Source organism: Lynx canadensis, chromosome B2 (assembly GCF_007474595.2).
Source record: "Lynx canadensis isolate LIC74 chromosome B2, mLynCan4.pri.v2, whole genome shotgun sequence".
In the NCBI taxonomy this organism is placed as follows: domain Eukaryota; kingdom Metazoa; phylum Chordata; class Mammalia; order Carnivora; family Felidae; genus Lynx; species Lynx canadensis.
Genome location: NC_044307.1, coordinates 105,163,670 through 105,446,619, shown reverse-complemented (window position 1 = coordinate 105,446,619; position 282,950 = coordinate 105,163,670). Strand labels below are relative to the sequence as shown.

At 38.5% G+C, this 282,950-nt stretch overlaps 4 protein-coding genes and 1 long non-coding RNA gene across 8 annotated transcripts; 3 read left to right on the top strand and 2 right to left on the bottom strand.

The window, feature by feature from the left end:
- The first annotated feature begins 75,069 nt into the window (after positions 1-75,069).
- Positions 75,070-78,461, top strand: TSPYL1 (TSPY like 1). Its single transcript, XM_030316203.1, has one exon. The coding sequence runs from the start codon at positions 75,176-75,178 to the stop codon at positions 76,517-76,519; it is 1,344 nt and encodes a 447-aa protein (XP_030172063.1). The 5' UTR covers positions 75,070-75,175; the 3' UTR covers positions 76,520-78,461.
- Positions 78,462-88,417: 9,956 nt separating this feature from the next.
- Positions 88,418-93,890, bottom strand: LOC115514320. 2 transcript variants are annotated; one of them, XR_003968943.1, is made up of 4 exons: positions 93,768-93,890; positions 90,725-90,854; positions 89,664-89,824; positions 88,418-88,899 (listed from the first exon to the last, which is right to left on the bottom strand). It is a non-coding gene; the product is annotated as an uncharacterized LOC115514320 (long non-coding RNA). The 2 variants fall into 2 exon arrangements; XR_003968942.1 differs by having other exon boundaries at positions 93,803-93,890.
- Positions 93,891-93,980: 90 nt separating this feature from the next.
- On the top strand, positions 93,981-98,195 carry TSPYL4 (TSPY like 4). The gene has a single exon (XM_030316204.2). It carries the CDS (start codon positions 94,093-94,095, stop codon positions 95,344-95,346), a length of 1,254 nt encoding a protein of 417 aa, XP_030172064.1. The 5' UTR covers positions 93,981-94,092; the 3' UTR covers positions 95,347-98,195.
- A 6,414-nt stretch (positions 98,196-104,609) lies between these two features.
- Positions 104,610-243,539, bottom strand: NT5DC1 (5'-nucleotidase domain containing 1). Of its 3 annotated transcripts, none has more exons than XM_030316201.1 (12): positions 243,379-243,538; positions 238,110-238,201; positions 236,631-236,702; positions 235,393-235,499; positions 230,178-230,257; positions 228,443-228,524; positions 132,878-133,052; positions 131,023-131,120; positions 120,677-120,795; positions 119,431-119,583; positions 109,839-110,007; positions 104,610-106,406 (listed from the first exon to the last, which is right to left on the bottom strand). In XM_030316201.1, exons 1-12 carry the CDS (start codon positions 243,469-243,471, stop codon positions 106,291-106,293), a joined length of 1,356 nt encoding a protein of 451 aa, XP_030172061.1. In that variant the 5' UTR covers positions 243,472-243,538; the 3' UTR covers positions 104,610-106,290. The 3 variants fall into 3 exon arrangements, with proteins under 3 accessions (XP_030172061.1, XP_030172060.1, XP_030172062.1); XM_030316200.1 differs by having other exon boundaries at positions 228,443-228,527; positions 243,379-243,537; XM_030316202.1 differs by lacking the exon at positions 109,839-110,007 and having other exon boundaries at positions 228,443-228,527; positions 243,379-243,539.
- Positions 219,905-227,563, top strand: COL10A1 (collagen type X alpha 1 chain). Its single transcript, XM_032593235.1, has 2 exons — positions 219,905-220,058; positions 224,437-227,563. The coding sequence occupies exons 1-2, from the start codon at positions 219,905-219,907 to the stop codon at positions 226,305-226,307; spliced, it is 2,025 nt and encodes a 674-aa protein (XP_032449126.1). The 3' UTR covers positions 226,308-227,563.
- Positions 243,540-282,950: the final 39,411 nt, after the last annotated feature.

Here is a 282,950-nt window from a genome sequence, read left to right as displayed (position 1 = left end):
TCCTACCAGAGGCCTTAGAAAACTGACTGCAGAGCTTCAGTTTCCTCATCTGTAATGTAGAGATACAATCCCTCCATTGAACCGTTATACCGAGGATACAATAAAAATAGATAATATTTGAGAGTTACGACATGCCAGACGCTGTGCTAAGGGATTTAAATGTATTAATTCAATTATTAGGATTAATTGTGAAAGTGCCTAGCTGTAAAAGGTAATCCAGAAGTTAATTTCCACTGATCTTCTCACACTTGGGAGACACTTTAGAAAAAGCATCTGGTTTGATTTATTTAATTTCTCAACAGAGTAGTCATCTAGTTCAGTGTGTTTCCAACCTAGATCATTAAATTAGCAGAGGGGCTTTGATAAAAATACTTTTTTAATGAGGGCTCCATACCAAACCAATAAATCAGAATCTCTAGGGGTAGTATCTAAGCATAAGCATTTAAAATCTCTTCCCAGGTAATCATAATGTGCAACCAGGATTTGGAACTCTTCAAAAGTGTCAGTACCCGTTGTCATTTGCTCCCCTCTTCACCCCCAGTTTTGCCTTCAATTGATTGGAACCTGTTTCTGGATTACATCTACTCTTGCAAAGCCTGCCCCCCACCCCCCACCCCATACAACAGGCCTCGAAGATCTGCCATTCTGGTGTTTTCCAGGAAGCATCTGGCACATCAGTTCCACAGAAGAGTGCTTCAGTGTGCCTGGGTACCTACCAACTCCATCAGCTCTTCCTCATCCTTTCTGAAAAGCTCTTGGAAGGCAGTTTCTTTTGTCATCGTCCCTCTCAAAATGTGACCCCAACAATAAATTCAAGGTTTCATCCCAAATAACACAGAGTAAAAAAATGGTTAATGGCTTTGTTCTAATTACGGTATTTCCTCAAGTAAATCCTGTGGGCTCTTATGGCAGCAGTATTACCCTGATGACTCCTATATTACAATCCACTAAAATTCTGAAGCAGTCGTCTTTTTCACAACTGCCCAGAAACACACCTTCCTGACCTATACTCATTATTGCTGGTGTTCATCACTTAACATGTGATTGATTCCATTAAGTTCGATTGTGCTAAGTTAGGCCTCTTCTTCTAGCTTGTTGACATGTTGAATATCACTGATGTAATTGAGTAATTCTACCTTCCAATTTTGTCTTCTGCAAATTCGGTCTGTGTGCCGTGTCATCATTCAAGTCCTCATTCCCAGGCACTTTCCACTGCCAACTGACACTGAATCAGCACGCTGTTGATGAATATTCTCATCAATGGAGAATCCATGTGTTACTTAATTATATTTTCTTTTGTCGTCCCAGAGCAGCAGCTAATGTGCATGTGTGCGTGGTGTCTTTGTGGAAATTAGTAAAAGTTACCCACCCTTACCCAGGCCAACAGATTAGGAAAAAGCAATTTCTACCACCCAGATACAGCTTAAACAACAGATGTGTTTTGTCTATTAGATGTCCTTGCTCTACTGGTGTAGCAATATTGTCAAAAAAAGGAAACAACTACTTAGTGAATTCTTGTTAACTTCTGGATTTCTTCCTTTTCTAAGTGCCCAGATACCATTTAAGAATTGGTTTGTTAATTTTGTTCAAGATCTGTAAAAAGCCCCTTGTCTTGGCTTCAGGAATCTCGCGGCTTCTTTTTTGAAAATTGGAACTCTACTTCTCCATCTCTGGTCCTTTACTGTTCATCTCTCTCTGTGCTGATTTGAGATGAAAGTGATTATTTACAAACTCTTGGCTGAGATGCAATTTTTGGAGACGAGAAGTTAAGCTTTATAGAACTAGGTTATTTCCTCACAGATTCTTCACCTAAGTTTTCAAACTCTTACAATGTTCATTTCACTCTTTCGGTTAGAGGATTATTTTTTTCATGATAAAGAAGAAAAAAGGAATGAGTTCTGTTTGTCATCTATCTCGAGTAGGTGCATTCCTTCTATGTTCTTTTTGTCTGAACAAAACAAAAAATATATATAAACAAAATAAACTATATATATTTTTCTCCTTAGTTTATTTTTGGCTCTAGCCTAATGGACCCCAATTTTATGGGGCTGTTAAAAGTACATGGTTTATGTTCTCTTGTTTAATTCATTAAACTGAAATTTGCCCTTTAGGTTTTACTAACCAGCCAGCTGGTCCGTGACTGTACAATTGCCTCAGTCCTTGAAATGCTTCTTTTTTTCCTCCCTGAGGCCAAATTAATCTATTTGTAAAACCGCCTTATCCTACACCTAAAAGATTCATCCTTGAGTCACTGAAAAGGTATGATCATTTTGGTTTGCTCCAGCCTGACTGCACTTGAGGTGTACTTAGTAATAGTCTTCAGTTTCCCATTTCTGAGCATTCAGTCCTGGCCAAGACACCCACCAGATGTTTTCTCCAACCCCCCATACTCAGGCCCGCAGTCTCCCTGACTTGTCCAGTGCCGACCTGCCCCCTCTCCATTACCTAGACTGTTCTCTTGCTACTGCTTCACCTCTAGATGACTCAAGCTTCCTGAACTTAGTTTCCATCAGTAAAACAAAACATTTACCTATGTTATTAATCATAACTGAGTGGCACCTTCTCCATCCTCAGTCACAATTGAAGGCTTTTATATATAATTCTTCTACAGGTACATATCTCCTGGCTTCACAATCTTCTAATAGATCAAGTATGCCAGCCACTTCCATATGTATCTCATTTTATCCTCACAGGCATTGATGTCAGCATTACTATGCCCATTTAAGTGGAAACAGGCTCAGAAAGTGGAAGTGAATTTCCCAAGCTATAAATGGCTCAGACCACATAGGATTAAGTTTTCTGGTGTCAAATACAGGCTCTTTCCACTAAATCATTTGACCTGTACTAACCTTATATCTAAAACCCCACTTACGGTTTGAATGTCCTCAGGTGAAAGTTTTTCTCCATTCTCAACCGACTTTTGAAATAGATGATTTTTATATCACTGACTGATTTGTTTTAAACCACCCACAGTGTCCCATACACCTACTAAGTTACAGCACTATTCTCTGAAATTAAACAAATGATTATTGATACTTGCCACATGAATGACTGAAATTGAGTTTATTTTTTTGAGTCATGAAAAGAACCAAAAGTAGTTTAAGTATTTAATATTTTTCTTAAGCATGGCTTTTGAGAACTACAAAGAATGTTTAGAGTTTAGAAAGCTTAGAAAATGGATGTTTATTGAGGCTTGATTTAATTTGGTGATTCCTTATAGCAGGAGCTTGGACAGTATTTAATCTTCTTTTTACCAAACTCTGGCTTCTTCTAGAAAAGTGCAATTAAGGAAGAATTGCCTTAAGAGGGTTCTGAGGTCAGGTTCATAGCCCAGGAATCTGATTGCCCAATGTCCAAGTACTATTACACTGTGTTATTTCAAGAAATAACCCAACTTCTCCCTTCATGCACCCCACTCACAGTCTACTCTAAGTTGTTGACATTATGCCAGATTTACATTAGTTTGGAAGCCAAGTCTTATGGGATTTTACACTAACATATTCAGGAGGATAAGGAATTGCTTTGGCAATGTTCCATAATAGTATTTCTAACCCCATATTAGCATCACCTGGGGGAGTACCTAAAACACAACAATGCTCAGGCTCACTCTCAGAAATTCTGATTTAATTCTTTCTAGGATGAAGCCCCAGCATCCCATATGCTGTTAAAGACACCAGATGGTTCCAGTGTGCAGCCAAAGTTAGAACCGATGCTCCATAGCATTTACAACAATCTGGGGAGCTTTGAGAACTTCTGATGCCCAGGTTGTAGCCTGGACTAATCAAAGCATACTGACTGGGGCATTTAAAGCCCTGTGATTCCAATATACAGAAAGTTTGGGAACCACCGTTCTGCAGAAGTTACTAAATGGGCACTTGAACCAAAGGAAGCATTAGATTTAGATGTTAATTCACCACGTTTGCACTGGTTTAATAATTATATACAATATTGTGAAGATTGCTTTTTATTTATAACCAGTTCACGAATATATTTATTTCTAAGTACTATTGTTGGAAATGCAGCTTGGGGAAGTAATACTTGATTTCAGTATTGGCTGAACTAGTTTAGTTGTTTTCAGATTGTTTCAAGTTTCTGCTGCCCAAGTACTAAAAAATAATAAAATACAATGAAACATTTAACAGCTAGGCTATTCAGGACTTTGTCTTCTGCCAATGAGATTAACTGTATTAAGCAAAGAAAATCTTGGCTGTTTTTCATTTATAGTATCTTTCAGATGATCTTTTGGGTAATAGGAATAATTGCCAGTTTGCTGATGTTAAACCTAAATATGTAATCCAATGACATTTTCTATACCTTTTTTCTAACCTAACTCCAAAGAACAGATTGTTTCCTCTAGTTCTAGTTTTTATCATTTTTATAAATAACGCGATTTTGGAGTGGCCATTTTTGCTCTTCGTGGCCAAATGGAAAAATACTGGTGTTTTTAAAAAATGCTAAAACAGCAAAATTTAAAAACCCAACTAAAGTCTAACAGAGAACCAGCATTTCTTAGAAGCACTAATCATCTATGCAAGAAAGAAGAACACTTGGAATAATCATATGTCAACGCTTTCATTTTCTAAAGAAACTGAGGTTAGCATAGGTGGTGATTGCCAGTTCCTGCTAATTACTGGTAGAGATGGGAAAAGAAGTCAGGCCTCCTGGTTCCTGGCTACGTGTTCTTTTTCCCACTTCTCTATGCTGCATCATTGGCCAAGAAAATGTAACTAACTTCTCCTTTTGAGGTTCTTGTATTCTACATGAGCTGTGGCAATTTATTTAAAATTTTGAATTTGCATTCTTTCTATTAACAAAATGTGGATGCACAAGGAAAAATAAGCTTTATTTTTGGAGAAAATCAAATGTCTACTCAAATATAAATATAAGTGGATGGCACCCTTTGTTTAAGCATTGTTAAACTAGATGCTGTATGTTACATTTCCCACTGACATGTGGGTGAAATATGCTCATCACCACCTACTTAACAATTGCTATCTAACCAAGTTCCTGACCTTGAGGTGAGATCCTCAATAAAGTTTAACCTCAGTAAAGTTTTACCTCAATAAAGTTTGAGTCATTTATCCTCATTACCTCACTATACCTGGAATTTTTAAGGCATTCAAAAGTTTTAACAAACTTTCATGTTTTTATTGCATGAATCAATTGTCTACATTTCCTGCTATTATATAAGAAGGATAATGCTAGATGGCAATGTTTCTATTCATAGTGGGCAGATTACCACTACAGTGTGAAGATCAGCCACATGTATGTACATCTATACACATATGTGTATACATAATGCACACACACACATTTTATGATCAGTCATTAAGCATGTGTCAACAAATAGCAACTATTATGGAACACAGAACACAGAATACAACATTCTTGGATTGTACTACAATGAAAAAGCCACTTAAAGTGAATCTGCCTGAATTAAACAAATTAAAGTTGTTTGGGGGGAAATGAATGGGTCAATGCTGGAAATGGAGAGTGTTGAGTTCTAGGACTAAATCTTTCACAATCCAGCATGTGACCCCAGAAGAAATTTTTTCTCCTCCTATAAATCTGGAAAATTCAGCAATAGCATACATGATAACTAGGGCAAACCGCTTAACCTCTTTGAGTCTCGGTGTCCTTAGCTGTAAGTTAAAGCAATTGGCCTTGATCAGTGGTTCTCAGTCCTGTTTATATATCAGAATCACCCAGGAAACATTAAAAAATAATAATGTCCTGCACTACCCTCAGACAAATTGAAACAGAATTCCTGAGGGATGTGGCTTATGCTAGTAGTACTCAAAATGTGGTCTAAGGACCACCAGCATCAGCATTACTTGGTATATTAGTCAGTTTGGGCTGCCACAACAAAATGCCATAAACTGTGTGTCTTAAACAAGAGGAATTTATTTCTCACAGTTTGTGGAGGCTAGAAAGTCCAAGATCAAGGTGCTGGCAAGTTCAGTTTCTGAGGGAGCTCTCTTTCTGTTTTCTCACATGTGTCCTCATGTGGCCTTTCCTTGGGGCATGCATGTATAGAAAGAGCTCTTTCTCTCTTCTTCTAAGGCCAATACTCCTATGGGATTATGACCCCACCTTTATGACCTCATATAAAGGTAGTTTTCAAAGGTAATTCAGGTTAATTTATTTTTGTTTATATTTTTTCTTTATTATTTGTATTATATTACAGTATTGTAATCATTTTATATGAATATTTTTGGGTTGGAATTAATTTTTGGAATTAATCATCTGAGTTTCCATTATTTCTTATGGGGAAATTCGCTCTGATATACAAGTGCTTTAGATTACAAGCATGTTTCTGGAACAAGTTATGCACACAAACCAAGGTTTTACTGTATTTAGAAAATCTCAAAAAGGTCATTCAACCATATAAATAAAGGAACTATGAGTATTTCTTAGTATTAAAACTTATGTTCTGAGTTATATAATTTTAAATTCTCTTTTGATACGAGGACATAAATGGCTAAAACTGTAGATGCCACTTCCCTCACAAACTTAGAATAATAGTTGTATACAAATGAAGTTTTAAAATATCTCAAATCACCAGAGGTATGACCAGTGAATTTAATTATGTCAGCACAAAAGTTAGCACATAAAAGTAGGAAACACAACCCCTTGATATTTTTTCTTTTCTCTTCCAGGCACATGAAACAGTTAAAAACTCAACAGTTAAAAACTTCAAACTCATCAGAGAGAGACAAGTAACTAACGAATGAAAACTAAAAATCTCCATAATAGTCCTAGGGTTTAATAGGAGAGTTATTAAGAATAGTATTTGAGGGGCATCTGGGTGGCTCAGTCAGTTAAGCATCTGACTTCAGCTCAGGTCATGATCTCACAGTTTGTGAGTTTAAGATTCGCATTGGGTTCCATGCTGACAGCTTAGAGCCTAGAACCTGCTTCAGATTCTGTCTCTGTCTCTCTGCTCCTTCCCCACTCGTGCTCTCTCTCTCTCTCTCAAAAATAAATAAAGATTAAAAAAAAATATTTGAGTAGTTGGCTTAATTAGAATTCTGTTCTGATAAGGCTAAGGTGGGAACATTTCCTTTTTTTTTTTAATGTTTATTTATTTTGAGAGAGAATACACATGGCGGGGGGGGGGGGGCACAGAGAGAGAATCCCAAGCAGACTCCACACTTTCACTAACCATGAGATCATGACCTGAGCCGAAATCAAGAGTCAGACACTTAACCCAGACACTTAACCGACTGAGCCACTCAGGCACCCTGATGGCAACATTTTCACACATATGAATATGTTAAATATCCATACTGGTGGTCACAAAGCAACTGGAGAGTTAACATCAAACTGATCCATCTACTCTGAAATCCATACTCTGTTGGAAGGGGGCTAATGGTGTCACCTCTGTTTACAAGTCCCTCAAAAACTAGCTTTCAAAGATTTTCTGCATCTTTAAATAAGTAAACATTACCAGGGAAATTATAAGTAAAATGCCAGAGTACATGTCAAAATGTAACTTTCTTTCCAAATGCAGATACAGGATAATATTCCTTCTCTATAAGCAAGTTTTTAAGTAAAACATAATTTGGTAGCGAGTTGTTTGAAAACAATGCTGCCACGTGAATTCTGTTTTTATTGGATGCTGCTAAGAATGACCATGGCCTCACAATTTAACCTAAGAGATCTTGCTTCACAAGTCAAAGATATCATTTTATGAGGAAAGCAAGCTATATTAACACTTAGAACCACAGACAAGCTGAGATTAACCAGTGCTTAAGGGAACAGGAAATATTATGGAATTTTGATTTGTAATAATATTGCAAAACTACCAGCCGTTTCCACTTAACTACATGACCTTAACTACATGACTGTATTGAAATGAAAGATCTGTATCACAGTTTCTATTTTGAGTGTGAAAGAATAGTACTAACTTTTACATGTCCCTGACCTATAAGATGTCATTCTCTGTAAGCTAAGAAGCTTCTGAATGCCACTAATATGAAAACAGTATTTACTACATATAGGAAACAAAACCTATGACTATAGTAGCCAAACTAAAATTATAAATAGGAAGATATATTTAAATTTGATCATGATGGCTTACAACTACTGAAATCTGCAAACTGATAACAATGGTTATTTTTAAATTTTTTAACGTTTATTTTTAAGAAACAGAGAGACACAGAACATGAGCATGGGAGGGGCAGAGAGAAGGCGAGACACAGAATCTGAAGCAGGCTCCAGGCTCTGAGCTGTCAGCACAGAGCCCGACTTGGGCTCAAACTCACAAACTGCGAGATCATGACCTGAGCCGGAGTTGGCTGCTCAACCGACTGAGCCACCCAGGTGCCCCAACAATGGTTATTTTCAAATTGTATTTTACTACTAGGAAGCTGAGCAAAATATACTGTTCATATTCAGTGAGGACATTGTTAAAATACCATTCTAAACATAAAATTTTGTTTTTATTGCAAGAAGCATTGTCAGAACTGTATGTATTTTCTTAGTTCAGAAATCCATAAGCAAGTCTTATTTGCCAGCTTTACCAGAAACTGAAGCAGAATATGCCTGTGTCTTTCTTTTCCCAATAAGCAGAATAAATGTAATGAAGGATAAGTCAGAAAATATAAGTAATTTTTGGCCTCCATATTTGTAGGTGATTTTTGTTGCTTTGATACTGAGATGGCAAATGATAGCTCAGTTATTCTGGATCAACAATTTAAAAAGTACCATATTCTATATCCTGAGTGGGTGAGTGAAGTGTCAGAACTGTATAGGGAAGCAATATTTCTCATGATACCTTCTCCTTCTGCTTTTACATATTAGAAAGTTTTCACTTTAAATTTTTGTTAATGGTTTGGTAGTCCTGCTCAGAAGTATAAACAAGTCTCATTGGCTACTGATCTCCAAGCACATGCTTGAGGTATGATGCATGAAAGACAGTATCGGCACAGGTGCCCAAACTTTTCTACAACATTTTTCATTTAATGCACCATTGACAGTCTGTTCCCATCAAGGCAAGCCTTTTGAGGAGCTGACATTCTATTTGCCTCTTCTGCTGGATGGCATCAGTGGGGAGGAACATCAGCCAGGTTTGGCCCAGAGAACTTGGAGCCATCCAGGCAAAGGCCTCTGATAATTCATCAAAATGTCTAGAAGACTTAGTAATACCTCCTCTTTGTATGTCTCTACCCATAGCTTTAAAAGGCAAAAAACCAATATAGGAGTTGTGGGAGGAAGAGGTTGTGAAAGAAGGATGTCATCGCACCAGCAAACTTACAGGAAGTCTTCCCTATTCAGTCTATCAAGAAATCCTAAAATTGTTACAAAGTCTAATAATCTATTTCTGATTGTTCCCCTGAGGCGGATTTTCTTCATGATTTTAAAAAATTTATTTAATTATTTTGAGAGAGAGAGAGAGGGAGAGAGGGAGAGAGGGAGAGAGGGAGAGAGAGAGAGAGAGAATCCCAAGTGGGCTCCCTACTATTAGCACAGACCCGGATGTAGTGCTCGAACTCACAAACTGGGAGATCACGACCTGAGCCAAAACCAAGAGTCCGACGCTTAATTGACAGAGCCACCCAAGCACTCCTCTTCAAGTTTTTTTTTTTTGTTTTTTGTTTGTTTGTTTGTTTGTTTTGGAGAGTGCAAGCAGGAGAGGGACAGAGAGAGGGGGACAGAGGATCTGAAGTGGGCTCTGTGCTGACAGGCTGACAGCAGCAAGCCGGATGTGGGGCTCCAACTCCTGAACTGGGAGATCAAGACCTGAGTCAAAGTCGGGCACTCAACCAACTGAGCTACCCAGGTGCCCCAAGCTTTTTTAAAGCTAAAAACTAATACGGATATACAGATGATAGACAGTAGATGATAGACAGATGATAAAGATATATAAATAGATATGTATAAAACAAAGGTCTAGAAACCAATATTTATATTTTTTTATTTTAGTGTATTTCATTTAAAAACAGACTCTGGTTGACTAAATAGATTTCAAGACCAACTAAATAGATTGCAACTTGTAGCTTATAAACACTGCACTGGGTGTATCCTGTATGTGAAGAAAATATCTTTCATGTTTACTTTTAGAGTTTAAGGGTACAGTCCTCTAAGAAATATGAAACTGAAACAAAGTCTTCTGAATTCTTTCCAACTCTAGTAAATCTGGCCATTAAACATCTAGGAAGATACCTTGATGCTTTACCCAAACAAGAAGTCAAATTTGCTTAAAAACAAATACCATGTGGCATTTAGAAGCCTACTCATACTGGCCGGAAGAGAAGGAAACAGTGGTAAATAGGTAAGGTTTAAAGGGCCTTTATGATTTTCCCAAGGGCCACATAGATCTAACAGGAAGATTATGTGTTTGTGAAGCACACCAATAAATTGTGCAAGAATTAGAGCTGTAAGGCACCGGGGGTTCCCTACAGCCTAGAAATCATTCAATTCATCAAATGAGAAGTTCAGCAAATGACAAGATCCAGCTGGATGATCATGAGTCATCAGTTCTTGCCACTGGGAAGGATACTTCCAAAGACACCCCATCCCAGACTACACCCCCATATTCCCTCACTACCTCATCTCCGGTTTTTAGTAACTAAAGAATAGCTCTTCCCCTTGACAAAGCTAGAGACTTAAAAACTCTTCTCACCTCCTCTATTTATAAATAATTGTATGGTAGTATGGTGATGATATTGTGATCTCTAAACATGTCATCTATTGATTATTATTTTCATTCTTTTCATTGAGTAAATATCTTTATGGCCAGAAAGAATCAGCAGCAGTAAAAGACTCCTGTAAGCGATGAGAGAAAGAGGGTCATGATCAGAAAGTTTTGCTACATTCGACACAGACAGGACTTTAGAGTCAGGCAAGGAAGACTCTCCTGCCTTCTGCCAGAGGCAAGAATTCAACTAGACAGTAAAAGTACTGAAACTAGAAATTTTTTTGTGACCTAGGCCTGAGAAATCCTGAAACCAGGTTTATTCACATATTCTTATTTATATGGGGCATTTTAATTTATCAGTGACTTGGGTTGATTATTCTATAAATTCTATACTTGACAGCTAAGCTTAAATCTAAGGAATCCAGAAGGATATACATCAAAATGCAAAGACCTCCGCCAGGTATTTCTTTTCATCTTCACTAACTTTGACACACATAAGTGGATTTTCATACATTTTGGACTCATACATACATGGATCTCAACAGACTTGGAATCATCCAGGGAAGTAGATCCCTGGAATGTACCATTGAGAACAGCAAATATTCCTATGGGGGCCTGGGGGGAGGTTTCTAGAAATATTTTGGATGCTACCAATAATATTATTTTCTTAAAATTCTCAAATAATTTATTAAAGGATGAGAGAAAAGGAAAAAATAGTTTTTGCCTTTTAGGAAAAGTCTTATACAAGCAAGTCTCTGCTGATGCCATGTAAAAAACAACTTGTTTTTATGTCTAAAGGGCAAGAGCCAGGGAGTGGCTCACCACCCATCAGCACTTGACCCTTCTGAAGAACGAACTAGCACCGGAGAAGGAAAGAGAAGAAACACTGTGTTGTGGATGCCAGAGAAAACCAGGATGTAATAGACATTGGGGGGAAAACATTATTAAGGAATTTCTAAAGTTCACACTTCTTAATTAGCTAGACAGTTTTTGTTTGTTTGTTAGTTTTTTAAGCCATACTTTGGAAAAATACCAAGACATCACTAAAACCACAGTTCCGTGTAGAGTCAAAACTAGAAATTAATGTGAGATGGTGAAAAGGGGAGATAGTAACTTAAGGCCAAAATGTGACTCTTTAGTAATGAATTTTGGAAGCACTACCTATGCAGACAGGAGCCCATGAGCAGAGACAGCAATAGAGGCTATGGATGGTGAAACTCTCTATGCCCCAGACTTATAGGAACCCTGAAACACTCAGTATAGCTACTGCAGCCAAACACAAGCAGCAGGGGAGAGAGAAGTTAGCACTGGACAGGGATCCAGGTATATGGCATTCAGGAACATCCTGGCTCTGCCATCAATTCAGGTGACCTAAATAAGTCACTTCACCCACCTGGGTGCCAGTATCCTCATTTACGAAATGAAAGGGTTGTATCATCTACAAGAGTCCTTGAACTTTAGAATTTTATGACTCAAAATTCCTGAGCCATGGGACAAATGACTTCCAGATCAGAACTATCCAGCAGAAATATAATGCAAGCCACATACGTAATTTTAAAAGTTTAGTAGCTATGTTAAAATATGCAAAGGGGGGGCGTGGCTCAGTCAGTTAAGCGTCCAACTTGGGCTCACGTCATGATCTCACACTTCATGGGTTTGAGCCCTGAGTCAGGCTCTGTGCTGACAGCTTGGAGCCTGGAGCCTGCTTTGGATTCTGTCTCACTGTCTCTCTGCCCCTCTCCCACTCACACTCTATCTCTCTATATCAAAAATAAATAAACATTAAAAGAATTAAAATAAAAGGGGAGGGGTGCCTGGCTGGTTCAGTCAGTAAAGTGTGAGAGTCCTCATCTTGGGATTGTAAATTTGACCCCACATTGGGTGTAGAGATTATTTAAAGTAAAATCTTAATAGAAAAAAATCACAACACTTTTGTGATGTCGTCTATATACAATAAATAAATAAATGGGAACAGGTGAAATAAGATTTTATAAAATTTTTGCACAACCCAATATGTTCAAAATATTGTTATGTCAACATGTCTTTGGGAGAGCCTGGGTGGTTCAGTCATTAAGCATCCAATTCTTGATTTCAGTTTGGGTCATGATCTTGCAGTGTGTGAGATTGAGCCCCTAGTCAGTCTCTGCACTGACAGTGAGAAGCCTGTTTAGGATTCTGTCTCTCCCTCTCTCTCTGTCCCTTCCCTGCTCATACTCACTCTCTCTCACTCTCTCTCTCTCTCTCTCTCTCTCTCTCCCTCAAAATAAATGAATGAATGAATAAATAAATAAATTTAAATGTCTTTGAAGTCTCCAAGTATCCGCCCACACTTCAACTGCTCAAAAGCCATACATAGCTAGTGGCTACCATCTACCACACTGGACAGCACTACTCTAGACAGTAGTGTAAAGTTCACAAGATGAGAGCAGGAGCTACATTTCTCTTTGATGCTCTGGGCCATGGTTCCCTGGCTATTCACCAACATTACTGGAGGAACTTAAAAAAATATTTCTGAGCCCACCCTGTTCCTTGGGCATGAGTCATATCTTAGAAGAATCTCACCAGATAAATCTGCTGCTGTGCAGCCAGTTCATGCCAGTCTGCAAGGTAATGTTTGAAAATCTCTTTACTGACCGAATGAAGCCTTCATGCTGTTCAGAGTGGGTAGAATAAAGGAAGCAGTGGTCATGTGGCTCGTATCCTCTCCAGAGAGGCTCCAGATAGTTATCAGAGGACTATCTGCTGTGTATTCAGTGGGATGGAAGATTTCAACACTCGTCTTGATAGCATAGAGTGCTTTTAGTTATTAAAGGCGGTCAAACTTTTTTAAGTTAAAATGTACTAAAGAACAAAGAGCTGATGCTGCAAAACAAAGAAGGCCAAGTGTGGGGTGTGTCAAGCTGAAGACTTGATGGAGCTGCAGCTATAACTACACAACTATTTTTGAGCCCATTGAACGTTTCTGTGTACATTAGTTGCCCTCAACGGAGGACTGATTCTCACCCTCTAGGTGTCTTTAGTTGAGTGGTAACTGAGCAGTTGAGAAAACTTATCAAAGTGAAGAGTCCCATACTTTCATTTTATTGACATGAAAAAAAAAATAGGTGTATGTATTAGAAGTCTCCCTTCTAGACTCCCATAATCATTTAAGCACGGACAAAAGAGGCTACTATATTCAAAAAACAGATACATTGAAATAAGCTGGTTGACTGAGCTCTAGCCAATGTTATCCCAAAGGGAAAAGAAAGGGGTCTTAAATGTAGACGAGGGTATTTGTGGCTTAACTGGAGGAGAAGGTTGGAAACTATCAGCCGGAAAATAATAGAAGAGACCAAAATGGTGACATAGGAGAACCCAGCCTCCTTCCCCACCTCCCCCCAGCCAACAAAGATCAACAATTAGACAGCTATCTACAAACAAAATGAGTTCTAGGAGAGCTCTGGAGTTCACTAAAGAAACTTTGGCAACATAGTGGAACAGAAAACCTGAAAACTCACAAGAAGAGAATGAAGACAGCTTCATTTTTCCTGCATCATTCCATCCACCAGCCAGCACTGTTCATGAACCAAGAGGGAACTTCCCAGGTAGAAAGAGTTCCCTTTGTCAGGAAAGGGATAGTGGGGTGAACAACAAGCTTACCCAGTCTTTTGGAACACCACACGAAGATCCTGCTTTGGTTTCACTCCACCCAGACCAGCGCAGCTGAGAGAGAGACAGCTAGGAATGAAGAAGGAAAGCAGGCACTACCATTAGCAGCTATTCAACAGGAGCAGTCACAGTTCACAGGAACCTGATCTGCAGACAAATGCAGCAGATTTTGCTACCAAAAAAATGAACGGCCAGCACAGATGCAACAGAACCCTTGTGGATTTTGCCAACTCTCCCCCCACAGGTGTTCTCATTTGTTGATGCCAGCCAGCTGAGACCCTCTGCCCTCCTCCTTCCCCTGCCACACTCCCATCAGAGCCCGGAACTACACCAGCAACCAGCCCAGGCCTCTACAGCTGCAAGAGTGCAAGACACCAGCAGAAACCCCCACAGCTGACCCCCACTGCTGTGTGCACATTCAAAGTTAGCTGCTCTAACTGTGCACTTGCACACAACGGCCTGACAACTGTCCCTGACCTCAACTGCAGTGTGCATACCCAGGGAGACCTCCTGGAGCCACAGGAGGATAAACTGACAGCTAGGGCCTCCACACCGTAGCTTGTGGGCCCACATCAGGCCCTGTCTTTTGCCCTAGCTTCTCCACTGTGTTTCCTGCAGCTGGCCCCTCCAGTTATGCACCTGTATGCCCCTGGATCAATCCCCATCATCAACCTCCCCTGCAGGCACAAGTGTAGGGGGCAATTGTGCAACCACAGGAGAGCACACCCAGAACCAGAGCCCCTGCAGATGCCCCAGCCAATGCTGCCTGCCCCCCCAGACCCCCCATGTGTATGTCTGCAACCAACTTCTGCCACTGCACAGGCACCTGCAGCTGGCCCCTGTAGCAGACTATGTGCCCATCACCAGCTCCAGCTGCCACTTCTGCCTGCCCTGCTCCCTAGCCACTGGATCTGGAAGCCATTGAGAACCCTAACAACCTTTGCAGCCACTATGGACTACTGCTGTGCTTACTAAGCATCATATATTTGTCAATACTGTGGAGCCCAGTAGCCTGAGCCAAAGAGACATCATGTATCCTCCTACCCCCAACACAGTGCTGTCACATGCCTTCACACTTGGTGCCCAATACCAGCAGACCTGGGATCACAATATGCTCCAGTGTGCCCCACCCACAGGTGAAAGTTTTCCCTTAATGAAGTCAGTCCATAATATCTGGAAGAGTGCTGCAGACAATGAGTTTGGAGTTCTTTCTTGTCCAGCAAGAGAGAGAATGCAGAATTGAATACAAGAGAGGCTAATGTCCAGGAGGAGGCAAAAGCCCAGAACAGGGGTTTCATCTCCATATTTATTGAGCTCAAGATCTTATACACGTGGTGAACATGAAGAAAACAATCAGATAATCATTAACTTGTGTGTGTAAGAAGCACAGGGACTGGAGGGCAAGTGGAGTTTGAAGTGATCAAAGTATATTGGCACCAGATGGAAAATAGTTTCCTGCAGGTGATGTAACAAGTTACTTGTGATCCCATTACAATATCTCACTAACTAACCTTGGGTGCTTTTGTCCTGTGGTGGCAGCTTTTTTTCTAAGCTTTTTTAACCCATTTATGTAAGTATAAGGAATTCTTGAAACTATTTCCCCACAGAAGAGGTGACTGTTTCTTCAAATGCATAGACACCTACACAAGGCTACAGAGATCACATAGAATCAGGGACAAATGATTCCACTAAAGGAATACAGTAGAACCCTTAGTAACTGGCTCCCCAAAAATAGAGATCCAGGGATTTCCCAACACAGAATTTAAAATAATTGTCCTAAAGGTGCTCAGAGAGCTACAAGAGGATACTGGAAGAAAATGTCATAATATCAGGAAACAATACATGAACAAAATGAGAAGTTCAAAGAAGAGATATAAAACATTTTAAAAAAGAAGAAATTTTACAGCTGAAGAATACAGTGACTGCACTGAAGGACTGGGTAGAGAGTTTCAGCAGCAGAGTTGACCAAGAAGAGAGAATCAATGATCTACAAAACAGATCAGTCAAATGATCTAATGAGAGAAGAAAAAGAAAAAAGAAAAAAATAAGAATGAAGAAAGCCTATGGGCCTTATAGAGCATGATTCCAAGAACAATGTTTGCATAATTGGAGTCCCAGAAGGAGAAGACAGGGAGCAAGGGGTAGAAAGCTTATTTAAAGGAATAATGGCTGAGAACATCCCAAACCTGGGGAGAGATGTGGATATCCAAGTTCATGAAGCTAATAGGTCATCTCAAAAATGTAAATCCTAAACAATCTTCTCCAAGACACATTATAATAAAACTGTCTAAAATTAAAGACAAGTAAGGAATTCTAATGGCATCAAGAGAAAAGTAGTTTATCTCATACAAGGGAAAAACTATCAGCAGATTTCTAAGTAGAGATTTTGCAGGTCAGGAGAGAACGGGATGATATATTCCAAGTGCTAAAAGAAAGAAACTGCTGATGAGAATACTTTATCTGGTGAAACTGTCCTTCAGAATGAAGGTGAGATAGACTTTCCCTAACAAACAAAAGCTGAAGGAGTTCATTACCATTTAAGAGAAACGGTGAAAGAAGTGGATACACAATATAAAAAGAGGTAGGGGTGCCTGGGTGGCTCAGTCAGGTAGGTATCTGACTTAGGCTCAGGTCATGATCTCACAGTTCATGAGTTCAAGCCCCACGTCAGGCTCTGTGCTAACAGTGCAGAGCCTACTTCAGATCCTCTTTCCCCCTCTCTCTGACCCTACCTTGCTCATGCACACTTTTCTTTCTCAGAAATAAATAAACATTAAAAAAATAAATAATAAAATAAAAAGAGGTAAATTGTAACATCAAAAACATAAAAGAAAGGCAGTAAATGGGCATAGTTCTTGTATGTGATCAAAGTTAGGTTGCTATCAGCATAAAATAGATTGTTACATCTATAAGATTTAAAAAAAAATTTTTTTTAATGTTTATTTTTGAGAGAGAGGGAGAAACACAGTGCGAGTGGGGGAGGATCAGAGAAAGAGGGAGACACAGAATCCAAAGTAGGCTCCAGGCTCCAAGCTGTCAGCACAGAGCCTGATACGGGGCTCAAACTCATGAAACGTGAGATCATGATGTGAGCCCAAGTTGGCTGCTTAACCGACTGAGCCACCCAGGCATCCCTATCTATAAGATGTTTTATGTAGACTTTATGGTAATCACAAAGTAAAAACATAATAGATTCACAAAGGTAAGAAGAGAATCAACACATACCATTATGGAAAATCATCACTTCACAAAGGAAGGCAGCAAGAGAGGAAGAAAGGAACAAGGGAACTACAAAACACCAGAAAACAGCAAGATGGCATTAGTAAGTCCTTACCTATCAATTATTCTAAATATAAGTGGGTTAAGTTCTCCAATCAAAAGACCTACAGAGGCATGTCAGCTATATTTCAATAATAAAAAGTAAAAAAACAAAACAAAACAAAAAAAAAGACTTACAGAGTCTGGATGGATAAAAAAAACAGACCCAATCATTTGCTGCCTACAAGAGACTCGCTTCAGCTTTAAGAACACATGTAGGTTCCAAATGAAGGGATAGAAAGAGATATTTCATGCAAATGGAAACCAACACAAAGCAGGGGTAGATATACTTTTATCAGACAAAATAGACTGTAAGCCAAAAATAGTAACAAGAGACAGAGAATATCATTATATAATGATAAAGGAATCAATTCATCGAGAAGATATAACAATCATTAATATATAGTATCCAACATTGAAGCACGTAAATATATTAAGCAAATACTAACAGATCTGAAGGGAGGACAGACAATAATACAATAATAGTAGGGGATTTTAATACCCCACTTTCAACAATAGGTAATTAACAGATGGAAAATCAACAACAAAAACTTTAGATTAGACCCATACTTTAGACCAAATAGACCTAACATATACAGAATATTCCATCCAACAGCATCAGAAAACATATTCTACTGAAGTACCCACAGAAGATTCTCTAGGATAGATTATATGATAGGTCACAAAACAAGTCTTAGCAACTTTCAGAAATCTGAAATCACACCAAGTATCTTTTCCAACCATAATGGTTGGAAACTAGAAATGAATAACAGGAGAGAAGTTGAAAAATTCACAAATTTATAGAAATTAACACACTCATGAACCACCAATGGGTCAAAGAAGAAATCAAAAGAGAAATAAAAAAAAATCTCAAAACAAGCGAAAATGAAAATGCTACATATCTATGTAAAACCGATGGTATGCTGCAAAAGTAGTTTTAACCTACATTAAGAAAAAAGAAAAATCCTAAATAAACATGTTAACTTTACACTTCAAGGACTAGAAAAAGAAAAACAAAGCCCTAAATTAGCAGAAGGAAGGAAATAACAAAGAGCAGAAAGAAATGAAATAAAGAACAGAAAAGCAATAGGAAAGATCAATGACAATGGTTTTTCAAAAAGATAAAATTGATAGACTAAGAACTAGACTAAGAAACCAGTCTGGCAAATTAGACAAAATTGGGGAGGGGGTGAAAGGGGGGGGTGGAAGAGAGAGAGAGAACTCAAATGAATAAAATTGGAAATGAAATAGAAGATACTACAACTGGCACCACTGAAATACATAGGATCATAAGACAACTATGAACAATTATAGGCCAACGAATTGAATAACTTAGAAGAAATGGATAAATTCCTAGAAACTTAAAACCTACCAAGACTGAATCATGAAGAAACAGAAAATCTGAAGAAACCAATAATGAGTAAGGAGTTTAAATCAGCAGTCAAAACCCCTCAACGAAGAAAATCCCAGGACCAGTTGGTTTCAGTGGTTAATGCCACCAAACATTTAAAGAAAAATTAATGCCAGAAAAATATCATCCTTTCCTGGAGTGGAAAGAGTGAGTTTCTTGAACTACTTCCCATTCTGACAGAGTTCTGACTGAAGTTCTTATAAGGTTTTATTGTACAGCAATACCATGAGTTTCTTGGCTCCCTTATTATATAAACTCTCCATCCATCCTTAAAATAACTTAACACTTTTGAGACATCATGAAAAGAGGAACTCTGTTTCTTGCAACCAAAAGAGCCTGATTTGAGAATAATAGCCAATCCCTAGAGTGGTGGTAAGGTCTAAAACAGGTTTGTGTGGTCTAACATGTAAATAGCACATAGCTTTAAGAACAGGCTTTCAAGAAATAAAAATTTATTTATTGGTTGGAAAATGAAATATTTCCCAACCTTAAACATATTTTTAAAAGGGATTTTGACCATTAAATTTATGTACTTTGGGTCAACATTTATGCAATGAGTCCCCCAATCCTTGCCTTACATCTCAAGGACAAATGTGAGGAAGGAGACTCTCTGTTCCTGTGTAGACTGCACTAAATACTATCTTCATTCTCTTTAAGAGAACTAGATACCAGGAAATATTACCCCCAAATATTGCTGTAGATACAGGTGTATTATTTTAAAAGCTATCTTAAGTTGAGAAAATGATGCTATGTCACTCTTTAAAAGCAGATAACCATTATGATTCTGCTGCTTACATCTACTCTAAAACCTTTTCTAAGAATTTTTATACGTGGCCTATGAGTATGTTTAGACTGACCATAAGATAATTACTTAAAATAGTAATTATCAACTTATTTTACATTAGCTTAAAATTCACCAAAAGCAGCCATCTTTACAGACAAGCTCTCATTAAATAAGCCCTCTATCTATCTTTATGTCACAATGGTAGGTGTCCTGTGGCTAGAGAGAGATCTATGTTCAACAGCTGAACAACTTATTTGCTCTATAACCTCAGGGAAATTGTTTAGCCTCCCTAAATCTCATCTTTTCTGGGGACATTAATGCACATCTTTCAAGGTTATGAGGATTAAACACGAAGAATGTAAAGTGTTAGACAATGCCAGACAGAGTAAATGCTCAAAGGTAGCAATTACTGTTAATGAAGCAAAGTCTATGTAAATATCTTATCGATAAACATTTATAAGACTTTCTGGAAATTAAGAAGGACTTCATGAAGAAAGATATTTATTCCTAGTAACTATCCATGACACAAACAGATTTATTTGGAATACTACAAAGGAAAAGATCCCTAAATTTTCCACCCAATATTACCTAACACTCACATACTCATACACAAATATGCACAATTCTGCCCCACCACCACCCTTAGTAGTCTTTTAATTTCTCCAGAGGAAAAGTAGGACATAAAGTTCCTTCTGTTAAACCACAAATTAGAGGTCATCATCAGTTCATTTGGAAAAACATCCATCAGTGTTTATACAAACTCAGACTCACGTACATATATACTTCCATGTACACACATACATATTTGCTCATATGTGTATTTGAACTATAAATTAGTAAAGATCTTGATTTTAGTATTTAACTAACATAAACAAATGAGCTGGTGGGGAACCCCAAGCACTTATCATGACGACAAAACTCATGTCTCTGGCTTATGCTTAACTGTCCCTGATGCAGTTGTCTGACAAACACATTCCACATTTCCACAGATCATTCTGAAAAAGAAAGAGAGGAACAGACAGATTGGGGGTGGGGGTGGGCAGTGAGGAGGAGGCCAGGAGGAGAAGGAGGAGGAGGAGGTTGGAGGAGGAGGCAGAGAGGCAGGATGTGAGAAATGAAGGGGTAGGAAAAGAGGAAAGAAAGGAAGGAAAAAAGAAGATTCCATATGTGAGGCATGTATGTGGGTTAGCTTGGCAAACCAGGTCAGTTTTGGGAAGCCAATTTTTCGCCCACCCAAAGCTTGCCCAGACTTGCCCCAAGGCTATGTTGCAAAACAGGTAGTAATTTCTCTGCCAGGGATATTATTGGAATGAGTGGAGTCCCAGACCTGACTAATGTTTTTCTTCTTGGCCCTCTTACTTCTTGAGCACAACATCCGAGGCTGTCGTGGTTTGACGTGCACTCCTCAAAGCATCCCAAAGTTCCTGCTTTATATGTCTCAATTCTTTGATATTTACCACCCAGTTCAAGAGCTACTGACCTCTGCTCTACATAATGTTAACCCCGTGGATGTTAAGTCTTTGGCTTAAGAACAACCATTCCAAACACAGTTACCTCCATGCAGAGTCTAGAAATTAGGATTGATGACCCATGCCAATTCAGTACCATATTGAGAGATTCTTCTAGGGCAGATACTTCATCATTTTAAACTGCTGTGTTTGGGGAGCTCTTGTGATTGAGAGAAGAATGGTTCTGACTGGTCACTTTATTTGAACTGACCTTTAGATATAATAACAGGATAAAGTAAGTCTGAATGGATTGGTTGTGCCAGGGAAGCTACGTGTAGATAGATAATAGATTTGCTCAAGGTAACATTCAGTAAGGCACCACTATGTATTCATACTAATTCCAAGAATGTATAAACACCTAAAATCATAAAATGTTACGGCTGGACATCTAGTTTAACCCTTTCAGTTTACATATTTACAGACAGAATTGAGGTCTGGGGATTTTAATTAACTTTTCCTAGATGATAGGAGAGACTGGAATGAAATTTGGTTACAGTCTCACGGAAACCAAGTGTAACCAAGGAGGTTACAGACAATTAGTAAAGGTTTAATGATGGGACTTAAAGTTCTCATAAACTAAAAAGTAGCACTCTGAATAGGAGAAATGAAGCCACTAGAAGCATATATTATAAAATATGAGACAACGCTCCAGGTTTCACCAGAGTTGAGATGAACGTTCCTCAAGATCTTTGTCTCCATTCATAGCTCACCAGCTATGTATTTTACGTTTGTATTTGATTACAAAGTCAAATTCTAAATGCCATAAAATTAGAGTTGGAATACACCGAATGATAGAGGATACTATTCTAATCAGCAAAGACTTCATTTGAATTAAACTGATAAACTTGAGTTTCTAAAATTACATACTTGAGGACACTGGATTCATGAAAAATCATCCAAGATAGTCAATAATCCTAATTTTCCCTCTCTTTGTGGAATGCTATTAAAAGCTGCAGTTTACATAGCTATTTGGTGAGGCAAAAATAATGAGTTATTAATAAATAACAAACACCGCTATAAAATATAATAGAATATAGTTATGACACAACCAAAGAATATAATGTAAGAAGCTGCAAAAATAGTTCTTAAGAGGGGCGCCTGGGTGGCGCAGTCGGTTAAGCGTCCGACTTCAGCCAGGTCACGATCTCGCGGTCCGTGAGTTCGAGCCCTGCGTCAGGCTCTGGGCTGATGGCTCGGAGCCTGGAGCCTGTTTCCGATTCTGTGTCTCCCTCTCTCTCTGCCCCTCCCCCGTTCATGCTCTGTCTCTCTCTGTCCCAAAAAAAATAAATAAACGTTGAAAAAAAAATTAAAAAAAAAATAGTTCTTAAGAATTTAAATATCAGTAAGGTGACTAATTTATTAGATTTCCTAAATAAAAAACAAAAGTTTCAAGATGTGAAATGAAGTGCCAGGTTTATTTTTCATCTTCTACCATACTCAAACAGACCCTTTGTTTTCTCTCACGGGTACCAGCAAGGGTTACTCTGTGGCTGCCAGGAGATCTGAGTATGGGATAGCCAAACTGAGATCAGATGACTGCTCTGTTAAAATAAGCGTTCTGAGACTGTGGATTCAGCAAGAGGAAAAACATTCACATCTCTGCTGCAGAAAAGTTATTAATGGTGTTAAGTATTTTGAAGAAAGACAAAGCTAGGCAACTAACTTTGAGTTCAATCACAACAAATTTTCTATTAAGCTCAGTATAAAAACAAACGCTAGTATCAATAATATAAGCCAATTTCAGTAGCTTTTAACAAATGAACAAACATTCTTTTCTAAGACTATAAGCTCTGTGTAAAATAATACCATGCAGAACAAAGACTGGAATATTTCATGAAACACAGTGACTTTCAAGACTTTTTTTTCTGAAAGGAAGATATGCCGGGGAAATCATTATGCAATGAAAATCTATCTTCATCATGTATAACTTCACACAAAAATACCCAAATATTGCTCTAGTTTTCTTCCCTACTTGGAGGCAGATTATATGTGTACATGCAGTGTACATTTAGTGGAAATACATGTTTGGAACATAACTCCTCTTTGAGAATACCATCACAACAGTGAGGACCTGCCTGATATTTAGAGAGCCATAAACTTTGCTCTTTAAGGCATCGTTTTAAATAACGTAGTTAACAATTGAATAGAACACAATGCCTGACTGGATTTTTTGCACCCTCCGAGAACAAACAATTGTGTCAGGGGTTTGTCCCTGAGAAAATGTGGATAGAAGCTCAAAATGGGATTTGTAGATTGGTTTATCCAGGGTTCTCTGGCATAAACTTTTATGATACAAAAAGGAGAGATGCCAAGTGCCTTTCTCTGAAGAATGAGTTCTGATACAATTATGCTTCTTTAAGTGAGGTTTATTGCCACAGGAGTTAGAGAGTAGAAGGTTTCTCTTCTGTGAGGAAGTAGTAAGTAGCTCTTGGAATAATGTAGAATGGTACTACATTGACCTGCAAAACTATTCCTCAACCATACCCTCTTCAATAGTTTTTATTAAGGCATCTGAAATGGCCTGATCACTTTTCAGTTTTCTTATTATTGTATTCCTTTATGACACACAAATCACTTTGAAATAGAGAAAAAATAAAACATAAAATTTGAAAGTAAAGTATGAAACCTCTTTCCAAAATGCAGTTATAAAGTTAGATAAAATTGACAAAACCAATCATTTCAGCACTCTGAAAATCGACCAAAGGTATACAACAATTTGAGAAGTGTTTAGGCTGGAAATTTTGGGAAGTGTTTAGGCTGCTGAATTTGGAGTAAGAATAAAGAGCATGTGGCATTCTGGCCTAGAGCTTCTCTCCATCTCCTGTTGCCTCCTCAGTAAGGACAGAGGTTTTGTAGAGGCAGGGGAGGCCCTAAGGACTGGCAACTTCTCTTGTTAGGGTAAGTGTGAGCTCACTCAATTTGGAGTGGTGGGAGAGAACCACTCCCAAGACCATTATTAGTAGAAGTAATGATTTCTTAGGTGGGTGAACAGAGAGAGCCAACAGCTCTACTAGTCTGAGGCTGTGGTCACTGTTGAGGCATATCCCTGTCTGTGTATATGTGGAGAGCAGAGAGGGCCCGAGCTAGTCACCCATTCCTGGCCAACCCTGGAGCTGTGTACATGCACAGCGGAGACAGGAAAAGGCCCACTGGAAAGTAAAAGCTGAAGTTGGAGCAGACTTGAAAATAGCCTAAACTTAAAAAAAAAAAAATTTTTTTTTTTTTTTTGAGAGAGAGAGAGCACAGGTGTGTGTGCAAGTGGGTGAGGGGCACAGAGGATCTAAAGCGGGCTCCGCGTGGACAGCAGAGAGCCCAATGCCTGACTCACACTCATGAAGTATGAGATCATGGCCTGAGCTAAAGTCAGACACTTCACCAACTGAGCCACCTGGGCACCCCCAAAAATAGCCTGAACTTTCATTGAGCTCCCCTACTCACACAGAGATCCATTGACAGAGGACAGAGACCTTACTGGCTCAACATGTTGAGCACAACCTGTCAAATCACTAAGTCAAGCAGACACAGGGAAACCAGGCTTAAGAAATAAAAGCAACTGTGTGTGTGTGTGTGTGTATGTGTGTGTAAATAATACTATATATACATATGTGTGTGTATACTGATATGCAGATATAATGTATATATGCATATAAATAAAGCTCTGCTAAGTTAAAAAATAGAGATATACATATATATGACATATATAATATACAGATATATATCATATCTGGAGACATTAGCACGTGCAAATGGTAGAGGAGAAAAATTACATTAATTTAGTTCAGGCAAGTTACTAAACTAGCAAACAAGAATCAACAACAACAATAACCTTCTAAAGTAAACAATAAATAAATAAATAAATAAATAAAGCGATGAATCTAGACAATATGCTGTTTAATACGTCCAGTTTCAACTAAATAATTATGAAGTATGCAAAGAAACAAGAATGTATAACCCATATTCAGAAAATAAAGCAGTCAATATAGTCTCTGGTTTAAAAAAAAAGTCTCTGGTTGTCCCCAAATCCCAAAAGTTGGATTTTGTAGACAAAAAAATACAAAGCACTTATTTTAAAAATCAGCTATTTAATTCAGAGAACTAAAGTAAACCATGTTTTAAGAATTAAAGGAAAGTATTACAGCAATGAATCAACATAGAAATTATCAGTAAGGTGGCAGAAATTAGAAAAAAGAATGAAATGCATATTCTGGATTTGAAAACCAAAATGAAACATTTACTAGAAGGACTCAATATCAGATTCAAGATTACAGAGTTAAAAATCAGTGAACCTGAAGACAGATCGGTAGAAATGATCCAAGCTGAAGAACACAGACCATAGAACAATGTATCCATTTAATGGGAGTTAACCAAGAAAAGGAGAACGAGGAGGCAGAAAAAATATTTGAAAAAATAATGACTGAAAACTTACCACATTTGATTCAAAACATTAATCTGCTTATCCAAGAGGCTCAATGAACCCCAAATAAATAAATTTGCATGAAAGTCTCCTCCCTGGATTTCTGTGATTGTGTACTCTCATGGGTCCCCTCATGCTTCCATGACTGCTCCTTCCTTGCATACTTTTCTTTCTCAATCCTTTTTTTTTTTCCGTGAGTGTGTGTATATGTAAGTGTATTTTAAAATCCCATGAAACTCTTATTTTTCTATATCACATACTCTCACAGAGAAATTCCATCCATTTTTGGGGGCACCTGGGTGGCTCAGTCAGTTGAGAGTCCAACTTGGGCTCAGGTCATGATCACATGGTTTGTGGGTTTGAGCCCTGCATCGGGCTCTGTGCTGACAGCTCAGAGCCTGGTGCCTGCTTTGGATTCTGTGTCTCCCTCTCTCTCTCTCTCTCTCTCTCTCTCTGCCCCTCCCCCGCTTGTGCTCTGTGTCTTAAAAAATAAACACTTTAAAAAAAATAAAATAAATTCCATCCATTTTCACAGACTATCAGTAAAAAGACTATTGACTCTTACAACCAGATTGTCTGGTTAAATACCTCTTCTTGGATATTTCACTAGTCCACTGACTGCAGAAGAGAAATTCTTCTGTAGTTCCATATTTCCATAATAGTATTAGCACTAAGAGTGGGAAACAGGAAACCTGAAACCTCAGTTGCCTTTGATTTTCCTTCTCCCCCAACTTTACGCAGTTGCCAAGCTCTGACAATTCTACTGGCAATTTTCTTCTTCTTATTCATTTCCAATACTACTTCCCTAGTTTAGGATTTCATTGATTCCTCACCCAGACTGATGTTACAGCAATAACTGGTTTTCATGACCTTGTTTTCTTCTTTCTTTAATCCATCCAAAATATAGTATTCAGGTTGATATTCTTAAAACCCAACTCTGATCATTTCACTCCCTGTTAAAACGACAACAAAATGATAGTTTCCCATGGCTCAAAAAATAAAATCTGAGTTTGTTAACAGAACATTGCTTTTAAAATAATTTTTTTAATGTTTATTTATTTTTTAGAGAGACAGAGAGAGCATGGCGGGGGATGGGAAGAGAGAGAGGAGACACAGAATCCAAAGCAGGCTCCAGGCTCTGAATTGTCACCACAGAGCCGGACGTGGGGCTCAAAGTGAGATCGTGACGTGAGCTGAAGCTGGAGGCTTAACCAACTGAGCCACCCAGGCGCCCAACAGAACATTGCTTTTTTTTTTTTATTATAAATTTTTTTTTTCAACGTTTATTTATTTTTGGGACAGAGAGAGACAGAGCATGAACGGGGGAGGGGCAGAGAGAGAGGGAGACACAGAATCGGAAACAGGCTCCAGGCTCTGAGCCATCAGCCCAGAGCCCGACACGGGGCTCGAACTCACGGACCGCGAGATCGTGACCTGGCTGAAGTCGGACACTTAACCGACTGCGCCACCCAGGCGCCCCCAGAACATTGCTTTTTAAATTGTATTTAGCACTTCCCTTCACCAACCTAAAACTCCAGCTGTGAAAAAAGAATTGGAGACTTTCTCCAATTCAACATAAATAAGTTTTAAAAAGAAGAAAGGGAAAAAATGGGAAAAAAGATAATTACTTGTGGGTGGGTACATGTTCCCTGACAACTTGTAAGTGTTCTAAGATTTAACATTATGTAAGCTCTTGGAAGTGTCGAGTGGCCACATCAGCTATGGGAGATGAAAAGTCCAGGACACGTGGCCATGGAATATGGCAAGCAGATGGACAGGATTGGGGTGGAGGAGATCACACCCTGGACTTTTTCAGCCAGTTCAAGACCAGAAGACAAACTACTTTATCTACTGAGAAAAACCATGTTACTAGTAAATGGACACAGATGAATAGAGATTCTAGTACAGGGTGCATGAGAAAAATAAAACAAAGATTACAGCAAACATTTCTGAAATACTGTTTTGCTATTTGGAACCACAGAGGAACTTGCAGTTCCAGATGGACCTGAGCAAGGATGTCTGGGCAAGCCCTCAACAGTCCAGAGACCCTTGACAGTAGGAAGCTGGAGACTCTTGATGAACTGGCATGAAGCTGCTTTGTTTTTATAAACATGTTGCTGCCTGTACAGTATTTTGCTGGAAAATGGAAAAAGCTTTCTATTACCCTACAGCTTTGTGAATAGAGTAAGCTACATGAATTTTGCAAATTAGGTAACAAAAACTCTGCAGATGCTGGTTGGGTGTGGGTCAAATTGTTTAGCTAAGCTTTCCACTCACTCTGTACTTATGCCAAAGGTAATCTTTGGTTCAGTTTCTGAATTACAATGAATTCTAAATTCACATGATCCAAATTTAAAACATTTCACTATGAAAGAATGCATATTAATTAACGATAAATAGAGTAAAAAAGGAAGGTTAATTGGGACACCAAACAGAGATGTGAAGTATGACAAGAGTTTTGTTACAGGAAGGAACTCATGACTTTTATTCTCTGTGGTTTTTGTTATTTCTCTCACCAGACAGAATCAAGGTAAGTGCAAAATTTCTGCTGGAGTTTCTAAAGGTCTTCATAGTTATATCAAATTTCATAATGTCCTATAAAACCACCAAAAGTGTTACTGAATGCAGGAGTAAAAAGTCTACATAAATCAAGGCAGACTTAATTTATATTTAAGGTTCTCAGAGCCATTTCTAAAAAACCAAATCACACAGGTCATTTTTGCTAATAGCCATTAAGAAGTATGTCAAACCATTTTACTCTATTTATCTGAAATCTCAGATTCCAGAACATAATTTGTCTTTCTTTTTTTATTTGAGGGAGAGAGGGAGAGAGAGAGAGAGAGAGAGAGAGAGAGAGAGAGAGAGAGAGAGCGTGCATGAGTCAGGGAGATGCGCAGAAGAAGAGAGAATCTTAAGCAGGCTCCATGCTTAGTGTGGAGTCTGATGCAGGGCTTGACCCCACAACCCTGGGAACATGACCTGAGCTGAAATCAACAATCTGATGCTCAACCAACTAAGCCACCCAGGTGCCCCCATAGTTTTTCTAAATCTTTGGTCTTTATTTGACCCAGACCCTCTGTAATCATCAGTAATACTAATGCTTTTCAATTTTTAACTCTGTGATTAGAGATTTTCTCATTTTAAATGATGAATACTATTGCAAAATTTAGCTAAAGTAAATCCTGCACAAAGCAACTTTTCTTATATATGTTTTCTTCATGTATACAAGGTACTATACCATGGCTGTGAGGAGCAAGGGTTCTGGAGCCAGATCATTTAGATTTATGCACAAGTTCTACCACTTACCAGCTGTGTGACATCAAACAAATATTTATTATCTGTGCCTCAGTTTCCTTATCTGTAAAACAGGGGTAATGATAGTATTTATGACTCATAGGGCTACTGCTTTAAAAAAGATAAAATGTTAACATGGGCATTATCAGTATATCACTATCATGAGCTATTCTCATTATAGTTATAAATGTTAATACATATGTATCAGTCATTAATATTTTGCAACAAAGATTATGAAATTAGCCTAAAATATATAGTCAGATATTTGGGGCACAATTATATTAACATAATTTAATGTTTTTTATTCTTTAAAACATGCAAACAAATACAGCGGACCACATGTCAATCAGGTAGGTGGCATTCTGTATTAGTTTTAAAATAATGTGTATTTTTAAAACAATTTTTAGAAATTATAACTGTTACATTCAAATGAGCAAGTCTTCACCCAAAATTAACTCCCTCACATTATTTGGCATCTTGCAGGCTTGTATATCATTCTTCCATTCAACTTCTTAGATTTTGTCTAGGCCATCATGATCCTTTTCAATAGGGTATACTTTCTGTTACTATACTGCAAGATTTGTACTTTTAGATTTTTATTCTATAAAACAGATTTATTATTGAATAAAATTTCTCTTGGATTCCAAAGGAGTTGACATCTCAATACAAATGTACAACAGGGATGTTCATATGCTGACCATAATTCTGAGAAGATCTTTATGATTAAGTACACACAGAGAGAAGAAAACAATACTATCAGCAAAGAGAGCTATATTCTCTGGACATAGTTTATGAAACTTAGGCAGTGTGTGAAGTAAGTGAGCCACAGGAAGTGAAACTGTGAATTACATCAAATGAAAAAATGAGGTAGAATCGTTATCTTTCAGAATGTGATTTTGGCTTTGGGGCTCAGTTGGTTGAGCATCTGACTCATGATTTCAGCCCAGGTCATGATCTCACAGTTCATGAGATGGAAGTTCACGCTGGGCTCTGCGTTCACAGCACTGAGCATGCTTGGGATTCTCTCTCCCTCACTCTCTGCCCCTCCCCCCCCCAACAAACAAAGAAACAAACAAATGTGATTTGGCTTTAATGCTGCTGGAAGGCAGCAGTGATTTCAAGCTTTCTTTAAAAAGGTTAAAATGGGAATTTAACCACAGAATCAAGATGTTGAGTACATAAGCTCATTCATTCATTCAACAGATATATGTGTGATACACTGGGAATAATAAAGACACAAAGATAAGAGCTTGCCCTCAAAAATATTAGAACCTAATAGTGACAGATAAATGCGTAAACAGATTAGTACAGTAATGTTCACTAAAGTACGATGAATTTAATAAACCAGCTAGGATGGAGAGCAATATAAAGAAAAGTTCTGAACTTCTTTCACATTTCTATTTTCTAAATTGCATTGTCTTACCTCTGGGTAAGGAGCAAAAGGGATTGAGTAATGTAATTTGAGCGATATTTCTTAATTGGTAAATAGAAAAAAATTATATATTTATTTTTTTAAAAAAAGAGGGTAGCATTTTAAAATGATGCTTTTACAGATACTCTGAAAAGAACATGAAGAGTTGGAAAGACCTGATTTAGATGCTGGCATTTCCACTTAATAGATTTATAGATTTATTAAATATCTTGGACTTTCCTGAGCCTCACTTTTCTTATTTGTAAACTAAAAATGATACCTACTCTGAAGGACAGTTAAGATACAACATAGATCAGTACTTGCTGCTTGAATTGATATGAAAACATGTTAATTCCATTCTCTTTTTATGGACAATTTACTAATTTTCATCTTATTAGTGAATGAGAATTCCTGTTGCTCCACATCTGCACCCATACTTGGGATTGTTGGTATTTTTAATTTTAGCTCTTCTGGAAAAAAACCTAGTGGTATTTAACTGTAGCTTTACTTCACATTTAATTTAATTTGCATTTCCCTGATTACTAAAGAAACTATAGACGTTTCTTATATTTTTGGCAGTCGGGATATCCTTTTTGTGTGTACGTGTGTAAAAAGCCTGTTCTTCTTTAATTTTTATTATTTTTAATTTAAAAAACATTTTTTAAAATTTATTTTTGAGAGAGACAAAGACAGAGCATGAGCAGGGGAGGGACAGAGAGAGACAGAAACACAGAATCTGAAGTAGGCTCCAGGTTCTGAGCTGTCAGCACAGAGCCCGACAAGGGGCTCAAATTCACCAACTGTGAGATCATGACCTGAGCCTAAGTCAGCCACTTAACCGACTGAGCCACGCAGATGCCTCTAAAATGCCTGTTCTAATGTTTTGCTTATTTTTCATTTGGGTTGTTTTATACACTGATTTGCAGATATTCTGTTTAATGTTTATTTATTTTTGAGACAGAGAGAGAAAGAGAGAGCGTGAGCAGGGGAGGGGCAGAGAGAGGGAGACAGAGGATCTGAAGCAGGCTTCAACCCTGACAGCTGAGAACCTGCTATTAGGCTCGAACTCACGAACCCTGAGATCATGACCTGAGCCGAAGTAGGATGCTTAACACCCTGAGCCACCCAGGGGCCCTGCAGATATTCTTTATATATATGCTGGATATTAGACTCTGATATGTAATATATTTTTTCCTTTATTTATTTTGAGAGAGAGAGAGAGAGCGCACACATGTGCAGGGAGGGGCAGAGAGTGAGGGAGAGAGAGAGTATCCACAGCAGACTCCCCACTATCAGCCTAGAGCCCAATGTGGGGCTCGAATACTCAAACATGAGATCGTGACCTGAGCCGAAATCAAGAGTCAGACACTTAACTGACTGAGCCACCCAGGCACCCCTGTAATATATTTTTCTACCCTGTAGCTTGACTACAAGTAATTAAAGGTGTCTTTTGCTAAAATGGAAATTTAAAAGTTCTTAATTTTAGCATGGTCTAATTATCCTTTTGTTGGTCCTTTTGTGTCCTATTTAATATATAAAGAAGTTATTTCAAAGGTGAGTTTTTCTGGACCCTGGTTTTTTTCCACTGATCTTTTTGTTTAATCTTACACCAATACTACACTGTCTTAATTATTATAGACATATAATAAGTATTAATATCTATTAAAGATTATTCTACCTCTTCTCTCCTATTCAAAAGTATCTTGTCTGGGGGCACCTGGGTGGCTCAGTCAGTTAAGCATCGACTTTGGCTTAGGTCATGATCTCATAGTTCATGAGTTTGAGCTCCACATCAGGCTCTGTGCTGACAGCTCAGAGCCTGAAGCCTGCTTCTGATTTTGTGTCTCCCTCTCCTTCTGCCCCTCCCCCACTCGCTCTCTCAAAAATAAGTAAACATTTAAAAAAATTTTTTTTATTTAAAAAAAATTTTTTTTTCAACGTTTATTTATTTTTGGGACAGAGAGAGACAGAGCATGAGCGGGGGAGGGGCAGAGAGAGAGGGAGACACAGAATCGGAAACAGGCTCCAGGCTCTGAGCCATCAGCCCAGAGCCTGACGCGGGGCTCGAACTCACGGACCGCGAGATCGTGACCTGGCTGAAGTCGGACGCTTAACCGACTGCGCCACCCAGGCGCCCCAAAATTTTTTTAATTATAAAAAAAAACCTCAGAAGTGTCCTGTCTGTACCTGGTCCTCTGAATTTTCATATATATGTACATATTTAGAATGTCTTCAAGTTCCTTTCTCTCTCTGTCATGCACAGATAGGGTTAATCACACATACAAACCTAGTAGGATTTTGATTGCAATTTTATTGAATTTAAAGCTCAGTTTCAATAATATTAACATTTTAAATGCTGAGTCGTCCAATATATGAGTGTGGTAAAGGCTTGCATTAGTGTTTTTTAATATCTCTCAGGAGTGTCTTAATGTTTCTTTCACAATTTTTAAATATTTATTCCTCAGTTTTAAATATTTTTATACTATTGTACTTTTCTTGTTTTATTTTCTGTTGTTATCAGTCATAGAAATGCAATTAAAATTTTTTTAATGTTTATTTATTTTTGAGAAACAGAGAGACAGAACATGAGATCATGCCCTGAGCCGAAGTCGGATGCTCAACCAACTGAGCCACCCAGGTGCCCCTAGAAATGCAATTTTTGAAATATATAGTTGTTAAATTCATTTAATTCTATCTGTAGAATCTTTGGCATTTTCTACATAGACAGGTCACATTAAATAATAGCAGTTTTACGTTTTTTAAAATTCTTTTTCTTTCCTTACCACAGTGACTAGGACCTCCAGTATAAGGCTGAGCAGAAGTGATAATTCTCATACATGTCTTATTCCTAATTTCAGAGGTAAAGCTTTCTGTGGTGACTGCTATTAGTGTTTTACAGATATCCTCTATGAAAGAAATTCTTTTCTTAGTTTGCCAAAAGTTGTATGTTGACCAGAAACAAATGCTGACTTTAAGCAACTACTTTTCCAGAAAGATGATCATACAATCTTCCCTTTATTCTGTTAAATTCTAATTGGTTTTCCAATGTTAAACTAACACTGCATAATTACAACAAACTCAATTTACGTGTGACATATTATCACTTGTACATATTGTTGGGTTAGCTGACATTAAGAATTTTTGGGGTATCTGGGTGGCTCAGTCAGTTAAGCCTCTGACTTCAGCTCAGGTCATGATCTCTTGGTCTGTGAGTTCAAGCCCTACATCAGGCTCTGTGCTGATATCTCAGAGCCTGAAGCCTGCTTCAGAGTCTGTGTTTCTCTCTCTCTCTCTCTCTCTCTCTCAAAAATAAATAAATAAATATTAAAAAAAATTTTTTTTCAGTTTTTTCAGCAATAATAATGAAATGAAATAAGTAACAATGATTACATCCAGAAAAGCAATGCATGACAATTTTCCTTTATTAAATTTTACATATAAAACAGAGCTAGTAAAAAATTAATAAAATGTAAGAAATACAGGTTTAATACTTTTAAAGTACATTCATTTTTTTAAAACAGGAGAAAAATATTTATACCTACATATTGGTCTGCCATGGTGATGAATAATTCCATTGTGGTTTCTGGCTTTGAAAGTTCACTTCCACAAATTTGTCAATGGTATTATTGTCAAACTGATCTTCATATATTCATGGTCAATAGAATCAGTATATAGTATATACCTGGTCTGTCAATCTATCCACACTAATAGTTGATTGAAGAACCCTTTTTACTTATTTTAATTTCATATGTTTCTCTCACATGAAGAGAGATATAGAAATAGAAAGCTTTCAAATAAGGTTGTTTATCAGAGATTCATAAAAATCCCATTTCATAGTAAATTCAAGAAACTGTCCAAGTCTTTGTTCTCTGGGGTTCATGTGTTTCAAATATTTCTGCAGTTGAAAATTTCCACTAAAACACCTTCACCAGAAATTTCATCATAAATTTCTATTATATTTGGTAAAATTCCCCCACAGCTTGTAATGTTCGTAAATTATTTGAGCTTCCTTCAGGTTCAGTTCATATCTCTAACCCTATGTACTGTGTAATCCTGAGTTTAAACACAGATTCAAAATAAACAATTATACCAGAGTGATTATGAAAATAAAAAACAGAAGTTGGTTGCTTATTCTTGAAATAAAAGTGTAGCTGAGTTCACCTGTAGGGGAGTTGGAATTACTTCCATATAGAATACAATGTTTATTGAAGAATAAGTAATAGAAAAGGTAAGGACACCTGGGTGGCTCAGTCGGTTAAGCGTCCAACTCTTGATTTCAGTTCAGGTCATGTTCTCACAGTTCATGGGATCAAACCCCACATCAGGCTCCGTGCTGCCAGTGGAGCATGCTTGGGATTCTCTCCCTCTCTCTCTGCCCCTCCCCGGCTTGCACATGCTGTCTCTCAAAATAAGCAAACTTTAAAAACATGGTAATTTTCAACTTACATATGTATTATTACATTTCAGTAAGTGCACCAGGTGTTTAGAACTTAAACCTACAGAAGATTGCTTTTTCAGACACGAGTAATATCACTGGCATTGCTTAGAATTGTCAGTGCATAGTATTAATATAAGCAGACAGACTTTTACTATTATTTTATTTTATTCCTTAAAAATTTTCTGCACACAACGCACTCCTTTACCGCCTATACTAGTAGGGGTAGACCACTGCCACCATCCCATCCTTGGTATACCTCTGTCCGGATGAGAAAAATAATGAGGGAAGCTGAAAAGAAACATTCATTTTCTTCTAACAAGTAGGCCAAAGAGTCTTCTTCTGGAATTAAGAGATGCCAAGTAATTACAAGAATAATGAAGTGGTTTGTTGATTTATTTCTGGAAATATTCATTAAAAATACAAATTACATTCACTTTTGCTCCTGCACTAGGCTTGTTAAATCATTACAATGTGCGTCATTTTTGTTTATCCGCCATCACTGGCAGTGCAGTAAAAGAACTTGTTCTAATGTCATGGAGTGGATAACCAACTGATATACCAAGATTAAAAATTTTGCTAAGGCAGACAAACCTCAGAAGTACCATTTGAGGTATTTCCTGGCCTTATCTGACACGTTTAGCCCCTTATCGCAAACTGAAGGGAGGAGAAGTCATGCTGTTCAATAAATGTGCATCCTTCCGGATCTGGAAAGAAAATGTTCTGAGAAATGTAATTAAATTTGGGGTGAATCATAACGTGAATCTTAATAGGCTGCAGCAAATGTCAAGCTTCTGGTTCACAGTTTAAAAAAGAAAAAAATTACTTCAGATATGGTAAAATTCCAACATCCTAAGAACATAGTACTGCAGAAATTGTAGTAAGTAAAAATAACTGGAAAGCAGCATTAAATCTTGAAATGAAAATGACTACATCTTATATGATTTTTACGCTTTACCAACAAATTTGGTTGAAAGAAATAAACATCTTTCCTACCGGTCACAAAATAAATAGAAGAAATGCCCATTTGGTGTTTCCTGTTTGGTTCTGTTGATGGGACTAATATTTCCTCCTGCTCTAACAATTGAGGATGTTCATGTTCTTGACCCCTCCACAGGGAAGCAGGAAAAAATCTGAACTCTGATGACTCTGTGTACTTCTGGCTTTGATGTGCTGCTCTGGCCTCTGTGGTAGAAGTGCCCTGTGCAGAGGAACAGAGCTGAACTTGTATTAAAAGCAGCAAAAATGGCAATTAAAGGTTTGATGTTTAGCAGTTGCATCTGTAAGTTTACTTGTGTAAGACTGTAACTTCTGTAGTAACACACTTAATGGTTTTAACTGCTTGCAAAGTTAGGCAGATAAAATATACAATAAGGCATTTTCTTTTTTTTTTAATATAATTTATTGTCAAATTGGCTAATATACAGTGTGTAAAGTGTGCTCTTGGTTTTTGGGGTAGATTCCCATGGTTCATAGCTTATATACAACACCCAGTGCTCATCCCAAGTGCCCTCCTAAATGCCCATCACCCATTTCCCCTTCCTCCTCATCCCATCCCCCATCAACCCTAAGTTTGTTCTCTGTATTTAAGAGTCTCTTATGGTTTGCCTCCCTCCTTCTCTATAACTGGTTTTTTTTTCCCCTTGCCTTCTCCGATAGTCTTCTGTTAAGTTTCTTAAGACCCATATACGAGTGAAAACATATGACCTCTGTCTTTCTCTGACTGACTTATTTCACTCAGCATAATACCTCCCAGTTCCATCCATGTTGTTGCAAATGGCGCCAGATTTCATTCTTTCTCAATGCCAGGTAGTATTCCATTGTATATGTAAACCACATCTTCTTTATCCATTCATCAGTTGATGGACATTTAGGCTCTTTCCATAATTTGGCTATTGTTGAAACTGCTGCTATAAACATTGGGGTACATGTGCCCCTATGAATCAGCACTCCTATAACCTATTTTTAACTTTTTGAGGAATCACCACACTGTTTCCAGAGCAGCTGCACCAGTTTGCATTCCCACCAACAGTGCAAGAGGGTTCCCATTTCTCCATATCCTCACCAGCATCTGTTGTTTCCTGAGTTGTTAATTTTAGCCACTCTGAGCGGTGTGAGGTGGTGTCTCAGTGTGATTTTGATTTGTATTTCCCTAATGAGGAGTGACATTGAACATCTTTTCAGGTGTCTGTTGGCCATTTGGATGTCGTCTTTGGAAAAGCGTCTATTCATGTCTTCTGCCCATTTCTTCACTGGATTATTTGTTTTTTGGGTGTTGAGTTTCTTAAGTTCTTTATAAGTTTTGGATACTAACCCTTTATGTGATATGTCATTTGCAGATATCTTTTCCCATTCCATTCATTAGTTGCCTTTTAGTTTTGTTAATTGTTTCTTTTTCAGTACAGAAGTTTTTTTATCTTGATGAGGTCCTAATAGTTCATTTTTGCTTTTAATTCCTACAATAAGGCATTTTCTAAAAGATATGTAAAAATGGCCAATGAAGTAGTAAGCATATAGCAATAATGGGCCCATTGATAACAGAATATTTAAAGGGAACATTTTGGAGTCAACTATTATTATAATGCTTTGAAGTCTTAAACTCCAAATACCTTATAATCCCAATGATTTCTATCCCTTGGATGCCAGCTGTGGTTCTAGCAAATCATTTGCCTGAGATCCTGACAAGAAAATTCATCCTCCTTCAACTCTAGCTTTTCTGAAACCCTAAAATGATAATGGTTCAGGTTCTCAGGGTTCAGACCCTCCCAAGGTCATGTCTGAGAGCTCAAAAACTCATTTCAACCTTGTCTGTTAACCTAATCCTCCTCTTCCTTATGTATTTGTTCACCTTGTGATGGAAGAGAGGGAGAAATCCATGAAACATTTATTTTAATTTTCTACTAGGAAATAATCCCACAAAGTCTCTGACTCACCTCTTTTTGTACTTAAGGGGCAATCGATTACTCTTTGTGATGTGCTGGGTAACTAAGTGAGAAAAATGGAGTCTGTTTTGGAGAAGGATGGCACTATTATCAGCTAACGATACCTTCCCCTGACTTTTCCCTGTTCTTTTCTTTCCTTACTGTCTACACTGTAAACCCTTTTAGAATCCATTAATTTCCCTTTTGCAGAAACCCATCCATTTTCCCCAGAAGGCATGCATATTTGAAGATCACACAAGTGACCCCCAACGTCAGCCTCAAGGCTACAGTTTAGTAAACGTGAAATGTCATGAACTCTACTGCCTGACTGTAATCATTTTGCAAAGTTTATGGTAACATTTTGATTTGGGCTTTCCCTCTTTATAGACTGTTCTAATGGAATGGATTTAGGAACATGTATTTATTTTTTCACCTCTTGAGTGATTTTTATGCTTCATTTTGCTCTTACACGTTATTTCCCTCATTCAGATTTCTATATATTTTACTTTTCTTTCCATGAAGTCTTCCTCCTAATTGATACTGTGCAGCTCAGCAGTAAGCTTTAGGGAGCACCCAAAATCTTCACATTTGACAAACGAAGAGAGAATATAACAGTGTTCTTGGCCAAGTAAAAGAGACATGGAGTTAGGAGTGTAGTGAGTCAGGATTTGGCCTCCGCAGCATCAGCTAAACTATCCCTACTGCCACAGCACTGGATGAAAATACACGGCAATGAAGAGGGACAATGGTCACACAGGGTTATGTTGGCACCCTTTACATATTATCAGCAAGGTCTAAAGAAGGGCACTGACATGAAGATCACAGTAACTGCCAAAAGATTTCATCACTCTTGGCACAAGTTGCCCCTATGATATTTCGAACATAAAGGTCTTTCTTTCAAAGAAAGAGCTGAAGAGAACCCTTACCTCAGATTTTCCTTTTTTCTCTGTAGGCTCTTATTCCTCAGGCTTCTGCTTTCTCTCCTCTGAGCTCCTCCAGGATGAGGCCTCTCTCCCCGTTACTATAGTAACGGGTCAGGAAAATATCTGAATACATGCTGCAAAGTTAGTCACTAAATTATAATGGGTTACACATTTAAAAAGGCAGAGGGGCACCTGGGTGGTTCAGTCAGTTAAGCACTCAACTCTTGATTTCAGCTCAGGTCATGATTTCACGGTTTGTGGGAGCAAGTCCCGTGCCGGGCTCCATACTGACTTGTGGAGGCTGCTTGGGATTCTCTATCTGCCCCTTCCCTGCTCGCATGCATGCATGCTCTCTCTCTCAAAAGAAATAAATCAACATTTTAAAAAAATAAGTAAAAAGGCAGAATTGTAAATCAGAGTGTCGTGGTCTTCACACAGAAGGCAGAAGGAAATTACACAACACACATCAGAGCATCAGAATGTGACAAACAAAAGTTGTATAAACATCTTACCTTTGCGGGAGTCCATCTACCTACCCCAGTTGCTACACAGGGCACTAGGCTCTATGAAAATGATAAAAGGTACAAGACATTTGGGGATGAAGGCAAGGTAGAAATTACAAATTATTTTATACAATTTATCCAAGAAAACAAGAGAGAAACCCCGTATGTTTACAACTTAGCTTGCCTCTTGAACTAAAAAGCTAATGGGACTTTGGTGATGGCTTATTCTAGCAGTCCTTGCCCAGGGGGACACATCACAACTTGTGACAGACATTTTCAAAAACATGCCTGGCCTTACCCTAGGCCTGGTAAAATAACTGAGAGTAAGGCCTTGGGACTTTGCAAAAATCAGGCAACTAGTGTCTCAGTCTTCTGGGTTTTCCTTTTGCATAAAAATCCACCTCTTTCCAGTGACTTGTGAGTTTGGGAGCTTTGGTGTCTGAAGGACTCCTCTGATGCCACTAAACATGATTCTGGGATAGCAACACATGGCCCTAGACATTTTCAGGTGACCTCCCCTGCCCCCAAGAGGGTTGTTTCCCATCCTAGGTGAGCAGTTAAACTCTGCTGCTTCCAAAACCACATAGTACTGGAACAGGTGGTACTTGTCCCTACTTGGTCTCCAACTGTCATGCGAAGAGGTCATGGGCACTCATTATTATGGCCTCATGGTGCAAACATGAAATGGAATACATTTAGAGAAAACTTAAAAGCAGACAAGTAGGAGAGCACACACAATCGCCTGAGCCTTCATTACCCACAATTTAGGTCAGGCAGACAAGGACTGCATGCACCCTCAGAAGGATGATACTGGCCCCTAGAATCCACCACCCATTGACAGGGATAGGAAAGGGGAGGGCAGTGAACATCTATGTAAGGGCATAGTCAAATTATCAGTCTGTTCTTTACTTGAGCTCAAGCTGATTGAGTTAAAAATTGGCAGGTGTCCAACAAAGCCACACTCTCTTTGTGCTATATATATATATGGCACTGTATGTAATCCTCAATCCTCACAGTGTCTTGACACTTCCACAGCTACAGACCCTGCAACTGTGTTCTTCCATGTCTGCCGTGATTTCCCTGTCCTTTCGACTGATGAAAACTTGAGACTCACAGAGTCAACCTAAACAGCTATTAGGGGTGTAGTTAGGATTACAGCCTGAGTTTGACTCCCAAACTCATATTCTAGCCATAAATCCAAACCACCAACTCCCAGCAGGTTACTCGTTCCCAGATATTAAAGCAGTCCAGGGAAAATAGGCAAAATATCTTTATTTCCCTGATTAGGCCTGCTATTGCACTTACCTCAGAGTCAAGCCAAAAACTAAGGAAAATCTGCCCACTTACCACTGGCAAGATGATTAAGTAAGATATAAATTCACATCAAAATGATGGTGGAATTAGTTGGGAAGGCCAACAGCAGACATGGCTTTGGGACCTGTATTTCTTGTATATAAGAAAATCCCTTTATGGGCTGGAGACAAGCAGTGTAAGGGAAATCTACTGACAGCTGAGTTCATACATAAGGTAACTCTTACTGACTCTTGTTGGAGAGTCAGGGACAGTCATGATTAAATTGAGATGAGAAGAAGGAGTAGGAGTTAGCTATATGAAAAGGGAGGAACTGAACGTCAAGTGCAAAGGCCTATGAACAGGAAAGAGAAGGACATTTTTAAGAAGCTAAGAGTTCACCAACATGTTTGGGGTGAAGAAGCTGATGTGGAACCAATCAAAAGTTGAGGCTGTGAGGTAAGGGCCAGATCATGCAGAGCCTTACAGGCCATGTTAAAGACACTGTATATAATCTAAGGACCATAAGAAGACATTGTAGGATTTTAAGGAGGACCAGGATATGATCAGATTCACATTTCATATTCCCCATTTTCCCTCCTCATTTCCTGTCCCAGGCTTTTACTCTAATAAATTTCTTGTACATTTAATCCTGAATTAGCATCTGCTTCTTGGAGAATCCATGCCAACATAACTCACAGAACTTTTTAGAAGTAAATGAGTTAAGGTATGTGTATTATACTTTTTAAAAGGGGGGGCGTTCTCAATCAATTTCACGGACATCTGTTAAATATATTCTTTACTATAATTAGTTTTAGGATCTCGAAGTCACCTACAGGACAACCAGAGACCATCTTTCTGGGATAGCTGTTGTTTCAGGTCATTTAGCACCATGTTCCATTGCATTGCTGTGGTAAAGATTATCTCATGACTTGAAGGAATAATGAGTCATCAAAAAGTATTTTTAAAAAATTCTGCTTATCTAGTAGAGTTTGGATCATTAATTAAAAGCTATGAAAAACAAATTTCCTAAAGTCCAGTTCCAGGAGAGGGTCAGGCTATCTATCCATTTATTGTTAGACACAGATATCTGAAAAAGAAGCATAATTTTGAAGTTATTATTTTAATAAAAAGAAGGATAACATTTTCTATCAGAACATTCCTTATTACTGCTACTTTTCCACAAGACATACAGTATATTCTACATACTACAGAGCATTTAGACAAATGGTTAAATCACTAAATTGTGGAACCACTGATTTTATTTTATTACTATTATTATTTTAAATATAATTTATTGTCAAGTTAGCTAACATATAGTGTATACAGTGCTCTTGACTTTGGGAATAAATTCCCATGATTTATCACTTACAAAACACCCAGTGTTCATCCCAACAAGTGCCCTCCTAAATGCTCATCACCAATTTCCCCCTCTCCACCGGCCCCCATCCACCCTCGTTTGTTCTCTGTATTAAGAGTCTCTTATGGTTTACCTCCCTCTCTGTTTGAAACTATTTTTTCCTCCTTCCCTTCTCCCATGATCTTCTGCTAAGTTTCTCAATTTCCACATATGAGTGAAAACATATGATATCTGTCCTTCTCTGACTGACTTATTTCACTTAGCATAATACCTTCCAGCTCCATCCACATTGCTGCAAATGGCCAGATTTCATTCTTTCTCATTGCCAAGTAGTATTCCATTGTATACATAAACCACATCTTCTTTATCCATTCATCAGTTGATGGACATTTGGGCTCTTTTCATAATTTGGCTATTGTTGATAGTGTTGCTATGAACATTGGGGTACGTGTGCCCCTATGAATCAGCACTCCTGTATCCTTTAGATAAATTCCTAGTAGTGCTATTGCTGGGTTGCAGGGTAATTTTACGTTTAAGTTTTTGAGGAACCTCCACACTGTTTTCCAGAATGGCTGCACCAGTTTATATTCCCACTGGCAGTGCAAGAGGGTTCCCATTTCTCCATATCCTCACCAGCATCTGTTGTTTCCTGAGTTGTTAATTTTAGCCACTCTGAGCAGTGAGGTGGTACCTCACTGTGGTTTTGATTTGTATTTCCCTGATGATGAGCAATGTTGAGAATCTTTTCATGTGTTTTTTGGCCATTTGGATGTCTTCTTTGGAAAAGTGTCCATTCATGCCTTCTGCCCATTTCTTCACTGGATTATTTGTTTTTTGGGTGTTGAGTTTTGTAAGGTCTTTATAGATTTTGGATACTAACCCTTTATGCAATATGTCATTTGCAAATATCTTCTCCCATTCTGTCGGTTGCCTTTTAGTTTTGTTGACTGTTTCCTTTGCAGTGCAGGAGTGTTTTATCTTGATGAGGTCCCAATAGTTCATTTTTGCTTTTAATTCCCTTGCCTTCAGAGACATGTTAAGTAAGAAGTTGCTGCAGCTGAGGTCAAAGAGATTGTTGTCTTGTTTTCTCCTGTAGGGTTTTGATGGTTTTCTGTCTCACATTTAGGACAGACAGCATATTCTACATACTACAGAGCATTTAGGCAAATGGTTAAATTACTAAATTGTGAAACCACTGATTTCAAATCACATAGATTATTATTAGTTCATTATCAGTCAAAGATGCAGCCCCAAAGGGCCAACTTCTAACACACAGGCCAGGGCCATCTTGCTTATGCATGCATGGTGGACACTGCAGGAGTGGTGACCTCAACACCAGAGCACCCCCCCACCCCAAGTTCCAGGAAGCTCACAGCCCTTGGTCCTAAGCCATGGAGACGTCTTGCCCAGAGGGCCTGAACTGTCTGGGGACCAAAAACTGCTTGATGACCCCCCCAAGACTGGAAAGGCAGCAGCAACCATCTGGAGCACAGGGCTGTCCTCAGTATCTCGTGTTACAGAGAAACAGATGACCTTAAAGAGCAACTTGTGGCCATGCAGTCCCTGACTGACAAGTTCCAGACCCTTTGAAGCTGAGCCCAGCATCTTTGTGCAAGAGGAGCAGCTAGTATCTTGGAAGCCAGAGATCCAGGGAGCTGTGGACAAGCTGGTTCCTTCCTGTTTGACCTCAGCCAGGGCTTCTTCTCCATTCTTTTGCACCCTCCCCACCCCAGTTCACAGCAATTTCAAATTAAAATACCTCTCATGTTAAAAACAAAAAACAGAAAAACTCTAGTTATGAATCAGAGGCCAATTCTATGTAACATTTAGGATTAGCTAGAAAGTCTTTATAGAAAGATCCATAAAACTCAGCCATGAACTCAACCATGAGCCGGAACAAGAACCTAACTCAGAAGCAGGTTTTGGTCCTACTGTCTTCCATTTGCCTTTCTGTTTTGTTTTGTTTTTTAGCCTCAGTCTGAGCTCCTTTCAGAATAAATTTCTGAGATTTATAATATTAAGAAATTTACTGGGATAAACTTCAAGCATTGATTCTCTACCTCAGATGCAAATTTAGTTCATTTGGGAATTTTGGGATGAAATGGAGTGACTCCAGACCCACTAAAGGGGAATCAGAGTATTTGATGGAAGATAGTGGGGAGCTGTAGGGATCTGTATTTTTTAAAGCACCAGATATAACTGATGTGAAACAGCATTATGAGCCATAGCTTTGGAAGCCATCAATTATCTAATTTTATGCAGTATAACACAGTGCTGTTGGGGGTTATATCTCCAGAGCACGGGTTCTGGAGATAAACAGTCTGGGCTCAATTCCTAAGTCTGCCTTTTACTAGCTTTGTGAGCATGAGTAAATTACTTAATCTCTGTACTTGATTTATTCAACATCCAATGTATATTCGTTGAGTGCCAGGCCCTGTTCTAAAAGTATACCAGTGGAAATTCCTACCCTGGGGACATTATTTTTACCATCTAGAACAAAGAGACTTACAGAACAATAACAATATAATATTTTTAAAATATATATATTTGAAGATTATAAGATGATAGGGGGAAAAAGCAGGGTAGGGGTATTGAGAGTATGTGTGTGTTGGATCTTCCACACTCACAGAGTTGTTGTGAAGGTGGAACAGATTTTACATGTAAGGTGGTTAGAACAGTGCCTGGCACATAGTGTTCAGTAAGTACTATGGACTATTCCCTTATTTTACCAATGAGGAAACTGATACTCAGAGAAGTGGAGGAATCTGCCCAAGTAACTAAGACAGGAGGTGAATCAGGCCCCATGCTACCCATGCCTCACCCACCTCAACTCACCCCTACAGGCATTTCAGTCTGGGGCTAGAAGACAGATGAACAATGAGGCCAGAGCCTACCTCTTTTTTTTTTTTTTTTCTTTAAATGTTTATTTATCTTTGAGAGAGAGACAAAGACAGAACTGGAGCAGGGGAGGGGCAGAGAGAGAGGGAGACACAGAATCCGAAGCAAGAGCCTACCTCTTGACACAGATTCCTGTTCCTGAATGTGGCTCTTGCTGGTGCCATACATCAGAAGCAAATATTGCTAAATGTTACTTTTATTTGGCATCCCTGAAGACAGGGATAAGACAAAAGGCTAAAGGAACACACCTTGTGTGTAACTCTAGCCAACTCCTTAAGTGTCTTTATACTATAATAGTCATATAAGGGGTATCTACTGGTCTCCATGTACATCATGAATAGGTAAACAATGGCTAAGGAAAAAGCTAAAAGGAAACTATAAAATGCATTTTTTTTTAAATTTTTTTTTCAACGTTTTTTATTTATTTTTGGGACAGAGAGAGACAGAGCATGAACGGGGGAGGGGCAGAGAGAGAGGGAGACACAGAATCGGAAACAGGCTCCAGGCTCCGAGCCATCAGCCCAGAGCCTGACGCGGGGCTCGAACTCACGGACCGCGAGATCGTGACCTGGCTGAAGTCGGACGCTTAACCGACTGCGCCACCCAGGCGCCCAAAAATGCATTTTTATACAATATAATAATTATTATTAAAAACTTCCCTTAGGGGCACCTGGGTGGGTTGGTTGGTTGGGCAGCTGACTTTGACTCAGGCCATGATCTCACAGCTCGTGAGTTCAAGACCGTGTTGGGCCCTGTGCTGACAGCTCAGAGCCTGGATCCTGCTTCAGATTCTGTGCTTCCCTCTCTCTCTGCCCCTCCCCGGCTCACGCTCTGTCTCTGTCTCTCAAAAATAAACATTCAAAAAAATTTTTTTTTTTAATTTCCTTTAGAAATGGTACTATCTTGTGATTTAAAAAAATCTGATAATTTCTCCCAATATATTTAGGCCAAAGCACTATTTTAAAGCATTCCTGGAGTCTGATGGAACTTAGAGAGCTTACAAGCAGATAAGTCAGGAAAACAATAATTAAAGCCAATTTTTGGTAAAAATGTGTTATTGGAATAACTTATCTGAGCTAAAGTCCTATGAAATGTCCAAATAATTCCTCTAACCCTTTCTTAGAATGACTAATATTTGTTTGAGTTACAAAATAACTATGAAGATTAAAACCCGTATGAGTGACTAAGCTCAAACTTGTTCCCATGACCCTCGTGTCTAAAAAAAAAAGAGAGAGAGAGAGAAAGGAAAAACTGAATTCAAATTTAATTAAAAATTAAATCTGAGGTTGAGTAAAGGAAGGAGCAATCACTTTAAACATGTTGCAATCCATACTAGAACCTATTTGAAAAATGTAATTTGCTCTGTTAAGAGTCTTGCCTTATGATAATACAGCAAAATCTTCTTTTATCCTTATTGTGAAAGCAGATGGACCGGAAAGGAGAAAGACAAAACAGTAAACCTTGATTTAGGATAAGAGATTAAATTGACATAAAAAAAAATGGAAAAAGGAAATCATTAAGGCAGTGGCTAAGAGCCTTGAAAGAAAAGATAAGTACAGTGTAAACTGATGTAAACAGCAGAGAAAATTGCTCTGTGAATAAGAGGGTTTAATTTTATGTATAATTCATTTCTTTAAAAATTTTCTCTCTGAGTTTATTTATTTATTTTGAGAGAGACGGGGAGAGAGAGAATCCCAAGCAGGCTCCATATTGTCAGCGCAGAGCCTGATGTGGGGCTCAAACTCACAAACCATGAGATCATGACCTGAGCTGAAATCAAAAGCCAGACATTTAACTAACTGAGCCACTCAGGAGCCCCAAGGATAGTGAGCTCTAAATCTCTTATAATAATCAAAATAGTAAGCACACTAAATGACTAGAGGACTAGCATGTTTGTGACCTTAACACTAAAAGAGTCAAAAATCTCTATAAGAAAGCAATGACTAAATCATTTGATTAAAAATACCCAACTCTAATAGTTCTCAAAATTTAGAATGTCCCTTATATGCATGACTATTGGGGTATTTTCATATTTGAGCTAAGCAAAGGTGAATGTGTTCATATATAGTATATCTATTACCTGAAGCCACACAGAATGGCAAATGTAGGATTCACATGACAGATGATGAATAGGTAACTGACCTTTATTTTACAGTGTGTGTACTCCAAATGACATGTATAATGACTAAGTATGTAAAAAGTTATTTTCTGGGCCATTCCTTAAAAAAGAGAGTTATGTGTGTGGAGGTTGGGGAGTAGAGAATAAATATTTATGGATATATATATCCATATATATGGTGATATATACATCTAAACAATAGATGTATATGTCATGTAATACAATAGATGATTCTAATTTTACTTAATTTAATCTTAATATCTTAATAATCTTAATTATGAGATAATATGAATAAGCTCAATTTACCAATGAGTGTTCTAAACAAAATGAAAAGTTTTAGTAAAAGCGATATTCAGATATTTTAATTACCTATCAGTTTCTTATTTTGTTCTCCTGATATATAAAGTATTAATCATAAGAGCTACTGTTTATTATCTACTATGTTCACAATTTACATATATTTTTTCATTTTCAAAACAACCCCACGAGGGGCACCTGGGTGGCTCAGTTGGTTAAGCATCTGACTCTTGATTTCAGCTCAGGTCACGATCTCTCAGTTCTTGCATTTGAGCCGTGCCTCGGGCTCTGCAGTGACAGTGTGGAGCCTACTTAGGATTCTCTCCCTGTCTCTCTCTCTCTCTCTCTCAAAATAAACGGAAAGAAAACCCCAGAGAAAGAGACACACACATACACACACACACACACACACACACACACACAAGGAGGGACAGATCAAGTTCTATGTGACTTTATACATTTACAAGATTTATAAATGGCTTAAAGGATTTAAGCCACAGGGTGCCTGGGGTAGAGTGTACTTAAAAAAAAAAAAAAAAAAAGACTTAAGCCAAGCTTTGAAACAAAACAAAAACAAGGGCCTTGTATAGAAAATAATATTTCTTCTCAAGTAGGCTCCACACCCAAAGTGGGGAAACACCAACTGAAATAGCCAGGCACTCCAAGAAAAAATACTTTTAATAAAAGATCAGTTGGAGTGAAGGTAACAAACAAATGGAAACCAAGATTCCTACTGCTGTTTAACTTGGTACTACCTAAAGAAAAATTATTCATAATTTATTAATAACAGTACTTCATAAAAAAAATTTCTCCATTAGTGTAGGTATGCTTTATCATCTAGTTCATGTTCATCTAGTATATGAAGGAAAGTATTTTTTTCCAGAGTAACAGTTTTCAATTAAATGCATTCAACATTCTTTACTAAGATATTCTTTTGAGGTTACTGAAATCCATCATTTACAATATAGGAACAGGCAGGCAGGGCTATATTCAATACCTCTGCTTGATTAGAAACTGAGGCTCACTGTGGCTCTCTCTGTCAAATGCTAAAGTCAACTTGTCACAAATTCAAGTAAAGTAGCAATGAATCCAAGCTCAAACAGTAGGGTTAATGAATGACTAAAGTAGTCAGGTTCAGATGCTGGTTCATTCATTCAGCAAGCCTGGAATCCAGTGGGTCAGGCGCTGTGTTGAAGACAGAAAGATAAAGCACACAGATGCTACCCTTAGGATTCACTTCCCAGTGGGTGAGAAAGATCCATCAGCAACCCAACATAAGAAAGAGTCCTGGGGCGCCTGGGTGGCGCAGTCGGTTGAGCGTCCGACTTCAGCCAGGTCACGATCTCGCGGTCCGGGAGTTCGAGCCCCGCGTCAGGCTCTGGGCTGATGGCTCAGAGCCTGGAGCCTGTTTGCGATTCTGTGTCTCCCTCTCTCTCTGCCCCTCGCCCGTTCATGCTCTGTCTCTCTCTGTCCCAAAAATAAATAAACGTTGAAAAAAAAAAAAAAAAAAAAGAAAGAGTCCTAAATGCTATATTTTACCTCTATGCAAAGTGTTGCCAAAAAAAAAAAAAAAAAAAAAAAAAAAAAAAAAAAAAAAAAAAAAAAGCAGACATTAGTCTGCTCAGGCTGCCATAACAAAATACCATAGACTGCATAGCTTAAAAAAAAAGAAATGTATATTCTCATAGTTCTGGAGGCTGAGAAGTCCAAGATAAAGATGCTAGCAGGTTGGGTCCTGGTGAGAACTCTTTTCCTGATTTGCAGATGGCTACCAGATTCTTGCTGTGTCCTCACATGGCAGAGAGAGCAAGCTCTCTGGTGTCTCTTCTTAAAAGGACACTAATCACATCATGAGGGTCCCACCCATGATGAACTCATTTTACTCTACCTCCCAAAGGCCCCATCTCCAAATACTACCACACTGGGAGTTAGGGCTTTAACATATGAATTTTAGGAAATGCAAAATTTAGTGCATAGTGGGAGGGAATGTTAACTCTGCAGAGAGTTGTAGAGGAGGGTGTTGCAGAGGAAGTGACTCCTGAGCTTGGTCTCAAAGCAGTCACGGGAGGTTACCAGCAGAGGAGCAGGAAGGGCACACCATGCAGAAAGGACAGCAGAAATAAAACACAGGAGAAAGAACAAATTGTGATCATTTCAGCATGAATAGAGTAAAAAATACCTCTAAGGAAAGGAAAGAATAAGGTAGAAAAACTAAGTTGGGACCAGATTATAGAAAGTTCTTGAGTCTGATGCTGAGAAGCTTAAAATTTCTTTACACGGGGCTGTGGAAAGCTGCTGAAATTGTATGTGTGTATGTGTGTGTGTGTGTGTGTGTGTGTGTGTGTTATAATAAAAATGAATGAAAAAAATTTTTAATGTTTATTTATTTTCAAGAGACAGAGAGAGATAGAGCATGAGTGTGGGGGGTGGGGCAGAGAGAGAGGGAGACACAGAATCCGAAGCAGGTTCCAGGCTCTGAGCTGTCAGCAGAGCCCAACGCAGGGCTCCAACTCACGGACTGCGAGATCATGACCTGAGCCGAAGTCATATGCTTAACCAACTGAGCCACCCATGCGCCTCTATACTAAAAATGAATTTTGAGAAGCTTTTTATGTTGAAACAATTTCAAACCTACATAATGGTTGCAAGAATAGTACAAAAATTCCTATATTCTCTTTACCCAGATTTACCAATTGTTACTATTTTGCCACATTTGCCTTATTATCCTCTACCTATAGCATGTATATTATTTACATAGATACAAATGGACAGATATGGATATGCATGTGTATACACACACGCACATTTTTAAAAGTTATTTTTCAATGTTTTTAAATTTATTTTTGAGACAGACAGAGACAGAGCATGAGCAGGAGAGGGGCAGAGAGAGGGAGATACAGATTCCAAAGCGGGCTCCAGGCTCTGAGCTGTCAGCACAGAGCCTGACGTGGGGCTTGAACTCACGGAGTGAGAGATCATGACCTGAGCTGAAGTCGGATGTTCAACCGACTGAGCCACCCAGGCGCCCCCACACATGTGCACATTTTAATACACATTTTATTTTTTCTGAACTAGTTGAGAGTAGGTTCACACATTAATTCCTTTTTTCTTTCTTTTTCTTTCTTCGTTTCTTTCCTTCCTTCCTTCCTTCCTTCCTTCCTTCCTTCCTTCCTTCCTTCCTTCTCTTTCTTTTTGAGAGAGACAGAGAGAGAGAGAACAAGTGGGGACGAGGGGCAGAGAGAGAGACACACACAGAATCCGAAGCAGGCTCCAGGCTCTGGGCTGTCAGCACAGAGGCAGACGCAGGGCTCAAACCCGTGAACCGTGAGATCATGACCTGAGCCAAAGTCAGACGCTTAACCACTGAGCCACCTAGGCGCCCCAAATTCCTTTACCCTTTAATAATTCAGTGTGTATTTTTCAGGAATAAAGACATTCTCTTTTATTACCATGTTACAGGCATCAAATTCAGGAAACACTGATATAATATTTTTATTACAATTTTATCAACTTTGTAACAATGACCTTCATACTATGACAGCTTTTTGTGTGTGTGTGTGTAGGACGAAATCCAGGATTGTGTATTGCATTTCATTCTTTTGTACTGTAGTCTCTTTTAATCTGAAATGTTCCCCAGCCTTTATTTTTCATAACATCGATATTTTTAAAATACAGTGCGAATTTTTAAAACAAATAGTATGTTAAAAAATACATTACTCTTATTCTTACTTTTAGAGTTTATTTATTTATTTTGAGAGAGAGCATGCACAAGCAGGGCAGGAATAGAGAGAGAGAGATAGAGAATCCCAAGCAGGTTCCCCGCTGTCAGCACAGAGCCCAATGTGGGGCTCGATGCGGGGCTAGATCCACAAACTATGAAATCATGACCTGAGATGAAATCAAGAGTCAGAGGCTTAACTGACTGAGCCACCCAGGTGCCCCCCCAAAATACATTACTATTGAAAAATGACTAAGGTCAGCAAGAAAGAGATTGATGGATAAGAAAGGGCATAGAATATAAGGGAAAGAGAGTCCAGACTGAACCAGCTGAAATGATGAAACCCTCACAGGATAGGAGAGAAGGGCACTCATGTAGCAGACTTGAACAGCATTTAGGACAGATTATTTGTGAAATGTAAAGGAAGTGAAAATTTGATTCTAACTTGGGACATTTAATGGATGGTGATAAGGATTATAATATAATAGATTTTGATTTTTGTTTGGTTTTAGGTTGAAGAAGGATAACCAGTTGTTTTTTAATGCTGAGCAGATCTGTAATGTTGGAAACAAGACACAGAGCTTAGGTGAAATGTCTAAAATGTCTAAAATAGGGAAGAATTACCTAAAGAAGATAAACCTAAACAACGCACCTTCTGCTTATCTTTCTACTCCCCAACTGAGCCCTGAGCACAGCAGATATTTAATAAGGATTGTAGACCTACAACCATCTCTTAGAAGCCTAAGGAAAATACCTAGGAATAAATCTAACCAAAGAGGTGAAAAATATATACACTGAAAACTATAGAAAACTTATGAAAGAAATTGATACCAAAAAAAATGGAAAAAGATTTCATGCTCCTGGATAGGAAGAACAAATATTGTTAAAATGTCAATACTACCCAAAGCAATCTACATATTCAATGCAATCCCTATCAAAGTAACACCAGCATTCTTCACAGAGCTAGAACAAATAATCTTAAAATTTGTATGGAACCAGAAAAGACCCCGAATAGCCAAAGCAATCTTGAAAAACAAAACCAAAGCAGGAGGCATCACAATCCCAGACTTTAAGCTATACTACAAAGCTGATATCATCAAGACAGTATGGTACTGGCACAAGAACAGACACTCAGATTAATGGAACAGAATAGAGAACCCTGAAATGAACCCACAAACGTATGGCCAACTAATCTTTGACAAAGCAGGAAAGAATATCCAATGGAATAAAGACAGTCTCTTCAGCAAGTGGTGCTGGGAAAACTGGACAGCAATGTGCAGAAGAATAAACCTGGACCACTTTCTTACACCATACACAAAAATAAACTCAAAATGGATGAAAGACCTCAATGTAAGACAGGAAGCCATCAAAATCCTCGAGGAGAAAGCAGGCAAATACCTCTTTGATCTTGCCTGCAGCAACTTCTCACTCAACACATCTCCGGAGGCAAGGAAAACAAAAGCAAAAATGAACTATTGGGACCTCACCAAAATAAAAAGTTTCTGCACAGCCAAGGAAACAATCAGCAAAACTAAAAGGCAACTGACAGAATGGGAGAAGATATTTGCAAATGACATATCAGATAAAGGTTTAATATTCAAAATCTATAAAGAACTTATCAAACTCAACACCCAAAAAACAAATAATCCAGTGAAGAAATGGGCAAAAGACATGAATAGACACTTCTCCAAAGAAGACATCCAGGTGGCCAACCGACACATGAAAAAATGCTCAACATCATTCATCCTCAAGGAAATACAAATCAAAATCACAATGAGATACCACCTTACACTTGTCAGAATGGCTAACATTAACAACTCGGGCAACAACAGATGTTGGCAAGGATGCAGAGAAAGAGGATCTCTTTTGCATTGCTGGTGGGAATGCAAGCTGGTGCAGTCACTCTGGAAAACAGTATGGAGGTTCCTCAAAAAACTAAAAATGGAACTACCCTATGACCCAGCAATTGCACTACTAGGCATTTATCCACGGGATACAGGTGTGCTGTTTCAAAGGGACACATGCACCCCATGTTTATAGCAGCACTATCAGCAATAGCCAAAGTATGGAAAGAGCCCAAATGTCCATCGATGGATGAATGGATAAAGAAAATGTGGTATATATATACAGTGGAGTATTACTTGGCAATCAAAAAGAATGGAATCTTGCCATTTGCAACTACATAGATGGAACTAGAGGTTATTACGCTAAGTGAAATTAGCCAGTCAGAGAAAGACAAAAATCATATGAGTCACTCATATGAGGACTTTAACAGACAAAACAGATGAACATAAGGGAAAGGAAACAAAAATAATATAAAAACAGGAAGGGGGACAAAACAGAAGAGACTCATACATATGGAGAACAAACTGAGGGTTGCTGGAGAGGTTGTGGGGGGGTTGGATGGGCTAAATGGGTAAGGGGCACTAAGGAATCTACTCCTGAAATTATTGTTGCACTATATGCTAACTAATTTTGATGTAAATTTTAAAAAATAAAAAATAAAATAAAAAAAAATAGATACCAAAAATAACCACCTCATTTGGATCAAATGATATAGCATCATCTGCTTAGGGCAACCTTGGCAAATCTGCTTCTCCAACGTCATTTATTCCATTTTCTTTTGGCAATTTAAGCCACAAATTCTCCCAAAGACGTTATATTTCCATTATTTAATGTTATGATCAAATAAACAATTATTTACCAAAAAAAAAAAAAAAAAAAAAAAAAAAGGAAGCCTAAGGAAAAGACAAGGGGTGGCCAAGTTTCCTTCCAGGCAAAGAGGGCTGGGAAGAATCGGGATTTCCCTGCAGCACCTGGCTAGCTCAGTCAGTGCAACATGCAATTCTTGATCTCTGGGGTTGTGAGTTTCAGCCCCATGTTGGGTGTGGGGATTACTTAAAAATAAAATCTTAAAAAAAGAAAAAAAGAATTGAGGAGCCCCTGGGTCAGCAAACCGGGACATCTCCTCTGCTGCTGATAATCAGTCAAACAGGAATTAACAGGGTGTCAAAAAGCACACAGTGCTTGTACCAGGTCCGCAATCCCTCATCCAGAATTTCCAAACCCAAAAAACTTTGAAAACTATTTTTGTATCTCATCTGGCAGCAAAATCTGACCTGAATTGATCTGAAGCTCTTGATGGTGTTTCTTTATTCCACTTACTGTGCATATTCATACATTTCTCTGCATGACTATTAATGTGTTTGATAACAAGTGTTGTCTCAAAACTCACTGGGGATAATACCTAATATGCACCCTAACTATCTCCTTTCTAAAATCCCAAAAATTCTGAATTTTAAACTCATGGGACTGTAGAGATTTCAGATAAGGAAATATGGAAGTATATTTGAAAAGTTGGGTAACTATTACCTTCACAACCTAGACTGACACCTTTAAATGAACATTTCACTCATGAAAAGTGTCCCTAGGCTTTGGCATCTTACACCTGGAACTAAAGAGAAGGCCTTCATTTTGCCTGTTCTGACTCATTGTCCATTTCAGCATCTTTGGCTCTTTGATTCATTCTGTCCCTCAGCATCCATTACAGACCTGGCTCACCACTGAATCCAAAGCCCTCACTCTTCTTCTGGATATGGCTTTTGCTATTTGATCTCTGACCCTCCTGAACCATAACTTCCTCTAAGAATAGAGCTTACCATGGGGCGCCTGGGTGGTTCAATCAGTTAAGTGTCCGACTTCAGCTCAGGTCATGATTTCACATCTGTGAGTTCGAGCCTCATGCTGGGCTATGTGCGGACAGCTCAGAGCCTGGAACCTATTTAGGATTCTGTGTCTCCCACTCTCTCTGCCCCTCTCCCACTCACACTCTGTCTCTCTCTCTCAAAAATAAATAAAGCATTAAAAAAAAAAAAAAGAATAGAGCTTACCAGTCCCCTTTCCCCTGCCAGTCCTTCCCTACCCTCACTGTGCTGTGCCCTATGGGACTCATCTCTTGCACCTGTGCCCTGCTGACCTGCCCCATATCCTGGGAGGTGGGGAAATAGGCAAAAACGGAAATCAGACCAGCCAGCCATTCAACCATCCAGTTGGCCATTGGTTAGCTAATCAGTTATTCATTCATTCACAAAATCTATATTGAAAATCCTAAGTACCTGAAGTATAGCAATTAACAGACATATTTGATGTCATCATTGAGTTTACAGTCTAGCAAGGGAAACAGGTAATAAATAATTAACTACAACTGTAGTAAGTGCTACAAATGGAGATGCAGAGTGAAGTGAGAATGTTCAAGGGGATGGGAGAGAAGGGGCCCAATCTAGTACAGAGGTTCAAAGAATGAATGTGGAAGCCATAACTGTGGCTAGCAAGGAAAGAGAGAGAGAGAGCCTGGGGTGAGGTAAAAGAACTTTGATCAATTCACCATTAAGGGGTTTTAAGTAAGGATGTGACCTTGAGTGCATGAGGAACTGAATAAAATGGTTCTTCTCATGATCCCAAGTAGGACTGCACCTCCCGGTTCCTGAAGCACTGGGTTACATCGCCTGGTTCCACATGGGTGAGGCAGTGGCTTCCAAGAAGGACTGGCCATCTCCAAGGAGGAAGAGGTACAACACTCCCTCTCCATGTGGGTCCTTAGGACTGCTTTTCACCTTCAAGGGTGAAGCCTATCCCAGAAAAGGTTGCCTGCTCTCTCTCTCTTTATGTTCCCCCATACATCCGCTCTAAAACCATTCAACCTGACTACCTCAGTAATAGAACCACCATTCCACAACGAAAGAATGCTCTCTTAGCACCTTGCTCCATATTTTGTGTTTGAATAGTATATAAAAATCACAGTTGGAATGATTTCACCTTTAAAAGTTTGTTGTCCATAAATGCTATTTAAACTCTTAAGGAAAGATGGCCATGAAGTTTGCATTAAGAGTCATTAATGCCCACCCCCTCCCTAGGTGGCTCAGTTGGTTAAGCATCTGACTCTTCATTTTGGCTTGGGTCATGAATTTGAGCCCCGAGTCTGGCTCTGCACTGACAGTGTGAAGCCTGCTTGGAATTCTCTCTCTCTCCCTATATCTTTCTGCCCCACCTGACTTGTGCTGTCTCTCTCTCTCTCTCAAAATAAATAAATAAACTTAAAAAAAAAAAAAAGAATCATAATCGTATGTTATCATGATTCTTCACTTAAATAGAGCAGAATTTACTCTGGCTTACTTCCATACTCCAAGACTTTTATGCTGCCTGCTGGCATTAGGAACACTGCTGGAATTCATTCTTGAACAGAACTTTTCCTGAACTGAAACTCTACACTAAAAAGCAGTGAAGAAAACTTGTTACCATTCATTTATTTTGGACTTAGATTCAAAGGGTAGGAGGAATGGGGGAAGGACAATAGTTCTTTGACACCAGTTAGAAGAAGGCCAAAAAATCCCTCATTAGACTTGATAGCCTGAGGCAGAATAGGAAAGCAATTATGCAAAGTATATCTTTAGCAGGAGGGGAAAGATAAGATAAATATACGTCATGAAGCATATTAAGCCCTTGCCAACTATTATACATAGTCTCTCTGAATTCTAAAATTTCCCAGGTCTTCACTACTCTGAAATTTTATCAAGAGTGGCAAAATTATATATTCAGAAGTTAAATGAATGTGTACATTTGAAGTTGGGCTTTTTCCTTTTTGTTTTCGTATCTGTATGAAAATAATATTCAAATATGGAAGGAAATGAGTATTACATACTAAGCACTGTTTAGTGCGCCAAAAATAGTAACAGCCACCTAAAATGTACTACTTGAAACTTACTATTGAAATATGACTCTATTATTTACAATTGTTCCTCTAATTGTGACTTCAGATCCCAAAAGATTACAGCAACCTCTGAAAGTACAAATTTAGTAGTTTCGTGCCTGAATAAAGTCTCTTTCTGGAAGGCGTGAAGGTCTGTCTTTATTCTCCAAATACTATACACATCTTCCTAACAAAAATTTACAATTTTTTTTTCTGGACTAAGATTTGTGAGTAACTGCCAAATTTAAAAAATAGTTTGAACAAAAGCATATTATTAGCAGACTGGCAGTTTATTAAAATTCCACAACTGTATTTCCATCTAATGTTCCACATTATCCTTGCCTACAGCCAACCATCACCAAAACTAGCAACCTCAGAAAACAGACAAGTGTGTTCAGTAACTTTCTTTTAGACCATACTAATTTTACTGGGTCAACTTCAGTTCACAATATACCGTGGAATTATCCATTTCAACATTAATAACTTAAAGATGTGCACTGAAAGATTATCTTGGCCCTCTTATGCTAGAAAAAAAAAGTTGTGACTAGTTTTGTTCAAGTTTTGAAATCCTATTTGGTATAAATTGAGTGACAGGAACCTCCCTCATCTCCCTCTCTGTCTCTATAACTCTATCTAGTCTATATCTCTCTGGATCTATATATTTTGTATGATGTCCTCTGTGCTTAGAATGCCTGACTCATTTAGGAGAAAGAAAGCAACCTGCCCATATTCTAAAGTAGCTTAAACACATTCTGCCAGGGCTGCTGCCTTAGCTAAAAGACTAAATACAACCCTGGAGAAAAGCCCCAAGTAAAAATGATAACATCCCCCAGATGATTAAAGCAGTTTAGAATTTTGTGTTTATTTCTTCTTCCTAAAAAATCTTGATGGTCCAACCAGTTAGACATCAAAAATCCTTCCAGAACTTGGGTTACTATACATTTGTAACTATACTCAGAACTCTGTTTACCCACCTCTCCACTACCCACAAACGTGGCACACATTTCTTCTTTTTTTTTTTTTTTCTTTTTCACTCCGTTTGCCATTAAAGCCAGGAATTCAAAAATGAGGAAGTTCTGAAGGGCAGACTCTACAAAACTGACTTAACTAGGCTTATATTCTTAAAACTTTTGGCCCAGGATTGCCTAATATATTCTAGTTATAATAGTTGTAAGATTTATGAGTTCAAATTCTATGAAACTCAAAATCAGGAATGATTTTTTTTTCTTTCCTTTTCTAAGGAATGGGAATTTACCTTTCAGGATGAGGGAATTTACCTACATTTTTAGTTAAATGCCTTTGGGGCATTTTGTTTCCTAATAGCTTTCTAAACTCATACATAACTTGGTTTTCAACAATATTTTAATGTTTATTTATTTTTGAGAGAGAGAGAAAGAGAGCACGCGAGCTCAAGTGGGGGGGGGGGGGGGGACAGAGAGAGAGAGGGAGACACAGAATCCGAAGCAGGCTCCAGGCTCTGAGCTGTCAGCACAGAGCCTGATGCAGGGCACAAACCCATGAACCGGGAGATCATGACCTGAGCCAAGGTGGGAGGATTAACCTACTGAGCCACCCAGGCACTCCAATTATAGATAACTTTTAATTGACTCAAATTATTTTTAAAACCACTAAAGAGAGAAACTGCTAACTGTTCCTCCATACTCAGTCCTCTCCATACTCAGTCCTCTCTTCTTCCTCTTGAATTTTAGGTGAACACAAAACAGCATTAGCTAGAGACTAATTTCTCTCTGCCTCCCTTGCAAACCAAGTTTTGCCATTGGCATGTGAGTGAATATGACTGTGGAATTTTCAGGTCAAATTAAAAAACTGCTTGCCTTTACTTCCTCTTTCCCCATATATTTGTTACTCAATAATACTTGATAATTATTACCTACTTTATGAAAATTGATACCATCCTGGGAAGAGAAAAGCTAGTAAAAACTGTCCTCATGTTTAACTTGTTTCTAAACTAAGAAGGAGAAGTAAATTCACAAATAAATAAAACAAAGTAAAACAAAACAAGTAATCATAATAGATAAACAAACAATGGTAAGGGTTCAAAAGAGAAAGGAGACTTGTGTTTACATTGGGCCCACCCACAGAATACAGGAAAATCTCCCTATCTCAAAGTCAGTTGATTAGCAATCTTAATTTTTTCTTGTCATGCAATATTATATTCACAGATTCCAAAGGTTAGTATGTGGATATCTTTGGGATGCCATTATTCTGCCTATCACATATAATCTCATTTAATCCTTATAACAGATTTATGATTTTGGTACTAGTGTTAACTCTATAGATAAGAAATGAAGGAATAGAAAGATTAAGTGATTTACCCATGATTATTACCAAGCCAGTAAGTGGCAGATCAGAAATGAGAACTCAAATATTTTTTACTCCAGGGCCCAAACTCTGACAAAGTGACCAAAAATCCAGTCACTTTAAAGTGACCAATAATTCAGTGTTAAAATCTGTCAGTCCCAAGGGCATCTGCCTGGCTCAGTTGGTTAAGCATACAACTTCGGCTCAGGTCATGATCTCATGGTTCAAGAATTCAAGCCCCACATGGAGCGCTCTGTGGTCAGCACAGAGCCTGCTTTGGATCCTCTGCCCTCCTCTCTCTCTGCCCCTCCCCTGCTTGTGTGCTCTCTCTCTTTTTCTCAATAAATAAACATTAAAAACAAATAAACAAACAAAAACAACAAACCACCAAAAACCTGTCAGTCCCAGGTTACTGACCAGGTTTAAAGCTGAATTTCCCAAGCCAGGAAAACCCCTCGGAGTCAGGCAAACCAGGATGGTTAATCACCACATCTGCACATTTAACCCAAGTCCCTATTACAATAGTTTAGTGAGAATTTTATATTAAAAGTCTGGTAATCATAGATGACAACTAAATTCTAGAGGGCTCCATCGTCGTGGGAGATGGTGCTTTATGAGGCACAGAGATGGCAAAGAAACTCTGCCTCTTCCTCCAGGTTAACTTTTCCCTGGTTTTGAAAGAGGACTTCAACTACCACTTTAACCTCAATATGTTCTTTCTAATTGATTAAGTTCTTCTTTCCAGTTTATATTTCACTCAAGCAAAAGACCCTGCAGGCAAAGAATCCCCAGTGGGAATTGAAACTATCCCCTCAACCAACAGGGACTTCCCTGAGCCAGCAAGACCCCGTCCAAGACAACGATCCCCTGATTTTTTTAATTTTTTTTTAATGTTTATTTATTTTTGAGACAGAGAGAGACAGAGCATGAATGGGGGAGGGTCAGAGAGAGAGGGAGACACAGAATCTGAAGCAGGCTCCAGGCTCTGAGCTGTCAGCACAGAGCCTGACTCGGGGCTCGAACTCACGGACCGTGAGATCATGATCTGAGCCGAAGTCGGACGCTTAACCGACTGAGCCACCCAGGCGCCCCTCGATGCCCTGATTTTTACTGCCCACCTGAATGTACCCACCAGTCTTTGTCCCATTTCTCTTATGTAAACTTGGAATTTTACATTGGAAACTTTTGGCATTTTGAAGACAGTCTTTGAGAGGCTAGTCCATTGGCCTCACTGAAACAAATTCCTTTCTTGTGTCACCACCACTTGTTTCTCTGCCTTTGGATTTTGTCAGCAGTGAGTGGCCAAACTGGTCTGTTTGGGACCCCTGGAGCCAGGTGCTCTTATATGCCTACAACCCAGCTGTAGTTTGATAAAAAGATACATTTGCTGAAGATGGTCCAGATAATTTACTCTAAGAAGATTCATAAGTAGGACTTTGAAAGTAGATGGGAAAACACACTTGAGGTGGAAATGCAGTCTTGCTGTATATGTAACAAAACAAAAAAATCCTAAAAATATTACCTATTAAAGGTCCTATGGCTCACAGTAATTAATTACTTATAATTCACTAAAATTAGAGTCTTCGAACTTTTTTTTAATGTTTTCTCTATTTTTGAGAGAGAGACAGATACAGGGCACGCATGGGGAGTGGCAGAGAGAAAGGGAGACACAGAATCTGAAGCAGGCTCTGAGCTGTCAGTATAGAGCTGACAGAGGGCTCAAACTCACAAACCATGAGATTGTGATCTGAGCCAAAGTTGGCTGCTTACCCTACTGAGCTACCCAGATGCCTCTACCAAAATTATTGTCTTAAATTGAGTTCCCAGAGAAACTGACCCTGGGACAGGGATTGGAGTGCACTTTATTTAGGAGGTGATTCCAAGAGGTATTTGTAGGGACCAGGAAAGAGAAGGAAGGGAGGAAGATAGTGGATGATGATGAGCAGGTTACTGATAAGGACAGCTGGATTGCTGATAATGGACAAGGTTACTGATAATGGACAGATCCAATTGGGGCCTTTGAGAAGATGGTGTAGGACATACATCAGGGTTGTTCTCCACTGCAAAGGTGAGGAAGTTGGGATGCTTATCCTCCAGCTCCCTAGCATTCTAGCCAGGAAGTAGAAAACCTTCAGCATGCACTGAAGCAGTGAATGCCAAGGGGATATGGGCAGAGCCCAAACAGTTCTAATTCATCTATTCAAATCATTTCCTGAGTCTTACCACTTCTCACAATTTCTGCAGTGACAACCCTAGTCCAAGCCACCACTGCAGCGGCTTCCTCATTGGTTTCCTTGCCTCCACTCTTCCTCCCCACCCAAACCCCTACAAAATAGCCCAAATGCCTTTTCCAAAGCATAAATCCAATTATGTCACCCCCACCCTAGCAAAAACTCAGACCAGCTAGAATCTAGCTTCCTCATAGCCTCCAAAGCCTCACATGGTCTGACTCCCCCATCTCTCTGATCTTACCTCCTAAGTAAAGCTTGTTCACTACTCAGCTATCTACTCTTCTTTTTGTTGATGAGACCTGTCTCAGTCTTTGCTCTTTGGTTCCTCTGTTTATAATGCTTTTCCCAGTGGATCACCTTCCCACAATTCAGGTGTAACTCAAATATCACCTCCACACAAAGGCCCTTTCTTATTTATTACCTTAGGCCCCGTCATTCTTTTCACTGACTTTCTTAGAGCAATTATTGGTCCCTCAAAATATCATTTTATATGTTTTCAAATTTATTGTCTCTCTCTGAACACTAGAATGTAAACTCCTAAGGGGCAGTGATGTGTATGTCTTGTTCAAAGCTATATTCCCAGTACCTAGGAATTTCAGAAATATTTTTTACTAAAAAAAAAAAAAAAAATGTTTCCAAGATGGATGAGATTGAATGGAAAAGCTTATCTGTCTTGAATACTGTAAATGTAACTTCAATATACCATGTTTATTATTGGTTTACAACAGCCATGAAGAAATGGTTTGCTAAGCAAAAGCAAAATTCATGAGATTATGAAAAATTTTTTCATCAGTGGAGTCCCAATTAATGAAGTTCTACTTTCAACGAGGTTTCAAAGGATAATGTTCCAGCTATTTTTAGAATGGAAATAAAATGACAACTTGCAATTTTCTTTTTCCCCTTAAGTAAATGTATTTATAGCTTTTGGATTAAAATTATTCTCTTCCAGGACTTAGCCATTGTGTTAAACAATAGCTAAAACTAACAGTATCAAAAACCCCATTAACCAACTTCCAGGAAGTAAATCATTGCTCTCTGAAAACCTAGACAGCTCTACTTTATCTAAATCTTTAAATTAAGGCTGTTATTTTTTATTTGCTATATTGTGGTTCCTGCTTTTCTGTCCTATTGTTGACTAATTTAGATATTGTATCACATCTCATCTTATAAAGACCCAATTAATAACTTGGAATGAAGTCGGCAAACTTTAAAAATAGAAAAAAATAAATGCACACCATCAGAGTTCAATAGGACACTGATAACAGAACACAATACTCTACAGTCTCAAAGTCCTTCAAATACAGCCCAACCCACATTCCAGCCTTCTTCCTTCCGTTCCCTTCCCCCTGCTCCCCACCAGCTACCCCATTTTGTCTACACTTGTTACACAAGCAGGCTTCCTCCTTCCTGTCTGCCTTTGCCTGGGTTGTTCCCCAGCCTGTCTCCCATCTTGCCCACATCCTCTACACTCACACCTTTCTTCCCAGCTCAAGTCTCCTTCTTTTAGGAAGCTCTCTCCAAACTCAGACACTTGCTGGGTCTTTATTCCTATGCTCAGTGTTCAGATTATACTTGGTAAAATATGCCTAACATTCCTATTTTCAAGCTGCAGTGTAATGATTTATGTCCAAATCATCATCCATCCTGCTGGGCAATCTCTGAAGGCAAGAATGGCATCTATCCTGGAATCCTCAACACTTACCATACTCACTACAGGTAATACCCTCTCAGTGGTTGATGAATATTCTACTCATTTCAACATACCTCAGGGTTCTAAGAGGGTATGTTCTGCATGTTATTTTGCTCTGCAGTGATAATTGGTAATGGAGATGGGGGGCGGGGAGAGGGATTGGAGGAGGGACTTGTTATGTCCATGTCTCCTCTTTTTCCCTCTGTTCTCCCTTCTGGAGTCAAGATGGGACAGCGGCTAGATGAAGAGACTGGACTGAGGTTCTGACACCTTATGTGTCATTTTATGTGACACCTTTGACCCCAGGACTCAGGTATCATCTTGCAGGGCTTTTCTCAGACTTATCTCTTTTTACAAATTCCTCTCTCATCTACTCTCCCTTTCAAGAGTCATTGTACCCTCAAGCTTTCTAAGTTCCCTAATAGGGCTTTCCCATTTTCCTTGACTCTTCTATACATACATCTAGATCCCAAAATTACTTAAATATATGAATATAGGATCCTTTCTATTTTAAAAGCATGTTATCTCCAATGAAATTCTAATAAGTAAACTATTTTTAACATAAAAGCTAGCTGTTTTTACTAATTCCAGCAACCCTGCATCTAAGCCTTACATATAAAATAACTTTTTATAAAAAGTATACATATTTATTAACTATTCACTAATACTAACTTGCATATTATGACCTTTAAATTTTTTTTAGTGTTTATTTTTGAGAGAGAGAGACAGAGCGTGAGTAGGGGAGGGCAGAGAAAGAGGGAGACACAGAATCTGAAGTAGGCTCCAGGCACCAAGGTGTCCACACAGCCTGATGCAGGGCTCAAACTCGTGAACCATGAGATCATTAGCTGAGCTGAAGTCAGATGTTCAACTGACTGAGCCACCCAGGCGCCCCTTATGACCTTTAATTTTAAGTGTCAACTTGACTCTGGTGTCCAGATTAAACATTCTGGGTATGTCTGGGAAGGGTGTTTCCAGAAGAGATTAGCATTTGAATGATGAACTCAATAGATTGCCTCCCCCAGGTAGGTAGGCCTCATCCAATCCACAATCAGCAGAGAAAGAAGGAATTCACCCCTTTTTCCTGCCTCACTGAATGAACTGGGACATCTCACATTTTCTCCAGTTTGGGGACTGGGATTTACACTATCTGCTCCGTGGGTCTCAGGCCTTCAGATTCAGACTAAAGTACACCACTGGCTTTCCCAGGTCTCTAGTTTGTAGATAGAGTAGATCATGGGACTTCTCAGCTTCCATAATCACATGAAGCAATTCATCAAAATAAATCTCCATATGTATATCTACATCTATATCTACCTCCTATTAATTGTTTCCCTGAAGAACACTGACTAACACAGATTTTAAAAATATACTTTCATAACAGAAATAGAAATAAATCCCCAAGGTCAATTGAGCTAGAAGCTCAATTTTTAAAGCAATATTCCACAATACAGAACTTCACCTCAATAAATTAAGTTTGACTGCGTTTCAGCTGTTTTAAATAATTCTCTAACTTAATATTGGGCTTACCACAGAGACTTCAGGGGAAAAAAAAAAAAAAGTCTTAATCACCTTGAACTCAATATCACATTTTGAGCAAATGTTTTTGCTTCAACTTTTGAATACCAATCCAAAATTTTTCAAAGTAAATGTGTTAGTTTGTATTGTTTTCTTCTTTTGAGTGAATACTAAACTCTGTATTTGACCAAGTAAAGTCCAATTGTTTCATCCTTGTATGAGAGGGTTTTCTTTAATGTTTGTTTAAAAAAATATTTTAAATTCAAAGTGTAAAAGTCAGGGGCGTCTGGGTGGCTCAGTTGGTGAGTGTCCAACTCTAGATCTTGGCTCAGATCATGATCTCATGGCTCGTGGGTCTCTCTCTCTCTCTCTCTCTCTCTCTCTCTGCCCCTCCCTTGCTCCTGTTCTGTCTCTCAAAATAAATTAATAAACTTAAAAAGAAATATTTTTTTAAAGAGACAGGTGGAGCACAAGCAGGGGAGGGGCAGAGAAAGAGGGAGACACAGAATCTGAAGCAGGCTCTAGGCTCTGAGCTGTCAGCACAGAACCCCACACAGGCCTCGAACTCGTGTACTGCGAGATCATAACCTGACCTGAAGTTAGAAGCTTAACTGAGTGAGCCACCCAGGCGCCCCTAAAAAAATTTTTCTTAAAGTGTAAAATTCATTTTAATGTAAACAGCTCTCTAAAATTGTAGTCAACAAAAAGTTAAAGCCTTCTTCCTCTTTCCCATCTCCAATATCCTGGAGACCAGTTTTGCTGGGCACACATATTTATCCCAGTAAATAGGGGACTTCCTCAACCCCACTTCTCCTTACAAACTTTCTTCCTTCAACTCAACATTTCCCTGAATATATCCCCTAGTCAGTCTCCCTTTCTGAACTGCCAATTATGAAAGAACTTGCTTATGCTATTTATACTTTCTTCATTTCTCATTCATTCTTCAACTCTGGAACCATCTCTCCTTCTACTCTTCTGAAACTGCTCTCACTAAAGACACCATGCCCACACAGCTACCCAATTCAGGAACTTTTCTTCCCAGTCTTTGTCTCACTTGACACGGCTGCATCCCCTGAACCCTAGGGTCCTGAAGTCCATTCCTCCCTTGCCTTCTGGGACAACACTCTTCTGGTTCTTCTATTGTTACAGGTGGGTGGCAGAGATGCTGGTCCTTGCTTCACAGAGTCGAAGAATGAAATCTCAGGGAGAGCAGAGAGTGAGCAAAGTGACAGAGTTTATTGAGTGAAAGTACAAAGCTCCCCAGAGTGAGAGGGGTCCCAACTGGGTTGCCACCAAGGATTTCTGTTTCTGACCTTCTACTGGGAACTTATCAGGAACTGAATAATAGTTTATAGGACTCTATTTATGGCGCCTAGAATGGGCAGGTTCTGGAATGGGTTTACCCTTTTTTTTCCAAAACCCATCTGCAGCAATAGCTTCACACCTGCATTTGTAGCTGTGTGTGTGTGGTGGGGGGGGGGGGGGCGTTGGGTGGACTCCTCAAGGAGTAGGATGGCCAAGGGCCTCTTCATGAGCCTTTAATTGAAGCCTAGGGGGTGGCCAGGTGGAGCCATCATAGGCACAATCAGCCTCCCCAAAGGTCCTTTACCTATCCCTGCCTACTGTTAACTCTTTCCCTAATCACTAATTGCTACTTTTCAATTCTTCTGTTTGTCCCACTTCACCTGTCTCTCTCATGTCAGTGTTCCACAGATTTCTACTCTTGGGTCTCCTTTCTTCTCTTCTGTCTTTCTGGGTACTCATCCACTATGATAGCTTCAAATATCACTTACACCTTAATGACTTCCAAATCTATCTGTAGACCCTTGTGTCAATGAGACTAATGCCATCGTGCACAAATTTGCCATGATGACTATTCTGTTACTGGAAACCTTCTTGAGCACACTCCCCTCTCCCTTCTTTTGTTCGGTCACACCCTTAATTACACTGTCATAGCAGAACATTCCTGATCTGCCCTGGAGATATGACTATTCTAAACTGTTCTCCTCTTGAGTAGTCCCTCAATCTGTACTCCCAGGCTCCAGGGCTATAAAAGCAGGTCTTAAGGGAGGTGAGATTGTGGAGATCTTCTCGTCTTGTAGCAGCCCAAGACATGCTTCTATCCATATGTCCCTTTAACAAACCACATCCTGTCAAGCTGGACTTGTCAGCCTTTTTCTTTGGTCTTCTGGTTCCTTTGGCCTTTGGAGGTTATTTGCATATATCTTTTACAGAACAACCCTACTCTTCTCCTGATCTACAAAGGCCCAAATTTATTTTCCAATATTTCTAATGGGCTGCCCCAGATTCACAATGAAACTCTCCTTGGGACGCCTGGGTGGCTCAGTAGGTTGAGCATCTGACTCTTGATCCCAGGGTCATCATGGAGCCCTGTGTCAGGCTCCACGCTGAGGGTGAAGTCTGCTTAAGATTCTCTCTCTCTCTTTCTACCTCTGCCTCTCTCCCCTGCTCATTGTTGTCTTTCTCCCTCTCTTAAAAAAAAAAAAAAAAAAAATTAAGAAAACACAAAAAGAAACTCTCCTTGCCTATAATTGAACTTATGATCTCTTCCCTCCCATAATAACTAGATTGTAACCTGATCTTCTTCCTATATTCCATAGCTCACTCACATTTCCACCCATCCCTGTTGTCCAGACTGAAACAAATCAACCTTCCTCAACTCTTCTCCAATATTCATAACTAGTATTTCAATAAATACTTCTCTGAAATATTCTGTTCTGTCAATACTACATATCTAAAGATACTTTCATCAACTTTGCTTGAATTATTACAACACTCAAAACTAATTTCCTAGTCTTTATTCATACAACCTTCAAGCCATTTTTCATATTGCAATCAATTAATGTCATTTTCTGACACATCCATGTCAGTCCCATTTTAATACCTCCAATATCCTCTAATATAGGATTTTAAAATGCATATATAATTACATGTTATACACCTAAAATAATAACTCTTTCACACACATAAGGCCCTTAGACATCAGATTCGATTTTATCTAACCATCACCCCCCACTAATTGCTCTTTTAGCCATTCCTCAAGCTGTCTGGGCTCCTGCTTGCCATCTGGGTCTTTGCTCAGGGTGTTTCATCAGCATTTAATCAGCAATTTCACTGGGGTTGAACTGTGAAAATTTTCTCTCTTCCGGAGAGAAGTAAGCAGTTAAGATGATCCTTCTGTTTTTTAAATCAGGGAAGTTTCCAATATGGGTAGATGATATGTTAAATGGGAAGGATGCAGATTTCCTCTCTCTTCTTAGGATGAGTTAGAAAGAAATATTTCCAAATTGGACTTAATGTATTTCCTGATAACAAACTTTTTATTTTCAAAATTTCCTCCTGAGTATAGAACAGCAAAATCTAGTGAAATATTTATTGGCTAGAGCTCTTTTATCCTTGAGTTCATTCATCAGCAACTGAAATCTCTGAACCCCAAGCGTAAGAATCTGGAAATGCTGTTAAGTTAGAAATATTAGCGGTAGTAGGAGGTATTTTTTCTTAAATCTGTCTCACATTTAATAAATGCTTCCACTGAGGGCACTTGTTTCCTAAAAGCCATAAGTTCTGTTTAGATTAATATACTGAAGTTCTCACGGCTGTATAAGTTAGCCTTCAATGTGGAATCATTCAATCAATGTAGCCAACGTTGCATAAGAATCCTCTGGGTGCTACTGAAGACACAAACCCTGGAAAAAGAAGTTATCAGGAGTCCTTGAGTTCCCTGGTTACTGTCAAAGATTTCAAAAAATCAAAAAGCAACACAGCATAGTAGAGAGAGCTTTGAAGTTAGGCAAATTGGGTTTATATCCACACTCCATTAATTACTAGCTATGTAACTTTCAGCAAGTCACTTGACCTCTCTGAGATTCCCTCATCTGTATAATAAGGTGAATTCTACCTATGTCATAGAGGGGATGAGAAAATTTCTATTAATGGCCAAATGAATGAATCATGGTCTCTTTCCAAATCAACTTTTCACATTTTAAAAACAGACATGCATAGAATAGCTTGCTTACAAACCAAAGGAAATTGTAATATAGTATTAGAGCCAAGGAAGTCACAAATCAGAGTTCTCAGCCTAACAGATGAAGTATCAAGTTAGATACTATAATATGAATTTTTCACATTGAATTAATTTTTATGTGGAAAGTGGTAAATGACTTAGATGAAACCTGTTTTAAAACAAGAGGGCTGGTTTTTGTTTTTGTTTTTATCATGAAAGTCTGACTGTTGTAAAAAGGTTTTTGACCTTGGGACTGTACCAAAAACAAAATTACTAATATTTTTGTAAGATTACATATGAACTCCAGAGTTCTAATGAATAGGGTAACACAAATTCATGGGAACAATATTTAAAGGATTTAGCTATTTATCTAAACTTCGTACTATCTATAAAATGCATAGAAATATTTTCCCTTGGATGAGATTTCTTAACCTTAGGATTTTGAGATGCTTCCAAACATAAAATTAAATGGACATTAAATGGCTTGATTGTCCACTTTTGGTACTGTACTAAACAATCATTATGACTCACAGTGATGTAAAATTCTATGAAATTATTTTCATTAATTGTTTCATATTTGTTATTTTCTTTTCATTTATAAATTTTTTCACTTTACTAAAAGTACAGTAGGGGTTTGTCCCACCAAGCATACATTTTATTGGTTATTTAAATGACTAACATAGGGGTGCCTGGATGGCTCAGTTGGTTAAGCGTCAGACTTTGGCTCAGGTCATGATCTCATGGTTGTGGGTTCAAGCCCTGTGTCAGGCTCTGTGCTGACAGCTCAGACAGCACAGAACCTGGAGCCTGCTTTGGATTCTGTGTGTCTCTCTCTCCCCTCCCCTGCTCATGATCTGTCTCTCTCTGTCTTTCAAAAATAAACGTTAAAAAAAAATTTTTTTTTAAATGACTAACCTCATTACACAAGTTACTTAACTAATGCTTCCTGCATTTGATTTAGCTTCATTCTTCTCTCTGAAGTAATGGCTCACTTTTGTAAATAATTTTAATCAATAAGTTTTATAGTGAAGTAACATAATATTTAGATTGTCTTTTTGATATCACATGAGCCAGGAGATAAATACTTCTAGTGAAAATACTAACTCCCATTATAAATACACACAATTTTTGCTCCAAAAAATGCTAACTGAATACATGAATTTTAATAATCGATTTTCTTTTACCCTTAAGACCTTTATAAAGTATAGGCCTGCAATCTCTGTGGTATGGCATTTTAGTTCTAACAAGCCTCCAAGATTCTGTATGTCTAATATGTTAGTGTTGTCTAATAGAACTTTCTGCCATGCATGGTCCAATAGAGTGGCTACTAGCCAGATGTTGCTACTGAGCTCTTACAATGTGGTTAGTTCATCAGACTGATGAACTGAATTTTTAATTTTAATTAATTTAAATTCAAATAGCCATATGTGGCTGTAATGGATAGTGCAGGTCTAGAATGTATGTTGAAATAGCTGGAACAGTAAACAAGTGTGATTACTATACCCTCTTCTATACCCTCTTCTACTATATCCCAACTTCTACTATATCCCAACTTCTACTATATCCTCTTCTATATACTCTATACCTCTATATACTCTATATACCTCTATATACTCTACTATATCCTCTTCTATATACTCTATACCTCTATATACTCTATATACCTCTACTATATACCCTCTTCTACTATATCCCAACTTCTACTATATCCCAACAGTAAACAAGTGTGATTACTATACCCTCTACTATACCCTCTTCTACTATATCCCAACTTCTTTTTCATGTTGTTCAATTATTACATATAGTAGGACACAAAACAAGTGTCGTTTCCTGGATGAAGCTTTTATTGACCACTCTAATACACATGGATGTCTTTCTTGTCTGAATCCTAAACACAACTGCTTTATAAAGGAATTTAGTGCCTGACTATCTTGCACAATAGTTTATGTAAGTTTTAGTATAAAACATTACAAATAATACCATCAGCTTTTATTCATTGACAGCTAACAGTGCTAAACATTTTACACATATCTTATTTCATCTTCATAACAGGCTGGTATAGTGTGTATTATAGTCTCTAACATATGAGGAAACTGGCTCAGAGAGTAGAAGCGACTTGTCTGGGTTAAACAGCTAGTGAGTGGCCTAGCTGGAACTTGAAACCAGGTCCATTCTAGTCTACAGAGGTAGAGACCTTGTTGGGAGTAGGCGGGGTCATATGAGATATTTAGGCTTGATTTGATTATTGGAAGCCATCATAACAAATCTAAGTCCCATATGAGAAAACTACTTTGCCACAATTACAGCTTAATAGGAGTAAAAATTTCAATTCAATTTAAATTACAAGAGTATTTCATTTATAGTGAAAGAAAATTCCAAAGACATGTCATTTTCTTAAAGACCAGTTGCTCCCTCTAGTGAAAAATCAATGGTAATTCCATAACCACTAAGTAACAGATTCTAAGTAGATGTACCTTCCTTTCGCATGCCTTAGAAATCTGTGCAGGTGTATTTTGGTTATTAACAAGAATGTTATTGACTTCCATTAACTAGGGTCAGGAATGTTATATACCTACAGTATATAAGTCCTCAACAACAAAAAAATTGTCCCACTTCAGAGGGGGAAAACTACCTATATTTACTTATGTAAGCCTTCAATTTAACATCATTTTACATGCAAAAACAAAATATGTTTGCACTATTTTACCGTGCAATGGATTTTCCAGGAAGTAAACTATGGCATTTCATCTAACTCAAGACATTATAAGTTATAAAACACAGTATTACTTAAATATCATGAAGAAAAGACAGAAAAAAAACTACTGCTGCTAAAATTATGACACAATGCAGTTATACATAATTTTTACTTTATCTTTAAAAAGCTCTTTTATATTTTTTAAGTTTTATTTATTTAAGTGATCTCCACACCCAATGTGGGGCTTGAAGTCATGACCCTGAGATCAAGACTCAGTTGCTCTACCAACTGAGCCAGCCAGGAGCACCTAAAAGCTCTTTTAGACTTATTTAGACATAATCAAATATCACACTTGGATATATATATATAAAAGAAAAAACAAAAACAAAATAACTTGTTCATATATTTCTAAAATGTCTTCATATTCAGAAAGATTTCTGTAACAGTTTTTGACTCAGAATTGTGAATATCCATGTTTTTCCAAACAATATTATTCTCTTTTCTCTCAACTATGTTGATGATGCTATATTTCTTAAAGGAGTGCTCAACTCTTGTATCTAGGATTTTCTTTAAAGCCACAGACACCAGTTATTAGGTTTTGATGTTGGCACTTTTTTAAGCCTTCCAAAGATACTGATGGAAAGTTTTCAAACAACAACCAGTGGCTGTAACCCTTCTTCAGATGGTTTTGAAACTTGTCCAAAATGAAATCAGTAACAACAACCAAGTTCTCACGTGCTCAGGCAACGACAGTTAACATGTCATGAATGACACCTGGCTCACAGTGCTTATGACCCATTCTGATTACAGAAATGTGCAAATATATTTCTTACAATGGAAGAAATGTGAAGCCAGGGCAATTAAGGAGAACTCACACAGCTCATAAAACATTTGTAGGAATTCAGAGCAGGAAGATTAATGAGTCCATGTACAGGAAAGTTGCCCTTAGGAGAAGGGAGGGGAAATGTATCAGTTTTTATGCATGACCTTGGTTAAGTTAGTTAACCTCTCAGAGTTATTGTTTCCTCTTTTATAAAATTTGACAATTTAATGCACGTAAAATGCCTGGCACATTCTAAAGCAAGACAGGTTTGTGATGGGGTCTTAGAGAATGAACAGTATCTGCCTAAAAAGAGAATATTTCAGTTAGCAAGACAACTCTGTCATGTAAAAAGAGATACATAGTCCTTTTGATACTGTAGATTCAAAAAGATAAGGAAAAACTTCCACAAGTAATAGCCACAAGTAATATTATTAATATATTAAGTACAATTTTCTGTAGCAAATAGTAATCATATATTCTTTTTTTTCCTACATGGCAAAATAACTCCTTGAGCACATGAGGCTTGATGCAGACTGAAATCATAAAGAGTTCCTTCTTCTGTGTAAAGATTATTTCTAAAAAAAAAAAGTGGCACAAAATACATAAATCTGCTTTTCCCTCTTAATCCTTGTTTCTCGCTAGAGTGATGTATCATATCCTGGACTTCTCTTACTCAAAAGTGATCATAACCTGGACTCTCCATCTTCTATAATGATCACCACAATCATTTCTGTACTGTGACTTTCAGACAAGTAAAAGAAATTTAAGTTTTTCCTCATTTTCTATATATTTTCAATCAAATATCCCATACTATGGCTTTTCCAGATGTACTAACAGTAAGAGAAGGAAAGGTTCCTCCACAGTGTCTCAACACTATCTGGAGAAATTACACTCACTAGAATCCTTATTACATTACATGCACCATCTCTGATTGGAGGCTTTCCTAACATTATCAGAGCACTAATTAAATACACTTGCAGAAATCATAATAGTGCCTTTGACAAATAAAGCACATCTAGTACTGGTGAAAGCCTCGCAATAGTCTTCTGCTTAAAAATAGAAGTTTTCACTTAGTATACGTTTTCACTTTAGGGGGTGCCAGCGTGGCTCAGTCGGTTAAGCATCTTGACTTTTGATTTCAGCTCAGGTTATGATCTCACAGTAGTGAAATGGAGCCCCATGTAAGGCTCTTCGTGGACAACGTGGAGCCTGCTTAGGGTTCTCTCTCTGTCTCTCTGTCCCTCTCCCCCACTCGTGCGCTCACTCTCTCACAAAAATAAATAGATGAACATTAAAAAAAAAAAATTTCCACTTAGGCTGGAGAAACTGTATTCTGTCCACTTGTTCCCCTATTCAACATTCCAGTAGTGTAACACTGTGCAAGGCAGTGTGCTAGGCACTAGGTAAACAGTAGTAAACAAAACTCTGACTGTCCTTGGAGTTCACAGTCTTCTCAAATATCTTTTGTGGTAGGTTTTAGCTTTAATTTTCTTTCTGGGTGTTGCCTAATTCTGGTCTCAATAACCAAAAAGAGGCTCAGGATATGATACATCACAGCTGTTGGGCAGGAGGCAGGACCTCAGAGGAAGCGATGGGCAAGGTTGAAGGAGCTGCTGCTAGGAAAAACAGGACACACACAGAGATGCAACCAAACCTCAATCCAAGGAGTATTCATTTCATATTGCTTTAGTAACAAATTACCACAAACTTAATAGCTTAAAACCACACAAATTAATTTTTGCATAGTTCTGGAGGTGAGACATCATCAAGATGTTGGCAGTGCTGCATTCCTTTGAAGGCTCTACAGGAGAATCTATTTCCTTACCTTTCCAGCTTCTGGATGCTGTCTTCATTCCTTGGATCCTGGTTCCTTCTGCCATCTTCAAAGCCAGCAGCAGAGCATCTTCACATCTTTCTCTTTTTTTCTCACTTCTGATTTGATTGTCACATATTCTCAGACTGATACTCCTAACTCCTTTTTATAAGGACTCTTGTAATTCCATGGCACCCACCTGGATAATTCAGTGTAATCTTCCCATCTGCAGATCCTCAACCTAATCATATCTGCAAAGTCCCTTTTGCCACATAAGATAACATATCCATAGGTTCTGAAGATTAGGAAGTGAACGTCTTTGGGGGCCATTATTAGGCAAAGCAAACAGGAAAAAATGTTTGCCTACTTTACACCTCGAGTCAACTAACTGCACACAGGCATTCTGCAAATTTGTTTTCTACTTCAAGACCATCTTGATTATCCATTTTAATGAGATTTTCTTTATAAAAATGTTGGTGGGTAGTCCCCCACTGGTATTTCTCTGAAGCCTTGTAGCTCTCTAACACATTTTCCTCACAAGTCAACAAACTAAAAACTAGAGACACTGACATCCCTCTTAAGTCTATGAACTGACTGCCATGAATACATACTTCATTAGGGCCCTTTGGGGAACTAAATTCGTTAACAGATTAATAGTTTATGGGGCTGAAAACAGCTTTTCTAATTTTCTGCAGTGAGGGGTCATGGAGCAAGAGACAGCTAATTGACCCTGGCTTAATTCCTGCAGACATTATGTATCACAGACTCTTCTTTGATGCATATTATAAATTTAGAACTACCAAGGAATACTATGCATCACTTTGGTGGTAAAACGCTGAGTAGTTTTCTCCCACTAATGTTAGAGGTTGGAGTTGATACTTTCATGTCATTTCTACTGGAAAAAAGAGAAACAAATTGCTATTCATCTCAGTTTAAAAATAAAAAGATTTTTGTTTCTGGTCACTATGGGGTAACAGTGAAGAGATCTATCTCCCGGTCTAAAAAATACATATGCAGACCCGGTAAAACGTATGTTTTCAGACAACAGGCAGTGTAGTGCTGCGATCGCTACCAGTACCCCAGCTTACATGCTGCAGGCAGTTTCCAGATGCATCGCTGGGAGTGCCCTCACTGCCTTCAGTCTCTGAGTCCGAAATACATTTATGCACATAAGTCAAATTATTGCTTCACCCTCCTAAATCCATACAAGTAAAACTAAAGGCAACAAGCTGGGACCGCAAGCAGGGGCGGAGCAAGCAGCCACTTCTCGCGTTCTGGTGAGATCCACGGCCCTGACGTCACCCTCGCAGAGACTCTCGCGGGACTTCAGGGTGGGTGCCGCGAGCCGCCGGTTTAGGAGGGGGCGTTGTCTGTGAGCAAAACAGCCGTTAATCTGTCGTTGGTCAGGCTGCTGCTAGCATGAGCGGCCAGGATGGAGCTGAGACGTCCCCTTTTCCCCAAACCTGCAGTCTCACGACTCTCGGCCGTACCCCAGGAGACCCCGACCCACACCAGCGCCTGAAGCTCCGTGAGGAAACCGAGGCGTCACAGGTGATGGCGGAGCCGGGTGAGGGAAGCTCGGAGACTGTCGCGCTCCCACCGCCTCAGCTTCCAGAGGAGCGGGGAGCCTTCCACGCCCCCGCGGGCTGTGGCCAAACTCCCCAGATCCGATGCGGTGGGGATCGAGGTTTCGTAGAGACCGAAGCCGGTCGGGCGGAGGCCCCGCCTCTAACGGAAGGCCTGGAAGCTGGGTCTGTGTCCGTGGCAACCGACAACAGCTTGAAAAATGGCTGTCGGAGTGGAGAGCCGGGCGGCCCAGGTGGGGAGAAGCCCCCAGGAACTTGTGTTGCAGAGAGGTCGGGGTCTGAGGTGTTGGAAGAGGTGAAGACCAGTGAAGTGGAGACAGAAAAATGCACCGTTTTCTCGGTAGCAGTGGATGAAGCGGTGGAGAAGAAGGGAGTTAAGGAAGAGGAGACGGTGGAGAAGGAAGGAGTGAAGGAGGAGGAGGTGGTGGAGCAGAAGATGGAGATAGAGAAGCAAGTAGGGGAAGAAATAGAAATGATGGAGGAAAATAGAGTGGTAGAGGAGGTGAAGGAGGACGCGGGGCTCCGACCCTTGAATATGGATCTTCGCATGAACCCCCTGGAAGCCATCCAGCTGGAACTGGACACTGTGAATGCTCAGGCTGACAGAGCCTTTCAACAACTGGAGCAGAAATTTGGGCGCATGCGTCGTCACTACCTGGAGAGGAGGAACTACATCATTCAGAATATCCCGGGCTTCTGGGTGACTGCCTTTCGGAACCACCCCCAGTTGTCCCCCATGATTAGGGGCCAAGATGCCGAGATGTTAAGATACATAACCAATTTGGAGGTGAAGGAGCTCAGACACCCCAGAACTGGCTGCAAGTTCAAGTTCTTCTTTCGAAGAAACCCCTACTTCAGAAACAAGCTTATTGTCAAAGAATATGAGGTCAGAGCCTCTGGCCGAGTGGTGTCTCTTTCCACTCCAATCATATGGCGCCGGGGCCATGAACCCCAGTCCTTCATTCGCAGGAACCAAGATGTCGTCTGCAATTTCTTCACCTGGTTTTCAGACCATAGCCTTCCAGAGTCTGACAAGATTGCTGAAATTATCAAAGAGGACTTGTGGCCCAATCCACTGCAGTATTACCTGTTGCGTGAAGGAGTCCGTAGAGCCAGACGTCGCCCAATAAGAGAGCCTGTAGAGATCCCCAGGCCCTTTGGATTCCAGTCTGGTTAATCTCTGCCTTTGGAAATACTGCACAAGGTCCCTACTACCCCTTGCTGGACTTGTGCTTGGACAACAAGAAATGGGTATGCCTTCTACCTTTTTTTTTTTTTTTTTTCTTTTTTCCCCCTGACATTTTTACAACCTCTTCCTCTGGACAGTTTTCTCAACCTTGAGATTGAGACTTTCAAGACCTTGCTCCTCCATTTCCACATGGCCTTCATGCTATTCTGCATTACTGTCACATGCTGCATGGTCATGATTCACATCACTCCTAAGCCAAGCAAATGATGCTGTAAATTGCACTGCCTTTATCTGCACTGCATGGACCCTGTTTGTTCCTGGGGCTTTTTGACTCTTTCCACCTGGAATTCTAACTTTGCCTAGGAGCCCATTCTACCCATTTTGCTCTGCAGTATAGGCAGACAATTGTGGGCATTAATATCAAGAGAGCAGCAGTGGGCCAGTAGGTCTTATTTATGTGACTCTGTGGCTCTTCTTGTACCTCTAGGTCACCTACTGCTTACTACTGGCTATGCCCACCCACCTTGGGCTACTACCTACTGGATGAATACCTTGCAGATCACTGTCAGCCCCACTGTGGTCTCGTTTCTTTTAAACAAGAATCTCTAGAGCTGGTGATGGACCCAGATTTCCTGCCAGCACACAAAAGACCCTTCCATTCCTTTCCCAAAAGACATCCTTGATTCCTCACCCCCTCTCTCCTCTCCCTTCATGATCCAGAACCCGACTGTCAGGCAAGTAGTTAAGGTGACAAGTTAAGACTTTATTCTTATGGCAAGAGTAAGGATGGTGTCCATTCCAAGTACCAGACTTTCTCAGCCTCAACTAGTAAATTCACACAAAACGTAGGTATACCTCTTTGTGCCTCTTCTCCTTGCCCTGAACATGGTTAAGTGCCAGGGTGGTAGTACACTTTCTCCCTGTCTGCCTCTTGTCTCTTAAAGAAAAAAAAAATGATAGCTCAAAAGTAGGCCTTTTAGTTTAATTTAGCTTTAGCTCTTCATGATTTCCAGGGACAGGTTGTCCTGTAAAATAGACTGCTAGAGCTCTTATTTCCCTCTGCATTCTTCCCCATCCTCCACTCCCTTTAGCGACACCCAGAGGGTTTAAAAGGAGACGGATATAGATGAAATGATATCTAGTTCATAGTCATGGAAGAACTAGAGCTTTTGATGGGTGCTCTAAGCGGGGGAAACAGCAGACGACCACAGGCGAACATGAGCAAGATAAAAATTGGGCCTAAGATTAAGATTGGCTTGGCAGAGCCTTCAAGGAAAAGGTTCTTTTTCTATCAGTGGTAATGGGAGGAGAAATACTTTTTCTCAGGATTTCTATGGGAGAATTGAGTGTTATATGTGTTGCTTAGAGAAGAATACTTTAAAGAAACAAAGCAACTTTGGGTGCTTTCTGTTGTTTTCATTCTGTTGTTTCATTTTCTGTTTTCATTTACGTGGAAGATTAGTACTGTGTTTTTTTTTCCCACTAGTGTTTAATAAAATAACATTTTCTGTTTCTGCTTAATGGGAAAACCGAGCTGTACAGGCTTTCTTTTTGCTTTCAGTTGGGAACATTTGGAAAAATAATTTTATTTTCCTGTAAGATATAGAGACTTAACTGAATATTTATGAGTTTTCAACCTCTTGTTTCTGTTAAAAATGTATTCTTAGAGATATAATTTGAGTAACTTGGTTTTGTCAGATTCTGAAGACTGGGAATTGTTGTCTTCATGGAAAAATAACCTACAAAAAATGTTTGACTTGATTGTCTTTCTTGGTAACTTACCCTGGTAACAATTTGGTAAATGATGTGTCTCTTTTCCTAAATATCATAAATACTTGTGAGATTGCTCTTTCAAACTGGAAATGTACCATCGGGATATTTGTCTTTCTGTATATGCATCGTGGTAAAATAAAAGCATGTTATTCTGCTAGATTTCTTTTTTTTTCCACCCTGCCCATAAACGTGTGAATTGTTCAAAATAACAGATTATGGAATTATTAAAATTCTAAAAACGGATACAACAGACATTATCCCAGAAGTAAGAACTAGGGCATACTGCTCTGTACCTTGCAAGGTTGGGAGGGTTGTTACTGTTGTTTTGCTTTAGTTCACAATTGCAAGTGCTTACTCATGATGTCACTTTTTTCCATATAGCTTGTGCAGGACCACCACTCCCTTCACTTCCTTAAAGCTTCCATTTCTATCTCTGTCAATGATATTCTTGTGTCATTCGGGTTCTTTTTATTTGCTTATGCATTTAATAAGCAGAGTTTCTGTCATAAGTGATAAACCCTTCTCATACTTTCTCAGCTGTAAAAACTTGTTCATTCTTTTCTTCAAACCTCCCCACTTTCTATTTGTGTCAAAATTTTCAAGGCCTGATAACTCTTCTGCCTTAACAGTTCTTCTGTTCCCTTTAGGGAAGATGAAATATTTCCTCAAGTACTTGGTGTACTTACAGGGACTTACTGTTCTAGAAAATAACACATAATTTGTTAACAGTGAATTCCACAAATATTTATCAAGGCATTCTGTCAGGCCTTCAGAAGGTAACAAAAAGAAGATAAAGTCATTCCCTTTATTGTTAAAAACTGGGGGAAGGGGAGCCTGGGTGGCTCAGTTAGTTAAGCACCTCACTTTGGCTCAGGTCATGAGCTCATGGTTCATGAGTTAAAGCCCTGCTTTGGGCTCTGTGCTGACAGCTCAGGGCCCGGAGCCTGCTTTGGATTCTGTGTCTCCCCCTTTCTCTGCTCTTCCCCCCACTCATGCTCTGTCCCTCTCTCCTTCAAAAATAAATAAACATTAAAAAATAATAATAAAGTCCCATTGGGTTGCCTGGGTGGCTCAGATGGTTACGTGTCTGACTCTTGATTGCACCTCAGGTCTTGATCTCAGGGTTGTGAGTTTAAGCCCTGCATTATGCTCTGCTGGATGTGAAGCCTACTTAAAAAAAAAAAAATAATAATTAATAAAGAATAAAGTAGTCCCTTAACAAAAAAGAAAGAAAAAAGTAAACCCTTAACATTTAGGACCTATAGCTTCATATTCTTCTAGAATAAAATGTTTTGTATTTTTGGTTTACAGATGTACCTGAAGCTCAGAAAATAAAATTTCAGTCATCAGCTATACCATTTTGTGTATGTTAACATATGCTCTAAATTTTAACAATTGGCCAGGCAACAGAAAAAAAAAATCTGAATATAGCATTGTACCAAGTCAATTCAATGCTCACCACTTGAAGCATATTTTATTTTTGAAAATTAGTGTAGCCGTGCAGTACAATCTTGCAGCAATTATTATTTTGTATTGGCTATTACATTAAGGGCTATATGGGATAGTAAAGTGAAGGTTGTCCTAGCAATTGAGGAACTTACAATCTCATTGAGGAGGGGGTATCTTTTCTTGAATGCTTCCTCTTCAGCAAATTCACATACTCAAACCAGTCATGTGCACAAGAAAACTCAGGATTAACGTGGCAAAGAGAAGGTGTCAGAGATGATCAGGATTGTCCCTTCAGGACCAACTTTCCCTCCCTCAGTGTTAAATATATAATTGAAGTCCTAGACTATGGATGTGACAGATACAATATTTATGCATTCACTATATATATATATATAGGAGCTATTTCACTTGTGAGCAGTACTTTCTCCATGTTTGCTTGAAGTGCTTTGTTTTAGCTCTGAAGGGCCACTTTAATCCATTTCCTCTGACCTCAGGGGTTCTCAAGACTTACAGAAGAGTTTCTGTCAGGCCACATTAGGAAAAAATGTCTACTTTTTGGCTTCACTTTTTCAGGATTTATAGTTAATGTCATTTTTTTGAGACCAGGTCAGGAAGAGATTTCTTCTTCTATTAAAATAAAATTCTATTAAAATAAAAAGGGCCACTAAGGTAGGCTGCTAATTTTTTCATAAATCCACAGATTTCTTATTAGTGGCCAAAATAAATACCTTCTCTGAGTCTTGGTTTCCTTGTCCATCATGCAGGGATGATAATACCTATATTATAAGCTAGTATTCTCCCAGGATGTATTTGGAGAATGTCAATATAAGGTTGTAGAGAGGATAACAGCATACATTTGGGAGTTTACTATATGCCAGGCACTGTGCTAAAAGATCCCAAGTATTAACATAGGTAATACAGGTTAGAGTGTGAAAATGCCAAGCACAATGCCTGGCATATAATACATGGTAAATATTAATTTCCATTTACCTTCCTCTCCATTTTAATTTCACGTTAATTTACATCCAGACAATTATCTAGCCTAATATTTCTCAAAGTTGACTGTCCATTATAAATGGCTGGGGAGCTTGGTAAAAAATTCCAGGCTCTACCCCCAAACCAGTTAAATTAGACACTAAGGTACAGACATATTTGAGAATCATGGATAACCTTTCCTTGGACTCAAGGGAGGGAATACCCACTCCCTTCCCAGTTTTGTTAAATTTATTCAGAAATATATTGTCTTATAACATTCAGGTATTATAAAGGACTGGGCATATAGTAGGGTCTCAGCACCTCTGCTCCATATTTTGACCCCTGGAGTCTTGCAGGATGTAATTAGCCTGATTCCACAAATGAATTAAGTACTTGAAGGTCATCATCCTATCCCTCCCCTCAACACCCTCCCCTCCCCCACCAATCTGGCTATATACATATTCCTTCAATGTTCCTTATCCATTGTGAATGCAAATAAACAAGATTCATTATGCTTATATTTTTCCTAAAATCAGGTGCTCCAAACTGAACACTGTAACGTCCAAATAACAGAATAGAAAGAACAAAATGGGATTTTTTTTTTTTTTTTAAGAGAGAGAGCATATGAGCAGGGGAAAGGGGCAGAGAGAGAATCTCAAGCAGGATCCATGCTCCGTGAGGAGCCTGATGCAGGGCTTGATCTCTTGACCATGAGATCATGACCTGAGTGGAAATCAAGAGTCAGATGCTCAACCGACTGAGCCACCCAGGTGCCCTGAATAGGATTATTACTGCTTATATTCTGCATAGTATATTTCTTTGAATGGATCTTAAGAGAACATTAGCTTTTGGGGCAGCAATATTACCCTTTCACTCCTAATAAGATTAAAATTTACCAAACCCTTAAATTTTAAAGTATTCCTGTGCTGCTGAATTAGGTTTTTTCATGTTACACTTTATTTTTTATTTTATTTTTTTTTAAGTTTATTTATTTTGAGAATGAGAGAAAGCGCAAGCAGGGGAAGGGCAGAGAAAGAGGAAAGAACAAGAATCCCAAGCTCCATGCTATCAGCACAGAGCCTGACGCACCAAACCCATGAACCACGAGAACATGACCTGAGCTGAATTCGGACGCCTAACTGACTGAGCCACCCAGGCACCCCATTCATGTTACGCTTTATTGAAGTTTGTTTCCAACAGTTTACATGTATCTATATTAATTTTTATTCTATTTAATTAGTCTAATTCTTTTAACCTATTTGCATTTGGAGGATCATTAATTATTTCTAATGAGTAATTTTACCCCCTAATTTCACGCCATTTACAAATCTGGTCTGTAGCCAGGTCACTGTTGAAGTTCTCCCAGAAAGCTTCCTTTCAGAGTGACGCAGTATCTTTAGGATCTTTGTACAAACTATGGATCTACCTACTCCCTTCTCCCCCTCCCCCCCTCTCCCCCCCACCACACATACATTTTAACTTTCTCCTAGGGCATCAGCAAGCACACTTGGTACCTCTTCAGAAATCAGGTAATTAAGCCCCCTCCATGCTTAGGGATGAGAAAGTGTGCCATTCCTCCCAGATGCAGTCCTAATAACTGATACACTTTGTCTTTCAAATTCCCCTGTCAAAAAAGGAAACAACTTCTTAGTAATCTTTTTACTTTCACTTTTTTTTTTAATGGCAGTATTACTATTTTGATATTACTGTTTCAACTGTGGGTTTGAAACTTTTCAAATCAAAAAGTTGGAGAAATATTTAAAATGCTGTACAGCTTATTTTCATCAGTTGTCAAAAATAGAAAAAATATATTACAAAAGTACACAGATAAAAGTAAAATTGATAATCTTGATCAATTTCCATCAAGGTAATAATAATACTCATATTTAAAGATTGTTTTATAATTGGAGACTATAGGAGGCAAGTAGGAAGCACATATTATTGTGAAGAGTTACCAGTGATGTTGGGTTACTTCCTACAGCTCTGGATAGACCCAATTAGGACGCTGCCCCAAAATAACCACTTAACCTAGAAACTTAAAACTTATTTTGAGATTCATGAACTCCTCTACAAAATTCTAGAAATATGAGCCTTCTTATTCAGGGCTTGATTTCAGCACACATTTCTTGAGGTCCACTAATAGAGTAAAGGTTTGCATTGCAGAATCAGCCACGGCAACTGGATGCATGATTCCATACATGTAAGCCTTTGAATGTGTGACAGTAACTTCATTTCCAAGTCTTCATGTGTTTAAGATTCAACCTCTGATCCTAGAATTCATGGCAGTTTAGTATTGGGAAATGAGTGTGTTCTCCATTTGCTTTCTAGTCAGCATACATATCCAGCTTGAATCCATTTGCGTCTTCTTGACCACATTAATAGTGGCTAACACTGAGTGACAGATATTTAATCTTTACCACCTCACTGTTGTTTTTGCCTTAGCCCTCTCTCTTTGCTCATTTAAGTCACCAAAGATGTTACCTACAAGTAGTTTTTCTTTTGTTTTTGGAATTTGTCATTGTTTTCTTTATTAAAGTATAATTTACATACAGCACAAGAATGTTCATAGCAGTTTTATAACAGCTCAAAACTAGACACAAACCAATGTCCATCACAAGTGAATGAACAAATTATGGTGTATTCATACAATGGAACATGACTCAGCAACAAGAAGGAACAAACTATCGATCATGCAACAATTTCAGAATCATTGGTCAATGAAAGATGTCAGACAAGAGAGTGCATACTATGTAATTCCATATATGTGAAGTTGGATAGCATGGAAAACTTATCTATGGTGATAGAAATCCAAAGAGTGGTTGCCTCAGGGTTAGTAATGAGAAAGAAACATAAGCCAACTGTTGGGTGATAGTAATGCTGGATTCGGCTGATGATAACACAGATATATCTATTTGTCAAAACTTGTCAAGTTGTACAATCAAGATCCATGCATTTTAGTGTAAGTTATAACCTCATTAAATAACAGACTTAAAATTATTGTCATCAATTCAAAAAATGGAATTCTATTTGCCCATTTCTGCTATTTTTACTTTTCTTCAGTGCTTAAATACAAGTTGTTGACTCTACTTGTATGACCTTGTTTGCAAGTTCTTATTGCTGTATAATTTCATTTCTAATCCCAATTTTAGGATTACTTTTTTTTTTTTTTGGTTACTTTTCACCTTCAATTCTGGGCAAAAGTTGATCTCTCTAGAGATTTCCTTAACATACAAACTAAGAGGTTGTCATCCTCTGGTCACTGAAGAAGTTGAATCTGCTCATATTGACCTGTAAGTAGTACTCACATACTTATTCAATAATAATCTCCGTGTTTCCCTTTTCATTTCTGCAAATTTAGATGTCTACAAGATGATTCTCTGACCTTCTTTACTTGGACCCTTCTCTCTGACTCCAGCCTCAACTTACCAGTCTCTATTACCCTAACACAGTAGATTGTGAAGGGTGGCCCCCAGAAAAGCAGCGTGAGACTCACTTGAATCTTGTTAGAAATGCAAATGCAAGAACCCCACTCCTTCTCTATAGACTCAAACTCTGGAAGTAGACTCTAGCAACTGTAGTTTAACTAGCAATCCAGGTAATTCTGATGCATACTAATGTTTGGGAATCATTGCCCTAAACCCCATTGCTGTTCTTGCTTTATCTCTTAGTTTCCTGAATTCAGTTATTATAAAAACAAAACAAGGGGCGCCTGGGTGGTTCAGTTGGTTCCACGACTGACTCTGGCTCAGGTCATGGTCTCGCGGTTTGAGTTTGAGCCCCGTGTTGGGCTCTGTGCTGCCAATTCAGAGCCTGGAGCCTGCTTCAAATTCTGTCTCTCCTTCTCTCTCTGCCCTCTCCCTCTCACACACTCTCTCTCGCTTTCAAAAAATAAACAAACATTTAAAAAGTTTAAAAACAAAACAAGATATTTACCTATATTCTTAATGACATTTGAGTTCTCTACCCCATGGAGTTACAATTTGAGCCTCAGGTATCTAATTCTGCTCCAAGTACACACCTCTGTCTTCAAAGTCTTCTCAGCAGATTGTTAGAAATATCAGAAATTTCCATGTATGCTCTCATTTTACATGTGTAATCCTACAGTTTTTGTATCACTATCCCCATATGATAGGGAAATAGAAGCTTAGCAAATTGAAGTGTATTAATTTAGATATAAGTAACACAGGTTGTATTCAGTTAGGGTTCCTTATTTCAAGCTAGGGCACATCTCACCATATTGCAGCAACCTGTAATTTTAGCATAAAGACATTTAAATCCTAATTAAGTATAAATAGGTTAGCTTTAATATTCCCAATCTATTCATGAATGGCTTTCAAAAGGGATGTATTTATTTACCTTTATATATCTGTTCGTTTATCTTTGTATATGTTAAATAATACAGGTTTTCTAAACTCCATCAGATTATAACTGTTTCCTGTAGTTAAAAATACAATTCTTGATACTTACTGTCTGAATTAAACTGCTTGGTTTTACTTTCCTTCAGAAGAACAGAGTTAGCCAAAGTAGTTCAAATGTTTTAATATCCTTCTGGAATTTGCTGACATGTAGACAGAACTGTCATTATCACTATGAAATGCAGAGAATGTGTATTTATTGAGGTTTGAGTCAGTTGGGTGATTACTTATAACAGCACTTCATACTTAATTGTTATCCTCTTAACCAAGCTCTAACTTCTCTTAGTACAATAGGAGTTGTGTTGAGATGAGTCTAGTACATGGTAGTCTAGGTGCTGTTGTAATCAATCATTTTAAGTAATGGTCAAGCTTCTTCAAGTTTACTCTGAGGTCAATTTTGATGAATCCTCTCCAATTAGCTATTAAAAGCATAGATTTCATGTAACTAATTTTTCAAAATTATTTTATAAAGTCTTTAAAATAATATTATGTGAAAAAAATGTGGTGAAGCATTTTATTTTAGTGCCAGCAAAACATTTTTTTCCTATGAACTGGAAATATCATATATCTAAAATCATTTAGAAGTAACTGGAACAAAGGCACCTGGCTGGCTGAGTCAGAAGAGCATGTGATTCTTGATCTCAGGGTTGTGAGTTCGAGCCCCACAGTGGGTGTACAGATTACTCAAAAATAAAATCTTTTAAAAAAAGTAACTGGAACATAGTGGACAAGTATTATTACTATGTCCCAGTGTTTTATATCTTTTTCATGTTATTCAAATTGTATCCGACATGGTCCAATTCAACTCTTTTTTTCACTTACTGCTCCATTATTTATGGATGTCTTTCATCTTTGAACTTCTATACACTTACAGTTTTATAGCAGAATTTGACATTGACTTTATTTTGTCTGCACTATACTCTATTTCATGTAGGTAAATCTTAGCATAAAAATAATAAAAATTATCAAGTCAGCTTTTATTTACTGAAAGCCATTGGGATGAACACTTTGCAAATATTTCATCTTCCTAACAGTTCTGTAACTTAAGTTTTATTATATTCATTCCATATTTGAGGAGCTTATGGCTCAGAGAAGTCAAGTGACCTGCTCAAATTGAACTGCCTGTATGTGGCACAACTGAGACATGAAGCCAGAACTGTCCGATTCCAATGTATGCCCTTTACCCAGTATACTAGGCAGGTTCTCTACAGAAATAGGGTCAATAGGAAGAGATTTATATGAGGAAATGGCTCATGTGATTAGGGAGGTCTACTGAGCAGTGTCACAATCTGCCACATGCAAGCTGGAAACCCAGGAAAGCTGAGTGATGTAGTATAATTCCAGTCTGAGTCCTAAGGCCTAAGAACCAAGTGAGCTGATGGTGTAAAGACCAGTCAAAGGCAGTAGAAGACTCATGTCCTAGCTCAAGTACTCAGGGAGGAAGCAAAAGAGGCAAATTCCTCATTTCCTCTACCTTTTTGTTCTATCTAGGCCTTCAACGGACTGGATGATGCCCACCCATGTTGGGAAGGGCAATCTACTTTCTTGAGTCCACCAATTCAAATGCTAATTCCAGAAACACCCTCACAGACACATTCAGAAATAATATTTAGTCTGGGCACCCCCTGGCCCAGTCAAATCGACACATAAAATTACCTATCACACTCAGCATACAAAGGTATGAGGTCATTCAGGTCACAGACTTTGTCTCTTATTTCTCCAATGATTGAGGAAAGCAACGCTATCTAATCTTGTTTTTTGGCTATATATTATCATGGGAGGCATCATAACTAAATAAGCTTGTCTGAGAAAATTTTAATTTTGTAACAGTGATAGCTTAATAAAGATTATGATTCAATTCTAATAGTATACACAGCATAAAACATACATTGAAAATTCATGCCACAGTTGTTTTATGAATGTATGGTATATAAAATTATCATAAATATTCTCTTCAGAGCAGTTTAAATTTTTTTTTTCCAGAGCAGTTTTAACTTTAACCTAAAAGGCTGACAAACTAGTCAGATTATCATTTTAAAGACCACTTTCTCCCTCTAGTGACCAGGAATGAGAATACCATGTCATATTCACAGGCATTTAAAAAACTGATTATCAATGTATATGTGTACGTCCCCCTATGGTGTCTGGGAAATTTGCCAGCTATTTTGATTATTACAATGGATGTAGGTGCGATTGGTATTCATTAGGGACATTAGGGATGCTAGATCCTGCAGTGTGGAGAACAGTGCCCCATATAAAGTAATTATCCAGTGTTAAACATATAGATGAAAAATATATTAATTATTATTTAAGCCTAGAGCCTAGCACCATTTTACATATGAAGACATTTTGCACTGTTTTATTTTTATTTATTATTTTTTTTAAAGTAAACTCTACCCCCAACATGGGGCTTGAACTCAAGACTCTGAGATCAAGAGTTGCATACTCTACTAGCTGAGCCAGCCAGGCACACCCCTCACCTCCCTGCACTGTGTTAAACACTGCATTTTTTGAAAGCAACTTACTTCATCTACTCTTAAACACTGCTTGTAAGATACATCGTTATCTAACACTAAGAATGAAAACAATTGCCAGTTAAACTCTGACACAAAGCTTTCTAATGCTTATAATTTTTATTTTATCCACAATCAACAGAGTGAAAAGGCAACCTATAGAATGGGAGAAAATATTTGCAAACTATATATCTGAAAAGGTTAATCTCCAAAATATATAAGGAACTAGTGATTCTATAGGTGTAGCCACCTAACTACTTCATCATGTCATTTAGTACAGGCATGCCCAACCATTTATAAATTAAAATAGATATTTTAAGAATTATTTCCCTTTTATTTTTCCTTGATATTACAACCAAGATGTTATATTAATTTAAAAAAAATTGGGGTTCCTGGCTGGCCCAGTCAGAAGAGTATGTGACTGACTGTTGATCTAGGGGGTCATGAGTTTGAGTCCCACGTTGGGTGTAGAGATGACTTAAACTAAAAAAATAAATTTAAATGATGGTACACTATTTGTGAATTTCAAGAAAGAAAACAGGAGTTATAAAATACTCATTATAAGTAATGTTTTTCTTCTAATTTTTTTTTAAAGTTTATTCACTTTTGAGAGATAGAGACAGGGTGTGAGTGGTGGAGGGGCAAAGAGGGAGACACAGAATCCGAAGCAGGCTCCAAGCTCCAAGCTGTCAGCACAGAGCCTGACGCGGGGCTCAAACTCATGAACCATGAGATCATGAAGCTGAGCCAAAGTTGGCTGCTCAACCAACTGAGCCACCCAGGCACCCCAGAATGTTTTTTCTATTCTTCTAGAAAGTTTCCTACAAGCTCAATTTGATTGCCCCTGTCTCAATAATTCTGCTGTTCCCATGGCTGGGTTCATGGGTCCCATACCTGGTGTAATGCTCTGCTGTGCCATCTTCAAAGTCTCAATAAATTTTGAACAAGGAGCCCCACATTTGTACTTTGCACCAGGCTTGCATATGACATAGTGGTCTTGACCGCAACCAACAGAAATAATCATCTCTGGCTTTGAAGTAACACATTTTCAAAGTGCTTTCACATCTGTTATCTTTTTTGATCTTCACAATTAAGCAGTTAGAAAAGGAGAGAAAGTGGTAGAGAAGATACACCTTGAAGTCAGAATAGGCTTCAGTACAAATCTAGACGCTGCAGTAATCTTAAACTAGTGATATCATTTCTCTCATCTTCCCCTTCCTTTTCCGTAAAATAGCAGTACTACCTGTCATATGAAAGTTGATGTGATAATTATGTAAAATAACATAAAGCACATGGTAGACACTGAATAAGTCTTTCTCCTTTTAGCTCTTCTCTGTCCCCCAACTCCCAATTTGCAAAATACAAAAATTGAAACTAAGAAGTTTAAATGATCTGTTAAATGTGTTAATCTGGGTCCTCTGAAGAGCAGAAGTCAAGCTGGGATTAAATGTGCAAAGATATTACTAGGGGAAATGACTGTGAGTGAAATGGGGAGGGGCCCAGAAAAAAGATGGAAGAAACTTTTGACCAGGAAACAAGTCTGACTGAATGAAAAGAAGAACAAGAGAAAGTTGGGTGAAGTGGCCTAGACTCCTGTGCCATCCAGGGAAGATTCGAGGCCATTGGGGAGTCCTTGAGTCAGCCAGGGTCAGTGGTCAGCTGAGTCCCGCAGTTTCTAGGAATGGTTTTACCTTATGTATTCTAGCCACACTCAGTCTTGGCTGGAGCAGCTCACAGGAGGTATGGCCTGAATGCAAGCAAAGCAGGCTACAGATTTCAGGGTACAGCATTCAGGCCCTTGGACGTTATTCTTCCTGTATTTGGAGGGCTGTAAGGTGCATCTTCATGGCCACCATATTAATCTCCACAGTGAGATGGTGCCAAAGCCAGAGGCAATTTGCCAATTAATATATGTCTTACCACGAGTGAGTTAACTTTCTGTGATTCCTGTGTCCTTGTTTATGAAGTTAAATGTATTAAAATGCCTAATGCAACCTTGACTCTTACCTGCAAGAAATTCAATTAGCTCGGCATCTTCTTTGAATGTGAAGTTAGTTGTTCTTCAGCCATTGTTTTACCAGAAAGTAGGACGGCTTTCTGTTGGAATTGGCAAGTGTACCTGGCTCTGGACGCATGGGGTCTGTCTGCTAAAGATGCCTTTGTCCTGTCTGAGGAAGAGAAACATTTCCATAGAATGCCTCTGTTGCTGCTCAACTCAACTCTGGGCTTTGGAGCCCAGGAGAGGTGACCCATTCAGTCAGAGAGACATAACTCCTTCCATACATTAAGGGTCATTCAGGGGAAATTGCTTGAAAATCAAGTATCTTTTGGCTGTAATGGTCCATGAAATAATTATTTTTTTATTTTTAATTTTTCCATGAAATAAGAAAAGAAGGAAAAAAAGACACGGAGATGGGGGTGAGGGTGGAGGAAAGAAAGCAACTTATAAGGAAGGTTCACCTATGTAGAGTGCTGACCCACTACTCTGAGAAGTGAATAAAGATAGGTTGGGTGATCTTATTATTCCCATTTTTTTCAAAGTAGGCTCTACAACCAACGTGAGGCTTGAGCTCACTACCCCGAGATCAAGAGTTGCGTGCTCCTCTGGCTGAGCCAGCCAGGTGCCCCTTATTCTTCCCATTTTCAAAATGTGGAAATGAGATTTTAAAAAGTCAAACCACTCGCCCAAATTTCCATTGCTCGTTAAGGCAGAGCTGGAACTCCAGCCCATGTCTTTTGCCCTCCTCTAGTAAGACTAGGTCTACACAATACCAATAAAAAAAAAAAAAACAAATGAACAAAGGGAATGTTACATTTGATGGATGGAGAACTGCTGACGTAGGGCACTGAATCGTGAATTCCTGTTTCCCCTTTTAGTAACTGGGTGCTTCCCCAACAATTGTTAGTATTTTTCTGGATGGGCAGAGGGGAATAGGAAGATAAGATTTAACATTAAATTGAGATGGTCATATGGTCTTATTTCTAAGAAAGTACCTTTGCATTTTATACATTGTGTAGAACTACAGGACGATATAATGAATGAGTGCACGGTTCTTGAGTCAGATTACCTGGTTTCAGCTTGTGGCTCTATATTGCTGCTGTATGACCTTGGATAAGCAACTCAGTTTCTCTTTGCTTGAGTTCCTTCTGAGGTAATGTAAAATGGAGGTCATAATATTATTACCTCACAGGGTTGTTCTGAGGATTAAAAGAGATAGCACATTTAGAAGACACTAAATAAATGTAGGCCAAAATGAATATATAACCAGAAATCATGTCACTCTGAAAAAAGAAAAAAAACTTGCTGTTCAAGAGCAATAACAGTGGATGTTTCCTAAGTTTTCCAGTGTTTACTATATACTTTAGTAAAGTCATTCCTGTTTGACTATATTAGTTTATTTTTGAACTTTTGTTAAAGTCCGTGTCCTGTGGCAAATGTACCTTCTAGTTTCTCACGACATTTTCTGCAAATGCTTTTTCATACAATCGTGTTACTGATATATCTTTTTCTCTGTAGTGAGGTTTATTGCCAATTGCCATTAGGACAGGCTCTGTTGTGTACCAAAAAATCCTATATTCTAATACGCAAATCAAATGATTCCTATTTATAATACATATATCTACTCAACTCAAAATGAAATGCTAGCAGAGACATATTATTCATTTTGGTAAAACCTTTTAAAATTTACATTTAAATCAAATCATCACATTTCATTAAAATGTTCAATGAGATAGTCAGTCACTGTAGATGCCAAGGATGAAGCCACTATACAGCCATCCTTGTCCAGCTGGGATGAGGAGACTGATCTGCATAAAGCAACCAAGAGAGTCAAAGATAGAAGGTAAGTACTAAATTGGGTGGCAAAGGTCATAGAGCTATAGGACTATCAGAATGATAAGGGAAGGTTATGCGCAGGAGATAGGAGGAGGCAATCTGCCAATTAATATATGTCTTACCACGAGTGAGTTAACTTTCTGTGATTCCTGTGTCCTTGTTTATGAAATTAAATGCATTAAAATGCCTAATGCAATCTTCCTGAGATAGGCTTGAATGGAGTTTCAAGAATGGGCAGGCTATTATTAGTGGAAAATGATCACAATGACAAGAACAATCAAAGCTATGGACAGGGACGTTTCAAGTAGTGGAAGTAAAAATCTTTCTAAAAATTTGGTATATACAACAAGAGAAAAAAGTTCACAGGTAGCAGCCTCAGGTAATTTTATAATTTTCTGTTGCAAATAGCAAATTCTTTCTTCTATGGCAAAGGAACTTTCATTCAGCATTTGCTCTTCTCTGCTTCTTGGCTCAGGTTATAATCCTAGAGAATTAATCCTCCCACAGTACAAAGACTCTTTAAGAAAGGAAACAAGGCAGAATAGTGTCAAAGAGTGACTCCAAGTCACAAAGTCACTTAATGATAGCACATTGCTTACTTATTTGTAAAGAGGATAAATCAGTAATTGATTTCACCCCACAGAGGCAAAATAGGATTTATTAAAAGAGGAAAAAAAAGGAGAGAAAAATCATTGTAGTCTGAGAAGAGTGAATCTTGTTTGCACAATTTTTGTGGGATATCTGATTAGTTGGCAGCAGTCAATTTGGACAGTCTGTCCTTGAGTAGGCTGACTAGGGGTACAAAAATATCTTAATTGTTTACGAATTCTCTTGCAAACCTTTGTGAGCTAAACTATGAAGCTGCAGGGCAAGCTGTTTCCCTTTAATGTCAGTGTCTTTTCCATCAACACCTCATTCTTAGTTGTACTGGGTCTGCACTACTTCCCTCCAGTCTCGTACCTGCTGCTGCTTGTTTCTAAATCCGTTTCCCCACATGCTTCCTTTTCACTGGATCCTCTTCTGAGTCCTAATTTCAAAGTGATCATAATCTGGGGGCTCTGTAGTGGAGTTTCTATTACAAAGAATTATAATCAGGGGCGCCTGGGTGGCTCGGTCGGTTAAGCGTCCGACTTTGGCTCAGGTCATGATCTCACGGTCTGTGAGTTCGAGCCCTGCGTTGGGCTCTGTGCTGACAGCTGAGAGCCTGGAGCCTGTTTCAGATTCTGTGTCTCCCTCTCTCTCTGCCCCTCCCCTGTTCACGCTCTGTCTCTCTCTGTCTCAAAAATAAATAAACGTTAAAAAAAATTAAAAAAAAAGAATTATAATCATTTTTCTAATATGAATTTAAGATGTTAAACAAAAATATGCAAAATTTAAGTTTTCCTTCACTCTTGCATTTTTCTAAGGACTAACACCAGTCTTTTCATACTCCAACAACAAAACAACACATAGCACAGTATCGACATCACTAGCAGATGAATTGTATGAGCTGACTTGAATAGACAAATTTTAAGTAAATACTTTAACATTTTAAACGTTACTTAAAATATTTTAATTTGGACAAGTAATAGTTTCAGTGCCTGCAAACAGTTGATTATTGCTTCTGCCCTGCAGTAAATTATAACAGGGGCATATTTTGGCAAGTATTTGCTGGCTTCATGCCCACACGCATTATAAAGCAGGAACTCCTTTTAGATTAGGATTACAGCCTAAGGATAAGCAACATATATTATGTACAACTGTGGAAATTAAAATCTCCTGAGATCACATCTTTTTCAGAAATGCTTAACGGCTAAATTTGCATGCTCACGCGTATGTCACTTCTAAGTAAGGAAAATACATTTGCTACTTATATTAGTTAAAAGGGATGAGGAAATATTGTCCAATCACTTCATAGGTATTGGCCAAAGTACATACACAAATTGAAATAATCATTATGTCTTGTTAGGATGAGAGAAACTTCCCTTACAATTCCTCCTAATTTTTTAAACCATCGCTTAACAGAGCAACACTTTTCTTAAAAATCAAACTCTGCTCATCTCAATTCTTTGATAATAGTCACGAATCTGTACATTAAAAAAGGCAGGCAGGCGCCTCGTTAGCGCAGTAGGTAGCCCTCAGTCTCATAAAAAAGGCACGCAGGTGAATTGCTGACTCCTCCTTACCATCCACGAACGGCCCTCTGAGCTGATGAACTTGGACCATAACCTTTCTTACCTTTTAAGTAAATATTTTAAGAGAAAAATTAATAGCATAGGTGTCTTAGAAATACATACAGAGCCTTAGAAATGCACATTGACACAGTTCTCACATGTTCGAGTTTGGTCTGCACCCAATCACGTAAATCAAGTCTTTTCCAGAAAAACGAAATTCATCCATTTTATAACACAAAGACAAAGGCATACCCTTGACTGACGTAATCATTAGGTTCAGCGAATTCTCGCGCGACGTGAAGATGCTGCCGCCGTGACGTCACCAGTTGCCATAGCAGCATCCTCCAGAGTGGAAAAGAGGGGTGGTGCGACAAGCGGATTGGGGCGGAGCGCGGCTTCTGCAGAGGACAAGGGACGCTCTGCTCCTGCGGATCTGACTTCTACCAAAATGAGCACCCTGGATGAGGGCAGCAACCCTCCTGTCGCTAAAGACTGCGGCGTAGCCACTGCCGACGATGCCCCAGGACATCCGGACCTAAACCAGTGCCAGGGCGAGGAAACCGAGGCGACCCAGGTGATGGCGGACACAGGTGAGGAGGGCAACTTGGAGACCCCCGCGGAGGCAGGCGCCCCCGAGAGCCCCGCGAGCTGTGCCCCCGTGTTCCGCGTTCGAGTTTTTGGGAGCCGCAGCCGTGTAGCGACCAAATCGGGCCAGAAAGAGGGGCTGCCTCCGACGGAAGGCTTGGCAGCAGCCTCTGCTTCAGCCTCCCCCGCGGTAGCAACCGACAATAGCCAGGAAAATGGCTGTCAGCGTAGAGAGCCGCGGGGCCCTGCTGGGGAGAAAGCTCTAGAAGCCTGTGGCGCAGGGGGGTTGGGGTCTCAGATGATGCCTGGGGCGAAGGCCAAGGAAATGACGACAAAAAAGTGCGCCGTTTCAGCGGCAACGGAAAAGGAGGGAGTAGCGGAGGAGGTGGTGGAGGAAAAGAAGGTGATGCAGAAGGAAAAAAAGGTGGTAGGAGGAGTGAAAGAGGAGTCACGGGCCAAGGCCCCGAAGATCAATAACTGCATGGATTCCCTGGAGGCCATCGATCAGGAGCTGTCAAATGTAAATGCCCAGGCTGACAGGGCCTTCCTTCAGCTGGAGCGCAAGTTTGGCCGGATGCGAAGGCTCCATATGCAGCGCAGAAGTTTCATTATCCAAAATATCCCAGGTTTCTGGGTCACTGCCTTTCGGAACCACCCCCAGCTGTCACCTATGATCAGTGGCCAAGATGAAGACATGATGAGGTACATGATCAATTTGGAGGTGGAGGAGCTTAAGCACCCCAGAGCAGGCTGCAAATTCAAATTCATCTTTCAGAGCAACCCCTATTTCCGAAATGAGGGTCTCGTCAAAGAATATGAGCGCAGATCCTCTGGCCGGGTGGTGTCTCTTTCCACTCCAATCCGCTGGCACAGGGGCCAAGACCCCCAGTCACATATCCACAGGAATCGGGAAGGAAACACTATCCCCAGTTTCTTCAACTGGTTCTCAGATCACAGCCTTCTAGAATTCGACAGGATTGCTGAGATTATCAAAGCAGAACTGTGGCCCAATCCCCTACAGTACTACCTGATGGGCGAAGGGCCTCGCCGAGGAATTCGAGACCCAGCAAGGCAGCCCGTGGAGAGCCCCAGGTCCTTCAGGTTCCAGTCTGGCTAAGCGCTGCCCTTGTGAGAAGCTCCTGCACAAGTTTCCCACCACCTCCCCCTGAACCTTTGCTTAGCCAACAGCATGCAGTCTTCTATCTGCTTTCTCTTCACACTGAACTATTTTGTCCTTTGGTTCTCCTAAATCTTCAACAGTCATTTGCAAGATTGACTCTTACATGTTTATGTTCCTCTTCCTCTGGACCTTCATGCTCTTCTGTATCCTGTTAACATGTTCAAGTGCATGGCGTTGCACTGCTTCTATGCCAAGCACATGATGCTGTAGATAGGCACTGCCTTCCTTTGCATGCCTTGGGTCCTGTCTATGACCATGGTCTTCTCCTAGTTTTTTAAGTGGTTCTCTACCACAAAGAAGCTTGCAATACCTTTGCAAATAACTAGCTGGACTTCATACTTTATGCTGACTGTCCTCCTGATAACCATGTATTCTATGGCAAGTTCTTTGAGTTTCACCGCTGCAAGATGAAACTACTCTAGATGATGCCAGCCATCAACGCAAACTGGACATTTCTAGCTACCACTAACTGGTTCCCAGCTGCCTCCCTGGGCCTGTGCTATCCACCCTGCTGGTTATCTGGCAGAATAAGGGGGCTGGTGGGTGGCTACAAGGCATGAGTGAGGTAACAGATGAGAGGTTTTCAGTGTTATTGCATCTTCTTTTCACTCTGCTTTGTGACCAGGTACTGGTGAGTATGAGGGTCGGTGCTATGGCCCACACAAACCTGCTCTCACCCTTCTGGATGAGCTTTGCATAGGCACCATTGCCTGCCTCCTCAGCAACTGACTGTGGACTTAAGCTCCCAGGCAGCACACAGGGAACTCTGCCTCGATCCCCTTGTGCCATCAAATGGTTACCTATAAACCCAATTGGCTGTGGGGCAGGTTGCACAGTCATATGTGATAGTGCCCAAAGCAAGGCTGGAAGGGGTTCACTTCCAGCAGTTAGCCTTTCTGAGCTGGAGTCAACAAACCACCCTTAATCAGATAGTTTTGTTAGGTATCCCCTTCTCTAACTCCTGCACTCATTCTGAGCATGATAAAGTTGCCAGGGTGGGGGCACCGAGGGAAAGGTGTTCCTGGTCTGTGTGGCCTGTTCTGCATCTTTTTGTCTCTTTCCTCCACCCCCACCCCCTTGTTCTCTCTCCTACTTCCCTCTCCTCTGAAGCAGACAGGAAACAAAACTGGCAAAGCGGGCTTTTTGTTTAATTTTCTCTACCCTTGATGGTGTCCAAAGAGAGAGAGGTACTGTACAATAGACTCCACATGTCTTCTTGTGCTCTTCTGCCCTCAAGCCTCCACCCTTCTTCCTTTAGTAAGGTCTAAAAGTTTCAAAGGGAGACCTGTAGGTTATTTAGTTATGAGCAGTGTTCTTTTGGGCCAATTTTGACAACCCCACCTTTTCCCTGTCCACTTACCAAAATCTGTGTGTTTCTTGAGTCTAGTTAGAGAAGCAGGGAGGAAAGACAGAAGGGCCTCACAGTGATGGATTCAAGGCAGATGCAGAGAAGGTTGTGATGTAAAGCGGCCAAACTTAGTTTACTCCACTTTTCTAAACATGGAAATTTTGGCGGGGGTGGCCTTGACCACTTAGAAAGAACCCCAAGGCAGCATTTTGAGGGTCACCTCTATTCTCCGTACTATTTTATTACTGCTCTCATGGCCCAGGGGCCTCCATCCTGTTGTCTGGCCTTCTTGGCTTTCAGGCTTCAGTGTCCCTATTTCCTTCCCTGCTTCTCTCCCAACAGATGAGGGAGCAGGCTGCAGTGTACATTGTGGGAGATGCCAAACTTCCTTCCTGGGGATGTGTGGAGTTTGGATTTCCAGGACAGGTTCCAGTAGGTGGGACAGCAGTGTATCAGGGCTGTGTTACTTGGGTGGTATATGGTAATGGTAAGGACTACCTGCTTTCTCCTTTTTGAAGGCCTTGCCCTTAGTTCCATGAGTGCTTGGGAGGTCTGGGTACAGCAGTGGGGAGGGTGCTCTAGGCTGAGGGAAGTGAGAGCCCAGAAACCAAAATGAACCAAGTAGTCTTGGAACGGCACAGGAAGGATGAACCCTGCAGCTTTGGGAATGGAGGGGGAGGCCTCAAGCTTTTCCTAGGAGAGGTGGGAGAATCAAAGTGGTTGATGTTTAAAAAGGATACTTAGAGGAGTTTTCCCTAACTCCCTTGAATTCACCAGTAGATTTTGGTCTAAAATGCAAAAATGCAAGTCTGGTTGTTTTCTCTCTGTTATTATAGGAGTGATCTTTTCTGTATAGAAGATTAATGGTATATGCTCATTATTTCACTGTGTTTGAGTAAAATCCTATTAATTCCTTTCTCTATTTTTGCTTGCTGGCGAAATTGACATTTACAGGCCTGCTTTTTGCTTATAATTGAGAATATGTGCAAAAATATCAAACTTGTTTCCTGTGCAGTATGAAACCTGTGAATATTCGTTAATATATCAGCTTGTTCTGGTCTGTCTTCATATATAGCTCTATTCTTAGAAATATAATTTGAATGTGATCCTTGAAATTTTGCAAATTGTTGCTGTGTCTTGTGAAAGTAATTTCAAAAAGAAAACCAATTCTTTTGTCTTGATATTTCTTGTCCTAATAGTAATGTTGTACTTGAATTTTATGTTCCTAACCAGTGTAAGTATTTGTAGAATTGCTCTGTCAAAGTAAACAAGGATCGTTAAGTACTTTATTAGTCTTCTTCTGTGTGCTCAAAGGAAAAATAAAAGTCTTTCACTCTGCTGTATTTCTTGTTTTCACCAAAAAATAACAATAAAGTTGTGTGTGTCTAGGCTAATAAAAGGTTGGGAAATCATTAAAGTTATCAAGTTGTCACCATAAGCATTGTCCTGAAGCTTTATAAAAAAAAAAAAGCCACAGAATTTCTAAGATTTTTTTTTACTAGGAAAATGGTAAATAAGAAGCCTAACTAACTGGATGTTCATGGGCTTAATTTTTCCTTATTCAACCAGTGTAGTTTTGGAGGGTAATTGAAGCACCACTGAATTTTCAGTGGAAAGCTTTTTTTTTTTTTTTTTTTTTGCTTTTTAAGTTTTTAATTCCAGTTAACATACAGTGTTATATTAGTTTCAGGTATGCACTATATTGTCTATGTATGTGATTGAACAACTCCATATATCACCCAGTGCTGATCACAAGTGCAGTACTTAATTTCCATCATTTATTTAACCCATCCTCCCACCCACCATTGGTAATCATCACTTGTTCTCTTAAGAGTCTGATTCTTGATTTGTCTCTTTTTTTACCCCCTTTGCTTGTTTTATTCCTTAAATTTCACATGAGTGAAATAATGGTATTTGTCTTTCTCTGACTCAATTTCACTTACTGGAAAACTTTTTTTTAATGTTTTTTTTTTTAATGTTTTATTTATTCTTGAGAGAGAGAGAGAGAGAGAGAGAGAGAGAGCATGAGCGAGGGAGGGGCAGAGAGAGAGAGGGACACAGAATCCAAAGCAGACTCCAGGCTCTGAGCTGTCAACACAGAGCCCGATATGGGGCTCAAACTCACGAGCCGTCAGATCATGACCTGAGCCGAACTCAGATGCTCAACCAACTGAGCCGCCCTGGCGCCCCATGGAAAGCTGTTCTTAATACACCATTCTTATTTGCTATATTTATGTTAATTGATTCTTAGTGAGCTTAAGATAGACTTTGGAAAAATTAATCATTGTGTATTCTGTTAGGTGCTTCTTAATTTCTTTGCTACTACAGTGTGGTGCTTTAAAAGGAAAGAATAACAGGGGCGCCTGGGTGGCTCGGTCGGTTAAACGTCCGACTTCGGCTCAGGTCATGATCTCATGGTCCGTGAGTTCGAGCCCCACGTCGGGCTCTGTGCTGACTGCTCAGAGCCTGGAGCCTGTTTTGGATTCTGTGTCTCCCTCTCTCTGCCCCTCCCCTGTTCATGCTCTGTCTCTCTGTCTCAAAAATAATAAACGTTAAAAAAAAAAATTAAAAGGAAAGAATAACAAAATAATTGTTACTGACATATAGTGTCTAGAAACAAATGATCTCAGACATCCCAATCTCAATTACCAGTAATGTTTCGCTGTTCAGCAGCTATTACATGGAGGTTTGGGAAATAAATACTTCTGCATTCTCTGGAGTTGAGAGGGCTATGGATATTGCAAGATTTGTGAAAATGAATGACCAAATATTTTTAGCCGTCTAAACAAAAATTTGACATAAACGGCCCAGAATTACTACTAAATCGACTTGCTAATTCTTGGTGCAATTCATACTTGGAAGTTTTACTTGATAAAGTATAGTTTTTCCAGGCCTGGAGAAGTTTTAAGTTTTAGAGAGCTAACTCTATATCCATCTTAAACCTAAATTTTCCTCTAGTGTGTTCATTTATCTTTAATTCAGTGATTGATTTTTTTTTCTGCATTATCAATCACCTGTTTTCAAGCATTATCTCTTTTATCCTGTTCAGGACATAGTCGGAAAATAATATTTTTGTTGTTCTTGGTTTATTATCAGCTTTAACCAGTAGTATTCCTCTTACCAGTAGGTTGGTGCCACTCATTTGTTAGATTATCATGATTTCTGTTCTGTTTAATAAAATTAGACTCAATTAGACATTATGTAGGTTTCACTTACCAGGTAACTGGTTTGCTCCTATATCACTGCTCCATTTCTTTTCACTGCCTTTTCTTTCTCAGTTCTAAGCCCAAATTGTCCCTTATGCAGACCTCCAAATCAGTTAAGAGGTTTTCTTGTCCTCTCTTCACCGAAGAAGTATCATTTGTCTGCTCAGGCCATATTGCCCTGATCGTAGGGTCATACTTCATAATTTTCCTGTACCCCACATAACAGAATCTCCTTGGGCATTCTCGTCCATTTCTGGGTATTCAGCTTAGACCAGACAATAACAAAAGGCTTCTCTAACTTTCCTTACTCAGGGTCCCTTCACATTACTCCTGTTGCTGCTACCGCTTCTTTATCTCCAGTTTCTGTAATCAGTTTTAATTAAAAACAAAAATTACCTGGATTCTTATTGCATTCCCTGCTCCACAGAGTCACAGTTTGAGGCTTGGATACCGGATTTGCATCAGATACACCGCCTCTGGTTTGACAATCTCAAGAAATCTGAGTTCTGTCAGGTACATACATTTGTGTTCTCATGTTACTTTCATAATCCTGACACAAGTTTTACTATCTCAAGAGTAAAGAAAAGTTGAAGTAACAACAACAAAATGAAGTAAGTGTGCCTAAAATGCAAGTCATACAGACGTATTTTTTATTTCTAGCCTAGAGTATCTTTCACTGTTACCACAGCCATCTAAATTTGGCATAAAACAAAACAAAACCTGATTTACATGAATAATCAGGACTTGTTAAATGTTATTCTTAATCCATTCATGAATGGTCCTTTGAAAAGGGGTACTTTATTCAGATTAAAACCCTACTGAAATTTACATATGCAATCTTGGTGATTGCTGCAAAAATGAATGAAATTAGGTTTGTTGCCTTCCTTAAAGGGAGTAAATGCACCAAAAGGATTTTAAATATTACACTTCTGGAATTTAGTTGCTAGGAACTCTAAAGAAATGTTACATTTTTATTAAATTTAGAGAATGAGTATTTTTTAATTGATCCAACATGGTGATTGCTTTTAACAGGAATTTTGTAATTTATTTCTTCTTTAATTTTTAAGATTTTGTTTTTAATTTTAAAAACATGGGCTCACATGGCCCCAAGATCAAGAATCTCATGCTCTACCCACCGGGCCAGCCAGGCGCCCCATTCTTCTCTTTATTAAACTTTATTAAGCCTTTTTTTAAACCAAGAAAGTGCCAAGGCCAAACTACCAACAAAGTAAAGTGTTTTTTTATTTCAGACTCTGGGAACAGGTGCCTGGTAAAAGAACCTATCAAGCAGACTATGTGATATAATTGCCATTCCAAGTAATGACCCAGCTTCTCTCAGTAGGCATAGAGATCTCATCTCCCATTAAGTTTACTTGGAGCAGTTTTCATGATTCCTTTTCCATTTTGGTTTCCTCAGCACCAGAGGGAAATTTGTTAAGTATTCAAAGTGAACATTTGAACTCGAATATAAAGAAAGGGTAGACCTGCTTACTGATGACTTTAGTGTATGTGGCTTCCAAGAAGAGTAGACTTCATTATACATTTTAGGACTCCTGTGATTCTTGGTTCTCTACTCTCCCAGGTAAGTTCTATGTTATAGATCTTTGTTTTTGTTTTGTTTTGAGAGTGAACATGAGCAGGGGAATGGCAGAGGAAGAGTGAAAGAGAATCTTAAGTAAGCTTCATACCCAGTGTGGAGCCTGATGCTGGACTCAATCTCACGACCTTGAGATCAGGGCCTGAGCTGAAATCTAGAGTCAAATGCTTCACTGACTGGGCCAGCTGGTACCCCATAGATCTTGTTTTAATATTTTTTACTAGCTTATGTTACTTTAGGCCAGAGTCTGTGTTCTTCATTTTTTTTTTTTAATTTTTTTTTTTAACGTTTATTTATTTTTGAGACAGAGAGAGACAGAGCATGAAGAGGGGAGGGGCAGAGTGAGAAGGAGACACAGAATCGGAAGCAGGCTCCAGGCTCCGAGCCATCAGCCCAGAGCCCGACGCGGGGCTCGAACTCACGGACCGCGAAAATTGTGACCCGGCTGAAGTCGGACGCTCAACCGACTGCGCCACTCAACCGACTGCGCCACCCAGGCGCTCCTGTGTTCTTCATTTCTAATCCCAGCATGGTGTGACTGTGAAATTGAAGTGTGATTTTAGACTAAGAATTTGTCCCACTCTACATCTAATGTTGGAAGACTTTTGTTAGTCAACTAAAGGCATGAATTTTGGGGTGAAAGTTGGGCTCATGTACAGACTGTTCCTTAGTAACAAAATTTTTGAGCAAGTATGTTAATTTAACCTGTCAATTTCAATGTCCTTATCTATAAAATCTTAATAATTATACACCTTGTATGGTTGCTGTAAGGAATAAATAAGGAAGATGAAGTAGCCTGCTGAAGAGTTAGCATTCATTACCATTATTTTTTTTTACCATTATTTCTGAGGATGACTCTAGAGACCAACAAGAGATACCTTTTGGCATTCACCCTATGTGGACTAGACCAGGCCCAAGGATTTTCAAGGGCAGCACATGAGGTGAGTTAACTCTTGAAAATATCCCAGTCTTTAACTAATCTGGAAGTCAATTCTTACGATAACCTTGTTCTCAAGAGCCTGAGAAGAGGTAAGGGAATGTCATTGTAACATTTAAGGAGAAGCTATCTATCCATGTGATTCTAACATAGAGTCAAGGTTATTATATCCAAAGAGATAGTCTGACATTCCATTTTATGGTTATATAAAATAATCATATAGATTTGATTTTCATTCAAGCCAGTTCAATTAAGTGTGTGTATACATGTGTTTATACATGTATGTATGTGTATGTATGTATATATTTGCTTTAAATACATACATTTAGGGTTGTTGGATATAAAAACTGGTGGGGAAATAATACCTGATTACAAGTTAAAAAAACTCAGAAGTACAATTGATCCTTGAACAATGGGGATTAGGGCCCCCTCCCCCATGCATGGTCAAAAATCCATGTGTAATGTTTGATTCCCCACAAACTTCACTACTAATAGCCTACTGTTAACTGGAAGCCTTACTGATAACATTAACACATATTTTATATATGTGTTATATACTATATTTTATAATAAAGCAAGCTAGGAAAAGTTAAAATCATAAGGAAAATACATTTACAGTACTGTATCAAGAAAAATTTGCTGTAAGTGGACCTATACAGTTCAGACCCATGTATTTCAAGAGTCAACTTTAGTTAATTTTAGATTGCAATTCACAGTTTAGTTGAAGTCTCTGTTACTTCAGTATTTCACACACCAAATTCTGACAAACTGTGACCACTGTGTCATTCAGATCTTTCTTCTGCTGATGAGGTCTACAGTGGCTAGAAAAGAAAATCTCCGATCCCTTGCATTTATTCATAGTCATTAAAAAAATTTTTTTTAAGCATACTTATTTATTTTGAGAGAGAGAGAGTGAATGAATGAAAGAGTGTGTGAGCCAGGGAGCGACAGGGAGAGAGAATCCCAAGCAGGCTTTGTACTGTAGCATGGAGCCTGACGCTGGACTCAAACTCATGAACCATGAGATCATGACCTGAGCCAAAATCAAGAGTTGGACACTTAACTGACTGGGCCACACAGGCACCCCTGTAGTTATCTTTTTAGATGAATAATGTTGGCCTGTATGCTAACATTAAACTTAAGTCCTCTGCCCATTTACACAACTTTCTTCATTTAACTTTATTAAAAATATACAGCTTTTCTTCTCTCATATCTTCAACTTTTATACTGCCATTTTTTACTATTTTTACTTTTCTTATCTATTAGAAACACTGGCACTATTTATTTATTTATGTTAAAAAATTTTTTTTTAGGGGCGCCTGGGTGGCGCAGTCGGTTAAGCGTCCGACTTCAGCCAGGTCACGATCTCGCGGTCCGTGAGTTCGAGCCCCGCGTCAGGCTCTGGGCTGATGGCTCGGAGCCTGGAGCCTGTTTCCGATTCTGTGTCTCCCTCTCTCTCTGCCCCTCCCCCGTTCATGCTCTGTCTCTCTCTGTCCCAAAAGTAAATAAAAAACGTTGAAAAAAAAAATTAAAAAAAAAATTTTTTTTTAATCTTTATTTTTGAGAGAGAGAAAAGAGCAAGTGGGGGAGGAAGAGAGAGAGAGGGAGACACAGAATCCGAAGCAGGCTCCAGGCTCTGAGCGGTCGGCACAGAGCCCGACTGTGGGCTCGAACTCACAAACTGTAAGGTCATGACCTGAGCTGAAGTCGGACGCTTAACCGACTGAGCCCCTAGATGCCCCAACACTAGCACTTTTTAGAAACAATGAAATAAAAAATCTGAAAGTAATTACAGTCCAAGAGAAAGACAACACTCATAAGAAGCACTGACTCTGCTAGAAAGGTAAAAGGAAACTTGGAAATAAACTCTACTCTCTTTTGACAAGATGAAAGAAACTGAGGTCAGATTAGGTGGTAATTTGTTCTGATTCCTTAGGTAAGTACTGGTAAAAGTAGAATGACAACTTCTGATTTGAGTCAATTTTTTTTCATTCCATAAGTGGCCAAAAAAGTGCAATTAACTTATTTTGGGGTTTTCATTTTTCATATTAACAGCAGTTTATAAGCATTTAAAGATACATGATATTTTGCTCTTGACAAAATAAATCCACGTAAGGAAAAATAGCTTTATTTTTAAAGAAATTAAATATCTATTTGTATACATGAGACAGCTCTCATTTAGCCCTAAGCTGATTGTGTGTGTTTATTATTGTCCTCCAATAAGATTTTGGAAGCCAATTTCAAATACATTACCATATACTTATTAGTTGATATCAAACAGAGCTACTGACATTGAGGAAAAAATTTCAGTAACTGTTTATCTACCCTGAGATACTCATTCCCACAATACATTTGGGATTATTTGAGCACTTAAAAATTTAATGAAATTATTTCTTTTCATTGCATGCATCAATATGCTAAGTTCTTTGCTACAATATAGGTAAAATAATGATAGTGACCAGTGTGTTTTCTGATACTGTCCATGATAGACAGAATGAAATTACAGCATAAAGAGTAGCCAGGAATTTATTGTAAACATCTGGCTCCAAATACTTTGCCCCAAGTAACTACTATAATAGGACTATACAAAGCACATAGAACACAGTAATCCTAAATTGCAGTATAACTATAAAACCTCTTAAAGTGTTTTTCTCAACCTTTTTTTTCATTACCACACTCCACCCTGAGAAAAATTAAATTTAACCAAATTAAATTTAATTAATAAATTTAACTTTATATTTCTCCCTCGTGAGAGAAATTAATACCAAAGAATAAAATTTTATTGGGTAGGATTCAGCTTTGGAGGGCCACTATACATTGCATGATCTAATTTTTTTTTCATCCCAAGAACCAATTTTTGTCTCTTTGAGAATATATGTCTTAAAGTGAATGAAAATTCTATAGGTTTTAACATTATTAGGGGGAAAAAAACACTTTATGAGTAACACTGGAGGTTGAATTAGTTGGCTTCTTATCTCATTTCTGTCCCATACTAGCTGTGTGGTCTCAGAAGAAATCTGCTTTACCTCCTTGTTTTGGAAAACATAAGAATAGCATGAAACCTGATAGCTTGGAAAAATCATTTATTCTCACTGGACTCAGCGTTCTTACCTATAGATGGAAGAAACAGATATAGTTCAGTTGTTCCCAATTCTGGCTACCTTTTCCTGGGGCAAGTAAAAGACATCAGTGCTCATCTCTATTCCCAGACCAATGAAACCAATCTGGAGGTTATGGTCTAGCTAGTGATTTTTGAACTTTAGTATATGAATCACACCAATATTAAACACAGGTTGCTGGGATACATTCCCAGAGTTTGATTCTGTAGGTTTGGGGTGGGGCCTGCAAATCTGTATTTCTATCAAATTCTCAGGTGATACTATGTTAGTGGTTTGGGGACAACACTTTGAGAACCGTTGGTCTAGACATATATGTAAATATGTGTATGTATATGTGTATGTACAAGTGTGCGTGTGTGTGTATTTATACACACACACACACACACACATACACACACACATGCCCAGGTGAATTGTAATCTCAGAATTATTGGTATAGAAAATATTAATAAGGTTCCTTTCCATTCTAAGACACTGAGATTTTAATATAATGAGAGTTGTTGGGCATCAAGATGATCTATACAGAAAGGAGACTTATGGAAAAGCATCTAATTCTTGGTTAGTTATCATTAGGAATTTGTTCCTAGACAGCATTTTACAGTATTTTTCAAAAATTAACATTTTTACAGTATATTTGCTGCATATATGGTTCTTCATTTTTCAGTAAAGACAGTTTATTTGGCTGTCAGTGTCTCATTATTTGATAAGATCGATGGAGGGTTTGGATAGTAGCCAGCTGTTTTTGAATTGCTTGAAGAGAACCTTGAAAATTTGTAGTCCAGGGGTAATTCTGGGGAAAAAAACAGCATTATTATTCTGCAGATCTTAAAAGGCTGTTCATAAATATAAACAAATCAAAACTCATTTTTTAGCTTCATGATTTTAATTTCTTCTGTCACCTGGATAGGTTGCAGCTAACATATAGATATCTTTCTTTATAAAATTTAAGTCAAAATACATTTAGATATATTATAAATCATCCTCAGAGATCTAACTATATATAACATTCTCTGTACAAAAGTTAGCACATAAAACAGGAATGCTCATCTGATTTTTTATTCTGAAATTTAAAACTCTCTCAGGCCCTACTCAAGCATCATGTAACAGGTAAATGGGAACTAATAATCTTCATGGCCCTTAGTAATAAGAGAATTACTAAGAGTAATCTTTGAATGCTTAGATAAATAAGGATTGTAATGCACACAATGTGGCAACTTTCCCCACATAAGCATTACACACACAGCCAGAAGGAAACTGGGAGAGAGAACATAAAATGCACATTTTATTGATGGTGAGACATTGTGACATCTACATAGAAGTTTCTCAAAAGCTAGACTTCAGATATCTTCTTCCCCAATTTCTTCCAAGGAAACATAACTAGAAATATTACAAGTGAAATATTATGACATATGCCATGTTACAATACTCATTCCATGGGCACATACTAGGCGATAATCCTTATTTTAAAAATTTCACAAGTAAAACATCATTTGGAAGTACTATTCTGAAAATGACACTAGCATAAAAATCATACTTTACATTAAATGCCAGTGAGAATCATCAAGGCCCAAGTAGTTAATAACCCTTATGAGGAAAAAACTAATGCTAGAGATTGAGAAGAAGGAACACTGCCTAGCTCTGTTTGGCTGTTAAGTCCTTCTTAATATTTTCTCCTGAGGAAAGTTAGAAGACAGGCCCTGTACCAAGTTTTTTCCCAGGGTGCTGTGGAAGAAAGCTTTTGGAAAATGAAAAAGCAGATGCACTAATGTAACTGCTTCTTTAAGGAGAGGTTATTACCGTAGAAGACAGAGAAGGGGTTATTTTCCAATTCTTTGGAGAAATATTTAAATCCTAGAATAATGAAGATTCACTTTTTTTTTTTTGACTTTCTTACTATTTCATAACCATATCCCATTGAACCAGTTTCCATCCAGGTACTATATACTAATTCATTGGCTTCCAGTATCACATTACTTCATTCTCTCACTATAAATTTGAATCACTTTGAAATAAAATAAACATCTTGCTTTACTGTTTCTCACGTCTATCCTGTGAGGGAAGAAATGCAGCCTGGTATTATCCCCAATTTAAAAAAGAAGAATCTAAGGTTCAAAAACAAACAAACAAACAAACAAAAAACTGAAGCAGACTTCACTTTTAAACTAGAGGTAGGACAACTAGAAAAGATGGATAGAATATAAACATCCATATAAACTGGACAGTCAACTAAGACCTGAGGACCCATTTCCTGGGAAGGTGTAACAAGCAGAGAGTGAGCTGACGTTCAGCCACAGCTTTTTTCCTTTAGGTCCCTGAATTCCTGCTGGGGGCAAGTGCAGTTACTAGCAGCAGAAAAACTCGTAGAGCTTTCAGCAGTCTTGAAGGGCTGCAGTCAGAAACCGAGGGGCTAGGAAAATACTGTGAAGGAATGGAAACCGGGGGGCTAGGAATCTGCTGAGAAGGAATGGCTGGAGAACTGGAGTCTACTGGTTTGCTCCTCAGGCCCATTGGCAAATTCTGAGGGCAACTTAAGGAAACTAATAAGCAAGCATAAGCATATACCTCTGCAAAGCAGAGTGGATTTTTCAGCAGTTTCTCAGTTTTAAGAAAACAGGGAAGGATTAAGTTCTGCCCTCAGAGAGAAGAAGGACCCTGGTGAGTATCTCATACTTCAGATATATATTTCTGAAAACAGAATATACTATTCTGAAGTAATTCTCTTTTGTGTTAATAATGGATTTTTCCCTTAATGTCTATTTTGTTTCACATTAATATATCTAACTCTTGATTATGATTAACATGGTATTATCTGTCACCATCTTCTGATATTCAAACTGTGTACTCATATTTCAGAGATGTCTTTTATGAACAGCTCATAGTTGGGTTTTGTTATTTCATTCAGGCCTTTAACCGGAGAATTTTGCCATCCATACTTAATACCATTACTTAGCTTTAAACTCATCATCTTAGTGAATACTCTCCATTTGTATTGTTTCTTTTTCATACTCTCTTTTCTTCCTATTTTTGTTTTCCTTTACATTTTAAGTTATTTTACATAATTAGCTCAGTATATATCTCATTACAGTTTCTTTGGTAGTTATCTTAGAGATTACACATACATTTTGTATGTTATCAATACCTAATATACTCTTATGCCTTACCATATAATACAAGGACGTTAGAACATTTTAATTCCAGCTGTCCCACTGCCATTGGCAGCATGTTTTAAAATTCTTTCTTTAAATGTCTTGGGACTTTTTTTTAAAAATTGTTCCAATAGTAAATGTTCATTTAATTGATTCACATATCTGTCCCTTTGTTGCTGTATATTCCTTCTTGCATCTTCAGTCTTCTAACAGGGGTCAGGCTGGCTATTTTTCATTACATGCTGAACCTTATAATGATGCTTTTAGAAAAAATTTGAGTCCTAGAATGATGTTACCTTCCTCAAAAGAGAATATTCTCAATCCAGTTTTAGGGACTTAGCTGATCTAACACTGAGCTTCAGTTATCTTTTTTTTTTTTTTTTTTAATGTTTTTTTAATGTTTATTATTGAGAGATAGAGAGACACAGAGTGTGAGCAGGGAGGGACAGACAGAGAGGAAGACACAGAATCTGAAGCAGGCTCCAGGCTCTGAGCTGTCAACACAGAGCCCGACGTGGGGCTTGAACCCACGAACTGTGAGATCGTGACCTGAGCTGAAGTCGGACGCTTAACTGACTGAGCCACCCAGGTGCCCCTGAGCTTCAGTTATATTTAAGGTAAATTCAGGGTCTCCATGCAGATTAAGAGAGTCTATCAGGCCCACCTCTCCTCTTGTAGACCCTACCTTCCACTTCCTGTCCCTGAAGGCTCATTAGCTTCAGCTAATGAAAGGCCCACTCATGTTCTCTGGTACTCTCTCTAGAATTAGCCAACAGTGAGGGAAAGGGGGCTCCTAAAGTCAGGTTCATCTTGCTTGGCCTTTAGCATCCTGTCCTGGCAATTTTTCCTTTTATCCTATGACTCCAAGCAGACTTAAAAAAGAAAAAAGGTCCAGCTTTTATGGGTGGCCCCAGGAGACAGGCAGGTCCTAATTCCCTAGGTTGCCATAACTAGGTGTATCCCAAGAAAAATAAATACCATGGGAAAATTTTCTTCTTTTGAAGGCAAGAAATCTAGTACTTACAGTCATTAATATCTAGTAACAGCTAAAGCTTTATAAGTATTTTCCTGCTTACCTGCTATTGCTTCAATACTTGGAATTGCAATAGTGCTGTAAGTACTGATTCTCTTACAAGACCATGTATAAAATAATGAGTCTTCCATATTTTCCAGTCCTGAAACTGAATCAATAAAAAAAGAGCCCCATTTTTTAGATAATGTATTTAGAGGCTTTGCCTTTGGTCCCTGAAACAAGAGAACAGAACAATGAAAAAAATGATTAATTTTCAATGTCATAACTTGTTCCCCCATTAAGTAAATCAAAATAAAAAACTCTAGGAATTTCAGTTGTTTACCTTTAACTAAACTGTATACTACCTAAAAAGGGAAACCAAGCTTAGAAGTTCTTGCCTCCCCTGGTACAAGTATCTTCCCCTGGTTTTGTTTGGGAACCCTTTTTCTCATCCTTTGGGATCTGACCTGGATGCCATCCAGGACATTTTCCTTGACCTCCCACCCTCAGGTTAGTTCAGGTCTTCCATTTTCCTTAGTTTATCCCTAATATATGACTTCTCATGCTACCTTTATTTATCATACTATTTACTTTTCACCTTTGACAGATAATGAAGTACCTAAGGTTAGGAACTTCCTTATGTATTAGTGTAACTTTAAGGCTTGGTACCTGGGTCAGAGCAGGGACGTAACAATTGTAGACTAAATAAAAGATTATTAAAAAAATACTTCTCAGTGTTTTATGGATATGGATAAAATTAAAACTGTAAAAAATCCCATTGTATCCATATAATCTGGATTATAAAATCTCATCATTTTCTGATGAAAATTTCATTTTGGAACACCACAGAGTCTTAAATCATGCCTCTAGATTCATAATTCTTTGTGCTGTAACTCATTTGATGAAGATGAGAATGTTTTCAAATGATGATGTTTAGAAAGCAGTCAGCAAGAACCTATTTGGATTTCACCAAAGATATTTAAAAGCAGTATAGAGTATGAATATCCTTGATTCTGTATATATACATTTAAGGTGTATTTGAATTTCCCAATGTTTATTAAGCAATTCATAAAGTAGTAAGATTCATTATTTAGTTCACTATCTTTTCCAAAATAATGAATCTGAAAAGAGATGATTCGCATCACGTATACTGTATGTAGATAATGGTTCTGCAAACACAGAGTGGTAAAATGTAGGCTGTTCCCTATTCCTATGAAAACAGGAAAACAGATTTATCTACCCTTTCTGGCTTAATGTAATATTGGTGCTGTTATGGTCTAAATGTCTGTGCCTCCCCAAAATTCAGATGTTGAAGTCTTAACCCCCAAGGTGATGGTATTAGGAGGTGAGGCCTTTGGGAGGTTGCTTAGCTCATGAGGGTGGAGCCCTCATGAATGGGATTAAAGCTCTTACAAAACAAGCTATCTCCCCTCTTCTGGCATGTGAGGGTACAGTGAAAAGATGATGGTCTATGAGGAAGTAGATCTTCACCAGATACCAAATTGGCTAGCACCATCATCTTGAGCCTAACAACCTCCAGAACTATGAGAAATAAATGTTTGTTGTGTATAAGCCAGGAAAAAAAAATGTATATATATATATATATATAAAATATATATTAATATTATATATATATATAATACACACACACATATATATATATACACACACACACACACATATATATACAACTAATCAAAAGAATCATTCCATTCTTGAACATATCAACAAGGAGCACTCCTATTTTTGTTTGAGCTTTATATCTTGTAGGTATCATCCTTTACTGGTAAGTGTTCTCATCAAGTTTCTAGCCTCTTCTCCTTTCTCTAGTCTCCCTTGGACATTTATCTATATCCCAATTTTCTTCACTAGTCCCGACCTATCTCCCAAGCCAGTTTGATCTCCTCCAAATACTTCAAGGAAATAAGATATAACATGAAATCAGTCATATCTTTCTCCTCACAAAACCAGCTCTTTCTCTTGACTTCCATTTTTTATATGGATAAAATCCATTATTTCCAGTTGCCTGTGTTTGAAAAGTAGCTATGTTTTGAGTCCCAACCCCTTCCAGAAGCACCAGGCTTATCACCTGTCCCACCACCCAAGTCCGCCCTTACACAGCTACATGAAAGCTTCAATCCTATTAGCCTCCACCTTCAAAACTGTTTCTCTGGCTGACACATCTACACAATTTGCTATTTTATGGTCAAGACCGTGCATTATAGCCTGTACAATTGCCATACATTCACTCATTATTTCCTGAGCCAAGAATATGTTACTATTTCCATCAATTGAAAATATACTGATGCTTTAATGTCTACCTCAAATTCTACATTCTTTATGAAGTTTTCTGTAATCTTCCTCAATGAAGTATGCATCCTTCGTTGCCTGAAACTCTTTTATAACTTGTATTCCCTCCAGACAGTTATGTTTTATTTGCATACTCAAGCTTCCCTTCTCCTCTATCCTTGGACTGTAATACACTCTGTAAAAAGGAACTGTGTGTAACTCAACCACAAGTTTCTGGATATTCTTAACAAAGAGGCTTGTGTAAATTAAAAACTCAGTGTATGTATGTGCTGAACAAGAGAATGGTGTTAGACTGTTTAATAATGAGTGATCTTACTAAGATCTTATTAAGAGCTAATCCAATAAGCTCTTATGTTTGACACTTGTGATAAAAATTTTGAGTACTGCTCTGAAATACGTGTAGTATATGTAAACACATACACAGAACTACCAATTACAGTGAGGTGATGTAATTAAGGATGTACCTATATAGGAAAGAGTGTTATACAAATGTAAACTAAGTTACATTGGATTTCTCTCTCCATACTTCCATGAATTAGAAATGATTCATTTATGGTCTTGAAAATGAAAAACAGTGTATGAATAATCATGTCAGGTCACTGATCACAATGGAAAAGTAAGAAGTTTTAAAGAAGGACAAAAAGTCATGAATATAACCAGTTCCCTCTAACTTGTAACTTATTTTTATTGACAAGACTAACTGCAAAAGAGCCCCTTGGGGCGGGGGGAACCTAACCAGCTTAACATATCTCATAGAAAGTAATTTGAAAGAATGTAACTCCAAACTCATTGTATCTTTTATGAGACTAAAAAAGAAAATGTTTTCAAAGCAGTGATATTCAAATATTTACTATCACTATACATAAACCTCAAAAATACTCAAATCGCCAAGATTAAATAACATTTGCATTACATGGCAAATAGGCTTTAGGTATACCACATTTGTGGAAAAGGAATGATATTTCTTTATTATGAAATATCATTCATCTTAAGTGAGAATTGGCTTAAAAAATAGTCTGTTGGTTTTAAGAATTGGCTTAAAAAATAGTCTGTTGGTTTTAATCTAAAAACTATCCCAAACACAGCAATCTAGAAGGGTAAGTTTTTTTCTCCATGATTAACTCCCTAATTTTATTATTATTTTGTCTAGTAAATAGTTAAAAAACAACTTGGTCTAATTTTCTTATTTGGTATTTATTTGGGGGGGAAGGTTTTTTTAGAAGAGAATGAGGACACAATTATTATTCATTGTTTTCAATGTATCTGGAACATAAAGCCAATAAGCTGATACAAAGTTTCAAATTATCAGTTCTTTCTAACAAATATCTTTCATTTTTTAGTTACCCGATGGGAGTACTGAGAGATAAGTAGGTCTCTTAGGTGTACTCCTAGGTCCTACCACAGATACACTCTTCATTTTGAGAATTTCTAAAGGGTAGTGGTTATATTCCAGGCATGATTCTTTTTCTTTCTTTTTTTTTTAATTTAAGAGACAGAAAGCGCATGTGCACTTGTGCACACATGAGTGGGAGAGGGGCAGAGAGAGAGGGAGAGCAAATCCCAAGCAGGGCTCAATCTCACAACCCTGGGATCATGGCCTGAACCGAAATCAGGAGTGGATGCTTAACTGGCTGAGCCGCTGAGGTTCCCCCCTATCCAGGCATAATTCTTAATAAAACAGTGTTTATGACTGAAACACCAAATAGCTGTTTACTAAAATAAGTTTAAAATTTATTTTTATTCTGGTACAGAATTGTCAAATGTAATGAAGTGAAGCTTTAGTGAACAATACTGGTCCCGCTTTATGTTTTCTTAATCTAACTCACAGAAGTGTAATTCAGACTATTTTATTAGTAAATCAATTTAAAAATTCAGACTCAATTTTATCAATTTGAATGTTTTCAGGTGGTATCAATATCACCATTGTTTTAATGTGTGCTTCGTGGATTACTAGGGAGAACAGGCATCTCCTCCTATGTAAGCTTTCCCCTGCAGTCAACTGCTGGATACCAATTTCCTACTTGACTAGATATGAATTCACTGTTGGTTTCATCAGGTTCAACCACACGAAAGTGCTGATATTCAACTATTTTTGACATACGTAAAAGGGCAATTTCATAAATTCCCACCTAAATGGATGTTGTGAGACCCTTTTCCCTATCTTTTGCTCACTGGTTAACACTATTCCAGGGGTCTTGAACAAAAGTATTTATTAATTTTTTAAAAGTTTATTTATGTATTTTGAGAGAAAGAGAGTGGGGGAGGGACAAAGAGAGAGGGAGAGTGAGGATCCCAAGCAGGCTCTGCATTGTCAGCACAGAGCCCAACATGGGGCTCAATCCCACTACCTGTGAAATCATGACCTGAGCCAAAATCAAGAGTCAGATGCTCAGCCAAGTAAACCACCCAGGTGCCCAGAACAAAAATATTCAATATTGATACAAAGTTGTCATTTTTTCTACTTATTGTTGCCTCTCTGGATTTTTTTTTTTAAAGTAATCTCTACACCCAAGATGGGACTTGAATTTACAATCCCACGATCAAGAGTTGCATGCACTACTGACTGAGCCAGCTGGACACCCTGGCTTCATCTTTGTTCATCTTTGTCCAGCACCACCATCTGGATTCTAACTTGAGAAATTCTCCACTCTGAGGCCACAAAAATATTTTCATAAATTTTCTTCAATTAATTTTACAAATCTATTTCTTATTTTCAGATCTATAATCCATTCGGAATTTACATAAGGGGGGGAAAGGGACTCCTTTTTCTCCATATATTGAGTCTACTTATTCAGTGCTACTTAGTGAACCATCGATCTTTTCCTGCTGATTGATAACCCTCTAACATATATCACATTTACACAGTAACTTGTGATAGAGGGCCTTTGTCCGGGTTCTTCTTTCTCTGTTCACTGACCTTTTTAGTTTGTTATTAGTACTATACTAAAAAATTACTGTAGCTTCCAAACATGGTTAGTATCTGATAGGATGAAATTCCTTCCCTCCATTATCCTTTTTTAATGAAATTGTCTTAGCTATTTGTGGGTTTTCAGTTTTCTGCCTAAATGCAGAATCAGTTTGTGAAGGGCCACTCAAAATCCTCCTGGGATTTTGCATAACATTACATTGACTATAAATAAAGGAAAATAGGTCAATATAATCTTAAAATATGGTGTATCTCTCCCCTTTGTTCATCTGTATTTAGAATCTTTTTTTAAATTGAGGTATAACTGACATATAAAATTATATTAGCTTTAGATGCAGAACATAATAATTCCATATTTGTGTACATTACAAATTGATCACAGTAAGTCCATACATCGTTACAAAGATTTTTTTGTGTGTGATTAGAACTTTAAAAATCTAATATCCTAGCAACTTTCAAATATGCAATACAATATTATTAACTATAGTTACCACACTGTACATTAGGTCCCCAAGACTTATTTATTTTATAACTAGAAATCTGTACTTTTGATTCCTTACTAAAGGAATCCAGAATCCTTACTAAAGACTTAAAAATTTCTCTGTTAAGTCTTATGGGATGTATTAATTCCTACATAGTGATTCATTTTCATTGCTTTTTAAATGATTTATTTCTCGTTATACTTTGTTAAGTGGTTACTGAGGGTACATAGCAAAGCTATTGATTTTTGAATGCTGATTTGGATCCGCATTTTGACAACTCTATTCAAAGTTATAATAGTTTGTTGATTCCCTATGGTCTTCTATGCTAATGACCATATAACTCTGAAATAATCACAATTTGGTGTCTTCTAATCCTAATTTGTATTTTTTTTTTCTCTTCTTGTGGTTTTGGCCAGCTCTCTGTTACACAATATAATTAATAACAGATATCCTTTGTCTAGCTCAGAACCTTAAAGAGCATATGTCTCCATTAAGTATGGCTTTTTTCCCCATTAAAGTTTTCCATTACAGATTATATTCTCACTGGGTTTTTTTGTTGGATAGCCTTTCTCTAATAAAAGGGTGGCCCCTTCTTGTTTGTTGAGAATTTTCATCATTAAAATGAATTGTTTTGGCACCTAAATTTCATAATGTTATTCTAAAAAGCTGAAGAATATATTTTCATTTGTTTTGAGTTAAAATGAAGAAACAGATGAGAACAGTAATGCAGGAAGCTAAAGAGGAGAGCTCCCTTTGGAGGCTAATCTTAATGAAATTAAGACTAAGTAATTGCGAGATTAATGAAGTGACTTTTGATTTATTTCTGGAAACAAAGATGAACAAAAACAAATTATTTTCCCCTAGTCTCCTTAACTGGATTTACTTTAATCATTAAAATGGGCCATTTTTCCTTATCTGCCATGCTCCAATATAGTGCACTAGAAAATCAACAGATGCAGTAAGATTCTAGAAAAAGTTTTTTAGGGGCGCCTGGGTGGCGCAGTCAGTTAAGCGTCCGACTTCAGCCAGGTCACGATCTCGCGGTCCGTGAGTTCGAGCCCCGCGTCGGGCTCTGGGCTGATGGCTCAGAGCCTGGAGCCTGTTTCCGATTCTGTGTCTCCCTCTCTCTCTGCCCCTCCCCCGTTCATGCTCTGTCTTTCTCTGTCCCAAAAATAAATAAATGTTGAAAAAAAAAATTAAAAAAAAAAAAAAAAGAAAAAGTTTTTTATAGGGCTCAGTCAGTTGAGTCTCTGACTTCAGCTCAGGTCATGATCTCACGGTGTCTCCCTCTCTCTCTGACCCTCCCCTGATCATGTAGGCTCGCATGCTCTCTCTCTCTAAAATAAACATTAAAAAAAAAAAAAGCGCCTTTGAAAAAGCCTTGCTTATCTAAGCCTTTGAAGTGCCATTTGAGATGTTCTCTGTCCTTATCTTGAGCTTGTTGTCACAAATGAAGGGAAGTAAAATCTTCACATTCCAGATGGTTTTATCTAGGATAGAAATTACTGTAAATATCTAAGAAACTGAATTCAAGCCTAAGTGAAACAAAATGCTAATCTCCACAGAATATAGTAAATGTTAATGTTTTGGTTCAGTGAGTGCATCAATCCTGAGTGATCTTGTTGATTTGTTTTTAAATTATACTGTGAAAAGTTTACTTAAGCTGAATAAAGTTAACTAGAAATAAGAAACTAAATCCTTTTGCATTCAGGCTTTGTACTTAATAAAAGACTGCGTGTTACATATGTTGTGTTTGACATCTGATTAGGAAAATGAAACTACATTTTTCATAATAATCACAAAATCAACAGATGAACCCTCATGTGATGCTTAATGGATGATTTCCTCCTCCTGTAACAATTGAGGGTATCTGTATTCTTGTTTCCTTCACAGGGAAGCAGGAAAGCAACTGAATTCTCATGACATGCTGTGCTTACACCAGGCTTTGATGTGCTGATGGAAGAAGTGTGCTGTGAATAGGAATACAGGTGAACTTAAATATGAAAGCGGTCTTTTAGAAGTTTTTAGAAGTCTTTTAGAAGCTCCTAGATTTGTGTTACAAGATAATTTTTAAAAACCCACATAATTGTTTTTAAATTAAAATTTAAATCTGCCTTTAAATATAAGCAGAAAGATGTATGATAAGGGATTTTCCTTAGAGTAGATAAAACTCCTAAGTTGGCCTGAAACCTCTACTAAGAATGGGCCGTCAATACAAATACTGCCTCAAAACTGGTGGTGTCAGCATGACCAGAATAACTTTGGAGTCAAGGAGTACGAGGATACTTGGGAGTTTTCAACAAAATGCTTTGGGCCACAACTGGGAATCTCCCACCAAAACACCTGCCTCAGCCCCCAACAGGACAGGGAATCTATCTTCCACAACTCCCTTTTCCTGGAACCTCAATAGCATGAGATGGAAAAAGAGTTCAGGGCTAACTCTGGAACCCTCTGAGGGCTTTATCCTCACCCCGTCACTAGGCCAAACCTTCCCATTCCTTGCTTCCTTGTCTATGTTCAGTGGGGCAGGGTCGGTTGGGGAGGTAGAGTTTGATAGGAAAGGAACATTATTTCAATTTTGTCTTATGAAGTAAAATTTTCAAAAAAACCTTCAAATCTTCAAATAAAACTCACTATTTCCTGTCTAAAAGCCAATTATGAGCTCTTTGTTTATGGTGTGTTTGTAACTAATTAACAAGAGGAAAGAGGTCTGTGGGGAAAAGATTGGGCTACTGTTTATTGTAATGCTGGAGGAAACTTTCCCATGGATTCTTCATTTTCTTAACATAGTACCTGCATTCTCAAATCATTCTGAAGAAACCAAAGCTCCTAATTTCTCTTTAGTGAAAACCTTCTCCAAAGTCACTCAGGATAGAAGGCCTACACCTCCTGCAAGATTGCTTTAAAGCTCTTCTTAACTCAGCCCAAAAAACTTCCAACATCATGTTGAAGACTAAATGGCACTCAATGGAAACCTCATAAAAACATGACATTTAAAAACATTAAAAATTTTTTAAATGTTTATTTATCTTTAAGAAAGAGACAGAGACAGAGCATGAGCGGGGGAGGGGCAGAGAGAGGAAAACACAGAATCTGAAGCAGGCTCCAGGCTCTGAGCTGTCAGCACAGAGCCCCACGATGGGCTTGAACTCACAAACTGCAAGATCATGACCTGAGCCCAAGTCAGATGCTCAACTGACTGAGCCACCCAGGTGACCCTATTAATGTTTTTTACTAATGTTTTTTTATTTATTTTTGAGAGAGAGAGAGGGGGGGAGGGAGGGAGAGAGAGAGAGAGAGAGAGAGAGAGAGAGAGAGAGAGAGAGAGTGCAAGCAGGAGAGGAGCAGAGAGAGAGGAGACACAGTATCTGAAGTAGGCTCCAGGCTCTGAGCTGTCAGCACAAAGCCTGAAGCAGGCTTCAGATGCTTAACCGACTTAGCCACCCAGGTACCCCCTTTTTGCTTTTTTATACTATTTTCCCTTTCTAGATTTATTTTACTTTTCTAGACATATTTTACTTTTCTTTACCTCCAGTCTTCACCTAAGTTTATTCTCGGCAGCTCAGGAATAAGTCTAAAGGAGTTACCAGTTTAGTTAACGTAAACTCATGAAAAAAGCGTGGAAGAACTTTCATGACCAAGCAGAAGAGACATAGGGTATGACTACAGTGAGTCTGGATCTAGCCATCTCAGCATCAGCCAAAATCACCCAGGGTTTCACAGCATTGGATGAGAGCAGACGGCTAGGAAGACAGATGGTCAGGGTCATCTTGGCATCATTTAAAAATTATCAACAAAATAAACAATAGAGCTGAGATGGCAAGAAGATCACCATAAATGCCAACAGGTTTCATCACTCTTGGCATAAACAAGCTCTTTCTAAGATACATCAACATAAAGGTTTTTCTTTCCAGCAGAGAGCTGAAGGGAATCCTTACCTCATATTTTCCTTTCTTCTCTAGAGGCTCTGATTCTTCAGGCTTCCCGTCTCTGTCCCCTCTGAGCTCTTCCAGAATGAGAACTGTCTCCCAGTTACTATAATGACGGGCTGGGAAAATGTCTGAATGCATGCTGTCACCAAAGTAAACGACCTGTAAGTCAGACAGCAAATTCCGTTTGAGGGATGAGAACTGTGCAAGAAAGTGTTCACTTCACGGGAGCAGAAAAAAATTCGTCAACAGGTATCAGAGTAAGACAAAAGTTACATAAACATCCTTGAGTAACGTCACAGGTGACTGTAAACTGGCCGCATTTGGTTTGCAGGACACCAGTCTGTTGTAAGAAGTTACACGATACATTTGCAGGTAGAAGAAAGGCAGAGGCTAACTGATTTTATTCAATTTTCTGAAGAAATCAGAGTCCATATGTGTGCAGATGAACCTGCCCTCAGGATTGAAGAACTGATGACATATTACAGATGACCTGTTCTTGTTACAGTGGGTTAGATTAACAGAAGCACACATCACAGCCCTTGCCCAGGAGTTCCTGGTACCCACCCAAACCTGCCGAAACAGAATCTTGGACAGGGGGTTGGGGCAGGTGGACTCTGGGAGGCTCCCCAGTTATTCTGAGGCATTGCCCCACCGATCTAATCCATACCCCTCAATTTACAGATGAGAAACGAGAGTAAGGGAAAATGAACTAGAACCTTCAAGTCAGGATGCTCTGTCTACTAAACCCCTCAAGAATTCCCAGGGGCTTATGGCAAAGTGGGAGCCAATGGCGCAGGTCTCAGTTACACACTGATCTCTCCAATAAACATTTTTCAGAAGAAAGGGTTCTGCTGTAAAAAATGCACCAATGTCCAACATCAACAATGTGACCAGAGTATCAAAATCAAGTGGGTCTTTAGGCTAGTCTGTGCTGTATTTCACTTACTGCAAAATTTTTTTGAGAACTGTTATAGGGTATCATTCCTCAGGTACCCCATACACTTATCCAGTGTATTCCCTAGAACTGTGGCTCCCTGCTTGGAATCTCTGCTCTTTTCCGTTAGAGATGAAAACCCAGTCTAGATCAACAAAGAAAGGGCTTGTTTAAGCAGAAGAAATAAGAGACTGACAGGCAGAGGTAGATGATTTCCCCATAGATAACTAAGCTGAATGCATTTAGAATTATGTTTTAATTTATAATGGTTTATGTCTGTTAGTGGGCATCAAGAACTCCACCTCAATCAGAAAATACCTTGGGTTCACTTTTGCCGGTCATTTTCTTCAGAAGTTCATAAAGGTGGACAGCGTTCCCTTGGGAGTACCAGCCAGGTTTATCCAGAGATGGCAATGCCTCCTGCTCCTCATCATTCTCTGAAAACAGAGTTTGACAATCATATGCTTTTTTTTTTTTTTAATAATCCTATACTTTTTAATCAAGTAAGAGCACCCATATGGGCAGACCACACCAAGCATGGCTGCAGGACATGTATAAGAAGGAACCATGAGGGAATGGGAGCTAGCATTCAGTGAGCACCTATGCATTACAAGCCCTCCATGGATGTCTTTATCTCTATGTATAGATATGTGATTTTTCATATACATATAATAATATGTTTTTACCATAACAGACTCTTAAAGACTGAGAATAAACTGAGGGTTGATGGGGGGCGTGGAGAGGGGAAAGTGGGTGATGGGCATTGAGGAGGGCACCTGTTGGGATGAGCACTGGGTATTGTATGGAAACCAAGTTGACAATAAATTTCATATTAAAAAATAATTAAAAAATATGTTTTTAAAATAATTTATTTTTTAGAGCAGTTTTGGGTTCACAGCAAAACTGAGAGGTACGGAGATTTCTGATACACCCCCCACCCCGCACACGCATAGCCTCCCCCATTATTGGTGATAATGATGTGTCAAGGCAGGTTTATCAACTGAAACAAATGTACTCTCGTGGGGGGGGGGGGGCGGGGAGAATACTGATAATGGGAGAGGTATGTATTTTTATTCCTCATAACAACCCTCTTAACTGAGCAGAAAAATCAGAGAAGTTATTTTGTTCAAGGTCTCAAAGCTGATAACTGATTTATTATTAACCAAACTCCACAGTTTACATTAGGACTTCAAATGGAGGCTAGAAGACAGACCCATAAACCATCTCTAAATTTGGATTCCTGGACCTGGATATGGCTCATGGAATTGCCACAAACAAGAAACAAGTGTAGCACAAGAGAAATTTTTATCTGTCATCTTCTGTAATATCCATATGGATTGCTGTTTACTGTCTTCTTTTTTTTTTAATTATTATTATTTTTGAGAGAGAGAGAGAGAGAGAGAGAGAGAGAGAGAGACAGTCAGTGTGAGGTGGGGAGGGGCAGAGAGACAAGGAGACACAGAATCCAAAGAAGACTCCAGGCTCTGAGCTGTCAGCACACAGCCGGATGCGGGACTTGAACCCACAAACCGTGAGATAATGACCTGAGCCAAAGTCGGACGCTTAACTGACTGAGCCACCAGGCGCCCCTACTTTCCTCCATTATATTAAGAACAGGTCAGCAATGAATTAAAAAAAGGTGGACTTTAGATTGCATTTTGAACCTCATTTTGTAAAGTATTGTTTATACAATCTCCCTCATATTGACTCAGGAAACAGTTCTATATTATTAAAAATGTAAACCACTATTATTTTCATAAAATTCAATTATGTCATGGTTTCAATTTAAAACATTCTTAAGAACTGGGCAAAATGCATTAATTTAAGAAATCTTCCTATGAAAATATATATTCAGAACAATTTTTTGTACCTGAGTATCGTAAGATGTCCAAATTATTCCTCAAATCTTTTAACTTAATGACTAATGGATTTTTTTTTATATTTCTTTTTAATGTTTATTTATTTCTGAGACAGAGACAGAGCATGAGTGGGGGAGGGGCAGAGAGAGATGGAGACACAGAATCTGAAGAAGGTTCCAGGCTCTGAGCTGTCAGCACATAGCCCGACGCGGGGCTCGAACTCACAAACCGTGAGATCATGACCTGAGCCGAAGTTGGTCACTCAACCGACTGAGCCACCCAGGCACCCCAATGACTAATGGATGTTTAGGTGATAACCTTCAAGGAGAAAAACTCAGACCAAAGCTCAAAGTTGTTCCTATAACATGCAAACTCCCCCAAAACTGACTGAAGTTAGGAAGCAGATAAGGGTTGGATAGAGCTGGAAGAGCAATCAATTAAAGCAAATAGTAAATCAAACAACCTTTTTATTTTCTTATTGTTAAGAGCGTATGGACAAGAAAAGTAAAAACAAAGTAGTAAAATTTTATTTTTATTTATTTAAAAAATTTTTTTTACATTTATTTACTTTTGATAGAGAGAACACAAGTGGAGGAGGGGCAGAGAGAGAAGGAGACACAGAATCCAAAGCAGGCTCCAGGCTCCAAACTGACAGCACAGAGCCCGACGCGGGGCTCCAACTCACAAACTGCGAGATCATGACCTGAGCCAAAGTCGGACGCTTAACCGACTGAGCCACCCAGGCGCCCCACAAAGTAGTAAAATTTTAGTCAGTAAAAGAGTCCCAAAATAAATATGGGGAAATGATACAGTCAAGGCTATGGCTAACAATCCTGAACAAAGATAAGTTCCATAACTTATCTTAGGTCAGAAAACCTTGCTATAGAGAGCAAGAGTTTTGTAAGAAGTTTTGTGTACCTGTGCTTGACCACTCACCTCAGCCCACAGCTGCCTGAATGTGGTTCATGTGGCAGCTCACACCTGTTCCCCCCAACTCCCAGTGTGCTTGGAGTTACTATCTTAATGTTTAAACAGTATGTGTTTATGTGATTTATGTGATTTTTGTCAGTAATACACTTACATATATTAAAAGTCCCATTTTTGAACTCTATCTGCTATGCACTCACCTCTTCTACAAAAGGTAACATATATTCTTTTCCTCTCCCTTTTAAACACACATTTATTGAGGTATGAGTGATATACAATAAACTGCGCATATTGCAAACCCACATTTTGAAGAGTTGGCATGTGTACATACTTGTTATGAGCTGAACTGTGTTCCCCTCAAATTCATATGTTGAAGTCCTAACCACCAACATCTCAGAATGTGACCGTATTTGAAGACAAGGCCTTGGAAGTTAAAATTCAGTCATTAGGGTGAGTCTAATATAATACGGTTATCGTCCTCATTAGAGATTGAGACACAGAGAATTAGGAGATTACGACACAGAAGGAAGACTATATGTTACTGGAAAAAGATGCCCCTCCTAAGAAGAGAGGCCTCAGAAGAAACCAATCCTGCTGACACCTTGACCTCAGACTTCTAGCCCCCAGAACTGAGAGAAGATACACTTGTGTTGTTTAAGCCACTCAGTCAGCGGTATATTGTTATAGCAGCCTTGGCAATTAATGCAATACCCACGAACCCTCCCATTTATTTTATTTATTTTTTTTTTTTTTAAATTTTTTTTTTCAACGTTTATTTATTTTTGGGACAGAGAGAGACAGAGCATGAACGGGGGAGGGGCAGAGAGAGAGGGAGACACAGAATCGGAAACAGGCTCCAGGCTCTGAGCAGTCAGCACAGAGCCCGACGCGGGGCTCGAACTCACGGACCGCGAGATCGTGACCTGGCTGAAGTCGGACGCTCAACCGACTGTGCCACCCAGGCGCCCCGAACCCTCCCATTTAAACAGAAGTATTAGCACATTCTTCTGCAATTTAATTTAAAAAAAAAAAAAACTCCTCTAGATAATACATTGTTATGTACCTAGTTTTTAAAATAGATGCATGTTCCATAATTTATTTAATAGTCATCTATTGGTAGCTATGTGAGATGTTGCCAATCTTTTGTTGTTATAAGGAAAAAGTTACAAACACGAGAGAATCCTCACAGCTTGGTGGGATCAAATAGACTCTGAGATGGAAAAAACTCATTTTCTTTTTTTTCTTTTGCTCTTTATTTCAACTATCTTTTACAGAACACTTCAGGTACGAGGTATATAGCAGTGAACTAGATGGCCCAAGTCCCTGTCCTCAGGATGCTAATATTTTGGTAGCAATCTCTGACTTGGTAGAGGTTTACTTAGCAATGATTTATAATTGAAAATATATCTCTAATTCTTTTGATTTCCTGAACTCCTTTCTATATAATGTGGACTTGACTGGACATTTAATATTTTCTCTTACATATCCCTTCTTCAATTTTGAGTTAGAAAATTTTTTTTCCCAATTGTGCATTTTTTTATACATACTTTCTCCATTTATTCTTTGGCATGGGCAATAAGACATTTAAAAAGTAAGCTTTTTTTTTAGTGATATCCACATGCAATGTGGGGCTTGACCTCATGACCCTCGGGATCAGAGTCAGGCTCTTCTTAGCCAAGTGCCCCAAATATGTTGTAATAATTTTTATATTGGCTTAATATTGAAAATGCTGTATTTTAAAATTTATTTTTTTAAGTAAGCTCTAGGCCCAATGTAGGGCTTGAACTCATGACCTCGAGATCAAGAGTCGCATGCTCTACCAACTGAGCCAGACAGGTGCCTCCCTTAAAAAGACACTTTTTAATGAAAATATCTGCTAAAATGCTTGTCTGTGTTGGGAGCCATAAAAGGAAAATTACATCTTAAGAGAAATAAATACCTTACCAGTGAGTAGGAGCAAATTTAATAGAATAGAAAGCAAAACCTTTATCTACTTTGGTTTGGGGTTATAATTCATAATTCTTTAATATTCATAATTCTTTAATAACTAATAGCAGTTAATTCTTTAAAAGTCTTTTCCTTTAGTTTATTCTTTAACTATCTAGCTCATTTCCATACCTAATATGATGGGAAGTTTGTTTCTTTTCAGAATAACAATCTTCAATTAATGGCTCTAAGAACTTCTCTCTTAGGGTTACTAAAATCTGTCATTGGTGATCTGACCAGTAGTATCTGCTTCACCAGAAAATTTGTTTAGAATGCAGAATCTAGGGGTACCTGGGTGGCTCAGTCGGTTGAGCGTCTGACTTCGGCTCAGGTCATGATCTCAGTATGTGAGTTTGAGCCCCACGTCGGGTTCTGTGCTGACAGCTCAGAGCCTGGAGCCTGTTTCAGATTCTGTGTCTCCCTCTTACTCTCTCCTTCCCCGCTCACGCTCTCTCTCTCTCTTCTCAAAAATAAATAAACGTTAAAAAAAAATTTAGAATGCAGAATCTAAGGTTCTACACAGACTTACTGAATCAGAATCTCCATTCTAACAAGATCCCTAGGTGGTGTGAGTGTGCATTAAAATCTGGGAAACACTGATGTGGAGAGAACAGCAGGATTGAAAACCTGATAGAAGAACAGAAGGCATTCATTCTGGCAAGGCCAGACTAATGGGCATCTGGAGGGATCAGACAGAGTGCAGATGAAAAGGTAACTTAGCAACCAGGTTCAGAATCGCCTTAGATGCTTCATGGGGTGGGGAGCCAATGAGATTCTGTGTGTATGTGATTAACTATACTGTATGCCTCAGAGTAAGTAATAAGTGACTCATATAACATATGTTTAAAGTTATTAAAATATATTTAAAATTTCTATGTAAATGAAAATATGTGCCAAGTATTTGAGGGCAGCAGGCAAGAGGTGGAAGAAAGGAGAGATATAAAGTAAGGGCAGGAGGATGAGGTAAGAGACTCACAGGGAAGAGAGTAATGAAGGCCTAATGGGAAGGAAACAGAGAGCAGAGAGGAAGTAGTTTAAACAGGACTTGATGTACAACATGCTGGATGTAAAAGGGTGAAGACACTGGAAGTTTATAGCTGGGGGGCAATTCACTAGATAGTTAAGTAATGAAGATAAAGATTATAAAGGGGCCAGCGTGTACAGTTGCACTTTCTAGGAGGAAGGAGAATATCAAGTCTCATTTCAGAATACTGAGCAGAGCTGTGAGCAGGAGGAAATGTGGTATGAGGCTCCAGGGAAGTCTCAGGGAAAGATTTCAGAGTGTACTGGTGACAGGTGAGGCCAAGAAACCAAAGACAGCAAGTTGGGAATCACGGTTTTCAAACTGAGGGCAGGAGGATGGGTAGCTGACAGCAAAGGGGACACGGCAGTGAAAAAGATATCGTCACTCTCCTCAATGAAGTTACAATCTTGCAAGATGGACTCCTCTCCTCTACACCTCCCCACCCCCTCCCCAGGCTTTCGCACTGGCAAAAAGCCGAATCACAGCGATGGGGCAGGATGCTGCATATTTTGCCTAGAAGGAGGCACTCAGCCCCCGCCAACTCGCCAACTCGGACGCAACGCTCCCCCTTTCTTGTCCCCATGACAATGGATGACGTCAGGCCTGTGCGACAGCTGCAAGGACACACTCACCCAACTCCTTCCATCCCAGATACATCCTTTGCCTTATTTTACTTCTACTTTTAACCATTTGGAGCAGTGATTTGATTTACATGACACTGGAGGTTACCAGAACAGACTGACATGACTTGCATGATACGATAACATTAACAGCCATATGGAGGATGGGTGGTTTGAGGGTTACAAGGCTGATGGGGGCGGGACATCAGTTATTAAGTACCGTCATACCCAGTAGTGATGTGAATGTATCAGTTCATACAAGGGATGCTAAGGGCAGTGGCAGGAATATGGTAGGTGACCAATCTGAGAAAACTGAAGGCAGGTGTGATGTGAAGGGGAGAGAGTAACAGAAGATGACTGATCTTCCTGGTTTGGGTAAAATCTGTTGGAAAAGTTATAATGGAATTACAGAATATGGGAAGAGGAGCATGCCAAGATGGGGGGGGGGGGGAAATTAATGAGTTATTATAAGCACATCCCAAGTTTCCTGCAATGTTAGGACTGTAGGGTGTGGAGAATTTAGAAGGCAGATAGAAATATGCCTCTGTAAGTCGGGGGAAAAGTGAGGTCTAGAGATAAGGAATTGGGAGTCACTCATATATAGGTACTAGCTGAAACCGTCAGAGCGGTAGCTGAAGACAGCAGGAGAAGAAAGGAAGGCTAAGACAGAATGCTGCCAAACATTAACCTTTAAAGAGAAATGTGATACCATGGATATTAGTTCCAAACTGACTAAAAACTCATGTAGACACTTTATAATATGAAATGTAGAATGCTTTGACATTAACATTAAGGAAAACTCCGTTTGAGAAATAGGTGTGAAGCTTGGAAAATATGCCATTTAACCAAAAAGTTCACTGAACTGCATATATAGGACTGAATCAGACTTTTCTCTGGTTACTCTTCAAAGGAATAAATTTATTTGTCTTAAACATATAGAAGACTTTTTTTGTTTAATGGAAATCAGTGAATTCAACAACGATGGTCAACAAATTTTTCCTTTAGTATTGTTAGCAATCTTTAGAAGATTACATACTGATTTAGAGGCTACATTTGTGTTGCTGTTTACTCATAGCTATTATTAACTACATAGTTTCATTTGTTTAAAAAATTTCTTTTAATGCTTATTTACTTGTGAGAGAGAGACAGACAGAGTGTGAGCGGAGGAGCGGCAGAGAGAGAGGGAGACACAGAATCTGAAGGAGGCTCCAGGCTTTGAGCTGTCAGCACAGAGCACGACGCAGGGCTCGAACTCACGAACGGTGAGATCATGACCTGAGCCGAAGTCAGATCCTTAACCGACTAGCCACCCAGGTGTCCCCATAGTTTCATTTGTAAGAAAATAATTTTAATAACTTACTTTGTATTGATTTTGAGCACAATGAATATCTTACTGCAATAAAATATTTTGTTGAGAGAGAGAGAAAGATGAGGGGAAACCAGCAGTGGAAACAAAGTAGTTACAGGTAGGCAAAGACTCAGAATCAGCAGCAAAACAAACACTACAATACAACATCATGAATTAGAGAACCTTTTTTAAAAAATTTATTTATTTTGAGGAAGAGAGAGAGAGAGAGAGAGAGAGAGAGAGTGAGTGTGTGTGTGTGTGCGCGCACAGGAGGGGCAGAGAGAGGGAGAGAGACAGAATCCCAAGCAGGCTCTGCACTGTCAGCATGGAGCTCTATGCCAGGCTCGAACTCATGAACCCTGAGATCATGACCTGAACTGAAGTCAAGAGTCAGACACTTAACTGACTGAGCCATCCAGGCACCCCAAGGGCATATTTTGTTCTTGTAAACTGAAAATATGAGGATATGCATATATGTCCATGAGAATGGTCTAGTACAGTTGTTTTCAATGATGGCAATTTTGGACGTCAGGGCAAATTTGACAATGTCTGGAGACATTTCTGGTTGTCACAAATTGGGAGGTAAGATGATTAGAGGCTAAGGATGCTGCTAAGCAGCCTACAACATATAGGACGGCACCCCCACTCCCACTAACAAAGAAATACCTGGCCCCAAATCTCAGGAGTGCAACAGTTAAGAAACCCTGGTCTAGCAGAAAGTGAGAAAGTGATGGTGGTTTTTATATACTGGTTTAATGTCTCATATAAATCCTTGCTGTCAAGAAATAACATCAGGGATTCAAATAATACTCTTTCTGTTAAACAAAAAAAATTAAATGTTTCCCCCTCTTCATAAATTTATATTTAAACACATAACTAAGTACTCAACAATGTTTATTTTTATCTGCAGGATTTTTGCATTTTCTTCCAAGAAAATCTATACCTGTTCTATACCTATTATAGTACGTATGTTGTTCTACAGAGATTTTTATTAAATTTTCACACACACCAGTAACAGAAAACAATGCACATTAAAAATACACCAAATTTTTTAATACACTGGGGACCACAAATGTATTAACTTATGCTAACAAGTTACTGCATTTTTGCACTATGTCTGTTTAATTGAAAAGTATCGAGAGACAGAAGGATGAACTGTTTAAAAACTATTATGTAGAAGAACCTATCTGCAGTCTGGTTTCTATCTCTGTCATTCTCTCTGTATCTCACATATAAGCCCATGGCTTTAAAATATCCTTCTATGAGTTAATGACTCTCCCAAATTTATACCCTGACCCTAAAGCTGTTCCCCTTGGACTCCATGCTCATCCATACAATTTCCTAATTGTTAGTCCCCGCTGAAGAATTTGTAGGCATGTCAAAACATGATTTCTTAATCACCACACCACCCCATACAAACTTTTCTTCTGTAACCTTCCTCACGGCTACATGAGGATTCACTCCTTTGCTCAATTCAAAAAAAAAAGAAAAATCAACAAGTCATTTTTGATTATCTTTTCATCTGCTGCTTCTGAAAGCATCACCAAGTCCTACTGTCCATCTCCACAATGCATCTTAAATATGTCTCCTCTCCATCTCCAGTACTACCTCCTCAGACCAAACTACCACGGTGTCTTACTTGGGACACACTTAGTGCCTGGTTTCTTCTTCCCTCTCTCCCCCTCCCTCCCTCCCCCTCTCCCTCCCTTCCTTCCTTCTTCCCTCCCTTCCTACCTTCCTTCCTTCCCTCCCTCACTTCCTTCCTCCCTTCTTCCTTTCCTTTCCTTTTCTCTTCTTTCTTTCTTTCTTTCTTTCTTTCTTTCTTTCTTTCTTTCTTTCTCTATTTTTGAGAGTGAGAGAGAGAGACAAAGCACAAACAGGGGAGGGGCAGAGAGAGTGGGAGACACAGAATCTGAAGCAGGCTCCAGGCAGGCTCTGAGCTGTCAGCACAGAGCCCAATGAGGGGCTTGAACTCAAACTGGGAGATTGTGATCTGAGCCTAAGTCAGGCACTTAACCGACTGAGCCACCTAGGCACCCCCATGGTTTTCCTCTTTCTATTCTTCCCACATGCAATCCATTCACCACCCTCAGCCAAAGAGCTCTCCAGATTACCCATACACCTCAACTGAATGCTTCACATAGCTTGTGGAATAAAATTCAAACCCACTGTCACAGTGTATGAGGCTGCGTGCTTCCCTAACTTCTCCGCCTCTCTCTTCCCATGAGTCGCTGGCCTCTTCTCCATCACTGGAACTGCCACCCCTCTTCTGCTTTTCTCATTACCTGTCCCTCAGGTCCTGCCTGGTAAGTCACCTTTTTTGACTTTTTTGGACAGGCCTTCCCTGGTCAGCCCCTCTAAAGTGCCCTCCTGGTTTACTCAGCAGGCAGGCATTTCCTGTTGTTTTTTTTTTTTTTTCAGGCATATTTGTCATGACAGGTAACATGGCCTATGATCATCCCATGCATTTATTCACCTGCTAAGTAGCAGTGTTTGTTTATGCATTTCTGTGAGGGGGGAAGAAGACTTGGTATCACCTGTATACCCCTGGTTGTATTTAACACAGAACTTTGCACCTGATTGTCAGCCAACAGGTACTTACGAAGTACCTGAATGAACAAATCTTTTTTTTTTTTTTTTTTTTAATTTTTTTTTTTTTCAACGTTTATTTATTTTTGGGACAGAGAGAGACAGAGCATGAACGGGGGAGGGGCAGAGAGAGAGGGAGACACAGAATCGAAACGGGCTCCAGGCTCTGAGCCATCAGCCCAGAGCCTGACGCGGGGCTCGAACTCACGGACCGCGAGATCGTGACCTGGCTGAAGTCGGACGCTTAACCGACTGCGCCACCCAGGCGCCCCTCAAATCTTAAATAAGGAAGAAACAAAATGTTAACTCACCAAGCGTCCAGAAAGGTCTTTGGCTTGGTAAATGGGAGAAGAAACCAGGCTTCAATGCATTTGTAATCACAATGTCAAAAAGATCTGTAAAATCATTCCTAAAAAGCAACAATATTTTTCATAATTTTAAGAAATTAGAAAAAGCCCATATAAAATAGAACTTCATCTTTACCTATCAGACCACAGAATCATTTCTTACCTTTTGATTAACTTTTGCATGGTTTCTATATATTTTATATACAGAAATAGGAAGTGGTTGAGCAAAACTTTTCCTGACGACACCTTGAAGTATAAACGTAAGGGGAAAAATGCGTATTAACTCATTAACTCTGGGTGCAAAGCTGGCTTTCTCATGATGGTAATAGTTACAGTGAGTGAATTCAATGGCTTCTAACAGCAAAAATATTCATGAGCTGTATCTTCAAATGTGGGCCCTGAACTTTGTCTCGATTTATTAGCAGGAAAAGGTATTGATAATTTTGTGTGTTACATGGGTCCTACAGAAAGCTAGCATGATCAAGTCAGGTGATATCTTTTAGAGTGTTCACATATGAAGAAGGCATCTTCTTTTGAAAATCAGTGTACTCTTATAATGTGGTAATTTTTAGATAACAACAATAATTGTTTTTTGGCCTGCATTTAATACTACATTAAGGATCATTTGGGATGGCAAAGGGTAGATGGAATTCATTATAGCAATGGGGAAGACAGTAACTACAAATCTAAACTATGCTAAAGAGACCGTAAGATAGGAAGAAAAACTTTGGTTATCTATGCTAATGACAAAGAAGGTAAGAGTGCTTATTCTGAAGCATGGTCCCACTATCAGGACAGCAAATAGTCTCACAGTCTGAGAGGCACTGGGCAAGGCATCCAGGATTTCCACCTTAATTCACTTCAAGGACCCCAGGCTTATGTATTATTAAAAAGCAGAAAATCTACTGGCAGATCTAAGTATATCACAGACCCATCTAGGCTCACATGTGCTGAGGAACATGGACACCAGGAGGCTAAACAAGTCAGCTGGAGGTCAGTTTTGAGGGTTAAACTTGCTTCATACTCCCAGCAATTCAGTATTTGCTGAAATCCTAGGAAACGTTAGGGAGATCTAGTAGCCCATTTTAGAATCTGGCTCTGAGCATGGATATTCCCTGGTATTGCTCACAAGAATGACAGAAGTATTAAGACTTCCTGAAACTTATCAACTACTCTCATACTTCATCTGTGTTACGCTTATTTAAACTCCCCTCTCACACCTCTGAGGTATTATTGTCCCATTTTTAAGATGACGAAATCGAGGATGAGAGAGGTGCAAGAACATACCTCAGGTCTCAGAGCAAGTTGCAAGGTAGGCCTTGAACCCATATGTGTCTTAAGTCTGTGCATTTGTACTGCCTCGATTTTCAAGGATGTCAGGCCCATCACCAGCTGTGCAAAATGGTGAAGTACACGGCTCCCCACTCAAATGGCTAGAGGCGCTGTATTCCAGGTCTGTATGTATCTGGGAGTGAAACCTACAACTCCATGTCCTCAACAGTCATCCAAAGCTGAGAAACCAAATTCATGGAGCACTGCTTGAAGGACATGTCGTTTATCAACCTTTCAGAACATCTAAAGCCCAGACCACTGGTGGGCTTTTAGCATCCTGGCCCCCGTAACACTGCTTTGCTAAACTGTACCTGGGTGGTGTTGCTGTCGACAGATGTTGAGGGATGTTACGAGAAACAACTACATGTCTCTCAGCATTGTCTAATATAAGGATACGGTCACGGTCAAGCACTTTTAAAACAGCACTAGCCTAATTTGTTATCCAGTATTATAGAAGACCATGAAAATGGAATGACTCATTACTTACCCAAGAATATATTCACAGAGAAGTCGACAGTAATCACTGTGAGAACTTGTAATTAACAACAGAATTTTCCCAGCATTCTTTATCTGTCGAAGCCACTTTTTCACAGATTCAGGACAAGTGTGTAAATATCTGCCTGGATCTCTCTTTATTTCTGGAAAATATATTCCACAGTTTTCTGAAAAATAAAAATGTCAAAGAGATTTTTCTTTAAAAAAATTGTTTGAGAGGAGGGGCTAACGTGGCGGAGAAGTAGGGGGATCTGAAGTTCCCTTGTCTCTCCAACAAAGCAGTGTTGAAGCCAAAGGACTTTGAACTCCAAAAGTCCAGGAGACAGAGATAGATTCACTTCTAAAAAAAACTGTTTGACTCTGTATATTCTTCAAACAAGTTCATCTCTCTCAAAGCTATAGATAAAAAGAGAAAAACTTGGTTCAAACATACCAATGATGCCATTGCTAACTGCTTCTTAAGAATACTTCCTGTTCTGGGGAGTCTGGGTGGCTCAGTCGGTTAAGCATCCGACTTCAGCTCAGGTCATGATCTTGCGGTTTGTGAGTTTGAGCCCTGAATCCGGCTCTGTGCTGACAGCTGGGAGCCTGGAACCTGCTTTGGTTTCTGTGTCTCCCTCTCTCTCTACCCCTCTCCTGCTCATGCTCGATCTGTCTCTCAAAAATAAATAAACATTACAAAAAAAAAAGAGAGGGGCGCCTGGGTGGCGCAGTCGGTTAAGCGTCCGACTTCAGCCAGGTCACGATCTCGCGGTCCGTGAGTTCGAGCCCCGCGTCAGGCTCTGGGCTGATGGCTCAGAGCCTGGAGCCTGTTTCCGATTCTGTGTCTCCCTCTCTGCCCCTCCCCCGTTCATGCTCTGTCTCTCTCTGTCCCAAAAATAAATAAACGTTGAAAAAAAAAATTAAAAAAAAAAAAAAGAGAATATTTCCTATTCTTTACTTAAGGACATGATGAATGAAAATGTCAACTGAGAATGTTGGATATTTGATAAGAACTGATAAACTATTGAAATAGATAACAGAGGTGCCTGGGTGGCTCAATCAGTTAAGTGACTGACTGTTGATTTCACCTCAGGTCATGACCTCATAGTTCTCAAGATTGAGCCCCGAGTCAGGCTCTGAGCTGACAGCATGGGACTTGCTTGGGATCCTCTCTTTCCCTCCCTCTCTCTGCCCCTCCCCCACTTGTGCACTCTCTCTCAAAATAAATAAATAAAAACTTAAAAAAATAGATAACATAAAAAAGAATATAATCAGCAGGGTTTTTTAATTTCTTGAAAAAATGTTTATTTTCGAGAGAGAAAGAGAAAACATTCTCATGCGGGTGCAAGTGAGCAAATGGGGGAGGAGCAGAGAGAGAAGGGAACAGAGGATCTGAAACAGACTCTGCACTGACAGCAGAGAGCCCGATGTGGGGCTTGAACTCACGAAACATGAGAACATGACCTGAGCCGAAGTAGGACATTTAACCCACTGAGCCACCCAGGCGCCCCTAATCAGCAGTTCTGAGTCCGGAAAAAACCTTACTGCATTTGGAATGTCAATTAATAAATATTCTTTCAATCATTCAACAAATATTTGCTGAATACAAACGACAAATAAGTATTCAGATAATGCCCCAGAAAGGCATCTTTGGCATGAAGCCAGTGAGAGGGGAGCTGGGTTCTTCAGAGTCACAATTGTGTTGCAGATGGAATTCAGACTAGAAGGCCAGTCTAGTACAGCCTGTGAGAGGTGCTGAGATGTCAAATGGAAAAACCAGCTAGAAAAGGTCAGAAGGCACTGCAACTGACAGCAAAAGGACTTTAATCACTGAGCAGGGCCAGCAGGCGCTGACCCTTTGAGTCTTTAGAGAGTCCAAGGGGTCAGTCTGAGCTCTGGGACAGATGGTGCCAGTATCTCCAGAAGTTCTGGTCAGACCCAGCCACAATGCTTGTCAGGGTGCCTTGAGAGTGGTGCATACTTAGCAGACACTTGTAGGTTTGCCTGAAATGCTACTAGATTCATAAAGTACTTCAGAGACATTGTTCTATGAGGGGTAGCATTAATAAGCAGAAAAAGAGAACCCAACTTCTTTAACTACTAAGAAAAGGACACAAGCATAAACAAAACCACAGGAGAAAGAGCTTGTAATGAATGATAAACTCTGCCACAGATGTGGGCTATACCTTTAATTCTGTACAGTCTCACGCACTTAAAATAACAGATAATCAAAGTTATTATTTCAAGAATAGCAGGAGGAAGAAGAGTCTCTAAGCAAAAAGCCAAAATGAAACAAAGACCAGAAATGGTAGCAAACACTGTTGTCTGCCTGCCCAAATCCCACCGCTTCTCCTTGGCTGGAGACACTGCTTTTCTATGAGGCTGCACCCTCTTCTGAGGGGCTGGGTGCTCAGGGAGGTCATGGGTCTCTACCAGTTGAACCTGTCTTGGTGATTCCTTCCGCCTGCAGTGCAGTGAATTGTTTAGGAAGTGCTGGAGACCCGTGCCTGGCCACTGGGACCTGAGAACTCTGAGACTCTCTGGAATCTTGAATACACCACCGAGAAGACATCTACATACGAATATACGTCCCCTCTTCTACTCTGTGCTTTGCTAGGCTTGCACATTCCACCTAGAAGGGCAGCAGCTCTCCTCAACACAAAGCTCACGTCTGACATAACCAGGATGGTCAAGTGGAAATCTGAAAGGAACCTGGGTTCCTGATGACATCCTCAGGTCTCTGATTAAGACACTGAATGAACTAACCATTGCTGAAGGTACCAGCCAAACTGGGGACTTCCGGTCACATGACTCAATTTAACAACAGCTTAAATATCAAGTATATCTCTTATTTGTAGCCTACAGTCCCTCTACTCAGAAAATGATATACTGCAAGAATTAATCACAACCAGACCAAAAAATAACCCCCACCCCCTCCCATGTTACAATATGAGAATAATATACAGACATAAAGAGACCCAGAACAAAAACAAAGTTCACACTCTTCTTGTGTTTTGCTGTACAGGAACACTACGTAAATCTCTCTGATCTCTTAATATTGTACAAACTATGTAATGACCCTTAAATAAAAGTCTACAGAGAAGAGAAGGTAGTAGTAAGAAAGGGCTAATTTAAGGCAGAGAAAATTAATAAAATGAAATAGCTAAGAATTTGTTTGGTGAATGATTATCTAAGTAAAGGGCAGAGGCAGTGTCTCTCTCAGAATTTCCCAGAAAAACAAAGCTTCTATAGCAATAGAACTATTACGGGATGGAAAACAAAAGGTATGTGTATATAATGCTGAAAACATTTACATACTTAAGCATCTATATTCAGAAACGACAGCTGAGGGGCTCCTGGGTGGCTCAGTCGGTTAAGTGGCAGACTTCAGCTCAGTTCATGATATCCTAGTTTGTGGGTTTGAGCCCCGCATCAGGCTCTCTGAGCTGACAGCTCCAAGCCTGGAGCTTCGGATTCTGTGTCCCCCTCTTTCTCTCCCCCTCCTCTGTTCACTCTCTCTCTCTCAAAAATAAATAAACATTAAGAAAAAAGAAAGAAAGAAACGACAGCTAAGAAAAAAGGCTATTTTTTCCTTAGCTATATGTGCTCAGTGCCATCTAGTGATCAAAATATGAATTACTGCTACAAAACTATTCCATTTCCAAATGAATAACAAAATAAAGCACGTACATTTAAATACCGTATTTGAAAATTCTTGCCTAAATTAGTTTTATTAGTTTTCTTTACAGTTAATCCAAAAGAGTCCAAACATAATACTTTAGTTGGAGAAAATGACTCTCTGTGGCAATAATATGGGTGTCCTCATGTTGTTCACAAGACAGATTAAGGTGAACTAAAAAAGTTCAGTTGCCCAATAGTAGACTATGGGTCGCTATTATTATAAACAATCACTGGCTGCTGTTGGGGAATATATAGTTATTCCCGTAACCTCAAATCGTTAAAGGAACAGGAGATATAACTACACAATACACATCCATCTTCTTTAAATTTTATTTTTATTGCAATCTGGCTGACATATAAGCATTGTGTAAGTTTAAGATGTACAATGTGTTGATTTTCTGTATTTCTATATTGCAATATGATTACTACCTTAGCGTTTGCTAGTACCTCTATCATGTCACACAACTATCTTTTCTTTTTTGTGGTGGGAACAATTAAGATCCAGTCTCTTAGCAATTTTGGAGTTTCTAATATAGTACTGTTGTCTATAATACACACTCATATTTTTATTGAACTAAATCAAGGTATTAAACCAAAGGAAGTTAGGTTGAACACACTGCATTGGATAATAATGGTCTATTAAATTATCTCCTTGAAGTGACTGTAACCTCCTAAGGGTAGGGAGCCTGACTTTCTGCTACATGGACCAGACATTCAATGAATGAATACTTAAATTAGTGCAGGGGCAGACCCAGGGATATTTATGTTTATTTAAAGTCAAAGTAATAATATGATTTGTAGCATATAATCTAACTGTGAATGACAAAAAATTGTCTTATTCATGTCCTGTCAAAGTCATTGTATCTAAATTACCTTCCATTTTTTTACCCCTACTGAAAAAATCATGTTTAAATATAATTTTATCTTGATAAATTAACACTGACTGCACAAGATGGGGAATTTACACCTAAGGTAGAAGGAAAGCAATGGTCTTGTTTGTTCTCAACACACAAAGTCGCCTGTGTTTTTACTTAACTTTAAAGCAATTCTATTTCGCTGCCCCTTTATATAACTCATTTTCCTAGTCTTTGCATCCCTCTCACATCCTTAGATGCTGGTATTTTCTGTATACAGATGGGATTAAAAGTACATTTTTTAAAAAGCTAGTTCTAAAGAATAAAAGTTTACTAGCCCTCTTATATTAAGAATATTGGTTAATAAAGAGTCAAGAAAATAATAGCAAAGTGTTGCAACAATCTGATATGCACATAAAATGTCCTGCTTGTATCAAACATGACTGAGGATTTGGGGACCTCTTGTGGTTAAAAAAAAAAGCACAACTGGAACATTAAAAACACTTTTTTAGTTTAACAGACAATTGTGCCACATCACTATTTCTATTATCATGGAATAAGTAAGCATTTTTCTTGTTAACTGTGTCACTACTGTTCGTGTGATTTGTGGCTGGAGTTTTCAAAGCTCTTGGCCAAGGGGATTAGAGATGCTGGGATGCCAACACCTCCACCATCAGCCTCCACTTACGGTCTGTTGCTCCCACTGCAGAACATGATACAGGAGAGATTAAAATGTTTACAACCTTTACAAGTTATAGAACAGCATGTTAGTGAACAGCTGAAATGTTTAGCTCTAAACTGTTCAAATGAACCTGCTGCAAGAGATGATATAATTAATTTTCTGAAATTAATTACATTTCAGAAATGTACACTACATAAATTTGGGGCCAAGAGATGCTGAAATATTTTTTGAAGGATAACAGAGATAAGCAATCTCAGACCTTGTCTGATAAAGAGAAAGCTTTTATTTATAGAGGGCAAACGATGAAACAAATTTAATATTAGGACAGACCTCCTTTTTAGGGTCCCTTTATGGTTTTTTTCTATCTAATATATTTGTAAATAAAGAAATCTAGAATATCTAGGTTGAGTGAAATGAAAATCTACATGCTAAATATAATGGTTGGTAAAGGACAACAAATAAGAATTGGAAAATGAAGTATATAATGTAATGAAAAATCATTTATAAAATTTATACTTAAACAGTATTTGACTTCTATCTCTGTAGCGTGACCTACTTGGAAGATTCTGATTTAATTGGTCAGGGCCGGGGTGATGACACTGGTATATATTTTTTTAAGTTTATTTAGGTATTTTGAGAGAGAGAGAGACAGAGTGCAAGTGGGGTAGGGGCAGAGAGAGATGGAGAAAGAGAATCCTCAGCAGGCTCTGTGCTGTCAGCTCAGAGCTTGATGTGGGGCTCAGTTTCCTGAATTGTGAGATCATGACCTGAGCTGAAACCAAGAGTCAGAAGCTTAACTGACTGAGCCACCCAGGTGCTCTGACACTGATATTTTTTTTAAAAACTCCCCAAGTAACTTTAATGTGCAGCTAGGATTAAGGATTATTACTCTAAGATCTAAGAACTAGGACTCTTGCTATTATTCTCTCTATATCCTGCCTTCCTCATTGTATGTCATAGGCTCTCAGAGGACAGAGCTTCTTAATTTTACAGTATCTTTATAAGTTAACATACAGCCTTATACCTAACAGGCAATCAATACATATTAATTGCTGTTGATGTGTGATGTCACACATAGGCACACTGAATGAAGGACCTTGTCTGATAAAGAGAAAGCTTATGCTGGAGACCAGTATGAAGAGAAGGGAAAGGATATGAGGGTTGAAAATTTATAAATTTTAAAAGAATGTTTATTTATTTTTGAGAAAGAGAGAAAGAGAGAGAGAGAGAGAGAGAGAGCGAGCAGAGGAGGGGCAGAGAGGGAAGGAGACACAGAATCGGAAGCAGGCTCCAGGTTCCCAGCTGTCAGCACAGAGCCTGACATGGGGCTCCAACCCACAAACTGTGAGATCATGACTTGAGCCCAAAGTTGGATGTTTAACCAACTAAGCCACCCCGGTGCCCCACAGGGGGTTGAACACTTAAATGCAAGAACACAGACAATGCTAAGGGAGACTGGCTTGATATGTTTGACCCAATAGAGGGGGTAGTAAATTATGCTGCTTGAATCTGTGATTCCCAAACCTGGGATCACAATGGTCTGTGTGGCACTTGCAACAAATATCCATTCCTGTGCCCCACTCCACAGATGTCTGATGGGGCTCCACAGATTCACAGCTGGCTGATTAGACATTTGCAAACCTGTAGATGGACCATTTTAGTCTTAGTCTACACCAGTATCTACACCTCCATGGTGATGTCACAGCCAGATAACTTTAGTCAAAATGAACACCCACTGCCACAGCGTCTCCTCCTCTAATATGTATCTCTGCTTTATGTAGACAATCTTTAAAAAATTGACCTTGAAGAATCTTTCAATTCGCTGAGAATTTCTGTAGATAAGTGGTTCTCAAACTTTACAGTATATCAGAATCACCCAGAGGGCTTGTTAAAACACTCTTATTAGAAGTTTCTGATAAGTGTGTTTGGGTGGGGCTTGAAAATGTACATTTCTACCAATTTCCCAGGTCAGCTGATAGTGGGACCACACTTTTGAATATTACTGCTGTATTAAACCTTTATAAAACCAGATAGTTTTTTTTTTAATCCTTTTTCTCCTAGAAGAAAATCCTCACTATTTGGGCTAAAAGTGCAAAATCAGAGTAAGCATGTTTAATATTACCTGATGAAAATTCTCAAACTTGTGTCTTACGTTAAAATGAATCTAAACAAACAAGGTTTTAAGTTTGTAAAAATGATTTTTATTTCTTATAATGGAAAGATATATTCAAGGGTAAATATCTGATGGGATTTTTTTCACAGTATTAATTTTACATTCTTTTTCATTTATCTATCATGAGAGTAGTAACTTTGTAGGTAAAGCAGAAAAGCCTGTGCTTTGGAGTTAGATTGGCCTAAGTTTGAATTCCAGGTTTGCCACCTGCTATACTGGTTGTATGATTTTTGAGGAAGTCTAGAAGCACAGTTAATTTTTACTAAAGCTCATTATAATTGGAGGGGTATTTGCATGTTCTTCTGTGTGTTCACTTTATTATACATATCACATCACAGGAAAACACGTGTAGTGGACTGAATACCCAAGGGGGCTACAACAGTCTCTCCCACCTCATGTGTGTCTAGAATTGGGGTTGAACTGTTCCATTCCTTTGAATGCCGACAGGCCCTTGTATTACTTCGACCAATAGAATGGGGGCCAAGTAACACTGTGTTAGTTTCAGGAGTAGCCCTTAACTGGCCTGGGAACTTCAACTTTCTGTCTCTTGGAAGCCAGGGCCAGGTAAAAAGTGCAACCAAGCTCAGACCACCATGCTGTGAGGAGCAAGTCTGAAGAAGAGCTTAAGTGCACATGCTCTAACTGCCAGAACAATGAATGAGCCCCCTCAGACATCCAGCCTAGTCAGGCCTTCAGATGACTGCAACCACGTGGGAGACCCCAAGTGCAAAGCACCCAACTCAGACCAGAATATCAGTGACAATAACAAAGTGTGGCTTTAAGCTACTAAGTTTTGTGGTGGTTTCTTATGGAACAATAGAAAACCAGAACAAGATACTTTGGAATAGTGTCATAATTCTAATTATTATCTCCATGCAATTCAAGATATATTAAGAAAACATTTGTTAATGCTTATAGAAACATTTGAAATACAAGCAAACAGGCTCTAAATTGTTTTTGTTCACCTCCAAAGAATAACTCAAAGGTTCCTATTGTATACATATTTACAGAACATAAATACATGCATGGCTTATGTTAACATAAATCTTTTGAACAGTTTAAATAAAACTAAAATTAGCAAGTATTTAAGGCACATTCACATAGTACTTCTGACTTCTCACATACTTCAAATGTGAGCTACTTAGGAAACTGAGACAATAATCACCAGTTGCTGAAGTACATAGTGATTACAACAGGAAAAAAATAAATCTTTTGGGATGTTTATCCCCTATTAACCTCAAATCAAAAAGCATTTGAGCTTTCTTCAAAAAATAGGTTGGTCTTCAAACAAACATGCATTGTAAAGATTATATTTTATCACAAGGGTGCACTGTTTCCTTAATTACTTTAGCTGACACACCCTCAACATCTTCGAAATATCTTTTCTTACTAATAAAGCCAAAAGTATGCAGAACTATGACTAACGAGGAGAAAATCAACTTCAGAACGCGCATAAAGATTACAGTCACTAAAGATGACTTATCCAATATCTGGTCTCACAGTGTATTATACAAACAGTAAAGCCCTAAGAGCTAGTAAGTCTGTGTCACTTCTGTACCTAGGAGACACGGAACTTTGGGAAACAGTTCTTTTAATGAGGCATTAATCTGTTTTTCACCACACGTTTCCACCCAAATCTGTACTGCATCAGGTGTATCCTCTATATATTTTTGCAAAATGCCACCTGGCCAGTTACTCCAAGTTGATTAAAAAAGAAAAAGAGAAAAGAAAAGGGCAACAATAATAATTTTTTAAATTAGATTTTAATTCACATATTTTGGCAGAGGTTTTACTTTTATAATAGAAAACTTGAAATTGTAGACTTGATAAAATAGAAAAGTGTTAATATCTACTTAATATAGCAAACACAACTACACAGGATCTAAGTGTAATGCTCTACAATACTGCTTGAGGAGTAATAATGCCCTCGATCAGAATTCTTAACCCATGGTACGCACATGGCCTCCAGCGGGCGAATAAAATCCAAACACTGTTTGCAATGCTGTGCCTGTGACTACATTTGTGTGCATCTGGGGGAGCAGAGCAGGTGCTCTAGTCTACATCAGATTCCTGGGGCCAGGATCATGTGATTCCCGAGAGGTTAAGAATCACAGATTTAGATTTCTAAGACAAGAACAGCCCAATGAAAAAAGCATTCCAATATGCCCTGTTTGTTACTGTCAAGAGAAATGTTATACAGATGTCTTAGAAAAAACGAGATTCTCTGTAATAGGTGATAGATAATTCCTAGAGCACCCTGCACTTTTTTACATGTATAAAGTCCAATAAACTTGTATTTATTTAGGGTGGCTAAAGTATTGCTCTTGCTAATTTAATTTGTAGGTTGAAAATTACCAAATATACAACTTAAAAAATATACATAAAACATAACATTGTTAAGGTTGAAACTACACTGACGTTGAAAATAAAAAATGTTTAAAGAAATTTATGATTGAAGGAGATTAATGAGATTAAATGCTTACTTTTATTAAATGATATATTCTTGGGGCGCCTGGGTGGCTCAGTCGGTTAAGCGTCCGACTTTGGCTCAGGTCATGATCTCACAGTCTGTGAGTTCAAGCCCTGCGTCGAGCTCTGTTGTGCTGACAGCTCAGAGCCTGGAGCCTGTTTCAGATTCTGTGTCTCCCCCTCTCTCTGACCCTCCCCCGTTCATGCTCTGTCTCTGTCTCAAAAATAAATAAACATCAGAAAAAAAAATTTTAAATGATATATTCTTGCTATACGAAATCCGTTATATTGGGTTTCCTACTGCCGTATAAAAAACTGCCTCAAACATAGTGGCTTAAAACAGCACTATATTATCCTATCTCATGGTTTTGAGGGTTGACAGAGTTCAGCATTCAGCTGGGTGGTTCTCACTTGGGGTGTGCCAGTCAAATGTCACTGGGTCTGGAATCACCTAAAGTTTCCTTCACCCACTGTCTGGCACCTGTCTGGAATGGCGGGAAGAGCGGGGGCTGCCGAAACATCTTTCTCCTTAGCTAGCTTGGGCTTTACCGCAGCATTCCAGTCTCAGGATGGCTGGATTTCCCCCACAGCAAGTGTTCAAGACACTAAGGCAAAAGCTGCGAGGACTCTTATGACACAGCCTAAGAAGTCTAATGGTGTCATTTCTGCTGCACTTTACTGATTATATGGCGCTGGCTCATTTTTAAGGAGAAGAAAACAAGGGTGTAAATTCTGGGCAGCATACTTCATTAGGAGCTCTCTTTCAGACCAGCTACCAAACATGCTAATATTTGGGTGTGATTTCTGCCAGGATATTTTCTACTCATATGTAACTGTATGGCAATTTTAAGCATACCACATAGAGTTTTTTACCTGTGCTTTTTGCTCGCCATCACATTTGAGCAGTTTCCTACAGCATTCTCATTCATTTCAAAACATTTTAATGATTTTAATACCAAACTTTCTACATGGATTTATATACAATTATCTTGTCTGTAAAAATAACTGACATACTTAGAGTGCTTACTTTTGCCCAACACAATTCTAAGACCTTTACAACTATTAATGTATTTAACACTTGCGATACCAACCCTGTGAGATGGGACCTATATTATTCCCACTTTGCAGGTGAGAAAACTGAGAAAGAGAGAGGCTAAGGAACCTGTCCAAAGTCACAAAGCCAGAATGTAGCAGAGCCAGGATGTGAATGCAGCCAGTCTACTTTCAGAACTTGTGCAATAGTGCCTCTCCAGTGATATGGCATTTGGGCACTGTGTAACTTTCAGGACACCAGAAATGCCCCCTTCTCCCTCTCCCTTTTTTTTTTTTTTTTCAACGTTTATTTATTTTTGGGACAGAGAGAGACAGAGCATGAACGGGGGAGGGGCAGAGAGAGAGAGGGAGACACAGAATCGGAAACAGGCTCCAGGCTCTGAGCCATCAGCCCAGAGCCTGACGCGGGGCTCGAACTCACGGAGCGCAAGATCGTGACCTGGCTGAAGTCGGACGCTTAACCGACTGCGCCACCCAGGCGCCCCTCTCCCTCTCCCTTTTTATGTGGTACCCTATTAACACAGTATCACAGTTCAAGGGTTTTGGGATTGATTGGAAATTGAGTAAGTGAGAGTTTGAGATTGGAGCAAATCAAGTTAGATTTCTCTAGAGGCAAAAAAAGTATCTACTGGCATGGATTCTAATTCTAATCACAGAATATAGAACTGGGAGGGGCCTTAGAAATCACCTACTTCCTCCCTGTCCTGTTAAAGATGAATTAGATTTTAATGAGTAAATTCTAAAGATGAGTACACACTACAGATTTGGCTCAAAACTAGTTACTGACAAATTTGGGAATGGAATAAATACAGTGCTCCAGACTAAACCTTAAGTAACCTTATCACTTACATAATGTTAAGTGTTACGTTACGTAAGTTGCTTACGTCTTGTTTTAGATCTAAATTATCTGGTGATCAGTGTCTGTGAAAGAAAAAATAACACATTCAGAAGAAGCAGAGGTCAAGTTCCTTAAGTGGTATACCGATTTTGTGGTGTAATTACTGAATAATGGGCTTTTCCTCAGAATTTCTATAGGAGTACTTTGTAGTTACGAAGCTGAAGTTATCTATGCAATTATCTAGAAACAGAGATCTTATACTGGGATAGGAAAAGCAAAACAAAACAAAACAAGTGTATTACATTAAGGAAGAAATATTATTTCCCTTCCTGGAATGCACTGTCCTCCCTTTGCTGATCAGGAATGTCTGTGGCCTGTCACAAGGCCATGTTCTCTGTTTAAAAAAAAAGGAAGGGGTGCCTAGGTGGCTCATAGTCAGCCAGTTGAGCATCCCACTTTGGCTCAGGTCATGATCTCACAGTTATGAGTTCGAGCCCTGCCCTGCAATGGGCTCACTGTTGTCAGTGCAGAGCCCACTTGGGATCCCCCACTCTCTCTCTCTCTCTCTCTCAAAAACAAACATGAAAAAAAAACAAACCAAACAAAAAAACAAGGCAGTGTTCTCTGTGCAGCCTGTCTCAGGCACAAGGCCTCTGAACCGCAGTGATGACATTCATCACACTACACAGTAATAAACACTTGTAGTGTGTTTATGTAGTTTTCTTTCTGAGACTGAGATCTTTCAGAAAAGGAACAGTGTTTGCATTTTTTACATTCTTGATGTCAGGCAAACAGTAAAGGATTACTAATTGCAGAAGTGTGTATGGGTGGAGAGCTACCACACAAAACTTACCAGTTGATCATAAAGACTGGAGTTGGCAAACCACAGCCTGCAAGCTAAGAAAGGCATTTCCATCTTAAAATGGTTACGTAAGTATCTATTTAAAGCCTGTAATTTTTATTTTCTAGCCCTTTGAGAAAACATTTGCCGATCCCTGATATAAATATAGTATTTCATAATTATAGGACAGGAATAATAAACAACAAGTAGTTATAACTTAGTATTAGAAAATACCAAGAACAGGGGTGTCTGGATGGCTCAGTGGGTTAAGCACCCAACTTTGGCTCAGGTCATGATCTCATGGTTCCTGAGTTCGAGCCCTGCGTTGAGCTCTTGTGCTGACAGCTCAGAGCCTGGGGCCAGCTTCAGATTCTGTGTCTCCCTCTCTCTCTGCCCCTCTCTGACTTGTGCTCTGTCTCTCTCTCTCAAAAATAAACATTAAGATAAATAAATAAATAAATAAAATACCGAGAATAATAATTAATGAATTCATTGAGAGACTGTTTAAAGGGTGCGTAGTCTCTCAAGCAGAATAAATATTCACAAATCATCAGTGGTAAAACTGCTTTCTGGAATATCATATAAATATTTTTACATATTTTCTCATCACAGATCCCCAGGCATGGTGTATTTGCCCCTCAATTTTTCTCTGGCCTGGGTCCTCTAAGTCTATTCTACTGAGCCAGAAGAGCGTTCTCCTCACTCTGCCATCTTGTTAAAACAAAACTAAATATGCCTTTGCCATTGTCTTTATGATTCTGGCAGACTTTATTTTTAGTCTCTGAATAAAATGTTTTCAGGCTCATTTGGTTTGCTTATTAATAGAGCAATACATGGGTCACAGCAGACACTGCAAGCCCAGGGCTGAAAGCTAACGGCTGGTAATATTTTCCTTGTTAATGTCACAGGAAATAGCAAGATCCAAGAAGTGCACACGATGACATGATGACATGATCAAAAGGACCTAAAGAGCCTGTGGCCTATGAATGAATAAAGGCACTATTGCCTAAATGTGGCCTTACAAATTAGCTGCACAAGGAACAGGAATATTTTCCTTGGGGAAGCAAAGTAAAGATGCCTCCAGGTACAACCTGGAACAAGTTTTAGGGTCTTGCTTCAAAGAGATATACTTTAAGTTTTGTCTCATATACTTTTTAAATGTTATTTGCTAGGCACAAAACCATCTTGGAAGGTTTTGTTTTCACCGGAGGAAGCAAGCCCACTGATGACTCTGACTTGAAACATTTAGCCTCCTCCAGAAGAAAGAAGCTGGAAAAAAATGAGAATATAGGATACCTTGGGGTAAAGCAGCCTCAGAGAGGTGCTAGGGTTTATTGCTTTTAAAAAGTTACCATGCACTTCTCTAGCTTTGAGCTTCTCAGAAACAATAAGAGGAACAAAGGAGTCGTAAGGTAGACTTTGGGGTGCACTTAGTACAAACGTCTCTAAAAACCCTCCTTCTCATCGAGGACTCAAGTGCTCAAATAGAACTTTCATTGTGTTTCTTTTAACCCGGTTTTGCTCCTGGAGTATGCAGCCTAACAGACTGTCCACACGGCCTTTTAGTATATACACACTGCACTGGATTCAGCTCCCAAATAAACATAAATAATTGATTTGTTATGGGAACCCAGCCCCATTCTACAAGAATCCGTCATGAGACAGAGGAGAGGAAGCCTGGGGATGTCGCTGGCAGAACTCAGTACCTAACATGAGTTGCAGCCTCTGTAAGGAGTGGACGGGCTCACAGGGAGAAGACAGTGGGAACCGGGGCAGGAAGGTTCACAGGTGAGGGACGCTAGGTCTGGCTGGCTTCCAGAGGATACTCTGCTCTCGGCAGGACTGTTCAGCTTCTCCGTCTATTTTCTTCTCTAGCCTGATTCCTTTTACTTTTTTTACTCTCTCTCTTCCCGATTTCACTAAGACAACCAGTTTCTATATCTTGGCTACTGTTTTGAGTTAACAAACATTTAGTCTTTTAAGACGACAATCATATGTATTTTTTAAACACTGAAATAGGATACTTTTAAAACCCAAAATCAGCAAACAATTCTGCTGGCTTGACATAAAAAATCTTAAAAAATAATGTTAAGGATTCAGTCTTTGCATATATATTCTTAAAGGTTTTGCGAACAAAAGGGCAAGGTGAGCCTGGAAGAGAAAGTGAGATTTGGATTGGGCCTTGGTTAGTGAGGCACATTCAGCATGCGGTAAAGGGGATGAACAGCACCCAGCAGAGAGAGCAGCAGAAAAGGTAACAGAGCAGGAACTGCAGGGAGGTCAGGGGCTCAGAGCCCATGTGAACCCTGAGTGGGAGGCAAAGGTTGTTGTTACTGCCTAAATCACAGGACGGGTCTGTCCCCACAACAGTGCTTCTGCTCAGAATGTTTGCTGTTGAGCCCATCCACTTCTAACCTTAAGCTATGACCTCAAACCCAATTTCTTCTCTGTTTTTCTCAATTCCACAACGCTTTTGGGAGTTAGCTCAATTCACACTTTTTCTAGTTTTTTTTTCTCTCCCTTGAATATGCCAGCTACCATGTTCCTGTTCGCTTACTCCAATTCTTATTCACATATTTTTCTGTACAGTTCATTCACTGCATAGGTTTTTACCTTACTGGTAAGGCCCATTAAAGCAATTTTCTTTGTGCCATTATAGTGATTGCCACTAGAGTAACCAGATTCTAGGAACACAGAAAACTTTCAGTAAAGGCAGTAGTACCATTAACACTTCTTCTAAGGGGGTCAAACATACTCATTTGAAATCTTAGTGAGTATAAAGCATTATGGGGTTTAATAAAATAACCATTCATTCTGTAGTCAAAGGTAAACTTTATTTCTGCTCAGTCTAAATGGAGCCTATTTATCATAGATTTTAGTTAAATGGAATCTCAAGGCTAAAGGTCTTAAAAGTAGTGTAAATGGTGGTATATGCCCCGTGCACATCTTCAGTCCTTCAGACAACAGGTTACAAGAAGTCTGCTATAAGTAGAAAACAGGTCTAGTTATTATGTCAGAGACACTACAAGTTCCCAAGACCTGAATACAACAACCTTGTAATAATCTATTCACTGATGGCAAACTATGGGGCACCTGGGTGGCTCAATCTGTTTAGCATCGACTCTTGATCTCGGCTCAGGGCATGATCTCACAGTTTGTGAAGTTGAGCCCCGTGTTGGGATCTGTGCTGACGGTGCAGAGCCTGCTGGAGATTCTCTTTCTGTTCCTCCCTGCTTGTGCTTTCTCTCCTCTCTTCCCTTCCCCCACTCATGTGCACACACTCTCTCTCTCCCAAGATAAATAAACTTAAAAAAAAAAAGACAAATTATATTCTTGACTTTCTTTTGACCTAGAAAAAATTTTGTTAAGAACACATATGACATAAGCAATCAGACTATTTCTTTTTGAAAGGAAAGGAGCTGTCAACACAAATCCAGAAAACGCGAGAGCCTGGAGTTACTCAATAACCAAGAAGAAAACATTCAAAATTCAATTTAATGAGGCAAATATTTTACTCACAGTGTTTGGCAAATGTTAGCGATAAACACTATATGAACTATGTGTACTCAATGAAGAAAAATATGAATGAAAGGAAATCACACTAACCTCATAGATGACCAGGAACAGTGCAATTTATCTGAAAACTGTGACAAATGTTCTTCCTTCCAGATAAGAACTCCACTTAAAACTTCAAAAGGAGTTTAATTTAAAGGTCGCATGCCAGCAAATTAAATCATTATGGAATAGAGTAGGAGGGAAAGGAGAAAAAAATTCATGATTTGCAGATGACTTCATTAAGTAATAGCTGTTGCTATTGATTTAAGGAGAGTGGCTATTCTATTCCTATTGAAAAATTTTCCAAGGACAGAGCAGTTTTGCATGGAGCAGATACACACACACCACACACACACACACACACACACACACACACACACACACACACACAAGCACATTAAAGGATGTGGTGCTGGGTAGCCCAGATACAAATCGGATAGTGTTGATTCAATTCTCAGTTGTGCACTTGGTTGTTTGCTGGCTATGACATGATAATAACAGAAGCCATCCCATAATGTTAGCATTTGGACTAAAGACAATAATATACATGGAGCACTTAGTACCATGCGTGGCACACAGTAAACACTCTCTGTTAAGTAACCTGGCTTCAGCACAATTAACCAACTGTGAAATGCCATGAGCTACACTGCATCACAGAATCACCCTGCATGGGTCCAGAATGCAAGGTTACCCTTATCCAAATGGCACATACCTTCAAAATGTATTTTGAAAAAACCCCCGAAAGTTCCACTAAGGGGGAGGTGCTTCCAGGGCAAAACACAGAGCTGGATGACACACAGCTCCATTATGTATACTTTCTCACAGGGCACTGGCAGAACCTTGGGGACCACAAAACCCCGTCCCCTCACTGCACAGATGGACCAGCAAGGCCCCGAGAGGCCGTTTAGCCTGTCAGCAGAGAATGATGAAACAGCATGATGAAATGAAAATCCTGGTTTCCTGGTCCTTTCCTTCCACATTCCTTACTGTCTACTTCTATTAACTTCATTGTTTTATCTCCTAAATTTAGTAAGATCTTTTAAAAGCTTTTTTTTTAGAAAGATGTGAATATAGTTAGTGCAAATAAATGTTTTTTAATGTTTTTCAAACATAAATCAGAATGAAGATGAAAACACAAGGAGCTGGTTTATTCCCAAAGAAATATGGAGAATCACTAGCTATTCTTCCAAATTATTCCACATGCTGGAGGAATTCCCTTTGGGAAACTAAATTCAGCAAGCCTGGACACTCTGTATGGCTATGTGTAGGCTGCGGGGCTCTGGATGGAGGAGCTCTTCACCCAATATACTTCAGCCTGCCAGACAACAAGGAAATTATCTTTCTGTAGTAAAATGTCATTTTAAGATTATCGTGTAATTACCTAATATAAGAAAACATTATGTTCTTCCAAACTTAAGATACTGCAGGAAAGTTTGAAGTCTTCTCGGAATACTATTCCCAAAATCTGTCCCTTCCCCTTGTTTGCCCTTGAGGGGTAACACTGTTGTCATTTCGGTGTATATCTTTCCAGGTAAGTTTTTATAGATGTGCAAACACCCATATGTATTTCATATGTTGGTGTATATTTTCCAGTTTTTGTGGACTTACATACACGCATATGTATGTTGTAATATAGATTTTCTGTAGTTTGCGTTGTTCACTCGACAGCAGGAGTTGGAGGCCAGCCATGTACTCACACATGCATTCAACTAATAATTACTGAGCGTGTACTACATGCCTGCCATGCATCATTCTGGTTGCTGGAGACACGGGAATGAACAAAAGCCAAGCTCCTGCCCTCACAGAGCTTACATTCTAGAGATGCTTCATTCTTTTCAACCATGGCATAGCAATCCATGTACAAATATACCACAGATGGCTATGCCAGTCCTTTATTGAAGAGTTTTTTTCATGATTACAAATTTTAGGGTAAATATCATTGTGTATGGTTTCTTGTGCACAGGTGAGTATTTCTCCAGGGCTTATTCCTAAAATGAGACTTCTGGGTTATTGAAGATGTACATTTCTAGTTTTTTAAAGGTTTTATTAATTTAAGTAATCTCTATACCCAGCATGGGGCTCAACCTCACAACCCCGAGATCCAGAGTCAAATGCTCTTCCGACTGAGCCAGATATGTGCCCCTGTCCACTTCTAATTTTAGTAGATACATCGAGTTTCCTTCCAGAGTGGCTGTAACACTTTAGCAGCATAGTATGTGTATACCCTTACACAACACTCTCACTAGAGCGTATCAGCAGACATAATTTTGCCAATCCACTGGATGAAAATGGGCATCCATTCATTATACCTTGCATTTCCCTGAATTAAAGTGAAGCACCTTTTTGTATCTTTATTAGTCATTCCTTTTGCATTCTATAATATAGAAGGTGGGAGTGAAGCACTCACCAAAAAAAATGTTTGTTGAATTCAACTGGGTGAACGGAGAGTTACTCGTGTCAGATTACTTACTATAAAAATTCACCAAACACACTCTGTTAAGAGCACTTGGCAAATTCCAGTATTATTAACTCAAGTATTTCTCATCCCATCAAAAGCCTTCAGGCTCAGAGCAGGGTATCATTCTCTCTTATCCAACTGTTTCTCTGCAGGACCAATTGCAATAACATTGCCCAAAGTGAACTAGGTCAAAGGTTACCATCTTCAAGGTGTTTTCTTGCATGGGTCTATGGAAAGTCGGGAGTGGGAACATTTGATGATCACCCTGTGTGTGTGTAGGGGTGTCTGTGGCCTAAATCTGTTAGGCCAGCTACTCCCTACTAGCTTTTTCCAAAAGCTATATTATGATTATTATTACAGATGTTAAGTGATCCTTCCCCCACACAAAACAAATATTGACAGACTCAAATATTGGTGAGGACACTGAAAATATAAAGTATCTAGAACTCTCTTACACTGTAGGAGATGGAAAAATTGGTAGTACCTACTGAAAGTAAACATCCACACACTTACCCTATAATGAAGCGATTCTACTTTTAGGTACAGATCTGAGAGGAGTATGAAAACAGGTGCACAAAACACACACACGTGATGCTCATGAAGCATTATTTGTTAATAGTCCCCAATTTAAATTTACCTAAATATCTATCAATGATTACATAAGTTGTCTAGAATCATTACATGAATTGTTGTACAGCCATAATAGTATATTGTACAGTAATGAAAATCAATAAATTACTGCTATGTTCAACAACAATATGGATGAATTAAGGAAACATAATGTTGAAGAAGCCAGACATAAGAACACACATACAGCCTAATTCTACTTACCTAAAGTCAGAAATCAGACAAAATTAGTTTCTGGTGTTAGATGTTCCTACAGGCAAGGGATATTGGCCAGAAGGGAGCCTAAGGAGGGGTTATGGGGACTGAAAATTTTCTATTAGCTCAAAATATGTTCATGTTTAACAGTATTTGACAACAGTAATTATAAAGAGCCGACACACTATGTTCATGCCCATAAAGATGAATCCAAGAAACTGAGTAGAAACAAGTGTGATCTCAGATATTAAAGAAGTCACATCGAAAGAGAATCTATGTAACAACACTGAAAGCCTGTTCAGTATTAAAGAGCAAGCATCTGGTAATTCAGTTTGTTCAAATTTACAGTAAATGACACTTTAGATCAATTTCACTATTTCCTGTCTCCCAGCATAAAAAGTGTTTTTCTAATATCATAATCTGTGGAAGATGGTTGTCTCTTAAATTTAACTAAAAAGTATTTGTTTTAAGAAGTCAAAAATTGTGTTAGAAGAAAAAACAAAGTTTCTGATGAGATAGCACCCCTACTTCTTGTCTGAATTTTTATATTACTGCTAGTAGTATCTGTTACTTTGGTATTTTCCTCATTCCTTGAGATTTCTCCAGTCAAAGAACTGTTAGATAATTGAGAACTGTCACTCCTTCTAATTTCTTCCATACAGCTTCTAAATTCAGTTGTTCAGTTTAGCAACAGTAATGAAAACAGCTGTCATTTTAATATTATAATGTTCATCTGCAATGCATTATGAACTTATAAAGCACAGTTCCCTTTCTCCCTGACTATAATCTCAGAATTCCATTCTGAGTCTAATGGAAACATCATGTGACTGGATTTTTGTCTGGCTCTGTACATATCACTCAATCCTGATTTAAAGTGTCATTGAACTTTGCAGGCTTCAAATAACAGATTTGTATCTGTAAAAGAAAATAGCTCTTTGTTTTTAGAATTAAAGAAATAAATCTCTTGCCAATAATAATTTTCTAAAGGTTCAGTCTTTTTTTTAATTTAACTTTATTTTTTATTTTTTAAAATTTACATCCAAATTAGTTAGTATATAGTGAAGCAATGATTTCAGTAAATTCCTTAATGCCCCTTACCCATTTAACCCATCCCGCCTCCCACAACCCTTAAAGGTTCAGTCTTTTAAAGGTAGAATCAAAAAGACACATGGATCACTCTCTTATTTCTACCAAAAAGAATATAGTGAACTAAGTTCAGTGAATTTTACTTTTTAGTGTTGATTCGAGATCTCACAGCTTTAAATTTAAGTGGGTCATAATGTAAATGTATAAATTTATACAGCTTATAGCTACAGTCAGCATGGAGCCTGTCACGGGGTTCGATCCTTGTGGGATCATGACCTGAGCCAACAAAATCAAGAGTCAGACACTCAACCAACTGAGCCACCCAGGCACGCCTAAGTGGGTCATAATTTAGGAGGAACCTTGTGTTGCCTGTTTATATGTTCCAAATGTCCAAAAAAAAAAAAAAGTCTCTCAAAGATAATTCTTCTCTAAAAGAATAGCCAAGTTTGCCCAAGCAATGCTGAGAGCTAAATACCAGAGGAACCTACGTTATAATGGAGGATCCCTACACTGTCTAGACCCACGCTGTTTAACATGGCAGTTGTTAGCCACATGAAACTATTTGAAGCTAAATTAACTAAAATTAAATAAAAGTTTAAAGTCAGTTCCTGTAACATCCTGGCTACATTTCAAGTGCTTGAGAGCCGCACGTGGCTAGTGCCCTGTGCACCACACTGGGCAGCACAGATATAGAACATTCCATCACTGAGGCAGGTCTATTGGTTAGCACTCCTCTAGGTTAACTTCAGTTCACCATTCCTAAAATTATCAGCCGTGGCTACATACAGCAACAATGTGACCTCGGATCAAAATAGCAAGCAAACATGATTTGGTCCAGAAAGAGAGCATTTTGAAAAGTAAAAGTAATAATTTTAATCATGAAACCATGCCAAGGCTGCAGTGTGGGCCAGTAGGGGAAACACTCTGCCCAGAATCAGGTGGCTCAGGCTTTTACACCTGTGTTTCAGCTGTGTGTCCTTGCCCCACTGGTCCTCACAGCCATATGTTACCTTCCCTACTTCATGGCGGGGACGGATGATAAACAAGTCTAAATGAGGGAAGGTTTTGGACATTCAGCACATGTCGTTTATGTTATTATTTTTATGTAAGAGACCCATTTTGGGTATCGTCAGTAAACTTGACTTGGTCAAATGCTCAGCTCATTGAGGTCCCAGATTAAAAAGCAATACTGAGTTGATTCCATAGTCACTGGTCATATTAGGGAAACTTGACTGGTTCATTTATTATCACTAAGAGATTATTACCACTTAAGATTATAGAACACTGCCATCTTCCTAATACAGTAATTCTGAATTCAAATTCAGTTTCTATAACGTACCATGTTCAAATATTATATTTGAACTTATATACAGTGCTAGACGCATGGAGTGAATAAAGAATAATGTCTACTGAAATAAAGATGGTTAAGTATCATGGCTAAAGCTAGAAAGCTGAGAGTGTCACAGAGGAAACAGTTCTAGTTACTTACATACTTACAATAAACGTTTTAATCCTCTACTGTATTGTTTCTCCAAGGTTTTACCATTCTGAAGGGTCTCCCCTCTCCCATTCCTATTCTGTACACATCCAGTTGTATTACCTGCACAAAATGGGTGTTTGCCATAGTACCTGCTCACTGTTTTTCTATTCTCCCCCAAGAAAAGAGAAACCAAATAGGGAACCTTCCAGACCTTGGTTAGAAGAAAGCACCTGTAAGCTGTAAAGGAAGCAGTTCTTCTGACCAGGTGGAGGAAGAAAAGGGGACCAACTATGGATTTCCTCATGAGAAAAAGTAAACCTGGTCTGTCAAAGTGAAGAACTATATGTGATACTCTTACCTCTTTAGTTGGAAACCTAAAACTGCTCCAAGCTAGTAGGAGGAGAGACGAGGTATAGTTGATAAAGGATGTTAAACATCATCATGAGAACAAAGTTGGAGATAGACTCCATGAATAACCTTTAAAAATAAGGAAGACAGGGGTCCCTGGGTGGGTGGCTGAGTCAGTTAAGTGTCCGACTTCAGCTCAGGTCATGATCTCACGGTTCGTGGTTTTGAGCCCCATGTCAGGCTCTGTGCTGACAGCTCGGAGCCTGGAGCCTGCTTCAGATTCTGTGTCTCCCTTTCTCTCTCTCCCTCCCCTGCTCACACTCTGTCTCTCTCTCTCTCTCTAAAATAAAGATTAAAAAAAATATTTTTTAAATAAGGAAGACATACTAGAGCTTGATGATATATCTTCTGGATAAAATGACCATTACTTACAAAAGTGTCTTAATTTAGCTGGGGCTAAATATTCATACTTTAGAGAGAGAAAGAGAGAGAGAAAGAGAGCAAGTTGGGGAGAGGGGCAGAGGGAGAGAGAGAGAGATAATCTTAAGCAGGCTCCACACTCAGCATGGAGCCAGATGCGGGGCTCAATCCCATGACCCTAGGATCACAACCTGAAATGAAATCAATAGATGCTCAACCAGGAACCCCTAGCTGTGGCTTTTTAAATAAACTGCTAACTTTAGGATAATTTTAGATTCATAGAAAAATTGAAAAGATAGTGCAGAGCATTCCATATATCTTACAACTGTTTCTGCCATTAACAGCTTACAATATTATGATATATTTATCACAATTAATGAAACAATATTGATACATTATTAACTAAAGTCCACATTTTGTTCGTATTTCCTTATTTTAACCTAATTTTCCTTTCTGTTCCAGGATTCCATCCAGGATACCATATTACATTTAGCGGTCATGTCTACGTAGGCTCCTCTTAGCTGTGGTCGTTTCTCACAATTTCCTTGTTTTTAATGACCTTGACAGTTTTGAAGAATACTGGCCAGGTATTTTGTAGAATGTCCCTCAACTGAGACTTATCTCATGTTTTTGTTGTTTTTGGTTTTTTTTTTTCATGGTAAGACAGGTATTATGGGATTTTAGGAGGAAGACCACAGAGGCTAGGTACACCATTCTCAACACATCATATCCAGGATAAATCCTATCAATATTAACTTACTGTTTATGCTGACCTTGATCACCTGGCTGAGGCCATGCTTGTCAGGTTTCTTCACTGTGAAGTTACTCTTTTTTCCCCCTTTCCAAACTATACTCTTTGCAAGGAAGTCACTATGTGCAGCCCACAATTAAGGAGTAAGGAGTTATATTCCACTGCCTTAAGGGTGAAGCGTCTGCATAAATTATTTGGAATTCTTTTGCATAGGAAAGTATTCCCTTTCCCTATTTATTTGTTCAATCATTTATATCAGCTGACTCACTGATATTTCTTTTATACTTTGGATCTTTGGGTTATAATCCAATATTACTTTATTAATTTTGCTCTCAAATTGTTCCAGCTCTTGCCATTGGGAGCTGTTATTTGATTCCTGTGTCCCTTTGACATACTCCATCATCATCATCATTTTTTTTTTAATTTTTTTTTTAACGTTTATTTATTTTTGAGACAGAGAGAGACAGAGTATGAACGGGGGAGGGTCAGAGAGAGGGAGACACAGAATCTGAAACAGGCTCCAGGCTCTGAGCTGTCAGCACAGAGCCCAACGCGGGGCTCGAACTCACGGACCGTGAGATCATGACCTGAGCCGAAGTCGGACGCTTAACCGACCAAGCCACCCAGGCGCCCCATCATCATCATTTTTTGAGCACTTTACTTTCTGGTTCCAAGGATAAGGATGTGACAGGCTCCTCTCATATACTGCCTGCCCCAGTCCTAGAGTCAGACATTTCTCCAAAGAGCTCTGGTTCATTTTACTAAATGTGGTATCAGAAACCGAGATCTGGGTGCTGAGTGCTTTATTTTTTAAAGGTGCTTTCAAATACACACTTCTCTCATTTCCACAACCTTTCTGACTAATGGGTAAACTAAGGTTCAGAGTAATTACAGGGTTTGCTCAAGATCAAGACTAATAATGTCAATGTTGGGCAAAACACTTTTGACGACACTTCAAAGTCCTTTCTGCTACTTGATGTCTTTTGGGCAAGGACATGGCATTAAAGACCAGATTAACAACTTGCTGGAAAAAGGAAAAAGGAAGAAAAGGTACTTCCAGAAGACAGTCCTTTCAGGAGTACAAACTTAGCAGGGATATCTGACAACTCTCCTATTTACCTGGAATAAATTACTGGAGACTCTGTCCCATGTAGAATGAAGTCTCTAATTATATTACAGCAGAGGTTCTCAACTGGGGTTGATTTCATTATCCCCATGCTCCCAACTCCTGGACATTTGGTAATGTCTAGAGACATTTTTGTTGGGTAGGGAGTGTGCCACTACTGGTATCTACTGGACAGAGGTTAAGGATGCTGTCAAGTATCCTACAATGCACATAATATCTCCCACAACAAAGAATTCCCAGTTCAGAATGACAATTGTGCTAAGAATGAGAGACCCTATAGCCAAAACAATGACCATCATGGGAGCTTCATCCAGTTTTAAATTATTTTTCTGAATTATTTTTCTGTTGGTGGCTATGAGGGATAAAAACGAAAAACTCTGATTCTGTAACCTCATGAGTTAGCCTATTAGAAGAAAAAGTCCCCCATTTTGGTTAAGGAATATGGCTCACAATCAGTTAAAAGAAACTCCCCCGATTCTTATGTATGGGACAAACAGAAGGAGTACCCTTATTAAAATAAGTTACCTGAGTCATATAGGGCATGAACAAAGCAACAGCTTTCCTCAAGTATGAGCAGAGTTACATGTCATCAGCCGGAAAAGGAAAGGCCATCTCCATGTATGCCATCATGTAATGGCCACACTAACTGCTGTCCTCTGGTTCAGGAGCAAATGGAGCACAGCAGTAAGGTGGCTGGGGGAATCTGCCAATGAACTGGAGAACCTTACCAAGTAAATGGCTGTAACCCAGGAACTTTTGTTCACTGCTCAATGACCACAATTTGGAGAGGAAGTGAGTGACTGAATCCCTGTTTGTTGATGTAGTCAGTGACCACCCAACAGTTTGACAGAAAAAAGAACCCTTTTGTTTACCAAGATCTTTCTTGGAAGCTTTAGAAAAAGCTTGCTCACTCCTGCTACTAACAAGACGATGAAGGACATTTTATGAGCAAAGCTATGTGTGCCCTGGGACCATAAACTGCCACTGCCCTCTCTGAAAAAATACAGAGGAGTTTACAGGAACAATATAATAGAGGTGGTTCTATTTTGGGAGCTCCTGATGACATAGACAAGTGCCTAAGAAAGTGGTCCAGGTTCATATTTCTACATGTCACCGTCCAGTTTTCCCAGCACCATTTGCTGCAGAGATGCCTTTATTCCATTGGTTATTCTTTCCTGCTTTGTCAAAGATTAGCTGACCATACGTTTGTGGGTCCCTTTCTGGGTTCTCTACTCTGTTCCATTGATCTGAGTGTCTGTTTTTGTGTCAATGGCTGCTTGTTCTTAAGATGGGTGGCAGAGGTAAAGGTAGTGGGGGTCAAGAATGCTAAGAGTTATTCCACCCAATTTTTCTAAGAACTCAATTCTGCTTAGCTTTTCAAATCAGACAAGATGGTAACCAGAGACCTAGCAGGGGAAATCAAGGCCTTTCTGTGGGCTGTGTAAAAAGTTTGGTTACAAGTCTCATACAGACCCCAGTGTTGTCTGTGAGTTACGGTTTAGGACAAACCTGACATCTGTATACAGATACATCTGTATCTGTATCATTTTGCTAACCAGGCAAAGCGCACATCAAGTGCCCAGGTACTTGTGAAAGCTCATGCCTAGTTAGGCCCTAGATAGGGATAGAAGGCAGCGGAGGTGAGGAGGACAGCAGGCAAATTAAAAATGGAGAAAGGAGGTGTGTGGACAGGAGACCAGAGGATATCCTGTCCTGCAGGAAGAGACCCTACTTCCCACAATCCCCTGGCTCTGAGGCTGTGGCTCTAACAAACACGTACAGCTATAGGAAAGTGAGCATCCACTAGAGACTAGGTCTGCCTTTCGGAAATGAGAGGAAAAAGAGCTTATCAGGTGTTACGAGACAGGACTCCGGAGAACCATGATAACTGCATTTGAGGACACCTCTAATACCACCAGGGTAGAAGAAGGGCAGAACGTGAAGTACCACCTCTCTTCCTCGTGAAGAATAGTGCCTGGCTCAGGGTGAACAGGTGTGTATTTGTTAAACACAGCATACACAAGGCCACACAAGTAGAAGAGGGAAAGTTGGAGGGACTGACATAACATTCCTGAGCCTGTAGAATTTAAGGCAGCAAATATGTACTACCCAGAAAGTCAGCAACATTGATAAATCCTCATAAAATGTCGTAGCAGACAGGGATAAATGCTATTTTGTTTGGTATAATGAAGCGACTCCTCCTGTCCCCCAACCTCAAGCTTCCATATACTACAGTTTGACAAAATTTTATATAATTTGCTAGTAAAATAAATACCTAACTGAAAAGAGAAAACTATTTTTTCTAAATCAAACTAATTGCCAATAATGGGTTGATTTACAGTTTGGGAAAACATTTGGGAAATATTTAAGTACTACTATGTACAACAGGCTTAATCTTTGATTATCTGGTCTCTTTCCTGTTTTTTTTTTTTGTCAGTGTTTTTAGAGCAATGCAAAAATATGAGAAAAAATAAGGAATATGACTAACATTTAGTAAATAACAAATGTGATTTAGATAATATAAATAATCAGTTAAAAATGTAATTCCTGAAAGTTGTTCCTGGACTATTTGAGGTCTAAGCCATCAAGGAAGCCAGATACTTAATGGAATACATGATTGGCAAGTAAAGGAAAACTTTGGTGATAGAAGCTACTCCTGGAGGCACTCCTGGAGCTACTCCAGGAGATCACAGTGATAATGAACTGTCAAGTTTAGCCCTGTAATATCCCCACACTACCAACCACAGTCTTAGAGTAGGTGCTCAAACAAATACAGGGCTGGTGGATGGAAGGGTGAGTACGTAAGTGACCAAAGTGCTTATTACCAAGTTATGGCTAGAGAGTGGCAATGTCTCCCCATCTCCACTTTCCCCCTTCCCAAACTGTGGTTCAAAACAACTCTTCATTCTCTCCTAAACTTCGTGCTGGAAAAGAATTTCTCTGGGGTCTTATCAATCCCCATCCACAATGCCAGAGTCTGCTCAGTGCATATCAAATTGGCTTACTCACTATTAGGTGCTATTGATCTAAATCTATCTACACTTTCAATCTTTTGTCAATGAACACATCTGGCTGATTGACAACTAAATCTATTGTTTTCTAAAGAATGGGCCTTCCTTATCTAGAAATTTGGGAAATGTCTGGTAGCCATCTTTCTTACCCTTAACTGTGTACATTTGGGGGAGGGGGCAGGGAAATACCAAAGTAGCAATTTCAAGTGCAGTAGTGTTTAAAGGCAGAATATTTGAATTACTGTTGGCATCCCTGCAATGAACTGGTCTTAAAGATGAATATTTTAGGAATGATTTGGTCAGAATCTGGTCATGCCCAAGCTGATCTAGTACACTACTGCCACTTCTCCAATAGAAAAAAAATGTTAATAAAAATTTAAGGTAAACTCAATAGAAATATACAGGAAATAAAACAGTGCACCCATTCCATTTCTAATGTTTGGGACAATTGATATTCTCCTCTTCTACATGATTTTTATAGTGAAATCTTGGTATAAAATCCTGGTAGAAGACAAACCATTTTCTAAGCAGTAGATATATAATTTACTTACTAACATACACCTGCATTGTGCTTTGAGTCTGTTTTGTTTTATAGAAATATACTCTCTTGACATTTCAGGGAACAATAGAACTAAGACTTTCCACTGATAATGTAAAATTTAGTGTGACATAGGCTGATACTAGGCTGGAAGGCAAAAACACTCTATGCTGCTTAGTTTAAAAGTAGGACAAAGAAAGTTTGGAGGGAGTGGTGAGCAGGGTTGACAGGGACCTGAGATGATTTTAGGCTCAGAGAATTATAGCGTGTCTTCTAGATTTGGGGGTGGGGTGACACATTCCACAGCATCCATCCATGGCTTTTTGCTATCAGTACTGGGTTTTTTTTCAAGGTCTATATCAGTGTAATATGTGTACTTAGTAAGAATACCACTACGATCACACAGAGTGGCTCATAATGAAAAGCAATAGGTTCTAGCCCCTACCTGGGCCTCTTCAGTACTGCTCTCAAAGGCCATCATCTTTAGCCATTTGTTTTTGACTCTTCTGATAATTTAGATTCACAACTCTAAATAATAACAATCATAGTTCTCAGTTCATAAGCTTCAGGCAACATCCACTGACTTCCAACTAAGAATGAGGATTAACTTAACTCACATTACCCTTCATTATCCTTCTCCCTGCTTATAATTTTTATAGTTATATTTAGCTTTATCCTTCTACTGGTCACTTTCCACTTTAAATAACACACTTCAAGCTCTACTTGTTCTTCTTCTTTCTTTTTAAAGTTTATTTATCGAGAGAGAGAGAGAGAGAATGAGTAGGAGAGGGGCAGCAAGAGAGAGGGAGAGAGAGACAATCCCAAGCAGGCTCCGCACTGTCAGTGCAGCTCATGACCTGAGCCGAAATCAAGAATCAGACTTGTGGGGCGCCTGGGTGGCTCAGTAGGCTGAGCGTCTGACTTCGGCTCAGGTCATATCTCCCGGTTTGTGAGTTCGAGCCCCGCTGTGCTGACAGCTCAGAGCCTGGAGCCTACTTCAGATTCTGTGTCTCCCTCTCCCTCTCCCTCTGCCCTCCCATGCTTGCACTGTGTCTGTGTCTCTGTCTCTCAAAAATAAACACTAAAAAAATTAAAAAAAAAAAAAAGAATCAGACTTGTAAGCCACTCAGACACCCCTCTACTTGTTCTATCAATTTTTTACTCCCCACCACATAACACCAGGCGATCAGTATCCACCAACTTGTCAACCTCCTCCTGCATCCTAACTTCTGACCAACATCTTATTTTTTGTTTTCAAATCATCGGCTAGCCTTCCTATGCTTTGTTTATAAGTTGTTTCTAAAAATCAAAGGCAGGGGCGCCTGGGTGGCTCAGTCGGTTAAGCAGCCGACTTCGGCTCAGGTCATGATCTCGCAGTCCGTGAGTTCGAGCCCCGCGTCGGGCTCTGTGCTGGTGGCTCAGAGCCTGGAGCCTGTTTCAGATTCTGTGTCTCCCTCTCTCTGACCCTCCCCCGTTCATGCTCTGTCTCTCTCTGTCTCAAAAATAAATAAATGTTAAAAGAAATTAAAAAAAAAAATAAAATAAAAATCAAAGGCATATAATCTGTATTTACTATATTATGATGCACAAATATTGTTCCTAGCAGAGTCAAATAATGTGTTAGAATCACATTTCTATTTCTAGAGGTCCATTTTTTATGATCTGACTTTTAAAAAGCACATTACTAGAATGAAAAAAATTTATTTCCTTTTCTTAGTTTTCATAATTGCTCAAAATCATACCCCATTTTTGATGCATTGTGATTGGACTGTGACATCATTGCATGCCTTTTTATCCAGAGTTTCTAATTGCCTTACTTTTTTATTATTCATCAAATCTTTAATTTTTTATAGCATAATTGCATGTTTGGATTTAACACATAAACATGAAAACTTCAAGGTTTACTATATAGGGAGTTAAAATTAAACTTTTGAAAATGCTATTTTGTTGTTAAGTGCCTGAACAAAGATAACCTTTGCTTCTGTGTCCTTTAGCACAGAAATGAGATGTATTCCATGTGTGTTAATGAGCTCCACTTATTTGGTACTTTCAGTTTATAAAACTTCGCTTGTGCATATTATTTTATGCTCTCACTCCATGAAGGAAGCAATATCTTCTCCATTTCACAAATACCGCAATTTAAGATTAGAGAGACTGAGAGATTTAGCCAAGATCAGACAATAAGTTACAAGTTTCAGATTTGAAACCAAGTTTTTGTTTTTCAAAAGCCAGCTTTCTTGGCTTCTACTGCGGCTGCCCAACACCTGTGCTCGTTCTGCCTTTTGTTTAGAAGCAAAATATCACACTTTTTTTTAGAGGTTTTGTTATCGATTACAACACCCCTATGGAAAACAATACAGTACTTTCACTCTTTATTTATTACTAGATGCTATGGGGCAGGGTTTTTGTAAACAAACCACTGGAAAAGCTGGCAGAACCAGGAGAAAAATACAAATAAACTAAAAGCCATACACAAAGGGCTGCTATAATAACAAACTGAATTGTCACGAAAGGCCAAAGATTCATAAGCACTAGCCTTCTTAAGTAATACATGGGAGTCTGTGGGGTTATTCTGTTCACCTTTAATAATGTAGTGTTCAGGGGCACCTGGGTGGCTCAGTCGGTTAAGCGTCCGACTTCGGCTCAGGTCACGATCTCGCGGTATGGTATGTGAGTTCGAAACCCCGCGTGGGGCTCTGTGCTGACTGCTCGGAGCCTGGAGCCTGTTTCAGATCCTGTGTCTCCCTCTCTCTCTGACCCTCCCCCGTTCATGCTCTCTGTCTCAAAAATAAATAAAAACGTTAAAAAAAATATAATGTAGTGTTCATATAAAAGGGACAGTGCTCCAATCACACTCTGGCAAACCAACTGTATCTCACAAACAGCTTGTTAGGAACAACTCCAGGTATTGATTCTAAAAGGTCAAGTGCAACTAGAGACCACTCAGGAGGGGGATGGGGTCCGAAGATGGTGTGTGAAGAACGAGGGGAAGTAGGTTCACCTTCCAACAGTATGAGCACAAAAAAGCACGTTTCATCTTAACACCAGGAGGAATTCCTAACAGAGGAAATGTACTCTGAGAAACACTAAAATATTAGTGTTTGGGCCAGATACATTCTGGTTAGTTGGAGCTTTGCACTCTCAACACAAGTATAAGGCAAAATCTGAAAATTAAATTTCAAAATTCTGAATTTTGTATTTACTTTTATAACATAAAATAGTTTTTAATGTTAAGATTTTATTTTTTACTTTATATCAAAAGAAAAAGGCTCAGGAAAAAAGTTTTTAGAAATTGAAATATTATAGAAATATAAAATCCAATTTGAGCAAGAAGAAATGTCCATTTCAAATCTTTGATTTGTATATCCTTAAACTCTAGTCCCAATTTTCTTTTTTTAAAATGATGTTGGGGGAATGTGTGTAACTCTATAAAGTAGAAATGCATTTCATAACAATATCTGATTCTATACAACGAGAATCATGCCTTTTCCTAAATAATATTAGCTGACATTTATTGAGAGCTCATGCTTAACACATTATATGCATTACTTTACAATAATATGATGTATCCCAATTTTAAATATCAGCAAATGAAGATTTATAAGGGTTAATTTGCCAAACTCACATTCATCTCTTAAATATTATATATATACTACTATTCCCTATATATCTAATTAAGTGTATGAAAGTCCATGTGACAAATTCTTACATTGATATTAATGATCATAAATTTTCATCTGAGTAATGGGCAAAGGAAGATTAATTAGATGCATTTGATAAGCCCCAATTCTCATTCTCCTTTGTTGATTTTTTTTACCTCATTTTTAATTTGTCCAAAAGAAATAGGGCAATCAAAGTAACTCACAAGTAGCAAAACTGATTTGAATGTTTCCTGCTCCCTTGCTGGTGACATTAACAAATAATGAAAACCTGGCAGTCTGAAGGTTAAGGAAATACAAATATATAAATACTGCATGTCAATATATATACTTTTAGGACTTAAGTATTAGGAAAAACACCTCAAATTTTAGATGGTGATTCTAGAAACTTATATAACCTACATTACACAAAAATGTTTAGACAATTTGGTAGATTATTTTTATCAACAGGAAGATTTTCTTTATAGTTTAGACAGACTATTTTCGTACTGACTCCATTCCATATACTTGGTGATACCATGCATGTTGAAAAATAAAGATGTGGTTATTCCTATGGACAAATAATCACATACATAAAAATCCTTTTGAGTTAGACAGTGGTTCCTGTAGGCTATTTCATGTTATCAATGATCAATAAATCTATCAGTAAATACGAAGCTCCTACTAAGTAGAAATCACTTACACTATAAAACCTTTTTCTTTCTTCTGAACCTCCTCTCACTTTCCCCTTCCACAGAGAAATGGGAGGGAGCTACAACACAGTAAGTCCGGCGGGGTTTTTTATTTATTTTATGGTTAACATTTTTGGAAGACCTCAGATACTCTTCCTGTTTTGTATTTCGTAGCAATTGGTGTGGAGTTTGGGTCAGAAGTATAAATTCTTGCTAAACTACAGAAGGAAGGATAGGAATTGTTTATTTTCTCTCTTTCTTTAAGATACTGAGTTTCAGCACCAAGTAATTTTTTTTAAGTGTTTATTTTTTTGAGAGAGGGAGAGGAGCAGAGAGAAAGAGAAAGAAAGAGAGAGAGAGAGAGAGAGAGAGAGAGACAGAGAGAGAGAGAGAGAGAAAGAGAATCTCAAGCAGGCTCCGTGGTGTTAGCACAGAGCCTAACTCAGGGCTTGATCCCAGGAACCACGAGATCACGACTTGAGCTGAAATCAAGAGTCTGATGCTTAACTGACTGAGCCACCCAGGCACCCCCCAGGCTAACTAATGTTAGAAGGGTAGAAACACATTACACTTTTAAAGAACTTTTTCTCCTGCTAGTTGCATTTAACTCAGGAGTTCAGAGACTCAAGCCCCGCCTCTACTTCTAATGCACACTCACTATGAAACTGGGGAAGTCACTTCAGGTCTCTGAGCCTCAGTTTCCTCATTTAAAATACAGAGCTGGGGATGACAATTCCTCAAGTCCTGCCCAGCTTGGAATTCTAGGAGTTCCATTTACTGGTCTTTACAAAGAGGGTTAACTACTAATGAGAACCAGGCAGGAGCCTTACACAGACCCCTGTGAATCCATGAAGCTGTAAGAGCATGGTTCTGGTACCTTCTCAGATTACTGAAACCCACCAGACCCGTCACTTGCTTCTCAGCAGAATGATTCTTTCCAGCAATTTTACACACCACATGATTCTGGCAGTTCAGCTGTCAAGAATCCAGAGACCACCACATTTTTGGCAGTTTTGTGGATCTAAAGTCTTTCCTGTTTGATTTTATTCAAGACCCAACAGAGCAAGTTGTTGTGCAAAAAATGGAGGCTTTCTGCATTGCATGTTTGTTTACCCCCCACAACCACGGTCATTTTTATTCCTCTTGACTTAAATTTAGCTGTGTAAAAAGAGTAACTAATGTGATGGGGGTTTGTTTTGTTTTCTCAACAATGTCCCCAACTCCTTTTCCCACCTGCTGTCTCCCTCACCTCTCATCCCTCATCCAAATTTCTATCCATGTTTCCCTCTCTAAGTCCATCTTTTTAAAAATTTTTTTTAAACGTTTATTTATTTTTGAGAGAGAGAGACACAGAGTGTGAGTGAGGGAGGGGCAGAGACAGAGGGAGACACAGAATCTGAAGCAAGTTCTAGGCTCTGAGCTGTCAGCAGAGACATGAGGCTCACACTCACGAACCGTGAGATCACAACCTGAGCCAAAGTCAGACGCTTAACCGACTGAGCCACCCAGGGACCCCTCTATATCCATCCTTCTGTTGACAAAACAACTTACCTTCTCTTTCAAAATAAGAACCCCCAGAAATTACTTCCTTGCATCATGTGACATTAACCTCACTTTTCAAGGAAAAAACACAGAATATATGTTTTTATATCACATAATAATAAAAGAAAAAAGTAGGAAAATAATTTTAAAAAATACTGTGTTGGGGCACCTGGGTGCCTCCGTCGGTTAAGTGTCTGACTTCGGCTCAGGTCATGATCTCACAGCTCAGGAGTTCAAGCCCCACTGGGTCAGGCTCTGGGCCGACAGCTGGGAGCCTGGAGCCTGCTTCAGATTCTGTGTCTCCCTCGGTCTCTGCCCCTCCCCCACTTGCACTCTGTCTCTCTGTTTCAAAAATAAATAAACGTTAAAATTTTTTTAAAATACTGTGTTATTGCAGTGAAGGCTGGCTTTCCTTTGCTGAAAATGTGACAGGAAGAGAAGAAAATAAACATAGAGACTAGCTCCTCCATGCCAGGCACTTCCTACACCTCATCTCACTTAAGATCCACCATAGCCTCTGTGTTACATATCCATGTTACAGCTGGAAAAAGCCCTGAGGTTGATGTAGAGAGCTGAACTAATTTGCCCATATTCCAACAGAGCCCATGCAGTTTCCATTATATTATGCTGTTCACAGTACCCTGCCACTATCTGAAAACTGAAAAGAAGCATGTATGTTTCATTGAAATCAGTTTAAAAATCTCGTTTCCACAAAAGCACCTCAGCAATTTAATAGAAAAAAGAAAAAAAAATCTCGAAAGGCAAATGCATACATATACCATGGCATGTGATAAAATAATTACGTATTTCCTTCGAATGGGTGCTACTAAGCACTTATTAAGTCGCTGCTGCCTGCCTTTGCTTCACTGACCCCACTTTCTGCAGATGAATGGATTTTTGTACCCACTCCTATTAAGGATACAGTTCTATTAAAATCATTCTCTTCACCCTCAGAACATTTTACCATAGCCAACTATAAATATTTACTCTCATTTGACAAGCAAGAGCCTTTTTAAGGGAGAGAAAAACAGTCTGCATAGAGGGTTTAAACTTTTGAACTTTGCTTCATCCGCAAGAACTACAGAGAGGCACCGTCTCGGAGGCTCCGTGTCACCCACACTCTTACATTTGTTTGTTTGTATTTTCATTCATGTGTTCTTCTTCGTGTAAAAAGGATCTGAATTACTTTTATGAAATGCTTATAAATAAGATAGAGATCTATAAAGAATAAACATCACAACCAGAGGAAATCAGAGTAAAATGTCAACACTCAGAAGACAAAAAGTAAAATGCAAATATACAGCGATAACAGAGATTATCTCTAAGTCACAGTCTAACGGTCTAAGAGAGAAATAAGTTCTAGTTAATGAATCGAGGTAAAGCTTTCACCACAATTTTGCTACCCAGAAGAAATTTCTCAAGAGTAAAACTGAAGGAGAGACAAATTCAAGTAGAAAAGGTTTTCCTCAACATCCTATTGCAACCAGATTCGATGAATCTTTGGAAAAATCAACTGTAATGAAGAGTAAGTGGATAGGTGAAGACTTCACTATAAGACGAGAATATGCAAGGCTACAACTTCCTGGATTTGTAAGGTCTGTTTTTAATAAAGTCCTAACATGTGAATCAATGTATTTATCCACTGCAATTACAAACTTACACTTTACGCTTTAAGATGATGGAGATAATTAATTTTAAACAAATAAGACAAAATGAAAAACAAGGTACTAGCTATGAAATGGGCCTTATACTCATAACTCACAATTTATACATTATTTCTTTAAAGAAATCACTGTAAAACACATGGAAAGCACAAAACCCATAAAAGTATACTTCAGTGAAGTATTATAAAGTAAACACTTACGTGATCACTGTCCAGGTCAAGAAATAAAACATATCCAGGACCCTAGACGCCTTCCAGCACCACTCCCCAAGGGTAACTACTGTCCTGATATTTACGGTATTATCTTTGCTTTCCTGGTTTTATCAGTCACCTATGCTCTAGTTTATCCCACTCTATGATTTATTATACAAATTACATCATAAAATATGTACTTCTTGTATCTAGCCTTTCCTTTCTCTCATTATGTTTTTACGATTCATTCATATTGTTGGAATAGCTCTAATTTCTTCAGTTTCATGGGTGAATAGGATTCCACTGTATGATATATAACTTGTCAACTGCACTGGTAATGGACATTTGGGGTATCTCTAATTTAGGGCTATTGTGAATGCCATTAAGAACATTCTGTATGGTATATATTGTGGCATGGAATGACTGAGTCATAGAAAAAACTCATTTTCAACTTCACAATACCCAACAATTTTCAAAACTAGCTCAACCAATTTACATTCCCACCATCAGTCTGGAGGGTTCACATTGCTTCAGATCTTCACCAACCACTTATATCACCAGGATCTTTAATACTAACCACTCCAGTGGGTACCCAGTGGTCTCTCACTGACATTTTAATTAGTATTTTCATGGTTATTAATGAGCATAAGCATATTTTAATGTTTACTGGACATTTGATTTCCTTGTTTGTGAACTGCCTGTGAAGTCTTTTGCTCACTTTTCTACTGGGTTGATGTCTTCTTGTTACTGATTTATAGAACTTCTTTGTATTTTTCAATACAAGTCATTTTATACTTAATACGTGTTGCCAGTATCTTCTCCTATTCCATAGCTTGCCTTTTTATTCTCTATGATTTTTCTTTTTGGTGAACAGAGATATTTAATTTTAATGTCTGTCAAACATCAACTTTTTGCCTTTTACATTTATGTGTATAATCTATGTGGAAGTGATTCTTGTGTGTGATGTGGAGTGGGGATCAGGTATTAGGATTTTCTATATGGATACCCAATTGTCGGGGCACCATTTACGAAACAGTCCTTTCCCCGTTGCTCTACTGTACCTCTGCTGTCATCAAGCACTTGTTTATATATGCATGAATCTGCTTCTGGGATCGCTGGTGCACTGCTCTACTCGTCTGTTCTTGCCCCAAAACCACACTGTCTTAATTATTGTAATTTTGCAGTAAATCTTGATGTCTTATAGAATAGGTCCTCTTACCTTGTTCTTCAAGACTGTCTTGGCTTTTTCTGGCCTTTTGCATTTCTGCATACATTTTAACATCAGCTTTAATTCTATAAAGAAACCTGTTATACTACTAAATTTACATAATTAGTTTGAAGAGATGACACCTTTAAAGTATTGAGGCTTCCAATCCATGAATATGATACAGTTCTCACTTATTTAGATCTTTTATTTTCTCTCAATAATATTTTATAGTTTACCACATAAAGAGCTTATGATAGGTTTTGTTCATTTATCCCTAGGTACTTGATATTTTGTGATGTTAACTGTAAATGGTATTTAAAACATTTTAGTTTCTGATTGATTGTGCTGAGCTCTGGATATACAACTGATTTTTACATAATGAATAAATGCAGGGATGGCAAACCTCCCTGTCTTATTCCCAATCTCAGAGAGGACACTTGCAACAAGGGCATGAAATTTTAGAGCTATCCTATAATGAGATTAAAAAAAGTTCTCTTCTATTCCTAGTTTCCTAAGATTTAAAAAATTATGAATGGACACTGAGTTTTATTAACCGCATTTTTCTGAATCTATTTGTGTAATCATGATTCTTACCCTTCAATTTGCTGATATCCTTTAATTTGCTGATATCATGAATTAAACTGATAATTCTGATGTTAAGTTGATTTTACACTCTGACAGCGGGGGGAGATAACTTTATATATTCAGCGTTTGCTAATAACTTTTACAACATTCTTTTGTATCTATACTACATTACACTCTTTTTGTTAAGTATCCAATGTTTACTGATCTGATAGTCCTAAAGTTATCACTGTATTTAGATTATTTTATGGCAGACATATGTAAAAGTAGAGAAGACAGTATAATAAACTGCTATTCCCACCACTCAACTTTTACCATTATCAATCTCTTCTTCTATATAGCTCTCCTCCACCTTGGCTGGATTAAGTAAATTCAAGACACTACATATCACTTCATAAATTCTTCAGTATGTGTGTCTAAAAGATAAGGGCTCTCATTTAATTAGATGCCATCTGACAAACGTAACAATAATTCTTTAATACTATTGTATTCCAGTGTTGAGAATGTCACCAGTGTCTCCTAGTTTGTTTTTACAACTGGTTTGTTTGAATCAAGATATAAACAAGAACTACAAATTGCATTTAAAGATTTATTTTTTTCAACGTTTATTTATTTTTGGGACAGAGAGAGACAGAGCATGAACGGGGGAGGGGCAGAGAGAGAGGGAGACACAGAATCGGAAAGAGGCTCCAGGCTCTGAGCCATCAGCCCAGAGCCTGACGCAGGGCTCGAACTCACGGACCGCGAGATCGTGACCTGGCTGAAGTCGGACGCTTACCCGACTGCGCCACCCAGGCGCCCCCACAAATTGCATTTAAATTTAATTAAATTTCTCCTAATCTACAGTCTTGCTTTTTTTCTTGCCACTTATTTATTAATGAAACTGAGTGATTTCCCCTACAGAATTTCTCGCATCCTGGCTTTTGCTTATTGCATTTCTACAGTGTTAGTTACCTTTTGTCACTTTAGTTGTACTTCCTATCAACTAATAATTCAAGAAGTTTAATACAATCTGGGTTTGATATTTTGGTAAAAAAAATGTTATAGATGGTATTTATATTTCCTGTTGCATCAAACTAGGAGGCATATAATACCTGTTTGTTTCTTCTTTTGTGTGTTAAGAGTGATCAGTAGGTTCAGGTATAATTACCTTCTCCATCAGCCTTCTAAGAGTTTTAGCAGCACTATATCCATTTAGCACCACCTATATCCATTATTTCATTAGAGACTGTAAAATGTGATATCAATTCTATCCCTTTTCCACTTTTTTTTTTTTTTTTTTAAAGCTGGAAGTCTTCCATAAAGAGAAAATTTCTGGCATCAACTCTTTGGTTACCCTGCATTAGAATCTGCAAAAGGGAAATAAGATAATTCCTTGATTCTTTCCTTTTGTCTTCTATTTTCAGAGTTGCAGTTGGTTTACCCTATACCCCCAAAATGTGACCAATGAAACATTCTATTCCTTTAGGATAATATTCAAAATAAAATACACCTTTTTCAGACTATCTCTATAATTAAAACAATATATTAAGATAATATAAAATAACCATCTAAGATAAAGAAATATACATTATCCTTTGAATTAAATACTTTTCAATTTTATACAAAACTAAATTTATACAAAACTAAATTTATACAAAAATTTAGCAATAAATACCTGATAAATACCTGATGGTATTTAGCAATAAAACAAAAAAGATGTTCAATGTGCTTCTTGCTATTTTATGTAACCACAGCTAGAACTGCCCATGCTTTCCATATTTTTCTACCATTCTAATAACTGTGAACTTGCTTCAGAGGGGTCACTGGCTAACAAACCCTTTAGGATAAAAAGGATTATCCTATCACATAAAGAGTCTTCCTGGCATTTACGTACATTCGTGTGTGTTTCCCGTAGAGAAAAAAGATCACTCTAAGTAATCATGGGTATGGCTGGAACAAACCAGATCAAAGGCAGGTGGGTCTAGATCACATGAGAATCTTATAATACATATTGAGTTATCACTGAAGCTGCTTCAGATTCCAATCATCAAACTGCCAAATGCTCAAAATTGGTTGTTTTCTGATGGGCTTGGGATGATTAGAACAATTTAATATCGGTATGTTAAATTTTCTAAAAAGTCTTTGTGGTTCCTAATATTCAAGGAAAAAAAGCGTGCATACTAAAACTGCAATTCTCTGAATGAAAGTATACATGGCTGATCAGAAAGACAATGTCAATCTTCCTGCTGATGCAGTTTTCAGAATTCTCCACTCGAGTATCATAAGATGAAGAGTATTTTGACATTAACTGTGAAACACGCACTGGGAAAATACTTAGTATGCGTGATTTCTGAAATAAATTGCTATCCCTATCCTAACAGCCATAATGCGTCAAGCTAAGTATCTCCACTTAATGCTAAAAAAATATAAAAAAGAGCAGGATTAACATACTTTATTTTACAATTTCACTTGCCTTGACTGTTTTAGGGCCAAGAATTAATCATTTGTGTAACCATAAAAGTGAGGAATATGAACATCTTTTCTTTCTACTGCTAATTAGCACTGTGCCCCCAGAACCCTTGGAAAAAAGAAAGGAAGGGCTGGGAGTGCATACAGAGTCAAGAAAGTGTTGCTTAACAAAGGATGATTTATAAAATGAACAACCAAACAGCAGATCTCTTAGGACCTGGAGGCTTTTTCTGGTCTTCACCTAAATCTATGCATGAGTTTTTGTTCTGTTTTTGTTTTTGCCATTTTGGGATGCTTACATTTTTGGGTGGGGATCAATCAACAAGTTTTACGATTACAGGGAATCTGTTCTATTTTTCCAGAAGTGAGATGAAATTTTAGACTGTTCAGTGAAATTGTCTTTACTAATACTATGGTTGTTTCCACTGGGTTTGAAAAGTTCAATCATTGGAGGTAATTTGCCTTCTGTGTACCAGCTCACCTGGTACTTTAAGCACAAAAGACTGGAAAGCAGGTTAGTTTTCTACTTTGTTGCAATAATCCCTTTCTATGACACTGACCAAGGTTTTCACTGTTCAATTTCAGAATTTTTATGCTCGGATATTAAAACGTAGAAATGGCTATGGATTCCTTCCCCCTCCTCCATGAATCAAAAGAGGAAGACTTCAAGTTAAGGAGTTCAGAAAACAAAGTGTCCTGAGTCTATATAGTCAGCTTGTTATAGAATGAGGAATTGCAAGCAAATTCACTTTCACTTAGATCACAGAAATTTAGGCCAGGTTCCAACTGCACACACACACACACACACATACACTTTCATTATCTATGAAACAATTTATAGAAACTAGATATTTAGGATAAAAAAAAGTTTCATGTTTTGAGAGAGAGTGCACAAGCAGGAGTGGGGAGGGGAGCAGAAGGAGAGAGATTTTTAAGCAGGCTCCCTACACAGGGCTCTATCTCACAACTGAGATCATGGCCTGAGCCAAAATCAAGAGTCGGATGCTTAACTGACTAAGCCACCCAGATGCCTCTGTTTATAAACTTCCTTTTTAATATATCAATATTTTGAAACAAAATTGAAAACAAATGTGGAAAAAAAGTTGGTTAAGGTTTTAAATTAAACTAAAAGTTATCAGCTGAAGGAAATCTGTATACTTACATAAAAAGGTTTCACTATTCTGTTTTTTTTTTTTTTTTTGTATGTTATCCCTTAAAGTGAAAAGCTCTAAAAAGCACTGGCAATTTTATGCAATTCAGAGAATCTACCATTTGTGAATTAATGGGGGGGGGGACGGGGGGAGGAAGTATTAGAACCAGTAAAGCAAACCAAGTGGCCAGTGACAACTGAATGGGATTTCTTACTTTTCTCAAGTGATGAGAATGGCACATGAACTTATACCATTCCCACTAGCTTTGCTCTTTAACAAGTTGAACATAGTTAATGGGACGGGGAAGTATTCTGTAGCATATGTATACTCTCTTATGCAAATAAATTTTTAAACAGGTACACTACAATGTCTTTTTTAAAAGAGTTATCATACAGATTAATAAAAACACACAAAAATTAACTACTAAATTGCCATTTTCAAGAAATGGTTTGGTGTTTCCATTCCAGGGGGAGTAGCAGGTGAAAAAATGGCAATTTACAGATAAAAAGGCAGGGGCAGAACAGAAGACAGGCATAGTTTTAGTTATTTCTTGTCAGAATATAAATTCCAAGAATGAGCTAAGAAAAAAGCAGCATCTGATATTTTAACTCCAGACTTTCCAATATATTGGAAAGATTTTTCTTCCGCACAGTACTTGGCGTGCCACAAATGTCACAACGGTAATGATAACACTACATATTAGTGTCTCTAAAGATTGTGGCAGAACATGTATAATACGTGAATGATACAAAAAGCCAAGACCTTGATTACTCTGTAAGTCAGCCGTGGCAATGTTACCCTCATTCTTTATTTCAATTTCTTTAAATTTCTTTTTTAAAGTTTATATATATGAGAGCTAACACACATTTGCTACAGTTATAGAACTATTTCCAATACTATCAGTCCCAAAGCATCAGTACTAAACAGCTACAAGACTTCTCAGTGAGAATGTTAATCAGAAACCCTCAGAAGAATTTTCAGATTTCCACACAGAGTAAAATACATCACTAAAATATAATAACGTATTTTCTTAGATAAATGCCTTTATTTAAAAAGTCAAAACAGCCTCTAAGGTATAACTCTGTTTTAAATAACCACTAGAAGGTTATTATAGTCTTTAATAATTCCAGTTCTGTTTTGATTACACAGCTATTTCAAGAATAATCAAATACGGAGCCAAAATTTCCAGTTTGGAATGTGTTTTGTTCAAAGTATACCACATGTTTTAACTTGGTTATGTGAATTAAATTATGGTTATGACTTTTTTGTTACAACAAATTCTCCCTCCAAAAAAGATATCAGTTTTCTACCCTTATAATTACATATATATTTCCAAAAAGAAATCCCAAGAATAATACTAAGATACATAAAAAACATTATTAAATGCTTGAGAAATTCATTATCACTGTAGGAACTTGTTAGCAAAGGCACAATTTATTTTATTATACTTCATGATGAAAGAACTTCATGGTGAAAATTCTATTTTATAGCTATACCATAATAATGTTTAGTATAGATCTAATAATTTTCCTATAAGTAATTCTTAAGAAAATATCCAAGGAAGAATGAAAATAAAGCTACGATTTTGTTAACTTCCAAAGCTTAAGAGTAAAGTGACTAAAAAAAAAAGGGGATCTTTCTTTTAAAAAAAAACCCTAAAAAACTCTCTCTTATATACTTTAGTTAATATAACGTAAGCAAACCTAAAAATAGAATATTTTTGAATCAGTACAGTATAATAAATTAATTTTCCTTATGACCTATCTGAGAGACACTAATGATCAGCAAAATATCGAGTCAGAAACAACAGGGAAGTTGCAAAAACAATAGCATAAATGACAAGGAGCATATTCTCTCCTTTCACTAAGCCTACTGTGCTAAAATCTGTAAAATTTTTGCTCTTCCTGAAAACACTATAAATCCAGCACTGCTCATTCATTAGAGAACTCCTAGCCAATTTTAATAAGAAAACTGATTTTATGTTGCACCATAAACACTAAGGAGGTGTTTTCTAAGAACTCATATAATCCGCAAATGAGTACCTTCACTTAGTAGAAAAACGTTATGTAGAACATGGAATAGCTGAAAAATGAACAAGTAAGTTCTGCTTTCGGTCTGGATGAAGGAGGATGTTGTACTCTTGCCCAGAGCACAACAAATCCCCAGATAAACCTCAACAAAACACATTTTATCTATCTATCATCTATCTAATTTGGGAGAGAGAGCATTTGTACACATGAATGGGGGTGGGGTGGGGGGAGAAGGGCAGAGGGAGAGAGAAAGAGAGAAGAATCTCAAACAGGTTCCATGCTGAGCATGCGGGGTTCAATCCCATGATCCTGGGATCTTGACCTGAGCCGATATCAAGAGACAGACGAATGCTCAACTAATGAGTCAATCAGGCACCCCAACAAAAACATATTTCTGTAAAAATCATATATGAGTTGTGAACATATGGAAATGTAAAAGAATTAAACAGGAAGGGGTCACTTTCATATCTTGGACCCGTGAATGAACTTGGGAGAATGAGCCCCCAGAGAAGGACGGTTTATCAGGCAAGAAGAAACCAGTCAGACTCTGGATATGTCTGTGGGCTCACTTGTTAGATTTAAATCTGGAAGGGCTCCAAGTACAATCCTCTCTGGAAATTCACTGTACCACACATGGCAATTTTACGAACCACCAGAGGTTGGATATGGAGGGCGCACGACCTAGCTTACCTGTGGCGGTGCACCGGAGGACAAGGGCCAGCTGCAATTACAACTCGGAAGACACTGGCTACAATTTTAAAGAACTGCCATAAGCCACGTGTGGGAAATAAGGAAAGACTGAGAACACGTCACAGACCAGAAGAGATTAACAAAAAGACATGAAGACTAAATGCAATGTGGTATCCTGGATGGGATCTGGAACAGAAAAAGGATGTAAGTGGAAAACTGGTGAAAATCAAATGAAGACCGGAGTTTAATTCAGAGTAATGTACCAATGCTGATTCTCAGTTTTGACAAATACATCACCCGTCACTGTAAGATGTTCACGTCAGATAAAACTAGATGAAGGGTGTACAGGATCTCTCCATACCATCTCTGAAACTTATCTGTAAATCTAGGGATTATTCCAAAACAAAAAGTTTATAAACCAACAACACAAAATTAAAAAAAAAAAAAAAGTAGTATGTCCAGGAAAAGAGGAGACCATGGGGGCTCTCTGACCCGTGTGCTTTTGAGGCACACTTGCCCTCACATATCTTTTCCGCCACTGTTTCCCAGATGGAACACTCTATGTGAATGAAAATCACTGCTCTCAAGTGTACTCACAGACTGTTCATTCCCTCATACCGTAAAACTACAATATTCTTTCCTGTCAGCCAAAAAGCATGAAGTTACAAGATGCCTACACTGGTTTCACTACTTCTCTATGTCATCTGACCACCACTCTAGATGGGTCCAGGAATTTCAACTTTAGACTGTTCAAGGAAAAAGTAACAAATTTCTGCCTATTTTGAAACTTACTTTTAAATGTCCCAATTGTGCAGCCCTTTAAAACAAAATTTTGAGAGTCTCAATGTGTGTTTCAAGTGAGTGGTAGTAAGCTGCCTCCAACACAGTCACACAGTCAGATTATCACTCAGACACTGCTAAGAGCTGTAGTTTCCACACATATGTAGTGTTTTTGGTTATTTTAGTATGTTGTGTTTAACTTATTCATGTCATGGACTACAGAAAAAAGGCAGGAAACATAAGGATGACAAGTTTTGAAATTTCCTGTGAATTGCATTTATCTGATCAAATTTCTTATGCAACAAATCAAGACATCTCTGGTACTTCAGGAAACAAATGTTAAAAGAAACAATATAAAGATCATTTTCACCTAACTGGTTATTCACACCTGCAAGGAGAGACTGTAGAAAAGTGCTTGCAAATAGAATCCTGAAACATTCTTTCTTATCCTTTAGAAACCAAACAGGAACAAAAAGAGATTTTCCTAGTAGTCAAAATCCAAGAATTCCAAACATCCAGACATGAAAATAGCTCTTGATTATTTTTGATGCCTTAACAAATAAAGAAACATAATAAACACCTAAAAATTTCTCAACAAATAGTTTTTTATGTAATTTAACAGAATATATTACCAGTTATGCAGAGAAAATGGAAAATTTTTCTTTATTACTAAGGGTTATAGTAAAATGAACTTTATATAATCTTTACAAAATTTTTCTAAATGTTCATTTATTTTTGAAAGAGAGAGAGAGAGAGAGAGAGCGAGCACACACATGAGTGGCAGAGGGGCAGAGAGAGAGAGGAAGACACAGAATCTAAAGCAGGCTCCAGGCTCCCAGCTATCAGCACAGAGCCTGATGTGGGGCACGAACCCACGAACCATGAGATGATAACCTGAGCTGAAGTCGGACGCTTGACCGACTGAGCCACCCAGGTGCCCCTACATATTCTTTAATATAATATATAATCTGATATATTATACCATATCATACAACATATAAAACTGACAAAATGAATTTTCAAAATTTCAATGAAGGAACCATGGATCATTACTTAGAAAAGGGTTCACAAATTTACAAAGGTTAAAAATGCTCAACACCTTGATTTACAGATGGAAAAAATTGAAGTCTCAAATTTGTTTAAACTCATACAGAGTTTAGATGAAAGTAATAGTGTTAGGACAACAACCTGGTTCTCTTTCTTCCTCACAGTCTTTCCACAACATAATGTTTCCTTTAAGGTACTCGAGCCTTCTTCTGGGTGGCTACCCATCAACAAAATCCTTCCCACTATGCAAAGTAAGTCAGAAAACCCTCTCATCCTTGGACTTCCTTGTACATAGGCCATGGATTTAAAGGCAACTCTTTAAGCCCATCTTCAACATCAAAACACAAGTCACAGAAATCACACATTTGTACAAATGGTTGTTCCTAGGCTCCTAATCACACCCGTTACCCAACACAGCCCCACTGTTCCTGCCACGAGAGGAAAGCTAAAAATTTAGAGTTCTGGAATAACCTTTAATATCTAAAAGAGAACAGAAAATAGAGAAAAGCAGAGGGGTATAGAGGATCTCTATGGGAAAATTCAGCCGAGTCAAAGGTGGAATAAGCCGTTATCCTGCTTCATCACTGCCCTATTCCAAGTCCCCTCAAAAAACTAGTTCTCAGGTTATAGGACATTATGATTTGAGCAAGCATTTTGTAAGTACAGATCTGAAATTTAATTATTCTTATAATAATAATTATCTTTACCACCACTAACACTTATAAAGCATGACTTGTTTTAGAAAGTACAGTCCAAATTTCTGATATCTTGAGTATAAATGAACTTTTGGAACAGTATCTATTTGTAATTTCTGGTCTGAAACCTCTTTCACAAAATAACGCTCTTCTAAGCCAGAGCAAAAAAAACCCCAACCAACCAACTAAACAAACAAAAAACCCACCCCAAACCTCACATATTTATTTGACTTTATGATTTGTATTCTCTGTAAAATAATAATCTTGGCAGGTAATTAACAAATAAATAAAGTGATTAAAGCATTAAGATATGCAAAGCTGTAACACTGGTGGTGATCATATCAACCATCAATTCACACATGTATTAATTTATTCAACAATTGTTTATTGAACACCTACTATGGGTCAAGTATTGTGCTGGAGATAAAAGCAAAAGATGAATGTTCACCACTTTTGAGGATATTATAGGTCAGTAGAGACAGCTCTGTGAACCAAGCTGAAAGACTGGTAGGGTACTAACAGGCTCAAATGAGGCCACAGAGGGGTAAGGCAGGGGTCAATCATGGAATTATGTGGAAAAGGACAGGTGTCAAGAAAGGTGTCAGGGAAGGGGTGTTCAAGTCTGAAAGATAAGTTGGCCTTTGAAGATAATAGAGGATAGGGGAGGAGTGCAAGCCCTTCCAAGGTGATCAGCTGAAGTATGACAGACTAAGTACACTGGAAAACAGCTAGCTTTCTCTCCTTACTTTATCTGACTTTCTTCTCAGCTCCCTTTCTGCCTGAAGGAACTTGAAATGTTGGGTGTCCCTCTCTCAGCCCTGGGTTTTTCTTCTGTTCTTGGAGGACTCTATAATTTTAATCAAAAGAATAACTAGAAAAACTGGACAAAGTTAAAAAATATATATGCTTAAAAGCACTAGAGAGCCAAAAAGTCAATGAAGATTTAAGGGAACCAGATGAGGAAGGCAGAAACCCAGAGAGGTGAGTTTGAAATTGGGCCTCTTCTCAGAATCAGGGCAACACCAATTCCACAAGAAATAAAGAAAAGCCTAAGAAGCCTCAAGAAGCCTGGGGCACAAAAAACATAGACCAGTACCTCCCAAGGCAGGTTGGAGGCTAATAAACCCTCCATGATTCGTGTGGTAACCCAGAGAACTATACTATAGGAGTAAGTGTGAACCAGACATAATACAGTTCTCACTGGCCTGAAGCACAACTTCAAATCACCTCAAACTTTGAGAAATGAATTAAAAGTGATGCAGGATTGCGAGTGCCTTTAGCTGCTCACCAGAAATAAAGGTAAGTTCTTTCTCTAGAAAGTGAACATCGTCATTGTAGGCCACAAATTTCTTCAATAACTATAAAAAAATAGTTGATATCAATAAAAAATTATCAGATACACAGAGACCATACAACATGAAAATACAATAAAACTTAAAAAAAAAAAGAGGGAAAAACAGATGATAAAACCAGATCCACAGGGGCTACTATGCTTTAAGGAGATGGTTCCTGGCTTTTTTTTTAAACATGCATAATAAATGCAAAGAGCTACAAGATAAAAATCAAGGTTTGTCAGGGAACTGTAAAATATTTAAGAGACAAAATGGAATTCTAGATCTGAAAAATATAGTAACCAATATTCACGCTTAAAAGGATAGGACTAAAAGCAGATTAGACATAGTTAAAGAGGAATTAGGAAAGAGGTCAGAAGACAGATAAGAAGAAAACTGACAGGCAACAAAAGAGAAAATATTGAAAAAAAGGCTAAGAGATAGAGAGCAGCAGTAAAAATAACCTAAAATATCTGTAAGTGAAATTCCAGAAAGAGAGAATAAAGAAAAAAGCAGAAGCAGTATTTTTAGAGATAAAGATTCAGAATTTTCCAAAAACCAACCAATGGTATTAAATACACATTTGAGATGTCCTGCAAATCCCAAGGAAGATAAAGAAAAATAAAACTATACAACAGAACACCTTAACAAAAGGCTAAAAAACAAACACAGAAATTTTTCACAGTGGTCTGAACAAAACAGATTACTCTTTAAAAGACATTTTGATGGCTGACTTCCCAATATAAAACAACAGAAAGTTCTAAGATTTGGTGGAAAACAACCACTAACCTAGACTTCTAACCCTAGAGAAAATACCCTTCAAGAATGATGGCAAAATAGAAACATTTTCAGAAAGCAAACCACAAATACAAAGAGTAAGTTATTTTATATTTCAGTTGAGCTAAAGGATCACATCTATTCATTACAATTTGGGAGCTATGCAAGTTAATTATTCAATGGCTATAGTGATTGTCCTTTCTAAAAAAACTCTACAAGACACTGAGGACAAATGCTGTTCATAAACAATTCAAATCAATTTAGAAACTGATGGGTGGTAGAAGGATTAAGAAAAAAGGAAAGAACAGCACTCCTCAATTTATAAAACATTTGAATTTCAACAAATGGTATCAGTACAACTAATCAATGTCAAAAGTATTTATTTTTATTTGCCTTAGGACACTGTTCTGTTTGAACCAATTTTATAAATGCTTTTGAAGTATATAGTATATCACTTATGCATAGGATGCCTTTTATTAGAAATACACAGATCGTCCTGATAAAAGCCTTCCTAAAGTAGTTGAATGCTCTAGCCTGTGATTTAATTTTGAGGCAAGAAATGTCTTAACCATCTTTATAATCCCTATTGCATGCCTAGCACACAACTAACTGCACTTAGTAGGTTCCCCAAAATAATTTACTTACTAAACAAAATTCAGAAAGACAAGAAAAGCAAGATACTTCATCAGTTTAATTTCTAATGAGAAAAAAAATTATTCTCATTTCAAAGTTAGAACTAGCAGATTTAATATAAATTTCAGCCCTTTCATCTTTTAATAGAAACTACTGTAATGAAATTGACTTCATGGAATCATTTTCTTCTTTTACCCAGATTTAAGAAACAAGTACGTACAACATGAAAGGGGATCCCTTTGAAAACTTACAAGTTTCCCACAGATTTAGATTATAACAGAACTACTTTCCAAAAATTGCTGACCTGGTTTTAAGAAGTTTTTCCATTTTTCAGCATGTAGAAAAGGTCATCAGTGGCATGTGCCTCCAGGGAGCTTAACAAAAAAATACAGGTCATAGCTACAGCATGAAGATTCAGTAAGTTGGTAAATTAATTATATACATGATGTCAAGAAAATCTGACATAGTCACGATGTTGAGAAAAGGTCTCCAACAATTAGGACATTCCGTAATTCATAGTACGTGATGACGTTGGGGAAAATAACAAAAGAAGTGGGCATGAATAACCAATATGTGTAAACTGTCAAATCTGGGTAATTAGGAAAAACAATGTGACCATAAAGGGAATAAGGGACTGAAGATTTGGTGTGAAGTTTCTCTTTACTTTTTATAGAAAAAGGTTAAGTTTCTCTGACTTTCGAAAAGAATAAACACATAGCTGAGTCAATTTTAAAAAGGAGTTAAGACAGAATAAAAATCAAGCTATAAAAAATCACAAGGCACTGTATATTTTTTTAAATATCATTGAGCCCAAAAGAATGGCATTAAGAAACCAGTCGTCTATCTTAATTCCCTCATATTGCTGGTTAGTAGGTAGATACAAAGTAATTTTCCTTCTAAAATGCACATATCATTTAGATTTATTAATGCAAACTACGGAAGGGTTTGTTTTTGAGCCATCCCAATGCAAATGTTCACGATACGGTGTCATTTCATTCTTGCATTAATACAAATGTCCCAATTCCCATCCATGTGTCAAAAATCACTGACGGCTGGAAAACAACAGAAATTTATTCTCTCCTGGAAATGAATCAGAAGGCAGACCATCATTCGGTAGCCAGCATATGATTCAGCAGAGCTTTGTCTAAAAAGTATAAAGTTCAAAAACAACCCCCAAAAGGCTCTGGAAGTAGTGGACTGTTTTCACCCTTCCTGGAATTACTACTGGCAGCATCTATGAACTTCTGCCTGTGTGCGTAACTGAAGAATACACCGGGATGACAAAGTAGTGACTTTTAAAGAGCAGCCAACAACAAGCACTTAGGGACCCTTTCAGCAAATACAGGTAGGAGAAATACAAACGTATGACAAGAGGTTTCTATGACTGATAATGTAATGAAATGGAAAACAGGGCATGAACACCGGCTGTGACTATTTAAGCAATCTCTCAGAAGAGATAATCAAATGTATTTACAGAAAATAGGATACTTTTTTTCTGTATCTCATAAGATGGTTATGTTTGTAACTTTTTGTCTTCGTTTTAAGAAACGGCTGAATTAAAAAGTGAATCATTTACAAACAACAGTATTTCTCCCCTGGGATGTGAAGAGATGCCGGAGTAGGCAATTTCAGCTGGAGGAGAGCATCCATAGAGATGCACCAAAACTAGGTTTGAAATCTCATGTCTCTTCAAGTGAGGCACCCTCTTTAAAGTAGTGCCAGACCTGCCCTCACTTTTGTAAAAGGCGACACCTCCCAACAATGAGAGAGAATCAGTACCGTCAATGACAGAGTTCTTCTATAAGAGCTGCAGTGGAGCATTTTGCACTCATCCCAGCTATGGAAAGAAACTAGAAAGTCTTTGGAAGTTCAGGGGAATTGCCTTCTTTTGAGCTCAAAGCTGCTGATATATGATGCTTTTTCTAAGAAGGGTTAAGCGTCCAAAAAAAGATGGGAAGAAAAGTACAAAAAGATGTAATGGACATACGTGCTTTTTGTGTTTCTTAATGTTCTTATAATGCTTATAAGACACTTTGCTTTTGTGGTTTAATAATGTGGCTGGTAGTCTAACAGGCACACTCATCCAGGGCACCACAGCTTTCAGGAGGAGCCACAACAGGTGGGGTCAGGTCAGCTACTGGCTGTCACCCTCCGTTTCTGACTTCCCTCTTGAAAGCCTCTGACCCGAAGCCTGCCTGCCCCCGCTCTGCCCTCTTCATCATCTCACTGTCATAACTCAGTTTCACTGTTTTGTTTTGTTAAAAAATGGGTCCAAATTTGGGGAGGACGTGGAGTTACCCTCTCTTGTGCTTTCATATTCTTTTTGGTTGTCCTGAAAAAGCCTAACTTAAAAGAAATGCAATTTCACAATCCTTGATCTCCCCTGGGACTCTTCCACAATTCATGTCAATAGTTTTTGAATTACCAAAAAAATAAAATTTTGTTTAGTTTTAAGACTTTAACACTGGCTTTTGGCAGACAGTTTTGTCAATTAGCTTCAATCCTTTGAACCTGTCCCCACGGATATTTCCTACTGTCTGAGCTTCTATGGTGGCAGTGGCCAAAGGAACAAAATGAATGTGGAAGCCTATAAAAGTTATTTGTCTAGGGTTCCACTAACAACGGACTGGTCCTACACAGTTTGACAGTGGTATAGAACCTTAAAGCACTGCCATTAATTCAAAGATGTGGGAGGGTCCTCAATAATCAAGAAAACACGTGAGAGAGGGTAAAGAGGCAAATATCTGGGATACGTATCAGTAAAGGTTAGTTTTGTTTTCTCCATCCCCACCCAAACAACCTAGGTAATGTGCAGCTCAAGGCTTCATCTCCTCCCTTCCCTATCTTTTTGGTAGAGGGGAGGTGGTATCCTGGAATGAGCATGCTTAGCAAAGGGAAAAGAAAAAACGGAATGAACAAGCTTCATGAGAAAAGATGGGGCAAGCCTTCTTCCCAGGGAGTAAATGGCTCTTCATGGGCCAGGGGTTAATTGCAGGAACCAGACCCTGGCAGGAGCACAGGGATTGTGCAGGAGTTATGCTGTGGTGGGGGTGGGGAGAGCATGGGAAGCCTGAAGGTGTTATCTGAGCTTTATTTTCTTCATATCCACAGACATCTTTCATAGAGCTCTCAAATGTAACTCTAATTCATGAGAATGAATTTTAAAAGCAAATATTATGGAAGCATGATAAGGATGGCTGCGGTGTCATCCCACCTGACCCCTCTCCTGTCTCTACTTGACCAAATTCATCTTTCAAGACAACTTTAAATTATCATTATTTCTGGGAAGGCTTCCTTACGCTCTCCCTACCCATCCCCAATTAGCAAAAGTAATCTCCCCTCCCTTACTTCACGTGTGTCCTCTTTATGATGTATTCCTTCCTACTTAGTACTATACATAGCTTGGTGATCCTTTAACAGACAGACTATAATAAACTAATTTTAATACTTTGGGATTGAAACGCAGAGACAACGTAATACATCGTCTCAATCCCCAAGTATTTAAACAGCCAAAAAAAAAAAAAAAAAAAAAAAAAAAGCCTACCTAGTTGAATAAAATCTACAACCGAAAAAAAAGGAAAAAAAAAAACAACTAACAAACAAACATCCTCCCCCCAAAATCATAGCACATTAATTTTGTTAGAAAATTACAGGGACAGGGAGGCATCTAGGTGGCTCAGTCGGTTAGGCACCCGACTTCGGCTCATGTCATGATCTCATGGTTTTTGAGTTCGAGCCCTGTGTCGGGCTCTGTGCTGACAGCTCAGAGCCTAGAACCTGCTTTGTATTCTGTCTCCCTCTCTCTCTCTGCCTCTCCCCCGCTCATGCTCTGTCTTGTCCCTCTCAAAAATAAACATTAAAAAAATAAATAAGTAAATAAACATTAAAAAAAAATTAGAGGGACAGAGACTGAGGGGGAAATGCTACAGAAAGTGAAGAGCAAAACCAGGAAAACAAGAGGCAAATGGGAAATATGGTTATTTTGCTTATTTCTTCTCCAAGTAAAGGATGACGTGAAAAGAGGCTAACAGTATTATTTTTTTCAAAGTAAATAGGTATTACTGACTTCAACATAACTTCAAGATTTTTAGGTGATGGCGTAATCAAGAAAGTATATTGGCTATTTGATATTTCATTATAAAAGATAAAAGCTACCAGTGAACTTGATTAAGTCAATGTAATTTCTTCTAGTTTATCCCCAACTCCAAATGCCTTTAGATAATGACTTAATGTTAGTCTGTTGTATATTCTTCCCGTGTTTTTTTGGTATACTCATCCACTTCCACCCCCACAGAAGATACTAAAAAACATGTACAGCTCCATATCTTTAAAAAAATTTTACATATCCCCAAATCCTTCTATTTTAGCACATATAGCTCTTCTTCCCTCCCTCCCTCCACCCTTCTCTCTTTCTTCTTCCTGCCCCCCCCACCCACCCTTTTAAGGAGAAGCACATTATTTCTTTGTGTGACCTAGCAAGTGGCACTGATTTCCAGAAGAGGTGTTTGTGCAGGTGGGTGACAAAGACTAAAGCAAACTACTACTATAAAGTGCTAACTGAACAAATTATTCACAATAAGGAAAACTATGATCTTTCTCAGATTTTCCCAGATCTTTGGAGCAGTTTGGAGAAGTTAGGAAACTGTGTGACATATAACTATCATGACTGTATGTTTTCTATCAATGCTTAAAAACACTAACATCATGTTGAACATTTATACCCTTAATGAACCCAGAGGGAGAAATATTCCAATGCCATATTGTATTCAGTTGGTCATATACAAAGTCTATACACTCCTGTCAAAACAAAGTTCTAACAGCCTCATTTCAAATCTGCACAGGGAGTTAAAACAAAACAGATAAGGGCAATGTGGCTGTAGGTTTGTTTTTATTTTTTTTTTTAAATGCTGAACAATGTTTCCTATTTTTATCTCATAAAAATGTTTATATTTTATTCTCAAAACAATTCTTATTTTTCATCTACAAGACATTACAGCCAAGTCAAGAAATGTAATGGCCTCTGCTGAGAAGTATCCCCTAATTATTAATCCTGAAACATAAATAAACACTGCATTGTTTTTAGTTTGATGGGTGAAATAAAACAGTACAAATAAGGAATTGTTTAGTCCCATCATCAACAACACCCAAATATTTCTCAGGGAGGACCTCTCCTTTTCATAATTAAATTAACCTGTAAGTTTACCAAATAAACACTATGAACAGTACTTTCTATTTTAACTATTTTAACACTACCTCACTGTCCTAGCATTTTTTAAAAGAGTAAATACAAGGTTTTGTGTATTTTTTAAATGAACATTTTGCTGGAAGACTTAAAATAAGGTTGACATAAAAATTCCAAAACACTAGCATGATCACCTGTAGCAATAAATACAACATATTCGGGTGAATCTGTTGTCAGAGTTCAGGAAAAAAAAAAAAGTCAAAACTATGCCTGCCCAAGAAAATGGATTACCATGGAGGGTGTTAGGATATAGGAATGGAAAGAGATCAAGGGGTCACTGACAGCATCTTAGTTTAGCCAAAAACATCACTTCAGATATTTTGTTGTTTTGTGAAAATATTAAATGTGCTTATCCACAATTTTGAAATTTCATATGTTGTTGTTTAATGTTAACACTAAGTAACCGAATATAAAATCAATAGATTATTATTATGTTTATGTGATTCCAAAGGGAAAAAAATTACATTACAAATCAATGTTGACTTCAGACCCACATTTTAACATTTTTTGGCCAATCACTTCAACTAGCACATAACCAAAATAGTCCTAGAAATATTCCCTTTAGATATTATATGTCCTATTTTCAAAGATGCATACTGCATTTTTTTAGTGTAATACACGTAACTTTACACTGAAATGGTACTTGGAAAACCTTTTGGTATTCAGTAAGGCCTATTATTATCCTGAATGTCATTTTGCCAAACTGCATGTATGTATCTTCCACAAAATCCCACAGATAAAGGACATAAATCATCCTTTCAAGGTCAAGCCTTTAGTTTACCAAATAGGAACTATTCAGGTCATTGCATGAACTGTAAGAAATGAAAATGACTAAAACAGTAAGAAAGTTATTAGGCTGAACTATATGAGACTGTTGATGAGTTTTTGATATACAGATATGGTAATTTCATATAGTTCAACTTAATATGGCATTCCTGAATCTTGACCAAAAATAGAGGCACTTATGACCCAAGACTTGATTCCAGGAGACTTAAAAATTGGAACAAAATGTTTTACACTTAAAATTTAAAAGAAGTAGTAGCATATTACCTTTTTTCTATCATTCTGAACTCCAGTGGAACAGAGACTACAAAACGCTATGTTTAAAGAGAAAGTGAATGTACTCATCTGACAATAGATACTACTTCTCTAACAGAGCTAAATTCACCCTCAAGGGCTTGGTGAAACTTCTAGTGCTCATATTTGTGCATATTCTGTGCAAGGACATGATTTTAAAATATACAACCTATTATATGTCTTATCAAAATATACCTTATAAATTACAGCTGAAGTCACACAAGGTTATAATTTTCTCTAAGTTTTTAAGAAACAATTCTTAATTCCAATTAACCTGACTATTGAGAGATTAAATTATTTATGTGTGTGCATATGTATATATGTGTGCATTTGTAAATACATACATATATTTATACTTATATATCAGACATTTTGTTAAATGTTACCTATTAGGCTACTTCAAGTGATTAAGATTTTACTTCTTTTCCAAAAGCAGTGTAACTCAGCCATCTAGTGGTAAAATATAAAGCAATCATTTCTCTGTATTTTATTATGCTATAGAAACAAGACTAGAATATGGAGGGAAATAATAGGTTATTGAAATTTACTGTTTCTTTTCTCTGGTGAGCTCACAGAGTCTAATCAAGAATTCAGAAGCATTTTCTCAGCAGACCTTTAAAAAGTCATGTTTAAATACTAACATGGCCAAGCAGTAATCTTTAAGTTATTTTTTATTATACTTTAATGAGCTATATAATCATAAAACATTCTACCAAAAATTCTATTACCTTAACAAATGAGTAAATCTGGCTCCTAAACTTGCTAAAACAAGTCTTAAGCCAATAGAAAATACAGTCTAGTGGTAATGAGCTAGACACGTAAGTCACAGAAAGAGGTAAAAAAATGCTATGATAAGGCACTACAGAAGCAGTGAGAAATACGTCTAATTATAGCTTCTTGGAGATGTTACTTGAGCTAGATTTTAGAAGATAAAAAGGGAGTTCATAATTCATAGATGGGCAGAGGGTTTTCAGACACTGATGAGTATTAACACAAAGGGAAAAGAACGTGGCACATTAAGAGAACGTCAAGACTACCTGTGGAGATGAGAAACAGCCAGAGAAGGGGTGAGAAATGTGAGTAGTGTTTATGACAAGCTGTGACATTAGCCCTTGTCTTCATCTTCTATGCTCTGTGTCCTCCCTGTCTTCAATGTCCACCCATAGGTGGGTTTCTCCTATGCCCATTATTTCCATACCAGATCTCTCCCTGGTACTCTACACTCATACAAGTCAAATGAACAATTGAAGTCCAACAGATATTTCCAAGTCTGTAAGTTCAAAGATACAACCATCATCTTTGAAAATCCTGCTCATTTTCTTATACTCTGAATCTTTAATGGATGGAGCCACAAGCTTTTAAGTGACCAGACCTAAAATCTCAAATTCATTTCTTCACTCCCACTCCCCCCATAACACGGAATATATGGTCCTGTAGATATTACCTCCTTCCCATATTTTGTAAACATCTAACTTGTCTATCCCTCTGACCTTCCTAAGTGCAGTTTGTACCATCTTTTATGAGGATGATTTCAATAGTCTCCTGATTCTTAATTCCCTGTATTTATTAAGTTTCCAATAGGATGGTGGAAATATGGGGCTAGGGAGAAATCAGCATATGAATAAATGGTGAGTGAAGTTATGACAATGAGTGTGAACACCCAAGTAGCCTCTGCAGTACAGAAAAAAAATGACCAAACATAGAACCTTTAGGAATCCCAATATTCATAGGATGAGCAAAGCAAGAGAAGAAGCCAAGGAATAAGACAAAAAAGAAAACCCAAACAGATCAGGAAACCAGGGAGAGAGGTAATAAGAAAGCTAAAAGAAGAGTGAGTTTGGGGTGCCTGGGTGGCTCAGCTGGTTGGGCGTCCAACTTCGGCTCAGGTCATGATCTCACGGTCCTTGAGTTCGAGCCCCGCATCAGGCTCTGTGCTGACAGCTTGGAGCCTGGAGCCTGCTTTGGATTCTGTGTCTCCCTCTCTCTCTATCCCTTCCCTGCTCATGCTCTGTCTCTCTTTGTCTCAAAAATAAGTAAACATTAAAAAAAAATTAAAGGGGCACCTGGGTGGCTCAGTCGGTTAAGCGGCCGACTTCGGCTCAGGTCATGATCTCGTGGTCTGTGAGTTCGAGCCCCACATCGGGCTCTGTGCTGACAGCTCAGAGCCTGGAGCCTGTTTCAGATTCTGTGTCTCCCTCTCTCTGACCCTCCCCCATTCATGCTCTGTCTCTCTCTGTCTCACAAATAAACGTTAAAAAAAAAAATTAAAAAAAAAATTAAAAAAAAAGAGTGAGTTTTGAGAAAGAATGATTTGTAAAGTTAGATGTTTAGAAGAATGGTAATATGACTATTAAAAATAGATCACTGGACTTAGCCAGTTGAGAGTTTCTGGTTGTCCTTATCAAGAACAACAGAATGGTTCTGAGAATTGTATTAGAGTTATAAAAGGAAACAGAAAAGTATGGAACAGGGGCACCTGGGTGGCTCAGTTGGTTTAATGTCTGAATTCAGCTCAGGTCATGATCTCACAGTTTGTGGGTTCGAGAGCCTCACATCGGGCTCTGTGCTGACAGCTGGCAGACTGAAAGTCCCATGTGAGAAACAAGAGGATGTATCCAGTATGCAGGACTGACCGGGAGAAAGAGCAAGGCACCTCATTCTCTGACATGGTAGTATGGACCATAACAGGTGCAATTAAAGGTAGGGGAGAGAGCAGTTAAAAAAACGTATCTATCCTTTTCTCTTACGTTTGAAACAAATGGCAAAGAGCTCTACCTCATGGTGAAGGAGCAGGGCCAGGATGAAAGGGATGAAAGTTAAGCAGTAAAGAAGTTGAAGAATCAAATGTGTGCAACTTTGAGGTGTCAAAACTCTAATTGTTAATAGATGAAAAAGAACCAGGGGTGCCAGCGTGGCTCAGTTGGTTGAGTGTCTGACTTCAGCTCAGATCACTGATCTCACAGTCTGTGAATCCGAGCCCCACGTCGGGCTCTGTGCTGACAGCTCAGAGCCTGAAGCCTGCTTCAGCAGGCTGCTTCAGATCCTGTGTCTCCCTCTCTGTTCCCCTCTCTGTCCTCCTCTCTGCTTGCACTCTGTCTCTCAAAAAATGAATAAACGTTAAAAAATTTTTTTTAATAAAAAATAAAAAGAAAAAAGAAAAAGAACCAAATAGTTAGCTCCTGTATTTTCCCATCATATATTCCCATGTCAAATTCTTAATCTTCAAACTTGTTTATAATTCGCATTTCAGAAGTCAACTGTACTGAAAGGATAATGAAAACGAAGACAGTGCATCCTTTTAAAAGTAGACTATGAAGTACAAGCTCCATCTCCTTCAAAATTTCCATTTCTCCTCTTTTGTAAGGAGTGGTGTACTGGAATCAACTGGGCCACTGTAATCCTGCATCTGAGTCAAAGAAGTATTATCTTACTAAAATAAAATAGGTGTTTTCAATAAAGTTGGCATCAATTACTCCCCAAATAACATGTCCTTATAAAGCTTCAGAATCCAAAATGCCTTGGTGCTCCAAAAACAAAAGAATATTTGATGAGACAAAATTACCAGTTTATAAATATCTCAATAATCAGGAAAAGAGCTGCTATTATTTACAGGTTATAGTGAATTATTTTGTTGTTGCTGACTTTTTTTTAATTTAAAGTTTTATTTAAAGTAATATTTAAAGCTGTTATTATAGAAAAGCTAAAATGGACAGACTTTATTTGCATCATAAATGGGAAGAAGGAATACAAAGTGATAATTTCTAATATGCTGCCTATAAACCTAACCCTATATTGAACAATCTAATATGGAATATCACATTTTTCAATATGCACTGTTTTCTTGGTAACACTGTGAATTTTAAAAGCATACCAAGGGATCACATGTGAATTATTTAAATGGAACAGTGCTATATAACAAATAAGGAACAACATGCAAATGCTCAATATTTCAAGTGAATAAATAAACGAATGGAATAAAATTTTGCTGTACAAATACCTTTTAATCATATAATAATTTGGAGGGTGTAAACCACAAACAGTGTAATAAAAAAACATTTAGGATTTTTCTTCCTGTGTTATTTTGAGAAAAAAAGTAGCCAAGAAAATGATATATAGTAAAAATGTATTTACATGTATGAATTGAAGTTAAAGTGGCTGACACCTTAACTCTTTGGAAGGGACACCACTCTGATATGAGCACCCTAATGATGTAGAGGGAGTGGGGGAGAGAAGAGAGGATGGTGTAGGCACTGAAGGCAGTGGGAAGGTGGGCTGGAGAACTCCACAGAAGCACATAAAAAAAAAAAAAAAAGAGTACGCAAGTGATGCAAACTGCTGTTAGGAGCTGCAATTTTAATCCATGAACAAATTTAGAAAGATATATAAATCCAGAGATGGTCAAGATTTCAGACAACAAAAATAACCTTTTTAAATGCCATAAAAATTTATAAATGCCATCTTATTCACTCATTTATCAAAAGCTATAAAATCACATATAATCTGAAATTGTTTCTATTTATAAAATTTAAATGCCACTTATAGTTCCTAAATCAGTTTGTGTAATATTTAAATATGAACACTGTATTACATATGATTTTAAGTGATATTCCTAAACTCACACTTGATGTTTACTATGTATAATATTCCAAGACTCTCCAGCCTCCCTACATTCAGATACTATATTAAATGACAAGAATATATGACAGAGACCGGCAACGGCAAGCAACATCAAATAAAAATAAGCTTCCCAAATGTGGCCAGATTAATGCCCCAATCTCTAAAAATTAGTATTTAACTACGTGGCAATGAGAAAGAATGAAATGTGGCCTTTTGTAGCAATGTGGATGGAACTGGAGAGTGTTATGCTAAGTGAAATAAGTCATACAGATAAAGACAGATACCATATGTTTTCACTCTTATGTGGATCCTGAGAAATTTAACAGAAGACCATGGGGGAGGGGAAGGGGGGAAAAAAAAAGGAAGGGAGAGAGCCAAACCATAAGAGACTCTTAAAAACTGAGAACAAACTGAGGGTTGATGGGGGGTGGGAGGGCAGGGAGGGTGGGTGATGGGTACTGAGGAGGGCACCTGTTGGGATGAGCACTGGGTGTTGTATGGAAACCAATTTGACAATACATTTCATATTAAAAAATAATAAAATAAAAATTAGTATTTAAATATCACCATCATCCATCTCCCTCACTTCATCCACAACACAGCTTTCTATTCCAGGACACCATTTTCTATTTTTCCCTTAAAATTGTTTTTTACATTTTTTTATTTAGAGAGAGAGAGAGCACGTGCTTGTCTGCGCGTGCGCACACACACACACACACACACACACACACACACGAGTGGGGGAGGTGCAGAGGGAGAGGGGCTGAGAAAGAGAATCTTAAGCAGGCTCCACACACAGCGTGGAGCCTGATTAGCCTGATGCAGGCCTCGATCCCACAATCCTGGCATCGTGACCTGAGCTGAAATCAACACTCAGATGCTCAACCAACTGAGCCACTCAGGTGCCCCTAAAAAACTTTTTTATAAGAGTATAACAGACACACAATGTTCTATTAGTTTCAGGTGTACAACATAGTGATTCAACCTTTCTATGCATTATGCTATGCTCACCACAAGTGAAGCTACACTTACCACACATTATTACGTTATTACAACATTGTTGACTATATTCTTTATCCTGTGCTTTTTATTCCCATGCCTTTCTGACTTATTTCACTGAATATAATACCTTCTGGGTCCCATCTGTGTTGTCTCAAATGACAAGATCACATCCTTTTTTATGTGTAATGTTCCATTTATGTATATGTGTATATATTAAAAAATATAATATATATATGTATATAAAAAACATCTTCCTTATCCATTTGTCTATTGATGGACACTTAGGTTATTTCCATATCTTGACTAGTATAAATGATGCTGCAATAAAAGCAGTGCATGTATCTTTTTGAATTAGTGTTTTCATTTTCTTTGGGTAAACACCCAGTAGTGGAATTACTGGATCATATGGTATTTCTACTTTTAATTTTTTTTTTTAAATTTTTATTTACTTTTGAGAGGGGCGGGAAGGGGTAGAGAGAGAAGGAGATACAGAATCTGAAGCAGGCTCCAGGCTCTGAGCTGTCAGCACAGAGCCCGACATGGGGCTTGAAATCATGAACTGTGAGATTATGACCTGAGCTAAGTGGAAACTTAACCAACTGAGCCAACCAGGTGCCTGGTATTTCTATTTTTAATGGTCCAAGGAATCTCCACACTGTTTTCTTTCATGGCTACACCAACTTACATTTCCACCAACAGTGTATGAGGGCTTCTTTTTCTCCACATCCTCACCAACACTTGTTATGTGTCTTTTTAATTTTTGCCATTCTGACAGGGTAAGGTGATATCTCACTGTGGCTTTGATTTGTATTTCCCTGATAATTAGTGAACCTGAGAATCTTCTCATGTTTGCTAGCCATCTGTAAGGACATCATTTTCTTAACTGATCTCCCAGTGACCACTGATTGTCCAAGGTTCTGCATACTGCGGCCAGAGTAATCTTTCAAAAACACACATTTAATCAGGTCACTCTACTGTAAAAACCCTTCAAAGCCTTCGCTTCTCACTGTCCTTTTAAAAGACCAGACCAGGGATGATCTAGTTGCTAAGCTTTAAGTCTCCTCATTCATGGCCTGAAAGACTTCTCTCTACAAGAGTTCTGGGGGTACTTCTCAAAGGGAGCCATCATAGGAAATGAAGGTAAAATGCTGTACCAACACATTCAACTGAGGGGGAATACTGGATTTTAGGTAAAACGCCATGAGTCCTAATCCCAATTCCTTGTATATATCAAATTTCTTCTTAATTTCCTCATTTCTGAAGAAAGGAGATTGGCCAAAAAGACCTCTAAGAATCTTTAAGCTCTCTGATTCTATAATTCTTTCACTGCTTATTTTACACAGAGATTCCGGATTCAAAGGTTCTACCCCAATCTCTGCACTAATTTAGTGCATCAACATTAAGTTCAACTGTTTTTAATTCAGTGTCTGCACTAGGCATGGGACTCTTTTGGAAAATAACTATTTCTCCAATTTCAAGTCTAGCTACCCTTTCCGACAGTTGTCCTTTGGTTTACCTTTGTTAAAACCAACAGTGCCATGTCCTTCACTATTCAAATACCACTGTTTGGAAAGCTCCATCTCAGGCTCAACTTATTTATCCCACTAGAGTAACCTTTGAATAGGTCAGTGTTCTGTTAATACTGGCAAAGAAATAACTTAGAAGATTATAATCCTAAAACTGCAGTGTCGGTCTAGTAAAGAAACATACTGTCTATTCAGTTTCCTGTCATGCATGGTAGGAAGCAGCATAAGTTATATACACAAATGGCTTATACTACTTTGAAATTTTGCAATGATGAACAGTTACTTAAGCCATTAATTTATGAAAAAGTTCTTAATTTAATATTTAATGTTTAAGTCATTGAGAAATTTAAATTGTGTTGTATTTGCTAACACCTTTGAATTCTGAACCAAATGTTTAGTTACCCCAAAACGTTCTGCCAGACAAAATATGCTGAGATATTTGTTGGTTTACTGTCTACCTGTGTTTATCCACAGATTATGTATACATCTTATAATAAATAAAAAAGAAAATTAAGAAACACACAAAATAGGCTAAAAGTCCAAATGTCCAGGAGAGACTCAGCAGCATGGAAAATGTCCATCACTTAAATTTTTAGTATGTTCTAGTGATAGAAAACAAAAGTTTGGCACCTTAGAATAAGCTATAATTTAGAAGCCAGTGTCACGTAATATAGATTTATTGAAAATATTTATTTGCCTAGATCCTTATTTTTCCTACTAAGCTTTCATTTTGATTTAATTATAGAAATGGCTGCCTGTAAAGTTAACCACCCAGAATATGGTTAAAAAAAAAACAAAGACAGACTTAAATATACCTGAATATTAAACATTATTTCTCTCATTTTTCTTCCCCATTGAGAAAAACAAAACAAATATCTCAAATTTTAGTTAGTAATGATTCTGTTATATAAAGTATTTAGTCATTACTTAACAAAAAATTGATGTACTGAAAAAATACATATAATAAATTCTGGCATTATCATTAATAATTGCATGAATTAACATGTCCACATTTTGAGAGGGTAATGACAACTAATAGTCATAATGATAGTCCAAAGGCAATGAAAGATTGAGTAGTAGTTAAGTAGCAAAACACACACACACACACACACACACAACAAGCAAACAGAAAACTAAGTTTAAGGATTATAGCTGTCTACCACTGTATTCAAGTGCTCAGAAAAGCAGGCAATCTTTGAATGGCATATACAGTAAATTACAATGAAAACAAATGTTATATTCTTTTCTCTTTGTTTTTGGTCTTTTAGATACTATACTTTGGAACAGATCATCCTTGCATGTAAAGACTGGCATATGATGCAAAGTCAGTTTCCTTCCCATCCCATCCACCCACCCACCCTTTTTCTCTCCCAAAAGGCAACCGCTCTTAAGAGCTCCTTGTCTATCCTACATAAATTGTATGAGATATTCTGCGTGACATATGCAACAACTATGTGTATTTTACACAAGTGCTGTTTACCATATGCTCTATCTTACTTTTTTTCTACTAAATATATTCTGGAGGTCATTTCATATCAGTCCCTAACAGGGGACCTCCATCTTTTTTTTTTTTTCCAAATGTTTATTGTTTGAGAGAGAGAGTGCATGAGCAGGGGAGGGGCAGGAAGAGAGAGGGAGACAGAGGATCAGAAGCAGGACCAGCACTGACAACAGAGAGCTAGACACGGGGCTCGACCTCACGAACTGCGAAATCATGACCTGAGCCGAAGTCAGATGCTTAAATGACTGAGCCACTCAGGCGCCCCAAGGGGCCTCCATCTTTTTAATGATTATTTAATGTTCCACTGTACATATGTACAAAAATGTACCTAGTCCTTATTAATGAGTATTTGTGTAGTTTCCTTCTTTTGCTATTACAAACAATGGTTTAATAAATAACTCTGTGTGCACATTCTCTGCTCACAAGCAACTATATCTGAAGGATCAATCTGTAGAAATGAAATTCTGGGGTAGAAATTACGGACATTTAAAAATTTTTGAAGTTTAGGGGCACCTGGGTGGCTCAGTCAGTTAGGCATCCGACTTCGGCTCAGGTCATGATCTCACAGTTCATGAGTTCGAGCCCCGTGTCGGGCTCTGTGCTGACAGCTCAGAGCCTAGAGCCTGCTTCGGATTCTCTCTCCTTCTCTCTGCCCCTCTCCCACTTGTGTTCTATCTCTCTCAAGAATAAATAAACATTAAAAAAATTGAAGTTTATTAATTTATACTTCTGCAGCAGTTTCTATTTGCAATTTCTTATCATGGATGAGAGCATACATCTTTGCATAAGCTTAAAGCCATTTGTATTTCTTTCTTGTTAACGGTTTATCTCCTTTCTCCATTATTCAATGGGTTGTTTTGTTCTTAATACATTTTTAAAGAAACTCTTTTATATATTAAGTCTAGTAGCATCTTGTTCATTACATGAGTTGAAAATTTTTCTCCCAGTTTTTCATTTGTCTTTAATTTTGCTTGTATTTCTCTTCATATATAGAATGTTTTTTAATGTTATCAGATTCATACATCTTTTCTTTCATGGTTTCTGGGTTTGGAGTCATACTTAAAAAGGCTTTCTGACTGCAGGATTAAACAAATACATATTTCTCTCACATTTTCTAATGGCAATTTTATCTTTAAAAAATGTTTACTCATTTTTGAGAGAGAGCGAGCACGTGCACACATGAGCAGGAGAGGAGCAGAGAGCAGAGAGAGAGGGAGACAGAGGATCTGAACTGGGCTCTGCGTTGACAGCAGAGAGCCTGATGCAGGGCTCAAACTCATGAATTGTAAGATCATGACGTGAGCCAAGATCAATAATCAGATGCTTGACTGACTGAGCCACCCAGGCACCCACTCCCCTTTTTTTAATGCCCAGATCTTTGATTTCTGTGGAATTTATTTTGGGGTTAAGTATGAAGTTAGGGCACAACTTTTATTTTTACAGGTGACTATATATGAGCAATCCATTTTCCATTGATTAAAATGCTATACCTTTATCAGATACTAAATATCCCAGTGCCTTTGTATCTATTTCTGGACTTTCAATTCAATCTTAATACTGAGTTTTGAGCAATGTAGATTATAAAGAATTCATAGAAAATTCAAAGAAGCTTAAGAAATACATTATGTCACAGCATCCCAATGTTTATAGCAGCACTATCAACAATAGCTAATTATGGAAAGAACCCAAATGTCTATGGACTGGTGAGTGGATAAAGATGTGGTTTATATACACAATAGAATATTACCTGGTGATCAAAAAGAATGAAATCTTGCCATTTGCAACAATGTGGATGGAGCTAGAGTGTATTATGCTAAGCAAAATGTCAGAGAAAGACAAATACATAATTTCACTCATATGTAGAATTTAAGAAACAAAACAGATGAATATAGGGGAAGGGAAGGGAAAGTAAAATAAGATAAAAACAGAGAGGGAGGTAAACCATCAGAGATTCTTAAATACAGAGAACAAACTGAGGGTTGCTGGAGGGGAAGCGGGTGGGGGGGGAGGCTAAATGGGTGATGGGCATTAAGGAGGGCACTTGTTGGGATGAGCACTGGGTGTTATATGTAAGTGATGAATCACTAAATTCTACTCCTGAAACCAGTACTACACTGTATGTTAACTAACTTGAATTTAAATTAAAAAAAAAAAAAAGGAAACATGTTGTGTCATAATTATAGGAGACTACAAGATACAGAAAAAAGAAATATTTCTACTAGCTTTAAATGTTACTTGTTAATTCATTTGCCCTTCTCCTCACCCTTGGCACACACTTCCTTTAAGGAGGAAGTTTCCATGTAGCCAGGTGAGAATTTTCCTGGCTTTAACACATAGGGATTTCTTTCCCCATCTTGAGTGAAACAACTCCCAATTATTTACTTAAGCCACGTAGTTTCAGAGAAATTCCCTTTTCCCCCTTTATTGGAAACTGAGAGGTCAGAGTCCACGTAGTAAGCTACTTAGCATCACAGGCTGATGCCACATATTTAAAAGGTACCAAGCCAAAGGTTTTCTGCAGCCCGCATAATCCTTTATTGGCTTGATTCCCTTTTAACGGTATACTGGACTCAAATCTCAGAATATCTACATTCCTTTATTATATCCCAGAGACTCTCCCTGCCTCAAATTCTGCCTACCGCACAGAGTATGATGGTTTTCTCTAATCAGTACTGTCACCATAATCAAAAAGTGGGGTGTGTGACGTGGGGCTGGTATTTGTGCATTAGGAGGAGGGGGCCTTCTCTCCACTTCCAAGCTGCTCTCCAGAAATAAATATGGGAAGACTTTTCCTGTGACAGTGCTCTGAGAGAAAGCCAAACTATGCACTCAATTAAAATAATTACCAGACACAAAATTCTGGGCAAGTGTTTGCTGCTCTTAAATATTTTTATATAAATGTTAAAAGAAGGTCAGAAGGTACCAAAAACTCTATTTGATTGCTTTACAAAAACAATTTCTGACTCAGCTACACAGCTACTGCTAAAAACAAAATCATACTTTAAAAGATAAGATGAATTGTTAACACCTTAACATAAACAGTAAGTTACAGGGAAAAAAAAAGAAACAAATCATTTTCACATTGTCTTGAAAATACAAATTTGGTTTTTACATCATTGTTTACATCTGAAAGAAAGCTCTGAAATATTCAGAGTAAAAGATTATAACATGGTACATAAATACATATTGGGTAAGAGATGAAGAGAAAATAGTTAAGATAACACTGATTGAGATTTCTAATGTAACTGATCTCCCTACTATAAAGAAGAGAGAAAATACTGCATTTTGAAAATCAGCATTCCTTTTTTTTACCAGCAATTTAATGTTATTGTTTAATTTTTTTAGAATTTTACCATGAAGAGCTATTGAACTCAAATCTTACGATGTACCATAATCCAAATATTTTGTTGCCAATTCATTTCATTACATTTCAAACATTTCATCACATTTCATCAGCTTTCAAAACAAGTTCATCTGGAGACATTTAATAATATGCAGTAACCAACTGTCCTCTGTAACATAACAACACCCTTTGTAGGAGGTGAAGATCCTAAAGAAGCTTCCAGCCTATTTTAATGCTTTAAACCCAAAGGAAGCTTTTATGCCCCATAACTTTGCTCACGCATTAGATATGAAAGGCATGCCACCTCTCACGTGTCAGTCTGATGTAAGAACCAAATCTGTGATTGGTTCATTCATTCCCTCTGGGAATATTTCAACATCATACTCTAGCTGAATCTTTCCCCACAGATCTTATCTCCACGGCTGGCAACTAGCACACTTTGAAATAAATCCAGTAACAAAATTTTGCAGAGAACAGTCAGTGCTGTCAGTCTAAGATTCTTTGCTTAAAAAATCACATTTTGGAGGCTTCTGGGCGGCTCAGTCGGTGAAGCCTCTGACTTCAGCTCAGGTCATGATCTCACAGTTTGTGAGTTCGAGTCCCACGTTGGGCTCTGTGCTGACAGCCTGGAACCTGGAGCCTGCTTTGGATTCTGTATCTCCCTCTCTCTCTTCCCCTCCACTGCTCATCACACTCTGTCTGTCTCTCTCAAAAATAAACATTAAAAATTTTTAAAAAAATAAATAAAAAATAAAAAATCACATTGTGAACTACATGCCAGAGGGATCATTCTCCTATTGTGCATGTTTGCCGCTAGGGTATGGTGAACTAGCTCAAAGTCATCAGGGACAAATGTTACTGGCTCACCATTCCTGCTGTGCATTCTGTGATCACACCCAGTTCCCTTAAAGATTACATGACTGTTGTGAAGTCTAAGAAATAGGCGTCCTAAAGTCTGGTGTGGATTACAGATAAATTCTAAGAGTCCATTTACTAGCTTATTGGGAATCACAGTTTATTTAAATTAAATATATGCAAATATTTAAGTTCTAAACTTAGAATCTTATATTTAAAGTAATACAGAAAATGAGGAAAAACAAATTCAAAAAACATATTTAGCAGCTCAGTATGTGTGAATCAAAGTTGGTGCTTTCCTTTAGGTTTACATTTAACTCCAAAAAAATTTTTTTAATTTTTTAATTTGAGAGAGAGAGAGAGAGAGAGAGAGAGAGAGAGCACGCGCGCGTGAGCAGGGAGAGGGGTAGAGGAGAGGGAGGGAGCGAGGGAGGGGAAGAGGGAGGGAGGGAGAGAGAGAGAGCGAGCGAGCCTTAAGCATGCTCCATCTCAGAGTAGAGCCTGAAATGGGGCTTGATCCCATGACCCTGGGATCATGACCTGAGCCGAAATCAAGAGCTGAATGCTTAACTGACTGAGCCACCCAGGCACCCCCTAAGTTTACATTTTAGTGTTGTAACAAGAATAAGGTTTCACTTTCACACTTTGTTATAAAAAGGATTCCAATTATATAACACTCTAGAAATCCAAATATCCAAATGCAGAACAGCCAGTAATAAATGAGCTCTGGATATCCTTGTTACCAAAAAAAAAAAAAAAAAATCAATGACCATATTTGCTTGGCAATGTGTGCGAAGTCACAAAGAAAAGGCTCCTAATCTCTTTAGTTTTTCCTCTAGTTATAAGAAGTATAAGAAGGTATGACACATTCCATTCACATCTACATTTTTATAAAGTATTTAAAATATCTTACTAATTGTTATAGATTAAAATCTAATAGAGTCAACACATCACAACCAAACACTACAAATTCAGTCATGTTGTAATTAATGGCATTTAAAAATCTTTCTTGATTTGATTATAATAAAATGAACTACTATAGTTAATTTTTGAGTAAATAATTTATTTCCTAGGCTTATTCACAAAATGATCACTTGTGTTTAAAAATACATATAATCTGGGGCGCCTGGGTGGCGCAGTCGGTTAAGCGTCCGACTTCAGCCAGGTCACGATCACGCGGTCCGTGAGTTCGAGCCCCGCGTCAGGCTCTGGGCTGATGGCTCAGAGCCTGGAGCCTGTTTCCGATTCTGTGTCTCCCTCTCTCTCTGCCCCTCCCCCGTTCATGCTCTGTCTCTCTCTGTCCCAAAAATAAATAAACGTTGAAAAAAAAAATTAAAAAATACATATAATCAAACACATAAATATGTAGCACAGCAAAATGTCAAATTTATAGCTGTAATAAAATGGCACATTTCCTATTCCTTAACTGTGGCTAACAAAGATAGTGTGACTTATTGGCAGTTTTCATAGGAAAAAAATCTATACTTAGAACTAATTCATTCTGAACGAAAAAATTAAAATAAGAATGTGAGAAAATGTAATACGACTATTCCTTCTGATGTTATTATCTACACTGGTGAAAACTCTTTCAAATATAATCCATTCCAGAGACAAATTTAATTATGAGTAAAATATCAGGCGTTTTGATATTACTCCTAAAAATTACTCAAATAACTACACCCTGTCTCCAGGAATTTCATAGTAATAGCAAAATGTATATGACAAAACTATAGCTTTTTCTGAGTAAGATAGAAATCATTAATGTCACCAAATTTTCCAAGCATAACACACAAAGAACAGTTACTCCAGACATTTGGGGGCATTTGCTTGATTTTCATGTATACAGACTGACTTGTGTGAAGATGCTGGACCTTTTTTTTTTCCTCTAAGACTCTGGGACTTCTAGAACAAAGCCCTTTACAATAAGAAAATCTCTCTTAGAGCTGATAAACATAAGAGCTTGCAATCTCTGCAGTCTCAAGGCAGTTAATAAGAAATGAGAAGGAAGAAAATCAGTACCAAATTATATTTTTCAATGTTGTAAGAACTCTATAAATTTATTTCAGTGATTCCTTCCTGCTTAACTCCAAGTCACTGCCATGAACCTCTATGAACTATCATTCTATAAAGATTCTTAGGTCACTAAAGACATGCCTTACTATAAGCACAAAACTTAATTTTCACCACACACTATCAACAAAGGATCTCATTTTCTTGTACGTGTTTATTTTCACATTCCAACAAATTTCAACAAAATTGTCAGAAGATATATGCTCATTTAATGTTTTAAGAGTGAAAAAGGAGTTTGAGTAAAACTGACATTGATGATATATAAAATACGTAATTAAATATAAAATATGAAACCTAAAAGTAAGGAGATCTTTTTTAGTAGCCAAATTAGGCTGCATGTGATTTTAGTTTTTATGGTATCAAAAAAAATGTTTTTTTCCAACTCAATGCAACCTCTACTACTTTTTTCTAAGAATATGCCAGGTAATTTTTTTTAAGGTAAAAAAAACCCAACAAAAATGGTGTTAATAAAACAGAGTTTATGACATTCTTGGCTTTTAAACTGAAATTACTAAAATTGGTCCTACAGACTCTAAAAATAAAATAGAACACTGGTGAATATTAGTGTCATATTTTAGAAATGGCATCCATTTAGCGCCCACAAAAGTTGCACAGATATCAAAGTAAAATGGAATAGTCTCCTAGTATCAATTGTATTTGTATCATGTACTACTGATCAGCTATTGAATGAAAATAGGAGGTAACATGTAGTTTGAGTTTTCATCCAAGTAACTTCAAAATTTTCCTGAAAAAGTAACTCCTATACATTTTCTAGACTGGAAACATCTCACATTTACAGTGTTTTTTTTTCCCCCCAGAAAATTACTTACTAAAATAATTAGGACTCTAATCCAGAAAATGTTATGCTAGTTATTATCACATCAGAAGAAATATCTTTTACTTGATTTCAAATATTGAACATAAACTTGTTAGTGATTTATACAAACCCTTTGCAAGTAATCTTAAACTGCAATTCTATAAAAGGAAATCATCTATCTCAGAGTAAGGAAAGTCATCAAAAGAAAAATTTAGTGAAAACATTCTCCACCATCTTTCACAGAGGTGCTAAATTTTTTCTTGAATATACAATGGCTTGAAGTCCCACTGGAAAGTTGGGAAAAGAGTAACAGAAATAACTTATTGGGTCTCAAGGAGTTAATTTTTTTTTAATTAAAAAAAAATTTTTTTAATGTTTATTTATTTTTGAGAGAGACAGTAAGAGTGAGAGTGAGAGAGAGAGAGGGAGTGGGGAAGGGGCAAAGAGAGAAGGAGACACAGAATCCGAAGCAGGCTCCAGGCTCTGAGCTGTCAGCACAGAGCCTGACGTGGGGCTCGAACTCACGAACCGTGAGATCATGACCTGAGCCGAAGTTGGACGTTCAGCCATCCAGGTGCCCCTCAATGAGTTATTTTTAAAAATCAAGTCTTTCTTGGATAAGATAGCTGTAGACAACACATAAGCTGCCATATATCTGCAACACATACAATTAATGAAAATTAATATCCAAAATATTTAAGGAATGCTAAAAATCAACAAAAACAATAAGAGACAACCCAATAAAAAATGAACAAAGGTATAAACAGACATTGAGAGGAGAATAAACACAAATGACCAACAAATATATGAAATATGCTTACCCTCATTGGAAATCAGGAATATACAAATAAAAATCTAATGAGATGGCATTTTACAACTGATTGGCAAACTTTAAAATTTGGATAATGCCAGGTGGTTGTAACTCTTATGCCCTGCTGATAAAACATAAAATAGCTTTAGCAAACAATTTGACATTGACATTTGTCAGTACAACGGAAACTATGTATATTTGATCTTCCACTCCCAGATATACTCCTTTTTTTATTATTAATTTTTAAAATATTTTTTTTAACGTTTATTTATTTTTGAGACAGAGAGAGACAGAGCATGAACGGGGGAGGGTCAGAAAGAGGGAGACACAGAATCTGAAACAGGCTCCAGGCTCTGAGCTGTCAGCACATAGCCTGACGCGGGGCTCGAACTCACGGACCGCGAGATCACAACCTGAGCCGAAGTTGGACGCTTAACCGACTGAGCCACCCGGGTGCCCCTCCCAGATATACTCCTTAGAAAAATTCTTCTGTGGGTAGCCAGGGAACATGTATAAGAATGTTTAAAGCAGCATTATTTTAACAGGAAAAAAATTAGCTAAAATATCCATTGTCAAATGAACAAAAATAAATTCTGATTACTCGTACCAGAAGAAAGTATACAGTGGTGGAAAATGAATCAACAATAACTATACACATTAATATGGGCAGATCTCAACAACATAACGACATATCCAGAAAGCAAATTGCAGAAGCACACACACAGTATAATTCCTTTAAGCAAAATTTGAAAAGACACGACAAAAAAGTTTACTGTGGGATATGTATGTGGGTGTTTTTGGGCATGGGATGTGAGAAGGGTATATTTTCTATGAAGACAGAGGGAACGACAGACGCACAGTTCAGCAGAGGGGAACACAGGGAGTGCAGTCAGGGAGATGTGCACAGGGACCTCAGAAGCAGTAGTAATGGAGGTTTCTTTGGCTGGACAGCAGGTACGTGTATGTTCACTATGTTAATATTATTGCTTTTTGTATTAAAAATCATATATACTATATATATCAAAGCTTTCCCAATTTTAAATATTGAAAGAAGAAGTCTTTTTTAGCACAGTGGGAAGCAATAATGTAAAGCAGAAGAGGGAGACAGGCATATTGTGGCCAGGAAATCAACGGAATTGCTTCTACTCTGAGAGAGTAGATTAGCCAAACGAACTGCTATACTAGCATTTCAGCTACCGTTTATAAGGGGTGGAACCTTGGCAAGAGCTGATTGATTTAAGTAATAATCACAGGATATTAAACAAAAGAGGAGTATTTAAAAATTAAAAATACCTGATAGCATGCTCTTGTGGTATCCAAACTCCCTGCTCTGCCACCTACTGTTTTATTGAACCTGTGTAATTTGTTCAACTGCCTGGGCTTCAGTTTCCTTGCATACAAAATAAGAAGGCTGATATCTATCACGTAAGATTCTTGGGGGTCAAATGAGAAAAGCAAAGTATCTGACATACACAAGATGCTCAATAAATGCAAGCCCACTATGAAGACAGAGTCAAATCAGGTCTAATTACAGTGATAATCACAGAATGCTATTTAACAACGACCAACAGAACACTCAAGTGCTTTACTAGGGTCTCACGGACATAACCTTTATACAAATGGCTACTGTGAAGATGACTTAATATCTATAATGTCTCTTAAGCAAAACAAAGTTAAGTTCTTCTTTCCCTCTTTCCTTCCAAGTCAAGAAACATCTAAAGAGTCACACAGCCCATAAACATGGCCCCCATGTAGACGTCTCAACTGAAAAACTGGATCCTCGAGTAAAGTGCTATAAAGTAAAGTTAAATTTAAAGAGATTTGGAAGTGCTCTTTACTGTCTTATGAAATGTTCTTTGAAAGTCTGAAAAATTTATTAACACTGCATTAACACAGTCAAGTGCATTTTAAAAGCAGTTCAGTACTGTTACATTTCTAGCATATGACAGGCATTAAAATGTTCAAGAATTCTGTGTCAATATTAAGGGTAAAATAAGGTCAAATAATAGATGGTTTTCAAATATAATTCTTACTCAATATTACTGTGGAGTCAGCTTCTAAATAGATTTAAACATAATAATTTTATCACCTAAAATCTTCATGAGTTTAACCTACATTTATACCAAATAACAAAGATTTTTGAGCCTTTAATTACCCACAAATTTTTACTAACAGAAGGAGAGCTTTCACCCCTAAAAACCTACATTTGGTAACAAATAAGGTCCCTTTTTCCCCAGAGCCTACAAACCTCTTAACATTCCCCCCTTAATTCTATTAGAATTTTTTACCAAATAATTCTTTTCTCATTATATCTGCATTTTTAATAGCTGTGATATATACTAGAAGCACATGTCTATCTTTTGTTAACTGCATTATTTTATCTGTCCTATACAATCAATATGCCTTTTCCTAAATTAATCTTTAAAAGCCTTTCTTGGCTGCAGTGAGGTAAATCCTACTGGTTGCAAAATTAAAGAGCAATTATAAACTAATATTTACCAATGTGAAAAAGAATGGGTTAGGAGAAATAAAACCAAAAGCAGAACTAGAGGCAAAGTGGGAAATATACAAGTATTTATTCTCACTCTCTTAATACCATAATTGTAATCGAGAACAATCCTTTGTCATTTTTAACTGGTGCTAATTATAAAATTATATAAAAATATGAGGATCCAAATATGAAATTAAAGATGGACCACATTAGCATATGTAAGTTAGTGCCACATTTTGCAAAATCAAGCGTGGATTCTAATGCCACCTGATTAGCTCCACTTAACAAATTATGTCTAAATACTAATTCTAAATAATGAAACTACTATGAACTCAAAATTAAGAAGTGGTGGTATGTCAATGAAACTTTACCCTGGAACATAACTTTCTATATTAAGCACAATACTGAACTTACCTAATTTGAAGAAAAAAGATTCTTTGATAAGGTGTGCTAGTCCTAGATCAAAACAGGGTAATACAGAATTTAAAATGTACCTAAGGTTTCTGGTGCCAGATTTTCCATATGAAGAGCAGGAGTGAATTAAAGATAAAAATTAGATTAATCATTTCCTCAAAGTTGAGTTATTTTGATCCTACAGAAATAGTAGCATTTGAAGAAGTAGGTCAAATGTCACTAAGATATAAGAGCAAGAGAATTCAAATTATAAATCAATTCATAAAAAAGCTCTCCTTTTTTTCCCTACAAACCATCAAAAAACTCCCTGAAGTTGAGAATGCCACATTAAGGTTTCTAAAATGGGATCTCTTTTTTTCAGAACAAATAGTCTCTTAAATTTTACTAAGGCTTATCCATTGCCAGGATTAAAATACTAGTAAGAATTCAAATGTCTCCCAAAACATTGAGAATTTTTTAGTAAACCCACCCTACCTTTCAGTCATCGTAAAAGGCCATGATGTGCTATGAATGAAATATACTGACATTTCTTCAGGATAAAAAAACACATACCAACATTAGCACCATGAGCACTAATTGAAGTTTCTTTTTTTAAAAATTAGCAAAATCTGAATTAAAATGAACTAATGAAAAACAGTTTCCACCAATCTGAGATGATCATCTGGAAAGCAAGCACAGTGGAATTGTACTTACACACTAATCTTTGACAAAGAACAGCCCACACAGTAGTTCCTAATTAAATCGTCAGAATTTAAATACTCAGAATTACACTGGATTCCTCAAAAATCCTTAACACCGATCCCCAGAAAACAGTAACTTTACCATCACCTACTGTGTGATCTTGGGCTGGGATGCTTACCCTCTCTGGACCTCAATTCTTCATGTCTAAAGATGGGGATAATAACAGTACCAATTTTGTGGGCTGCTACAAGAAGCAAATGAAATAAGTTATGCAAAGTTCTTCAAATTGTACTTAGCACATGGTAAGAACTTAAATATGTAAGCTAGTCAGTTGGACATTCCCTGACAGATTTCACAACTCTAAGACACCTGATTTCCATGGAAACGTGTATGTACTGCACACATCCATTTTATAAGATACTTTGGTTTAGTAAATAAGAATATTTATAAAAACATGACCAGGGATGGGTCTGTTGATCCACAGGTGAGAGTGGAATCTGAAGCATAGCTAAAACATTTTTTTCAACTAAATTAAAATATAACGAAGCCAGAGTAAATAGTCACTATAACTTGTGAAAAATACTTTTTGATAATATAAGTCATATAGTTCAATAAATAATCGAATGACCTATTACATTAGATTTTAACAGGAAAAAGTTCATTCTGCTCAAATATACTTTTGCTAAGTAACAGGTATAACTCATGGCTCTGTCATTGTTATCTAGAGGATTTACATGAAGTTGGTAAAACATGAATTTAAGGCTGCTATGGACAAAATTTAAATATCAGTTTCTGGTACTTACTTAAGGTTAGTGTCTCTTGAAGCTGTAAAATTCAGTTTTTAGTGATGTTGAATGTGATTCTCAAATTTTTTATCTTAAAAACTCTTAATGTTTTAAAATGTCATCCACTACTCTCCCCCTGCCTTTTTTAAGCTTATTTATTTACCAAGACAGAGAGAGAGAGAGACAGACAGACAGACACAGAAAATGAGTAGGGAAGGGGCAGAGAGAGAGGGACACAGAGAATCCCAAGCAAGTTCCACACTGTCACAGCAGAGCCCCACACGGGGCTCGAACTCACAAACCATGAGATCACAACCTGAGCTGAAATCTAGAGTTGGATGCTTAATGGTCTGAGCCACCCAGGCACCCCATCCAATACTCTCTTTCCAAACAATAACATTTCTCTCCCTTTAAAGGTCATGCGTTTTCATTCAAAAGAGAAGGTGCTAACAGGTAGTCTGAGAAGGGAAAGAATCAATAAATGCTGACCACAACCTATGAGACCATTTTTATTTCCTGGCATGTAAAAGGAATCTAATATACTGAGCAGTTTAATGAATTGATATATTGGGGCACCTGAGTGGTTCAGTCGGTTAAGCATTCGACTTCAGCTCAGGTCATGATCTTGCAGTCCATGGGTTTGAGTCCCGCATTAGGCTCTGTGCTGACAGCTCAGAGCCTGGAGCCTGCTTCAGATTCTGTGTCTCCCTCTCTCTCTCTCTGCCCCTCCTCTGCTCATGCTCTGTCTCTCTCTCTCTCAAAAATAATAAATAAACACTTAAAAAAATCTTTAATGAATCAATATATCAACAAGTAAATGAGGTATGAATGGGTGAGGAAATTTTGAAAATGAAGCACAGGCATATATAAAAATTCCTTTGAAACTGTAATGTTCAGATCCTGAGACATTTAAAGAAATCCCTTTAGATTCCTCAGAATCCAGGCCTCTCTCCTTTTTCTTTCTCTCTACATCTCAGCTCCCATCCTGGAACTACTTCCTTAATGATATGCCCCCTAGCATGGCTACCTTGAGAAACACTGTCTTTGGAAAACCTAACTCCAAAATTCTAACTTAATTGGTGATAGAAAAGTTTAAGGCACAAAATCACTGGACAGAACAGCAGCCATAGTTAATATCTTTTGTGAAAACTGCTCTGGGAAGCAGCTGGTCATGCTGGGACCTCTTGCAAGAATTAAGAGCTATTTTAAGGTAAGACATGAACTGAAAAGACCCAGTTCCAAACCAGCACTGTGCAAAAGGCCCCACCTCTCGGTGCCCACAAGTGTGAGGCAAAATGCCCACATTCAATAAATATTGAAATCTGGTGTCCTAAAGCTCTTAGTTCCTTCATTCAACAAATATTTATGAAGTTCATGCTTTGTACCAGACAGTACTTGTACAGAGTGGAGTTTCTGTGATAAATAACCCATAGTCCCTGAGTTCCATTCAGAAATGAGTATAAAGTGTGATGAGAGAACAGTGTTTGATGATTTGGAACATGGACTTCATTTCATGCCAGAATCTGTGAATTCTGGATTCTAAAAGAAGCCAGAGCAAAGGCTGTAAGAGGCTGTGTTTGCTATCTGTCTCCTCCAAGAGACTAAGACCATCAGTATTAGCAGGTTACAGCATCTAACGTAGCAACTGGCACACAGTAGGGGTTAAAGAACAGTTTGGCAAACATTGGAGAAGACGGACACTATAAAGAGATTCAAGTATGAATCAGATACTTCCTCCTTCGCCATTATTTGCACAGCTCCACTTCTTTACATATATCGTATTTCACCTTCCAAGTTTCCCAACAAATAAAAATAAGAGAAAACAGGACAGGACCATAGCATGTGTACATTTCAGCCTCATTGTCATCAGAAGCAGCAGGAGTTATTTTGACTCACAAGTGATTAAATTGATAATTTTAGCACCAAAAGGTCACGGGGTGGGGGGGTGTTGGTGGGGGACACCACTACTAACAGTCATTATATCTCCTTGGTGTACAGATTTTATTTTCTATTTTCTATATTTTCTCTAAATAGTGATTACCTTTAAAATCTGAAAGCAAGTAAGCAGATGTTAGGGATTTCACTGATGAGGAAACCAGGGAACAAGGAGGCCAGGTGACCTCGCCAGGGTAACTGATGGGCAGTGGGGAGGAGCCAGAGAGGGCAGGAAGACGAGTCCCTTAGCATCAGCTCAGTTAGGAGTGGAAATCTGTCAGCCAGGTAGGGACGTTGTTTGATCAAAGAGTATGGCCCAGCATGACTTAAACCGTGCAATGTATTATAACTGTTACTATGAGGAAGTTGAACAGCTGCAGGAGCAATAGTCTCAGGGGTGGGTTTCTTGATGGTCTGTGTTGTCACTCGCAAATACCAACTGTTACCAACAGGTACCTCAGGTACCCTCTAGGTACTTTGTACCTTTAGGTACTTTGTGACTATGGAGTGGTTCAAAGTACGATAATAAGCAGGGGAGTAGAAAGATCCAAAAAGAAAGTGTCTTCCTGTGACTTGCCCTGTTAAAACTTCACTTTTCTACACTTTTTCTAACTTCTTCTAACTTAGCAGAGACTGCACGTGAAAGCTGAACTTGTAAATAGAGTAGGAACATGTTTGAACAGCCAAGAGCCTCTTGGGTGGCCGAGATCCCTGAAGATCAGAGGTCAAGGAGCCAAGGAGCTCTATATTTTTAACTCAGCAGGTTACTTTGGAAAGATGGTGATGTCATTAAGTGCCTGTGGCATAAAACTATGAGTTCTTCAAGGAATGTAGCAATTTATGTGTAATAGAAAATAGAATATAAAACCCTTGTTCAAACTTCTTAAATGACTCTCAGTTTTTCTTGACCTAGCCTGAAGATTCATAAACACCTGTTTTTGTGCATGAATTTCTCCTTTCAAGCCGTCAGCAGGTATCTAACCACTAAGCCACATTTGACTATTTTCACAAATAGTTCATTTTTAGCTCCTGGGCTCTGTAACAGCACCTACGAATGTTCTTTTAAATTCTTTTCAAGAGGAATGAGGGACAGCGAGGTGGTGGTGGGTGCTGTGGATCTCCAAGTGCCCTAACTATGCTTCTGGGCGCTTTTCCCGTTTCCACTGCTAAAAGACTGAAGGATTAAGGAGACAGAAAGATCAGCACCCTGCTTGGATAAGGAGATGAACATATGAGCTTAGTCGGTGGCGTTTTCTTTCAATGGGCTCTCTCGTCAACAGCTCTTCACTTCAGAAATGTAACTCAATTAAACATGAGGGAAGGAGACATTCATAACACAGAAGCCAGTTTCCTCATTTGAAGAATGATATGATTGATCTAGGTGACCTTTAATGTTCCTTACAGCTCTGAGTCTATGAAAGAACAATAATTTTCAGAATCAAAAGCATATGGATCTTCAAAGAAAATTTTGAGTGTTAAAAAAAAACTCATAAACAAACAAAAAAGACAAATGACAAACTGGGAAAAATATATGCAAACTGTATCACAGAAAAGAGGTTTATATTCCTAAGATAGAGAACACTTACAGGAAAAGTGGGCTAGAAGTATGGTCTTAACTGTATGACAAGATGTGCAACGATAGGCTTTGTAAGAAGAGTCAAAATCACAACTACACCAAGATTCCAGTTTTCACCTATAAAATGGGCAAAACCCTGAAAATTCAACAAAATCTAAGCAATATATCCTGTTGGTGAGGCCATGAGAAAACAAGCCCTCTCATAGTTTGCTGGTGGAAATGCAAAATGAGACAGGACCTCTGGAGGGGATTTAATGATATGTAACAAAATTACATATGCATTTACCTTTGTTCTATGATATCCTGTTGTAAAAATCTCTCCCAAAGATATTCTGGCAAAAAAATACACATAGACAAAGCAATTCACTGTAGAAATATTTGTATTAGCAAAAGAGAGGAAATAACACACATGTCCATCAATAGGGAAATGGGTATAAAACTATGGCACGTTCATACAATGAAGTACCACACAGCTGTAAAACTATTACATAAAAAGGTAGCATTCAGTATGTATTTTATGATGTCATTATCTAAGAAACTGCAAGGGGATATGAACGAATATTTTAAAAAATAATAAAAGTATAAACCAAAAAAAAGATTTTTTTTTAAAAGTTCTAGAAGGCAGGTGGAACAGGGTGGATAGGTCTATAACAGAAGCCAAGTTTCTCTGAATATTCCTGGTTTTATACATTTGACTTGAGAAATACGCAATGTATGCTAAAGCTGGCTTGTACTGGCTCCTGATAAAAGCTCAGGTATTTTGTGAGCCAGTTGTCTTTACCGTGGCAGCTTGAAATTGGCTGTGGTGGAAGGTATTTACAACATGGATCCCAGCAAACATACCTTCTGAACCCCCAAGCCAGTTGTTAATCATTTATCAGCACAGCACTAGAAATGTAAACACTTTAGGAAAGTATAAAACAAAATTAAATTTTAAGAGAACATTTCTAAAAATTGAGAGCAAGAGGAAACAAACCTAACAGTGAACTGAGTGGGTAGCATTCTGAGCTGTTTTGACTCTAAGGCACAGTAATTTGACTATATAGGTCTAGTAGAAATACTGAAAGAACAGCAAAAATAATTTTAAACTGTTTTCAATATTGTGGTGTGAATATGGGTATGGTTACTGAGAAATTGTGTTATAGAACAAAGCAAAGTAATAACTCCCTTACTGTCCTGAGAAATGGGAATTTTAGTATAGGATTAAGGAGTTAGCGATTAAGCTGAAAATCATTAAACTCTCTATGATCCTGCATGTGAACTGGATGTGTCAGTATGAGGTTATTATGTGTTTTATATTTAATTAACATTACATGAATGAATTTCCTAGCTCTGTCCACTGGAAAAGCCTAGAAACAATCCCAAGCCAGGAGCAATGTATACCCCTAGAACCCAGACACCCGGATTGTGGTCTCTAACTTCTATTTCCCACAAAAGGAACTAAGACTTCCTGAGTACAGCTCTGGGCCAGGGACGTATGAAATCCTAGAAGGAAAGAAGCTTTATAAAAGACTATTGGGATCATGTCAAAAGAAATTAGGAGCCACCATGAAGAAGCAGGGAAAAAATCTGAGCAATAGTAACTACCATGGATCTTAAATACATAAAATATGTTTAAATCCACGAGTTTATAATAACACTCAAACAATTCACTGGGCCACCTCTAGAGGATGCTATGAAAATAAGCTTATTAGATTACACAATGATAAAGGCATTTCTCCTGCTTTTTTCTATGCAAACTGTACTTCGAGGTAACCAAGTAGTTAATGAAGAAGTGTTTTTATTTACAGAAGTATTCTAGCTAATAAACAAAGGAGGAATGATAGAATTTGAATATTACCATTTTGTAACCTCCAGTGAAATAATGAATCTAGATAATGATCATGCCTAGAAACACCACAAGAGGAGACAACGAGCAATAAAGGGCCTTCTGACTGAAATATACCATATACTAGGGTCTATATAAAGTATACTTGCTACAAAAGTGTGTGTGTGTGTGTGTCTGTGTGTGTGTGTGTGTGTGTGTGTGTGTATGTCTCTCAAACCTGAAGGAGATCAAACCTCTAGATCTAACTACCGATCTATAGGAAACACAGGATACAGAAAAGTATTTTAAGTGACAACAAAATCCAAATTAATCTGTGGGAAACTGTACAAAATAAATGACCCAGTTTTCAACAAATAAACTGCAAAGGAAATAAAGAGACATAGATGAGAAAACTACAGTAACAGGAACATATAAATTAGGGACCATTCAGATGCCTGGGTGGTTCAGTTGATGAAGCATCCAATTCTTGATTCTGGTTCAGGTCATGATCTCACGGTTGGTGAGATCGAGCCCTGTGTCAGGCTCTGCACCATCAGCACTGAGCCTGCCTAGGATTCAATTCTTTCTCTCCCTCTGTCTCTGCTACTCCTCTGCTGGCATGCTCGCTCACTTTCTCTCTCAAAATCAATAAACATTAAAAAAAAAATTAGGGACAATTCATGAACCTAATTTGAACAAAGAATAAACCAAAAAAAACATAAATATGTATGTACGTGTATATATACACATATACACACACTATATGAGTTATCTATATATGCTTATATGTAAACATGTATACACTTACATACATATGTACGTGTGTGTATACATACATTAAGATAACTGGGAAAATATGAACACGGACTAATGGATTTGATAATATTAAGAAATGGTTAGTTTTTTAGGTATGATGAAGATTTTGTTTTAGAGAAAAAGGACTCATTTTCTGGAGTAGTATACTGAAATATTCACAGGTTAGTTGGTACAACATATGTGCAGCATTTGCCCACAACTTTGGGCTATGCCGAATGGAAGGACTGAGTGGCAAGGAGCTGAGATTAGTTTAAATTGGGTAAAGGGGTACCTAGGCACTCACAGCAACTAATCTCTCTATTTCTATCTGAGACTAAAATTTTCCACAATAAAGTTAAAAACTATATGCACAAAACAACAAAAACTATGTAACAATATATTAATAAGCTGTAATCAGTGTTATCAGACCAAGATATTCCAACTTAGGAGTCCACTATGATCACCTGAAGGGCTTTTTCAGAATATAGTCTCTGAACCACCACTATCTCACAGAACATGGAAGACTGAAGGGACTGTGTCATGTCCCCCAGAAATGTAGAAATGGGGAAAAAAGGTTGTGAACCACTGTTCAAACCCAGTAAGGGTGGGGGCCGCACATTATTCACCCACTTTTTATCTCTATGCCGGACACATAAGAGGTACTCAAAAAATATTCAGACAGTTAACGACTAACCCTGGGTAGTGAAAATGGATAGGCAAGCTTAAAGCGGCTAAATGCTAGATATGCAAAAAACATTCACATTTGATACTTAAATTCACTTAGGTTACGGCGTTGAAAAAGCATGGCTTTCTGTTTTAAGTAGGATGGGTTTTCATCATGAAGCCACAGACTAGGCACTTCAAACAGCTACAAGTAAACTCCCAAAGTAAAAATAGTTTTAAATACACAATTGGGTGAGGTGTGGCTAGCAAATATTCTGATTCTACAATCTGTTTTGGACAAGACAGTGCTTCTTATGTGACTAACAAAGCAAACAGCAGTCAGATTCCCTGCGCTGAAATAAATACACTATTTGCAAAAAGGGTTGAATGTCCAGGGCTTCTCCAATAAAGACACCACATTTTCCAAAGTTAAAGGGGAATATAGATTGACAAATACCCACATATATTTACATATCCCAAAAAGAAGGCATATGACCACCTGGTATGGACTTTGTCTAATAAGTACTAAATGGAGCCAAGCCCACTGTCTGTCTCACCATGGGGAACAGCAAAATACCTCAAACACAATAATAATCTAATTTTAAAGCTGGAGGAGCTTAGAAACCTAGTCCAAACTTTTCATTGTGTAACAGACACCTAGAGAGTCTAAGGTGAAAAGCTCTGAAAATAGCTGGAGTAGCCACAGATGAACAAATGGTCTACATAGGTGCACTAGGAAGAGCTGAGAATTAATCTTCTCAACTTCCATATGAATGGTATCTAACAGGTATCAGTCTCGATTATAAACAAATAAGTGTACGTGTGTGTAACCATATATACATACAAAAATACTAGTATATGTACTTGCTTTTTTAAATTTTTTTAATGTTTATTTTTGAGAGAGAGCACGTACGCGAGTGCGGAAGGGGCAGAGAAAGACAGGGAGAGAGAGAATCCCATGCAGGCTCTGCACTGTCAGCACAGAACCCCACATGGGCCTTGAACTCACTAACCATAAGATCATGACCTGAGCCTAAATCAAGAATCAGACACTAACCGACTAAGCCACCCAGGTGCCCCTACAACATGTACATCTAATAACTCCTTTTCAAACAAATTCTATAGCCTAGCCTTCAAGAACATCCATGTTACCTCACCTACTTTTCCAAAACATTATCCAAATGAACCATAAGTAAGTGGAAGGCAGCCATTTCTCCCACTTACCTTTTGCAGTCTGTTAGACATAGCAGAGCTCATAATTATATAATTACAAAAGCTGTTCCATAGACAATTTCCAAATGATGAAAGAAGTATTAGAATATAAACTTTCTAATTCTCCTGTTAATCTAAACTGATATAAAGGCTATGTTTCATGTGTATCTAGGAGTATTTATAAAGACATATGGGACCTCGTAGATTTTTAAATATGGCAACCAAGGAAAGGTTTAAAAGTGAGAGTTAGGAGAAAGCGGATCACCGAGATGAGCTATCTGTTTACATTTCTGTAAGGTGCTATACAAGGCTTAGTCTAAAGGAATACAGAAAATGACAGGCACAGGAGGAGGAAAGGACAACAAAAAGAACAAATCTTTATTTCATCCACCGGTCAAACATTCAATTATTTCAATTGTTGATCAATCCTGAAACCATACTACTTTAATTCTGCAGAGGTTTTTCTTTTTTTAATTTACTTATTTTTAAGAGAGACAGAGACAGTGGGGGGGGGGGAGAGAGAGAGAGAGAGAGAGAGAGAGAGAGAGAGAGAGAAGAGAGAGAATCGCAAGAAGGCTCTACACTGTCAGCACAGAGCCCAATGTGGGACTGGAACTCTTGAAATCATGAGATCATGACCTCAGCTGAAACCAAGAGTCAGACACTTAAGCGATTGAGCCACCCAGGCACCCCTAACTCTGCAGAGGTTTTCAAAATGTTGTATCTATGCCTGTTATGGAGTTTTTCTTCTCACCTACTTCACCTGTACAGTTGATTTAATTTAGCTCCAAAACAATAAAATTGGATACAAAGTTTGGCCTCTCAACATTCCGCTTTTATTAGATTTTTTAGCATCCTGAAAACTGACTTTAAGAGTCTCCTAATATTGTTAAAGAGAATTCTAACCATTGAAAATGACAATGATAATGTTTACTTGCATCTTGAGGGGAAAAATGTTCTAACTGGGCTGAATCAAGATTCCTAAAGGTAAGGTAAGCCACGGAGATTTTTAAACTGAAAGCAAAGTTTGATTTTCTTCTTCTGCCATGAACTTAACAATTTTATTTAAACAGACATGATTTGACATTATCAGTTAAGGCTTTTGTAATCTCTACTGAAAATCTAAAGTAAAATCCAAAATGAAGCAATAAAACCTGAAGCTATTTACTGAATACATTGTAATGTTGTAAATAATCCCTCAGGGTAATTATATTGCTAACTCTACTATCAAATTCATGGAATTTGGAATTCCTGAAAACTTTAAAATATTTAATATGAAAAATTGAAATATAGTATGTATATACTAACATACATAAAATTTCTCTTAACTTCTGAGGACTTACACAAAAATTCTAAGACACAATACATATCTACATTTTTACCATTTTGTTTTTCTCAAGCTCAAAAATAAGTAAGAATAGGAGTAAGCTATTTTCATAAAAGTTTAGGAACATTAATGGACACATTGGTGGCTTTCCGTCATAATTAAAGAATTTAGATGATGGTTCATATCCACATCCCCATCCAAAAGACTTCCTTTCCTACTTACATATACTACCAAATATTTTCAAACAAATAACACAAGAATGTACTTTCAAAAATAAAAGGGGGTATTATCATCCCATCATGAACCAACCTAAACATCTGAGTAATAAATTCTAAAATAAAATCATAGAAAAAGATGGTGCATGGTTAAAACTATTAATATATATTTAAGACAAAGAGTTTATTTTTCAATAAGAAAACAAGGAAAGACAGCCCAACCTGATCCTGTACGCCTGCCCAATAGAACTTTCCACCATAATTAGTACTCTCTCCACCTCTCGAGGGAGGAGCTTAAACTCAGGGTAACCTCATGAAGTAAGGGAAAAAACAGTATAAATACTGCCGGATAGCTCTGAAGAAGGCACCCTTCTGCACTGCTCACCTGGGCACAGGAGGGTTCAGAAAGCTGCAAAGAAATCATCTCCAGGAACGCCGGCACCAGGTAAGTCTATCACTTCATACTCTAGTGGACCTCCATGTTAGCTTATTTGGAAATAAGCCTCAATAAATTGACTATTTCGTTTTTGTCATTTAAAAAAAATGACTTTCCACTAAAGTGTACTTGGAAAGTTTAATTCGTATCAGTCTACATAAAAGACAGTCTTAATAAAATCATATTGGTAAAATCATGTCCTATTCAGTGTATTTTGGAACTAGTGGATGTTTCAATCTATGTTAAAGATACTGAATTATTAATATATGCATCCAATTATGGTTTCTGTGTTTCTTTTTTTAAAAAATCACTTCAGTTTTGCTTGATTACTTGAATGTGGTTTCCAGTAACAACTAAGCCATATATTCATGTAACTAAAAACTTATAATTCTGATTTATAGAATACATTAAAAACAGGATAAGGTAAAAAAAAAAAAAAGGTAGCTAACTACCTTTTAGAATAAAGAATTCATCTGTCCAACATCAGACAGATAAAACAGGTCAATAACAAGACACTATTCTTTTCTGTTTTTTCAGAATCCATCTGAGAACATGCTGCCACAAACAGCCCTTTTGCTGCTACTGTCCCTGAACCTGGTTCATGGAGGATTTTATGCTGAGCGATACCAAACACCTACAGGCATAAAAGGCCCACTACCCAACACTAAGACACAGTTCTTCATTCCCTATGCCATAAAGAGTAAAGGTAAACAAAACTGTGTATTTTGCTGTATAAACATATTGGTTGTTGCTTTCTACAATCTTAATGATCTCTTAAACAAAATGCTTTTAACTCTATTTGGTGTTCAATTACCTTTAAACTCCCGAACCTGTCCGAAATATTAGAACAAAATAATTTATGGAAAAAGCAGGTCTATTCAAGAACATTAAAATCCTTTGTATAATGAGTATAGTAGAAAGATGTACCCAAAGAATAGTAAGAACTTTTATGTGTGCAAAGTTTTTCCCTCAAATGATGCTTTTGCGCAATTACCCATAATCTAGAAATATGAATCCAATAAAAATCAAGTTTAAAATGTTTTAACTGAAAATAATTGCCAATTGTACAAAGAGTAGCAGGTTTATCCATCTAAACAGTTGACCATTATTTACTTTTACAACCGATTCAGCTAGTCCACAAATATATACAAAACTCAGTCTTAATTATCAAATAAAATCTAATGCCTTCCCAAGAAACTTAACAGACAAATGAAGCAGCAACTTTCACAGTTCTTTATAAATTTCTGTATGGTTTAGCAGTTAAGTACTCAGACTTATGAACTGCCTTGTACTAACTATGGGACCTCAGGTAAGTTACTTGTCCCCTCTGTGCCTTAGTTTCTTCATTTGTAAAAGAAGCAGCAGCTATCTCTAAGGGCTGTCATGAAGCTTAAGTGAGTGAATACCTGTCAAGTGCTCAAGTATTAGCAGCACTACGGGTACTCCTCCTCCTCACTTGTGGTGGTACGGGTGGGGTAGCCTTAGACACGATTTAACTTTGTTCTTGAATCCATTTCCCAACTGTTCAGCTTTCTCAGTTACTATGAAGAGAACTGAGGAAATGTATGTACACTACTAACAGATCCTCAAGAAAGGCAATTATTAGGTTTCAGATTTGCTAATTCCATTTTAATAGCATCTGGCACAAACTGGCTGTAAAAATCTACTGAATTAAACTGAACAATCTGAACTGATTGCAGGACTCAAATTTCCTTTCCTTAGTATTTTTTCATTATAGTTATATATTTTACCTTGCGAATAATGCTAAGGGTATTTGCCATAAACTTTACAAATTATGCTTTTGGAGACAACCATTTTGAGCAAGTTAAACTTATAGGAATCTCTTCTTGAGAAAAACAAAATTTAAAGCAATTCATGAAAGGGAGCTCAATGTTTAAAAACAAAGGCACAGGTGCATAACAAAAACTTCTGAACGTCTCAGAATACAATAATATATGAGAACGAGAAAAGTTACAGAAAGAAAGAATAAAAGATAAGGAAACCTGCTACTTTACTTGAAGCAACGAACAGCAATGTGAAATGCTAGGACAAACATCACTGGGTACACTGTTATGATCACTAATTCACACTTTTTATAGTTAGCTAAGATCATATGAAACAGTCTTGAGTTAAAAAGACTCAAGCATCACATGTACTTGGCTATTTCTGCAGAATAAATGAAAATATGTATCTTACTAACAAATGAAAAGTTTAGAAGCTGCATTTTAATTGTTAACTCCACTAAGGTCTCTACTTGATAATAATTTGAGGTGGAAACTCAAATACCTTATCATTCACTGGCAGGCACTAATGCACTGAAAGAAAGACAAAAGCCCACAATTTATACAATTATAACATTAAACTGATAACAGAAACACAAAGAGTGCCTATTTAATTCCTGGGCTCATCTGTTCAACACAGGCTCAAAGACAGCTCAGCCAAACACACTAAATTACGCTGCAAAGGACTGCAGAGCTGGTGGCCAGGTGGATGCCACATTCCGACATAATCAACCACTATTTTGGCTTGTGGCATTTCAGAAACTTTTCTGCTGGGTAATCATTTCTCCTTGAGGATGGTATCACCCTAATCTTTAATTTTTTTCGGTTGGCAAGCAACAAACAGGGGCTATCCCCCAAAGACACAACAGAACTCACATTCTTTCTTGCATGAAGAGGTGGAGGACTTATTAGGGCAACATTCCAAGTGACTGAGATCACCCTGTCTTGGAACTTCCAGTTTCAAAAGATGCTCTATACAGTCATTTTCAGTAAGACTGTTTTTCCTCCCTATTTTAACATTAAACAGATTTCTGACCAGACCAAGACCATTATTTTTAGTATGGATACTGATCTTTAGGAGATTCAGAATAAGATTCTAAAGCAAACCCCATCTAACATAGCTTGTATTTGAAAAAAAAATGTACTATTTTGTTTTCTACTTATTCATCTATTCTACTTGCAATGTATCACACCCCTTTACACTTATAGACATATCATATATGTCCACTAAAAAGTCAATCTATCAATAAGATATGTATGATTACATGGAGATCTTTTCCATAAACTAATTTTTCTCATAATCTTCTTCCTGATGTCATTTTCTGAAAATCCAGGGGTGAATAAAGTTCTATACATTTAAAAATTTGCAAAACAAAACATAACTCTAATTAGTACAAAATATCCAACTCTAAAATAATTTCTTTTAGCACATCTATTTTAATGATTCTGCTCTGTATTTTACATTTCATTTGTCACTAAATGTTTTTCAGATATCAGGAATCTCTCTACCCAGGAGAATAGGCAACTATTATTGGCTAACTACTTCTTACATGCCAGTTAATTAATATGAAAGATTTTTAAAAATATAATAATGTACCAACAATTAACAGTTAATGGGAACTATACCCATAGGCATATGTGTTCAAAGGCAATTTACAATTTATTTCAATTCACTTAATATTAATTCCAATTTAGTTTTCATTTTGATTTCTAAAGCCATTAAAGACTTAGACAAAGTTTAAGTAAATTAAATAATCATTTTTGTACAAAAAAGGTATGGCTCAAAAGTCACAGCCAAATGTCATTTTCAGGGTTTTGACCAAACCATTCAACGATTATGCCATTTGCTAAATCTACCATTACTATGAACCATTTTCCAATGTGTAAGAATCTAAATAGTATATGAAGGCATTCCATCTATGTTCCTGAAAATTTATTAAACAGAAAGTGATTTTAATATAAACTCTGCAAGTAGACACTTAAATCACATGTCATTTTATTACCATTTTTGCTATTAAAGAATTTCTCTGAGAAAGAGTATCTTATAGATGTTTATGAAGATTGTTGCCTAAAGATTCTTTGACATGGTAATAGTTCCCTAATTATGTATCCTAATGGCAGTAATGCTCTGTTTAATCCCATCTTTGAATGACTAAAACCAAAACCTTGGACACCTCTTTAAGCACTTATCACATTGACACGTGTTTTGCTCCCTTGAGGACTCTTATAAGATGTGTGGTGTGCTTCCCCCACACTTGTGGCCCAGGGGCACTTTTCACATCGCAAGCAGTGAATAAGTGATTTTTGAATTTAATCCATAATATCAATAGAAGTATTTAGTTCAAATGAACCCACAGCTTTATGAAATCAACAATATCTATTTGCATTAGTCAAAAAAAACTTTAGATAAATATTTTAATACTATTTTATATACTTTGCCCATTAGATCTAATTCTCTAATTCTTTGTTTCGATTTTAAGTGAATTAAAGGAGAATGTAGGAGCTCACAGTATGTACTGAAATTGAAAAAATTCAAACTAAATCTAAACTGTGTTCAGCAGAGCCATGGCAGATATAAACTAGAAATCAATAGCACTTCTCACTGATGTCATATAGGCTAGCTTTTGTGAAAGACAATTGTTAGAGTTCTTAAATATTTTCCCATTATTTCTGCATTTGTCTCTTCATTCCTTTTCTGTTAAATACTTTCCCCTTTCCTTTTGAGGTAGATGATTTTCTCCAAACAGATGGGGGCAAGGTAAATATCTCCCCTGTACTCTTTTTATTATTATTTATTTTGAGAGAAGAGAAAGAGACCACAAGCAAGGGAAGGGCAGAGAGAGAGAGAGAGAGAGAGAGAGAGAGAGAGAGAGAGAGAGAATCCCAAGCAGTCTCCACACTGTCAGTGCAGAGCCTGATGCAGGGCTCAAACTCAGGAGCTGTGAGATCATGACCTGAGCCAAAACCAAGAGTTCGACGCTTAACCGACTGAGCCACTCAGGTGCCCCAGTCCCCCCTATACTCTTATTCTAGATGAATTCTTCAATCCCAGTTTATTTTTATGGATAATTAGGATCTAATGAAACTACTATGGTAGCCATGGTTTTATGAAACTGTGCCCTCTGGCAGTGTTTTTAAAAACAATGTAGAATGTGTTATCTGAAACCGTTTGAGCTTAGTCTGCCAAAATGGACTGACGGACACTGCCATGTCCTGTCCTGATTTATATTTCAAGAAGCAATGATCCCTTAACATTACTAATTATCCCTCTCTCTGGGTCTGTGTATCGGACATGTCTTTCAGGTGTATCAGTAAGAGGAGAGCAAGGTATCCCTGGTCCCCCAGGCCCTGTGGGACCTCGAGGGCACCCAGGTCCATCTGGACCACCAGGAAAACCAGGCTACGGAAGTCCTGGACCCCAAGGAGAGCCTGGATTACCAGGACCACCAGGACCATCCACCACTGGAAAGCCAGGTTTGCCAGGACTCCCAGGAAAACCCGGGGAGAAAGGACTATATGGACCCAAAGGAGATATTGGACCACCTGGTTTACCAGGACCACGGGGCCCACCGGGGCCACCTGGAATCCCCGGCCCAGCTGGAATTACTGTTCCAGGAAAACCCGGACAACAAGGACCTCCAGGAGCCCCAGGACCCAGAGGCTTTCCTGGAGAAAAGGGCACACCAGGAGTCCCTGGTGTGCATGGACAGAAAGGGGAAACAGGATATGGTACTCCTGGACGCCCAGGTGAGAGGGGCCTTCCAGGCCCTCAGGGTCCCATGGGACCACCTGGCTCTCCTGGAGTAGGAAAAAGAGGTGAAAATGGGCTTCCAGGGCAGGCAGGCATCAAAGGTGAGCGGGGCTTTCCAGGAGAGAGAGGACCAGCTGGCCCGCCAGGCCCCCAAGGTCCTCCTGGGGAGCGAGGACCAGAAGGCATTGGAAAGCCAGGAGCCCCTGGAGCCCCAGGCCAGCCAGGGATTCCTGGGACAAAAGGTCACCCTGGGGCCCCAGGAATAGCTGGGGTCCCCGGGGCTCCTGGCTTTGGGAAACCAGGGTTACCAGGCCTGAAGGGACAAAGAGGACCTATTGGCCTTCCAGGGAGTCCAGGTGCCAAAGGGGAACAAGGCCCAGCAGGCCATCCTGGGGAACCAGGTCTGACTGGACCCCCCGGAAACATGGGACCCCAAGGACCAAAAGGCATCCCAGGCAACCAAGGAATTCCAGGCCCTAAAGGTGAGACAGGACCGGCTGGGCCTGCAGGACACCCTGGGGCTAAGGGAGAAAGGGGTTCCTCTGGGTTAGATGGAAAACCAGGGTACCCGGGAGAACCAGGCACCAGTGGTCTTAAGGGAAATCCAGGGCTCCCAGGCCCAAAAGGTGACCCTGGAGTTAAAGGACCTCCTGGTCTCCCAGGTCCTGTGGGCCCAGCAGGAGCTAAGGGAGTACCTGGACACAATGGTGAGGCTGGTCCAAGAGGTGCCCCTGGAATACCAGGTACCAGAGGCCCCATTGGGCCACCAGGCATTCCAGGATTCCCTGGATCTAAAGGGGATCCAGGAACTCCAGGTCCTCCTGGCCCAGCTGGCATTGCAACTAAGGGGCTTAATGGTCCCACTGGGCCACCAGGGCCTCCAGGTCCGAGAGGCCACACTGGAGAGCCTGGCCTCCCCGGTCCCCCAGGCCCTCCAGGCCCCCCAGGCCAGGCAGCCCCGTCCGAGGGCTTTATAAAGGCAGGCCAAAGGCCTCTTGTTAGTGCCAACCAGGGAGTAACGGGGATGCCTGTGTCTGCGTTCACTGTTATTCTCTCCAAAGCTTACCCAGCTATAGGTATTCCCATCCCATTTGACAAGATTCTGTATAACAGGCAACAGCATTATGACTCAAGTACTGGAATCTTTACCTGTAGGATCCCAGGAACATACTATTTCTCCTACCACGTGCATGTGAAAGGGAACCATGTTTGGGTGGGCCTGTATAAGAACGGCACCCCTGTCATGTACACCTATGATGAATACACCAAAGGCTACCTGGATCAGGCTTCTGGGAGTGCCATACTCGATCTCACAGAAAATGACCAGGTGTGGCTCCAGCTGCCCAATGCTGGGTCAAATGGGCTGTACTCCTCTGAGTACGTCCACTCCTCCTTCTCAGGGTTCTTGGTGGCACCAATGTGAGCATATTCCCAACCAAGCTAACGTAAATCTGCTTGAAAAGGCATTCTCCAACTCCACTGCGCCCCACAAAATGCATATGGAGGTAGGCAAAAAAAAATGTGACTAATTTTAATTTTCCAAAATACAGATTTGAGCTTTCAGACCAATAAACTGTCCCCCTGACAAAGCGAGCAGCAATGGTAAATTATATGCGAAGACTCTCTTGAATTTCTAGTCAGCAGCCTTAAGACTCTTTAAAGTTTTCTGTGAACTCCTTCAGTATTTAAAAATTTCACCATGAAAGTCCTACTAGGCTAAAAAAATAAAATGATCGCAATGAAACCCTGAAATGGGACACTAAATTACGTTAAATTTGATTTCAGAAATTCAGCATTTGTTTTTAAAAAGAAGCCTGTTTCTAACAATTAACAGGAGAACTTCTAGGAAACAATCAGGAGGTATCATATCTTTATAGAACTCAAATACTTGAATATTCAAATTTCAAAGACACTGTATACCCTGAGATCTTTCTGATGGTGCATTACTCGAAGGCTTATATGGCCCCTTCATCAAGATCTATTCAAACATACAGGTGCATATAGACTTCTTACAGCTCTAATAAAACCAAAAGATTATGTTAAAATTAATCTGAAATGCAAGGTGCTTTAGCCATGAACCTTTGCAAACTTCTCTGTGACTGCAGGAAAGCTTCCTATATATCCTTCGTAACTTGGAAATGGGTGTCTAACCTATTTTATTTACTTAATACAAGTGTGATTAATTTGATTTCTTTAATTCCATCTTGAATCTTACATAATATGATATTGTGGGTTTACAGACCATTACCATATGTACCCTGAGCCTCCTATTCTAGTGAAAGTATAACTAACGTCAAGCGTTTCACAGTCTGACTAGAAATGAAAAGACGTTATTTATTTATGCTCTGTACTGTATTTTTATATTGCTATTTAAAACTTTTAAGCTGTGCCTCACTTGTTAAAGCATGAAATGTTTTACCTACTCCTTATTTACAATGCAATAAAATAACATCAACAGATTTTTATGTTAATTTATTCGACAGCAGCAATCTGGTATTCTCAACCATTCTTTGAAGGCTTTTCATTTTACAAAGTTAATAAAAGTAAAACAGTAGCGGTATGTGGGTGACTTTTACAGTTGTCACGGATACTCCCCTCTACTGGGGATGGGCATTCCCACACCCCCCTCCCCCAGCACTCAGTGTGGACTGTGAAAAGGCCCCCACAGGACCCCATGGGACCTACCAGCCAGGGTGAAGGGCAGGTGACTGGGCATGGAAAAGTGAGACGATTACTCCAAAACAGTGATTTTCTTCAGGGAAGGACAAAGCAGGTGGCAGAGAAATATGTAATTTGAAAAAATATTCTGCAGTTACTATTTGCTGCCATCATGTCAGATTTTAGTCATAATATTTAGGATTACGTTAATATCAGCTTTTAAGAGCTGATATTACATTTTGATGGCTTAAATTACATTAAAAAGAAGGCAGGCAAGTTTATGTCAATCAAAAGACAACATTTCTCTAAGCTGAGAAACATTGCTCTTGAGCATCTATCAGTCAGCCCACTGGTTGAATCAGGAAAGTCTGGTTGGAGTCAACGAGGTAACATATGATAAACCCATCTCTTTATTCCTTAGAAATATCCTCTGTGTAACTCAAGCAGACCTGCGGATACAGCTGTGAAACCTTAGCTGCAGCTTGGCGATGTCTCTGCCCCATTCTGAGTCAGCCAATCCTGTTTTAAGCAACGAGAATAGAATTCTCACTTCCCCTACCAGTCTATAACCACGACACCAATGGTTATAGGTGTGAGTAATCTGCATTCCCAGGCTGGGAAATAGTGAAGTGTGAACTTCAATTCTAGGGAGCCCACAGAACAACCCTTTAGGCAGGCATGTAAGAGACAGCATAGCTCAGAATACTGGCAATTATGGCCATGAACCAGACATGAATTACAGAACCTCTTAAAATGTAAACAGTACCAACTACATAGCAAAATTTAAGATGAACGTAAATCCTAACTGAGACACATAACAAAATAGGTAACTTCTAAGTAATTCATAAGACATAGCATTTAATAAACATCTATTAGAAAATCTCTCTTCACATTACTCACCCTTAAAAGCTGACATTTTATAATTGTGTTGTATACCAGCAACTATATCCTTCCAAAAATCAAATGTTTTTTGACCATTGTTCTGCTAAAAAAAAAAAAATTCCAAATGTTAACATACGTAATAATTCTGTTTTCAAGCCCAGTAGAAAACACTTGCCAAACCATTACAATATTACTGTAACCTAAAACCGGGACTCATATTTTATGGGGCGCCTGGGTGGCTCAGTTGGTTGAGCATCCAACTTCAGCCCAGGTCATGATCTCATGGTCTGTGAGTTCGAGCCCTGCGTTGGGCTCTGTGCTGACGGCTCAGAGCCTGGAGCCTGCTTCAGATTCGTCTCCCTCTCTCTCTGCCCCTCCCTTGCTCATACTCTGTCTCTCCCTCAAAAATAAAACATTAAAAACAGTTTTTTAAAAATAAAAAATAAAATTGGGACTCATATTTTAGAAAAGGTAATAGATGTATAAACTCATTCTTCCGAATGATTTAAAAAAAAGAAATCTTCCATGAAAATCACTGTTATGTATATATATATGTATACAATATATATACATATAACTAAATATTAATATAGCTCATATAGCCCAAATAAAATAGAAATTTCCACTCAATGTAATGTCTAAAAATTATGTATTTTAAACACATGAGTAAATTTATGGTGTTATAGCTTTTGAGATATCAGAATGTGCCTCTTCATGTAGTGGGGCATCAATGGGGCTAAGAAACTTCAACTCCTAAAGTCCTAAAAGCTGGTTACTTTAGAATTCAATGCACATTTACCTGATTTCTATATAAAAGAGCAGCAAGTCTCTACAGGAGAGATAAAGGAGGTTCAAAACCCAAAATGTACACCATTTTTATTCAGATTTCTTTAAACTAGGAAGTAACATTATATTAAAACACATAACCCTACAACCCCTTGCTTTCCTGGAAACATTAACTGGTGTCCTTCTATCTAAACAAAGACAAACTACTAAGTATTTGTATCTAATTATATAAGCTCTGAAATATTTGAGGACTGATAAATTTGCTTGAAGTTACTATGAATAAAAAACTGACTCCAGCTCACGCAAATAACTTCTACCAACATACTAAAATTATTGCTCAACAGAAACTTTCACAAAAACATGACTAATTCTGGTTCAAAAATAAACCATTATCCATGTTCAATTATCAACATGATCTTTATGATTTTAAAAGACAACATATGCAAAAAAGAAAAGTAATTCTGACATAAAACTGGTTTCTGTTCACAGGTCTTAAGCACTAACTAAGTGTAACTTCTTGGAACCAGACATCTATTCAATCTTCATAAACAGTATAAAGCCTGCATGCATCAAACTGCTCAAAATGATGAATTTAAAAACTCCATCTCATTTTTTAATTTCATATTATTTAGAATGCTTAAGAACAGGTGGAATTTACTTACTTTTTTTTTTTTTATTCTGCTAATGAAACCAAGAAAATATTTTTCCACCTATGAGGTCTGTTTTCTTTTTAGACTTTTGCACTCCCTGCTGGCGAATAGGTTTATTATCCTTGAGAAAAAAAATAGTCACTGCTACTTAATTTTCCCAAAATACTCGACCAAATTTTGTTTTTCTTCCTCAGTCACTTCTACAACTACAGAGAGGAAACTGAGTAAAATCTCAACTCAAAAGACATATATAATTAAGTCCTCTGATTTATGACTAAATACATACCATAATTTCTAAAAAATGAGCCCCTGCTCACCTTTGTTAAAGAGTCCACAACTCTGGCACACAGAAGAGCTCCTGGCAGGTCAAAGTAGTTATCGTAAAAATAATATTTTCCTAAAAAAGAACAAAAATTTAAACTGGGAATAAATTATTGCCTCATTTATGTGACACACAGAAACCTGGCTACAGAGACACTAGATTTTGGGTTAGTCACTTAAAGGGACCTCTGTTTCAATTCAGAATGGCTCCATTACAGGCTACCATTGTCTTCTTTTTTTTTTTAACGTCTTTTTTTTTTTTTTTTTTTTTTTGAGAGAGAAAGAGCAAGAGAGTGAGCACATGTGTATACATGCAGGCAAGCGGGGAAGGGGCAGAGAGAGAGGGAAAGAGAGAATCTCAGACAGGCTCCATACTGTCAGTATAAAGCTCAATGCAGGCTTGATATCATGACATGAACCGTGAGATCATGACCTGAGACAAAATCAAAAGCCAGATGCTGAACAGCCTAAGCCACCCAGGGAGCCCCTATTGTTGTCTTTTAAAGAAGAATTAAGCTGCAAGAAAGTTAAAATATGGTATCCATAATTTAAGGATTTTGTGAAAAAAATGCTTTTATGTAAAAATTAAATAGATTTACCCCAAATATAAAATGGATTATGAAAAAGCCACAATTTATGTTATCAATGTCACTGAATTCCAAAACAATCAGTCTAACACTGGAGTACCATGAAGTAATCAATACAACCGTGCCTTTCCATATCTGTGCTGGCTGGTCCACCTTCAATGCAATGTGAGAATAACCAATGCACTGAGAGGAATAAAAAAAAAATAGCACATCATATCAGGACACAGTATACTAATCTTGGAAATCTGAGGAGCACAGGACAGGCACTCCAGGATCTCATGGAAGAGAGGAATTTAATTTATCCTATTTGGCCCTAGGACAGAATCAAACTTGAGCCCTTCCTTGGTACAGATGTCACTTTCGAATCTGCCATCCCTGGGCAGACACCTGATGACCCATGTCACATCCCTTTGGCTCAAGTCTGATCCCAGCCATGGCCGTGCTAAATGACATCATCCCACCTAAGCACACCTGTGTCATTCACTTTCCCCAAAAGCCTGTGGAGTCCATGTGCTCACGTGGCAAGCTCCAGGCACCAGTGGATGAGCCTCAAGTTTAGGAGACAGTGAAGACTTCTGTCCCTTGGATTGACAACTCCGGGAGGTATTCTCAGTGCTTCTCAGAAGTCCCAGTGGAACACAGCCCCCATTGCTCCTTCCTTCCATCTCATCGCCTCTAACATCTCACTCCTGTTTACCAGGACTGAGACCAACCACTTTGCTTTGGGCAGGGTGCGGGGTCCCAATGTCATAACCCTTGCACAAAGAGGAATCAAACAACCAAAGGTGAAGCCAGATTTTAGTTTAATGTAAGAAAGTACTTTTCAAATGGTCGTAACATTGAATGCACTATTATAAGTGCCTGATTTCGAGTCCTCCCTTTCTCCCATTTGTAATGTATGAGGTTCTGGAACACAGCTGTCTTGCTCTTTAGTGTCCACTAAACACAATACCCAGCATATTGTAGGCCCTCAATATGTTTGTTAAGCGAAAGAATGAATGATCTAATAGTGGAATGGACTTCTGGAATGAAGGAGTGTCATGGGTAAATTAACAGGAGAAAACCCTCTGCAGGGGCCAGATGTCTATCCCTTTAACTCCAATTTAATGCTTTTTACTTCCTCATATCAAATTATTAAGAACATAAACGAAACAAACTCAAAGTTCTCCTTCTGTTAATTCACAAAATGGCTGTGTGGATTTGTGTATCCTTTCCCTCAGTTAAAAAGTTTGTTTTTTACTCTTTTGCAGCTGAAATTATTGGCTATTTTTCATTTTTTCATTTTATTAGACTATTTTTCATTCCTAAGAAAGGTTAGACTGGCTTTGTCGTGTGAGGAACCAGGATCTGGAGGAAGAGGGAGATAATATAACATGTACATTTCTGCTCACACTTTGCTGTGCTGTAAGGCCACATAATACTCCAGGGTTCCCAAGACCTAAGACAGTGGGAACAGCTTTCCAAGGTACATTAACCTGTGCTGTATTTATTCTCTTGGCCTATGACACCAGAGTGGCCAGTTGCTCTGGGCACAGTGGGAGCAGCAGGTGTCCTCGTCACCAGATATGTGCCCTTGCTTTCCCCTCCCCTTTCACTCCCTTTATGGCCATTAACAGATGAAGTTCAGTTAAAGAACTGAAACACTGATCATGAGTCTTGGTTGGGGTCTAAGCAAATAACGCAGGGGGATAATGAAACTCCCTTCCACAAGGCAAGGGGCTGACTCACTCAGCTATCAAACCTGGGCTGGATGACCACTCTGTGGACACACCGAGGCTTGTTCAGTCTTGACCTGAGAACTGGACCAGGCTCCTCTCAATGCCTCTTCCCACAACAAAACTCCAAGACTACCACATGAAAGCTTTGACTCTCTGCTCCTTATAAGCAGAGAGCTCACTGGCAATGAAGGGATTAGTGACCTCAGTTCAATGAAACAAGCCTCCACAAGAAGATAAGTCCTAAAATCGTTAAGCTGTGCTCACAGAGAAACTGCTCCCCAAGAACCCAGTGCCAACAACTATGTACTTTACAAACCACATATTCTTACTGATAACAGAACAGAGGCACACAAATGACTGAGGGCAAGAGAACAATTTATGTTAGCTCACTTCTCCTGCAGGTGAGTGATATCATCTTCACTTAAATATGAACAAAGTGATGCCAAGAGTGGCTTAGTAATTTGCCAGATCACTTGACCCAGCAAGGAACAGAGTCAATATGATCCAGGACCACCCGCCTCCACGCTCCCTGTGGTTTCCGCTATACCAAGTTGTTTCTGCATAATCCACCAGTTTAGAGGGAAACAAGACCAAAAGGACTTGCTCTCTGGAAATCGGCGGGTAAGGAAAACCATACTCCTGCCAGTGCAAGAACCTGAAAAGTGATTATCAAGTAAATGGTCAGTAAAATGTCTCTAGCCATCAATGCTTTAAATTCCCTAAACATACCGGTAGGGAATGCACTTGACAATGCTCTACTTAACACTGGGGATGAGTACGCTCAAAGTAGACAGAAACAGCTAAACCAACTGGTGTTCGTGAAAATAAACGTTTTATTTGGCAATACTGATCAAATTTTAAACCTACATGTCTTTAGAGCAACTGTACTTCTAGGAGTGTACCCTGAATGCATTTGCACAGAAGTGAAAAATATACATATATGAAAACATCACTGCAGGCTTGTTTGTAATGGCCAGACACTAGACACAAAGTCAGTATGCACTATGGACGGACTGATGGACAGCACTGGATGGCAGAGCACAGCAGCATTTAACAGACTGAAGTACACCTCTGTGTGCTAATGTGACAGGATCTCCAAGATGTCAATTAAAAAGAGCACAGTACAGAAAATGTATGATTCCTTTTGGTATTTTTGAGAAATAAGTTCAAGGAAAGGGGATTCTGGGGCCAGGGGTTGGAGATAATTACTCTTCATTTTACTCTTTTCTATAATTAAATTTTCTAACCATTTGCTCACAGTATTTTTTTTAACGTAAACAAAATTTAACTGGGTTGTGGAATCATAGGCCAGTTTTTTCTTCTTTTATAGATCTCTACATTAAAAAAAAGTTGTATTAAAAAAATAAATAAATAAAAATAAATTAAAAAATTAAAAAAAGTTGTATTACTTTTTAAAGGCAAAGCTTTCCCTTACAACGTGGCAGAAACAAAGGCCTTTGTCTTGTGTCACCACCACCTGACCACTGAGCACAGGAAGGGGAAACACCTCCTTAACCAACTCAGTTAAGAGGAGATAAATTCCAAGGTCATCCTCAGAGCACTCCTGGCTATACTGAGCACCAGAGGGAAGCTGCTGATTCCAGGAGGTGGCGCCCACTAGCAGCCAGAGGAGTGGGCAGACTGTTGGTCCTACTGGGTGAATGCTCTTTTCTTGGCTGAAATACTTTACTCCTTTAATGTACTTTACTCCTTTAATGAATGGATGGCAGAATGAAACACTTAGCTCTGTGCCTGGCCTTTCTGGGAGGAGGGCAGCTATCCACAACTATGTCTGGAAAGACAACAGCAGTTCTCTATCCTCAGCGGAGTAAAGGGCAACATAGACACCCATTTCACTCCCACTAGCCATTTGGACTTGAGATGTGTGAAAGCACTGTGTATTGATCCCCAATGTGAAATATGTTTTCCTACCGATTTACTTTATCAGGAGTACTCATTTCCTGACACTTTGATCTCAGTACAAAAGCAAAACAAACTCTCAAAAGACAGAGAATGTTACAAAGCAAACCTAATTATAACAAGGAATAACTCCAACTATATTCTTACTACATTTCCTTGGTTTTTTTTTAAGATTTTATTTTAAGTAATCTCTACACCCAACATGAGCTGAAACTTACAACCCCAAGATCAAGAGTCGTATGCTCTACCGACTGAGGCAGTCAGGTGTCCCCCACCCCTGACCCGGTTACTACATTTTCTGAAGAACAGGTGCATTTCAAAAGTGTAGTGTGAAAGAAAATGGCACATTTAGAACAAGTGAAAAACTAACAACTATAACATAACAAGGTGTATTTGTTTATAATAATGTCTTAAGCATTACTTGTTAATTTATGCATATCAACGTCTAAAAATAAGTTTTGAGAAATCCATTCATGTTCTTTAAAGACAATGGGAAGAAAGATATGAAAATATATGAAATCATTTAAAATAAGGGAAAAGAAAAGACAAAGGAAGAAGATACTAGAACTGAGAGTAAAGAAGAGAATTCAAGAAAACAAGAGAACAAGCAAACAAGAGAGGTGGGTAGTATGAATACGAGAAGAAATGTGTAATGGAGAAATAAAAGGACTGAGCATGTAATAAACTAAAAAAAAAAATAGAGAAGACTGAGGAATGTATTATTCCTAGGTGCTAGTCTTTTCACTCCAGAACAAGTACAAGTAAAAGGAGCAATCAATGAAACCCTAAATGAAGCAGAACCAACTGCCAAACAGGTATCAGACACAAGGAAAGCATCGTATTCCTATCACACCACGGCTGCCCCGTGGTGTAAACTGGCCGACAGGAGGCAAGAATGGCACGCTTCATGCCCTCATGCCCCAGGTTCAACATCCAAAACAAAAGGAGACGTAATGGTGGTGCTGCCCGCCCCCCATGGGCCATACCTGATCGACAAGCCATTCCCGTGTCAGACATGAAGTATTTCCACTCCTTCCCACCATACTCCTCTGCCAGCGCCTCTGGAGCCATCATCTTTGTGCCATGGCTTGCTCTGGTTTGGGGAGATGGGAGGGGCAGACAGACAAATACAACAATGAAAGACAGAACCAAAACTATACAATGCTTTACATTCTTTTAACTATGATTGAAGAGAGCTAAGTACACTGTTAAGAATCTGATAGTTGAGTTTAAGGTCCTGGTCAAAGCTGCATTGAGTATGTATACATACATACTACACTTTAGCTCTAGTTGCCCAAGGCAAGAAACATGCAAATGAATAACAAAATAATCAGAAGGGGGGCCACACCTGTTGTAGTTATCTGCACTTAGCGTGAGGTCCAGGGGAGAGTATGAGTTCGTAGCGTGCAAAAAGAATGATGTATCAAAAGGGAGAGTATGTGCCAGGGGTAACCTGTGCTGAGCGTCCTTTCCTTCGACTCTGATCACGTCAACAGAAATAATAAATCGCATAGCTGTGGCCACGTTGGCTTGCCTCTACTATGGGTGCTGGGGGAAAAGCGGAAGCCCACACCCTGGCCCGCTCTGTAAGGCTCAGAGCAGTGGCAGCGGCAGCTTCTCATCTGCTTGTCCCACTCCCCCCAAATACTCCAAGTGCCCAGTGCACCCTGAGAGGAGGGAAGGAAAGGGAATTAGTACTGAGTGTGAGAGAGACTGATGAGGGTTGGAGTAGGCTAGAAAAACTTCCAGAAGGAGCTAAAATACAAAAGGAGTCTTGTACGAGGGGGACAAATTTGGATAAATGGAGAAGGAAGGAGAAGTGTGCATAGACCACCAACTCCTACCCAACATTCATTCTCTTCTTAGTAAAAAGAAATCTCACTTTATTCCAGGCAACTGTGCACTCATCTAAAACAACATAATCTCCAGGCTCTTTTGCAGTAGAGGTGATCAATGAGATGAAGCAAGTTATTAAAACTCTCCTGAATTTCCTGCAAATATTTCTAGTGAGCCGAATTTAAAAGAACTAGACCTTTAAGTCCAATGCTTCTCGATCTGTACTTAAATAGTTAAAACAATTCATACGAAGAAACAGAAGCACATGATCTGTCATCTGAATGATAAAAATAATAATCTTATTTAACCCGTACTTAACAATCAAATGCTATATAATAACAAAGTGTTCTGGAGAAAAAGTTTAGATTTCACAACTAAATTTTATTACCTGAGCACGGTGCCATTATCTGCCAATTTAATGAAGTTCCCATCTTCCAGATCCAGTGCCAAGCCCTTGCAACTAAAAATAGAAAAATTTGATTACTGATCAATTCATAGATTCGGCTAACCCCAAGAAATAATAATCTATACTTCCAAAAAGTCACAATGCTAAAAGGGATTCTCCCATGCAGGTGAATGATATATTGGTTAAAAAGACCAAGAATATCCAAGAATTCTAAAATTTAATAGCATCCACAGAGCAAGTATGTAAGGAAAACTGCCATGTGGGAAAATGAGAGACAGCATGTTTAGTTTGTAAAATCCTTAAGCTTTAAAAAAAGAGGAATTCAAAAATTAGAACAAAAAAAGGAACATTATTTCATGTCTCTGTTAAAATGTGCAAGTATTTTTCATTAAATAAAACACACACATACACACACACACACACACACACACACATTTAAATTCTGCCAGATAAGCTCTTAGCCAGAGTTTCTCCTATATTCTTTAGAAATTGCCTCGATTTAGGTCAGGTTTTAAAACCTTGCCCTCTGGGCAGGGCATACTATTGAAAACCACTAAAAGAAAGTCAAATACTAAGTTTCAGGTTCCTCACTGCAAAAGACTTGTGGGATTTGGGGAGAGAGGTGGGTACAGATTCATTTTATGAATAATAAAGCAAGGAAGTATAATGCCACCAAATACCAAGAGAATTAAACAAAAAATGACAGGGTACTTTAGAAGCATTACTGACTTTGGTCCACAGTAAAATTTCCAGAGTCAGCGGTTTTATACAGTGAAATATTTGTGTTTCTTCTTTTTACAAAAGGGATACATCAAAAAGGACTAACCAAACACTGAAGAAATATATAATAGATGAACATCATTGCTCTAGAATTACTTTTGTATGTGTTTTTCATGTGTTTTAGATTTATTATTAATTTTCAACTGAGCAATTTTAAAGTGTTAGATTTTTATTTTGTTGTTTAGATAAGGAAGAGAGACAAAATAAGCCTTGGCAATTAGAGAACCCTAAGAGTAAGCAGTAAGAGTCTTAGAGACAGGAACGTTTACCCAAATTACAGAAAACCAAATGTCCCAGTTCAGACATTTATTCAAAACATGATTCTTCCTCTTCTACAGTTCAGTATTTGAAGGGAAATAAAGCAAACTTTCTTTTTTAAGATGTAAATTTTAAAGATAGTTCTTAATAACCTCTGAAACTTATGACAAACTTAAGCCATACAGAAACATCCAAATTAGTCAAGAAGCTTTTAGCCTATTTACATATTTAATTAAACAAGTCCAAATTTAAAGTAGAAAAGATTTTAATTAATGAAACATAAAACTTTTAATAGAGAAAGCATTTTGTCTTTTGACTCAGTTTCACATTTCACTTTCTGTCTCCACAGAAGAAGCATTAAAATTTTATCAGCAACATTTAAGAAACAGAGGGAATGGGCAGCCCTTAAAAAAAAGAACTTACCAGAAATCCCAATCCTCTGGAGTCACAGTTAGTAATTCTTTGTCATACCCTTTCTCCTTGACCAGGAACTGAGCAAAGCTATTATAAATGAGCTATAAATAAGGGGAAGGAATAAAGAGAAATTAAATATAAAATTCACTATTCATTCTGAATTTCACAGACTTGAAAACCTACTGGAGTCATTCATGGGGCAGATGGGAGAGAAATATCTCTAATTGTGAAGTTCAGCAGTTTAATCCCCGTGTACAAGCAATTTATCCACCCCTGAAAGCCCCAGGTAGCTGTTGTGTCTTTTTCCACTGCAGAATTACACCATCAATATACAATTACATAACTGAGGATGACTATTATCTTACTCCTGAATTCTAATGGGTTGGAGATCATTAAGACTTGAAAGCTTTGTAAACTCATTTTAAACATATAGACCACTCTATCATTATATCTATCCTTAGCCCATTCTTAGTGGAAAGTGCTTATGAGGCACTGGGTTTCCCTAATTCATAGATTATTTCCCCGAATAAAGGACATCGAAATTGTCACTAAATTGTTTTAGTTTTGTCACTGTCACAGGGGAGTCTCAAAGGGAAAACACACATGGAGACAAGGCAGATGATCTGAAGGAGGAATCAAGGAGCTTCCATCAGATACAGGAAATACCTCTTATTTCTTTGCTTAAGGAAACTGAAGGAAAAGGACAAAGAAAGCTTCAGGAAACAAGTACAAAGATAAATGCTCTGCCGATGGTTGATAGATCTTCCGATTTCTCGACAACAACAAAATCCCAAGTGTTGGGGTAATGTGTCTTATTTTTTTCTAAAGAGTTGGCTTCATTTTTAAAGAACTGTGTATACCAAACAAAGAGGAGGCAGAAGGTGGATGAAGGTCCACACTGGCCCTACCCCATTCTCCTTCCATGAGGGTTCTTAAGTCAGCATCAGATGCCCTCAGACCTGAGGCAGAATGCTGGTCTGGGGTCTGACTGAGCAGTGTCTGAAAAGATTCTTGAGCAACTCGACCTTTTTCCCATATGTTAACCCGTGACAGGTTTTGGCAGCATGAGACAGCACAAGCAGGAAGAGAGCAGAGACACAGTAAAAGGAATGGGAGAAGGCCTCCCTGAGGTGATGATGTTTACACTGACCCCTGCAAGATGTAGCAGTTAGCTGGGTGAATCCAGAGGGAGGGGAGCACACCAAATCCAGAAACCCAGAGACCCACACACATCTGGATTTGGGAGTTGGGTGTGAGCATCAGGGAACGAGTGCAGAGAAATCAAAAGCTCCCTGTCAGGGGCGCCTGGGTGGCTCAGTCGGTTGAGTGTCTGACTTGGGCTCAGGTCATGATCTCAAGGTTCGTGAGTTCGAGCCCCGCATCAGGCTCTGTGCTGACAGCTCGGAGCCTGGAGCCTGCTTCGGGCTTTGGATTCTGTGTCTCCCTCTCTCTGCCCCTCCCCCGCTCATGCTCTGTCTCTGTCTCTCTGTCAAAAATAAATAAACATTAAAAAAAAAAAGCTCCCTGTCAAATAGAGCTGTTCTCTATTCTAAAGCTAATTAAAATTACTATACATGCACTCCCATGCAATGCAATGTGACCCTGATCCAGGTCAGTTGTTAACAGGCTTACATTATGTCAACACTACATATCAGCACTTCTCAATCCTGGCAGTGATTCAGAACCAGTGATGGCTCCTAAAACCACCTGGAAATTTCAGGCCTCCAGGATAGGGTGGGGTCCAGGTGAGGCCATACAGGATTCCTGAAGTCCAGAGATGACTGAAAATCATTGGCTTTATGCATTATACGGATTTTCATTGAATCATTAAAAAAAAATCAATCAAAAATGGACTGAGTCACTCTGAGGTACAAAGTACTATGGATAATAAAAAATACACATCATGATCCTGACTGCAGGGAACCAGTGCTGTGGGATTAACAGATGTAAAGTGCTTTAGAGCAGTGCCTTACATACAAGTAAATTCAACTGAAATATTTGCTATTATCAGTCATATATATGCTGGTTTAAAAAAAAAAGTTCTGATAAGTACCTTTGCCCATTTCCACATATCAATATTCTCACCACAGCCAGTTCCAAGCTACCAATGCTTACTACATACCATTAAACCTGCCGCCTCGAGTCAAGGCACTTTACTCAGTCTCGGACAACAGGAAATTCTCACCCCTTGACAATACTGATAAAGATATGGGCATATGATGCCACTGAGACTTGACACCTTCCTGAGAGAAAGGGGCCTTTTCCAGCAGGGCTGCCGTTAGGGGCATCCACAGCTATGCTCCTCACCTCGCGGAGAAGTTTCTGCGATAGGAGAGAATGAGGTCAATGTGTGGGGAGAACCAGAGAATAATGGTGCTGAGGAAAATAAGGGAGTCTGTGCCTTTGAAACCCATCCTAGTCCCAAGGCCCGAGCTCTTGGATCTTTTTCTTATACTGAGTTACCCCAGATGCCTTCATGGCACAGGGCCTCCATGACCAGCCCTCTTCCTCTCCCAGTGTCTCACGTGCCTAATAATGCACACTGAACAGCAGCTGCAAATTGTGAGTTGTATGCAGACTACAAATTATGTTTGGTTCCCACTTAAGGTTGCCAGATAAAACATGAAATGCCTAGCTAAATTTGATTTTCAGATAAACAACAATGAATTTTTTTAGTATAAGCACATCCCATGCAGAACACACATATAAGAAAAAATGGTTTTGTTATTTGAAATTCAAATTTAACTGGTGCTGTATTTTTCTTCACTAAATGTGGCAACCTCATAATCCTGATGTGTTTGAAAACAAACTAACATTTAAAAGTTGGGAGACTTCTCATAGAAGTTCAGATTCCTAACTGGTCTTAAAAAGAATTAGTTCTTTTAAGAGGCTCAGCCCTGGGACACCTAGGTGGCTCCATCAGTTAAGCTTCCGACTTCGGCTCGGGTCATGATCTTGCAGTCTGTGAGTTCAAGCCCCGCGTTAGGCTCTGTGCTGACAGCTCAGAGCCTGGAGCCTGCTTCAGATTCTGTGTCTGCCTCTCTCTCTGCCCCTCCCTTGCTCACGCTCTACATCTCCTTGTCTCTCAAAAATAAATAAACATTTAAAAAAATAAAATAAATAAAAATTTTAAAAAGGAGACTCGGCCCCTACTTCCTCATGGAACTTGGCAAGAGTCAAGTGTGGCTGTGCCTTCAGAAGGCAAACACACTCTCCTGGCTATCCCAGGCCCTGCTCCCACTCACAAATGGGGGTTAACTGCTTGGCCCCTTACCCTTCTGAGTCTGCAACCCCAGGAGAGCACAGGGGTCATCATTTCTAGGATGCCTTTCCTGAGCCCCCGAGGTGAGGTAACACATCCAGTCCAACATCTGCACATTTTGCATTTATTAAACGCCTATGATACTGATGGGAGAGGCACTCAGTGTTCTATGACGCAATCACCACCGACTTCTCCAACATCTTCTGCAACTCCCCACCTGCCGCGTGACACCCAGCAGTTCCCTGAATTGTTTCTCACCTCTGGGTCCTTGCCCTGGCTAGATTCCCTCTGTCTGAAGTGCCCCCCTCTGCTTCCTCACCTGCCAGCTTTAACTCTTGTGTTGGAACCCAGCTCAAGCATCAAGTGTCACTCCAGACCTCTCCTCTGGGCTTTCTGGCTCACATAAAGCATGGTGGTGGGAACAGAAGCCAATTAGCAGGGTGACTCTGGATAAGCTGCTTATTCTTTTTGTGCCTTGCTATCCTCATCTCTAAACAGCGACTGTGACAAAGCAAATACCTCACACAGTTCTTGTAAGGATCTAACCAGTTCATTTAAACTGAATGCATATTAGAATAATGGCTGTGCCATCTTCACTTATTAAAATACCTATGTTTTTATTCAGTTATTCCTCAATTACTTATTGAACCCCGTATGTGCCAAGCACTCACCTCGGCACACAGAACACACAAGAAACTATCAGAGATACTGATGTCAAGGAGTCATGGCTCTAGACTCTAGGGGAAGATTCTGACAGGTTCACAGGAAATTGTAAGCCATGTGTAAGTGCTATGAGAAATTAACGGTTTTGTGGAAGATTGGAAGATGGGCTGGTGTGGAGGGAGGGTCTCCAGACACTAGGGGCAGGCAGTCTGCAGCAAGGTGCAATACTGCCCTCACCACAGGGGGCTGAGCTGAACTCTTCGGCATCCTCCCCCGTTACAACGCCACCCGCAGGCCCGTGTCCATCTCAGCATCCAACTCTATTAAGGGACTCAGCACACTGCTGGTATTTCATAAAAGATTTCTGAACTAAACAGGATCCGTAACACACTACTAGGATACTTCCGATCTTTAAGCCTCACTTATATTCGAGGTTTGTAAAAAAGAATCCTTTTACTGCAGGGTCTTACATTCTGAGATTTTTATACTCACATATGCACAAAACGGGTTCTAACATGACAGTGGTTTAACTTTCTTCAAAAGAATCTTTGACTAAAAAATTCCTGTGATTTTTTTTTTTTTTTTTACAATTAGTTTCCTTGTGAAACCAAAGTAATGGAGGAGGAAGGACAATTCCCCTTAGGGTGTGGTATCATAAATACTCCACTCCCCCTTTTTCCCAAAGTTCTGGGAGGACGCAAACTTAGTAGACGGTTGCTAGGATTAGAACTTATTCAGAGAGCATGCAGCACGTAGGAAGTGCGCAATAAATGTTTATTTTCGTCTCTTGGTAGAAGACAAAATTTGGGCTAAGATTCTAATGACTTTTCGGCTAGTGCTTCTTCAAAACACCACACAATCTCTCCCTGACTGCAGTGTTTAAAAACTGACAGGTGGTCGCGTGGACACGCTAAAAGAAAACTGCACATAAGGAAAATAGAAGCCCAGGTGGCTGCATCGTAGCGCGGCTGGTGCCCAGAATGACTTGCAAGGAAGTTCCAAGGCCAGGGTTCTGCAAAAGACATCCCCAGTTCCCCTGGCCCCGCCCTGCCTTCCGTCCCAGGAACCGCTTCCTCATCCCGATTTTGCACAGATTGCCCCTCTGCCCCTTTCCTTCCCACCGCTCTCTCAAAGTTGGCTAAAAGCTGAGCTCCATAAGCCGGTGCCGACGGCTCGAGAGGGGCCCGGGGTGCACATTTCCGCCCAGCCTCGCCGTGGGAGGCCGAATTCTGAGCAGAGGCGCGGCGGCTGCAGGGCCCCTGGCAGCGGTCGCCGCGGGAGCCGGGAAGAAACTCCAGCCCCGGCCGCCATGGAGGTGCACGCCGTGCGCCCCGGGCAGCCTGCGCCACTCACCACCGCGCTCTCGGGCAGGTTGTAGCGACACAGAGTGTGGTCCAGGTCGAAGCCGACCACGTCGCAGGCGGCCAGGGAAAAATGCTGAGCCATGGCTGCGCTGGAAGCACCGGCGAGCGCCTCAGGTGCCGGGAGGGTGCGAGGAGACCGCGGACGGGACGCTGCGGGACGCTGCGGGACGGGACAGGACGGGGCCCGGCAGGGGCGGGACGGGGCACGGCGGGGCGGGGCTGCGGCCACCCTCAGGACGCAGCGCGTCTGCCTCCAGCGCTTCCCGCGCCCGCGAGCGCCGCCCCCGGCCACGCTTCTCCCCGCCCCTCGCGCGGCCCGCCTGCCGGCGCCTTCCCCGCCGCTTCGGCGCCCTGCGTCCCGCAGACGGCGGCCGGCCGGCTCCCCGCGCCCTACCGACGTCCTTCCCCCGCCCCGCAGCCCCAAAGGCGGGTGTGACCGGGGGGGTCACGTCACCACTGCTGAACCTGGGGATACAGATGAATCCCTGTTGGCACGTAGCCCTTGCCACAAAATTAACCGGGGCTCCCCTTCGTTAGGAAGGTGCCACAGAAACCAGGACACTGTAAAGTTAGACCCGACCCTTTGCTCTTGTGCGGAATAAGGTAAGATGGAGAAAATTCTACCCACTAATACCCTCTGACACAGCCTAGAATTTGGAAGATCTTTTTGCCCACGTGCTATGAGTTGACTCTTTTTGTATCTTCCTAAGTAGTCAAATAGATCTTTCACTATTTCACCTTTTGGAGTGAGTTAACAAATAGTTTTTTAGGAAAGAGTTAGAAGGACCCTTTTTGCAAAAATGACACTAATGATTAAAGAAACCAATGTTGGCTATTTTGTTATTTGGTTATTCTTTTTTTTATTGTAATGAATTTTTCAATGAAAGGACATCAGAAAGTTGATAGAACATGCTGCAGAGTAGAGAATTTTCTGCAGACAGATGGTTTTCATATTTATAGTGCACAAAATGATTCAAGTGACAATTATCTGAATTCTCAAGGACTGTGTATAGCTAATATCATTTTAGATGTATAGGAGAAAAGTTAATTCATTACATACAATGGATGCATTTAATTTTGAGAACCCATATGAAAGGCTAGGACTTTGAGATCTTTTAAATTGTTTAAAAGAGAAAATACAAATGTCATTAAAAAATACGAGTCTATTATCTTTGTACTACTTCTGTGTTAAATTTAAAGGAAAGCTGTCCAATGGAAAAAAAAATCAATAGTTATGACATAATGAAAATATAATTGATTGAGAATTACATTTAACCCTTACTAATACTAACCCTTATGAGGCTAATAGACCAATCAAGGGATTAATTTAGTGCAATAAATAGTTCAGTTTGGTAGGACACTTATTATACCTAGTGGACCCATTGAATAAATTGAATACTTGTTCCATTATAACTCTTAAAAGCCCCAAACAAATCTCTCTGGAATAGGAAGAGGAAAGAATGCTCAAGAAGATGGAGCTGTTCACTGATGAGAGCTCAACAACCATGTTTTTAATGTCTGTGAATCAAAAGAGAAAAAGCTGGATTGATTTACAGCTTGTACTTATTTCCCTTTTATGACTCTGTTGTCCCTGGAGCATTGACTTCAGCATTCCTTTTTGCCCCCTGCCAAATGCCTGCCAAGGTCAAGCTACCTGGTAGAGGACACCTTGAAAGCCACAAGTTTCCTTGAAAGTTACCTTGTTTTAATGTAGGATAGGGACTTCCCTTAGTAATGTAAATGCACAAGTGCATTCATTGCCAGAGGGAAGTGTACCGAAGGATTGTTTTTCAAGATGTAAGTGGCCCTGGGACTGGAGTTGACCCTTAAACCCGGACCTATCTACTTGCTGAGTGTCAACTGTTATGTTTCTTACATTCCTCCTGTCCATTCAAAAAGCTCTCTGCTAGAGTCTACGACATTTACATATTGTGGGAGAATTTAGCAAACAGTGCACTCCAATCATTAGAGATCTTACTCCTCCTTTGAGCCCTGTTCACTTTTCCTGGCTTCTACCTCAAACCTCAGTCTGCCTCCTTTAAGGACATGTGAAATGATTCCCCTAAACTTTTATCACATGTACTGATAAAATACCACAGCTGTTCTATTATCAAGCAAAAGTTCAGTGTTCTATTTAAACCAGTTAATTTCTGTTTCTTTGAGTGATATATTAAATATGTCAGTGTTGTGGACTGAATTGTGTCTCCCCCCCACCCCCAACAAATTCATGTGTTGAAGCCCTAAGCCCCAATGTAATTATATTTGGAGACAGGGACTTTAAGTATGGTTAAATGAGGTTGTAAGGCCCTAATTTAATATGATGGTGTCGTTATAAAAAGAGGAAGAGATACCAGATATACACATGCATCGAGGGAACACCCTGTGAGGACATAAGGAGAAGATTCAGTCTGCAAGCAAAAAAAAAGGTTTCACCAGAAACCAACCCAACTGGCACTTTGATATTGGACTTCAGCCTTCAAAACTGTGAGAAAATAATTTCCTGTTGTTTAAACCACTAAGTCTGTGGTATACTGTTAGGGCAGTCTCAGCAGACTACTACGGTCAATAAGGAGATTTGACTCTAATCCATGTTGTGTCAAATGCCGAAAATAATATTTGCATTTGCAGGTTCCCTAAATGACATGAACTTATGCTTCAGTTTTTTCCTTAGGTTATTTGTTGGCTTTCAGAATTTTGGTACGTTTATTTGTGTATAATGTTAGTACTTTGCTGTGAAGTTTTAGGAATTGTTTAGTATTCTGTGTACTGAATTTTTTTCTTCTAACCAGAAAGTTATGAAATAATTCAGCAATGCTCAGAAGTAAGAAATTACATTTGTTGCTGATTTTCTAAAATTGAATTTCATTGTTAACACTGACGTACTGACGTACATTTTAACCTACAGTTAATACTATAATTTAGCAACTTTAACTTTAGATATGCCTTTTACTTGTTGTTTACCTAAAAGTAACTTAGTGATTAGCTTGCTTGTTTCAGACTCTAAAATAACTCACTAAGTGACCTTTTGTGGATTTAAAATACTGCCATTTAATATCTACATTGTAAATGTTATTTACCAAACTGTTATTTTGGTTGGGGAGTGGGGGGGAGACCTGTTTATTGTTTCATCAGTTTAATTGGTTTTTCTAAATACCCCAAAGTAAACATTGTAATGTTTGACTTTTTATATAATCTAAACTAATCTACACATCTTCCCTGGATCATATAATTTGCTTTGGGAAGCAATAAAGTTTATTCAGTAATTTGGAAAAAAACAAAAGATAAGGCCTAAAAACGTAATAATGCCTAAAAGTTCATCTCTGTAGCACTTAAATATTAAGTCATTGAGCGAAATAGAACCAAAAACTGATTTGTAATACTGGGCTGTGGCCATAAGATGGCAGTAGTTCTGCATTAGGAATATTTTTCATTTGCTTGCTTTAGTAATCTTAAAATCCTTAAGTTTCTTAATTTAAAAAAAAAAGTCATTTTATACTCTCCCTTTCTGCTCTTGCTACAAAAAGAGATGCCTCCTTAGAAATTTTACTGTGGTTTGTGTGTGTATGCATTTATTTCATTTTTGTGTGTGCATATATTTATTTTTGACGGTGGAGGGAGAGAATGCGATGGGATGAAGCCCTTTAGTAGGAAACTTCTCATTAAATAACTAAATGTTTAAAGTAAATGTTCTCATAAATAACTAAATGTTTAAAGTATGAAATGAGCTCCTATTTTAGCTAAAATACTAACTGACAGGAATGTAATTCAGAATGATCTCTAATGATGTAGCAATAGACTGAAATGTAATTAATTAGGACAAAGGTTGAGTTTTGGGATCAGGTTCAAATAATCTACTTTAACAGCATATTATGGGGAATCTTGATTTACCAGCAGGTAAGTTGGAAGTAAAGTGTGGATAAGGTCAAGGTGAACTCAGCTAGTTCCAGTTTATTTTTTTTTTATTTTTTATTAAAAAAAAATTTTTTTTTTAACGTTAATTTATTTTTGAGACAGAGAGAGACAGAGCATGAACAGGGGAGGGGCAGAGAGAGAGGGAGACACAGAATCTGAAACAGGCTCCAGGCTCTGAGCTGTCAGCACAGAGCCTGACACGGGGCTTGAACTCACGGACCATGAGATCATGACCTGAGCAGAAGCCGGACGCTTAACCGACCGAGCCACCCAGGCGCCCCAGCTAGTTCCAGTTTAAACTCAGTTTCTTTTTGATGGATTGTCACTTCAGTCTTCCCTTTTTCTTCACTGTTTTTCTGGGAGGTTTGGGAGTTCTAAATTGCAGAAGGGCTTAACATATTGCCAAGGAGTCTGGGAACAGACTCTGGCTCTTGGCTAACGGCATCCATACAACTGCTTCTCCATCCCTGTCAGTATTTGGTTACCTCTGGCCACATTGGCCACACTGCCAGCAACCAGTCCTGCGGCATAAACTCTGAAACACCTCTTGTTACAGTGTCAACAGAAAACGGTTTAGTTTTGATCCAAGCCATGAGACCATTTCAGGCTGGCCATTCCGCACTCAGCCAGCCTCTGCTCCTCTCTTGAGCCGTCCCAGGAAACCTTCACAGAAAACTTTTGGCTTTGGAGCCACAGAAAAGGGAGACATGTGTTACAGTGTGGGAAGGTGGGGTGGCTACCTCAGATGCCCTCTATCTAGATGTGGCCCACATTTCTATCCTAATGATTGCTCCCTGTTATCACAGGATACTCTGCAAAGTTGTTTTCTCTCAGAATTCACATAAGTTGTTGGATGAAACCAACTTTAAAAAAAAAAAAAACAACTTTTTTCTAATTAACTTTTTCTTTCAGAAAGCCCAGAACTTGAAAAAAAGATGTGTCCTGGCATTTGTTATGGGCTGAGTTGTGCCCCCCAAACTAATATGTTAAAGTTCTAACCCCCCAGAACCTCAGAAAGTGGCTATATTTGGCGATAGGGCCTTTAAAGTGATGATCAAATTAAAAAGAAGCTCTAGGTTGGGCCGAGCCATTTTGATTGATGTCCTTATAAGAAAAGGAAATTTTGACACACAAAGAGATACCAGAGTCACCAAGCACAGAAGAAGAAAGACCGTGTGGGAACACAGCAAGAAGGTGGCCATCTGTAAGCCAAGGAGAAAGGCCTCAAAAGAAACCAAACATGTTAACGTCTTAATCTTGGACTTCTTACCGTCCAGAACTGTGTGAGACAAATTTCTGTTGTTTAAGCCACTCAGTCTGCAGTGTTTTGTTATGGCAGCTGTAGAAAACTAATGCAGCGTTCAAGACTATTTTTCTACTGTAACAGTCTGGAGTCCATGCTGGAACACAAAACCAGGAAATTGTCTCTCTTGTCTGCTACAGAAAATCTTCTTGTGAGGGCTGGGCCTGGAGAAAACGTTTACTACTTTTCTAAACAGTGGGGAAATTTTGAAATGAAGAAATCTCAGTTTGGGGCACCTAGGTGGCTCAGTCGGTTGAGCATCCGACTTTGGCTCAGTTCATAATCTCACCAGTCTTGAGTTTGAGCCCCTCTTCAGATTCTATGCTGACTGCTCAGAGCCTGGAGCCTGCTTCGGATTTTGTGTCTCCCTCTCTTTCTGCCCCTCCCCCCGCTCACATGTGCTCTCTCCAGAATAAATAAACATTAAAAATTTTTTTACAAATATTTTAATATTGTACTAGTGTGGGCAAAATCTGTAAACAAATAACGATGGATACATTTAAGTCAGGCCTTCTTATCTAGGGTTTGGTATTCCTAAGGGATTATGGGAAACTTAAGAGATGTTTTTGCAGGCTGGTTAGCATTTTTGGTGACAATAGCAAAGAATATGTGAGCACAATGAAATGGTTGTTACATCCATGGCCCTTTCATCTTTTTCCATTTATGTTTTGATTCCAAATTTTCAAATATTTAAGTATGTTAAAGTTTTGAGTCTTCAAGGGCATCCAAATATGAACATATTTCAGGCATGCCTTATAAACTGTGATTCACTCAACGTGGAGTTCCTGTGACTCAGGTAAGAATCCGTAAATTCTTTGTCTCCAAATCTCTTGAGCAGCATGTTTACTTTTATGACTTGAGTGACTGAATGCACCTGACCTGTATATTTTCATCTTTGATCTTTCTCCAATCGTGTATTTCTAATGATGTACAAGAGAACCATTAAATGAATAACAAGCACCTCTCCTAACTTGATATTTTTGATTCTTTAATTACTTTGTCCCAGTTTTCTTATCTGTAAAATCAGATATTTGAAACTTTCCTTTAAAATAATGATATTTATTTAATATTTGAAAAAGGCATGAGAATTGAGTATCTCATGCTCATCTACCCTTCTCCACTATTGTTTTTTTTTGTCTCCTCTTAACAAAAATATTCCACACCAACCCTTTAGAAAAGCAATGTGTAAATGAGTATCTGTAGTCTTAGATATGATTTATTATGTGTTGACATCTATAATCTAATTCTAGGCACCTAGGATTTCTGTTCCAGAAGAACCTCAGGTAATAGAGTAACTGCTGGACATTGACTATGTAACAGTTTTTCTTCTCTTGGCAAAGTGAAAGGGTTAGTAAATTATTGCTGTACCTAACAGACAGGGTATACTTACTGTAAGACTCTAAACATTCTCTCTCAAAAGAAAATGTAAAATAATGGAATGTGTTATGGTCCTGTGAGAAATCTATGTGTTCAGAAGTGGTACTAACACACTTTTCCATAGTTTGCCCTGCTCCTGTCTTTCAGCCAAACATTCCGACCATCATTTCCTCTACAATGGGTTTGAAAAACATCCAATTAATACAAAAGAAGGTAGAAAGAAGAAAGGAATACTGAACAGACAAGAGCAGTAGAAAGCAAATAACAATGTCTCCAATATGGTAGATTTAAACACAAGCATATTGGGGCTCCTGGGTGGCTCAGTTGGTTAAGCATCCGACTTTGGCTCAGGTTGTGATCTCACAGTTTGTGAGTTCAAGCCCCATGTCAGGCTCTGAGCTGATAGCTCAGAGCCTGGAGCCTGCTTCAGATTCTGTATCTCCCTCTCTCTCTGCTCCTCCCTGCTCACACGCTGTCTGTCTCTCAAAAATAAATCAAGATTAAAAAAAAATTTTTTTTTAACACAAGCATATGGGTAATTATACTAAGTGGTAAATGATCTAAAGACTCAAATTAAAAGAGATTGTTAGGGGTGCCTGGGTGGCTTGGCCAGTTAAGCATCTGACTCTTGATTTCGGATCAGGTCATAATCTCCTGGTTCGCGAGTTCAAGCCCTGTGTCAGGCTCTTTGCTGACAGCACAGAGCCTGCTTGTGATTCTCTGTCACCCTCTCTCTCTGCCCCTCCCCTGCTTACTCTCTTTCTCAAAAATAAATAAATAAATAGCAATGAAAACATACTAGTTTTTAAAAAAGAGAGATTGTCAGACTTAACCAAAACAAGATCCAAGTATATGCCATTTAAAGAAACCTACTTTACACATGAAGATATAAATACCATCTGAAAAAAAAATTGAGATGCATTATAAGGTATTTGCTATCAAAGACTTTAATATAGTGATTTACTTTATTTTCTTTAACATGATTGCTATTTAAATCTTAAAAACACAAAAAGGTATAAACAAAGAACTAAATTTCTAAATTTGTGTAGTGTTGGATCTTTTCATCTAACAAAATCAGTTTAGTGGTCAAAAGACTTGTTAGGAAGCAAAATGAGTCATGTATTGTCTCCCTTTGGTTTAAAGTTGCTTTTAAAGCTCCTTTCTCCTTTATTCTCACTTACCTACCCACTGAAACATATTGGAATTTGTGGAAAGCAACAGCCACAAACATATTCTGGTTGGCCAATGTGGGTTTCCACAGGATAGATGGTCCCCAACTAGGCCACATCTGTCCCTTTCTCCATCCCACAGTTCCCACTCACAGGTGGCTCACAGTCCTTCAAAAATGTGGCTGGGTATGTCAGGACCTGGGGTGGGCAGTACAAGGACCAATTGTCTGGTCATTCTTTGGTTGCTGCTTCTTAACCCTTTCACCATTTTCAGTGAGATAAAGGAAAGTTCTTTTGATTTCGGCCACATTAGCTAGTTCTGCCTCATGTTAGAAACACTAGTTAGAAATGGAGTTGGGTGGTAAGAAATCCTCTCACTTCTGTAAGATGCACATCTCCTGACACTGTTTAGCCCAGCAGTGAGTTTAGCCCAGGTAATGAGTTTGCACTCATGAACAATGACCTTATTAAAGGGCCAATCAGTCATTCATTTATAAATTCTTATTGAGTATGTCAGATGTCCTTGGCTTTGCCTGTTCTGTGCACCAGAATCCCATAGACAATATTAGCTAGATTTCAGAAATTGAACTATAACAATACCTGAGAGGAAGTCTTGAACTAGGGTCTTTAGGAAGGTACCAAACCATTTTAGCTGAAAATGACTTAACCCATATTGCATACTCTATGGTGCACATTTGTACACATGAACTTAAGCAACAGAGATGTCATATAGTGATGTGTGACATTCATTTCTAGCTTCCTTGTCCTTGAGAAGTTACCAGAGTTTTGTTGTTGTTGTTGTTGTTGTTGTTGTTGTTATGGTAAGATAATGCTCTTAGGTCAAGCTTCCTCTTCCAGATGTAGCTTGTTTTATGATTCTTGTTCTACTCCAGTGTGCACTGAGATGTTGAGTTCTCAGGTCTGTTCCCTTATTACTATTTGCAGAAAATTCATGATTCCTCAAAAGTTAGTATAGGTACCATGTCTTTCTCATGGATAGGTTGTCCTCAGCACAGAGCCTGAGACAAAAACTTGGCTGCAGGTGGTTTATTAAGAGGCAGTCCCAGAAATCAGCAGTGAAATAAGAGAGTAAGAGCCCGTAACAATACAAAAGGGTAACATCAAGGTCACTCTTGTAGGCAATAGTGGTTTAATTCCACTGGGATGTTCCTTGAAACACAGAGGATCTCTCCCAGAATTGTCCACCAAAAGGAACCGTTCTCTTGGCTCTGTTCTCTTATGCTTGAGGGTTACCCACCATCTGACTTTCAGGCTGTGTTTGAGTTTGAGCTCCTCTAACCTCAGAGAAGACCATCAAACGCAAAGGAAGACTTTGCATAGCTTTATTGAGGTGGGACACTGTTAGTGTGAGCTCTCATGTGAGATGTGACTAAAATCGGAAGTGGACGAAAGAGTCGTGATACAGAGCACCAGTGCCATCTGCTACAGTGGCTATTGTAAAAGCTTACCCATTTCAGTGTAGTCAATGAAATTTATTCTACTCTATAAGGATTTATCTGGGCATGGTGTCACTCTGTTGGTCAGTCTGTCTCCAATCCACTGTTCATTCAGTACCTTCTCTTTCTATTCCATCTGTGATCTACCCTGTGTATTCTCTGCCCTAATTCAAACTAGTAAAACTCTATGGAAAACTCCCACAAATGTTTTAGTCCACTGCTTCCTGAATTTGTTCACATCATGGCTCACGTAGAAAATAGTAATGTTTACTTAGCACATTGGAGCAAACAGAAGAATCTGGCCCAGATAGGTGGGGCAGCCTGGGCTCTTGAAGTTCTGAGACTCCTCCAAAGTTGACAGGGTGGACCTGATTAATATCTTAGGATAAATAGAACTAAGTGTGTTCTGTGCACTCTATTGGTTGAAATACTATATTGAATCAGGGTTTTTCTTAAAATTTTTTTTTAGTGTTTATTTTTAAGAAAGAGAGAGACAGAGTGTGAGCAGGGAAGGGGCAGAGAGAGAGGGAGATACAGAATCTGAAACAGGTTCCAGGCTCTGAGCTGTCAGCACAGAGTCTGACACAGGACTCGAACTCAGGAACGGTGAGATCATGACCTGAGCTGAAGTCAGGTGCCTAACTGACTAAGCCACCCAGGTGCCCCATTCAGGGTTTTAATTTTAAATAGTAGTAAACTCTTGGCTTCCTAGTTTAGTTTGCCACATGTTTATTGAGAGTCTACTATATGTCAGGCACTATGATAGATACCAGAATACAAACAGTGGTACCTTCCCTAGAGGGGCTTGCAGTTTAGAGAGGGAAATGACATACAATCTAATAACTACAATATAATACTGTACATAAAATACAAAGAGAAGCTAGTCTGGCATGGCTTCTTCACCTCATGCTGTCTACTCATGCCCAATATATTCTTTCCTCCTGTATCAGTCAGGGTTTTCCAGGGAAACAGAGTGTGTGTGTACATAGAGTTTTATTGTATGAATTGGCTTATTCAATCATGGAAGCTGAGACCTGCTGTTTGCAAGGTAGAAAAGTAGGGAAACCAGTGGGATAATTCAGTCCAAGTCCAAAGGCTCAAGAACCATGAGCCCTGATGTCTGAGGGCAGGAGAAAGTGGATGTCCCAGCTCAAGCAGAGAGAACAAATCTGTCCTTTCTCCACTTTTTTTTTTTTTTTTTTTCCTGTTCAGGTCCTAACAGATTGGATGACATCCAGCCTAATGGATGAGGGGGATCTTCTTTACTCAGTCTGCTGATTCAAATGGCAGTCTCAGGGCACCTGGGTGGCTCAGTCGGTTGGGCGTCCGACTTCGGCTCAGGTCATGATCTCGCGGTCCGTGAGTTCGAGCCCCGTGTCGGGCTCTGTGCTGATGGCTCAGAGCCTGGAGCCTGTTTCAGATTCTGTGTCTCCCTCTCTCTCTGACCTTCCCCCATTCATGCTCTGTCTCTCTCTCTCTCTCAAAAATTCATAAACGTTAAAAAAAAAATTCAAATGGCAGTCTCTTCCAGAAACACCGTCAAAGACACATGCAGAAGTGTTTTACTGGCTATCTGGGCATCCCTTAGCCCAGTCAACCTGACACATTAAATTAACCATCATACCCCCTTTTATTTGCTGCTTTCCATTCCCATACATGCTACCTCCCACATCACCCTTGGAAATAACATTTAGCTGCAGGAACCTGCAGATCTCTTTTCTTCCTGATTGTTTTATTAGTGTCTGTTTTTGTGTCAGGCTTTTCAACTAGTTGTAAGTTATTTCACACTGGGCACTGTGTCTTGTTCATCTTTGCCTCTCAGTTCCTAGCACACAACCTGGCACATAATGGCCATTGAATGAATGAATGAATTTCCATTTCCTAATTTCTACATATTTATCCACTGTGAAATTTTGAATGAATGCAAGGAACATTTTATTTGTAGGCAGGAGGCATTGTGTTTCACTCTGAATTCCATGTTCTCAGTAATCAATAAATCAGGATTTACATTTCACAGGCTTATAATACAGATTTTAATCACTTAGAGCGACAATTTCAGGCAGTGTTCTGACAACCATTAATTTTTAATTCTGTCAAATACTAGTGTAAGTGTGTGAGGCACTAATTTTCAATTTGACCTTTGGTAGACTTTTCACTTTCCACACCAAGAGCTCACATGCAGGCTGTATTAATCACAGCACAGGGTAAAAATGGCCTAAGCCAACATTTGGGGAACCTAAGAATTAACTTACCCAGCAGCACTTAATTTTTAATAGTACATCATTTAGAAAAATACTTATTTTAAACACTTTGGTGTTTTATCATGAGGTTCACAGAATCCTCCCAGTTTCTATTAATAGATTCTGACTATATTGAGATAATACTGCCTACCAAACTCTCTTCATTGTGACTCTTGACCCTTGGAAAGGATTTTTATTTGCTGTGATTTATTCTTGTTCTTAAAGCTGTATTTTAAAAACATCATGTGGGCATGTAAACAGTTCTTAATGAGAATGTTTGAATAAATGCTGCTGATAGTGAAAGTGTCAACATATGCATAATTTATTATTAGTCTCTTCTGGAAATTAGCCAGGTAAGCAGCATAAACAGCATGTCCATTTCCTCCTTTTATCTTTCTTCCTTTTCACCCTGCACAATGAGAGTACTACAGGGAGAGCACACAAGTACTACAGAATCTCTGCATCCATGCATGTCCTCTCAATCTCTCTCTCTCTCTCTCTCTCTCTCTCTCTCTCTCTCTCTCTCGCATGCATGCACATGGACAGAGAGTGCATTTGCATAGAGGTGGGGGGACTTGTCAGTGAGTGGAGAAATAGCAAGCATCATTGAGCTTCTTCCATAGGCCAGATACTGTATTAAGAGCATTAAATAGTGATCTCACTTAATCATCAAAACACAGAAGTAGGTAAGAGTATACTCCTTTTACAGATGAAATTCAAATCCAGGTCTATGTGACAGGAAGCCAACCACGTCTGCTTTTCCTAAAGCTCTATTTCACTTTTCTATCTGAAGTTTTCCTTCAGACCAAAGTTATTGATCCATAATGCATGTGTGTTATGGAACAACAAAAAAACAAATAGAATGAAAGCAAAAATTTCCTTTCACCATTACTCAATACATTATCGTTTCTCTTCCCAGAAGTAACTACTATAAATTGGATGAATGTTCCTGTGGGCCTATCCCAACATAGCAAAATATATGTATATGATTTCTAAAAATATTTACAAAGATATTTGTATTTACAGCTTTATATATATTTAGCAACCTACATCAGCTCCCCCTTCACATTTCCCATGTCTTGGTATTAGCTCCTAGCTCATTGTAATTTTTCCATCTCCCCTGTTTAATTTTTAATGATTATGATACTCTAGCCCCTTAATTCCTTTAATTCCTCTTCTATGATGATCTTCTTACTGACATTATTCCTACCCTCTTCTGTTTTTCCAGCTCATGTCCTCATTTCCAACTCTTAACTCTTTGAGTCCACTGGTATTTACAACTCAATAATTGCCACTTCCTTTTCACTCTCTTTCGCTACTATTGTGTTCTCATTTTTTTCCCCAGCTGAATATTCATGGAGAATCATTATAATCACTTCATTGATACATCTTTAATCCTGTGTTACTTTTTCACCTCTTCAAACTACTTAAAAATCATACCCTGGTAGTGGTAGATATCAAAAAACAACATAATTCATTTTTCCCCAGTATCTGTCTATGCCTTTTGCATTAGGGCTCTGCAAACCCTCCCATAAGGAATAGAATCTATTCCCTCTTGAATTTGGTCTAGCTTGTGACTTGCTTTGGTCAACAGCATTCAAGTGGAAGACATTTTGTCAATTCTGAGTCTGAGTCACAAGAGGTGTTGAGGGGTTCCACCCTCATTTTGGGAATTCTGCTACTGCCATTCTAATAAGGTTGGGTTGCCCTGATGGATGATGAATCATTGTGTCATTCACTCAAGTCATCTCAGCCTATAGTCAGTGAACTACCAGACATGTGAGCAAGGCCATCCAAAATCAGTCTCCAGTGATCTATGAGCTGACCTTAAATCATGTGTGAGCCTAGCCACAATCAACCAAACCTGGTTCATATCAACAAGACTACCTAGCTGACTGTAGGTTCCTAAACAATCATAATTACCATTTAAGCCACTGAGTTTTGGGGTTACTTGTTACACAACAGTAGCTAACACACACAGGTTAAATTCAACTCTTTGTTATCTGTATGCATGAGCAGCTAATCCTGGCTGAAGAAAATATACACAACCATTGCACATGTATTTCAATGAGTACTTAATGCTACTGCACAATAATACTTTATTGCCCTGGTGCATTCACTCTACTGCTGTCCTAGATAATTATTTTATGGTTTTCCTCTTTTCGTATTGCTACCATGTCCCCTCATCTTTACTCTCAAGTATTGACCAAACTTCTATTTTCCTGGAAAAATACCCACTACCAACTAGCATACATACTTAGGTACTCTACCTTGCCTCCTATTACTATACAGCAGTGGTTCTTATGTTGTGGTTCCTAGATCAGCAGCAGCACTTGGGAAACAGAAATTGCTAGAAACAGAAATTTCTGCTAGAAACAGAAATTCTTGGACCCCACTGGAGAATGACTGAATCAGAAACTCAGGTAGGGCTCAGCAATCTGTATTTTAACAAAACTTCCACGTGATTCTGATGCTCACTGAAGTTTGGGAAGAACAGCTATGGATTAGCTGCACACATGTAAGGCCAGCCCTCCACTTGGGCACCACAGCTCATCCTGTCAAAAATAGTGCTTTCTTATCTTTCCTGTAACATTTTCATTTCTACTAAATCATTTCACAATCATAAAAGCATGCTGTTATTTTTCTCATCTTCAAACAAGTTCTTCCATTTCTTTGTTCCCCTTTCATGAAAACTGATTGAAATAGTTGTCAGTTTCATTGCCTGCAATCCCTCCTCTCCCTGCTCTCTTAAGCACACAAACTTTTTCCTCCAACACTCCAACTCTCTGATTAAGTTTGCCAAGGATGCCCATTTGCTAAACCCAATGGTCAATCTTAAGTCCTCATTTTATTTTACCTATGAGCATCATTCATCACATTGATCACTCCCTCTTTAAGGTGAACATTTTTTTCCTTGGCTTGTAGGAACGCTCATTTCTTCTTAACTGGGCAAAATAGCTGAGAAGACACTTCAGAAAAGAGGGCAAAGAAATGGAATGTAAATAAAGATGTTCAGTGTCATTGGAAACCAGAAAAATGAACACCGAAACCTCAGTGACATACATTTCATCAGACTGGCAACAACTAAAAGCGTAATAATGAAAGTCAGATGAGGATGTGCAGCACTCATGGACTGCTGGCAGAAGTACAGATCAACACAACCTCTTTGGCAGTATCTAGTGAAGTTGAGTATACCCACAACCCACAACCCAGGAACCTCACTACTAGAGAGATTAATGTGTAGTGTCCACTTGTATACCAGGGGACATATGCATATAGGTTCACAGTATTGTTCAAAATGACTCCAAACTGAGAACAACCTTAAAGTTCCATCCCAAAAGAGCACACAGTTGTGGTGTTTCCAAACAACTTTATTCCATGCAGCAATAAAAGTGAATGGCCTTCTGATGTTTGTTACAAAATGGATGACTCTTAATGACATAATGTTAAGCAAAAGAGGCCAGGCACAACAGAACAATTACTGTATGACCCCCAAAATAGGCAAAATTAAATGATGTTTTTAGAGATGGTTAATTGGGTGTGAAACCATGAGAAAATGGAAGGAAGTTGAATTCCATAAAAGTGTTTGGCTCTGAGGAATGGATGGGGCTATGATACGGAAAGCTCTTGCAGAGTTTCTGTCATTGCACTGGTGATCTATTTATCTGAGTAGGTGTTACATGAGTATTCTTTTTACAACAGTTTGTTAAGCTGTAAATTTAAGTCTTACGCACTTTTTTCTGTTTGTTCTATTTCACAATTTTGTAAGTTTAACAAAATAAGGTATTTATTCATGGGGTGTTGTGAAGATTAAAATGCCTAACCGAAAGCCTGGCACCATACCCCTTCCCCATAACCAACGTTAGTTATTAGGAATCCATCCCAACTCTTTAGGGTCCTCTAATATACAATAACCGAACTCTACGCTGGTTAGAATCTTTTTGTTGTTGTTGTTAAGGGGCTTTAGAAATGCAACAGGACTGTCCTTATGGGAGTGTTCTATTGTCTTTGAGCTTGGGAATAAACAATAATGTTACCAACAAGTTAAATACCTCTGACTAACGAAAGCCTAGGATGCCATGTTCATAACTACTGAAAGACTGAGGGTATCCAGAAGATGTGACACTCTCCTCCTGGGTCAGAAAGCCATTTTCCTGCAGGTTTCGTTGTCTGATGTACACTATCTGGTAAGACGCACCAGTGTTAACTTTGTGTAGCTGCTGTATGAGTAGGAGTTGATTTGATAGGGGTGGAATGAATGAAAGCATCTGGTCTTGGGGGTGTGTTTGCATGGAGATGTGTGGCCAAGCAAAGGTGACTCCCCATCTTCTCTGAAAGAAGCACAGGCTTTCTCCAGTGCTCTGCATAGTCCCTGGCATGTAGGTAGTCGGGAAATGTTTGTTCAATGAGCAAGGGAATGTGTACATGAATACAATGATCAGGGAAGATGTCAAAGGGTAATTACAGTTAATTCAGAGGGGAGAGCAGCCAAAATTTGGAGAAAGATCAAATTGAATCAGTACTGTGAGCCTACCTACAAAGATCAAATTACAAATTTGAATGGGCTGGCAAGGAAAGCCCTGGGATTTAAAGACCACTTTGCCTGAGGAGGAGGTTGAAGTCCACAGGAATTTTGTGAAAGGAAAGGCAGGCCACCTTGGGCTCCACAGTGGGAAGGACTGGAGTTTTAGGGTTGCATTTTCACCGTCAGGTGAGTCCTGTGGGAAACGATCCTTGCCACTGCTAGGAAAGGAATCAGGACTTCAGTGTTAGATGCCTTGGCAACTAATTCATGCTTGGCCCATACCGTGTGACCTAAATTGAGTTACTTAACTCCTGAGTCTTAGCTTTCTATTTTGTAATGAAAGTAAAAAACACATAAACACATAAACACAAAAACACATAAAATACAATGTGTAACATGCCTCTAGTTTTGTATGAATTACTTCATTACTTTAATGTGGTAAGCATTAAAACTTTTTAGGTTTCATTCTTTATATTTTTTGGAGAATCAATCTGATATATGGATCATGTAGAATTATTTTTGGATACCTGAAAATATGTTTACCAGTGGGAGATGAATTTTTCAAGAGAATGCAGAAGTATATAATTAAAACAATTTGTAATATTTTCTTCCTACTTTTTTGCTCTGATCAACACCTTCCTCTGACAAGCTAAGAATCCTTTTGAGCAGTTAAGTTCACTTATTTTCAGTTTCATACCTTTTGCCTCTTTATCGTTGTAGCTGTACAAAGATTAAAAAACCCCCATATTCTCATTTGTTTTAAAAAAAAAAGCAAAAAATCTAATAGTGGAATCATTTTTAAAATCTATAAAAAGACAAAACAGTTGAAAATAAAACATGTGAAGTGTGGAATGAAAGGTGACACAGTGCTTTGGAATAGAACAGACTGCTTTAGAATAATTTAATGTAAGTAATTTTGACCTTTGCTGTTTAATATTTATAAATTTGCATGTGTAAGTAGTACACAAATCTGCATATATTCATATGTGTGACACCCTCTAAAGTACTGTAAGGAAAAATGAATAATTTCAAAAATATCTTGCATTATTTGGCAGTAGTCATAAACTTTTGATGAGAATATTCATAATAGAAACAGGAGATGGGAATATATAAGTGAAGTGACTCGGCTTAATTTAAAATACTAAAAAATGAAGAGGACTAAGAAACGATAATGAAGGTGAGAAGCTCTACATTGTAGAAGGAATTTGCAGGAAGGAATCAATGTTAAGTGAAGAGTTGTTATGGACCACAATTTTATCTTTATTATTTCATTACATCTTCACATTCTAGAGTCTGTAGGGTTCCTGCAAAATCTGGCCCCTCTATACTTTGATTTTACCTCTTGCCACTCTCCTCCCTTTGTTCATTCCAGCCACAATGGCCCTCTTTAAGCATCCAGAAAGTGTAAGATTCCTTACTAGGTCACAACTTTGCCCATGTCATTACTTTATTATGACAAATTAAAAATTTTTCACTAAAATTTATCTTTGCCCCATATGTATATGATTACCTACAGGAATAAGACATCTGAGGGCACATGGGTGGCTCAGTCTGTTAGGCATCTGACTTTTGGTTTTGGCTCAGGTCATGATCTCATGGTTTCTTGAGCTTGAGCCCCACATGGGGCTTTGTGCTGGCAGCATGGAGCCTGCTTGCCTGCCTGGGATTCTCTCCCACTGTCTCTCTCAGCTTCTTTCCCACTCATGCTGTCTCTGTCTCAAAATAAATAAACTTAAAAATGTTTTAAAAAGGGGCGCCTGGGTGGCGCAGTCGGTTAAGCGTCCGACTTCAGCCAGGTCACGATCTCGCGGTCCGTGAGTTCGAGCCCCGCCTCGGGCTCCGGGCTGATGGCTCGGAGCCTGGAGCCTGTTTCCGATTCTGTGTCTCCCTCTCTCTCTGCCCCTCCCCGTTCATGCTCTGTCTCTCTCTGTCCCAAAATAAATAAACGTTTGAAAAAAAAAATTAAAAAAAAATGAATAAACTTAAAAAAAAAAAGAAAGAAGACAGCTGGTTAAGTTCACCTTGTAATTCTTCTGCCCTCTACCCCAGCTCATCTTACTCCTCACTTTTGATCTTAGCTTACATGTCCCTTCCTCAGAAAGACACCCTGACCAGATTGAGGTCCCTTTATCACTTTCATCATAATTGAATTTACTAGATTTGTCTGTAATTATTAGTTTAATCACTTTCACGGTAGGCTCTAAACTCAGTGAGGTTCAAGTTTTATCTCCAGGACCAGATAAGCAGTCTGGCATATGGTACTCAATATATATTCGTTGATGGTTTCATAGATGAGGAAGCTTGAGGCTCAGAATTTAAGCCACTTTCCAAAGTAATATAGCTGGAAAAGGGCAGTAATATCATCTAGTAATTTTTCTTCTCTTCACTCCTTAATTTGGTGCTGAGGGACATTCCTTTCATAGAAGTGGAGAAAAAGACTGAGATCTAGGTCCCCAGGGAGAAGAGGACAGAAAAGAACTCAAAATCAAGCGTTAATTTTTCTTTAATGTTTATTTATTTTTGAGAGAGAAAGATTGTGAGTGGGGGAGATGCAGAAGGAGAGGGAGACACAGAATCTGAAGGAGGCTCCAGGCTCTGAGCTGTCAGCACAGAGCCCAACACAGGGCTTAAACTCAGGAATGGTGAGATCATGACCTGAGCCAAAGTCGGACACTTAACTGACTGAGCCACCCAGACACCCCAAGAGTTAATTTCTCTCCTGAGTTTCAAAGTAGACTTTTGAGTCTTTACCAGAAACAACAGTGTTAAAAGAAAGGCATTCTATAGTAGGAACAAGGTTCTGAGAGGAAAAAAAAAAGTTATTGTATCTATAATTTAAAGTTTGTATTTAAATAATCACAACAAAATTGAAAATATTAGTAACTCTTATGGAAGGGTTACTTTGTGTCAAAGTTTTTATAAGCATTTCACATTCATTTATTAATTTATTTAATCTTCATGACAATCCATATCCTGTAAATACTATAATAACCCCCAATTTTTACAGATGAGGGAAACAAGGTTTTAAAAAGAAAACCAAGGGGTACCTGGGTGGCTCAGCTGGTTAAGTGTATGACTTCATCTCAGGTCATGATCTCATGGTTCGTGAGTTTGAGTCCCGCATCCAGCTCTCTGCTGTCAGTATGCAGCCAGCTTCACATCCCCTGTCCCCCTCTCTCTGCCTTTCCCCTGCTTACATTCTCTCTCTCTCAAAAATAAATAAAACATTAAAAAAAAAGAGATTGATAGGGTCTTTTTAAAATAAATAGATAGGGGTGCCTGGGTGGCTTAGTCGGTTGAGCATCCAATTTCTACTCAGATCATGATCTCACCATTCATGGGTTCAAGCCTCATGTCGGGCTCTGTGCTGACAGCTAGGAGCCTGGAGCCTGCTTTGGATTCTGTGTCTCCCTCTCCCTCTCTGCCCCTCCCTTGCTCACGTTCTGTCTCTCTCTCTCTCTCTCTCTCTCTCAAAATAAATAAACATTGGGGCACCTGGCTGGCTCAGTCGGTTAAGCGGTGACTTCGGCTCAGGTCATGATCTCGCGGTCTGTGAGTTCGAGCCCCGCGTCAGGCTCTGTGCTGACAGCTCAGAGCCTGAAGCCTGTTTCAGATTCTGTGTCTCCCTCTCTCTGACCCTCCCCCGTTCATGCTCTGTCTCTCTCTGTCTCAAAAATAAATAACGTTTAAAAAAAAATTTTTTTAATAAATAAACATTTAAAAATAATAATTAAAATGAATGAATAAATAAATAAATGAATAAGTAAGAGAAACAAAGTTGAAAAAAACAAGATTAAAAAAACCTTAGGGGCACTGGGTGGCTCAGTTGGTTAAGCATCCAACTTTGGCTCAGGTCATGATCTCATGGTTTGTGACTTTAAGCCCAACATTGGGTGAGCTTGAGCCCTGCTTTGAGCTCTGTGCTGACAGTGCAGAGCCTGCATGGGATTCTCTCTCTCTGCCCCTGCATGGGATTCTCTCTCTCTGCCCCTTGTGGGATTCTCTCTCTCTTTCCCTCACTCACTCCCACCCTCTCTCTCTCTCTCTCAAAAAAAAAGCCTACTTAAAAAAATAATAATCTTTGCTGACAAAACAAAACAAAACTTACTCATAGTCACACAGGAAATAAGTAGCCGTAAGAAGAACCCAAACCTGGCGGACCTAGCAGTCTATTCCATCCATGGTGGAGAAATGAATAGATGATGACATAACAGCTGGTTTCTCTCCCAAAAGAAGAGAAGTTAACAAACATGTGGGAAGAGAATCAGAGGGGCCTAAGTGAGAACTGAGGCTTCCTTGGATGATTGAAATAAGCCTGATTTCTACTTCTGTACTTCTGGCTGAGCACTCACAAAGGAGGGGATAATGGGGAGACCCCAGAGCAGGGAGTGTCTCTGGCTTCCGAGGTTATAACCAACCAGATTGTAATCTCGAAGAGAGGATCTCATCTAACATGGCTCATCAAGGTGGAGGAGGCATGGCAGATAAAACAGGGCAGCCATTCAGATTCTTTTGTGTCCTGGAGAACCTTAGGAAGTTTCCTATGTCCCTGAATAGGGCTCTAAAATAGAATGTTAGCTAAGAGGCCACAGATGAGTAGAGTCCTTGGGATGGACAAGGGGATTAGATCTCTCCAGTCTGACTCCTATGCAAGAAAAGAATCTTAAGACAAATTTTCAGTACGGATTTTTATGTATACCAGCGGTCCTACTCCATGGCAGTTTGACAACTGTATACGAAATTTTACTACCTATGAAAATTTGGCCATAATTCACTAAAAGATACATTTAAAAATACTTCGAAAATTTTTTGCTCAAATTTAATTTTACCCAGTACATATCTAATTACCTGCAGAAATAAGACAACTGGTTACGTTCATTTCCGCAGTCATATAAAATAAACAAAGAAGCATCAGCATATTTCATTACCTAGAGGTAAGATAAGCAACATTTGGGTTTGCCTGGGACTTCCCTAGTTTTAACACAGTCCTCTGTACCGTAAGACCTTCAGTTGCAGGGTAACAGGGATAGTTAGTCACCAGCATACCACGTACAAACCGCAAGCTCCCTCACATTAAAGCACCACAGACAAAGATGTTAGTCACTGAGAGTTCAGATAAATCAGTCCCAGTATCCTGGTTGTAGCTTTGCAGAATGCTGTGATATTCCTTCTTAAGCTCTAAGGTAGATTCTGTCATTTGGACTTATGGAGGACATCTCAAAGCGGGTCTCTGAATTATGGATTTGAAAATGTTCTTACAGGTTTTATAAGGAAGAAGTGAGATAGCTAACTCTGAAACACTGAGAGTCAGGTTAGAAGAAGAATCTATGATAGCTTCACTGCCGTTGCAGGGGTGCTTGTGACTCCTCATGTCACTGTGGAGCACAGGAGTCAGGACAGGACAAGATAGCTCTGTGACAGTTTCCTTCACCCTGGCAGCAGCCAGGAGCCAGGATTTTTGACTCTGTTGTCAGCTCTTTTATTAATTCCCTCCGCAGTCCTTGGCAACATAGCCAAACATCATTTTAAGCTCTCAGTCTGTCAACTCTGGATAATTCTTAGCTTTCTCACAGTGTTGTTGTGGGAATTGATTAATATTTATGAACACATTTATATGGAAAAGTGCAGTATAAATATTATTGCATGAATTGAAAAATTGCTTCCTACATAATATTATGCACAAAGGAAAATAAGCCATAGACTGTAGGGTCTTGTTGGAATAGTTTTAAAATAATGATCAGTTAACTGCCACTTACCCTTTCATCTTTAATAAGTTTAGTGCTTTTGTTATTTAATGTTTTCAACAGTGATTTGTGCTAACTTGACTTTTTAATTTTTTTATTGTATTGATGCATTTTGTTTCATGTTAAATTCAATACATCTCTCTGTTTCCAGTTAACGTTTTCTAAATCATTGACTATGATTTTCTTCCATTGGACTTTGTCCAGTATAGTGAGGACATATGGGATTACTTGAGAATAATTATTGAAACCCATTGCTTAGGAGAATAGATATTTCTGTGGTCAAGTTCATTGCACATCAAATTTCTGTTACATGAATTCTTGCCCCATTATTATATTTCTATGTATAAAATTAAAAATATATTTAACTGGAAGAAAATAAGATCTTGAGTATAATGAAATTATACTTACATATTTGGTTAAGCTTATGAACCATATAAATACAGAAATAATGTTTTTCTCATAAAATACATAACTAGCAATTCTCAAAATATTCATAATGGTAATATTTTACAAATGTCAAAAATAAATACATTAAATCCTAAAAGATAGTCTAGTTTGGAAAGATTATTTTTAAAATTCTGCCTCACATGTGACAGCAGTCATTTAACAATTTATCATTTATTTGTTTAAAGTCTGTATCATGTCTAAGTTTAAACTCAAGATTAGTATTGTAAATGTTTCTTGTTTCTCATAACTTCAGCTATATAGCTCTTCCAGTCATGCTTGCTATTTAAGACAATGACAATGTTGTCTTTTCAGCACTAATGTTGTGTCACATAAGGCTGACAGCCATTTTAGACTGAGTGTTTTGGAGCATCGATGCCTTAGTGGAGGTCAACACTGATGCAGGGCCTGGTTCTCAATAATGCATATTTAGAAACTTAAAAAAAACAGGTTATTCCCAAATGGCTAATTTTATTAAAAAGATTCTAATTATATTCACAGGAGAATGATTTATTAAATATATGCCAAATTGTTAATTCCTAATAACAGGTATATTTGGCAGAGATAATAAGATATATTCAGGAATCCCAAACAGAGAAAGTTGCTTAGTGAATACAGAATCTGGACAAGGAAATTGAGTGTTACCAAGCTGATGATAACTTCATCTAATATGTTCTAGAGTGGGAGCCTTTTTCATGCTTACAAAAATTCTGTGACAATAAGTGGTGATTAGTGGAGAAAGAGGATCTCTTTTGCACTGTTAGTGGCAATGCAAACTGGTGTAGCCACTCTGGAAAACAGTTTGGAGGTTCCTCAAAAAATTAAAAACAGAGCTACCCTATGACCCAGCAATTGCATTGCTAGGTTTTATCCAAGGGAAACAGGTGTGCTGTTTCAAAGGGGCACATACACCCCAATGTTTATAGCAGTGCTATTGACAATAGCCAAAGAATGGAAAGAGCCCAAACGTCCATTGACAGATGAGTGGATAAAGAAGATGTGGTATATATACATGATGGAGTATTATCTGGCAATCAAAAAGAATAAAATCTTGCCATTTGCAACTACATGGATGGGACTAGAGGGTATTATGCTAAGCGAAATTAGAGAAAGACAAATATCGTATGACTTCACTCATATGTGGAATTTAAAACACAAAACAGATGAGCATAAGAGAAGGGAACCAAAAATAATATAAAAACAAGGAGGGGGACAAAATATAGAGACTTAAATACAGAGAACAACTGAAGGTTGCTGGTGGGGTTGTGGGTGGTGGATGGGCTGAATGGGTAAGGGGCATTAAGGAAGACACTTGTTGGGATGAGCACTGGGTGTAATACATAGGGATGAATCACTGGAATCTACTCCTGAAATCATTATTGCATTATATGCTAACGAACTTGGACGTAAATTTAAAAATAATAAGTACATTAAAAAAAGTGATTAAAATCAGAGTATGGTAGAGATACATTCTTTTTATCCACTCTTCTCTTTCAATACCTATCAGTCATATACACACAAATCCTTCTATATTACATAATAAACTTTCTCATGATAAACATATTTTCTAGGATCCATCTGAAAGGAATACTTCCTTTTTCAAGGAGCCCTGTAAGTGTTTTGCTGAGATTTGGGAAACAATCTAATCTTACCAGCGGTTTATTTTGTATTCTTCTAGATGTGTCTCCTCCCTCCTCTTCCTCCCATTACACTTTCCATAGATGTCTAACTTTATCTAGGTTATCAGTCACTTAGGGTTAAGTGCTGTGATCCTTAACAGTCCTTAAAATCTCTGAGGTCTAAAACAACAAAGGTTATTCTCAATTAGCTTATATGTACCTGTCTTGTTCGTTAGGCTCTGCTCCCAGTTTTGTTCAGCCAGAGAAGTAGGCTAATAGATCACCCCTCATCTGGAACACTATTGTCATGGTAAGGGAAGGAAATGCATTTAATTGCACACTTCCTCTTAAAGGCTTTCATTTGAAAGTGATATGCATCAATTCTAATAACATTTCATTGGTTAAAGCAAGTCATATGGTCATGCTTATCCTCAAAGGAATAGGAAAGCACAATTCTACCATGTGCTTGAAAGAGGAGAACTGGAAATATCCTTGAACAACAATAATAAATACCACATCTAGTCATTTTGATTAATATTTTAACTTCTCAAGAGTGATATTTTCTGACCTAGTTCTCAAATTCAGGGCTCAATCACTCAACAAATATTCATTTAAGTGTCAAGTTTCTCAATATGCTTTTCTAAGCTCTGTGGGTGATACAAAGATGAAACAAGTATAGATCTAAAGACTCTTTTCTATAATAGAGTATAATAGCCCTCTTATAGCACTTGGTATTTTTTTTTTAAGTTTTTATTTATTATTTACTTTGAAAGAGAGGAGGGAGAGAGAGAGTCCAGCAGGCTCCATGCTGTCAGTGCAGAGCCCGATGAGGGGCTCATACTCACGAACTGTGAGATCATGATCTGAGCCAAAACCAAGAGTTGGGACACTTAACCAACTGAGCTACCCAGGCGCCCTTAGCACTTGATATTTCTGCTTCATAGCTCTTAGGAAGTGGTTATTAATTATTTCTGTAAGCATTTATCTAATACTGTTCCCTCTGCTAGTTTATAAATTCTATATAGGATACAGGCTGTATCTATTTTCATGTCAACATTCTCAACAGCAACCACCATGCCTGTAGGCAATGTTCAATGATCATGTGTTGAATAAATTATAGAAGAAGAAAACTATAGTGGAAGTCAAAGATGGAGACATTCCTTCCAAACAAATTTATATCTTATTTAGCTCTGTAACTCCCTCAGCACTGACAGTATTTATGTGGTCACAGTTTTGATTTGCAATAATGTCCTTACACAGGAGAGACTATGCTTATTTTATTTAATTTTACATCCCCAAGCACTAGGCCAGTGCCTGACACACGGTAGGAGCTCAGTAAATACTTGACTCAGTGAAGCAAAAGAGGTAAGCTCCAAGGACCACTAAAATAAATAACTGCTAAAAGACCACTGTTTTGTAAGTCACTAAAGTGTGCTTCCATCAACAGGTACATTAATAACATATGGTTTAATCTTCTAAAACGTGAGTGTTCTACACAGTTGTTTTTGATAGACTAGCAGATGAGTGGTTTTATAATTGGACAAAATTCTAATTGCATCTGACATGAACTGGGCAATAGAGTTTTAGCTGATGACCTACAGTAGCTGGAAACAGACCTTCTGCTGGGAGCCAAGCAGAGGAATAAAAAGAGGGAAGTTTGTCTCACATTCTGTACATTTGGGGCTAGGCTTGTAGAATGGGATTTGTAACTCCCTTCATATACACTCTCTTTATATATGAGCATATAATATCTGACGTTTCACATTAACCAAGGAGATGTAAAAATATGTACAGTTAGCATACTGTAATGAATGCTCCTTTCTGAAGATGAGTATAGCACACAGATTATAGGCTTTTGGTGTTACAGTAAACCAAATACCTATATATCATTCTGTATGTGAGGGACAGGGTGTCACTTGGTTTAACCTCAACTGAGGAAATGAAACCACCTTCTAATGGGATTATTAATTCTAAACATATTTACTTTGATGGTTATCCAAGGAACATTAAGCCCCTGAGAATTGATTACATTTGGAAATTATATTCAAGGCCCCAGACACCAATGCACCAATTACTGTCTGTAAATTGCCGTGCCAATACAGCTTAACATATAAATGATTTAAAGGGAGATTTTCAATATAACATTTGCTAAAACAAATTATTATGAGCTAGTTGTTAAAATGCCAAGTATTTGGAAACAAAATAACTAACTTTCCTAAAGAGGCTTTCATTATTTTTGAAAATTGTGTTGGAGGTTTTGTTTGAAGTTAACCAAAATATTTCTTTTAACCTTGACTTTAAACAGTAGGAATTGATGGGGATAGTAGAGTTTTTTAAATGAAGAACAAGTGAAAAGAAATGCTTAAAAACATGAGGACAATTAAACAATAACCATTATGTGAATAGTTAAGAAACCTGAGTGTGGTTAATTTGAGGGTAGTCCACCAATATATAATATATATATATATATATATATATATATATATATAAAGCAAAGTATACCACTTATCAAGAGACAAAAAAAAAAAAAAAAAAAGAAACGAAAAAAAAAGCCAGATGAACAGGAAATTCTGAAGTTCTGCCCAATTACTTGGCTATGAACATTGGAAAATTCTAAATCCTGGGAAGTTTATTATAAGAATCTTTTGTTTCTATATAAAATCATGTACATATAAGTCAGGAGTCAGAGCCAGTACATTGTGTTTTTGGTAATGATTAAAATTTTTACAGCCTGGGGGCGCCTGGGTGGCTCTCAGTTGAGCGTCCAACTTTTGATTTCAGCTCAAGTCATGATCCTAGGGTCGTGGGATCAAGCCCTATGTTGGGCTTTGTGCTGAACATGAAGCCTGCTTAGGATTCTCAGATTCTCTCTCTCTTTCTCTCTCTCTCTCTCCCTGCCCCTCCCCTGCCGCTGTTCCTCTACCCTGCTCAAGCTGTCTCTCTCTCTAAAATAAAATTAAAAAAAAATTACAACCTTGAGTAACAGAAATAAACCTCTTGCATATCTTTTTTATTTGGAAAATGCTGATTGGACATATGACAATATTCTCCCCCCCACCCCGGGTTAGGATTTTATTAATGCTATTGGAATTTTGCAGATACAGGCATTTTATTATGCTTCGCTTTATTGTGCTTTGCAGATATAGCGCCTTTTTTAAAAATTGAAGGTCTGTGACACCTTTGCATGAACCAAGTCTATCAGCACCATTTTTCTAACAGCATTTGCTCATTTTGTGTCTCTGTATCACATCTTGGTAACTCTCACATATTTCAAACTTTCATTATTATTATATTTGTTATGGTGATCTGTGATCAGTGATTATGATTTGCTGAAAGCTCAGATAATGGTTAGCATTTTTAGCAATAAAGTTTTCAAATTAAGTTTTTTTTGTTTAGAGATAATGTTCTTGCAGCTTAATAGAGTTCAGTGTAGTGTAAATGCAACTTTTATATACATTGAGAAATCAAAAAAAATAATTTGACTTGCTTTATTGTAATATTTGCTTTATTGCAGTGCAGTATCTTAAAGCTGTGCCTGTGCTACAATAATTTTGCTGCTGGATAGATGAGAACTTTGATTAATGAAGTATCAGGCAAGGACAAACGACCTGGGTGAACCATGGATACCTATCTCCATTTTAGAAAAGGCTTATCAGCTGTTCCTAGGAGATTGTGTATATAAGAATATTCAGTTCTTTTGGAAAGCAAGTTCTTTATCTAATCCCCTTTGCAGATCTCTTTAGAATATTTTTTCCATATCTTATGAAATCTAGATGTACTATGCCCATTTCATGTCTTTTATAGTGCCAAAGAATGAAACAAAGAGCTTTAAAGGTTTTTTTTCTTTTCCAAAGCTGAGTTAATTTTCTTGCAAGCAAGGGAACTCATATCAGTAAAGAAATTCACCTGAGTAGTTCACTGAAGGAAAAAGGCTGGTTTCTGAATGTGAGAAATAGGGTTTCCTGGTTATGCTCTTTAAAATTGAAAACACACTTTCTAGAAAGAACTGAATGAGTCCAGTGTTCAGTGCTGGCTGATGCCTAAAGTAGTCCATTGTCATTGGTCAGGAAAGATGCTTCAGTTATGGCATGCTGGGCTGCTCACAGTTCATGTCCTTCAATAGTTTTAGCGGGTTACCACCACTTGCAATAAAATAAGATACAGCGTTTGCTTTGATATCTGCTAAATGCTGCTGCCTGTGAAAGATTTTCCCTTATAATAACAGTTCTATATGAAGAAAGAAATTGAAGTTTTGGCACCCATTCTTTTTTTTTTTTTTGAGTCCATTTTGGCTTCTAATGATAATCATAGCTTTCTCTTAGATTTCAAGGCAAATATGTCTGATCCTCTTTCTCTAATCTGAACATTTCTACTCTTTGGCTGAGAAGACTGGGATAAATTTACAATTAAGTTGTCACCATGTGCTTCAAATATTAATGTTGTCCCTTCCTCCTCATCATTTTTCATATAAACTGAGCTCTCCATAATCTTTCATATTCTTTAGTTCATTCTAACAGATTCTTGTGTTTTGCCCTGTGTCGGGCCAGTGTCTGGTCCCACTGAAGATAACTAAATGAGAGACTGATGGAAACTAAGATCAAACATATCAAAGATCCCAGGGCACCAGGCTATATTTGAGCCAAAGGAAGAACCTGAGTTTTGCCAAGAAGATCCTATTTCCAAATGAGGTCATACTCTGACATATTGGGAGGTAGGACTTCAATATACCTCTTTGGAGAGACACAATTCAACCAATAGCACACTCAAAAAGAGAAGCTGGGTTCAGTGGTTAGAGGTACCTAAGAGGGGTACCTAAGAGGGTAAGAGGGGTTACCCTTCTTTGAGGCTGTATTATCTAGGCTAAGAACTAAAAGGTAGATTTGCATGAAGGGTCTGAACAAGAGTGTTCTTGGCTGGGAGAATGGCGCGTAAAAAAGGTCACTGGTCAGAAAAAGGCCTTGGTTGTTTCCTCAGAGAACAAAAATATGGCCACTGTGGATGGACCACAAAGAGCCAAGGAAGGAGAAAGGGGAGATGACATTGGAAGGTATAGGCAGGAGATAGGCCAGCAGGGCATTTTCCTAAAGTTATGGAGTTTAGAATTTATTTCCAGTGAATAGGAAGCTATTGAAAAACACAGATCTGACATATATATATTTAAGTTTATTTATTTATGTAAGTAATCTCTATACCCAACATGGGGCTCAAACTCACAACCCCGAGATCAAGGGTTTCATGCTCTTCTGGCTGAACTAGCCAGGCACCCCTGAGTTATACTTTAAAGATTATTTTGGCTGCCATTTGGTGAGTAGATTGTGGCAGAGCAAGAGTGGAAGTCGGGAGGTCCTCTGTACAGCATGGCTTTCTAGATTGAGATGCAAAGAAATGCGAGACACACACTTATCTTCAAGGTCAGAGCAATGTGCTTGGGGGAAACAACACAATTACACATAAACAGATATTAAATGACTTAAGATATTATAGTCTGTGTTTTAGATGAATGATGTTCACTCTCAGCATGCGTTATTGAGTACCTATTAGATGTTAGGCACTGTGTTGGTTATTGGAAACTAATGAAGGCTACAATAAGTGTGTTAGAATCTATTGGGTGAGACAAGTATGAGCTAAATGTAGAAATGGTTATCGCATCTGGTGGGGAACACGAACGAGGAAGTGGTTAATTCTGTTTAATAAATAGGTCAGAAAAGAATGAAGGAGGGAGACACTTTCTCTGACTCTTATACAAGTACCTATATTTATCTGGCCAATAAGTTGGAAGACACTAGAGTACAAAAAGGGAGAGGAATGGGGGGAAGCCATACCAGGCAAAAAGGGAGGATTGGACAAAGGTTAATGTGTGTGATGAAGCAAGGCACATTTGGGGACTTTAAGACTTATATGAGCCCACAGCAAGAGTTTGGAAGAAAACTATATGGGTTGAAGATTTTAATTTTAATTTTGTATGGCTTTCTAGGATGTCTCTTTTCTTTTTTTTTTTTTTTTTAAAGTTATTATTCCATAAGATATTTATTTATTTATTTTTTTTTCAGGCTTCATCTTTTTTTTTTATTTCTTTATTTTTTTTATTTTTTTTTTATGAAATTTATTGACAACTTGGTTTCCATACAACACCAGTGCTCATCCCAAAAGGTGCCCTCCTCAATACCCATCACCCACCCTCCCCTCCCCCCCCCCCCCCCTCCACCCCCAGTTTGTTCTCAGTTTTTAACAGTCTCTTATGCTTTGGCTCTCTCCCCCTCTAAACTCTTTTTTTTTTTTTTTTTCCTTCCCCCCCCCCCATGGGGTTCCTGTTAAGTTTCTCAGGATCCACATAAGAGTGAAACCATATGGTATCTGTCTTCTCTGTATGGTTATTTCACTTAGCATGACACTCTCCAGTTCCATCCACGTTGCTACAAAGGGCCATATTTCATTTTTTCTCATTGCCACATAGTACTCCATTGTGTATATATACCACAATTTCTTTATCCATTCATCAGTTGATGGACATTTAGGCTCTCTTCCATAATTTGGCTATGTTGAGAGTGCTGCTATGAACATTGGGGTACAAGTGCCCCTATGCATCAGTTACTCTGTATCCCTTGGATAAATTCCTAGCAGTGCTATTGCTGGGTCATAGGGTAGGTCTATTTTTAATTTTCTGAGGACCCTCCACACTGCTTTCCAGAGCGGCGCACCAATTGCATTCCCACAACAGTGCAAGAGGGTTCATGTTCTCCACATCCTCTCCAGCAGCTAGAGTCTCAGATTTTGTCATTTTGGCCACTCTGACTGGCGTGAGGTGATACCTGAGTGTGGTTTTGATTTGTATTTCCCTGATAGAGGAGCGATGCTGAACATCTTTTCATGTGCCTGTTGGCCATCTGGATGTCTTCTTTAGAGAAGTGTCTATTCATGTTTTCTGCCATTTCTTCACTGGGTTATTTGTTTTTCGGGTGTGGAGTTTGGTGAGCTCTTTATAGATTTAGATACTAGCCCTTTGTTCCGATATGTCATTTGCAAATATCTTTTCCATTCTTTGTTTGCCTTTTAGTTTTGTTGGTTGTTTCCTTTGCTCGTGCAGAAGCTTTTTTATCTTCATAAGGTCCAGGTAATTTCACTTTTGCTTTTAATTCCCTTGCCTTTGGGGATGTGTCGAGTAAGAGATTGCTACGGCTGAGGTCAGAGAGATCTTTTCCTGCTTTCTCCTCTAAGGTTTTGATGGTTTCCTGTCTCACATTTAGGTCCTTTATCCATTTTGAGTTTATTTTTGTAAATGGTGTGAGAAAGTGGTCTAGTTTCAACCTTCTGCATGTTGCTGTCCAGTTCTCCCAGCACCATTTGTTAAGAGGCTGTCTTTTTTTCCATTGGATGTTCTTTCCTGCTTTGTCAAAGATGAGTTGGCCATACGTTTGTGGGTCTAGTTCTGGGTTTCTATTCTATTCCATTGGTCTGTGTGTCTGTTTTTGTGCCAATACCATGCTGTCTTGATGGATGACAGCTTTGTAGTAGAGGCTAAAGTCTGGGATTGTGATGCCTCCTGCTTTGGTCTTCTTCTTCAAAATTCCTTTGGCTATTCGGGGCCTTTTGTGGTTCCATATGAATTTTAGGATTGCTTGTTCTAATTTCGAGAAGAATGCTGGTGCAATTTTGATTGGGATTGCATTGAATGTGTAGATAGCTTTGGGTAGTATTGACATTTTGACAATATTTATTTTTCCAATCCATGAGCAGGGAATGTCTTTCCATTTCTTTAAGTCTTCTTCAATTACCTTCATAAGCTTTCTATAGTTTTCAGCATACAGATCCTTTACATCTTTGGTTAGATTTATTCCTAGGTATTTTATGCTTCTTGGTGCAATTGTGAATGGGATCAGTTTCTTTATTTGTCTTTCTGTTGCTTCATTGTTAGTGTATAAGAATGCAACTGATTTCTGGACATTGATTTTGTATCCTGCAACTTTGCTGAATTCATGTATCAGTTCTAGCAGACTTTTGGTGGAGTCTATCGGATTTTCATGTATAATATCATGTCATCTGCAAAAAGCGAAAGCTTGACTTCATCTTTGCCAATTTTGATGCCTTTGATTTCCTTTTGTTGTCTGATTGCTGATGCTAGAACTTCCAGCACTATGTTAAACAACAGCGGGTGAGAGTGGGCATCCCTGTCGTGTTCCTGATCTCAGGGAAAAAGCTCTCAGTTTTTCCCCGTTGAGGATGATGTTAGCTGTGGGCTTTTCATAAATGGCTTTTATGATCTTTAAGTATGTTCCTTCTATCCCGACTTTCTCAAGGGTTTTTATTAAGAAAGGGTGCTGGATTTTGTCAAAGGCCTTTTCTGCATCGATTGACAGGATCATATGGTTCTTCTCTTTTTTTTGTAATGTGATGTATCACGTGATTGATTTGCGAATGTTGAACCAGCCCTGCATCCCAGGAATGAATCCCACTTGATCATGGTGAATAATTCTTTTTATATGCTGTTGAATTCGATTTGCTAGTATCTTATTGAGAATTTTTGCATCCATATTCATCAGGGATATTGGCTGTAGTTCTCTTTTTTTACTGGGTCTCTGTCTGGTTTAGGAATCAAAGTAATACTGGCTTCATAGAATGAGTCTGGAAGTTTTCCTTCCCTTTCTATTTCTTGGAATAGCTTGAGAAGGATAGGTATATCTCTGCTTTAAATGTCTGGTAGAACTCCCCTGGGAAGCCATCTGGTCCTGGACTCTTATTTGTTGGGAGATTTTTGATAACCGATTCAATTTCTTCGCTGGTTATGGGTCTGTTCAAGCTTTCTATTTCCTCCTGATTGAGTTTTGGAAGAGTGTGGGTGTTCAGGAATGTGTCCATTTCTTCCAGGTTGTCCAATTTGTTGGCATATAATTTTTCATAGTATTCCCTGATAATTGTTTGTATCTCTGAGGGATTGGTCTAATCATTCCATTTTCATCATGATTTTATCTATTTGGGTCATCTCCCTTTTCTTTTTGAGAAGCCTGGCTAGAGGTTTGTCAATTTTGTTTATTTTTTCAAAAAACCAACTCTTGGTTTCGTTGATCTGCTCTACAGTTTTTTTAGATTCTATATTGTTTATTTCTGCTCTGATCTTTATTATTTCTCTTCTTCTGCTGGGTTTAGGCTGCCTTTGCTGTTCTGCTTCTATTTCCTTTAGGTGTGCTGTTAGATTTTGTATTTGGGATTTTTCTTGTTTCTTGAGATAGGCCTGGATTGCAATGTATTTTCCTCTCAGGACTGCCTTCGCTGCGTCCCCAAAGCGTTTTGGATTGTTGTATTTTCATTTTCGTTTGTTTCCATATATTTTTTGATTTCTTCTCTAATTGCCTGGTTGACCCACTCATTCGTTAGTAGGGTGTTCTTTAACCTCCACGCTTTTGGAGGTTTTCCAGACTTTTTCCTGTGGTTGATTTCAAGCTTCATAGCATTGTGGTCTGAAAGTATGCATGGTATAATTTCAATTCTTGTAAACTTATGAAGGGCTGTTTTGTGACCCAGTATATGATCTATCTTGGAGAATGTTCCATGTGCACTCGAGAAGAAAGTATATTCTGTTGCTTTGGGATGCAGAGTTCTAAATATATCTGTCAAGTCCATCTGATCCAATGTCTCATTCAGGGCCCTTGTTTCTTTATTGACTGTGTGTCTAGATGATCTATCCATTTCTGTAAGTGGGGTGTTAAAGTCCCCATGCAATTACCACATTCTTATCAATAAGGTTGCTTCTGTTTATGAGTAATTGTTTATATACTTGGGGCTCCGGTATTCGGCGCATAGACATTTATAATTGTTAGCTCTTCCTGATGGATAGACCCTGTAACTATTATATAATGTCCTCTTCATCTCTTGTTACAGCTTTAATTTAAAGTCTAGTTTGTCTGATATAAGTATGGCTACTCCAGCTTTCTTTTGGCTTCCAGTAGCATGATAAATAGTTCTCCATCCCCTCACTCTGAATCTAAAGGTGTCCTCAGGTCTAAAATGAGTCTCTTGTAGACAGCAAATAGATGGGTCTTGTTTTTTTATCCATTCTGATACCCTATGTCTTTTGGTTGGCGCATTTAATCCGTTTACATTCAGTGTTATTATAGAAAGATACGGGTTTAGAGTCATTGTGATGTCTGTATGTTTTATGCTTGTAGTGATGTCTCTGGTACTTTGTCTCACAGGGTCCCCCTTAGGATCTCTTGTAGGGCTGGTTTAGTGGTGACAAATTCCTTCAGTTTTTGTTTGTTTGGGAAGACCTTTATCTCTCCTTCTATTCTAAATGACAGACTTGCTGGATAAAGGATTCTCGGCTGCATATTTTTGCTGTCTAGCACCCTGAAAATCTCGTGCCAATTCTTTCTGCCCTGCCCAGTTTCAAAAGAGAGATCAGTCACGAGTCTTATAGGTCTCCCTTTATATGTGAGGGCACGTTTACCCCTTGCTGCTTTCAGAATTTCTCTTTATCCTTGTATTTTGCCAGTTTCACTATGATATGTCGTGCAGAAGATCGATTCAAGTTACGTCTGAAGGGAAGTTCTCTGTGCCTCTTGGATTTCAATGCCTTTTTCCTTCCCAGTTCAGGGAAGTTCTCAGCTATGATTTCTTCAAGTACCCCTTCAGCACCTTTCCCTCTCTCTTCCTCCTCTGGGATACCAATTATGCGTATATTATTTTCTTTTTAGTGTATCACTTAGTTCTCTAATTTCCCCTCATACTCCTGGATTGTTTTATCTCTCTTTTCTCAGCTTCCTCTTTTTCCATAACTTTATCTTCTAGTTCACCTATTCTCTCCTCTGCCTCTTCCATCCGAGCTGTGTGGTTTGCATTTGTTTTGCATTTCCTTTAAAGCGTTTTTCAGCTCCTCGTGACTGTTCCTTAGTCCCTTGATCTCTGTAGCAAGAGATTCTCTGCTGTCCTGTATACTGTTTTCCAGCCCAGCGATAATTTATGACTATTATTCTAAATTCACTTTCTGTTATATTATTTAAATCCTTTTTGATCAGCTCATTAGCTGTTGTTATTTCCTCGGAGATTCTTCTGCGGGGAATTCTTCCGCTTGGTCATTTTGGATAGTCCCTGGTGTGGTGAGGACCTGCAGGGCACTTCCCCTGTGCTGTGGTGTATAACTGGAGTTGGTGGGCGGGGCCGCAGTCAGTCCTGATGTCTGCCCCCAGCCCACCGCTGGGGCCACAGTCAGACTGGTGTGTGCCTTCTCTTCCCCTCTCCTAGGGGTGGATTCACTGTGGGGTGGCGTGGCCCGTCTGGGCTACTTGCACACTGCCAGGCTTGTGATGCTGGGATCTGGCGTATTAGCTGGGTGTGGATAGGCAAGGTGCACAGGCGGGAGGGGGGGCAGGCTTAGCTCGCTTCTCCTTAGGTGATCCACTTCAGGAGGGGCCCTGTGCAGCCGGAGGGAGTCAGATCCGCTGCCGGAGGTTTGGCTCCGCAGAAGCACAGAGTTGGGTGTTTGCGCGGAGCGAGCAATTTCCCTGGCCGGAACCGGTTCCCTTTGGGATTTTGGCTGGGGGATGGGCGGGGGAGATGGCGCTGGCGAGCGCCTTTGTTCCCCGCCAAACTGAGCTCTGTCGTCATTCGGGGGCCTCCGCAGCTCACCCTCCCTTGGTCCTCCAGACTTCCCGCTTTCCTGAGCAGAGCTGTTAACTTATGACCTCCCAGACGCTAAGTCGCGCTTGCTGTCGGAACACAGTCCGTCAGGCCCCTCCGCTTTTTGCAAGCCGGACTCGGGGCTCTGCTTGGCTGGCGAGCCGCCCCTCCGCCCCGCTCCCCCCGCCAGTCCGTGGAGCGCGCACCGCCTCGCCGCCCTTCCTACCCTCTTCCGTGGGCCTCTCGTCTGCACTTGGGTCCGGTGACTCCGTTCTGCTAATCCTCTGGTGGTTTTCTGGGTTATTTAGGAGGGTGTAGGGTGGAATCTAAGTGATCAGCAGGACGAGCGGTGAGCCCAGCGTCCTCCTACGCCGCCATCTTCCTGCGCCCCCTAGGATGTCTCTTTTCTATGTGTGGAGAATCTTCCACTGTATGAGTTGAGAAGGCAAAGTCCCATCTTCCAATTTGAAAGGTCTCTCTGAACCCTAACAATTGTAGTTGGGGTGAGATGCTTTGGAGGGGACAGTGCCATCTAATATCCAGTGGTAGTGGAGCTGACAGTGTGGAGCCAGTGGCAGTGCCCAGTATCCTTAATGGCAGTAGTCCCTCACTGACCTGATGTCCTTGTAGCCAGAGGCTGGGCATGGCCACACAGCTTTATTTCTGCTGGCTTCCACAAGCCTTGTCCTTCAAATTTACTGTTGACTCAGAACCACTTGAATTATTTCAGTAGGTTCTTTTTCAGCAAAACTTAGCTAGAGTTGGTTTGCTAAGAACTCTGAGTGATATAGAGTGGAATAGAATGAGTTGGGCAGGAGTGAGGTGATGTTGGGCCTTGCATGCCTTGTAAAATATAGCCTTTATCCTCAAGGTAATGAGAGGCCTTTTAAAAAATTAAGTACTTTTTAATTAAGCTTTTATTTATTTTTATTTTTTTAAGTTTATTTATTTATTTTGAGAGGGACAGAAACAGCATGAATGGGGGAGGGACAGAGAGAGAGGATGAGAGAGAGAATCCCAAGCAGGCTCCACACAGAGCCTGATGCAGGGCTGGAACCCATGAAACCATGAGATCATGACCTGAGCTGAAACCAAGAGTTGGATATTTAACAGACCAAGCCACCCAGGTGCCCCTAAATTAAGCTTTTAATTTTGACATAATTGTGGATTTGTATTTGATAGAAATAATAGAGATCTTGTGGATCCTTTGCCTTGCTTCCCTCAATAATGACATATTACAAAACCACGGTACTGTATCTCAACTCTGATATTGCATAGATACAACCAAGATACAGAATATTTCCATCATCATGAAAATCCTCCTGTTATCCTTTTATAGTCCTATCCACTCCCTTCTCACCTCCACCTGCTCCTTCACCCCTGGCAACTACTAATGGAATCTCCATTTTTATAATTTTGCCATTTCAGGATGTCTTATGTTGTTACATAAATGGAATCATACAATAAGTAACCTTTTGAGATCAGCTTTTTTTCACTTAACATAATTTCCCGCAGATGATCCAGGTTGCTGTGTCTATCAGTAGTTGGCCCATTTAATTGTTGTACAGTATTCCACAGTATGTACATAGCCCTGTTTGTTTAACCTTTCACCCACTGAAGGACGGTTGGGTTGTTTTCAGTTTGGAGCTGTTATGAATAAAGCTGCTAGAAACATTTGTGTACAAGGTTTTGTATGAACATGAATTTTCATTTCTCAGGGATAAATGTCTAATTGTATAACAGCTATTTCATACAGTGGTTACATGTTTAGTTTTCTAAGAAACTGACAAACTGTTATCCAGAGTGACTGTACCGTTTTACATTTCCACTAGCAGTATGTGAGTGATCTAGTTTCTCCATGTCCTTACCATCCTCATTTGGTTGTCTTTTTTTTTAATTTTAGCCATTCTGATAGGTGTGTAGTGATAATCTCATCATGGTTTTAATTTGCCTTTCCTGAGGGCTGATGATGCTGAACATCTTTTTATATGCTTATTTTCCATCTGTATATTTTCTTTGGTTAAATGTCTGTTCATATCTTGTACCCATTTTCAAATTGGAGTGTTTGTTTTATTACTGCTGAATTTGAGGAGCTCTTTGTAGACTAGATATTAGTCTTCTGTCAGATACATGATTTGCAAATATTTTATATATCTTCTCTCCAGTTTGTAGCTTATATTTTCCTCCCCTTAACAGGGTCCTTTGAGAACAAAAATTTTACTTTTGGTAAATACAATTTATGAATTTTCCTTTTATGGATAGTACTTCAGGTGTTAAGTCTAAGAACGTTTTGTGTAACCCTAGATCCTGAAGATTTTCTTTTAAATGTTTTTTCTAAAAGTTTTATCGTTGTACAATTTATATTCAAGTTCCTTATATATTGAGTTAATTTTTATGTAAGATATAAGACTTAGGTTGAAGTTCATTTGTTTTTGTCTGTGCATGTCCAATTGGTCAAGCGCCATCTTGAAAAAATTACCTTTTCTCAATTGAATTACTTTTCCACCTTGGTCCAAAATCAGTTGGGCATATTTGTGTGGGTCTCTTTCTGGGTTCTCTATTCTATTGCACTGGTCTATTTGTCTGTTCTTCTGATGATTCTGATTGCCATCCTGATTGCCGTAGCTATGTAATATCTTGGATACCAGGTAGACTGATTACTCCTACTTTATTCTTCTCTTCATCAAAGCATTTTTAAAAGGGTGCAACACTCTGCCTACAGAGTGAAGGATGGTTGGAGAAGCACAGGATTGGAAAGAGGAAGATTATTAGAGAGTCAGAAAGAACCAAACATGTGTTAAGTTCAGGTAGTATCAGCAGGGGAGAGAGGAAGTAGATAATGAGAGCAGATGCTAAACAGTTTTAATTCTTAGGATTTGTTCATTGATCAGTTAAGGGGGTAAGGAAAAAAGAGGAATTTAGGGTGCTTCTTAAGATTCTAATTTGACATGATTTTGACTGAGGCAGAGAAAATATAAAAATGGAAGGTTTTGAGAGAATCATAATGTTATTTTGGATCTGTTTAATTTGGAATCGAAATGCCTTTGCACTCTGTATTGACCATAATTATACAGTTTAGTATCTCAACAGATCAAATTGGGATGGAGGTGGAGGTTTGAGAGTTATCAGCAATTAGAGCCATAATGCAGAGGGCAAGGCCACACAGTGGTATGCATATCCAGTGAAGGTTTCTAGCCAAGGCTCCCAGTTAACATTCATTCTGAAGGATAGGTGGAGGAAGACCAACCAGCAAGGTACTGAAAAGAATTGTCAAATAAAGGAGAAAATCAAGAAAACAGTGTTGTAAGAGGCTTAAAACAACAATCTTTGTTAGTGAAGAGTGGTCAAATGGAATGAGGATGGAAAAGGAGTGATTTGATTTGGCAAATGCAAGATGTTGGTGACATCAAGTGGACCAAGTTCATTGATGTGGCATGAGGTGAAGCCAGATTGCAGTCCAAGGGGGAAAGGAAGAGAAAAATGGGAAAGAGGGAACATTCACTATTCTGAGAAATGTGGCTGAAGAAAGAAGGAGAGAGGCAGGGTGGTACCTACAGTGGGAGAAAGGATTTAACAATTGTTTTCTTTTTTCTCCTTTTCCCCCCTTTCTTTTGTTTTCTTTTTCTTTTATTCTTTTCTCTTTAATGCTTGAGAGGCTTAAGCTTGATTATAGGCTTTGAGGAAGGCACCAACTAAGAAAGGCAAGAAGAGAGCTAATTGATGGATCAGATACTACAAAGAAATAATACCAAGAGCACAGGACAGGAGATTTAACCATCTTTTCTGTCACTGAAAGCATATTGATTAGAATCAGTCTTAGGTACATATAATAAAGAGTCAAAAGAATTATCTCCTACGTAGATAACAGATAATTTGTCTCCCATATTGCAAACAAGTCTGAAGGTAGGTACTCCGAAGATACAACTTCTTTTTATCTTTTTGCTCTTTACATTTTTAAGGTCACCTTATGGTCCAAGATGTCTGCTGGAGGCCCAGCCATCTCATCTGAGTTCCAGGCAAGCAGAAAGAGAAAAGAGGAAAGGGGAAAAGAATTGACCTCCCAGCTAAGTCCAGCTCCTTTAAGGCACTTTCCTGAAACCCCACTTGAGGACTTCTGCTTACTTTTTTACTGGCCACTCCTAGCTGTGAGGAGGGCTGAGA

Excerpts from the sequence above, each read along its gene's own strand:
- COL10A1 (XM_032593235.1), top strand. The coding sequence starts at position 219,905 with ATGCTGCCACAAACAGCCCTTTTGCTGCTACTGTCCCTGAACCTGGTT. Across the intron at positions 220,059-224,436 it reads CTATGCCATAAAGAGTAAAG|GTGTATCAGTAAGAGGAGAG; the intron begins GTAAACAAAACT and ends CATGTCTTTCAG.
- TSPYL4 (XM_030316204.2), top strand. The coding sequence starts at position 94,093 with ATGAGCACCCTGGATGAGGGCAGCAACCCTCCTGTCGCTAAAGACTGC.
- NT5DC1 (XM_030316200.1), bottom strand. The coding sequence starts at position 243,471 with ATGGCTCAGCATTTTTCCCTGGCCGCCTGCGACGTGGTCGGCTTCGAC. Across the intron at positions 131,121-132,877 it reads CTCTGTGAATATATTCTTGG|GAATGATTTTACAGATCTTT; the intron begins GTAAGTAATGAG and ends GTTGCTTTTTAG. Across the intron at positions 110,008-119,430 it reads AGAAGAAAGGAAAATATGAG|GGACCAAAGGCAAAGCCTCT; the intron begins GTAAGGATTCCC and ends CTCTTGTTTCAG.
- TSPYL1 (XM_030316203.1), top strand. The coding sequence starts at position 75,176 with ATGAGCGGCCAGGATGGAGCTGAGACGTCCCCTTTTCCCCAAACCTGC.